Source organism: Mobula hypostoma, chromosome 22 (genome assembly GCF_963921235.1).
Source record: "Mobula hypostoma chromosome 22, sMobHyp1.1, whole genome shotgun sequence".
NCBI lineage: Eukaryota > Metazoa > Chordata > Chondrichthyes > Myliobatiformes > Myliobatidae > Mobula > Mobula hypostoma.
The window spans coordinates 4,351,980-4,640,337 of NC_086118.1; the positions used below are offsets into that span (position 1 = coordinate 4,351,980).

Genomic DNA, 288,358 nt, shown 5'->3' on the forward strand with positions numbered 1-288,358 from the left:
GCATTGAGTTCATCTGATAGTGAAGTATCGCTGCCATTCTTGCTATTGGGTTTCGCTTTGTAGGAAGTAATGTCTTGCAGACCCTCCCAGAGTTGCCGTGCATCCGATGTCACCTCCAACCTCATTCGAAATGGTCTCTTCACCCTTAAAATAGCCCTCCGCAAATCATACCTGGTTTTCTGGTACAGGCCTGGGTCGCCAGACTTGAATGCCACAGATCTGGCCTTCAGCAGACGACGTACCTCCTGGTTCACCCACGGCTTTTGGTTTGGGAATGTACAGTAAGTCTTTGTAGGCACACACTCATCCACACAGGTTTTAATGAAGTCAGTAACAACTGCAGCACACTCATCCAGGTTTGAAGATGAATCCCTGAATACAGTCCAGTCCACAAATTCAAAGCAGTCCTGTAGGTGCTCCTGTGCTTCCCTTGTCCAAACCTTCTCGGTCCTCACTACTGGTGCTCCAGACTTCAGTCTCTGTCTATACTCAGGGAGTAGAAGTACAGCCAGGTGATCAGACTTCCCGAAGTGAGGGCGAGGAATAGCTCGGAAGGCATTCTTGATGGTGGTGTAGCCATGGTCCAGTGTGTTGTTTCCTCTGGTATTGCAAGTGATCTGTTGATGGTAATTGCTTAGTGATTTTTTTCAGACTGGCCTGGCTAAAATCTCCCAAAACAATAGTGAAGGCATTAGGGTGCACTGTTTCGTGCATGTTGATCCCATTGCTCAGATCATCTGAAGCCTGGTGACACTGGCCTGAGCTGGAATGTAAACTGCTACCAGAACGACCCCAGAGAACTCCCGTGGTAGATAAAAAGGACGGCACTTTACTGCGAGATATTCCAGGTCTGGTGAGCAGAATTGGGACAGCACTGATATATTTGTGCACCAAGAAGAGTTGATCATGAGGCATACTCCTCCACCTCTGCTTTTGCGAGACTCTATAGATCTATCCTGACAATGTATAGTAAACCCGTTGATCTGAATCGCTGCATCCGGTACGGAAGGGGTTAACCAGGATTCTGTGAAACAAAGGACACTCGCGGTCCTAATGTCCCCTCTGATTCCTAGCTCTAAGATAATTGATTATATTCACCAGAGACTTCACGTTCGCCAGCAAGCTAGTCGGTATAGGGATTATAAAACCCCGTTTCCTTAAACGCACTTGTAACCCCGCTCCGTGCCCACACTTCCTCCGAGGTGTCCTACGTGGGCACTTCCAACCACAATCAGTGTTGTTTCCATCAGTTTTAAGCAGCGATAGTTCATTTAAATGCATTAAGACACCTTTGTTGACTGTACTGATCATGGTCATGTTGTGACGGCAGGGGTATTGTAGCAGAATCTTCCAAATCTTGGCAGGCCGATTAGGGTGATTAACCAAAATATGTTCAGGTTTACCCCTCTTATCCATGATTAAAGTCTTTTCTCTTTGTTCCAAAATGTGGAACAAGTCATCGTAAGGGGGCCTAAGAGGATGTTGGTGTGTGTCACGGTGGATGAGAACAAACGAGGCAGAGTGCAGGTCAACAGGAACCCAAGAGCGCTGTATGCCATGATGGGAGGTGAAAAAGAATTGAATTTACTGAGGAGGGTGGAACGCTGATGAGAGGCTGACCAGTCAAGAATAAAATCAATTGGCACTCCTAATGGCTGTCTGTGTACCAATTCAGACAAGGACGACTGCAGGTCCTCTTTTAGAGCTGTTCTGAGCCCCAGCAGGACCCATGGGAGACGATCATGATATCACTCACCCATCATGGAAGCCCTGAGAGCAGCCTTTTCAGGGGCAGTGAAACTGTTTGCACAGGCCATTGGATGGCGGGTGGTACACTGTGGTGTGAATACCAAGTTCTGGGCTATCACAGCCCAAAGGTCTGATGTGAATTGGGGATAGCAGTCAGAGGAAATATCAGATAGGGTGCCAAACTGAGCCACCCAGGTGCTGACGAATGTCTGCAGCCATCGTCGATGCTAGAGGGACAACCTCTGGTCATCTGGTGGTACGGTCCACCATGGTAAGAAGTTGGGCGAAGCCATGGGAGGAGGGAAGAGGACCAACAAGGTCCACACTGACATGGTCAAGCCCTCGCTCCGAGACCTCAAATGGTGCCAATGGCACCTGAACATGAAGGTTAGTTTTTTCCCACTGGCACTTCACACAAGCTGCAATCCAATCATGCATGCCCTTTCTGAGGCCGTGCCAAACAAACTTTAGTGCAACCAATTTCTGTGAGGCCTTCTGTCCTAGGTGCAAGAGGCCATGTATGGAGTCGAAAGCAGTCCTCTGGTTTGCGAGTTTGTGGGTACTATGGGGCAAGGGCAAGGGCATCTGGCTGAGACATTACACAGGAGAGAAACCCCAGTTTCCCCAAACTTAATGTCAGCCATCTTCTGGCCCGTGACTGCTGTTCAGTAAGCTTGGACCTCTGGATCAGTAGCTTGGTTGGCTGTAATGCTGGCATGGTCAACCCCTATGTGTAGGACCTCAGTGGCTGGCCTTGAGAGGCAATTGGCCACAGTATTATCTTTCCCCTTGATATGTTGTCTATCAGTTGTGAACTCAGATATATAGGCCAGATTGCGTTGCAACTGTCTAAGCTGAGGGTCAGATATTTTGGCCATTGTGTGCCCGGGGGGTTTGTAGTCAACTAATGTATCCTCTGGAAGGAAACTAAAATGGCATACAGCCAAGTAGAGATGGTCAAAAGTGCTGTACTTCTTTCTGGGGGGACAGAGCTGTTGGTTGAAGAGGAGTGATTGCCACGTGCCTCCAATCAGCTGTTCATGCACAACATAGTCTGAGTGTCAGTGATAATGGCTATAGGTGCATCGAGGAGTGGGTGCACCAGTATGGTCGCATTAGAAAGAGCTTGTCTGGTATCATCAAATGCCCTGGTCATGTCCGCTGACCAGTCAAGCACGTGATTAGAGGTATTGTCTTCAAGCACATTATACGGGGGGGAGGGGAGCATAAGTTCAGCATCTCATGGAATGAGGAGGTGATAGAAATTCACCATGCCTAAAAACTCCTGTCTTTTTTGTAGTGTGGGATGGTGGGAAATTCATAATAGTGGCTACCTTTGATGAGAGGGGTTTTGCACCTTCTGTGGAGATGCGATGGCTGAAAAAGTCAATGGTTGACAACCCAAGCTGGCATTTAGCAGTGTTAATAATCTATCTGTGTTGGCTTAAGTGCTTGAAAAGTGTGTGGAGATGAGATACATTTTCAGATTTGGATGCACTGGTGACTAGTATGTTTCCAGGTAAACAAGAAGAAAGTCCACATCTTTTAATACAGAGTCCATCAGCTGTTGGAAAGTCTGTGCTGCATTTTTCAGCCCAAATGGCATATACAGAAACTCAAAGAGGCCAAATGGGGTTATCACAATTATCTTGGGAATGTCCTCTGAGCACAGAGGTACCTGATGGTAGCCCTTAACTTGATCGACTTTGGAGAAAAATTAACTTTCTGGCTAAACGTGCCGAGAAGCTTTGGATGTGTAGGACCAGGTAACAATGGGATAGTGACCTCATTAAGGCATCGGTAATTGCAACATGGGTGGCAATTACCATCGGACTTGGGGACCATGCAAAGGGAACAAACCCAAGGGCTGTTCAACTGGCGTACACTACCAAGTATTCCCATGTTGGAAAACTCTGCCTTCAGACTTGCCAGCTTTTCTGGGCCTAGTTTACACGCGCGGACATGGACTGGCAGGCTGGTTGTGGAAATATGGTGCTTGACCCCATGTTTTGTGACTGTTGTGGAGAATGTGGGTTTGGTGAGGTCTGGGAATTTGCTGAGCGGTTGAGTGAACTCAGATGTGGTTGTGCATGGACTTGACAGAGTCGTTGTGGGAACTTACTGGGGGAGCAGGGTAATGACCCAAAGCCGGCAGTTCACAAGATCGACTAACAGTCCTGGGGCACACAGCAGGGATCTAGTCATTTTAGCCAGGATGAAGTCCCATGTGCAACTTCACCCACTGAAGCAGAGCGTTACCCGTCGTGCCCTGTAAGTCTGGATCCCGCTGCCACTGACGACCTCCAGTGAGGTGTTGTCACTCTTTGCCTTCTTGTCAGGAGGCGATGTTGGCAGCACACTCACTAGAGCACCTGTGTGACACAAGAAGTGTCACCCTGAAAGGGTGTCCTTAATAAACAGTAGATGACACTGGCAGCTGGAACCCTTGGTGTTCACAGGCCTCTGATGTCCCGATCTGCTGGTACTGTCGAAGCTGCAAGGCGGTTGGCACCTCCTGGTGTTTGTACCAAAGCGAGCGTGGTAAGAGCACAGAGCTGGCACCATCTGTTTCACGTCTGCGAGTGTTCTTAAGTTGGGGCCTTGCTGACCAGGGAAAGGAGAAGGAATGAGGCACTGAATGTGGACTATCAGCCATTCTAACAAGCTCCCTATAATCCTTCGCGGCTGCCTTAGCGAGGGTTTTGCTATCTTGATCAGGTATTTGCTGCATGGAGAGTTCTTTAAAAGTAAAACAAGGATGGTGATTTTCCCGGAGAGGCTCCATGTGGGCCATTAGGTCTGGTGGCTTGGCATCACCGATACCGGGCAAGGAGAGCAACTGTTTGGTGTAGTCAGACTCCGAAAGTGCAAACGTCTGTAAAAGGTGAGTTTTCAGTGATCAGTATTTATCGTGTTCAGGCGGGTGTTCTAGTAGACTCACCACTCTGGTAGCCATGGAGCTGATAAGTGACACTACAGCATAGAAGTATTGTTGTCAGCTGTGATTTCGAGCAGTGCAAATCGTGCCTCAGCTTGTACAAACCAAGCAATGGCATTTTGCTCCCAAAACACCGGCAGTTTTAAAGCAGCTGTGTTGGCTGACATGTTCAATAACTCTGGAATCGTCCTAGAGCATTGGGGTCACCAATTTGGGTTTTCACAAATAAAAAGGCATGAAACATTTGATGTTTAAGGAAAACTGTAACAACTCATTTATTGTCCTTCAAATGCTGAACACAAAAAGCACGGTAACAGAACTTCATGTAATTATGTCATCACACATCAGATCAGCCTCTTCAGGTGAAATCCCATATCACCGAGGTCTGCACATACCAGCTGTGTGGTGAAAAAAGCACAACAGCGCCTCTTTCTTCTGAGGTGGTTGAATAAGTTTGGTATGGGTCCCTGAATCCTAAGAACCTTCTACAGGGGCACAATTGAGTGCATCCTGACTGGGTACATCACTGCCTGGTATGGGAACTGTAGTTCCCTCAATCACAGGTCTCTGCAGAGAGTGGTGCGGACAGCCCAGTGCATCTGTAGATGTGAACTTCCCATGATTCAGGACATTTACAGAGACAGGTGCGTGGAAAGATCATCGGGACCAAAGTCACCCCAATCGCAAACTGTTCCAGCTTCTACCATCCAGGAAATAGTACCGCAGCATAAAAGCCAGGACCAACAGGCTCCGGGACAGCTTCTTCCACCAGACCATCAGACTGATGAACTCGCGCTGATACGATGTATTACTATGCTGTATTGACTGTCCAGTTGTACATGCTATTTATTACAAATTTCTATAAATTGCACATTGCACATATAGATGGAGACGTAACGTAAAGATTTTTACTCATGTATGTGAAAGATGTGAGTAATAAAGTAAATTCAATTCAATTCAAAACTCAATGTGGGTAGTTATGAATTACGTACCAATTATATTACCCTACAGTATCACATGGTAGCACGATGAGGTAGGCAATTTTTACGTATAACCCATAATTATTTATTTAAATGAACAAGAATACTTAATTAAACAATATATAGAAGATAACTCAAATATTATTGAAATATTAAATACACTTTTCCTTGTTTAGCTATAAACTCCAGCTCAGTAGAAAGTGCATCTCCACTATAAACACAGTATACTTTCTAATATAACTATCATACAGACATGCACAGCATAGTAAATTTTAAATTGTTCCATTCAGTCCTAAAGATTTAATTGCTGTGGAGGATTTTTTATATTCTTGAGGGATAACATCTTCAAGGGGCTTTGCAGCTGAGACTTGTGGCTGTTAATACAATTCCCGGTTTCGGGACCTCTTCCGTAGTGGTTGTCGGAGTTGACTGTGAGACCGCTTGAGATGATGCAATTTTGCTTGCGCTCACTTTCATTCCTGACTGCAATACAATTGTGCATTTGTCTGCTATTTCCATTGATACAAAGATTTTGACTGCTCTTTTAAATGTAAGTTGTGCTTCAGTTAGGAGCTGCTTTTGAATGTTTTTTTTAAGATTTCACTAACTAAATGATCTCTTAGTGTATCATTAATCCCATTACTGAACAGACAATGCTCAGATAATCTCTTCAATTCAGCCATGCATGCTGAAATGGACACTCCTTTTCTTTTATTCCACTTATGAAACCTAAAGTGTTCTGCAACCAACAATGGTTTTGGTTCTAAATGTTCCCGCATTACTTTTACAATTGCAGGGAAGCTCATTTCTGCTGGTCTGGTTGGAGCAATTAAACTTCAAAGCAAACTATATGCCTTTAAACCCAAAATACTTAGCAAAATAAGCATTTGCTTCTTGTTGGCTATTTCATTTGCTTCAAAATACTGTTCTAATAGCTCAATAAACTTAAGCCAATTACCCACTGTGTAATCAAACTCGTCAATCTTTCCAATGTAGCCAGCCGTTTCTAGTTTCTTTTAAATGATCATCATCACCCGCTATGCACTCTTTGTGAACCTTGAATTCTTCCATTTATGGCCTTTTTAATTAACCCAAACCTCATCCACGTGTTTGGATGCATTTTTTACTCACTGATGCTCTCGCTGTTTTTCTTAATTTGAACATCGCACTGCATTTGGACAGGTTGGTAGCCATCTCGGGTTTGTTTTAAAAACACCTCATCGCCAATGTTATGTTTTGTAACTTCAAAACATTCATATAATTCGAAAGAAGACACGGGGAGTCCGAGAATATGGGCCTAGTTTGATTTTACTTTAAGTGAGGTGTGCATGTATCATACAGCAGTGTGTTGCTGTATGCGATTAATTCATTTTTATGTATAACCATACTCACTTATTTAATGAACAAGAATGCTTAATCAAACAATATGTATACAGTAAAGGCATCCGTTAGTCTTGCGAGACCATGGATATGCGCCTGGAAAGTCTTCACTCTCCAGGACGCAGGCCTGGGCAAGGTTGTATGGAAGACCAGCAATTGCCCATGCTGCAAGTCTCCCCTCTCCACAACACCAATGTTGTCTAAGGGAAGGGCATTAGGATCCATACAGCTTGGCACCAGTGTCGTCGCAGAGCAATGTGTGATTAAGTGCCTTGCTCAAGGACACAACACGTTCCCTCGGCTGGGGCTCGAACTCACGACCTTCAGGTCGCTAGTCCAATGCCTTAACCACTTGGCCACGTGCCCACAATAAATAAATAAATACATAATAAATACATACATACATACACACACACACGTACTCAAATATCAAATACACAATAGGTACATGGACCATTCAGAAATCTGATGGTGGAGGGGAGAAAGAAATTTATAAACCAGTGATTGCGGGTCTTCAGGCTCCTGTACCTCCTCCCCAGGGGTAGCAACAAGAAGAGGGCATGTCCTGGATGGTGAGGATCCTTAGTGATGTACGCTGCCTTCTTGAGGCACTGCAATTTGATGTTGTCCTAGATGATGGTGGGAGTTGTGCCATGCTGGAACTAGTTGTGTCTCCAACCTCCTGCATCCTCTTGTGATCCTGTGCATTGGAGCCTCCGTAGCCGGCTGCAATGCAAACTACTGTGTGCATTCAGTACACAGACTATCGCTATGTGTAATCAATACATGGACTATCATTGTGTGTATTCAACATTTAGACTCCCACTGTACAGTATGTATTCAGTACCTGGACCTCCACTGTATTCAGTACAAAACCCTCAAGATCTTGTACGGAGGGGCTGGTCGGAGGCTCGAAGTTTTCGGATGGACTCAGAGTTCGCTGCGGTCGGGTGCTTCCAATGGTGCTGCATCGGCAAGTTGGCGGCGCTTGGAGGTTCATGGCAGGGAGAGTTTCTCCCTTCTGCCGCCAGTGTGAGATGATGAGTCTATCGGGACTTTGAGACTTTTTTTTACCATGCCCATGGTCTGCTCTTTATCAAATTATGTTATTGCTTTGCACTATTGTAACTATATGTTATAATTATATGGTTTTGTCAGTTTTAGTTTTGGTTTGTCTTGTGTTTTCTTGTGATAATCATTCTGGAGGAACATTGCATCATTTTTTAATGCATGCATTTCTAAATGACAATAAACGAAAACTCAATGTGTGTATCTGTACGTGGCCATCACTATGTATAGTCAGCATACAGACCACTACTGTGTGTATCTAGTATGCAGACCCCCACTTTTAAGTATTTATTACAATGGTATACTGTTGGTGTGGGTTTGGTCCATGTATTGAATACTTGGTATTCTGTAGGTAGACCAATGTTTGTGTTTTGTATGGAGACCCTCAAATGTAGGTATGCAGCATCTGGACTCCACCGGGCTGAATTGTCTGAAATCCTGGGATATTTCATGTTAAGTGAGGAGTGAAAATGGAACCTGGCATCGTTAGCATTTGAGCCAGAGAGTTAAACACAAAGGATGCATTTAACTTCCAAATTAGACTACAGATGCTGGAAATTTGGAGTAACACACAAAACACTGGAGGAAGTCAGCAGGTCAGGCAGCATTTGTAGAGGAACACAGTCGATGCATTTAAGCTATTCGCAGTGATTGGATATCTGACAGCAGCCACTGTAAATGTGGCTGCCAGAGGAAGAGCCTTTTTGCAACAGCATTGTTGGAAGACTGTTGCAGGGCTTTGATCTGAAACCTCGACTGTCCCACTGCCTGACACAGGCCTCAGACACTGCCTGGCACGCTGAGATTCTCCAGCAGGTTACTTCTTATTCCAGATTCTAGTATCTGCAGTTCCTGTGCCCCTATGTACTTCAATTTATTATCAAAGTGTATATATGTCACCATTTACAACCTTGAGCTACGTTTTCTGGTGGGCATGCATAGTAAATCCATGAAACACGATAGAACCAATGAAAGACCATACCCAACAGGATGGACAAGCAACCAATGAGCAAAACACGACAAACTGTGCAAATACAAAAGGAAAAAAATATTAAGAACACGAGATGAAGAGCCCTTAAACACGAGGAATTCTGCAGATGCTGGAAATTCAAGCAACACACATCAAAGTTGCTGGTGGACAGTCGAGAAATAACCTGTTGGAGAATCTCAGCATGTCAGGCAGTGTCTGAGGCCTGTGTCAGGCAGAGGGACAGTCGAGGTTTCAGATCAAAGTTGCTGGTACACTTATCCTTGTAAGCGGAACAAGTGCCACACATGCCCTTACACTTCCTCCCTTACCACCATTCAGGGCCCCAGACAGTTCTTCCAGGTGAGGCGACACTTCACCTGTGAGTCGGCTGGGGTGATATACTGCGTCCGGTGCTCCCAATGTGGCCTTTTATATATTGACGAGACCCGACGCAGACTGGGAGACCGCTTTGCTGAACACCTACGCTCTGTCCGCCAGAGAAAGCAGGATCTCCCAGTGGCCACACATTTTAATTCCACATCCCATTCCCATTCTGACATGTCTACCCACGGCCTCCTCTACTGTAAAGATGAAGCCACACTCAGGTTGGAGGAACAACACCTTATATTCCGTCTGGGTAGCCTCCAACCTGATGGCATGAACATTGACTTCTCTAACTTCCGCTAATGCCCCACCTCCCCCTCGTACCCCATCTGTTATTTATTTTTATACACACATTCTTTCTCTCACTCTCCTTTTTCTCCCTCTGTCCCCCTCACTATACCCCTTGCCCATCCTCTGGGTCCCCCCTCCTTTGTCTTTCTTCCCGGACCTCCTGTCCCATGATCCTCTCATATCCCTTTTGCCAATCACCTGTCCAGCTCTTGGCTCCATCCCTCCCCCTCCTGTCTTCTCCTATCATTTTGGATCTCCCCCTCCCCCTCCCACTTTCAAATCTCTTACTAACTCTTCCTTCAGTTGGTCCTGACGAAGGGTCTCGGCCTGAAACGTCGACTGTTCCTCTTCCTAGAGATGCTGCCTGGCCTGATGACGTGTCCTTGAAAGTGAATCCATAGATTGTGAGAACATTTCGGTGATAGGACGAGTGAAGTTGAGTGAAGTTACCCCACTGGTTCAAGAACCTGATGTTTGAGGGGTAATAACTTCCTAAACCTGGTGGTGTGGGTCCTAAGACTCCTATAACTTCTTCCTGATGGCAGTAGCAAGAAGGGAGTACGGCCTGCATGCTGGGGGGCCTTGATGATGGATGCTGCTTTCCTGCAACAGTGCTCTGTAGGTGTGCTCAGTGGTGGGGACGGTGTTTCCATACCAGGCCATGGTGCAACCAGTCAATGTGCTCTCTACCACACATCTATAGAAATTTGTCAATGTTATAGATGCCTTGCCGAATCGGGACCCAGGACAGATTCTCTGAGATGATAACACCAAGGAATTTAAAGTTGCTGAGGCTCTTCACTGCTAATCGCCGATGAGGACTCTGGTTTTCCTCCTTCTGTGTCAATAATCAGCTCCTTGGACTTGATGGCATTGAGTAAGAAGTTGTTGTTATGGCACCACTCAGCCAGATTTTCAATCTCCCTCCTTACACGCTGATTCATCACCACCTTTGATTTGGCCAACAACAGCAGAATTAATTGGAGGTGTGCGTAGCCTCACAGTCACAAATATGAAGTGAGTAGAGCAAAGTGCTAAGCACACAACCTTGTGGTGCATCTGTGCTTACGAAGATCATGGAGGAGATGCTGCTGCCAATCCAATCTGACTGGGATCTGCAAGTGAGGAAACTGAGGATCCAATTGCACAAGGAGGTCTTGAAATTCATTGATTAGTTTTGAGGAGATGATAGTATTGAATGCCGAGCTGAGGTTGATGTTTATGATAAAATTCCTGACTGATACAAGCAAGGTTTGACTGATCTGGAGAAAGGTGTTTAACTTCCACCAACACAGATGTAGGATCTGAATAAACTATCTTCTGGGGGAAGCTGGCCATGAAATCACAGGATCGTCAGGTTCACTGATATCCTTCAGGGCAGGAAGCCTACTGACTCAATCCAGACTGGTAAGTGAGTGACCTCTGACCCACCGCAGGATGGAAGACCATCGCCTGCCTGCCCCCCCGCCCCCAAAACGCCTGGCAAGACTACCTGTCCTTAGTGCGTGTAATATTGTGCAGAAATCTGAGGCACATATAGACACCTAGCATACCTAAGACTTTTGCACAGTACTGTAGTAATTTTATGTATTGCACTGTACTGCTGCTAAAAACAATTTTCATGGTATGTGTTATCTGATTCTGATATGGGTCTCTACTGAGGACTGAGAGTGGGGAGGGGTGGAGGGAGAGGAGAATCATGGTTGGGAAAAGGAGAAGGGAGAGGGGAGGGAGCAGGAGTGACGTTCTGTAATGATCGGTAAACCAATTGTTTGGAATCAGATGACCTTGCCTTGTATCTCAGGGCTAGTGTATATCCACAGCCCCCCTTGCCTTGGCACTCCTTCTCTGCCACCTGTCGCACAACCCTCCCGTGGCACTCCACCCTTGCCACTCCCAACATCTTTTGCTCTCACCATGTTTACAAAGTCGCTGTCTGCTCCACGCTGACTGATACTGCACAGAAGTCTTAGGCACCCTAGCTCTACATATACTAAGACGTTTGCACTGTATTGTAGGTGAGTAGAGACTTGCCTATGTGCTAAGGATACAGATGAGACTATGAGGAGAATGGGAAGGAGGACTGGTCGGTGTGCACTCAGTGGTCCAGAGGGCTTGCTTCCCTGCTGCGTGTCTCCATTACAACTGGGGATGTACAAGGGCAAAATGGTGGGTTCCTCAGCTCTTGGGGAGTAGGACGGTGGGAGGCTGCGAAGAGCAGCAAGGCCTAGGCTAGGATGAGAACTTAAAAACCGAGGCTCTGGCTTAATTTGAAACAAATGGGATCAGCAGAGAGGAGTGATGGATGACTGGAGCAGCGTTGGTGTGTGTGGGACATGGACAAGTGAAACGTAGAGAGAGTGGGTGACAGGCTAGAATCAGTGTTCTCATATCTTTAAACATGCCTCAGTGTTACATTTAATACATTGTCCTGTGAAACACCTCAGTCATTTGGTTGCATGTGGGTGATCTGTAAATCCACGTTAACACAAAATACTCTGCAGATGCTGGGGTCAAAGCAACACTCACAACACGCTGGAGGAACTCAGCAGGTCGGGCAGCATCCGTGGGAAAGATCGGTCGACGTTTCGGGCCGGAATCCTTCGTCAGGACTGTAGGGGGAAGGGGCAGAGGCCCTATAAAGAAGGTAGGGGGAGAGTGGGAAGGAGAAGGCTGGTAGGTTCCAGGTGAAAAACCAGTAAGGGGAAAGATAAAGGGGTGAGGGAGGGGAAGCAGGGAGGTGATAGGCAGGAAAGGTGAAGAAGGAATAGGGGAAAACACAATGGGTAGTAGAAGGAGGCGGAACCATGAGGGAGGTGATAGGCAGCTGGAGGAGGGGGCAGAGTGAAATAGGGATGGGGAAGGGAGGGGGAGGGAATTACCGGAATTTGGAGAATTCTATGTTCGTACCAAGGAGCTGAAGACTACCCAGATGGTATACCTCCTTCTACTACCCATTGTGTTTTCCCCTATTCCTTCTTCACCTTTCCTGCCTATCACCTCCTGGCTTCCTCTCCCCCACCCCTTTATCTTTCCCCTTACCGGTTTTTCACCTGGAACCTACCAGCCTTCTCCTACCCACCCTCCCCCACCTTCTTTATAGGGCCTCTGCCCCTTCCCTCTTCAGTCCTGACGAAGGGTTCCGGCCCGAAACGTTGACTGATCGTTTCCATGGATGCTGCCTGACCTGCTGAGCTCCTCCGGCGTGTTGTGAGTGTAAATCCATGTTGTTGTGTACAATTTGCTGTTGATTGTTGACTTTACTTCTCCTTCTCTGAATGCAGCCCCTGTCAATTATTTCCTCACGGGAGTACCGACTTTCAGCGGAAGGTACAGGTTGAAGAACGTCACCGTACTGACCACCCCCTCCATGAGCGAAGCAGCCACTGCTGAGGTATAAGAACAGCTATGGGGGAGGGAGGAAATTCCAGGACTTTGGCCGAGCAGTCACAAGTGGAAAGTGCGATGTGCTCTAAACTTGACTCTGTATTGCAAATGGGGAACTACTGGATAACAGTACTTTCCCATGATATCAGATCTTTAATCTGCCCTGAAGTTATGGGTCCAATGGGTTTAAATGCTGTCCCATCAAAGACCTTCATAGAATCACATTGTACATAAAGTCACAGAGAATGCAGCATGGCACAGCCCTTTGGCCCATTCAAGTGACCTGACAGAGGAGTTTAAAACTATGAGGGGGATAGATAGAGTTGACATGGATAGGTTTTTTCCATTGAGAGTGGGGGAGGTTCAAACAAGACGACATGAGTTGAGAGTTAAAGGACAAAAGTTTAGGAGTAATATGAGGGGGAGTTTCTTTACTCAGAGAGTGGTAGCTGTGTGGAATGAGCTTCCAGCAGACGTGGTTGAGGCAGGTTCGATGTTGTCATTTAAAGTTAAATTGGATAGATATATGGACAGGAAAGGAATGGAGGGTTATGGGCTGATTGCAGGTTGGTGGGACTGGGTGAGAGTATGAGTTTGGCATGGACTAGAAGGGCCGAGATGGCCTGTTTCCGTGCTGTAATTGTTATATGGTTATATGATTAATGCTGAAAGGCCTTGATAGAGTGGATGTGGAGAGCATGTTTCCTATGGTGGGAGAGTCTAAGACCAGAGGACACAGCCTCAGAATAGAAGGGTGTCTTTTAGAGCGAAGATGAGGAGAAATTTCTTTAGCCAGAGAGTAGTTAATCTGTGGAATTCATTGCCATAGGCAGCTGTGGAGGCCAAGTCTGTATGTATATTTAAGGCACAGGTTGATAGTTTCATGACTGGTCAGGAGAAGACAGGAGATTGGGGCTGAGAGGAAAAATGGAACAGCCATGGTGAAATGGTGGAGCAGACTTGATGGGCCAAGTGACTCAATTCTGCTACTAGGTCTTATGGTCGTACTAGCAGGAAGATCAGTGGGGAGGGATGTGTGGACAAGCGAGTCACAAAGGGAGCGATCCCTCTGGAAAGCAGAAAGTTGGAGGGAAAGGTATGCTTGTTGATGGGATCCCTTTAGAGATGACAGAAGTTATGGCGAATTATGTGCTGGATGCAGAGGCTAGTGGGACGGTAGGTAATGAAAAGAGGATCCCTATCCCTGGTGGGATGGCAGAAGGATGGGGTGAGGGCAGACTTGATGGTGGAGGAATGGAAACCTCTTTAAAGAAGAAGGATGTTTCAGTTGTTCTGGAATGAAAAGTCTCATCCTGAGAGCAGGTAAAACCAGGTGATGGGTTTCCCTAACTTACAGCAATAACTCCCCCCCTACACCTTCTCGTTTTTCCCATTCCCCACTCTGGTTATCTCTCACCTCTTCTCTTCTGTCATATGCATATCACCTCTCCCTGATTCCCACCTCCTTCCCTTTATTCCATGGTCCAATGTCCTCTCCTATCAGATTCCTTCTTGTTCTGCTCTATATTTCTTCCATCGATCAGCTCCCAGCCCAACTACCTGTGCCTCCTGGTCTAACCTATCATCTGCCAGATTGTACTCTTACCTGTCCCGTTACGTCCACGTTACTATTCTGGCTTCTGTTACCTTCCTTTCTAGTCTCGGTGTAGGATTTTGGCCCAAAATGGTAACTGTTCATTTCACTCTATAGATGTTACCTGACTCATTGAGTTCCTCCAGCATTCTGTGTGTGCAATGTGTTCCACATACTCATCACCTTCTGGTGAAAAAGTTGCCCCTCAGATCCCTTTTAAATCTTTCCCCTCTCACCCTAAATCTATGTGAATGTTGTAGATAAGTAAATAACGTCATTTTAAAAATACTTGTCTCTATACTGTCCATCAAGTATTTTCAGGTCAAGGATAGCATGGGTTAGATCAAGTGTATGAAGCTCCCTATAGTACGTGTAGTCCCTATAGTACCACACAGGATCCGGCTCCTCAGCCCACATCTGTGCCGACCATGGTGCCAAACTAAACTAATCCATGGACCAGGGAATAAAGGGAAGGAGGAGGGGAATCGGGAAGAGTGATTTGCATATGACAGAAGGGAAGAGGTGAGAGAGTACCCAGAATGGGGAACGGAAAACGAGAGAAGGTGTAGCAGGGAGATATTGCTGTAAGTTAGAGAAACCCATCACCTGTTGGCATACATTAACACTGTCTGTGTACAAAAAAACTTGCCTCACTATTCTCCTTTAAACTTTGCCTGTCTCTTCTTAACTCTGCACCCTCTAATATTTTATATGTCCTCATAAAAAGATTCTGACTACCTACACTATCTGTGCCTCTCACAATTTTATATATGACTCTCCAGCGGAAACAATCCAAGTTTGTCCAACCTCTCTTTATAGCTAATGGCTATAAGGAGTTTATTACCTAGACTCCTAATCTAGCAATGTCCTGGTAAACCCCTTTAGTAACCTCTCCAAAGCCTCAACATCCTTCTTATAGTGTGGCAGCCAAACAGCTCACAGTTTTATACAGCTGCAACATGTCTTTCAAACTCTTGCACTCAATACCCAGTTGTTGAATGTCAAATGACTTCATTACTATCCACTTTTGATGACACTTCCAGGGAGCTGTGAACTTACATCCTAAGATCCCTCTACATTTTCCAAGATAGTTCCTACTTGCATTTGACCTCCCAAAATGCAGTAGCTCACACTTGTCCAGATTAACCCCAATCTGCCTTTTCCCCACCCAACTTTCCAACTGATGATATACTGAGACTCCCTGAAACTGAGACGCTGGATTATTTTGTGCCGATATATATGAGTCGCTATAATCATTTCTCTTGCAGATCATGCTGTTTCCTGGCCTGTGGTTCAGTCACTCAGGATCGGTGAGCTCCATTGAATTTGTGGTGCAGCCTTTAAAAAGAGCAGCTCGGGTACATTTCAAAGTATTCAGGCCGTACTGTGCCCCAAATCTGTTCCTAATCCCTCCAGGTAAGAGGAACTAATTCTGGGATGATACCATACGATAACAGAATAAAATCTGGAGTTGAACTTGCAGGGTGGTAGCTCCCTCGTTGTACATAACAACACCTCTGTTGAAATTTGACCCAGTAATGAGGGTATTCATAAAGACATGAAGAACTGTAGGTGCTGGAAGTTGAAACTGAAAGCAAACTGTTGGAGGAACTCAGCAGGTCAGGCAGGATCTGTGAAGGTGGAGGGATAGCTGATTCTTTGGTCTGAGATTGTGCAGCAGGACTGAGAGTGTAGAGTGGAAACAGTCAAAATGAAGAGGTGAGACTGTGCCTGGCAAGCACGGTGAGAGGGAGATGATGGGCTGGTGGAGCCGGGTGAGGGGCAAAGGATCAGGAGACAGCGACTGCCAGGAGGTAGATTAGGAGAGAGTGAAGAGGAGGGCAGAGGGTGAAGTTAGAGACAGAAGCTGGAAGGTGATAGCTGGAGGGATGATGGACAGATGGAACTTGTGGGGGAGGGAACAGGAGACCCAGTCGGAGTGACATGCAAGTGGAACCGGGCGGGGGAGGGATCAGAGGGATGAAGAGAGGGTCGCAGTGGCTGCGGGTTACCTGGAATTGGAAAATTCTATGTTCTTGTCATTTCACTGTAGGCCACACAAGCAGAAGATCCTGAGAGGCAGGACTCATGAATATTTGGAGAGACATAACATGATTAGGAATAGTCAGCATGGCTTTGTCAAAGGCAGATCGTGCTTTACGAGCCTAATTGAAATTTTTGAGGATGTGATTAAACACATTAATGAAGGAAGAGCAGTAGATGTAGTGTATATGGATTTCAGCAAGGCATTTGATAAGGTACCCCATGCAAGGCTTATTGAGAAATTAAGGAGGCATGGGATCTACAGGGACCTTGCGTTGTGAACTGGCTTGCCCACAGAAAGCAAAGAGTGGTTGTAGATACGTCATATTCTGCATGGAGATAGGTGATCAGTGGTATGCCTCAGGGATCTGTTCTGGGACCCCTTCTCTTTGTGACTTTTATAAATGATCTGGATGAGGAAGTGGAGGGATGGGTTAGTAAATTTTGCTGATGACACAAAGGGTTGGGGGTGTTGTGGATAGTGTGGAGGGCTGTCAGATGTTACAGCAGGATATCGATGGGATACAAAACTGGGCTGAGGAGTGGCAGATGGAGTTTAACTCAGATAAGTGGGAGGTGGTTCATTTTGGTAGGTCAAATATGAAGGCAGAATATAGTATTAATGGTAAGACTCTTGGCAGTGTGGAGGATCAGACGGATCATGTGGTCCGAGTCCATTGGACACTCAAATCTGCTGTGCTGCTTGACTCTGTGGTTAAGAATGTATTTGGTGCATTGGCCTTCATCAACCATGGGATTGAGTTTAAGAGCCGAGAGGTAATGTTACAGCTGTATAGGACCCTGGTCAGACCCCACTTGGAGTACTGTGCTCAGTTCTGGTTACCTCACTACAGGAAGGATGTGGAAACCATAGAAAGGGTGCAGAGGAGATTTACAAGGATGTTGCCTTGATTGGGGAGTATGCCTTATGAGAATAGGTTGAGTGAACTCAGCAACTTGACCTTTTCTCCTTGGAGGACAGAGGATGAGAGGTGACCTGATAGAGGTGTATAAGATGATGAGAGGCATTGATCATGTGGATAGTCAGAGGCTTTTTCCCAGGGCTGAAATGGCTGACATGAGAGGGCACAGTTTTAAGGTGCTTGAAAGTAGGTACAGAGGAGATGTCAAGGGTATGTTTTTTACGCAGAGAGTGGTGAGTGCGTGGAATGGGCTGCCAGCAATGGTGGTGGAGGCAGATACGATAGTGTCTTTTAAGAGACTGCTGGATGGGTATATGAAGCTTAGAAAAATAGAGGACTATGGGTAACCCGAGGTAATTTCTCAGGTAAGGACATGTTCAGCACAGCTTTGTGAACTGAAGGGCCTGTATTGTGCTGTTGGCTTTCTATGTTTCTATGTTTCTTTCTATAAGGTGTTGTTCATTTAGTTTGCATTTGGCCTCATTATGACCACAGAGAAAGCTGAGGTCTGAGAGTTAGACCGTACAGCCCAGCTCATCCATACTAATCTGTTCTTCCATTTACACTGATCCATTTGTTTGCATTAGGACCATATCCTTCTATGCCTGGCCTGTTTAAAATGTTGTCAAAATGCTACTTAAATATAGGGGTTGCAATTCAGACAACCAGCTCTGTCTGCATTTTCTGGATATCAAATACTCTCTGTATTAAAAAATCTTCTAGATCTTCTTCCCCTCACCTTAAACTGCAGCCCCCTGCTGCTCACAGTGTTATTTACTTGTATTTACTGCTTTCACAGCAGGGAAAACATGTTTGACCTACCGCGGTACCACAATAGCAACTTATTAAAGTGCGGGGCATTCCGAAGTTCAGAGTTCAGTTTCAGATCTGTCTGTAAGGAGTCTTTATGTCTTCCCTGTGGGATACATGGGTTTTCCCTGGCGTTCCAAAGACGTGCTGGGTAGGTTAATTGGCCATTGTAAGTTGTCCCGTGATTAGGCTAGTGTTAGTCAGTTTTGTTGGGGGTTACTGGGGCAGTGTGACTCTGAAGGCTAGAAGGGCTGACTATGCACTGTTTCGCTAAAATAAATAATAAATAAAATAGGTATCCAATCTCTGCCAATAACCAAAGTCCCCCAATCCCAGGCAAATCCTGGTGAATCCTCTCTGCACTCTGTGTGATTATATCTGATTGGCTTCATTCAGCTGCAGCTGCAGCAAACTGCTGGAGGAAATCAGTGAGTAAGGCAGCATCTGTGGAGAACAACAAACCGCTGATGTTTCAGTCTTATAGTCTCCATCTGAGCCCCAGATGAAGAGTCCCAAGCCAAGATGTCGACTGTCCATTTCCCTCCACAGACAATGAGCTGGTGTTACCATACTGCAAAGTAGCTGTGACTGGCAGGAACCAAAGGCCAGATAATTTCAAATGGCAATGTATCTGTAAACAGATTGTGAACCTGTTGAAGCCCATGAGGTGGAATGTCCTTGTGCCCTGAGGGATCTCCTTGGGAAAAGTCAGCATGGATTGTGGGAGTGGGAGCTATGGGGAGCAAGCCAGGAAGCTCTGACAATTTTAGTTGAGGTGACAGTGATGGATCTGAAATCTGGCCCTGAGATGTGAATCATTAGAATTTTCCAAATCCTTCATTCACCACCAGCATTTAAACTTAATTTTAATTTTTTCTACCCAGAAGTGCCCATTAAATACTTTGAGTTAGTTCTAATATTTAGTCAGGTGCTAGTTTATCTGTATCTTAAGCCCATCTATTTAGCTTAGTTCCCTAAGACAGACCAAACTTATCCAATGAAAACCTATCAGTTTTGAAACCTGACTTCAGTCCCAGTGGATCTTTCAGAGCTGCTGAACTTGTGCACTGAGTATCTATTCTCTTTGGTGTTGTGTGTCATCAGTTTTAACCTGCCTGTCTTGGTCTCCAGGTTGTGAGGCACTCCGGACCCCCTTTGCCAGCTGCCATACACTGCCACTGTGTAATACCACAGGGGGATGCATGAGTGGGCAGCAGTGGTGCCATCTGACGGAGCAGTGTCTGCCCATCACCAGCCCCTGCAGCTCGTACGCATTTGAGAACATCACCACGAACATCCTGCCAATTGCAAACCCCCCCAGGTACAGAGGGACACAGCCCTTCTACTCGCAGGTGGCAGACATACCCATGACAATCACCCCTGACTTCAGTGCCATGCAAATAAATGTAAGTTATAAGTTCTGGGATCCTTCATAGCCTCGCCTTGATTCAGTGGAAATGTGATGGGTAAATGGTTTTGTGAAGAGAGTATCAGACGCTTGCAAGGGGTCCTGAATGAACGAGTTCTGATTTTTCCCTCTTCTATTGCTCCAAGTGTGACATCTGCTGTTCTACTGATCCTGGAGTCGTACAGCGGGACATTCAGCGGGAATACTCAACAAGACCTTCTGCATGCGTCTCAGCTTTCTCGTTTTCCTTCTCTGTTCATATGCTTATGTGCACACTCCATATCCTTGGCCACCATTTCCATCCTGGGGGCACTAGCCGTAAAATGACGATGGTTGTCTATTTCACAGTGGGGGGAATCAGAGAGTGGTGAACCTGCAGCCTCTGACACTGTAACTAGTGTAATACCATGGAAGACCTGTATCCACATGTACTGTGTCACAACAGTACACAGTGATGAGACAAAACAGACCTGACAATGGTGAAAGAATGAAGGAAATGGCTTCTCCTGGTCTGTACAGACCTAAAGTCATAGAGTCACACAGCAGAGAGTGTGCACTAACCATCAAACACTTGTGTACACTAATCCTGTACCAATCCCATTTCATTCACCCTACATTCCCACCAAATCCTCACGGATTCTGTCATTCACCTATTATAGTGACCAATTAACATATAAAGCTCCATGTCTGGGGATGTGAGAGGAAACTCACACAGAAGCGAAGAGATTGAAAACTCCACACTGACAGCACTGGATTTGTGCTGGATTAGTGAGGCAGTGACCCCACTAGCTGTGTGGCCATCTTATAATTATGTACCCAGCATTATACAGTGTCTGACCTACACTGTATTTGCTACACTGGACCAATCAGTATTAAATTGCAGGATTGTGCAGGGCAGTATCACCTTTCCTGACACATCCACAGTGGAAAGATTTACCTGTGGTATCAGGGTAAGTCACCTGCTCTAATTTACATTTTGTTACGTTTTGCTTTTTGGTTTTAGTTTATGAGCTAAGTGTATAACCAAGGCTGACAGTTCAGTACTGTGATGGTGTCCCATACTTCAGATGGGCCTTCTGGGTCACACGTGCACAAGGTCTTGTTGAGTATTCCCGCTGAAGAACACCATCGCCACAACCTGCTATTAATCAGTCTCCAGCATCTTTCTGACTTCAGGTTATGTTTCCAGTAACCGTTAGAAAGCAACCACTGTATGTAAAGCGACTGAGCAGGTGTTCAGTGTCCTGGGGACTGAGGCCCTTAAATGCAATAACATCCCATGACTGTCTCCTTATGGGAGAGAGCCTGTAACTGGGCTCTGAGAGTTATAAGTAAAAGATCTTTGACACCATTGTGAGTCCAGACTGATTAACAAATAATGCTGGGAGATGCACAGCCTGATGTTCTCAGAAGGCCATGCTTTCCATAGCCAGTCAAATGTTTTGAAGTGAGGTCATAATTCTGTTGGAAACTAAAGTTGCCAGTTTAGTCGAAGCCACATTGCAACATTCTAGGGCGGGATGGTATTTACTGTGTCATTACTCTGGAAGAAGGCATCAAGGGAGCTGATTTAAGAACCAGATTTGGTTCACTGAGGCAGACCTCAGCACCATGTTCCGGTCACAGTTCCCTCTGGCACTGACTCTTGCTCAGAGCTTCAACCAGAAGTGGATGTGGACTCTGTTGGATCTGGAGTTGATATTGCCCAGAATGTTCTTTGGAAGTCAAGAATGAGGTGCAAATCTTGTAGTTACGGTACTTTATTAAACGTTCATAACAAAAAAATAACATTAAAGCATAGTGATCAAACTCTAACTGTAACCAACTCACTCCAACAATGAATTTTCCTCGTGATCTTTCTTTATATTGAAAACCAGTTGGAGTTGGACAGATAAGTGAATGTCTGATAAGAACAGCCTGTGAGACACAAGGGCAGCCTGTGATTTACGCTGCCGTGACATCTCAGGCTCACAGTCAAAGACACTACAGATGTACAGAACCAGCTAGACTACAAAGTGCTGAACATCCATTCAACACTTAGACAAACAGGTGATTATACAAACATATAGACAAGCATAAAGAAAATTAAGCTACAAGAAAAATAACCATTTAGACCCTAATCCAACAATGGAATTGTCAAGCTGACCCCTGCTTGCCCTTAGACATTGTCTCCAGTCCAGATAATGAATGATTGGGAGAGTATCGAGTCTCCTGAGCCAGCAAACATGAAAGGAGCAGCAGTCCAACATGGATCAATGGATGAAGGTGATAGATGAAGATTGGTTCTGAGTGTCCCAGGAGTCAGAATCAATATATTGTTGCTGGCAATTGTATTGTAAAACAATTTGTATTGTAAAAATTACTATAAGTCACAAACTAAACAAATTGTGTAAAAGATGAATAGCAAAGTAGTGTGTTTAGAATCAGAATCAGGTTTAATATCATTGGCTTATGTTGTGAAATTTGTTGGTTTTGGCAGCAGCAGTATATTACAGTACATCATAATAAAAACTGAATTTCAGTAAGTATATACTCTGTATGAAATAGCTACGTTAAATAATTAGTGTAAAAATAGTGAGGTGCTGTTCAAGGGTTCAATGTCCATTCAGAAATCAGATGGCAGAGGGGAAGCTGTTCCTGAATCACTGAATGTGTGTCCTCCGGTTCCTGTACCTCCTCCCTGATGGTAGTAGTGAGAACAGGGCATTCCTGAATGCTTCGGAGACTAGTGCCCGTGATGGAGCTGACTGTGTTCACAACTTCCTGCAGCTTACTTTGATCTTGTGCAGTAACCCCATGAAATACAATATACAACATGAAATCTGTTGATTAGTGGCAGCAGTACGGTGCAAGACATAAAAATTATTAGGTTATAACAAATAAATAAGTAGTGTGAGAGAGGAATGGTGTTCATGAACCATTCAGGAATTTGATGGTGGAGGGGAAGGAGCTATTTCTAAACCATTGAATGTGGGTCTCCAGGCTCCAGTATCTCCTCTCTGATGGTAATAACAAGAATTATTATTTCCAGAGTGCAGAGGAGATCTACGAGGATGCTGCCTGGATTGGGGAGCATCCCTTATGAGAATAGATTGAGTGAACTCGGCCTTTTCTCCTCAGAGCGACGGAGGATGAGAGGTGACCTGATAGAGGTGTATAAGATAATGAGAGGCATTGATCGTGTGGATAGTCAGAGGCTTTTTCCCAGGGCTGAAATGGATAGCACAAGAGGGCATCGTTTTAGGGTGCTTGGAAGTAGGTACAGAGGAGATGTCAGGAGTAATTTTTTTACGCAGGGAGTGGTGAGTGCGTGGAATGGGCTGCCGGCGGCAGTGGTGGAGGCGGAAACGATAGGGTCTTTTAAGCGACTCCTGGATGGCTACATGGAGCTTAGAAAAATAGAGGGCTATGGGTAAAGCCTAGGTAGACCTAAGGTAGGGACATGTTCGGCACAGCATTGTGGGCTGAAAGGCCTGTATTGTGCTGTAGGTTTTCTGTGTTTCTAATTATATTGAATTGACTTACATCATATACATGAGGAGTAAAAATCTTTATGTTATGTCTCCATCAAAATGTGCAATGTGCAATTTATAATAAATATTATGTTACAACAGGACAGTCAGTATAACATAGAAATATAGTTGTGCCAGCACGAACCATGTCCTGGAGCGTGAGTGCCCTTAGTGATGGATCTCACCTTCCTCAGGCACTACTTTTTGAAGACGTCCTCGATAGTAGGGAAGGTTGTGATCATGATGTTGCTGCCTGCACATCATTGACTCCACACCAGGCTGTGATGCAGCCACTCAAATTGCTCTCTGCCGTACATCTGGAGACGTTTGCTAGAGCCTTTGGTTTGTTGGCCATTCAGAAATCCAATGGCAATGTTGAAGAAGCTGGTATTAAAGTGTTGAGTGTGGATTTTTTGGGATCCACCCCAGTGTGAAGTAGTCGTTTTCCAGATGGTGAGGTCCATAATATAAAGCATTCAGGAAAGATAGGGACGAGAAGAACAAAGAGGAATTGAGGAGACTATGCAGTGCTGGAGAAAGGGAATGCCCTGGAACAAATGTGAAAATAAAGAAATATGCTGATGCTGGAAATGTGAAACAAAAGCAAAAAGTGCTGGAAAACCTCAGTGGGTTAGACAATACCTGTGGAAAATAAAACAGAGATGAACAGTTCTTTCACTCGGTTCCTCTTTCCATGGATGCCATCTGATCTGCTGAGCGTTTCCAGCATTTCTGTTTGTACTTTGGCAGAGTAGCCGGATCTACTGTATTGAATTGAATTGAATTGACTTTATTTCTTACATCCTTCACATACATGAGGAGTAAAAATCTTTGTTACATCTCCGTTTAAATGTGCAGTGTGCAATCAGAGTAATTTATAATAAATAGAACAGTCAATGTAATATAGAGTACACTCAAATCAGCGTGAGTTCATCAGTCTGATGGCCTGGTGGAAGAAGCTGTCCCGGAGCCTGTTGGTCCTGGCTTTCATGCTGCGGTACCACTTCCCGGATGGTAGCAGCTGGAATAGATTGTGGTTGGGGTGACTTGGATCCCCTATGATCCTATGGGCCCTTTTTACACACCTGTCTTTGTAAATGTCCTGAATCATGGGACGTTCACAACTACAGATGCTCTGGGCTGTCTGCACCACTCTCTGCAGATTCCTGTGATTAAGAGAGGTACAGTTCCCATACCAGGCAGTGATGCAGCCAGTCAGGATGCTCTCAATTGTGCCCCTGTAGAAGGTTCTTAGGATCTGTGGGCCCATACCAAACTTGCTCAACCATCTGAGGTAAAGAGGCGCTGTTGTGCCTTATTCACCACACAGCTGGTGTGTACACAGACCATGTGAGGTCCTCGGTGATATGGATGCTGAGGAACTTAAAGCTGTTTACCCTCTCAACCCCAGATCCATTGATGTCAATAGAGGTTAGCCCGTCTCCATTCCTCCTGTAATCCACAACCAGCTCCTTATGTTTTGCGACATTGAGGGAGAGGCTGTTTTCTTGACACCACTGTGTCAGAGAGATGACTTCTTCCCTGTAGGCTGCCTCGTTATTTTTTGAGATAAGGCCAGTCAATGTAGTGTCATTGGAAAATTTAATTAGCAGATTGGAGCTGTGGGTGGTGACACAGTCATGGGTATACAGGGAATAAAGGAGGGGACTCAGTACGCAGCCCTAAGGGGCTCCTGTGTTGAGAATCAGAGGGTTGGAGGTGAGGGAGCCCACTCTTACCACCAGCTGGCGATCTGACAAGAAGTCCAGGATCCAGCTGTACAAGGCAGGGTCAAGGCCGAGGCTTCTGGTCTTTCATCTCCTTATGTTTGTCTTTACTTTCCTGATTTGCCTGCTGACCATTTGACTGGTGCTGTGTTCCAGGTGGTGCTGGCTGGTGAGGAGATCCCTGTGTTCCCAGATGATGTCGTTGGTATTCAGCACGATGCTGGCCCCGGAGCCCTCCTGCATTGCTTGCCTAGCTCAATGTCGCCATGGCGACAGAGTTACATTGGGATGGTGGGTGGGAGCTGGGCAGAGAGTTTGCTGATGGGTTCTCAGCCAGCACAGCTCAGCACCAGCTGGGTCGATGGCGTTGTCTGTGACGTGCGTATCCTGTGCACAGACCAGCTGCAGACAGTGGCCATCACCCCCTCCCCTGACACTGGGACGGACACATCCCCTGTAGCCGCAATTAATGGGGAAGGCCCGACTGTGGTCAACTGCCATCCGCTGGGCACTCAGACAGAGATTACTGGCCTGCAGCTCATCTTCCCACCAGCCGAAGGTGAAAGGATTTCAGTGCCGACAAAGGACGAGATGCTCGTCGTGATCAAGATCCATTCTGGCAGCTGTGCCACCTCGTGGTGGGGCCCGCCCGCCCACCAGTCAGGAATCAGCTTCGTGGCCCACTGCCCGACCGACATGCCCCTTTTCACACCTGCTTGTCGCAGGGAGACGGCAGACACCTGGTTCTCGTACATTCACATTACTTTCAGCCACCCAGGACTGGAAGTCCTGAACATCAGCGTGAACAATGGGATTAGCTCCCAGAACACGTCTGTAGTGATCCACGCCCATGATGTGATCCAGGGCCTTCACATTGTCCCCAGCCAACACAGACGAATGCTGGTGGATGCCTCTCAGGTAAGGCCTTTCTGCAACAGTTGAGAGCTTGGTGCTATTCTGAGCTGGACTTCCAGCAGTTAATCTAATTGAGGCTTTAGCAGGAACACGTTCCACAGCTGCATAATTAGATCAGGTGGATGTTGAAGCACAGATAAGGGAATAAGGTCAGAAAATTATTTTATGGAAGAGCTTCAAGGATAGAGAGACGGACAGAGGGGGACAGGGAGACAGGGAGAGAGAGGTGAAGAAGGGAATTACAGAGCTTGGGAACTCTGCAGCTGAAGCCAGTCTCCAGGTTCTTGGGCAGGGAACGTAAGATTGTATCCTAACTGGTCAGACGAAGGAAAATGGTAAACTGAAGACCATTTATTAAATTAATGGCACAAATCAAAATAAATGGGGACAATTTAATAGCCATTGCAGAAGTTACGAAGTTACCAAAACGGGGAATTAAATATTTCAGGATGCTTAGACAAAATAGAAAAGGACGCCTGATTTTAAGCAAAGTGTGATAATGATAGTAAAGATAAAAAAATTCCTTAGCTTAGAAAATCCAAGAAATGTCAAAGGGGAAGAGCTGTTTGGTGGTACTGGTCTATAAACCACTGAATAGTATTGATAATGCAGGATAGGATGGAAAGAGGAATCTGAAGGGACTCATACTAAGTATGAAATGATATTTATGGGGATGTCTAGGGGTGGCTTTCCTTTAGGTATTGAAAACCAAACTAGTACTAATAGTGTGGAGCATATGAGAGATGGTTTTCTGTGGAGGAACTGACAAGGGAACACGTGGTATTGTGTAATGATAAAGGATCTGTTAATAATTAAGGGGCCTTTATGGAAGAGTAATCATTTTATGATAGAATTTTATATTAGAAGTCATTTAATTGAATTCAGTTTAATTGAGAAATGATTTAATTCAATTGGAAACTATTGTCTTAAATCTAAACAAATAAAATCATGAAGACATGACATCAGAGGTAGGGGAAGTGCCACTATACACTAGATGTGGTCAGGTGGTACAAAAGCCATGATAGGATTGTGCGGAGGCAACATTGGTTGATGAAAGAGAAATCACTTCTGTTGATCATGATTGATTGGGAAATAACAATAAGCAAGAAAATGAGTAACATTACAAGAATAAACACAAAAAAACCTCAATAAGAAGTGTTTGACCTATGGCTAATGAGAGAGATTAAAAACAGATTTAGATTAAAGGAAAAGGTTTATAATGTTAATGAAAGGCAATAGGCTTGACATTCAGGAATATTTCACAATTTGGCAGAGGAGGATAAAGTCATTGATATGGAATGTGAGAGTAGAATACAAGAATAATAATAAACATAAAATCAGATTATAAAATCTTGTATAGTTAATGCACATCCCTTATAAACCAAGAGTAAAGAAAGAGACACTCTGTTGAGCTCGAGATTGCAGGAGCCATAACTGATGGTGAGTACTGCCAGTTTAAAAAGTGATCAGGGTTGTTGGGGCTGATATTGATATGATTTGGGTTATTAGGCAATTGGCAAGGGCCAATAAAAAGAAGTTAGGTTTAAACAAAGCAGCCATTTTGGGAGTGGGAAATGTTCCTCTTTATTTTTTTTGAGGACACAAAGGTTGGGGGTGTTGTGGATAATCTGGAGGGTTGTCAGAGGTTACAGCGGGACATCAATAGGATGCAGAACTAGGCTGAGAAGTGGCAGATGGACTTCAACCCAGATAAGTGTGAAGTGGTTCAATTTGGTAGGTCCAATTTGAAGACAGAATATGATATAAATGGTAAGACTCTTGGCAGTGTGGAGGATCTGAGAGATCTTGGGGTCTGTATCCATAGGACACTCAAAGCTACTGCACAGGTGGACTGTGTTGTTAAGAAGGTGTATGGTGTGTTGGCATTTGTCAACCATGGGATTGAGTTCAAGAGCTGTGAGGTAATGTTACAGCTGTATAAGACCTTGGTCAGACCCCACTTGGAGTACTATGTTCAATTCTGGTCACCTCACTACAGGAAGGATATGGATACTATAGAGAGAGTGCAGAGGAGATTTACAAGGATGTTGCCTGGACTGGAGGGCGTACCTTATGAGAATAGGTTGAGTGTACTTGGCCTTTTCTCCTTGGATTGACGGAGAATGACAGGTGACCTGATAGAGATGTATAAGATGATGAGAGGCATTGATCATGTGGATGGCCAGAAGCTGTTTCCCAGGGCTGAAATGGCTGACACAAGGGGGCATAGTTCTAAAGTGCTTGGAAATAGGAACCGAGGGGATGTCAGGAGTAAGTTTTTCACACAGAGAGTGGTGAGTGCGTGGAATGCACTGCTGGCGGTGGTGATGGAAGTGGATACAATAGGGTATTTTAAGAGACTTTTAGATAGGTACATGGAGTTTAGGAAAATAAAGGGCGATGCGCTAGGGAAATTCTAGGTAGTTTCGAGAGTAGGTTACATGGTCGGCACAACATTGTGGGCCGAAGGGCCTGTAATGTGCAGTAGATTTCTATGTTCTTTTTGGGGCCTAGTTAGAGCAATGAGAATAGATCCCAGAGCAGTGGTGTGCTCCTCCTGCACGATGTGGGAGATCGGAACTCTATCTGGACACAGCTACTTACAGATTGGGTTAGCGTACTAGGGGTTGATCTGAATACCCTATGGCTCATTTGATAAAATGAGGAGGTGATAGACAGGAGCTACAGGAAGGCTGTCACACTGAAGTTGCAGGAAGCAGGGAGCTGAGAGACTGTTGAGAGGGAAAGGGAATAGACAGAAAGTGTAGAGTACCTCTGTGGCCATTCCCCTCAACAGTGGGTAGACAGCTTTGAATTCTGTGGGGGGGGGGAAGCACCCACCAGGGGAAAGCTGCAGAAATCAGGTCTTTGGAACTGACTCTGACTCCATGGCTCAGAAGGGAAGGGTGAAATAGGATTGCAGTGCTGATGGGGGATTCCATAGCCGACAGGAAGTTCTGTGGATGTGAACGAGGCTCCCGGTGGCATGTTGCCTCACAGGTACCAGGGTCATGGACGTCTCAGATCGGGTGCACAGCATCTTTAATGGGGAGGATAATTAGCCAGAAATCATGGTACCTATTGGTACCAATGACAGAGTTAGGAGAAAGGATGAGGTCCTGAAGAGAGAATATAGGGAGCTGGGTAGGAAGCTAAAAAGCAAGACCTCAAGGATAGTAACCTCTGGATTGCTGTGTGTGCCATGTGCCAGTGAGGTTAAGAATAGGATGATATCAAATGAATGTGTGGCTAAAGAATTGGTGTGTAGGGCAGAGTTTCAGATTTGTGGATCATTGGGACCTCTTCTGGGGACAGGAGAACCTGTACAAAAGAGACGGGTTAGGTCTGAACTTGAATGGGAATCAATTAGCTTGTGAGCAGGTTTGCTAGAGCCGGTAGGGAGGCATGGAGAAGGGAACCCGAGTGATCAAGCTGAGAATGGTGCAATTGGTGTAAAGGGAGGAGCAATATGCAGAGAGACTGTGAAGAAGGATGGGTATGAGAAGGCATAAATGCAGTCAGTTGGATGGATTAAACTGTGTCCATTCTGATGTAAGAAATATCAGGAAGAAGGATGATGAACGTAGAGCATGGTTCAGTACACGGAACCACAACACTGCGGCCTTTACGGAGACTTGGCTGTCACAAATGCAAGAATAGTTGCTGGATGTTTTTGAGTTTAGATGTTTCAAAAGGGGAGGGAGGGAGGTAAAAGAGGTGGGGTGGTGACATTGCTAATCTGGGATAGTATCACAGCTGCAGAAAGGGACGACACCATGGAGGGCTTGTCTGCTGGCTCAGTTCGAAACAGGAAGGGAGCTATCAGTCTATTGGGAGTATTCTATAGACTCCCCAATAGCAACAGAAACACAGAGGAGTAGATTGAGAAGCAGATTTTGGAAAGGAGGAAAATTGATGTTGTTTCTGCACTTGTGTTGTTCTGCTGAACATTGCAGCAATGCTATGTTTGCACCAAATTGTGTGGTGCACTTGCGGGCTGCCCCAACACACCCTTGGGTGTGTTTGTTGTTAATGCACATGACACATTTCGCTGTATGTTGCGATGTACATTTGAATCTGAATATGGACCTCTGCTCGTTGTGTAAATGTTGTGGATGAGGAGGTGGAAGTGTAGGTTAGTAAGTTTGCAGATGATGTGGAAGATGATGATGATGTGGAAAGTTATCATAGGTTACAATAGAGCAGTTATAGAAGCAGTGCCGTGTTGAGAAATGCCAGACACAGTTCAAGCTGGAATAATGAGAAGTGATTCACTTTGGAAGGTTGAACTTGAAGCCAGAGTACAAAGTCAAGGGCAGGATTCTTAGCAGTGTGGGGGAACTGAGGGATCTTGGGGTTCACAATAATAGGTCCCTCAAAGGTGCCATGCAAGTTGATAGGATGGTTAAGAACACGTATGCTGGGTGTTCATAAGTCTTTGCCTTCATAAGTCAGGGGATTGAGTTGAAGAGCCACAAGATAATGTTGCAGCTTATGAAACTCTAGTTAGACCACACTTGGAGTATTCTGTACATTTCTGCTCACCTCGTTATAGGAAGGATGTGGAAGCTTTAGGGAGGGTGCAGAGCTGATTTAACAGGATGCTGCCTACAGAGAGCATGTATTATGAGGAGAGGTTGAGCAAGCTAGGAGTTTTCTCTTTGGAGCAAAGGAGAAGAGAGGTGACTTGTTAGAGGTGTTGAAGGTCATAAGAGGCATGGATAGAATGGACAGCCAGCTCCTTTTACCCATGGTGGAAATAGTTTAGTTTTCAGGTGAATGGAAGGAAGTGCAGAGGGAGCTGTCAGAAGCAGATATTCTACATAGAAATGTGGAAGCACATGCATCGTACTGCCAGGGGTTCTGGTGGAGGCAACACATTAGGAGATTTAAGAGACTCTTAGATAGGCACATGAATCAAAGAAAATGATGGCACAGATAACATACTAAAAATAGTGGAGAACAGCAGGCCTACAGTGAATGAGAAGCTGAATGAAATTAACTTCCAGTTTCGGATGACTTGAATCCCCATATTTTTAGTGAGACAGCTGGTTATCATTGGTTGTCAGTTCATGTATTCTAAAATAGTTTCTACAGATTGAGAGGTGCAACTATACCATTACAACATATTTATCTTGTTTATTCTGCACATCTTACCCTCAAAAAGCCCCCAGTTTGTCAAATCCCCTTTTATTAATCCATGTTGACTCCCCACCCCAACCTTCACAGGTACATGAAAAGAAATAAACAGCAAGAGCTGATGTGGGTCCCTGAAAAACAAGGGTAGTATAGAAATGGCAGACGTGAAGCAAATACTGTGTCTGTCGGCATGGAAGGACACATAGAAAACATCGAGGTGGTCGATGACTAGGCAGTTTTCTCCTACATCAGACAAATCTCATTCTTTTAATATTTAGTATGTTACTACTTTCTTAATACAGGTGTCCCCCACTTTACAAATGTTCACTTTACGCCACTTTGCTTTTACAAAAGACCTACATTAGTAACCTGTTTTCACATTACACGAAGGGTCTCGGCCCGAAATGTCGACTGTACCTCTTCCTAGAGATGCTGCCTGGCCTGCTGCGTTCACCAGCAACTTTATGTGTGTTGTTCACATTACAAAGAGGATTTTCGCTTTTACGAAAATTTTTCCCATATAAATTAAAGGTTCTTTGCTTTACGCCACTTCGGCTTAAGAAAGGTTTCATAGGAATGCTCTACATTTGTAAAGGGGTGGGGGGCAACACCTGTAATAGGTTCCAACATTTTGCCCATTACCAGTGGTATATAATTCTCCACTTTCTCTCTCTTTCCTTTGGAAATGTCAGGGTTACATTTCCAATCTTCCATTCTAGAATGCAAGGGAGTTTGGAAGATGACAACCAGTACAATCATTATCGCCAACACACCACAGCAAGTTCCTAATTTGAAGATTTAAAATGACAAACAAATAGCTGGCAGTGTCTCTCCATTTATAACAAACCAATTCTTGCAGGTGTTTTCGGCTGAGGTTACCCATGGCACTTCAATTATTTATACCTGGGTGATTGACAACCTGTCAGTCTTTTCCTACACTGGACAAACCTACACAGTGATTTTTAAACGTGCTGCTACCTACAGGTTGAAGGTGAGTGATATTTTCTTTTTCCTAATAATTGAGTGAGGTGTAAGCCTCCCATGCAGTATGCAAAGGAGAGTAGGGCTTATGGCCTGAAGAACTGGACTTAAGGGGCCTGAAAAATTGTATTGACCTGTTTCTGTGATTCTACTCTTCTCTCTATTTAGACATTATTTCACTCACAAGCAATTTTCTCATTTTTTTATCTCACCTCTTCCCTTCTCTCTCTCTCTCTCACTCTCTCTCTCTGATCGATATATCTCCCCCTCTCTGATTGTTCCACCACGTTTTTCACTCAGATGTCTCCTATCTGTCTCTCTCTGGTGTCTCTCCTTTCTATAATGGTTTACATTTTCTCTCTGAAGGCTCTCTCTCTCCCTCTGTTCTGTCTCATTGTTCAATTCTACGTGCTTAATTATTGTTTTGCTCTGTTAATCTGTTTCTCCTTTTACACTCTGTTGTTTGGCTGCTCCTTCCTTTGCTCCTGCATTCCACTTCCCAGATGTTTTGCTAGCAACTCTTGATCTTTCACACTTTGGGCACTGACCCACTTCCAGTAAGCAGCTGGCAGATGCAATGATGCTCGGGGTTTAGCCTGTCATAGATTTCACCCTTTTGGATCATGACCCCATCTGTGCTACTGCCTCATGCAGTTCCAAACAGGAAGTAGCTCTTTTTGCTGGGTGGGGGGGGGGGTCATTGCCTTGCTGCTGCTTGTGTGTGGGATGGGGAGGGGCTTTGGGGTCCTAACATTGAACTGTCACTCAATCTTTGGGGCACTCTCCTGTTTTCGTGGATGGTTGTGAAGAAAAAGCATTTCAGGATGTGTATTGCATACATTTCTCTGACATTAAATGTACCTTTGAAACCTATTGAATTGAAAGATAACTGTAACTCAGTTGAGTATGCCATTCATCTGATTTCTGAATTGGATTCGAGCCCTGTAACTCATTTCTGTTTATCCATTTAAACTGCTCATATCTACTAATAACCATCATCATCATTGTGTGTCGTGTCATTTAACATGCGCGATCATGACCATGATTGTTTGTCCTTGGCAAATCTTTCAGTAGAAGTGGTTTGCCATTGCCTTCTTCTGGACAGCGTCTTTACAGGAACAGTGACCCCAGACATTATCAATACTCTTCAGAGATTGTCTGCCTGGTGTCAGTGGTCGCAGATCCAGGACTTGTGATATGCACCGGCTGCTCGTACAGCCAACCCCATTACCTGCTCCCTGCTGAGAATACCATACTGTGAAAATGTACCATATCCTTCAGTAGAGTCCAATCTATTTCCAACTGATATCTGTTACTGTTATATCAAATATCTTGATTAGACCAACTCACACGTGTGTATGGAATGTTTTATATTTAATTCAACTGAATATTTTTGTTATATGGCAGCCTGTCATTTTTTCATATACAGGATGTTTTGATATCGTATATATAAACTACTTGAGTCCTCAACTAGGTTCCAGCTTACAACTTTCTTTGCTACCTTGTAACAGGTGACGGCAGTGAACCCGGTGAGCAGTCAGAGTGTGACGGCCGAGCTGGTAGCTGACGACATGCACCCGCTAATGGATCCACACTTTATTAACATGACCAACGTGATTCTTGTTAGCAAGCCCCAACCCTTTGTTGTCACAGTTAAAGCAGACAGCTTGGCAGAAGTTACCTTCCGGTGAGACACGAAAGCTTGTATAAGTTGGAAAATTATCCTAACATGTAGCAGGATGCAGTGAAAAAGTTTATCTTGCATGACATCCATAGAGATCATTTCATCACAACTGTGTCATCAAACAGTCCAATGAAGACAATAAGAAAGTGCAGAATCAGTGGTTACAGTAAGGGGGAAAGTGCAGACAGTAGGGTACAAGACCATAATTAATAGAATTCTGACACTGAGTCCACTTTACCATACCAGGTGACTGTTCAATGTTTTTTAATAACCTTATAATGTGCAGATATATACTTGTGTGTGAGTATTTGTGTGTGTACCAATCAGTGCATTTGGTCTGTGTATGTGTACCAATATGTGCATTTGGGGTGTGTGTGTGTGTGTGTGTGTGTGTGTGTGTGTGTGTGTGTGTGTGTATACCAATGAGTGCATTTGGTGTGTGTGTCTGTGTGTACCAATGACTGCATTTGGTGTGTGTCTGTGTGTAGCAATGGCTGCATTTGGTGTGTGTCTGTGTGTACCAATGGGTGCATTTGTGTAGGTGTAAGCTTATGCCATTGTTCTTTGTGTATTCTCTGTTCAGCTGTTTGACACTTTTCTTCGTTAGATGGAGTTTTGGTGATGGCAGTGCTCCAGTGACGCATTCCACCTCCTCACAGCAATCCTCTGTCCTTGCTGAGGGAAACCATGGTTCTGCTCGCCTGCACCTACAGAGCTGCATGACCTGGACATACAACGAGCCTGGTAAGGACACTGTCTAAATATTACATTTAGGTGTATTCAACATTTGTAAACTTCACTCTTCATGTTGATATAGTCTTACCCATTGAGTAAACAGCAACACATACACTAGTAGTGAGTAACCCCTGGTTTGCTGAATACACTGTGGCCAGATTTCACAGGGTTCTAGCAGCAATTTTGCATGGAACTGTAGGTTTTCAGTAAGTTACTTCTTTAAAAAACATATTATTGTTTAGTTAGTTGCACTTAAATTTTTGATTTTTGAAACATTTTAATGCTTTATTTCAGTTGTAACAGTTTTCAAATGTTTCTGATTGTAATAGACATTCAGAAACATTGAAAGGCTTGACAGCATTGACTGATGGTTAAGTAGGGGTTGATACTTTATTGTCTCAGAGAACCATAGAATCAAAAGATTCTGCTCATAGAGTCATTGTTGGCTCCTAGCAGAGGAACCCTTTGAATCTCTACATTTCCTGGCATGGTCTAGGGGTGGCAGGGAAGGTGGGGTGGACAGGGAAAGGAGCAGAGGGAATTTCTCTGACGGAATGAAGTAACATGCAAATTAAGGGGGTGTTAATGTGAAGGGAGTTAAAGTGAGTTATCTAAAGTTGGACAATTTGAGATTCAATCCTGCAGGCTGCAATGTATCCAGACAAAAGATGAGGTGTTGTTACTTGACCTCATGTTGAGCCTTTTGATGTAGCAATATGTTTTGTTTTGTAAGATTGACTGGCTTGGAAAATGGAAATGTTACAGCACCTCAGTGATGATACAGAAACCTGGCTAGTGAGTTACTAAAACAATTGGTGTTTGTGGACATTGAAGGTGGTTACTAAGGATTAGAGGGATCACCTGCGTAAGTGGACTGAGGAATGGCAAGCTGAGTTTAATTCAGATAAGTGCAAGGTGTTGCAGTTTGGGAAGACAAATCGGAGTAGGTCTTTACAGTTAATGGGAGGGCCCTAGGAAGAGATGGACCTAGCAGTATATGGACATGGTTTCCTGGAAGTGGTAGTATATGTCGATAGGATGGTGAAGGCAGCTTTTGGCATACTGCCCATCATCAGTCAGAATATAGAAGTTGGGATGTTATGGTGAAGTTGTACAAGATGTTAGTGAGACCATTTTTGGAAAATTGTGTTCAGTGATGGTCACCCTGCTATAGGAGAGATGCCATAAGCAGGAGAGAGTGCAGAGGAGAGTTGCAATGATTTTTTTGGGGGGAAGCTTGATTATAGAGGTTTACAGCTAGCAATCTACTCAAACTGAGGTGAATAAAGTCATGAGTAATATAGATATGATGAATACACTTGGTCTTTTTCCCAGGTTTGGGGAACCAAGAGTTAGAGGGCATAGGTTTAAGGTGAAGGATTTAATAAGAACATGAGAGTGATCTAAACATGGATTGAGCTGCCAGAGGAAGTGGTTGAGGCAGGTACATCAACAATGTTCAAAAGACACTTGGACAGCAACATGGATAGTAAAGAATTAGAGGGATATGGGACTAACTTGGGCAGCATGGAAGAGATGGGCTGAAGGGTTGATGACCTGCTCATGTATTTCTCTTTCGATATGTCTACCCGCCTCTCTTTGCCTTCTCTTTGCTCTTTCTTTCAAACACTGCCACTATTTCCCTACCCCTCTCTGAAGTCTCCACTCCCTTGCTGTTTCACATTCTGTCATGTCACGTCTTTGCTTTGCACCATCCTCTCGAACTTTCTCAAGTGGGAAGTTTACCTCAGCCCCCCAAAAATCATTGGAGAGCAGTTGCGTAGAAGCACCAGTATTCTACCCGTAATTAAAATGGTGTTTTTCTAGGTGTCTACCTTGTGGAAGTGGAGATCCATGCTCCGAGGAGCCGTGTGATGACCAGCGTCCTCGTGTACGTCCGTAGCCTTCTGTTGGACCTGAGTTGTGACCTGGCTCCAGACCACCCTAGTGTCAATGGGATTGTTACATTTGGAGCCTCCCCTCAACCCTTGTCCAATGAAATATTCTACACGTGGAACTTTGGTGATGGGAGTCCTGCGGCTGAGGGGATGAATGACACCGTGTGCCACCGGTTTAAAGAGAAGGGGGTTTACAACGTCTCACTGGTGGCCAATAACATGGTCAGTGTAATGAGCTGCCATGTGGTGGTGCGGGTGGAGGAGAAGATCACTGGCCTTATGGTGATCATCAGTGGTCGGGGGAGCTGGGCTCCCCGATGCTGGTTCATGCCAAGACTTCAGCTGGGACCAACATACTGTGGACCTTTGACATGGGGGATGGCAGCTCCTTCGGCAACCTGACGGCAGCCACCATCTCCCATACATACGCAGCTGAAGGGAGTTATACCATTACCGTCACCGCCAGAAACGCAGTCAGCTCAGCCAGCCGATCAGCGGTTGCCGAGGTCTATGTACTGAGGGTGGTAAACATCACGGGTCCAGGCTGCGTGGCCTCGGGGAGCCAAGTGTCCCTCCAGGCCTGGTTGGCCAGGGTGGGAAACGAGACCCGCTTCTGCTGGAGCTTTGGAGACGGCAGCCCGCCCCTGGTAGTGCTGGGCAGCGCCAGGGCTCACCACACTTACGCTGCTGCTGGCAACTACACTGTCATGCTCGTTGCCAGCAGCCCCTTTGGCAAGGCCCACCAGCAAGCTACCGTCTGCATCCAGGCGCCCATTGTTTCTGTCCACCTTTTGGCCAGCCACTCCTCAGCGCTGCTGGGGGAGCAGGTGCAGTGGGTAGCTGAGGTGGTTCCCAGGGAAGACGAGTGGCATCCTTATCAGTACCGATGGGACCTGGGGGTGCCGGGACCCTTCCAGTCCGGCGGTAGGGAAGTGACGTTCAGCTACAGCCAGGCAGGTATCTACCTGATCACAGTCCACCTCAGGAACCATGTCGACCAGCAAAGCAGCTCCTGCTCACTGATTGTCCAGGAGAAGGTTGGGGACTTCACCGTCTCCCACAATGGGCATGGTCAGCACTACCTCTCCGTGAACAAGACCTACACATTCCACCTTAGCGGGGCTTTGGGCACAAACTCCACCTTCCGCTGGGATTTTGGTGACGGCACTGCTCCAGGACTGGGTCAAGGGCCACTACACATATATTGGAAACCCGGCCCATACACTGTCACTGTTGTTGGGGAGAACTTGGTCAGTCACCTGGAGAAACATCTGAGCATCCGGGTGGTAACGCCCATCACAGAGCTTCGCATTAACACCCAGCAGGCAGCAGTAGAGACAGGAAAGGATGTAATGTTTGCCACCAGGCTGGGCACAGGTGATGGGGTCTCCTATTCGTGGGCTGTTCAGGGAGGACGTGCCCAACACCAGGGATCCTCCAATTTCAAGTACAATTTCCAAGAACCTGGCACTTATGTTGTGGAAGTGACAGCAAGAAATGAAGTGAGTGAAGAGACAGCAACCATCACTGTTCAGGCTGTGGAGAGGATCCGAGACCTGGAGATATCCAGCGGTGACCTGATTGAGGGCAGCTTTGCTGCCACTGGAGAGGCGTGCCTGCTGCACGCACAGCTGGCCCGTGGCTCCAATCTGTCCTATATGTGGATTGTTAGACAGGGTCCTGTCACAGTCATTACCGGTCAAGGTTCGACTGTGGTCTTTCAACCAGAGGAAGCTGGACATTACCTGGCAGTTTTGGTGGCCAAAAATGCCCTTGGAGAGGCCAACCAGAGCAAGGAGATCTTTGCACAAGAACGTATCCATGGAATGAAGGTTACTGCATCATCACGTGAGGTCAGCACAGGACAACTGGTGCACCTGGAGGTGTCTGTCGTTTCAGGGGCAGATTTGCAGTATGAGTGGACTGTTGAAGGAGATGAGAATCACACCAGGACCAATACCTCCACACTGGCCTACCTTCCCACCTCTGCAGGGACTACAATGGTGACGGCAACTGCCTGCAACAAGCTGGGGTGTACTGAGAGCTCATTGACCTTAAGGATTCTGGACCCCATTTCCGAAGCCAACTCCTCCACCGTGGGCAGATCACCCTTCTTCCTTCTGCCACCCAATGCCACCACTTTCCTCCGTGGCTTTGTGGGCACAGGCACTGACATAGCCTGGGAATGGAGTCTATTGGGAGACAGAGGTGTCCAGGCCTGGCAGGGGAACCTCACCACAGAGCACGCCCTTGGGAGAGTGGGTGTTTATCTGTTGAGCCTCAACACCTCCAATGGAATCAGCTGGGAATGGGTCCACCATGACATCGTGGTTCAAGGCTTGGCGATAATGCCAAACAAGACGGTTGCCGGGGTGGTGGATGCTGTTACTTTCAACCTGTCAGTGGAGCAGGGTAGCAGCGTATGCTTTGTCCTCTCTATCCCCATCCTGGAAACGGCCGCTTGGCTGCCCAGGGACACCCATAGCCTCGCCTTCTTGCGGACCAGTCGGCAATGGCCAGCGGTGGAGGTGCGCCAAGAGCTAAGGATAAACGCCAGGCTGTGGGCTGGTGGGGCTGCCAGCCTCATCTGGCTCTTCCAGCTGCCCGGTTCCCCCGATTGCCGCCTTGCTGGGCCCAGCGTCACCTACACGCCCGGCACCACTGGCCTGCTCACTGTCCGCCTGCGGGCTGCCAGCAGGCTGGGCTCATTGACCGTCACCCAACGCTTTCAGGTGCAGTTGCTGGTGGTGGCGGCAGCCGAAGGCCTCCGGATTGACCGCACTCCGCTATCAGCGGGTGAACTGGCGACCATCCACCTGCCGGCAGCTGGGGGCAGCAATGTCCAGTACTGGTGGGACTTTGGGGACGGGGACGGGACCTTCACTAGTCAGAGCTGCACAGCCCAGCACCGGTACAGGGCTGCTGGCCACTACACCGTGCACGCCCGAGCTTTCAACGAGGTGAGCGCGGCAGGGGTACAGAGGCTGGAGGTCACGGTGCTGCCGCAGCCCAAGTGCCAGGCTCCAGCCGTCCGCCTGGTGCAGCCGCCCCCATCCGTGGCCAGGGCCCAACCCAGTTACTTTGAGGCTGATGTTGAGCTGAGGGGATGCACATCCTACCCAGTTCACTATCTCTGGCAGGTGGGAGTGGGAGCCGACTGCCACAGGCCGAGTCACCACCTCCCCCTGCCTCTCCCCACTGTCCAACTCAGCAAGCCTTTGCTGTCGCTGCCTCGGCTGGCCCTGCCCCTGGGCCCACTCTGCCTGCAGGTCGTGGCAGCACTGGGTGGAACTCAGCTGCGTGCGAAGGCCGTGGCGCTTGTCCAAGTGGTGCGAAGCAGCCTGGTAGCCATCATTGAAGGGGGTGCACGCCAAAGCTGGGCTAGACACCGGGACCTGGTGCTGGATGGCTCCCAGTCTTACGACCCAGACGTCCAGATGGGAGAGGAAGACCACCTGATGTACAGCTGGCACTGCAAGAGCACGGTAAGGCAAAGCTCACCTTCACTGAACGGAAACAGAGAGCACAGTAAGGCAAAGATCACCTCCTTCACTGACACGGACAATGGGGCTAGTGGCAAGAACGAGAATCCATTGGTGACTTCTCTACTCCCCTCACTCACTCCAGCCTCACAGCCGGGGAACGTAGTGCTGTCCATACCAATCCCTCCCTCACTATCAAGCCTGCAGACAAGGGTGGTGCTGTTGTAGGCTTCCAAGTTCCCTGTGCTGCTCTCTACACACGGCAGAGTCGTGCCTAGTCAGTCAGATTTGAAGAAATATTCAACAACCCCCACTTATCCACTCTACATTTAGTCCTCAGAGAGCTTATCTCATTCACTTTGAAGATTAATATTGGATTTGTTTGCACCAACCTCGGATGATTTTTAGATCCTAACTGCTAGTTGGATAAAACAGTTACTTGAAATTCATTATCAACGTCAGGAAAGTAAAGGGCCAGGAATGGGTCAGCATGTGCATTGGGCCACGATGTCCTACGAATCAAGCATGGCCATTTCCCATTATCAGGTAGAGTGAGAAGAGAAATGAAAAGCGGGGCCAACATGGGAGAAAATGTTTGCGAGAATTCTTCTCTGACCCCTTGGGGAAATCAAGTCAGTCTAGAGATCACATAGGCAAATGGTACCTGTGAAACTGCCTGCTACCTATCTGATGAGAACTCCATCTTAGTCAAGAGATGGAAAGGTGTGAAGCTGTGGGTAAGATGCTGACCATCTTATATCATACCTAAAATCTAGCAGAGAGAGTAAAACTTTTGCCTATTCAATTACCTCTGAAGGTGGTAGGAGCGAAAGAGAGAGGTGAAACCCAAGTGTCGGCTGTTGTGTTACTCAAGAATAACTATCGTTTTATTCTCTGCTCCAGGATCAGTCCACTTCTCTCTGTATTCCTGCTGCCAGTTGCTGCAGTTCTGTTGTCACCATCCCTGGGCACACACTGGTGCCGGGTGCTACGTACACATTCACACTGACCGTCAGCAAGCCTGGCAGGGAGGAGGTCCACGCCACTCAAACGGTGAGTCCTGATTGATATTGGACTTACTGTACAGAAAGGACTTGGAGACTGCAGGTGCACTGAGGAACAAGGATAACATGAGAATGGAAGTTCACATTTCAACATTCTTTTTCTGCCTTTACATACCTGCCAATACATTCCTGTATTTGCCCATCTGCCCTTGCGTACCTGCAATTATATGGTGAGAACTGTAGGATAGTCCAGAGGCAACACAGTGTGGATGGCAATAGGATAGACCACAGCTTTTGTTCTCAGAATATATTGTATCAGCTGTTGGATACAATGAGTTAAATAGTTTGGCTGGAGAGGGGCAGTGCCAGTGCAGGCTTGTGCTGTGTATGCGTGTGTACGGGTGCAACTCTGTGCGCGTGTATTGTGTGCATGCGTGCGCGTGTATTGTGTGCATGCATGCGCATTTGCGTAGGAATGTCTGTGAAATGACAGCAGTGTAATAGATGACAATCAGCAGCAGATTCTGGAAACCATCAGGAAAAGTAGAATCAGCAGTTCCTTTGGCAGTTCAAACATCCTTGCACACAAAACCTACATGGGAATAGAGGAAGATGTTAAGCCCTCAAGTATCAACCTGGATACAATTGGTGCAAAGACTGCGGAAGAAGGGGGATTCCTAAATTGCATTCAGGCCAACTCTGTTAGGCAAAATAAAGCAATTGCAGTGAGGCAAGTGGCTGCAGTTATGGATTTAGTTTGTGATTTTAAAAAAAGGCTGGGCATGTGGATGGAGTATCATATAACCATATAACAATTACAGCACAGAAATAGGCCATCTTGGCCCTTCTAGTCTGTGTCGAATGCTTACTCTCACCTAGTCCCACCAACCTGCACTCAGCCCATAATCCTCCATCCCTTTCCTGTCCATATATAGTAGTCATAGTCATACTTTATTGATCCTGGGGAAATTGGATTTTCGTTACAGTTGCTCCATAAATAATAAATAGTAATAAAACCATAAATAGTTAAATAGTAATATGTAAATTATGCCAGGAAATAAGTCCAGGACCAGCCTATTGGCTCAGGGTGTCTGACCCTCCAAGGGAGGAGTTGTAAAGTTTGATGGCCACAGGCAGGAATGACTTCCTGTGACGCTCTGTGTTGCATCTCAGTGGAATGAGTCTCCAGCTGAATGTACTCCTGTGCCCACCCAGTACATTATGTAGTGGATGGGAGACATTGTCCAAGATGGCATGCAACTTGGACAGCATCCTCTTTTCAGACACCACCGTGAGATAGTCCAGTTCCATCCCCACAACATCACTGGCCTTACGAATGAGTTTGTTGATTCTGTTGGTGTCTGCTACCCTCAGCCTGCTGCCCCAGCACACAACAGCAAACATGATAGCACTGGCCACCACAGAGTCGTAGAACATCCTCAGCATCGTCCGGCAGATGTTAAAGGACCTCAGTCTCCTCAGGAAATAGAGACGCCTCTGACCCTCCTTGTAGACAGCCTCAGTGTTCTTTGACCAGTCCAGTTTATTGTCAATTCGTATCCCCAGGTATTTGTAATCCTGCACCATGTCCACCCTGACCCCCTGGATGGAAACAGGGGTCACCGGTGCCTTAGCTCTCCTCAGGTCTACCACCAGCTTCTTAGTCTTTTTCACATTAAGCTGCAGATAATTTTGCTCACACCATGTGACAAAGTTTCCTACCGTAGCCCTTGCTGATGCATCCAGCTATGGCAGAGTCATCAGAAAACTTCTGAAGATGACAAGACTTTGCAGTAGTTGAAGTCCAATTATCCAATTTAACTTTAAATGACAATATTGAACCTGCCTCAACCACTTCTGCTGGAAGCTCGTTCCACACAGCTACCACTCTCTAAGTAAAGAAGTCCCCTCTCATGTTACCCCTAAACTTTTGCCCTTTAACTCTCAACTCATGTCCTCTTGATTGAATCTCTCCCACTCTCAAAGGAAAAAGCCTATCCATGTCAAATCTATCTATCCCCTTCATAATTTTAAATACCTCTATCAAGTCCCCCTCAACCTTCTATGCTCCAAAGAATAAAGACCCAACTTGTTCAACCTTTCTCTGTAATTTAGGAGATGAAACCCAGGTAACATTCTAGTAAATCTTCTCCGTACTCTCTCTATTTTGTTGACATCTTTCCTATAATTCGGTGACCAGAACTGTACACAATACTCCAAATTTGGCCTTACCAATGCCTTGTACAATTTTAACATTACATCCCAACTCCTATACTCAATGCTCTGATTTATAAAGGCCAGCATACCAAAAGCTTTCTTCACCACCCTATCCACATGAGATTCCACCTTCAGGGAACTATGCACCATTATTCCTAGATCCCTCTGTTCTACAGCATTCTTCAATGCTCTACCATTTACCATGTATGTCCTATTTTGATTAGTCCTACCAAAATGTAGCACCTCATATTTATCAGCATTAAACTCCATCTGCCATCTTTCAGCCCACTCTCCTAACTGGCCTAAATCTCTCTGCAAGCTTTGAAAACCTACTTCATTATCCACAACTCCACCTGTCTTAGTATTATCTGCATACTTACTAATCCAGTTTACCACCCCATCATCCAGATCATTAATGTATATGACAAATAACGTTGGACCCAGTACAGATCCCTGAGGCACACCACTAGACACCGTCCTCCAACCTGACAAACGGTTATCCACCACTACTCTCTGGCGTCTCCCATCCAGCCACTGCTGAATCCATTTTACTACTTCAATATTAATACCTAACAATTGAACCTTCCTAACTAACCTTCCACGTGGAACCTTGTCAAAGGCCTTGCCGAAGTCCATATAGACAACATCCACCGCTTTACCCTCGTCAACTTTCCTAGTAACCTCTTCAAAAAATTCAAAAAGATTTGTCAAACATGACTTTCCACGCACAAATCCATGTTGACTGTTCCTAATCAGACCCTGTCTATCCAGATACTTATATATAACATCTCTAAGAATACTTTCCATCAATTTACCCACCACTGACGTCAAACTCACAGGCCGATAATTGCTAGGTTTACTCTTAGATCCCTTTTAAACAATGGAACAACATGAGCTGGGATTTTGTGATAACCTCATAATTCAGTTAGTTTCAATAATTGTGGGTAAGGGCATATGAAATGGGAAGGAAAGTTCTAAATTCAGAGTAGTCCAATTTTACTCAACAGGGAATTAATTTAGCCAAAGTTTATGGGGACCAGATATCTGAGAGTGAATCAGTCTTGGACAAGAGGGAGGTATTCAAGAAGGAGGTTCCTAAAATGAGAAAGGATGGATCTGCCACACCCAAGTCCCTCTAATAAGAAAGATTCGGGAAAGGCCATAAGACCATAAGACACAGGGGCAGAATTTGGCCAATCGAGTCTCCTCCATCATTCCATCACGGCTGATTTGTTATCACTCTCAACCCCATTCTCCTGCCTTCTCCTTGTAACCTTTGATGCCCTGACAAGAACTTATCAACCTCCACTTTAAATATACTCAATGACTTGCTTCTATAGCAAAGAATGGCGAAGAACTCCACAGATTCACCACCCTCTGGCTAAAGAAATTCCTCCATCTCTGTTCTAATTGTATGTTCCTTTAATCTGAGGCCGTGCCCTCTGGTCTAGACTCACCCACTATAGGAAACTTCTCTCCACATCCATTCTAAGCCTTTCATTTTTTGATATGTTTCATTGAAAGCATTGAAAGCCCCCCCCCCGCCCATTCTTCTAAACTCCAGCATGTGTACAGGCCCAAAGCTATCAAATACTGCTCATATATTAACCCTTCCATCCCCGGAATCAATCTTGTGAACCTCCTCCTACTGTCAGCACATCTTTTCTCAGATAAGCACAGCGGTCCCCAACCACCGGGCCGCGAGGAAGCGATATGATTTGGTCCCCTGCACCTTTCCTCATTCTCTGTCACGAGCACTGATCAGCCATTACGCATGCGAGGTCATGACTCGCGCGTCATCCAGGTCAGCGTGGGAAGGAGATCAACTCTGCGAGCTTGCAAATGACGGCGGACTGAAAAGCATGTTTGATATAACATCTCTGCCGGCATCCTGAGATAGCCACGAAAACACTGAAATCGTTGCTTTCATTTCCAACATTTTGCTGCGAAGCGGAGTTTTCTGCAATGAATGCAACGAAAACTAAATTGCGGAATAGACTGGGCACAAGGAACCCCTTCAAGTATCGCTGTCTCTCATCACCCCTCGATGGGACCGGCTTGTTGCAGGAAAACAAGCCCAGGGCTCCCACTGATTCAGCGATATTGGTGTGTTGCAATCATTTTATATGTTCATACGGGGAAAATACGTGCTGTTTGTTTAATATCCAAATATTACTTAAAATGTAATCACTTATAACTGACCTATATAACCATATAACAATTACAGCAGGGAAACAGGCGATCTCGCCCCTTCTAGTCCGTGCCGAACGCTACTCTCACCTCGTCCCACCGACCTGCACTCAGCCCATAACCCTCCATTCCTTTCTTGTCCATATACCTATCCAATTTTTCTTTAAATGATTATAGCGAATCTGCTTCTGCCACTTCTACTGGAAGTTTGTTCAATACTTACTTCAAGCTCCCCTGATAATTGACTTATCATTATATTCATGCGAGGAAAATATGCGCTGTGTGTTTAATATTAAATTCGTTAGATAAACCCTTTTAGAAACAAAACTGAGTGTATTACCCACTTATCACTTATTCCGGTAGTGATTAACACCCACCCCCACGAACAGAATCGCCAAAAAGGATTTACTTAGGGGGTGGAGGGAAATGAGCAGGTCACGACGCGCATGCGCATCGGGTGCCCGCTCAAGGCCTCATGGTCATTGTAGTCTGTGTAAACAACGCATTTGACTGCTACTCTTGTTCGTTGGCAACCCTACCCGCCCCCTCCCCCACCCCCGGTCGGCCGGTCCGCAAGAATATTGTCAATATTAAACCAGTCCGCAGTGCAAAAAAGGTTGGGGACCCCTGGATAAGGAGACCAAAGCTGCTCACAATCCTCCAAGGATGGTTTGACCAATGCCATATTAAAGCCTCACCATTTCATCCTTGCTCTTATATTTTAGTCTTCTCGAAATGAATGGTAACATTGCATTTAGCTTCCTTACTACCAACTCAACCTGCAAGTAATGCTGTAGGGAATCCTGCACAAGGGCAACCAGTCCTTTTGCACCTCTGATTTTTGATTTTTTGCAAACAGTCTAGCCTTTATTCCTTCTACCAAAGTGCACAACCATACGCTTCCCCATGATATATTCCATCTGCCACTTCCTTGCCTATTCTCCCAATCTGTCCAAGTCCTTTTGTGGACTCCTTGCTTCCTCAACACTACCTGCCCCTTCACCTATCTTCGTATCATCTGCAAACCAGGACACAAAGCCATCAATTCTGTCATCCAAATCATTGACATATAATGTAAAAAGACGTGGTCCCATCACAGATCACTGCGCAGCACCACTAGTTACCAGCAGCCAACCAGAAAAGGTCCCCTTTATTCCCACTCTTTGCCTCCTGCCAGTCAGTCAATCTTCTATCCATGCTAATATCTTTCCTGTAATACCATGGATTCTTATCTTGTTAAGCAACCTCATGTGCGGCACCTTGTCAAAGGATTCTGAAAATCCAAGTATACAACATCCATTGAATTTCTTTTGTCTATCCTGTCTGTTATTTCCTCAAAGAATTCCGATAGATTTGTAATGGCAAGATTTTACCTTAAGGAAACCATGCTTACTTTGGCCTATTACAGTATATCATGTGCCTCCAAGTACCTTATCCTTAATAATGGACTCCAATGCATTCCCAGCTACTGAAGTCATGCTAACTGGCCTATATAACCCTTTCTCCTGCCACCCTTCCTTCTTAAAGAGTTGTAAAGTTTTTCTTAAAAAGCAAGCGAAGTTTGCCAGATGTCCACAAATTAATGTTGTAGGAACCTAAGAGATGCATGGAAATAGCAAGAAAGAAGTTCAAAGGGAGATGTGGAAAGCAAACTGAGGGCACGAAAATACTAGCAACATCCACTGGCATAAAATTACAATATTATTGCAACCATAGAAGTTCCTCCAGCATTTTTGTGTTGCTTCAGATTTCCAGCATCTGCTGTCCTGTCCCTCCTAACTAAAGGACTGACAATCAAGCAGCTTAATGTTTTGTCATATAACCATATAACAATTACAGCACAGAAACAGGCCATCTTGGCCCTTCTAGTCCGCGCTGAACTCTTACTCTCACCTAGTCCCACCGACCTGCACTCAGCCCATAACCCTCCATTCCCTTCCTGTCCATATATCTATCCAATTTAACTTTAAACGACAACATCGAACCTGCCCCAACCACTTCTACTGGAAGCTCGTTCCACACAGCTACCACTCTGAGTAAAGAAGTTCCCCCTCATGTTACCCCTAAACTTTTGCCCTTTAACTCTCAACTCATGTCCTCTTGTTTGAATCTTCCCCACTCTCAATGGAAAAAGCCTATCCATGTCAACTCTATCTATCCCCCTCATAATTTTAAATACCTCTATCAAGTCCCCCCTCAACCTTTTACACTCCAAAGAATAAAGGCCCAACTTGTTCAACCTTTCTCTGTAACTTAGGAGATGAAACCCAGGTAACATTCTAGTAAATCTTCTCTGTACTCTCTCAATTTTGTTGACATCTATCCTATAATTCGGTGACCAGAACTGTACACAATACTCCAAATTTGGTCTTACCAATACCTTGTACAATTTCAACATTACATCCCAACTCCTATACTCAATGCTATAGGACTTTCAGCTGTGACAGAGGGCAATGAGAGGGAGGAGGAGGAGTCACACTACTGAACTGGGAAACATCATGAAGTATGTAGAAAGGATATTTTGGAGGGATCACCCAATGAGGCCATATAGGGGGCAATCACTTTGCTGGGGTTAAGCCATCGAGTCATAGAACACTACAGCATAGAAATAGGCCCTTCTGTATATCTAGTCCATGCCAAACCATTAATCTGCCTTGTCCTATCAACCTGTACCCGGACTATAGCACTCCCTCTCCTCCCATCCATGTACCTATCCAAATTTCTCTTAAATGTTGAAATTGAACCTGCATCCACCTCTTGTGCTGGTAGCTCATTCCGCACTCTTCAGTGGAGGAGGTCCCCCTTATGTTCTCCTTAAATATTTCACCTTTCACCCTTAACCTATGACCTCTAGTTGTGGTCTCACCCAACCTCAGTGGAAAAAAGTCTGCTTGCACTTACCCTAACTATAACCCTTTAATTTTGTATACCTCTATCAAATCTTGCTTCAATCTTCTACTTCCTTGGGAATGAAGTTCTAACCTATTTAACCTTTCCCTCTAACTCAGGTCCTAAAGTCCTAGAAACATCCTTGTAAATTTTCCCTGCACTCTTTCAATCTTATTGATATCATTCTGGTAGGTAAGTGACCAAAACTGGACGCAATACTCCAAATTAGGCCTCACGTATATCTCACAAAATTTCAACATAACATCTCAATTCCTGTACTCAATACAATGATTTATGAAGGACAATCTTTTTTTACTACCCTTTCAATGTGATGTAATTATGGATCTGTATTTCCAGATCCCTCTGTCCTATTGCACTCCTCAGTGCCCTATGGCCCACCATGTAAATCCTACCCTGGTTTGCCCTCCCAAAATGCAATACCTCACACTTGGCTGCATTAAATTCCACCTGCCATTTTTCGGCCCCTTTCACTACCTGCTCCAGATCCCGCTGCAAGCTTTGATAGTTTTTGTATTATACAACCCCACCAGAAAAATTGTTGTATTTAACTTTAACTTTGGAAATGAGACTGGGAATAAACTCTTCTTGGGCTTCCAGCCGGGTACAGGGACGATTCTAACCGACGTTTTGATGACAAACTCTGCCATCTTCATCAGGGGTGATGCCTGGGCATGTCTAGTTCGGTGGTATATATACCCCTGTTGTCCATCCTTTCTGATTGGTTAGTCCTCATCCGCTGAATTCCAATTACAATCGAATTCCATTTAAATACAAGCATATATCAGCCAGACGGGACACACAGTGCAAACCCACATCAAGGGTCACAGGAGTTGTATCCATTTGGGTTACCCTTAGAAATTGGCGGTAGCAGAACATTGCGTTCGCAATGGTCATAGGATTGACTTCGGTACAAAACCAGTGTGCTTTTGACTTTTGGAACGGCCTGGTAAAGGAAGCCATTGAAATAAAACTAGAGGAAAAGAATTTTAACAAAGACGAAGGTCTTGTTCTAAGTAAGAACTGGAATTTGATTGTAAACAAAGTGGGACAATGGAAACCTGAATGGATGCAGACTAACCAGTCAGGGGGATGAACAATAAGGATATCAAGAGCACCTGACTAGACACGCCTGGGCATCATCCCCGATGAGGACGGCAGAGTTTGTGATCGAAACATCAGTCAAAATCGGCACCTATACCTGGCTGAGAAGAAGTTATTTGTCATATCCGCCAGGAAAGCACGAGATCCAGTTTGGGAATATTTTGGAAAGAATGACCATAATTCTGTAAGGTTCAATTTGGTTATAGAAAGGGATAAAGCTGGTCCTCAAGTCAAAGTCCTAAATTATGGGATGGTTTATTTTGACAGCGTGAGAGAAGACCTGACAAAAGTAAGACAGATCATGCCATACATAATTACATAGAGGTAGTAAGAAGAATAGCTGAATGCAGAATATAATGTTGCAGTTGCAGAGGAAGTGCAGTAGAGGTAACCAAATAAATTGCAAAGGCCATAATGGGGTATATTGGGGATTAGAAGTTCACCTTTCAGCGTACAAGGAGCCAGCATGCACACAAAACAAAGATTTTTCACTGTATCTCATTGTGTATGATAATAATTGGCCAAAACTAATGCCAGATTGTCAGCCGGTGGTGTAGTGGCATCAGCACCAGACTTTGAGGTCAATGGTCCGGAGTTTGAATCCAGCCGGCTCCTTGCATGCTTTCCACCCGTGCTGGGTTGTGCGTCAAGCTAGCATCTTGGCCTTGTCTAAAAACTGTCAAATGCTACGGAAACAGCAAAAATGCTGCCCGGTGTGCCACAAGGTGTGAAAAGAGACAATGATAATCAACAATAATACCAAATTGGGTGCAGGTGCTTACAGGTAAAACAATTTCTGATATGTAGGAATTGTTTAAAAGGGATTGAGCAAGAGTTCAGGACCAATGTGTTCTGATAAAGGTGAAAGGCAAAGATGGCAAAATGAGTGAACCTTAGGTAACAAAGGTTACTGAAGCTTTGATTAGAGGCATCTACAAATATTATTAGGGCAAAAGTAGATCATGAAAAGGCCTTAGTGGGTAAAATTAGGGAAGAAAAGGGTAACTAGGGAAAGAATGATTCTCCTTAGGGACCAAAGGGGTAATCAATGTGTGGAACCAGGAAAAATAGGTGAGGATCTAAATGAATATTTCAGAATCAGGTTTATTATCACCGGCTTGTGACGTAAAATTTGTTAAATTAGCAGCAGCAGTTCAATACAATACATAATATAGAAGAAAAAAATGTAATAATAATAATAAATAAATAAGTAGATCAATTCTAGTACACATATATCGAATAGATTAAAAATCATACAAAAACAGAAATAATATATATTTTTAAAAAGTGAGGTAGTGTCCAAAGGTAAAATGTCCATTTAGGAATCGGATGGCAGAGGGGAAGAAGCTGTTCCTGAATCGCTGAGTGTGTGCCTTCAGGCTTCTGTACCTCCTACCTGATGGTAAAAGTGAGGAAAGGGCTTGCCCCGGGTGCTGGAGGTCCTTAATAATAGACACTGCCTTTCTGAGACACTGCTCCTTGAAGATGTCTTGGGTAGTTAGAAACATAGAAAACCTACAGCACAATACAGGCCCTTCAGCCCACAAAGTTGTGCCGAGTATGTTCCTACCTTAGAAATTACTAGGCTTACCCATAGCCCTTTATTTTTCTAAGCTCTATGTACCTATCCAAAAGTCTCTTAAAAGACCCTATCGTATCCCCCTCCACCACCATTGCCGGCAGCCCATTCCACGCACTCACCACTCTCTGCGTAAAAAAGACTTACCCCTGACATCTCCTCTGTACCTACTCACAAGCACTTTAAACCTGTGCCCTCTTGTGGCAGCCATTTCAGCCCTGGGAAGAAGCCTCTGACTATCCACACAATCAATGCCTCTCATCATCTTATACACCTCAATCAGATCACCTCTCATCCTCCGTTGCTCCAAGGAGAAAAGGCCGAGTTCATTCAACCTGTTCTCACAAGGCATGCTCCCCAATCCAGGCAACATCCTTGTAAATCTCCTCTGCACCCATTCTATGGTTTCCACATCCTTCCTGTAGTGAGGCGACCAGAACTGAGAACAGCACTGGGGTCTGAGCAGGGTCCTATATAGCTGCAACATTACCTCTCGGCTCCTAAATTCAATTCCATGATTGATGAAAGCCAATACACCGAATGCCTTCTTAACCACAGCGTCAACCTGCACAGTTGCTCTGAGTGTCCTATGGACTTGGACCCCCAGATCCCTCTGATCCTCTGATTTGTGGGCTAGTACCCAGGATGGAGCTGACTAAATTTACAACCCTCTGCAGCTTCTTTCAATCTTGTGCATTGGCCCTCCTCCATACCAGGCAGTGATGCAGCCTGTCAGAATGCTCTACACAGTACATCTATAGAAGTTTCTGAGTGTATTTGTTGACATGCCAGATCGCTTCAAACTCCTAATGAAGTATAGTCACTGTCTTGCCTTCTCTATAACTACATCGATATTTTGGGACCAGGTTAGATCTTCAGAGATCTTGACATCCAGGAACTTGAAACTGCTCATTCTCTCTACTTCTGATCCCTCTATGAGGATTGGTATGTGTTCCTTCATCTTACCCTTCTGGAAGTTCTTATACACCTATCAGGTCACCTCTCATCCTTCGTTGCTCCAATCAGCTCTTTCGTTTTACTGACGTTGAGTGCCAGATTGTTGCTGTGGCACAATTCCACTGGTTGGCACATCTCACTCTTGTACACACTTTCATCACCACCTGATATTCTACCAACTATGGTTGTATTGTCAGCAAATTTATAGATGGTCTTTGAGCTATGCTTAGCCACACAGTCATGGGTATATAGAGAGTAGAGCACCAGATTGTGGTCTTCTGGTTAGGAAGTTGATGATCCATTTGCAGAAGGATGTACAGAGGCCCAGGTTCTGTAGCTTCTCAATCAGGATTGTGGGAATGATGGTATTAAATGCCAAGCTATTGTCGATTAAAAGCATCTTGAGATAGATGTTTGTGTTGTCCAGGTGGTCTAAGGTCGTGTGAAGAGCCGTTGAGATTGTGTCTTTGTGTCTGCCATTGACCTATTGTGGCGATAGGCAAATTGTAATGGGTCTAAGTTCTCACTTATATTCACCAAAGGGAAGGATGTGGATGTTAGTGAGTTCAGGGAGGGATTTGTTGATTGGCTGGAACATTGTTTGATGTTAGACGTCTTGGAATACACACTGGCAGGTAAATCTCTGGTTGCAGACTACCAGAATGCTATGGGAAACAAAGGAGAGGATCACTAAGACCCTGATAGAGATTTTTTTAATCTTCATTAGCTACAGGTGAGGTGCCAGAAGGAGGGAGGCTAATATCGTTCTGTTATTTAGGAAAGGTAACAGGGATAAGCTAGGTAACTCCAAAGGGTAAGCATGTCAGTGGTAGAGCAATTATTGAGAGACAGGATCTATATACATTTAGAAAGGCAGGGGTTGATTAGGGATCATCAGCAAGGCTCTGTGGTGCAAAATCCTGCTCACTGACATAAATGTGCTTTTGAGGAGTTAAAGAAAGGAGATTGATGAAGACAGGGTGGTAGATGTTGCCTATATGGTTTCAGTAAGGCATCTGATGAGGTCCCCCATGATAAGCTGGTCAAGACAATGAAGCAACACATAATCCAATATAAGCTGTCTATTGGATCCAAAGTTGGAGTGGCGATAGGAGGCTCAGAGCAGTGGTGTTTTACTGACTGGCTGTGTGCGACTAATTGTGTACCAATAGGGATTGATGATGGGATGCCAGCTGTTACTGATTTATGCTAATAATTTGGATATGAATTCAGGAGGTATGATTAGAAAGTTTTCAGATGATACAAAAAAACTGGTTAATGTTGTGTATAGTAAGAAAGGTTGTCTAAGGCTATAGCAGGATTTAGATCTGTTAGAAAGTTGGGCAGAGTGCTGGCAAATGGAATTTAATCCCAACAAGTGCAAGGTATTGTTTGTTGGGAAGTCAAATAGGGAAGGACATATACAGTAAACGGTAGGGGCTAAGGGAGGTTCATGATTAGAGGGTCTGTGGGGGTCTATATCAATAGTTTCCTGAAAGTACTGACACAGGTCATGGGGTGGTAAATGCTCATCTTCATAGTCAGGGCATAATTTAAGAGGATTCAGGGAGCTTTGTTCTGGTATCCCAAGGTCTCTCTGATCACCCACACTTTCCAAGGTCCTGCCATTCACTGTGTGAGTCCAAGTTTAACTTCCCAAAATGTATCAGTTTACCTTGTCTGAGTTAAATTCCATCTGCCATTTCTTACCCACTTGCCCAGTTGATCTGGAGATCCTATTGCAGCTTTAAATAACCTTCCTCACTGTCCATTATTATACCACCACTTATGGAGCCTAATGCAGACTCTGCAATCATACCACCTACATTCTCATTCATACCATGAATATGTATGATAAAGAACTCAGTAGGAATCCCTTCAGGCCACAACTGATCACAGGTCTGCGATCTGAAAATCAGCTGTGCAGTGAGAGTAACAAGCTGCCAGAGGAGACAGTCGATGCAGATACAATCACCATGTCCAGGAGGCCATTGGGTAGATCCTTAAATAGGGAAATCATTAGGCTCCCATGCTAATACAGGCAATTGGGAGTAGTGTAGCTGAGCAAAAGGTTTAGCATGGATGTGATGAGCCAAAGGGCCCATTTCTGTGCTATACAACTCGGTGCCTCTGACAGAAATCACAACAAAATGACTAAGAGAGTTGGGACTGATATGGAAATAATAACCTACTTGTGGGGTAGTGTGTAGGGTTCTGAGTTTGCTTCACAGAAGAGGGGGTCAATGCTGATGTTGTAATTGGTATGTAAAATATTAAAGTAGCAGCCTTGATTCAGCCCTTGGTGTTGGACAAGTGTGTTTCTAGTGTTGGTCAGGAGGTGGCGTAATCCACACTGATTTGAATTGACACAACACATTTCACTCTGTTTCGATGTACATGTGACAAATAAAACTAATCTTCAATCCTCTCATAAACAAGAAATCCAAGCAACACACACACAATGTGTGAACTCAGCAGGCCAGGCAGCATCTATGGAAAAGAGTACAGTTGACATTTCGGGCTGAGACCCTTCAGCAGGACTGGAGAATAAAAGATGAGCAGTCAGAGTTAGAAGGTGGAGGGGAGGGAGAAACGCAAGGTGCTAGGTGAAACCAGGAGGGGGAGAGGTGAAGTAAAGAGCTGGGAAGTTGATTGGTGAAAAGAGATGAAGAGTTGGAGAAGGGGGAATCTAATAGGAGAGGACAGAAGCCATGGAAGAAAGCAAAGGGGGTGGAACACCAAAGGAAAGTGATGGGCAGGCAAAGAGGATGGGGAATGGTGAAGAGGGTGGCCATTACCGGAAGTTCAAGAAATTGATGTTCTTGTCATCAGGTTGGAGGCTACTCAGACAGAATACAAGATGTTGCACCTCCAACTTGAGTGTGGCCTCATCACAACCGTCTCTCTCAGGTCCCACCGCCAGCTCTTGGGCCCTCAGAGACACCTCCTTCCTCTCACCCCACTATTGCTGAACACCCTAACTCTCCCCTCTTCTCAGACACTACCAACCCCCTTCCCCCATCTGATCTCAGCTCTCATCTGTGCCAGGTCTTCACCGTCCCCTCCGACCTTCCCCTCTCTGAGGCAGAACATCCTGTCCTCAGTAAGGGCCTCACCTTTGTCTCACTGTGCCTACACCACAGTGAATTCTGTGCCTACTACGACACTGAGTTCTTCTTCCACTGCCTCCTACTCCTTTGGCAAGGACTCTTCACTCTGCACCAATGACCTCTTCTCCCGTCTTCAACCCTCCCCCTCTTCCTGAACACCCCACCCTGGTCTTCTGCCTGCTGTGGACCTTTTCATTGCCAACTACCAACAGGACATCAAACGTCTCAACTTCATCACTCCTCTTTCCAGTTCCATCCTCACTCCTTCCAAACGCTGTGCTCTCCACTCCCTCCACACTAATCCTAACCTCACCAACAAACCCGCAGGTAAATGGGAGGGGCTGTGGTAGACTGGCAGACTGATCTCTACCTTGCTAAGGCCAGGCGACAACTCTCAGACACTTCATCTTACTAACCCCTCAAACAAGACCCCACTAGGAGCACCAGGCCATTGTCTCCCACACCATGACCAACCTTTGTGGATCTCCCATCCACCACCACCAACCTCATAGTTCTTTCACCCTGCAACTACCATTTCTACCTCCTACCCAAGATTCACAAGCCTGCCTGTCCAGGTAGACCCATTGTTTCAGCTTGTTCCTGCCCCACCAGACTCATATCTGCATACCTCGACTGTTTTATCCCCCCAGTTCAGTTCCTTCCTACTTCACACACTCATAACTTTTTCAATGATTTCAAGTTCCTGGCCCTGGGTAACTTATTTTCACCATGGATGTCCAATCCCTATACACCTCCATACCCCACCAGTAAGGCCTCAAAGCTCTTGATTTCTTTCTGGACACCAGACCTAAACAATTCCCCTCCACCACCACTCTCCACCGAGTGGAATTTGTCCTCACTCTCAATAATCTTTTGGCTCCTTTCAATTCCTTCAAACAAAAGCGGTAGCCATGGGCCCCAGCTATACCTGACTGTCTGTCAGCTACTTAGAACTGTGATGGGGTCCTAACTTACCCCTATGAACTGTGAGAGAGGTGCCCAACACAAACACCTTGTCAAAAAGAGAGAGAGAGAGAGGCGAAGACTGCTCACAGCATGTTTATATTTTCTACAAGGATGCTGCCTGCTTGGAAATTCTTACAGAGAGAGAAGGGAGGAGCTGTTTGAGAGACAGCTGGTATTCAGCATGGTGAGATAAATAGAAGGTCAGATGATAGACCTACAGACACATGGTTTTGGACACTGAAATTAGCTTTGTTGTGCCCACAGAAAAGGGGGGTTTTGGAGGATCGATCAGGCGGATCGATCAGTGGCTCTTGTAGTGTGAAAAGGGTGTGACCAGTGGGGAGTTATTCATGTGTACAACCCTTGCCTGGGTTGATAATTCCACACAGAAGAATGGTCCCCTTTGTTGTGGTCACAGTCGGTGACTCCTAAAGGATTTCGGAGGACAATGGGAAGATCGACGGCGTCAGCTCACCTGAAGACTCAAATCTCTCCCTCTCTCTCTCCATCACTACTCAACTCAACACCACAAACTGAACTGAACTTTACTCATCATCGTAAGACTATCTATTTACCCTTAGACTTGAAGAAGCTTGGTTTTCATATATTTCCACACTTACTTACTTACATATAATCATTGCTAACCTGTTTGATTTATCTGCATTTATATTACTGTATTGCGTAGTTACTAATAAATACCATTAGTTAATAGCAATACTGGACTCCGAAGTGTTTTCCGTTTCTGCTGGTTCTTTAACCCGTCACGGGTTACGTGACAGCCTACACTGGTGTCACTCCCCCACTTTCCCTGTGCTACATTGGTGCTGCTTCCTACATTCATGTGGAGCTTGTTGACTTCATCAATTTTGCCTCCAACTTCCACCCTGCCCTCAAATTTACCTGGTCCATTTCCGACACCTCTCTCCCCTTTCTCAATCTCTCTGTCTTTGTCTCTGGAGACAGCTTCTTCACTGAAATCTATTATAAGCCCACTGACTCTCACAGCTACCTGGACTATACCTCTTCCCACTCTGTCACTTGCAAAAGCACCATCTACTTCTCTCAATTCCTCCGTCTCCACCACATCTGCTCTCACGATAAGTCTTTTCATTCCAGAATGAAGGAGATGTCCTCCTTCAAAGAAAGGGGCTTCCTTCCCTCCATCAACGCTGCCCTCAACCATGTCTCTTCCAATTTGCGCACATCTGCTCTCACCCCGTCCTCCCACCACCCCACCAGGGATTGGTTTCCTCTTGTCCTCCCCTACCACCCCACCAGCCTCAGTGTCCAGCAGATAATTCTCCTTAATTTCCGCCTTCTCCAATGGGATCCCACCACCAAACATGTCTTTCCCTCACCTCCCTCTCTGCTTTCAGCAGGGATCATTCCCCATGCAACCTTCTTGTCCATTCGCCCCTCCCCACTGATCTCCCTCTTGGCACTTAACCTTGCAAGTGGAACAAGTGCTACACCTGGCCCTATACCTCCTCCCTCGCCAACATTCAGGGCTCCAAACAGTCCTTCCAGGTGAGGTGACACTTCACTAAAGGTCTGTTGGAGTCATCTACTGTGTCTGGTGCTCCTGTTGTATATCGGTAAGATCTGACATAGATTGGGAGACTGCTTCACCAGCACCTACTCTCCATCCATCAGAAAAAGCGGGATTGCCTAGTGGCCACTCATTTTAGCTCTATTCCCATTCACATACTGACATGTCAGTCCATAGTCTGCTCTACTGTTGCAATGAAGCCACACCTGGATTGGAGGAGCAACACCTTGCATTCCATTTGGGTAGCCTCCAACCTGATGGCATGAACATCGATTTTTCAAACTTCCAGTAATGACCCCCCCTTCCCCCTTCACCATTCTCCATCCCATGTTCCCCTATCTCCTTGCCTACCCATCACCTCCCTCTGGTGCTCCTCCCCCTTTTCTTTCTTCAATGGCCTTCTGTCCTCTCCTTCTCTAGCCCTATATCTCTTTCACCTATCAACTTTCCAGCTCTTTTCATCACCCCCCCATTTGACCAAGCACCTTGTACTTCTCCGTCCCCTCCCCCCACCTTCTAACTGTCTTATCATCTCTTTTTCTCCAGTCCTGTTGAAAGGTTTTCTCCTGCAATGTTGACTCTACTCTTTTCCATACATGCAGCCTGGCCCGCTGAGGTCCTCCGGCATTTTGTGTTGTGTTGCTTAATCTTCAATCTCTGCCTATTACTGAACATATGTAACAATGTCTGTAAGTCCGTGCTTGGTGTTGGTCACTGCGGTGTCTCTCACAGGTGTTGATCAGTCATGTGTCAGTGCTGGTCTGGCCTCACCCAGTGTGGAAGATTGCAGAGTCTATTTCTGGTGCTGTATCTGTGTAGTACTGTATCTGACTCTCTGTGTGTCAGTCGCTATATGTCTGTGCTGACTGTGACATTCTAACATGCAGGTTTTGGTCCAAGCTGGAAAGATCCCGAGCGTGCTTTTGGAGTGTATCTCCTGCCGTGTCCGCTGGAGCTATGGAGTGAGCAGGAGTATGCACGTCTCGTTGGCTGGAAGGTGTGCCAACTGCAGCAGCCAGTTATTGGTAAACATTCCCACCTCCTTGTGTTGCTTTCTTGTTTGGGGTTATCACCACAGGTCTTTGTCACTTTGAAGATGTGTCCATTGTGCCTTTTAAAAGAAATGTGGTAATCCAGGGTGATATTCCATTGTGGTGCATCAGGGATGACGAGATGTTCAGGGTCTGATCTCCGATAGGTGTGAAAGAAACTCAGGCTATTATAATGAAGGTGAGCTGCTGATCTCTCTCCAATGTTCCCAGCCAATGTCTACTCCTGAGACAACTTTAAAACTAAATGTATTCATTATTTACTCTGCTGTGGGGTCTACTGGACCCTAGTTATCTGCTGTATCTCCCAAATTACAACTTAACTTTAAAAGTATTTTATTGACTGTGAGGCACTGTTGGGATGTGTTGAGATTGTGAAATGCTCTATAGAGTTGCACATCATTGATTTCATTCTCCATAATTGATAACACATAAGAATTAGAATTTAATTACTCTAAGGGATAGCTATTCTGCATCTTTCTCTGTGGGCAGCCCATTTACGAGTGTTATTCATATTTCATTTTCCCTGTAGTACAAGTGGACGGTTCAAAATTCTGATGGCTACCCTTTGATCTTAGACAACCAAACCACCTCCACAGGAGACTGGAATGCTAACCTGGTCATTCGACAGGGGGTCCTTCAAGATGGAGTCAACTACACTTTCACCTTGAACATAACTGACCTTGAAGAGGAAACCTCAGGCTTTTCCAGCATCATTCTGAGCCCTAACTACCCTCCTAGTGGGGGACACTGTACCATCCATCCAGAGCAAGCTCTCTATCTGTTGGAGACCCCTCTTAGTTTTAACTGCTCAGGTAACTAGTGACTTATTTTTGGTTGTTACTACCAGCTCTGACCTCCTCCCTTCCACCTACACCTGCCCCCCCCCCGCCCGATGATTTTGTTTAAGGCAAGTTTTTAGTTATTATTTCTGCATTGCAAGCACAGGCATCTTGTACTATTAGCCATTACCTCTGTCAATCAGACCAGTTTTGTACCAGATAGTCATTGGCAATCTTCAGGAACTCTAAAGATAATTGCAGCTAGTAAATGGGGTTTTGAGTCCATTAGCTTTGAGACGGATTTGAAAGCAGGTCTCAGAGATTAAAAAGCTCAAACATTCCTGACCCCCTGTTACCACCAGTATTTACTCCTCTTACCGCTAAGCTCATGAGGGGTGTCACATGCTTGAGTAATACCTTGTTATAGCATCCATTTAAAAGGTGTTCTTTGCACAAAAATTTATTATGTTAACCTGCTTTAGCTGAGAAAGATTTTTTGTTATGGAACTTTAGTGCATTGATGTTTCTAATATTTAATTGGTTACATCTTCATCTTGAATTCACCAACCTTGAGAAGGAAGTTCCAAGTGACAAAGACTTGGCAAAGTTTGGCCCAGTCTTATTGTATTATCAGATTAACACAGAATCTGGCCGTTGAGTCAATGTGAGTTCCCGTCAGTAACACTACCTTCTTTCTAATTCATGGTAGCTTATTTATTCTCTCCACATGTGCCCAGTAACTCCCCTTTGGTTCTTTTTGCCAAAGTATATTTTCATTTGGCTGATTAACCTGCTAGAGCATCTTTGGGGCATGGGTGGAGCTTCTAGTGAAACTTCCAAAGCCATGGAGAGAATGTACAGACTGCACACAGTCAGCAATGGAGTTGGCTCTCTGAAGCTGTGTAGAAACCAGCCCATGGTTACTGTGTAATTACCAGTGTCTCACAATGCTCCCTGTCTAGACTACAAACAGACAGCGACTGTGGTCAGGAATGCACCTGGGTAGTTACCAGTGTATCACAATGCTCCCTGTATAGACTACACACAGACAGCGACTGTCGTCAGGAATGCACCTGGATAGTTACCAGTGTATCACAATGCTCCTTGTAGAGACTACACATAGACAGCGACTGTGGTCAGGAATGCACCTGGGTAGTTACCAGTGTATCACAGTGCATTCCTGTATAGACTACACACAGGCAGCGACTGTGGTCAGGAATGAACCTGGGTAGTTACTAGTGTCTCACAATGCTCCCTGTAGAGACTACACATAGACAGCGACTGTGGTCAGGAATGCACCTGGGTAGTTACTAGTGTCTCACAATGCTCCCTGTAGAGACTACACACAGACAGCGACTGTGGTCAGGAATGCACCTGGGTAGTTACCAGTGTATCACAATGCTCCCTGTATAGACTACACACAGACAGCGACTGTGGTCAGGAATGCACCTGGGTAGTTACCAGTGTATCACAATGCTCCCTGTATAGACTACACACAGACAGCGACTGTGGTCAGGAATGCACCTGGGTAGTTACCAGTGTCTCACAATGCTCCCTGTATAGACTACACACAGACAGCGACTGTGGTCAGGAATGAACCTGGGTAGTTACCAGTGTATCACAATGCTCTGTTACGTACCCCGTAACTGGGTTGCCAAACCAGCAGAAATGGATCACTCAGTTGGAGTCTGGAGTACTAGAACTAAGAAAGTTTTATTAAAGAAACAAGCAACACAGTAATCGAAAGGATAATAAATGCAACAATTCAACAATGATAACCACACATGTGCACAGAATTAAGATAACAGCATCAATCAAGCTCTATCGTTGTCTAGGGGTAAATGACCAATTTCAAAATGACTCAAAGTTCAGTCCAGTTTAGTAGTTCAGTTCGCAGTAATCGTTGCCATGGCGGTGGACAATGTGGGGGAAGAGAGAGATAGAATAGGAACAACTCATCATTCAGACACGGCTTCACTCACAGACCAGCAGGATGGCTCACAGACCAGCGAGATGGCTCACAAACAGCTTTTTGGGCGGGTCCTTGGTGATGTCACCTGAGGTCACCGACTGTGACCCCTCCTCCAGATGCGGTCGATCCTCTGCAGTGAACCCGGCACCCAGGCAAGGGCGGACACACACCGGGTTCCCGCTGATCGTACCTTTCCACCCTGTGCGTTGTCCGGTTCTTCTCACCACTCGTGAGAGGCGCACCGCTTCCAGGGTCTCGTTACCTCGGGTGGCGTGTGTGTCTGTCTTAGCGAACCTGTCCCTTTTTATCCCCCTGCTGGGGTATCGCCTGTCCATCACTTCAAACAGTTCAGGGTTCAAAGGGGGGAGCCGCTCCAGACAGCTCTTCCTCCCACATCCCTTCATTACACATCTCCAGACGCTGCTCCATTGTTCCTTATCTCTCCTTCCCCTGAGGGCAGGTGGCAGACCAACTGCTGATGCCACTGATGCTAGCCCAGGCCAACAAACATCTTAATTCTATGTGTATTCTCGTAACACTTCCCCCCTTTAAGGATTTTTACCGGGAGGTAAAAATTACAAACATGACTACATTATCTGATACATACACAATATACATCTTTAACAGTTATTTAGCTAATACAGAGAATTTGAAGCTGTCAACACCTTGACAGACAGTCATCACATTTTCTGTTCCTTTTACACGTGTTATTAATAATCCCTTAGACCAGGCTCCAACTCAGCAAACTTCATAGTGGCCAAAAACACTGATGAATTGCGACCAATGTAACCTCTCATTTGGTTTTGTCCCGGACCACAATAACAAGGGTCGTCCCATTCCGACTCAGTTTTCTCTCGCAAGGGCTTAGTAGGAGGGGGACGGGTATTGACCGCAGAGTTATTGCAAAACTTCCTGCAGTACCCCACCATCTCCAAAAGCCTTCTGAGGGCCCTCTTGTCTGTCGGGGTTGGGAGGTCAGCGATAGCCTGCACTGTAGCTTGCATCACTGCCAGCTGCCCCTGTGTCACCACAATTCCCAGGTAAGTGACTCTCGTGTGGCCGAATTCATTTTTTTCAAGGTTCACTATCAAACTGGCTTCAGACAGCCGTGTTAAATTGCCAATACACACCTCTGTGTTCATCAGCCCTTTAGTCACTGAATTACTCGAAAAATATGGGTGTTGTTTACTTGGCTGCCCTATTGTAACAGACATAACCCAACGTCCCAGTTCTTTGCATTTCCTCGGGACAATCAAACACATGGGTGCGAGTCGTTTAATTACTCCTTCGGGGATTAAGGGAGAGACCTTATCAGTAGACCTGGCCAAAACAATAGCCTTCTCCCATCTGACCGATCCCATCCTAATCTTTTCAAAATGGTTTTTTCCTCTTAGCAGGGGGCCCCTAGCTTCATTGATTTCCACGCTAACACCGACCAGGTTTGTTAGCATATCAAAAACCGGTGACCGTCTCAGTTCGCGTCGGTCATGATCAATAACATTTTTCCCCCTGGGCAGCCGGTAAATCTCTTTCATGATTCCACCAACTGTTTCCTCCAGCACCGCAAAATGTCCACCGGGGGGTACCTCGTGGGCCATGTTAAAAACCTCATCCCCATAACTCTTTTGCACCACCCCCCACTCCTCATCTGCGGATGCTGTACTTGATTTCCCTTTCTTCCTTAGCACTTCCTCATCCGCACAATAGCTTGTCAAGGCTGTGTCAGAGAGAGCGGTCTCGGCAAAAACCATCAGCCCCTCGTCTCGCTCCTGCGTCTGCACAAATTCTTTCCTGGCTACTGCTACGTCCGTCCCAGCTCCCTCACTACCTCTTATCTCACTACACCCTGTCTCATACAAGGTTGGCAGAAATGTTTCAGCCAAATTCACCATCGCGGGCGGGGCCTCCATGCTGGCAGGCTGACCCGTCAATCTCACGACTGGGAACACGATTCCTCCGGCGATGTCATTACCGAGCAAGACTTCCACGTCTTTCATCGGTAATTCGGACCTCACCCCGATCGTGACTCGTCCAGAGACCAGGTTGCTCTGTAAATGTATCTGGTGCAAAGGGACCGACTCTGTCCCTTCCCCAACACCTTTGACCTCTACCTCCCCAGTCTGGGTCTCTGAGCTAAACTCTAATACACTCTTCAGTATTAGTGACTGACACGCTCCCGTGTCTCTCCAGATCCGCACTGGAACTGGTTTTAACCTCTCCTTCACTGACACCAGTCCGGCCGAGATAAACCTCTCGCGCCCTTCCTGGACTTTTTCAGACCTGTCCTTCCCTAGCGGTTCGCTTAACAGCTCAATACAGCCATTCCAAATTTCCGCTTTTCCTTTCCCCGTCTCCTTTCTTGGGGCAAAGCACCTGGACGCAAAGTGTCCGACTTTCCCACAATTATAACAGACGACCCCAGGAGACTTCCTACCAGACTGCTCCCGGTCTACCTTATCCTTTTCACTAGTCCCCGGCTTACTTTCTGACTTTTCCGGTGGACTCTCCCCGCCGTCCTGACTACCCTTCTGGTAGCCTTTACTCGGGGCAACCTTCATTTTATGCGTCAACGCATACTCATCCGCTAACTTAGCAGTTGCGGCTAACGTGGCTGCCTCTTTCTCATCGAGGTAGGGTCTCATACCCTCAGGGACACAACCTTTAAACTGCTCAATCAGAATCAGTTGCAGCAGTCTGTCATAATCCCCCTCTACCCCTTTCGAGGCGCACCAACGCTCACAATATGTTTGCATCTCACGAGCAAACTCCAAATACGTGCGGTCCCACCGCTTCCTCGCATTCCGGAACCTCTGCCGGTATGCCTCCGGGACCAACTCATAAATCCTGAGGATGGCCTCCTTCACCACCTCATACTTCTGGGCATCTTCCGCGGATAAAGCGGAGTAAGCTTGTTGGGCTTTCCCTTTCAGTACACTCTGAAGTAAGACAACCCACTTATCCCTCGGCCAGTCCTGACTTATAGCTACTTTTTCGAAGTGGAGAAAGTACCGATCCACATCGGTATCGTCAAATGGGGGAACCAGCCTAACCTCCTGGGTCGCCCGGAACCCTCCACCTTGGTTCGGCACGAGCCCCTGCTCGGCCCTTATCTTTAACTTCTCCAGCTCAAATTCCCTTTCCCTCTGTTTCTCCTCTCTCTCCAACTGTCTGTCCCTCTCTCTCTCTTCCCTTTCTACCTCTCTCTCCTGCCTTTCTAACTGCTTCTCTTCGTGTTCTAACTGCCGTACCCGGAACTCGTGCTCGAGTCTCAGTTTTTCAAGCTGTACCTGTACCGCGTCTCCAGCAGGTTTTTCAATAGACACCTCCCCCAGCTCACCTTGGGGAAACACACCTTTAGATACATAGTGCTCTACAATAGCTCTGTGTATCTCCTCTCTCCTCATTGTCGACTTCACCTTAGCAAGATTCACCCGTTTTGCCACAGCTATCAATTCCGATTTCCTGGCATCCTCTAATGCCTCCAAGGTCGGCGCCTTTATAAATTCCTCAACCTCCATTTCTGCTGTTTGTCTTTTCTTTCTTTCGGGAATTTTAACCCAATCAATTTACTCCGTCCCAAATTTAGCGTTCAAAATCGCGGACGAGAACCCCACTTATGTTACGTACCCCGTAACTGGGTTGCCAAACCAGCAGAAATGGATCACTCAGTTGGAGTCTGGAGTACTAGAACTAAGAAAGTTTTATTAAAGAAACAAGCAACACAGTAATCGAAAGGATAATAAATGCAACAATTCAACAATGATAACCACACATGTGCACAGAATTAAGATAACAGCATCAATCAAGCTCTATCGTTGTCTAGGGGTAAATGACCAATTTCAAAATGACTCAAAGTTCAGTCCAGTTTAGTAGTTCAGTTCGCAGTAATCGTTGCCATGGCGGTGGACAATGTGGGGGAAGAGAGAGATAGAATAGGAACAACTCATCATTCAGAACGGCTTCACTCACAGACCAGCAGGATGGCTCACAGACCAGCGAGATGGCTCACAAACAGCTTTTTGGGCGGGTCCTTGGTGATGTCACCTGAGGTCACCGACTGTGACCCCTCCTCCAGATGCGGTCGATCCTCTGCAGTGAACCCGGCACCCAGGCAAGGGCGGACACACACCGGGTTCCCGCTGATCGTACCTTTCCACCCTGTGCGTTGTCCGGTTCTTCTCACCACTCGTGAGAGGCGCACCGCTTCCAGGGTCTCGTTACCTCGGGTGGCGTGTGTGTCTGTCTTAGCGAACCTGTCCCTTTTTATCCCCCTGCTGGGGTATCGCCTGTCCATCACTTCAAACAGTTCAGGGTTCAAAGGGGGGAGCCGCTCCAGACAGCTCTTCCTCCCACATCCCTTCATTACACATCTCCAGACGCTGCTCCATTGTTCCTTATCTCTCCTTCCCCTGAGGGCAGGTGGCAGACCAACTGCTGATGCCACTGATGCTAGCCCAGGCCAGCAAACATCTTAATTCTATGTGTATTCTCGTAACAGCTCCCTGTATAGACTACACACAGACAGCGACTGTGGTCAGGAATGCACCTGGGTAGTTACCAGTGTCTCACAATGCTCCCTGTATAGACTACACACAGACAGCGACTGTGGTCAGGAATGCACCTGGGTAGTTACCAGTGTCTCACAATGCTCCCTGTATAGACTACACACAGACAGCGACTGTGGTCAGGAATGCACCTGGGTAGTTACCAGTGTCTCACAATGCTCCCTGTATAGACTACACACAGACAGCGACTGTGGTCAGGAATGCACCTGGGTAGTTACCAGTGTCTCACAATGCTCCCTGTATAGACTACACACAGACAGCGACTGTGGTCAGGAATGAACCTGGGTAGTTACCAGTGTCTCACAATGCTCCCTGTATAGACTACACACAGACAGCGACTGTGGTCAGGAATGCACCTGGGTAGTTACCAGTGTCTCACAATGCTCCCTGTATAGACTACACACAGACAGCGTCTGTGGTCAGGAATGAACCTGGGTAGTTACCAGTGTCTCACAATGCTCCCTGTATAGACTACACACAGACAGCGACTGTGGTCAGGAATGAACCTGGGTAGTTACCAGTGTATCACAATGCTCCCTGTATAGACTACACACAGACAGCGACTGTGGTCAGGAATGAACCTGGGTAGTTACCAGTGTCTCACAATGCTCCCTGTATAGACTACACACAGACAGCGACTGTGGTCAGGAATGCACCTGGGTAGTTACCAGTGTATCACAGTGCATTCCTGTATAGACTACACACAGACAGCGCCTGTGGTCAGGAATGAACTTGGGTAGTTACCAGTGTATCACAATGCTCCCTGTATAGACTACACACAGACAGCGACTGTCGTCAGGAATGAACCTGGGTAGTTACCAGTGTATCACAATGTTCCCTGTATAGACTACACACAGACAGCGACTGTGGTCAGGAATGAACCTGGGTAGTTACCAGTGTATCACAATGCTCCCTGTATAGACTACACACAGACAGTGACTGTCGTCAGGAATGAACCTGGGTAGTTACCAGTGTATCACAATGCTCCTTGTAGAGACTACACACAGACAGCGACTGTGGTCAGGAATGCACCTGGGTAGTTACCAGTGTATCACAATGCTCCCTGTATAGACTACACACAGACAGCGACTGTGGTCAGGAATGAACCTGGGTAGTTACCACTGTCTCACAATGCTCCCTGTATAGACTACACACAGACAGCGACTGTCGTCAGGAATGAACCTGGGTAGTTACCAGTGTATCACAGTACATTCCTGTATAGACTACACACAGACAGTGACTGTGGTCAGGAATGAACTTGGGTAGTTACCAGTGTATCACAATGCTCCCTGTATAGACTACACACAGACAGCGACTGTCGTCAGGAATGAACCTGGGTAGTTACCAGTGTATCACAATGTTCCCTGTATAGACTACACACAGACAGCGACTGTGGTCAGGAATGAACCTGGGTAGTTACCAGTGTATCACAATGCTCCCTGTATAGACTACACACAGACAGCGACTGTGGTCAGGAATACATCTGGATAGTTATAAGTGTCTCACAGTGCATTCCTGTATAGACTACACACAGACAGCGACTGTGGTCAGGAATACATCTGGGTAGTTACCAGTGTATCAGAATGCTATCCTGTACTTTATGTGGTTCATCTAAGTTAAGGACATGTGTAATATATTTGGAATGAATGGAATATGTAGCACTTGGCCCTGTCTCTTATCATTGTGTGGACTAAAAATTTGTACATGTTATAAATTGGCAACAAGGGTTGAAAAACTAAAGAACAAGCCCAGCATAACAGAAAATACACACTGGTAGTTGAGAAAAGATGACTTACTGGGAGTGTTAATTGCTTTGGCGACATTCTGTGCACAACCCTGATTATGGACACAGCAAAGAACATCCAGCCAAAACACTACTGGAGAGAAGGGTTGACCATTACTTGGAAGGCTCCAGGGTAGATTATTTGGTTGTGGATTGATACATTTCTCCCAGGGACGAGTGAGGCTACACAGATACAGTGGAGCTGGTGGAACTATTTTGGGTGTGTTTTGTGCACTGGGATAAGGAAGTGCTGATAGATCAGTGAAATGGGTTCAGAAACATGTTGCGTGTTAGCAAAAACCATATCATCAAATGTTGTTTAGTGAACTTTAAACAATCCCATTGATCCATTCAGATAGAGTGGAGATCTCCAACTCTAGAATGTGAGTTATAAATTCAATGTGTATATCATCTCTCTGAAAGATCTGTTGGGTACTGCAAATCTGACATTTAGACTGCACACAGAATGACAAGTCTGTGATTTAATTAACAAGCAAATTAAGTTAAAGTTACTAAACACATCGAATTTCATATCTGATCCCATGTCCAAAATCACAATGGTTTTAAAGTGTTCCTTTCTAACAGCTGTACATCCTTTCATTCATTTCTGTCTGAGTGCCCTGTGTGTCATAAGGGGTGGGGGGGGGGGCACTGGAAGCAGACCCAAATACAAGACACAGACACTGAACCAGACTATGACAGTAAGAATGCTAGGGAAGTCGGGAAGCAAGGATTGATCAGAGGGAAATCCGGGAGAGAGCAAAGCATAGCGGGAAGAAGTGCAGCTGGACACGGACACAGGCCCTGGACGAGACTAGGACTTGGGGCCTGGGCTAGGACTTGGACTAAGAACGTGGGACCTGGACGAGGGACTTGGAAGTAGGAGCCTGGACTAGCACTACTGGACCTGGACGAGGAACTAAGAACAAGGAGCCTAGACTCGGAACTCGGAAATCCGGAACCGGAGCCTGGACAAGGATCCGGAACCTGGGTCTTGGTTGGGACTCGGAACTCCGGAACCGGAGTCTGGACAAGGACCCAGAGCCTGGGTCTTGACTCGGAACAGGAACGCAGGTCTAGGCTAGGACTCGGGACAGGGATCTTGGCAAGGATAGAATGAGGTACTCCAGCACAGGAGGAGGAATCTCCAGCACCGAGCTGGGCGAGGAACCAGAACTGGATGAGGACACGAAACTCAGACTTGGACAGGGCTGGAACACGGTGCCTGGACTAGGTCTTGGAGCACAGGAACACAGAGCCTTGGACTTGAGCACAGGAACACAGAGCCTGGACTCCTCCTTGGAAACAGGACGTAGGGCCGGAGCTCTACACAGAGTTAGAACCCCTCCTTGGGAACAGGACATAGTGCCGGGGCTCTTCTTGACACGGACACTAAACACGGGGACACAACGAGACAGTTCCAAACTCAGCGATAGATAGTTCCTTATCTTGGCGTGGCAAGGCTCAGGTCTCGCTCCGGCAGTTGAACTTGACAGCAATACAGGCGAGGACGCAGGCAAGGTAGCAGGCGAAGGTAACAGACGAAGGTTAGTACCAAAGTAACTGTTGAGATAAACTGCTGAAGTAACTACCAGGGATTCAGAAGGGAGGAGAGAGGGCGTGAGAGAGAAAGGAAACAGTCCAGCCACCTATCCCTGGTTTGCAGAGGTATTTATGTGCCAGCCCGAAACGAGAATCAGGTGTCTCAATTACAGAGCCCATTGGAACCGGGGAAAACAGGAAAACCCGGAATACGGATCGACAGGCCAGACAGTTAACCGGAATGTGGACTTTGTAGACCGGACCATGACATTATGAAACAAAATATAATTAAACACATACATTATTAAACGGCAGATTATTCAAGTGGTGCAGCTGAGGGGTCAGTGGGAATTGACGAAGAAACACTGAAGGAACAAATATTACAATGGTGCTCAACTTTACTGAGGATACATTGATCAGTGAGATTTTTGCTGAACTTCAGGATACCCACATTCCACAATTGCATATACTCGAGGTGAACTCAATGCACAGAAGATTCATAACACAGCTGAGCTTAGTTAAGTCAAATCTTGAGGGGAGAGTAAAAAAAAGAGCAGTTGAAGCAGAAATGAAATTATTATTCAAACTAAAAGGGAGGCTATATTGTAGAGCTTGCATGTTAACACCATCTAACAGCTTTCAGGTAAAAAGAAATATTTTCCTTAAAATAGGAGAGAAGTGTGCACAAAAATAATCCCTTCAAGAGATATTCAAGAGAATGCAGGAGAGTTGTATGCTAATAACTTAGTCATAAGTGAATCCGCTGGAGACTGTGGAGGGAGAAACCCTATTAAACTGTGTCAACAATTGACATCCACATCAAGTCAGGAAATAGTATCAATTAGACAAATTCTTTTCAGAAGATAGAAACATGGAAATATTGTCAGGATGTTAAACATAAATAATGTGAATATATTATTCACTCCCTTTCAGAAAAGGATAAGCAATGCAATATTTATTTATATGTAACAAATGTCATGATCCAGTCCGTGAAGTCCGCATTCCGGTTCACGACCCAGTCCATCGATCTTTATTCCAGGTTTTCCAGTTTTCCCTTGTCTTATTGTGCGCCTTAATTGTGGCACATGATTCTCATTTTGGGCTGGCTACATAAACAGCTCCTGGGTTCAGCTTCAGTTGTTGGACTGTTCCCTCCCCTTCCCCTTCTTTCTGAAGCCTCACCTGCTACCTTCGCCTGTGACGCTGTCAGGTTCAACCGCCAGGGCAGGACCGGGGCCTTGCTGTGTCTCGATAAGGAACTGTCTTTTGTTGTTTGGAACTGTCTTTTTGTGTCCTCACCTTCACTTGGTAGGTCCGGCCGTTTGCTGCTACCTTGAGTGGAGATCTGTCTCTCAGTGTTCTGTGTATGAGTTTCGGCCCTACGTCCTGTTCCCAAGGAGGGGTCCCGGCTCTGCGCTCCTGTTCTCCCTCGATCAAGTCAAGGCTTCGTGTTCTCATCCTGCCCATGTGCCTTGCCCAGCCCGGTGCTGGGGTTTCCTCGTCTTGACCAGGTGTCTCATGTCCAGTCCTGTTGCCACTCCTCGTCCTGTAGCCACGTTTTGTCCTCGCCTAGATCTGGGGTCCAAGCCGGAGTCAAGACCCAGGTTCTGGGTCCCTGTCCAGTCTCTGGCTCGGAGTCCTTGTCCAGGTCCCGCTTTCCTAGTCTAGTCCTAGCCCAGGCCCTGTATCCTAACCTCGTCTTGGGCCTGTGTCTTGCCCACCGTCGTTTCTTCCCCACTTCCCCTGCTTACTTGCTTGACACACCTAGTCCTGTTCCTAGTACTTCAATGTCTGTGTTTTTTGTATTTGGGTCCGCTCCCAGTGCCCCTCCTTTATGACAACATAAGTATTGTGACATTCTGGGTGGGGGTGTGGCTGACAGCCCGACCCTGCATTTCTAATGACTGGTACTGTTTATTGTTTCTTGTGTTAAAATGCTTTTGTGGATTATGGTGGGAAGTTCCAGTTTGTTTATTGTTACATCTTAGCTTGGGTTATGCAGTTATTCGCTTGTGTATTTGTTGGTCACCCAAACTGTAACCGGGGTGTGTGATGGTCACCTCCCCCGTCAGTGTGACACTGGTTGGGTTCTCTCTCTGGGTCATGGTGCCCGGACTGTTTTGTGGTCTTGGCCCGAAACGTCGACTGTACCTCTTCCTAGAGATGCCGCCTGGCCTGCTGCGTTCATCAGCAACTTTGATGTGTGTTGATTAAAAACTCCTCCTGTACACCCGGGACGTTGTCTCCACACCCCGCTGCCCATGGGAGGACTGCAGTGAGGAGGAGTCTGTGGCCCACCTCTTTGCACACTGTCAGTTCACAGAGAGGGTGTGGAGGAGGATGGATGGGCTAGTGTCACGTTTCATCCCCAGCAGCTGCGTAACAGAGGACTCTCTGATCTATGGGCTGTTCCCGGGGACGCACACGGAGACCAACATCCGGTGCTGCTGGCAGATCATCAACTCGGTGAAAGATGCTCTTTGGTCCGCCCGAAACTTGATGATCTACCAGCACATGGAGATGTCCGTGGGAGAATGCTGCCGACTGGCACATTCTCGGCTGCAGGAGTACGTGCTGAGGGACGCACTGAAACTTGGTGCAGCCACCGCAAGGGCCCGGTGGGGAAGGACCACAGTATAGGTTTCTCCACCCGCGGGAGTGTGAGGGGTCGGGTGGCGGGGAGTAGACCCCTCAACAATGATGTGGTAAGGTAAACAACTGGAGTGCCACGTGGGTGGCCATAAGTATGGGTATGTACTGACTATAATGGAAACGTATGTAAAGGATGGGAAGTTATTAAATGCTTTATTGTATATAATTTTATTTTTGAATAAAGTATATTTTGAAATAAAAAAAAACGGTTGTTGAGTTACAGAACTTATTTTTCTGTCATTATGGACCAAATGCTCGCCACAGTATGATGTATGAAGTGCACTTAGAGAGAGGAATACTTTATACTTTATTGTCGCCAAACAATTGATACTAGAACGTACAATCATCACAGCGATATTTGATTCTGCGCTTCCTGCTCCCTGGATTACAAATCGATAGTAAATATTAAAATATTGAAAATAGTAAAAATTAGTACATATTGAAAATTAAAATTATAAATCATTAATAGAAAATAGAAAAATGGAAAGTAAGGTTGTGCAAAAAACCTGAGAGGCAGGTCCGGATATTTGGAGGGTACGGCCCAGATCTGGGTCAGGATCTGTTCAGCAGTCTTATCACAGTTGGAAAGAAGCTGTTCCCAAATCTGGCCATACGAGTCTTCAAGCTCCTGAGCCTTCTCCCGGAGGGAAGAGGGACGAAAAGTGTGTTGGCTGGGTGGGTCGTGTCCTTGATTATCCCGGCAGCACTGCTCCGACAGCATGCGGTGTAAAGTGAGTCCAAGGACAGAAGATTGGTTTGTGTGATGTGCTGCGCCGTGTTCACGATCTTCTGCAGCTTCTTCCAGTCTTGGACAGGACAACTTCCCTACCAGGTTGTGATGCACCCTAGAAGAACGCTTTCTACGGTGCAACTATAAAAATTAGTGTGGGTTTTGGGGGAATAATCAAACGTTTTAGCAATTCTCAGTATTTCTTTGTCAGCTTTTATATTTCTGGTACCTCATGCAATTTGAATATGAACCCCACACGTTTCCTCACATCAGTGTTACTGTGCTCCCTTTCCCTAACTTTGAGATGTACCCTTTACATTCTCTGCATTTCCCGAACACATTGTACGGCCCAACTTTCCTTTGTTCCATGATTGTAACTGTAGCTTTTTACCTGTCAAGTTCCCTGCTTCTGGAATACCCTCTCCGGTCTTTTCATTATGCTGAAGGCACACCATTCCATGTCAATAGTCCAGAAATCTTGGTCACATCTTCTTTCTTATTTCTTTGCTCTGATTTCTAATTGAGTTTAGAAGGCCTAGTTTGCATTTTCCTCCATAATTTCATATCTCAGGAACAAAAACTTTGCTAGCAACATGTCTGAGTGTGCCTGTGGAGACTAATTCTGCTTTCCTCTTCATTCTAAGGCTGGTGGGATGAGGATGGAATTGTTGATCAACTGGTTTACTCCCTGGTGGCTGTCACCTGTTCCAGAGACTCTTTTTGTGAAAGGTTCCAGCTGTACTGGGGCATCAGACCCTCCTTCAGTGCCTTGTTGCCTGTGGGCTCGTGGAGCAATGCCACAGCAGTCACTGTGATCATTGAGGTGGAAGATGTACTGGGTGCTCGTAACACTGCCATCAACAAGTAAGTGAGGACGAGGCAGCCAACCGCACTGATAACAGATCAGTAAAAGTAAAACAGCATTGCCCTTGCAAATATAATGCCAAATCTTACTTTGTCATTGAAGTTTATAATTGAAGGGGTTTGGCCTGAAATATCGATTGTACTTTTTTCCATAGATGCTGCCTGGCCTGCTGAGTTCCTCCAACATTTTGTATGTCTTGCTTGGATTTCCAGCGTTTGTAGATTTGCTCTTGTTTATCATCGAAATTCTTTACTCTGGGCTTTGCTTATGAATTTAAATACTTTATGAAATAATCTGCATTCAGGCCTCTAACAACAAGTTTAAAGAATTAGAAAACATGAAAAGGCTAATTTACACTTCTGTTTTTACCACACGGCTCAATGTACGTGGATATTATTGGGGCAGATGATCAAGCAGTGACAATGGGATTTCGGGGACAGGCAGACTGCACAGTGACTGTGGGATTAGAGAGACAGACAGACTACACAGTGACCATGGGATTTCAGGGACAGGAAAACTACACAGTGACCATGGGATTACAAGGAAAGACAGACTACACAGTGCCTGTGGGATTACAGGACCAGGCAAACTACACAGTGATTGTGAGATTACAAGGACAGGCATTCTGTATGGTGACTGGGATTATAGGAACAGGCATATTACACAGTGACCATGCCATTATGAAGACAGGCAGACTACATAGTGACCACGGGATTACGAAGACAGGTCAACCACACAGTGACCATGGGATTGCAGGGAAAGGTAGACTACATAGTGACTGTGGGATTATGAGGACAGACAGATGACAGGGTGACCATGTGGTTACAGGGACATGCAGATTAAACAGTGAGCGTGGAATTAAGGACAGGGAAACTACTCAGTGACCACGGGGTTACAGGGACCGGCAGACTACAGAGTGACCATTGGTTACAAGCACAGGCAGACTACACTATGACCATTGGATTACAGGGATAGGCAGAATAGACAGTGACCACAAGACTACAGGGGCAGGCAGACAATAACCTTGAGATTTTGAGGACAGGCAGAACACACGGTAAAAGTGGGATTACAAGGTGAGACATTCTACATGGTGATTGTAGTATTATGGAGACGGACAGACTACACAGTGGCTGGGATTAGGGGGTAGGCAGACTACACAATAACCATGGGATTACAAGAACAGGCAGACTACACTGTGACAGTGGGATTTCAGGGACAGGCAGACTTGGCAGTGACCACACAATTATGGGCTCCAGCAGACTAGACAGTGACCATGGGATTACAGGGACAGGCAGACTACAGAGTGACTATGGGATTACGGGGACAGGCAGACTGCTCAGTGTGGGATTACAGGGAAAGACATTCTACAGAGTAACTACAGGATCATGAGGACAGGTGGATTACACAGTAACCATGGGATTACTGAGACATAGTGACCACGGGATTACTAGGACAGATAGACAGCACAGTGACAGTGAGATTACAGTGAGACTACACAGTGACGATGGGATTACAAGGAAAAACAGACTACACAGTAACCTTGGGATTACAGGGACAGGCAGACTACACTGACAGATATTACAGGGAAAGGCATTCTGCACAGTGATCGTGGGATTGCAGTGACCGACAGACTACACAGTGACTGTGGGATTACATGGACAGGCAGACTACACAGTGACCATGGGATTTTAGGGGCAGGCAGACTATACGGGAATGTGGGATTACAGGGATAGGCATTCTACAGGGTGATTGTGGAATTACAGGGACAGACAGACTACACAGTGATCATGGAATTTCAGGGACAGGTAAAGTACACCTGACCATCTGATTACGGAGACAGGCAGACTACACAGTGACCATGGAATTAAAGTAACAAGCAGACTATATATTGACCATGAGATTACAAGGACAGACAGTCTACAAAGTGACCGAGGGGTTACAGGGACAGGCAGACTACACAGTGACTGTTGGATTATATGGATAAACGGACTACAGTGTGAGCATTGGATTATAGGGGCAGGCAAACTACATAGTGACTGTGGGATTAGATGACAGATAGACTAAAGAGTGACCAAGGGATTACAGAGACACGCAGATTAAACAGCGACCATAGGAATACTAGGCAGACTACAAAGAGACCGTGTGATTACAGGAACAGGCAGACTACAGAGTGACCACTGGATTACAAGGACAGTCAGACTACAGAGTGACTGTTGGATTTTAAGGACAGGCAGACTCCTCAGTGATCGTGGTATTATAGCGACAGACCACACAGTGAACATTGGGATTATAGGGACAGGCAGACAACACAGTGACAGTGTGATTGCAAGGACGTACAGACGAGAGATTGACTGTAGGATTACAGGGACAAGCACACTAGATAGTGAGCATGGGAGTACAGGGACAGACACACTAAACAGTGAATGTGAGATTACAGGGACAGACAGACGACAGAGTGACCATGGAATTATGGTGAAAGGCAGTCTACACAATGACCATGGGGTTACAGGGACAGACAGTCCAGACAGTGGCCATGGGATTATGAGACAGACAGACTGCACTGTGACCGTGCAACTAAAGGGACAAACAGACTACATAATGACTGTGGGATTACAGAGGCAGGCTTAAAAAATGATGTAGAAACATAGAAAATCTACAGCACAATACAGGCCCTTCGGCCCACAAAGCTCTGCAGAATATGTCCCTACCTTAGAAATTACCCAGGGTTACCCATAGCCCTCTATTTTTCTAAGCTCCATGCACCTATCCAGGAGTCTCTTAAAAGACCCTATTGTATCCGCCTCCACCACTGTTGCCGGCAGCCCATTCCACGCACTCACCACTCTTTGCATTAAAAACTTACCCCTGGCATCCCCTCTGTAGCTACTTCCAAGCACCTTAAAACTGTGCCCTCACATGTCAGCCATTTCAGCCCTGGGAAAAAGCCTCTGACTATCCACATGATCAATGCCTCTCATCATCTTATATACCTCTATCAGGTCACCTCTCATCCTCTGTTGCTCCAAGGAGAAGAGACAGAGTTCACTCAATTTATTCTCATAAGGCATGCTCCCCAATCCAGGCAACATCCTTGTAAATCTCCTCTGCACCCTTTCTATGGTTTCCACATCGTTCCTGTAGTGAGGTGACCAGAACTCAGCACAGTACTCCAAGTGAGGTCTGACCAGTGTCCTATATAGCTGCAACATTACCTTTCGCTGTTAAACTCAATCCCACGATTGATGAAGGCCAATGCACTGCATGCTTTCTTAACCATAGAGTCAACCCGCACAGCAGCTTTGAGTGTCCTATGGACTTGGATCCCAAGATCCCTCTGATCCTCCACACTGCCAAGAGTCTTAACATTAATACTATATTCTGTCATCATATTTGACCTACCAAAATGAACCACTTCACACTTATCTGGGTTGAACTCCATCTGCCACTTCTCAGCCCAGTTTTGCATCCTATCAATGTCCCGCTGTAACCTCTGACAGCCCTCCACACTATCCACAACACCTCCAACCTTTGTGTCATTTGGCAAACTTACTAACCCATCCCTCCACTTCCTCATCCAGATCATTTATAAAAATCACGAAGAGCAAGTGTCTCAGAACAGATCCCTGAGGCACACCACTGGTGACCGAACTCCATGCAGATTATGACCCGTCTACATCCACTCTTTGCCTTCTGTGGGCAAGCCAGTTCTGGATCCACAAAGCAATGTCCCCTTGGATCCCATGCCTCCTTACTTTCTCAATAAGCCTTGCATGGGGTACCTTATCAAATGCCTTGCTGAAATCCATATACACTACATCTACTGCTCTTCCTTCATCAATGTGTTTAGTCACATCCTCAAAAATTTCAATCAGGCTGGTAAGGCACGGCCTGCCCTTGACAAAAACATGCTGACTATTCCTAATTATGCCTCTCCAAATGTTCATAAATCCTGCCTCTCAGGATCTTCTCCATCAACTTACCAACCACTGAGGTAAGACTCACTGGTCTATAATTTCCTGGGCTACTTCTGCTCCCTTTCTTGAATAACGGAACAACATCCGCAACCCTCCAATCCTCCGGAACCTCTCCCGTCCCCATTGATGATGCAACGATCATCACCAGAGGCTCAGCAATCTCCTCCTTCTCCTCCCACGGTAGCCTGGGGTACATCTCGTCCAGTCCCAGCGACTTATCTAACTTGATGCTTCCAATAGCTCCAGCATATCCTCTTCCTTAATTTCTACATGCTCAAGCTTTTCAGTCCACTGCAAGTCATCAATACAATTACCAAGATCCTTTTCCATAGTGAATACTGAAGTAAAGTATTCATTGAGTACGTCAGCTACTTCCTCCAGTTCCATACACACTTTCCCACTGTCACACTTGATAGGTTCTATTCTTTCACGTCTTATCCACTTGCTCTTCACACACTTGTAGAATGCCTTGGGGTTTTCCTTAATCCTGCTTGCCAAGGCCTTCTAATGGCCCCTTCTGTCTCTCCTAATTTCCTTCTTAAACTCCTTCCTGTTTGCCTTGTAATCTTCTAGATCTACAACATTACCTCGCTCTCTGAACCTTTTGTAAGCTTTTCTTCTCTTCTTGACCAGATTTATTACAGCCTTTGTACACCACGGTTCCTGTAACCTACCATAACTTCCCTGTCTCATTGGAATGTACCTATGCAGAATTCCACAGAAATATCCCCTGAAAATTTGCCACATTTCTTCTGTACTTTTCCCTGAGAACATCTGTTTCCAATTTAAGCTTCCTATTTCCTGCCTGATAGCCTCATAATTCCCCTTACTCCAATTAAACGCTTTTCTAACTTGTCTGTTCCTATCTCTCACCAATGCTATTGTAAAGGAGATAGAATTATGATCACTATCTCCAAAATGCTGCCCCACTGAGAGATGTGACACTTGACCAGGTTCATTTCCCAATACCAAATCAAGTACAGCCTCTCCTCTTGTAGGCTTATCTACATATTGTGTCAAGAAACCTTCCTGAACACACCCAACAAACTCCACCCCAGCTAAACCCCTTGCTCTAGGAAGATGCCATTCAATATTTGGGAAATTAAAGTCTCCCATCACAACAACTCGGTTATTATTACACCTTTCCAGGATCTGTTTCCCTATCTGCTCCTTGATATCCCTGTTACTATTGGGTGGCCTATAAAAAACACCCAGTAAAGTTATTGACCCCTTCCTGTTCCTAACCTCCACCCACAGAGACTCCTTAGGCAATCCCTCCATGGTGTCCACCTTTTCTGCAGCCGTGACAATATCTCTGATCAACAGTGCCACGCCCCCACCTCTTTTGCCTCCCTCCCTGTCCTTTCTGAAACATCTAAAACCTGGCACTTGAAGTAACCATTCCTGTCCCTGAGCCATCCAAGTCTCTGTAATGGCCACCACATCATAGCTCCAAGTACTGATCCACGCTCTAAGCTCATCCACTTCGTTCACAACACTTCTTGCATTAAAATAGACGCATCTCCAACGTTCAGTCTGAGCGCGTCCCTTCTCTATCACCTGCCTATCCTCCCTCTTGCACTGTCTACAAGCTTATTCTATTTGTGAGCCAACCTCCTCTTCCCCAGTCTCTTCAGTTCAGTTCCCACCCCCCAACAATTCTAGTTTAAACTCTCCGCAGTAGCCTTAGTAAACCTCCCTGCCGGGATATTGGTCCCCCTGGGATTCAAGTGCAACCTGTCCTTTTTGCACAGGTCACTCCTGCCCAAAAGAGGTCTGAATGATGCAGAAATCTGAATCCCTGCCCCCTGCTTCAATCCCTCAGCCACGCATTTATCCTGCACCTCATTCTATTCCTATTCTCACTGTCGTGTGGCACAGGCAGTAATCCCGAGATTACTCCCTTTATGGTCCTGCTTCTCGATCTCCTTCCTAACTCCCTGTACACTTTTTTTCCAGGACCTCTTCCGCTTTCCTACCTATGTCATTTGTACCAATATGTACCACGACCTCTGGCTGTTCTCCCTCCCACTGCAGGACGCGATCTGAAACATCCCGGACCCTGGCACCTGGGAGGCAAACTACCATCTGAGTTTCTTTCCTGAGTCCACAGATTCACCTGCCTGACCCCCTAACTATAGAGTCCCTTATCACTACTGCCTTCCTCTTACTTTCCCTACCCTTCGGAGCCATAGGGCCAGACTCTGTGCCAGAGGCACAGCCACTGACACTTCCCCTAGGTAGGCTGTCCCCCCCCCCAACAGTACTCAAACAGGAGTACTTATTGTCAAGGGGTACAGTTAAAGGGGTACTGTCTATTACCTGACTCTTCCTCTTCCCCCTCCTAACCGTGACCCACTTGTCTGTCTGCCGTGGCCGCGGTGCGACCACCTGTCTATAACTCTTTTCTGTCACCTCCACGCTCTCCCTGACCAGGCAAAGGTCATCGAGCTGCATCTCCAGTTCCCGAACTCGGTCCCTTAGGAGCTGCAGCTCGACACACCTGGTGCAGATATGGCTGTCCAGGAGTCTGGGGGACTCCAGGACCTCCCACATCTGACATCGAGCACAGAACACTGGCCTCACACACACTCTTCCTCCTTTCCACAAATAACACATGTAAGCCTACCTCACCTCGTCCCGTTACCGACTAAGCCCGTTGAGCCAAAGCCCTATTACTCTGCTGCCAGCTGGATAAGGCGGACTTTTTAAACCTTTCGTGCTCTACTGGCTGACATCATGCGCATGAGCAGTCTTGCCTCTCTTTTACCCCGAGTGGTAAAAACTGCCTTGGCTCCGAAAATCAGCCGTTCACTCAGAGCCTTCTAGCTCCGATTATAGTGAAAGGAGACTGTACAGTGATTTTGGGATTGCAGGGAAAAACAGACTGAACAGTGACTGTAGGAATACAGGGACAGGCTGACTAACTAGTAACCATGGGATTATGGAGATAGGCAGACTGGGCAGTGACCACGAGATTACACAGTCAAGCAGACTGGGCAGTGACCACGGGATTACCGGGACAGGCAGACTACGGAATAACCATGGGATTACAGGGACAGGCAGACTACACAGTCACCACGGGACTACAGGGACAGGCAGACTACACAGTCACCACGGGATTACAGGGACAGGCAGACTACAGAATAACCACGGGATTACAGGGACAGGCAGACTACACAATCACCACGGGATTACAGGGACAGGCAGACTACACAATCACCACGGGATTTTGGGGTCAGGTAGACTACAGAATAGCCACGGGATTTTAGGGTCAGGCAGACTACACAGTGACGGTGGTCTTACAAGGAGAGACATTCTACATGGTGATTGTGGGACTACGGGAACAGACAGACTACACAGTGACCATGAGATTTTGGGGATAGGCAGACTACACAGTGACTGTGGGTTTACAAGGACAGGCAGACTACACAGTGACCGTGAGATTAAAGTAATAAGCAGACTGTATATTGACCATCACATTACAAGGACAGACAGTCCACAGAGTGACTGAGGGGTTACAGGAACAGGCAGACTACCCAGTGACCATTGGTGTAGAACGTGGGATTACAGGGACAGGCTGACTACACAGTGAACGTGGGATTACAGGGACAGGCTGACTACACAGTGACCATGGGATTATAGGGACAGGCAGACTATGGAGTGACCGTGGAATGGTAGGGACAGGCAGACCTGACAGTGACCATGAGATTGCATGGAGAGAAAACCTACACAGTGACCATGGGATTACGAGGACAGGTGTACTATACTGATACCGTGGGATTAAAGGAACAAGCAGACTGCATAGTGACGGTGGGATTACAAGAACAGACGGACTACTGAGTGACCATTGGATTACAAGGACAGGCAGACTAAACAGTGAATGAGGGATTACAGGGACAGACAGACTACATGGTGACTATAGGATTACAGGGACAGGCAGCCTACGCAGAGACTGGGATTACTGGGAGAAACAGACTACACAGTGACTGTGCGATTACAAGGACAGACAGACTACACAGTCACCGTGGGATTACAAGGGGAGGCAGACTGCACTGTGACTAGGGGATAACAACGACAGACAGATTACACAGTGGCTGTGGGTTTACAGGGACAGACAGACTCTACAGTGACATTTGGATTACAGGGACAACAAGCTACACAGTTGACCGTTGGATTATCGGGACAGGCAGAATACAGAGTGACCATTCGATTACAGGAACAGGCAGTCTACACAGTGACCGTGGGATTACAGGGATAGGCAAACTATACAGTAACCACTGGATTACGAGGACAGGTGGACTACTTTGTGATGGTGGTATTACAGGGAGAGGCAGACTACACTGTGATCATGAGATTACAGAGAAAGGCATTCTACATGGTGAATGTGGGATTACAGGAACAGCCAGACTACACAGTGACCGTGGGGTTACAGGGAAAGGCAAAATACACAGTGACCATGGAATTACAGGGACAGGTGACTACACAATGAGCATGTGATTATAGGGACAGGCAGGCTAAACAGTGACCATGAGATTAAAGGAACAAGTAGACTACGTAGAGACAGTAGGATTACAAGGACAGGGTGATCGAGGGATTACAGGGACAGGCTGATTAAACAGTGATCATGCAATTACAAGGACAGGCAGACTACACAGTGTCTATTGGATTACAAGGACAGGCAGACCTGACAGTGACCATAGGATTACAGGGACAGGCAGACTACACTGTGACCATGGGATTGCAGAGAGAGGCAGACTACAAAGTGACCATGGGATTACGAAGACAGGTGTACTACACAGTGACCATGGGATTAAAGGAACAGGCAGACTGCATAGTGACCATGGGATTACAAGACCAGACAGACTACAGAGTGACAAAGGGATTTCAGGGACAGGCAGATTAAACAGTGACTATGGGATTACAGGGACTGGCAGACTACATACTGATGGTGGGATTACAGGGGTAGACAGATGACACAATGTACATGGGATTATGGTGGAAGGCAGACTACACAGTGACCTTGGGATTACAGGGACAGGTAGACTACAGAGGGACTGTGTGTGATAACAGGGAGAGGAGACTACACAGTCACCATGGGATCACGAGGATACGTGGACTACACAGTGACCGTGGGATTACATGGACAGGCAGACTACAGTGTCAGTGGGATTACAGGGACAAGCACACTACGCAGTGACCATCGGATTGGTTTTGATTGGTTTTGTGGTGGAGGTGGATTATACTTGCCCATGGGAGTTTCATAATAGGCAGGGCAAAATTGAGCTTTGGATTGTTGGGCTGGCTGATCATAAAGGGTCACTATTACTTTTTTATGGGCAGTTTACTGATATTGGCACTTGCTGAATGATGCAGAGGTCTCAGTAGATAAACACCCTTTGTGCGGAAGCTGCATATGTTGTGGGTTTCTTCCCACACCTCACCTACCTGACCAACTCTGTCCCAAGTGTACTGTGTCCTTGCCTGCTTTCTGTTGAACAAGGAGTAGGCTCCCTCTAGTCAGGCAAAATGGCACCAGAAACAGGGTTGCACTGGAACGCAGATGGCAACTATTCCCACCTGTTACTGAATGGCAATTAGGACTGGAATTTGTGGCTGATCAGCCTGAGACTAGGTCTCAGCCTGTTCATCTCTGCTAGAAACAAATTGTACAGACTGCAGGCTCTGAAGTCACATTGGGATTGATTGAGGAGGGAGTAGTGATTCCCTCTTTAAGGAACAACGATGTATTTGCCAGACCGGTAGCTGAGGTTTGACCCACAAAAATCAGTGGCAGAGTCCCACTGTCCAATTAACCAGTCTAATGTCAGTGGCATTTTAATATCTGATTTATCTGACAGTCTCATTCTGTCCTTGCCTTCCTCACAGGACCTTGATGGTTGTAATCCCGGATCTCCCATTAGACTCACACTCTGTCACTGACTGGTTGAAACATAAGAGCCAGTCAGGATTATGGGGCCTGGTACAGCAGGGTAATCCTGATAAAGTGATCCCATTCTCCGTCGCTCTCATCAGTGCTCTAAACCAGGTGAGAGTACTCAGCAGCTTGCACTATCTTGCATTGAATTGGTCCTCGAGTAATCCGGTTCTTCATCGTGTTATTGTCTCTTTAAAATACAGCCTAAGCCTTTAGCACAAAAATATAATTCCACATAAAGCAATGAGAAAGGCAGAGTATGGCACGATGAGTGTAGAGTAGAGTAGAGTAGGATTGAGAGAACAGAAACAAGTAATATAGGACAGACCAGAGGGGTAGCATATCACATGTATGGTGAAATACAGTAGCAGTGTATGTGTTATATGGTACAGTACAGAGGTAGAGTGAATGCTGAGTAATATGGGTAAGGGTGATGAATTCAGAGCATGGATCAGTACGTGGAACTACCGCGTGGCCATTACTGAAACTTGGTTGAGAGATGGGTAGGAATGGGTGATGAATGTATCAGGCTTTCAAAGTCTTAGAGGAGGAGGTAAAAAGTTGGGAGGGAGAAGGAAATTGCGCTGCTACTCAGGGACAGTATTACAGCTGCACTCAGGAGACATAATGGAGGGGTCAGACTCCGAGTCCATTCGGGTGGAACTCAGGAATAGGAAGGGTGCAGTCACACTGATGGAATTGTACTACAGCCCCTGGATATTGAGGAACAGATTAAGGAAATATGTCAACATAATAGGGTTGTCGTCATGGGGGATTTAAACTTCCCTAATATAAACTGGGACCTTCTTAATGTAAAGGGTTTAGATAGGGCAGTATTTAAGGTTTCTTAAATCAATGTACGGACGATCTAACGAGAGACGGTGCTGTACTGAACTTGGTGTTGGGTAATGAGCCTGGCAAGGTGACTGACCTTTCAGTGGGTGAACAGTGAGGCAAAGTTAGGGAATCATGACCACAACTCCTTAACCTTTAGGACAGATATAGATAAGGACAGGTATGGTTCTTATAACCACATAACAATTACAGCACGGAAACAGGCCATCTCTGCTCTTCTAGTCCATACCGAACTCTTACTCTCACCTAGTCCTACCGACCTGCACTGAGCCCATAACCCTCCATTCCTTTCCTGTCCATATATCTATCCAATTTAACTTTAAATGACAACATCGAACCTGCCTCAACCACTTCTGCTGGAAGCTCGTTCCACACAGCAACCTCTCTCTGAGTAAAGAAGTTCTCCCTCATGTTACCACTAAACTTTTGCCCTTTAACTATCAACTCATGTCCTCTTGTTTGAATCTCCCCCATTCTCAATGGAAAAAGCCTATCCACGTCAACTCTGTCTATCCCCTTCATAATTTTAAATACGTCTATCAAGTCCCCCCTCAACCTTCTATGCTCCAAAAAATAAAGACCCAACTTGTTCAACCTTTCTCTGTAACTCAGGAGATAAAACCCAGGCAACATTCTAGTAAATCTCCTCTGTACTCTCTCAATTTTATTGACATCTTTCCTATGATTCGGTGACCAGAACTGTACACAATACTCCAAATTTGGCCTTACCAATGCCTTGTACAATTTCAACACTCCATCCCAACTCCTATACTCAATGCTCTGATTGATAAAGGCCAGCATACCAAAAGCTTTCTTCACCACCCTATCAACATGAGAATCCACCTTCAGGGAACTATGCACCATTATTCCTAGATCCCTCTGTTCCACTACATTCTTCAATGCACTACCATTTACCATGTATGTCCTATTTTGAATAGTCCTACCAAAATGTAGCACCTCACATTTATCAGCATTAAACTCCCATCTGCCACCTTTCAGCCCACTCAGCTAAGTGGTCTAAATCTCTCTGCAAGCTTTGAAAACCTACTTAATTATCCACAACTCCACCTATCTTAGTAACATCTGCATACTTACTAATCCAATTTACCACCCCATCATCCAGATCATTAATGTATATAACAAACAACATTGGACCCAGTACAGATCCCTGAGGCACACCACTAGACACCGTCCTCCAACCTGACAAACGGTTATCCACCACTACTCTCTGGCGTCTCCCATCTAGCCACTGCTGAATCAATTTCACTAATTCGATATTAATACCTAACGATTAATACCTAACGATACCTAACTAACCTTCCTTGTGGAACCTTGTCAAAGGCCTTACTGAAGTCCATATAGACAACATCCACCACTTTACCCTTGTCAACTTTCCTAGTAACCTCATCAAAAAATTCAATAAGATTTGTCAGACATGACCTTCCACACACAAATCCATGTTAACTGTTTCTAATCAGGCCCTGTCTATCCAGATAATTATATATGCCATCTCAAAGAATACTTTCCATCAATTTACCCACCACTGACATCAAACTCACAGGCCGATAATTGCTAGGTTTACTCTTAGAATCCTTATTAAACAATGGATGCACATGAGCAATACACCAATCCTCCGGCACCATCCCCGTTTCTAATGACATTTGAAATATTTCTGTCAGAGCCTCTGCTATTTCCACACTAACTTCCTTCAAGGTCCTAGGGAATATCCCATCAGGACCCGGAGACTTATCCACTTTTATATTCCTTAAAAGTGCCACTACTTCCTCTTCTTTAATCATCATACTTTCCATAACTACTCTTTTTGTTTCCCTTACCTTACAGAATTCAATATCCTTCTCCTTAGTGAATACCAAAGAAAAGAAATTGTTCAAAATCTCCCCCCATCTCTTTTGGCTCTGCACATAGCCATCCACTCTGATTCTGTAAGGGACCAATTTTATCCCTCACTATCCTTTTGCTATTAATATAACTGTAGAAACCCTTTGGATTTATTTTCACCTTACTTGCCAAAGCAGCCTCATATCTTCTATTAGCTTTTCTAATTTCTTTCTTAAGATCCTTCTTACATTCTTTATATTCCTCGAGCACCTCATTTACTCCAAGCTGCCTGTATTTATTGTAGATCCCTCTCTTTTTCCGAACCAAGTTTTCAATATCCCTTGAAAACCATGGCTCTCTCAAACTTTTAACCTTTTCTTTCAACCTAACAAGAACATAAAGATCCTGTACCCTCAAAATTTCACCTTTAAATGACCTCTATTTTTCTATTACATCCTTCCCATAAAACAAATTGTCCCAATCCACTCCTTCTAAATCCTTTTGCATCTCCTCAAAGTTAGCCTTTCTCCCATCAAAAATCTCAACCCCAGGTCCAGTCCTATCCTTCTCCATAATTATATTGAAAGTAATGGTATTGTGATCACTGGACCTGAAGTGCTCCCCAACACATACCTCCGTCACCTGCCCTATCTCATTCTTCTGGTAGAGTTTTAAATTGGAGTAGGGCAAATGACAAGGGCATTAGGCAGGAACGAAGAAGTGTCAATTAGGAACACCTTTTCTCTGGCAAATCCACATCAGACATGAGGATGGTGCTTTAAGATCAATTGTACAGAGTACAAGAAAGGTGTGTTAGAAGGAAGGAATGGAAAGATAAGAGATCCATGGATGTCCAGAGAAGTGATGAATTTAGTCAAGAAGAAAAAGGAAATGTATATAAAGCTTTGGAAGTTTTGAGGTCAAGGAGGAGGAAGTTTTGTGCCTGCTAATGAGTATTAAGTATTAGAGGTACCTGACCAGGATCTTTCTGCCCTCTCTAGCCACAGGTGAGGTCCCAGAGGACTGATAAGTGGCTGATGTTGTACCTCTATTTTAGAAAAGAACAAGGGAAAATCTCAGGAACTGTAGGCTGGTGAGTCTCACGTCAGTTGTAGGGAAATAACTGGAGAAAATTCTTAGGGATAGGATATATGATCATTTGGAAACTCTTGGCCTAATTAGGGAGAGCCAACATGGTTTTGTGCAGGGCAGGTTGTCCCTTAACGACTTGATTGATTTTTTTTGACAAGGTGTCGAGAGAGATTGATGAGAGTAGGGTAGTGGATATGGTCTACGTAGATTTTAGTAAGGCATTTGACAAAGTCCCACATGGGAGGTTAATCCAGAAGATTAAGATGCAAGGGCTGTTTGGATTCAGAGCTGGCCTGCGCACAGAAGACAGAGGCTAGTGGTTGAAGGAACTTATTTGAGCTGGAAGTCTGTAATTAGTGGTGTTCTGCAGGGATCTGTGCTGGGACCTCTGCTGTTTGTAATGCATATAAATGATTTGGATGAAAATATAGATGGGTGGGTTAGTAAACTTGCAGATGATAGCAAGATTGTGGAGTTGTGGATAGTGTAGCAGACTGGCAAAGAAAACAGTGCAATATAGATGAGTTACAGATATGGGCTGAGAAATGGCAGATAGAGCTTAACCCAGATAAATGTGAGGTGTTGCAGCTCGGTGGGGCAATTGCAAGGAGACAATGCACACTTAAGGGCAAGATCCTTAACAGTGTTACTGAGCAGAGAGATCTTGGGGTCCAAATTCATAGCTCCTTGAAGGTGGTTACACTGTGTAGAAGTGATACAGCTGGTCAGAACACTCTTGATGGTGCTCTGGTAGAATGTAGTTAGAATGGGCAAGGGGAACATCACTCTTCTCAGTCTCCGCAGGAAGTGGAGATACTGCTTGACTAAAAGGTGGTGTTGAGGGAACAGGTAAGATCATCCATGCTCTGCACTCCAAGAAACTTGGTGCTCCTGAATCTCCAGGGAGGAGCCATTGATGGCAGTAGGAAGTGGTCAGCCTGTATACAGTCTGTCAGGTTATTGTGTTGACACCAATCCACGAGCTGCTGTACCTCCTGTCTGTGTGCCGACTCATTGTTGCTGATGAGAACGATCACTGTTGTGTCATCAGTGAACTTCATGATGAGCTGGAACTAGCAGTACAGTTGTGCATCAGTAGTGTGGACAGCAGCAGATTGAGCATGCGGCTGCGGGGTGGGGGATGGCCAAAGCTCAGCATGATGTGGCTAGAGATGTTGCTGCCAACGTGGACTGTCTGAGGTCTTTCCATCAAGAGGACCATAAGACATAGGAATAGAATTAGGCCATTCAGCCCAGCGAGTCTACTCCGCCATTCCATCATGGCTGATCCCGGATCCAACTCACCCCACACACCTGCCTTAGTGCCATATTATTTGATGCCCTGACTGATCAGCAAACTATCAACTTCGGCTTTAAGTATGCCCTTTGCTCTGTCTGCATTTGTGCCCAATCACTGGCTTGTCCTTCCTTACATTCATTTTACACCCATTATCTACTTGTAAACCTGCTGTTTCATCCTCAGTTGTACCATCCTGATTCCCATCCCCCTGCCATATTAGTTTAAACCACTCCTGACAGCTCTAGTAAACCTGTCTGCAAGAATATTGGGCCTCCTAGGATTCCAGTGCAACCTGTCCCTTTTGTACAGGTCGCACCTGCCCCAGGAATCCAAAATCTGAATCCCTACCCCCTGCTACAATTCTTCAACCACACATTTATCTGACACCTCATTCTATTCATATCTTCACTGTCGTGTGGCACAGGCAACAATCCCGAGATTACTACCCTTGAGGTCCTGCTCCTTCTTAACTCCCTGTATTCTTTTTTCAGGACCTCCTCCCTTTTTCTACCTGTCATTGGAACCAATATGTACCATGACCTTTGGCTGCTCACCCTCCCATTTCAGAATTTTGTGGATGCGTTCAGAAACTTTGTAAGCTCTGGCACCTGGGAGGCAAACTACCATCCGTGTTTCCTTTTCATGCCTATCTGTCCCGTGACTATAGAGTTCCCTATTACTGCTGCCATCATCTCAGTTCCCTACCCATCTGAGCCACAGGATCAGACTCAGTGCCTGAGGCATGGCTGCTGTTGCTTCCCCAAGGTAGGTCACTCCCCCAACACTACTCAAAATGGAGTACTTATTGTCGAGGGGGGCAGCCACAGGGTGCTCTCCGCTTTCTGACATTCTCCAGCCCCTCTCCTGACAGTCACCCATTTATCTGTCTCTTGTAGCCTCGGAGTGACTACCTCCCTGTCTTATCACTGCTTCACTTTCCTTAACAAGCCAAAGGTCATCGAGCTGCAGCTCAGTTCCCTAACATGGTCTCTGAGGAGCTGCACCTCGATGCACCTGGTGCAGATGTGGCCATTGGGGAGGCTGGAAGTCTCCCAGAAGTCCCACATCTGACAGCCAGAACAGAACACTGACTCTGTAGACACCCTCATACTCTCAAGAACAAAAGAAAGAAGAAATAAGGAATAAACTTACCTACTTACCCTGCCTTCACCTGTCCTCGCCAAAGCCTTGTAGAAGTTCTTGTATCATGTGTTATACAAAGCGCACATGATAGGGTGTAGTGCAGGATAGGCAGGAGCATGGTACAGATACAGGTTACAGATGCTCAACTTGTAGACACCCTCACGTATAAATGAGCTCCCATAATAATATCAATAAGTTTATAAAATATGTGTTATGTGTTTTTCCTTGTGACTTTTTGCATGCTCTTTGAATGTGCTATGTTCAGTAGGTCCTTGAGCGTGGTCCCAGAGACACAGTGTTTTGTTTAGCTGTGTTCATATATTGTTGAATGATAATTTAACCTGAATTTGAATTTGAGAAGTCCAACATACATACCTATGTTTGTTTCTATGAATGGCTAAACTAGTTCTCTCTCTCCATCCACTTTTACTAATGGTATATTACTGTGTAGACTGTAAATGGATTGAATGATAATTTAACCTGAATTTGGATCTGGAAGTTGAGAGGAGAATTCAATCGGCTACGAAAGTCTTTGGTGCTTTGCAGAAGCGACTTTGTTTTCGCCACGATATTAAAATGGCAACCAAGGTCAAAGTGTATAACACAGCTGTTTTACCATCTCTGCTTTATTCAACTGAAATGATGACATTGTATCGGAAGCACATCAAGAAATTGACCAAGACACAACGCAGGCATTTATACCAAATATTACACATTAAGTGGCAAGAGAGGGTACCAGATGTGGAGGTGCTCAAACGTGCTGGGACAGTTAGCGTAGAATCGCTCATTACAGCTTCTCAGCTGTGTTAGACTGGTCATGTCACAAGAATGAGCGATGATCGTTTACCCAAAGCTGTTTTCTCTGGCGAGCTACATGAAGGAAAGAGGAAGCACGGTGGTCAGAAACTGCTCTACAAAGATGTGCTCAAGCTCCATATGAAGAACACTGACATGAATGTCAACACCTGGGAGAAAGATGCTTTGGACGGAAGAAGTTGGCACTGCATTGCCAAGAAGTCAATCCCAGCTATCGAGGAGAAAAGGCAGAAGAAATATGAAGCAGGTCATGAACGCAGACATTTGGTGCTAGACCAGTCAAATCACAAATGCAACCGATGTGGGAGACAGTGCCGATCCAGTGCTGGCCTTGTGGTCCATAAACGTGCCTGCAGAGACTAAACTCTCAGCACAGTCAGCATCGAAATTGATGGACAGCTGAAGAAGAAGACCACTTCAGGAAGTCATTGCTCCACGTTTGTGGCCACAGTCTCTTACACAGTGATGCTTTATTTCAACTACATTGTTTGATGTTTTGTTTCCAGCACTCTGGGGCTCAGGGAGAGATCCTGCAGGACCGGATGGCCATCCGTAGTAATGTGACCTTGGCAATGGCATCCCTGCATGTCTCCACACTGGAGGAGGTGACCCAGGTCAGCACAGTGCTGGCACAGTGTGCGGTGAGAACACAGAAACTTCTCTCCCTGTCTTCACCACTCAGCTACACCCATGTCGCAGTTTGCAAAATCAGGTCCAATTTCCTCGGCTCATACACAAGTATTTGTTTTTCTTTTACTCATGCTTAGAGGCAGCTTCACTAGCATTCACTGAGAAACCTGGACAGATTGGTGAGATAGGAGAAGAACTATAGCAAGTTGTGAACTCAGGTCTTAGGTAAAAGTAAAAGAGAGGCAGATTTGTATTTAAATTGTCTTCACCCTACTGATGAAGTGACTCTGGGCTCTTGTTTTTTCAAAAATTCAGGATTAAAGGTGTTTACTGTCATTTCCAATACACAAGTGCACAGGAGAACAAAATAATTGTTACTCCAGATGTGATATAGCGCAAAAAACACACAATAAAACTAAAAGCACAATAATAAAAACACATAAGATAGGTTATATACATAGACTGATTGTATATCCACAAAGTGACGCTAGGCACGCGATTATCATGACTGACAGGAAGTGATAGAGTAGCTAGCAGTGGTTGGGGTTCTAGGGGGGTCAGTTAGTGGGTGGAAGTGTTGATCAGCCTTATTGCTTGGGGAAACTAACTGGTTCTGAGCCTGGTGGTCCTCGCGTGGATGGTACGTCGTCCCTTCCCTGATGGAAGTGGGACAAACAATCCATGAACGGGGTGTGAGGGATCCTTCACGGTTACTGACACTTTCCGGCACTTTTCTGTACATACGTCCTTGGTGCTGGGCAGGTTGACACCAGTGATACTTTGGGCAGTTTTGACTACCCATTGTAAAGCCTTCCTGTTTGCTTCAGTTCAGAATGGAATAGTCCAAAGAGATTGCTGTGTGAGGTTTCCAGAGATGATAGTTAATTATATTTTCATTTCAAGTTTTTCTGGAAGCAGTGAATTAGACCACTAAAATGCTTCTTGATCTGAAGAGCATATATAAACCAATTAAACAGTTCAGGTCAAAGACTGGCCATCAGAACAGGGAAAGGGGGAAATCAAGGTCATTTTAAGATGCAGAGATGGGGGGAGGAGGGATGGATAGGACAAAAGATGTGTCTCCAATAGGGACAGGCTGAAGTATTTCTGTATCTCGGACAGGGACTGGCTGAAGTATCTCTGACAGGGTTAGGGTGAAGTTGCCTTGGAGGCAAGCTATTGAGGTTACCTGGTTGATAATTTAATGTGGCAGTTGGTGAGAGATAAGACAATCAAAGGATGTGAATGAAATGTACAGTATCGTTATAGGACAGACCCCGTTTTCAAATCAATGAAAGAAAGGGAGTTAAAATGGGCAAGTATTACACACAAAAGAAAGAAAATCTGCAGATGCTGGAAATCCAATCTGGGAGACTACTTCACCGAGCACCTACGCTCCACCCCACCCCCAGAAAAAGAGGAATCTCCCAGTGACTACCCACTTGAATTCTGCTTCCCATTCTCCCATGGCCTCCTCTACTGCTGCGATGAGGCCACACTCAGGTTGGAGGAACAACACCTTATATAACCCGTCTCGATAGTCTCCAACCTGATGGCATGAACATTGATTTCTTGAACTTCTGGTGATTGCACCCCTCACCCTTTCACCATTCCCCATTCCCATTTCCCCCTCACCTTATCCCTTTACCTGTCTGTCACCTCCCTCTGGCACTCTTTCCCCTCCCTCTGGTACTTTTTCCCCTTTCATGGTTATCTACCCTCTTCCATCAAATTCCCCCTTCTCCAGCCCTTTATCTCTTTTACCTATCAACTTCCCAGCTCTTTACTTCACCCCAGCTCTTTACCTCACCCCACTCTTGGTATCACCTATCACCTACCACTTTGTACTTCTTCCTTCCCTCCCTTCACCTTCTCATCGTTTTTTTTTGCAGTACTGATGAAGGGTTTCGGCCCAAAATGTTGACTGTTCACTCATCTCCATAGATGCTGCCTGGCCTGCTGAGTTCCTCCAGCATTTTGTACGTGTAACCAGTATTATGGATAGATAACAGACCAGTGTTATATAGGCACAGAAAATGAGTTACTGGAATTTGTAGAATTTGGTGTTTCTGGAAAGTTGCTGTTCTTTGGACTTGTGTGAGGCCTCATTATAAGAGTTTCAGAGTCGGAGTGGATGGAGAATTAAAGCGGCAGACAAAAGCAGTCTCAGCATTAGCCATGCATTTTCAGTGCAGTTGTTCTACAAAGTGTTCACTCATTCTGCATTTTGTACACTGAACGCATTTAGATTGTAGAAATGCTAGTGAATTGCTGACCAAAAATGGTACACTGCTTGCATTTAATTTCATTTCCTCTGTAGTGAAGGCTGATGCAAAATACCTGCTTAATTAATCTGCCATGTCCGTGTTTTCCATGACTGATTCGCCAGATTGTCTACCTGTAAGACTAATGTTCACTGTTAGCTCTCTCGTTAATGTCTTTTACATTTCTATTCAGCTTTATCTCACAATCTGATTTTCCCTTTCTTAATCATCTTTTACTCATCTGTTGTCATTGTCTTATGACCCATCTGTTAATCCACCTTTATGAAATAATTTTTTTTCTTCATTTGTTACTGGCCTTTTACGTTCTTGTTGGGATGAGATGTGTAATGCCAGGACAATGTTCTTCCAGAAACAAAATCATCAGTCGGAGCACAGTCAGAAGCTTATCAGTTCATGAGTTTATATCTTTCTTTGTCCTAGGCTTTCCCTGAAGAATTTGTTAGGGGAGAAGGATTAGCCAGAAGTTTGGAGATGAGCAGACAAATGATTGACATCATTGGGAATAAGACAGGTCAAGGATCAGCCACACCCACAGAAGCTGGAAGAAATATCTTGCGAGTCCTAGGTACCTGGAACTTCCGTAAAATATTGTATTATAATTATTATATTTTGTAGTAGGTGATAAATTCTTCACATTGCCAGTATTGTATCAAATCTGGCTAGAGTCACTGTACAAGACAGACAAAGTTTAGGGTAGCAATTAAAGAGGATATGAAATTTTAAGGTAAATCAGTCAATAAGAGAAGAACATAATCAAAAAAGATGCAAATATTGGAAATCTAAAATAAAAACAAAAAATGCTGAAAACCTAGCATGTTGGGTATCATCAGATTTCAGGTTGTTTACTGTTTACATCCTCTGATATTAAATGGAACCATTGAACCAGCATCTGTGTGAAGAGAATTAGTCATAGTCATAGTCATACTTTATTGATCCCAGGAGAAATTGATATTCGTTACAGTTGCACCATAAATAATAAATAGTAATAGAACCATAAATAATTAAATAGTCATATGTAAATTATGCCAGTAAATTATGAAATAAGTCCAGGACCAGCCTATTGGCTCAGGGTGTCTGACCCTCCAAGGGAGGAGTTGTAAAGTTTGATGGCCACAGGCAGGAAGGACTTCCTATGACGCTCTGTGTTGCATCTCGGTGGAATGAGTCTCTGGCTAAATGTACTCCTGTGCCCACCCAGTACATTATGTAGTGGATGGGAGACATTGTCCAAGATGGCATGCAACTTGGACAGCATCCTTAGACTTAGACAGAAATAGTTAATGTTTCAGCTTGAAAACCCTTTGTCAGAATGGGCTAATTTCAAGGAGATAGGAGCAGATTTAACCAGGGTGGGGGAGACTGGAATAAATATTTGTTCATTGTTTCTGAATGCAGGTGCTGCAATAGCTGTGATAAGTTCTGACCTGAATAATGGCCGTGATGCAGCCAGTGGCCTTGTCACTTCTGCCTCCATCTTCAGGCTGACCAACGATCTCGTCCAGTCTCTCATGCGCTCTCGTGTCCTCAATGAGGAACTATTGTCTCTGTCTGTCTCAGAGATTGACGTGCAAGGGAAAAGAACAGACCCCTTCAATTTGCTGTGTGCCTGGCCTCAGGACCACTGCCACTTCCATGTCCCCCAGGCACTGTCCCATCAGCTGTCAGCAAACCATGAACTCATCCAGATCACAATGAGCCTCCGAGTTAACCCATTCCTGATGGGCTCTGTCAGCAATGACAGCATCTCTACCCACCTTGGATCCATGGAGTTCAGCAGTCCACAGGGCCAGCCTGTCCCCATCAGTGGCCTGTCCGCAGAGACGTCGATCCGCGTTATCTTACCGGACAGGAGGACGCAACACTGGAGGCGTGGTGCAGTGACAAAGGTCCTTGGTCCCGGAGAGAGCATGAACTTCACAGTCCAGCCCGTGAGCAGCAACCATGCAGCCGGACTCCATGTCTGCCTGCGATTCACCCTGCTGGGTGAGTGTTCATTCAGCCATGCCCACTTAGAATGTAAGTCCTTCCATTGACTTTAATCCTCGGGGAATGGAAAATGCCTGAGCGGGGTGGGATTGTGGAGGGAGAGTGGATGATCTAATTCAATAGAGCAGCTATAGAGCTGTATTCCTCAACAGTCTTCAGCTGGCGTCCGTCCTATCAAAGCCCCAAAGGAACCAGCCTCCTCGTCCAGCTGGATAACAAGTAGACTCTCCATCACCTGAATGGATGATCTTCAGCTCATCCATTCACCCTTTTTATCCCAAGCTGATTATTACCTAATAACCAAAATGTTCAAAGATGTTTGATTAATTGATTTTAATCAAATTTCAAAGTAGATTTTATCAAAGTCCATATATGTTACTGTATAGTATCTTGATATTCAATTTCTTGCATGCATTCACAGGAACAATATAGAAATACAAGGTAATTTAATTCAACTCTACTTGAACAGACAAAGGCTGACAAATGACCAATAGCAAAAGAAGACAAAAGTGGAGACTAGTTCTTAATGGCTGGAGATTGTAGAGATAAATTGAAGGATAGTGTTTCTGGAGAAGGTTCAGACAATTAATTGCTGGAGATTGTAGAGTATGCTGAAGAGCAGAATTGCCTGCAAATGTTTCCGGAGATGGGTCCAGATGGCAGGCTTCAGCTGATACCTATTCAGATCCTGACCTCGGGTGTGCCAGTGTCAGCTGACCAGCCGACCAGCCAAAGGGCCTGTGTTCAGACGTGCATACAACCTGAATTCAGTCTCTGGCCCTGGGAACTTTGATTCTGGCTCAGTCCTCAAGAGGCCCAAGGAACTTAAAAATGGGGGAAGTTATCCACTCAGTTCTTGATTCAAAATGAAAATCCAGAATTTGTAACTTTCAGCCTGCAAGGACTCCTTTTCTGCATGGATTTGTGAAAGGAAAATCATGTCTGACGAATCTCATAGAATTTTTTGAGGATGTAACTAGTAGAGTGGATAGGGGAGAACCAGTGGATGTGGTATATTTGGATTTTCAAAAGGCTTTTGACAAGGTCCCACACAGGAGATTAGTGTGCAAACTTAAAGCACATGGTATTGGGGGTAAGGTATTGATGTGGATAGAGAATTGGTTGGCAGACAGGAAGCAAAGAGTGGGAATAAACGAGACCTTTTCAGAATGGCAGGCAGTGACGAGTGGGGTACCGCAAGGCTCAGTACTGGGACCCCAGTTGTTTACAATGTATATTAATGACTCAGACGAGGGAATTAAATGCAGCATCTCCAAGTTTGCGGATGACACGAAGTTGGGTGGCAGTGTTAGCTGTGAGGAGGATGCTAAGAGGGTGCAGGGTGACTTGGATAGGTTAGGTGAGTGGACAAATTCATGGCAGATGCAATTTAATGTGGATAAATGTGAGGTTATCCACTTTAGTGGCAAGAACAGGAAAACAGATTATTATCTGATTGGTGGCCGATTAGGAAAAGGGCAGGTGCAACGAGACCTGGGTGTCATTATACACCAGTCATTAAAAGTGGGCATGCAGGTACAGTAGGCGGTGAAAAAGGCGAATGGTTTGCTGGCATTCATAGCAAAAGGATTTGAGTACAGAAGCAGGGAGGTACTACTGCAGTTGTACAAGGCCTTGGTGAGACCACACCTGGAGTATTGTGTGCAGTTTTGGTCCCCTGATCTGAGGAAAGACATTCTTGCCATAGAGGGAGTACAAAGAAGGTTCAGCAGATTGATTCCTGGGATGGCAGGACTTTCACATGAAGAAGGACTGGATTGACTAGGCTTATACTCTCTGGAATTTAGAAGATTGAGGGGGGAATCTGATTGAAACGTATAAAATTCTAAGGGGATTGGACAGGCTAGATGCAGGAAGATTGTTCCCGATGTTGGGGAAGTCCAGGACGAGGGGGTCACAGTTTGAGGATAAAGGGGAGGCCTTTTAGGACTGAGATGAGGAAAAACTTCTTCACATAGAGATGGTGAATCTGTGGAATTCTCTGCCACAGGAAACAGTTGAGGCCAGTTCATTGGCCATATTTAAGAGGGAGTTAGATATGGCCCTTGTGGCTAAAGGGATCAGGGGGTATGGAGGGAAGGCAGGTACAGGGTTCTCAGTTGGATGATCAGCCATGATCGTACTGAATGGTGGTGCAGGCTCGAAGGGCCGAATGGCCTACTCCTGCACCTATTTTCTGTGTTTCTATATTAACGTTGTTTTGTTTGGCTGTATTCATTGGTATTTATGTATGGTTGAATGACGATTTAACTTGAATGACGATTTAACTTGAACTTGGCCTTCATCACAACCTCAAAAAAGTCAATCAAGTTAGTAAGCCACAACTTTTCACACTGACGTCCCCAACCTCCAGTCCTTCTCCTTGGAATTTTGTCGCCTTATCCAGATTTTACTGTTTTTGAGCCTTCTCTATGCACCATCCTAAAAATCTCTGCTCTTCCAGTCAGGGGTTTTACAATTCCCTGATGCTCCCTGGCTGCTACGTAACAGTAAACATGGAACCCAGCTCCAGTGTAAGCCGTCACTTTCAGGAAAGACACGGTGGTCTTGGGAAATGAAATAAGTTAGTGGAAGGATTCCAAGAATGCCACAGTGGTCATCCCAACAACACATTCTCAGCTTGCAGTTTTGCCAAGGACACATAGATGTTGCTTCTTATGAAGTGCAGTTCCAGTGGCTGTGGCTGTCTCTCCATAACAGATTGAAGTTATCATGTGGCTAATTACTTTGGAATCTTTTTCTCTCTTTCTCTAGAGCTTGGAGGAGCTCAGGACCCGGATCCTTCCATCCATATTTATGTTCATAATGACTCCCGGTTTAATGGGACTCGCTACAAAATGACCAAAGGAGTCGTATTACCTTCTGATACTGGCAGTCTGAGTGCTGAGCACACACTCTTCCTGTTGTCTGAGTGAGTAGACTTGGTCCAAAATCAGCTTCCTGATACTGGAGATAATAGCCAGGACCCGTTGCTTGCCTGAATATGTCCACAGTAATAAAAATGGAAAATGCTTTATCTGTGGAGAGAGGAGCTGTTAATGGCGCTTATCTTCCCTCATGGCAGCTGCAGAGTTTGTTCTCCAAACTGAAACTTGTGATGTGTGTGTCTGTGTGTGTCTGTGTGAATCAGACAGCTACTTTACCAGAAGTGAATCAGATTCAGAATCAGAATCTAATTTACTATCACCTGCATGTGTCATGAAGTTTGTTAACTTTGCAGCAGCAATACAAGGCAATATATAGAATATACAGTGTGACAAAATACGAAGTTATCAGAAGATTGATGCCGAGAAGAGAGATAAGAGAGAGACAAATGGGGGAAACATTCAAAATGCTAATCAGAGAGAGACGAGAGACATTAACGGAAAGAGACACAGTTCCGAGTATTGTTTAGACCGGTTGCTTTGAACCTGAACTGTTTGAAGTTTGATGGACAGGTGATACCCCGGTAGGGGGATAAAAGGAACAGGTTCGCTAAGGCACGACACACCACGACATAACGAGACCCTGGAAAAGCGGTGTGCCCCCACAAGTTGGTGAAAGTTTTGGAGGTCTGCTTGCGGGACCAACCGTAGACGCACAAGGTGAGAAGGTCCGTTGGGCGGGAACCTGGTGTGTGTGTCCGCCCTTGCCTGGGTGCCGGGTTCACCGCGGAAGAACGATCGTATCTGGAACAGAGGGGTCACAGTCGGTGACCACAGAAGACATTACAAAGGGCTCGCCCAAAAGCTAACTGCGAGGAATATCAAAGGTCTGTTGAATCCGATTTGAATATCATCATTCGCTCTCTCTCCCCAACGGCACAACAGCGATTACAGCGATTCCGGCGAACTGAACTGAACTCTGTGTCACTTGAGACTGATCATTTTACCCCTAGACTGTGATAGAGCTTGATTGATCCTATTATCCTAGTTCCGTGTACATGTGTTTTATCATTGCTAACCTGTTGCATTTATATCCTTACGTTTAGAGTACTGTGTTGCTTATTTCTTTAATAAAACTTTCTTAGTTCCAGTAATCCAGACTCCAACTAAGTGGTCCATTTCTGCTGGTTTGGCAACCCAGTTACGGGGTACGTAATAACAGTAATAGAGAAAAACAACTGCGGATTATAGTGAGTACGCATATAATATATATATTAAATAGTTAAATTAAATAAGTTGTTCAAAAACAGAAATAAAAATGTAGAGGTAGTGTTCCTGGGTTCAATGTCCAATTGGAAATCAGATGGCAATGGGGAAGAAGCTGTTCCTGAATCATTGAGTGATTCTGTCCCTCCTCTCTGAAGGTGGCAGTGAAAGGAAGGCATGTCCTGGGTGATGGGGGTCCTTGATGGGTCCTCTGCCTTTTTGAGGCATTGCTCCTTGGAAATGTCTTGGATATTATAGAGGCTAGGCCAGTGCCCAGATTGGAGCGGGTTAATTTTACAACTTGCTGCAACTTACTTTGGTCATGTGCTGGAGTCCCCCCCACCCCCACTTCATACCAGTTGGTGATGCAGCCAGTTCGAATGCTCTCTTCAGTACATCTGTAGAAATTTGTGAGTGTAGGTGACGTACCAAATCTCCTCGAACTCCTAATGAAATATAGCTGCTGTCTTGCTTTCTTTGTAGCTGCATCGATATGTTGGGTCTAGGCGAGGTCCTCAGAGATATTCACACCCAGGAACTTGAACTTGCTCAGCTTTTCACCTTCTGATCCCTCGATGAGGACTGGTGTGTGTTCCCTCATCTGACCTTTTCTTTTCAATATTTTTATTGATTGATTGATTTCTATATAGAAGAATACAGAGTTCAAGAGAATACATATTATAAAACAAAAGACAAAATATAATAATACCAGATACAGTATATGGAATCACATTAACAAACTCCTTACTCTATATTCATATGGATGAGATTAATTTGTATATTAGAATATAAACAATTTTATTTAAAAAAAAAAGATCTACACCCACTACCAAAGTCAAAGCTGTTTGGGGAAAAAAAAGAAAAAAGAAACTTATCAGATAATAAAATATATTATTAACCAACTTCTGTACTTTAACAAGAAGTCAAAGATTATGAAAATAATTTAAAACGGCTGCCACAAATTTTGAAGATCTTGGTTAGATTCAGAAATTGAACAATGAATCTTCTCTAAATTTAGGCATGCCGTAACATCCCGTAATCACTGAACATGATTAGGTGGAACAGCATCCTTCCGTTTAAACAAAAGTGCCCTTCTAGCCATAAGAGAGATAGAAGCCAGAATATGCAGATCAGATGTCTTCAAAATTATATCTTTCCTTCCAACAATACCAAATAGGGCAATGAAAGGACTAGGCTTAAAATTTACTTTAAAGGGTACAGAAAAAGTTTGGAATACTTCCTTCCAATATTTTCCAAGACTTGGGCACATCCAAGACATATGAATAAGTGAAACTTCTCCATTGTTACACCTATCACAGTAGGGAGATATATCCCTATAAAAACAAGATAATTTATCCTTGGTCATATAAGCCCTATGAAACACTTTAAATTGCAGGACGAAATGACGAGCACATAGCGGTGAAGTATTAACCAATTTAAAAATCTTATTCTAAGTTTCTTCAGAAATTGAGGTCTGTAAATCTTGTTCCCAGAGATTTTTAATCTTGTCTAAAGAACCATTTTTCATTCCCAACAACATATCATAAATATTGGATATTGAACCATTATAGAATGGTTTCATATTAAGAAGTTCATCTAATATGTTCTTATCAGGTCTATTAGGAAATGTATATAATCGAGATCGCAGAAAATCTCTAATTTGTAAGTACTGAAAAAAATGGGTTTTGGGTAAACTATATTTAGTTGAAAGACTTCCTCCCACAAACAGATCCCGGAAGCATGTAATGCCCAATCCTTCCCATTGTTTAAAGACTACATCAGTCATAGAAGGCTTAAAAAAAAATTTTTTAAAATGGGACTTGAAAGGGAGAATTTCAATAAACCAAAGTGTTTTCTAAATTGTATCCAAATCCTTAAAGTATGCTTGACTACCACATTTTCAGTTATCTTACTTAAGGATAAAGGAAGTGAAGATCCCAATAGGGAGATAATAGAAAATTTATTAACCGAGTTAGCTTCTAAGAAACCCACTCGGGATAGTCCTCATAATTAGTATAGTATAACCAAAATATGAGATCGTATATTAACTGCCCAGTAATAAAACCTAAAATTTGGTAAAGCTAAACCTCCATTCTTTTTAACTTTCTGGAGATGGACTTTATTCAGTCGAGGATGTTTATTTTTCCATGTGTAGGAGGATAAAAGAGTCCAGAGAGTCAAAAAAGGATTTAGGAATAAAAACGGGCAATGCCTGAAAGAGGTGTATAAATGTAGTTAAAACATTCATCTTGATAGAATTAATTCGGCCAATCAATGATAACGAAAGGGGCGATCAATTTGATAATGTTCTTTTTATATAATTCAATAAAGTAAGAAATTTTTCTTTTAAGAGGTATTTATAATTAATTGTTACACCCAAATAGGTGAATTGGTTTCTTACAATTTTAAAAGGAAGGTTAATATCAGCTAATGGCAAATTATTCAAAGGAAAAAGTTCACTCTCGTGAAGGTTCAGTTTATATCCAGAAAACTGACTAAAACAAGATAGTAAAGAAAGCACAGAAGGTAATGAAGTTTCGACATTAGAAATGTTAAGCAATAAATCATCCGCATAAAGTGAAACTTTGTGGATAGTACCCTTCCGTAAAATACCAGTGATATCGTTAGATTCTCGAAAAGCAATAGCTAAGGGTTCTAAAGCCAGGTCAAAGAGCAAAGGACTCAAAGGGCAACCTTGTCTAGTTCCACGTTGAAGTTTAAATGGTTTAGAATTCTGAGAATTAGTGAGAACCCAGGCAGAAGGGGATAAATACAGTAGTTTAATCCATTGAATAAAGTTGGACCCAAAATTAAGTTTTTCTGAAATTTTAAATAAATAATGCCATTCAACCCAATCAAAAGCCTTCTCAGCGTCTAAGGATATCACACACTCCAATATCTCCTTAGAAGGAGAATAGATAACATTTAATAATTGACAAATATTAAAATGAGAATATTGATTTTAATAAAACCGTCTGATCATCAGAAATGATAGATGGTAAGATATTTTCCATCCTACGGGCCAGAACGTTAGATAAAATTTTAGCATCAACATTAAGTAAAGAAATTGGTCTATATGAAGAGCATCCAGTTGGATTCTTATTCTTTTTAAGGATAAGTGAATTAGAAGCTTCGTAAAAGGATTGCGGTAATCTACCTGACTCAAAAGAATCTGAATAATCTGAACATAAATGGGGTATCAGCAAAGAAGAAAAAGCCTTATAAAGTTCTCCAGAAAATCCGTCAGGACCTGGAGCTTTCCCTGAATACAATGAACGTACAGCCTCGGCTATTTCTTCGTGAGAGATACATTGATCCAACTGTTTTCGGTCATCAACAGAAAGCGTAGGGATATTTATTTGGTCTAAAAATTTATCCATTACAGTATTATCTTTAAGAAGATCAGAGCTATAAACTTTAGAATAATATTCTCTAAAAGTATCATTTATTTCTAAATGATCAGTTGTCCTAGTACCGTTAGCTTTATAAATTTCTTTAATCTGTCGTTTAGCACTAGAAGTTTTAACTTGGTTAGCCAATAATTTACCTGTTTTATCTCCATGGATATAAAATTGACCTTTATCCTTTAAGAGTTGAGTTTCAATAGGGTATGTTAATAAAAAAATCATATTTAGCTTAAATTTCAACCTGTCTCTTATATACAACAGGATCTGAGGTCAAAGCATATTCTTCATCTAATTGTTTCAGCTGATTGGCTAAATTAATTCTCTCTTTATTAGCTTTTTTTCTTAACACTTGCAGTATAAGAAATGATTTGTCCTCTAATATATGCTTTAAAGGCGTCCCATATGATAAGGCTAGAATCTCCTCCACCGTATTCAAAAAAAAAAGTGATTTGCCTCTGCAAGAGCTTTAACAAATCCTTGTCAGATAAGAGTTAAATTAAAATGCCAGAATCTATTTGTCTGTGGAAAACCAGGAAGATTTATGGATAAAAGCACAGGAGCATAGTCAGAAATAGCAACCTCTTTATATTCACAAGATCCAACTAATGGAATCATTTGGTTATCAATAAAAAATAGTCAATTCTGAAATACGTATGATGAACATGAGAGAAAAATGAGTATTCTCTATCTTCTCGATATAAAAAACGCCATATATCAACAATACCACATTTTGTTAAAAATGAATGGATAAACGAACCTGATTTATTAAGTGTCGCTGGTATCTGACCCTTTCTGAAGTCAACAGTCATTGCTTTGTTCTACTGTACTGACATCAAGTGCAAGGTTGTTACTGTGATACCACTTAACTAGCTGGTATATCTCACTCCGTTGCACGCTCTTGTCACCTTCTGAGATTCTGCCAACAATGGCTGTATCATCAGCAAATTTATAGATGGTATTTCAGCTATACCTAGCCACACAGTCATGGGTGTAGAGCAGGAGTTCCCAACCTTTTTTTCCTCCATAGAGCCTTACCATTAATGGAGGCTTCATGGGCCTCAGGTTGGGAAGCACTTGTGTAGAGAGAGTGGAGCAGTGGGCTAAACACACAATCCTGAGGTGCACCAGTGTTGATTGTCAACAAGGTGGAGAGGTTATTTCCAATCCTCACAGGTTGTAGTCTTCTGGTTAGGAAGTTGAAAATCCAGTTGCAGAGGAAGTTACAGAGGCCAAGGTACTGGAGCTTTTTGGCCAGAACTATAGGAATGATTGAGTTAAATCCTCAGCAGTTGTCAATGAACAGCATCCTGACATTGGTATTTGTATTGTCTAGGTGATCCAAGGCCGCGTGAGAGCCAATGAGATTGTTTCCACCATAGACTATTGTGGCGCCAGGCAGATTGCAGGGGTTTCCCAGTCTTTGCTGCAATAAGTTTAACTCAAACCAGTTTATACACTGGCAAATAAATAGATCGCATTGTAGAATTAGAGAGAAACAAGTAACAAACCTTATGTCAAGTCTTACTTAACCACAAGATATCACAAGATGCTTTGTATACAATGAGTGAGAAGCTGAATCAGATATATTGGACTGAAATATGCCCTGAAATTTGCTGTTTTGCGGCAGCACTAGTGCAGGACGTAAAAATTACTATAATTTACAAAACTAGAGGAAAAGACAAGTAAGAAGGTAGTGTTCAGGGGTTCATGAACCATTCAGAAATATGGTGATGGAATGGCAGAAGCTGTTCTTTAAACATTGATTGTGGGTCTTCCAGCTCCTGTACCTCCTCACCGACGGTAGAAATGAAAAGAGGGCTGGTCATGGATTGTGAAGGTCTTTAATGATGGATACTGCCTTTGTGAAGCACTGCTTAAGGACTTAAGGAGAAAGCTCCCTTCATTGTAGATTTGACTTGGTTTCCCATGTCCGCCTTGAAGGAACAGACAAGGCCAAAGATAGTAAGTTTCATCTGAAAGACCACCCCCTCCACTGACTCACTTTCTCACTGGAAGAATCAGCCCATCACAAATTATCAGGGGTATGGATAGGGTAAACGCAAGCAAGCTTTTTCCACTGAGGTTGGGTGGGATTACAACTAGAGGGTTGAGGGTGAAAGGTGAAAAATTTAAGATGAAGATAGGGGAAACTTCTTCACTCAGAGAGTTGTGAGTGTGTGGGACAAGCTGCCAGCACAAGTGGTGCATGTGAGCTGGATTTTAAGGTTTAAGAGGAGTTTCGATAGGTACTTGGATGGTAGGGGTATGGAGGGCTACGGTCCTGTTGCAGGTCGATGGGAGGAGGCAGTTTAAATGGTTCAGCACAGACTAGATGGATATCCAAGTCATCTTCAAGGAGCGGTGCCTCAGAAAGGCGGTATCCATTACTAAGGACCCCTAACACCCTGGAAATGCCCATTTCTCTTTGTTACCATCAGGACAGAGGTACAGAAGCCTGAAGGCACACACTCAGCAATTCAAGAACAGCTTCTTCCCCTCTGCCACCCGATTCCTAAATGGGCATTGAACCCAAGAACACTACTTCACTTTTTACATATATTATTTCTATTTTCTCTATTTTTATCTAATAATTTTAATATACATATATATGTTTACAGTAATTGATTTACTTTTTTCTTTCTGTATTATCGTGTATTGCATTGTACTGCTGCTACTAAGTTAACAAATTTCACAACACATGCTGTTGATAATGAACCTGATTCTGAATGAACTGTTTCTGCACTGTACTTTTCTGTGACTCTATGACCTCAACTGTGAGCACTTAACCTAGCCTACTGAATTCTCAGAGTGGGCTGATTCAGCTCATTGTGCTGCTAAGTGGGATTAGTATTGATAGGTACTCGATATTTAGTATAGTCATGGTGTGATAAAGGCCTGTATCTATGCTGTATGGCTCTAAGGTTCTATTATGCCTAGAAATGCCAAACAACCTTATTCTGTGGTAACAGATGTATTTCTGTTCTCTCTGCTCTTTGCTGGGATCCGATCATTGATTTGATGTCTTCTGTTTGTTACAGGGTGTACGATACCTCCAGCAAGGAGCTCAGTGTCACCATTTGTAGCCACTTCTCCTCTGCTTCAGTAGAGGTTTCTGTCATTGTGTACACCTCCCTGTGTCAGTACTTCGACTTCCAGAGCCTTCGGTGGAGAACAGATGGCATCTTACCCACACACTGGACCAGGCCAGACGAAGCAGTCTGCCTCACTCAGCACCTCACTGTCTTCGGAGCAAGCTTATTTGTGTATCCAGAGGCTATCCAGTTTCTGCCTCCTGTACGAAAACAATTCTGAGCAGTGATATTTCCACAACACATCTATAAACTTCTGTCCCGATAATAGAACAGCCTCAGAGTCATCCTACCCTGTAAATTATACAGCCCGTATTCTATCTTCCCACTAATGTATCTTCTTGGATTGCATCCTTCTTATAAATTAATATTATTTTACCTCCTTGTATCATCCTTTTACAATTTAGAAGTTCTCTTTGCCCTTTTCTATTATCAATATTAACTGTATAATCTAATGATTGGTGCTTGTTAAGTTTTTTCTCAGTGACACCTGGTCACTTGGCCCTCTTCATTCCCCAAAAACAGATTCAACAATATCTCTATTCTCTTTGTAGACTGATCACGAAAATTCTCCAGAATACTTTTCGATGTTTCCCCAGTTTTTACCCGTCATATAATGTAGTTTCGATCACACTATGTTAATTACCTATTTCTTGCCAGCATATTCCTCTGATGCCCTTTCATTACAGTGACCTAGTGAATCCTCTCATCATGCGATAACACTATCCCTGCTTCTTCACTTTAACTAACTGCATTTTGTCACTGACTCTTAAAGACATTCCCTCTCTTCAGCTTTAACCAGTACTGCTGCCCCACTTCATTTCTTCCCTTCCTTGTCTTTTCTGAACTCCTTGTATTATGGAATATTAGGTGCCCAGTTCCTGACCTGTTTTCGAGTCATTATTTAATTCTGATTTTTGCATTATAATCCCAAACAGATCAATGAACATACAGTTTTTCACATTTATTCACGACATTTTCCATATAGGCATACAAACCCATAATTGCATTTGGTGTAGTCTGTCTGTCTTGTACCCATTCAATACCTTTCAACCACCTTTTCAATACAATCTATTCTTGTTCACTTCAGCTCTTTTTCTGTGTTACTAAATGCTCAAATGCATGCCCTGTCCGTTGAGTTTTAAACTTTCAATTTAGCTTAACCAACCCCTTCCCCTTCCCTGGGTGAGTACTTTTATTGTAGCAGGTTGAAGTCCATTTAACTTGGTCTGCTGTCCTGCCCTGGAGTGCAAGTGGTCCGTCTGCAAGATCTGGCTGATAAAGCCAGCTTAGATAGAAATTTGTCTTTCTGTTCTCATTGTCAGAAATGTGCTGATAATGTGTGTGCTACTGTTGGGAATCTCTGACCACCTCCGAGTAGCTGCAGGACCTCCTGTATGATTCAGCAGTGATTCCTTTGCAGGTGAACAGCCCAGTGCAGAATTCGATTGTGGCAATCACCTGTGCCTTGGTCTTTGCTCTTTATGTCATGGTAGCTCTCATCGCCAACAAGCTGGACTACATCGATATCAACCGTGTTGGCATTGTCCCTCTCTGCGGGCAGCATGGTCGCTATAAGTATGAAGTTATGGTGAAAACTGGCTGGTACAGGAACTCAGGTGAGAGAACTTGTAATGGGCACGAATTGACAATTGTGATAACAGCAGGCAAGAGGTAGAAAAAAGATGTGAGTGTAGATATAAAATGCTGTTTAGGTTCAACCTGCAGGAGCCAGGACTCAGCAAGACAACGGATCTTTTATAAAAGGTGAATGTCAGGACTGTTTAGGTTGAGCTTGCAGGAGATGGGACTCAGTGAGACCAGAACTTTTATAAGATGTGAATGTCAGGACTGTTTAGATACAGCTCGCTGGAGCCAAGACTCGGAGCGAGACAACAGAACTTCAGGAAGAGGTGACTGTCAGGACTGTTTAAATTCAGCTCACAGGAGCCGGGACTCGGAGCGAGACAACAGAACTTCAGGAAGAGGTGAATGTCAGGACTGTTTAGATTTAGCTCACAGGAGTCGGGACTCGGGAGTGACATAATGGAACTTCTGGAAGAGGTGACTGTCAGGACTATTTAGGTTCAGCTCACAGAAGCCGGGACTCGGAGCGAGACAACAGAACTTTCGGAAGAGGTGACTGTCAGGAGCCTATAAAAAGCACTGACCAGCACTGGCAAATAAAATGAAAGTCAGATCAAGTGGAGTGGCCATTGTAGGAGTGGCTCATTGTAAGAAGGAGACCTTGAGGCTTTGGTTCAAGAAGCTGCAGTAAGAAGTGGAGGTTGTGAGCAAAAACTTGGTGGCTTATTTTTTATTATTTATTATTTCATCGGCTTGAGCAGTGGGAATTGTAGCGACAGCAGTGGTGTGCGCCTCTTGCATGATGTACGAAGTCAGGAACTCCTCCACTCTCCCTGCAGATCACTCAGGAAACTGAGGGGTTGATAGACAAGAGTTACAGGGAGGCAATCATACCGAAGTTGGAAATTGCAGGTGGCTGGGTAACTGTCAGGGGGGTGAAAAGAAGTAAGTAGACAGCATGGAGTACTCCTGTGGCCATACCATTTTAGATGCTGTTGGAAAGGATGACCTACCAGGGGAAAGCTGCAAAAGCCTGGTCTCCGACACTGGGTTTGGCTTTGTGACTCAGAAGAGAAGAGGGGGAAATGGAAGATTCATTGGTTAAAAGAACAGACAGGAGATTCAGTGGATGATATCGAGACTTGCAGATGGTTGTTGCCTCCAAGGTATTAAGGTCAAAGATGTTACAGATCAAGTCCAGAGCATCCTTAAGGGGGAGGGTGAGCAGCTAGAAGTTCTCATTCACATTGATACCAATGGCATAGGAAGGGTGACGAGGTCCTGCAAAGTGTGCTCATAGAGTTAGGTACTAAGTTAAAAGACGAGGATTTCCAGGGTGATGATCTCAGAATTGCTATCTGTGCCACATGCTTGTGAGGCAAGAAATAGGAAGATACTGCAGTTTAACACAAGGCTAAACAGATGGTTGAGGAGGAAGGGCTCCAGTTTTTGAATGATTGGACTCTCCTCCAGAGTAGGTGGGACCTGTGCAAATGGGACGGCTTGCGAATGAACTGGATGGGGTATCAATATTCCTTGCAATAATCTGGGGGATTTAATCTAGAGTTGCAGGGGTGTGGGAACTGGAATGGCGAAAAAGCAAGTGGACAGGCAATGGGAAAAGTAGATGTTAAGCCTACAAGAAAGGATGGAAACTGAGAGGTTGAGCATTGTAGGACTAATGTCATGAGTTGTCTATTTCAATGCAAGGACTATTGTGGGTAAGGCAGATGGACGTAGAGCGTGGATCAGCACATGGAATTATATAGTTGTAATCATTAGTGAGACTTAGTTGTAGGAAGGGTAGGGCTGGCAGCTAAATGTTCTGGGGCTTCATTGCTTTAGACGTGAAAGAGGGTGAAGTATTAAAGGTTGACATTACTAGTCAGAAAACATATGACAGTGCTCAGACAGGACAGATTGAAGGGCTCGTCTACTGAAGCAATTTGACTGGAACTGAGGAATGAAAAGGAAGGAAGGCCATGTAAAAGGGACTATATCATTGACCTGACAAAAATCAGCAGGATTTAGAGGGAAAATTTGTAGAGAGATGGCAGACACTTGCAGGAAGTATACTGGAAGGATAGTTGGTGATTTTAACTTTCCACATATTGACTGGACTATGATACTGTAAAAGGACTGTGTGGTATTGAGTTTGCCACATGTGTTCAGGAAAGTTTGTTTAATCAATATGTAGAGGCCCCAACTAGAGGGAATGTAATACTGGATTTCCTTATAAGGAATGAGACAAGGCAGGTTGCAGAAGTGTTTGTAGGGGAACATTTTGGATCTGGTGATCATAATGTCATTAGTTTCAAGATAATTATGGTGAAAGATAGGTCTGGTCCTAGGGTTAAGATTCTAAATTGTGGAACGGTAAGGGATTTGGCAGGTTTGTATTGGAATAAGTTGTTTTCTGGCAAAGGCATCCTTGGTAAATGGAAGGGATTCAAAAGTGAAAAATTGAGGGTACAAAATCTATATGTTCCTTTCAGAATAAAATGCAAGGCTAACAGGTTTAGAAACCTTGGTTACTGGCAGATATTAAGGCCCTGGTAAAGAAAAGGCATACATCAGGTATAGGCAGCTAGAATCAAATGAGCTGTTTGAGGAGCACAAGAGAACATTCAAGACGGAAATCAGGAGAGCTAAAAGAAGGCATGAGGTTGTTCTAGTTGACAAGGTGAATGAGAATTCGAAGGGCTTCTATCTCTATATTAATGACATATGGATAGCAAAGGACAAAATTGGTCATCTTGAATATCAGCGTGGTCATCAATACATGGAGCCAAAGGAGATGGGAGGGATCTTAACTCAACTTTTGGTGTCTGTATTTATTCAGGAGACAGGCACAGAAACTATAGAACTGAGGCAAAAGAGTCTTGGACCATATCCATATTATGGAAGAGGAGGTGCTTGCTGCCTTGAGTGATTAAGGTGGATAAATCCCGAGTATTGCCTCAGACCTTGCGGGCAGTTAGGGCAGAAATTGCAGGAGCCTTGGCAGAGGTATTTAAGATGTACTTAGCCATGGGTAAGGTGCTGGGAGACAGGAGGATGGCTAATGTTCTTCCCTTATTTAAGAACGGCTCTAAGAATAAACTAGGAAAGTATGGGCCAATGAGTTCGCCATCAATCGTGGGTAAATCAGTGAATGTTATTATACGGGACAGAATATAAATATGTAGATAAAAAGGGCCTGATTAGGGATAGTTAACAGGGCTTTGCATGTGGCAGGTCATGTCGAACCACTCTTATACAGCTTTTCAAGGAGGTTACCAAGAAGTTGATAGATGGTGGGTGTTGTCTACATGGGCTTCAGCAAAGCCTTAGACAGGAACCTGTATAAGAGACTGGTCTAGAAGGTTAGGTCACTCAGCATTCAGGATGAGGTAATAAATTGGATTCAATATTGGCTTAGCGGGAGAAGCCAGAGAGTGGTAGTAGATGGTTGTCTCTCTGACCGGAGGCCTGTGACTAGTGGAGTGCCGCAGGGATTGGTGCTAGGTCTAATGTTGTTTGTCATCTATATCAATGATCTGGATGATAACATGGTAAACTGGAACAGCAAATTGCGGATGACACCAAGATTCGAGTGCGTAGTGGACAGCGACAAAAGCTAGCAAAGTGACCTGGACCAGCTGGAAAAATAGGTCGAAAAATGCAGCTGGAATGTAATATAGACAAATGTGAAGTGTTGCATTTTGTGAGGACAAACAAGGGTAAGACTTGTACAATGAATGGTAGTGCCCTGAGGGGTGTGGTAGAATAAAGTGGCCTGGAATAGTTAGGGCCATAAAGAGAACTTTTGGCACACTGGCCTTCAGAAATCATGGAGGAGAGGAATTGGGATGACATGTTGAAGTTGTACTTGTAAGGTGATGGTGAAACCAAATTTGGAGTATTATGTGCAGTTCTGGTCACCTGACAGCAATAAGCTTGAAAGAATGCAGAGAAATTTTACCTGACTATTGCCAGGACTTGGGGGCCTGAGTTACAGGGAAAGGTTGAATAGGTTAGAACTTTATTCACTGGAGTGCAGGAGAATGAAGGGAGATCTTTTGGAGGTGTACAAAATTGAGACCTACAGATAGGATGAATACTTGCAGGCCTTTTTTCCCTCAAATTAGATGAGACTAGAATTAGAGATCATAGGTTTAAGATGAAAGGCAAAATATTTAAGGGGGATCTGAGGGGGAGATTCTTCTCTCAGAGTGGTGTGAAGGTGAACAAGCTGCAAACAGAAGTGATAGATGTGATGTCAAGGGGAGTTTGGTTAGGTACATGGATGAGACAGGTATGGAGGGCTGTGATCTGAGTGTAGGTAAAACAAGCAGAAGATCATGCTAGCATGGATAGATGGGCCAAAGGGCTTTTTTCTCTACTGTTGTGCTCTATGACTCTAAGCATCTTAACCTCTCTCTTTGTCATTCACTTTCCATCTCCCAAATGTAAGTAGCTGAAAGGGTTCCCCTGGGTTCTGATCAGGAAGGGAAACTCTAGCTGTATGATATAGTTCCTAATGACTGGCTGACGGTAAACAGTCATATCTGTACAAGTACCTGATTATATCTGATCGGGAAGGGAAACTCTGGCTGTGTGATATAGTTCCTAATGACTGGCTGTCGGTAAATAGTTGTATCTGTACAAGTACCTGATTACTGCCCTGATCAAGGTCAGTAGATCTAAGAGTCCAGAACCTTAGCTGATCATGTTGAAGTACAAGATCTACATATTTCTTATTAATGGCATCATTCTTCATGTAATAAGATAAAACTATATTTATCCTGAAGGAAATTAATGTTGGAAATCAGAAATATAGAGAGGAAGTTGTGGAAATACTCAGGCATTCAGGTCACATTGTTGTATAGTGGAGGGGAAGAAACACATAAGACACTGCAGATGCTGGAAATCTGGAACCACGTACAGATTGCTGGAGTAACTTAGTGGCACTGTCAGGCAGCTTTGGAGGGAAATGAACAACTGGATTTCTGGCCTGGAACGAGGGGGGGGCAAGAGCCAGTGTAAAAATGTGGAGAATGAGGTTGGTGTAAAGGCTGATGAGTGATAGGCTGATCTTGTTGAGGGGGGGTGATAGGCAGATAGGGAGTGATGTAAGAAGCAAAGAGTGATAGGTGCAAGTGCCGAAGGGGTAGAGAAGAAAGAATCTAATATGTGGGCAGTGAACTACAGAATAAAGGAGGGGAACTGGTGGGAGGAGTGTGTGGGTGATGGGCAGATAGAGGGAGTGGGGTAGGGGAAAGAGATGAGGTGATCGGGCCAGTGGGATAGGTAGGGAAAGGACAGCAGGGATTGATTACCAGAGGTTAGAGAAATCAGTGTTCATGCCTTCAGGTGTGAGACTTTCAAAGCAGAATAAGAGGTGCTGTTCCTCTAGCCTCAGCTTGGCAGTAGAGGAAGCCATGGCTGGACATGTCAGTCTGATAATGGGAAGTGGACTTAAAACTGCAGGCTACTGGGAGATCCTGACTGTTCTGGTGGACGGAGTGAACGAGCTTAACAAAGAGGTTTCTTTTTTTGGGTCTCACTGATTTAGTGGAGAGTGTACTGGGAGCACTGAATAGAATAAATAACTCCATTGGATTCACACATGAGTCCTGCTGAGGGGTCTCGGCCTGAAATATCGACTGTACTCTTTTCCATAGAGGCTGCCTGGCCTGCTGAGTTCCTCCAGCATTTTGTGTGTGTCACATGTGAAGAACTGCCTGTGGCCCTGAATAAGGAGACGTAGGAACAGTTGTAAAACTTAGCACAGTTGCAGGATTAAGTGCCTGGAGAAGGATCGATGAGAAGGGGGAAGCCAACAAAGGAGATGTTACTACACCAAAATGTCTTTCACACAACTCTACTGCCAAGTTGAAGCTAGACACAGATAAGAGGAACAACATCTCATATTCTAACATTGTCTCTGACCAAGTGGCATGAACATCAAGTTCCCTAACTTCTAGTATCCACTCCCCTCTGTCCCTTCTGTTTTATTTCCTGATCCTCACCACTCCATCTCTTTTCCTCTCCTATCAGATTCCATCTGACACCTTCCTATGTCACTTCCATCTATTACCTCCCTGCTACTTTCATCATTCCCTTGTCCCCCTCCCTCACCTGATTTCTGTCTTGTGTTCTCTTGCATTTCTTATACCCCTCAGGCACCTCATTTGATCCTAACTGCCTCTACCTGTGTGTGCTGCTCTTAAATGAAGGTTGTTGCTTTCCTGCAGGTACCACAGCTCATGTGGGCATCAGCCTGTATGGGTTGAACAAGAGTGGGTCTCGTCACCTGGACAAAGAAGGAGCATTCCAAAGGAACAGTCTGGATGTTTTTCAGGTTGAGACAGATGCCAACCTGGGTGAGATCTGGAAAATCCGAATCTGGCACGACAACACAGGTAGGTGCAAATGAGCAAACTGGCCAACACACCAGGTATGAAGCCACGGCTGCCTATTGAATGTCTTTGGTTCAGCACCCCCCAGCAGAGCAGTTCAAACTGCTTCCAATAGAAATTATTGGAAGATGGCCCTGGTGTACATCGGTGATTCTCTGTGGGCCGTAGCAAATTGTACCGGTTTTCCTCTTAAATATACGCCTTTTGAAACTACTTCTGCTGCAATCTGCAGCATGTAAAGTTCCTCTTAGCATTGAACTATGAAATTACGTCAATGATCTTCAGACCTGATATTCGTCGATTAAATGCAGAGCAGTTAAGCATGGTTCCTTTAAGGGTCAGAGCCATGGCCAAAAACGTGGCAGGAAAGGTGAGATTAAAAGCAGGCTGAAGTGCAGCAGAATGAGACCTCCTCTTCCGAGCACCTTGTACAGTCACTTGAAAATAGGATTGACGATCGCAGGGCAAGGAGGCTGTACCAGAGGCAGATGAGGTCGATCTCAATTGTCTGTTGCATTGAGACTTGGTTAACAGTGAATGCACAGGATGCAGCTATCCGACCAGAAAGTTTATGATTTTCAGAATGGGTGAACCTCAAATTCTGATAAGGTAAGAGGTGGCAGTGTATGCTTTTTAGTCAATTCTCATTGGTGCACGGGCATTGGTGTTATGTCAGCTTCTTGTTTCCCTGACTTAGAACGCTAACAATTAAATGTAGACCATTCTACTTGCTTCGGGAGTTCTAATCCGTGATCCTGACCACAGTTTACATACCACCAGCAGCCGATTATAAGCAAGCACTTGCGAAACTGCACGATGTTGCCTGTAAACAAGAAATGGCCCATCCCGACGCATTTCAAATCATAGTCAGTGACTTTAACCAGGCCTGTTTGAAGAAAACCCTGCCCAATTATCATTAGCACGCAACCTGTTGCACCAGTGATCCCAACACACAAGACCACTGCTACACTACGATAAAAAATGCCTACCATTCCTTCCTGAGACCACATTTTGGCAAGTCGGGTCATTTGGCTGTACTCCTGATACCTGTATACAGACAAAGCCTAACGAGCAAGGCTCCAGTGATCAAGACAGCCAAGAGGTGGTCACGGGAGCCGGAGGAACGGTTACAGGATTGCCTTGAGTCAGTGGACGGGGCTGTGTTCAAGAACTCATCTGAGGACCTGAATGACTACACCGGAGTTCTTACAGACTTTATTAAAACAACTGTAGTGAGACCCCACAAAAACATTCAGGATTTTTTTCAATCTCGGGTTAGGGTTAGGGTTAGAACCAGAACCTGCTGTGAGCCAGATCAGAGGCATTTAAGACTGGAGATCAAGAATGCTACAAGACGTGCAGGTATGATCTCTGGAAAGCCATCTCTCGGGTGAAGTGGAGATTCTGGAATAGACTGGAATCGATGAGGGATGCTCGATAGCTGTGGCAGGGTTTGAATGCCATTAGTAGTAGGCAGCTGTCAATCCCAGGGGATCATGGGTTTGAGCTTCTGGTGGACTGTGTCCTCTCCAGGGCGCAAGCCTGGGTGGGAAGATTTGAAGAATGGGCTGTTGCCCATGCAGTGGGTTCTCCCTCTCCACGTCACTGATGTAGTCCAAGGGAAGGGCAAGTGCCGATACAGCTTGACACCAGTGTCATCGCAGAGGATGCCAGAGTGAAGTTGTAAACAACATCAAACTGCTTTAGGGACCCCGGCTCCGGATTTCTTCCTCGGGATTTACTCCCGAAGCCTTTCCCATGGGTGGGTAAGGCTGCAAGGTAGCAGAGGTTTAAAATCAGAGTTTTCCTTCTCCTAGGCGGGCTGACGAGCCCCACCTGCCCAAAACAACTTGTTTTGAGGCGCCAGTGGTCCGCTTTTGCTCCTTCTCTTGTCAGTAGAAACAGTTCCGCTAGGCCTTGTAGCTAAGCCACATGTGAAGGCTAAGAGTTGGACTTGGTTGTCAGAGGCTGTTCGAGGTGCACGCCATTTGGAGCACTTTATAGGTAGCGGGAGCTTATCCCCTCTACCACCCCCAGCTATGACAACCTTAGGAACCTGAAAGTCATAACCTCCTACAAGGTTAAATCTTACAACATAGCTGACAGCAGAGCTTCACTTCCAAATGAGCTCTATGCCTTCTATGCTCCTTTGGATCACCAGAACAGGGAGGAACCATCATACACACCCATGTCTCCCGATGATCCTTTGGTCGCAGTATCTGAAGATGACGTGCCTTCAAGAGAGTGAATCCAAGGAAAGCATCTGGTCCATATGGACTACCTGTCTGAATACTGAAGACTTGTGCCAAGCATCTGGCTGGAGTTTTCACGGGTATATTTAACCTCTCAATTGGGCAGTGTGTAGTACCCACCTGCTTCAAGCAGGCTTCAATCATACTGGTGCCCAAGAAGAACAGAGTAACCTGTCTAAGTGACTATCTCTCAGTGGCACTTACACCCACAGTGATGGACCATAAGACCATAAGACATAGGAGCAGAACTGGAGCAGATCTTGCCCATCAAGTCTGCTCTGCCATTCAATCATGACTGATTCTTTTCTCCTGTCTCCTACTCAACACCATTTACTGGCCTTCTCTCCGTAACCTTTGATGCCATGTCCAATCAAGAACCTATCAATCTCTGCCTTAAATACACCCAGCGACCTGGCCTCCACAGTTGTATGTGGCAACAAATTCCACAAATTCAGCACCCTTTGGCTAAAGAAATTCCTCTGGATCTCTGTTTTGAAAGGGCTTCCCTCTATCCTGAGGCTATGCCTTCTTGTCCTAGACTCTCCCACCATGGAAAACATCCTTTCCACATCTTCTCTGTCTAGGCCTTTCAGCATTCGAAAGGTTTCAATGAGATCCGCCCTCATTCTTCTGAAGTCCAGCGAGCATAGACCCAGAGCCATCAACCGTTCCTTGTATGATAACCCTTTCATTCCTGGAATCATCTTTGTGAACCTTCTCTTGACCTTCTCCAATGCCAGCACATCTTTTCTAAGATGAGGGCCCCAAAACTGTTCACAATATTAAAGGTGAGGCCTCACCAGTGCCTTTGGTACATTGAGCTTAGAAAAATAGAGAGTTATGGGTAATCTTAGGTAACTACATGTAATTTCTAAGTAAGTACATGTTTGGCACAGCATTGTAGGCCAAAGGTCCTGAATGGTGCTGTAGATTTTTCTATGTTTCTATAAAGCCTCAGCATCACACCCCTGCTCTTGTATTCTAGACCTCTTGAAATGAATGCTAACATGGCATTTGCCTTCCTCACCACCGACTCAACCTGCAAGTTAACCTTCAGCGTGTTCTGCACAAGGATGAAAGGTTTTGAAATGCTGGTGTTGAAGGTGTTGAAGCATATCATCTCCTGCCTGAATGGCAACTTTGATCTGCTCCAATTCACCTCCTGAAGCAACTGGTTTGCAGCAGATGCTATCTTGTTGGCTGTTCCTACAACCATGGAGCATCTGGACAGCAAAGATGCATACGTCAGAATGCTCGTTATCGATTACAGCTTGTCATTTAACACCATCATCCCCACAAAACTAATCTGTAAACTCCAAGACCTGCGACTCAATACCCCTTTGTGCAATTGGATCCTGGATTTCCTCAGTTGTAGACCCCAGTCAGATTGATTTGGCAAATGCATCTCTTCCACAATCTTCAGGACTGAAAAGGAAGGGCAAAAGCGCCAGAATAAAAGTGTGGGGGGAGGCGAAAGAGGATAACTAGAAGGTGACAGGTCTCAGTGCAGAGACTTGCTAACTGATTCCCTTGTGGAGGAACGCACAGGAATAGGTGATAGGTTACAAGGGCATGTCCTTGGATCGGCAGGTTGGAAATTAACTGCTCTAATCTAAGCATATTTTCTTTAATGAACTTCACACCAAATGATGACTGATTTTAGATTATTTCTTCTAGATTCTGTCTGCCTGTATTGGTCATTTTTTGTTGTGCAGATTTTATTTGCTTTTGTTTTGATGGGTGATAGCAAGCAGTGAGCCTCTCAGTATGTTCACACAGGTCATAGAGTCCTAGAGCATGAAAACAGCCCCTTTGGCTACCAAGTTCACTTGGCTCTCAAACACATATTTACATTAACTCCACACCAACCCCACTTTATTTGATTCACAACCCCCTCCACTCTCCCCAGATTCTACCACTCACCTGCACATTCGGACCAATTTACAGGGCTTCCACACCTTTGGGGCGTGGTGGGGAAGTCTATGCAGTCACAGGGCCAATATGCAATGCTTATACAGATGACACCAGAGGTCAGGATTGAACTTGGGTTGCTGGAGGTGTGAGTGTCTAATTAAAACAAGTTAAAGTATCATACTGTAGTATTTAAGATCACTGTGAACTGACAGGAAGGGGAGACGGAAGTTGTGAACAAAATAATTGTCTCTGTGAATATCATAATTAGCTTCCTCAGGAGAGCAACTGCCAAGATAGAGATGCTGCTGACTCTGACACAAGCAACAATTAAATTTCTTACAAATAATGCAGTTGATGGCTTGTAACTGGAGTAATTTCTTATTAATGTACTGCAGGCAGTGTGCTTCACTCACAGAGGAGCAACACCAAAAACTCGACAGTTATTTTCCAAACATTTTTAAATTTGCAAGGACTTTCCTTGTATGATGAGCCAAATCTTTGTTTTAACCTTGGTGCTCTGTGCAGGCTTAGACCCTTCGTGGTATCTGGAGCATGTGGCAGTTTGGGACAAGCAGACAGATAACTTGTACTACTTCCTGGCTCAGGACTGGCTGTCTGTTGAAAATGAGAAGAATGAAGGAATGGTGGAGAAGGATGTGTTGGCAGCATGTAAGTACATATGAAGTCATATCTCGTGCCAATCAGATTAACAGTCCAAGAAAAACTGACACATGCATTGATATTGTGGTGAGTCATTTGTTGGTGATGTAGGTAATCGACAGATATTGACCAGAATATTAAGAGGAGCTCCAAACTTTCTTTCAAAATCTTTTTTTTCTTAGGCAGCCCCACCCATTCTTGCTTCCACTCCTATTCTTATTGATGAGGCTAATGTGGGACCCACAGACACTACTCTATACACAGGGGAATATCTGTTGGGTAGATTATGTGGGACCCACAGACACTACTCTATACACAGGGGAATATCTGCTGGGTCGATTATGTGGGACCCACAGACACTACTCTATATACGGGGGAATATCTGTTGGGTCGATTATGAGCTGGCTGGTGCCCTCCTGCCATTTACACTGGGTTTCTGTGTGAGCTGTATTGGATTGTTTGTGAGAATATGACAAATGCTCGTACATGTACCTGCCGTTTGATGGCATGATGAGATGACTGGGTATTCTACCGAAAGCCCCTGTCATTGCATGGGTTTTCAAGTGTGTATGTTTTTCATCTGGGCGGACCTGTTTCACTGAAGTTGCCCAGCGTGTACCATGCCCAAGATGGCTCACAAACTACTCTATTGTCATTCCTGCTCTGCGAATGCATAACGTGATATCCCTGATGCCTGGGCTCCAGGTTCCCAGTGCTGTCCTGAATGATCCTTCTGCACATTTCCCAGGAGTTAGTGTTCAATTTCCACTTCCAAGAGGGCTTTGAGAATCTATTTCTCGATCTACCTTCTGCACAAACTAAAACAGGCTGTTTTTTTTGGCATCTAGTGTTAGGCATGTGAATGAAACGGAGCCAACTGTGTATAGTTAGGACTGCTTCCCAAGGAGATAAATCTGGCATTGGTTTGTTTATCCTTTCAGATGATTTGGATGAGTTTATGTAGCCTTTGTTGATGACATCCATCCTCTGCATTAAGATGCCAGTGGTAGGTGGAGCAAGTCCCTGAAGCAGGGCGGGGATCATTGCTGCTTTGATGTGCTTTGGAACAGATTTGAGGCCATGGTCTTCTGAAGGCCATGTCAGCACACTGAAGGTGATGGGGAATCTCATCATTGGTTTTCACTGAGTGGGAGGTGGGGCTTGTTGGCTGAGGGCCTTTATTTTGTAAAGGTCAGCGTAAAGCCCGTCCGAGGGCCTTTATTTTGTAAAGGTCAGTGTAAAGCCCATCCGAGGGCCTTTATTTTGTAAAGGTCAGCGTAAAGCCCGTCCAAGGGCCTTTATTTTGTAAAGGTCAGTGTAAAACCCGTCTCTTTGCTTTGAGGAACCAGTTGAAAGTAACTTGGAGCTCATCCTCTGAACGTGTACAGTTCAAATGTCATTGTTGTACTGCAACTCAACTGTTGAGGTTGGGGTGTTCTGAAATGGAGAGGATGTAGGTTGAACAGTTTCTCATTGGTTCTGAGAATTAACTGCATTCCTGCAGGAAATGCATTGAAGGTGAGATGCAGCAATGAATAAGGGCCAGGACAGTGATGCGGCCTTTAGTGACATGTCCTCACTGAGGTTAGCTCTGTCAGTTAGCATCATCACTTGCATGCTGTAGTAAAACAAGCAAAAAATGGGGACAAATTTTTGCTGACTGCTGAGTTTCAGGATCTTGCTCCAGTCCCATGCAGGTGATGAAGTTAAAGGCTGAGGTTGTAACAAAGGTCATGTTTAGCGGTTGATACTATTGCTTCTAAATGGACAGAATCCATACTAATATTTAGGGAGCTGTTCTTTGCTCATGGGAGGAGATGGTTGAGGAGAAGGACTTTCACCATGGCAGACACATGAAGACCACAGTAGATATCAAAGCCATATTTATCTCCTTCCTTGAAGGTGATCATGATTTCTGTGTTAGTAGGTTTGGATATGGCTCAAGTGTGGAGGGAGGGAGAGAGGGAGAGAGAGTGGGGGGGGGGAGGAGGGGAGGAGGGAGAGAGAGAGAGAGAGAGAGAGAGACTGACTGACTGATTGACTGAAGTGGGTCGATAGTTCACAGACTTTAATGTGAACAGGATTTTAAAAGAAAAGAGCACAATAAACTCTAGGAGGCCATTAACTAAAACTCTCAAACAAAAAACTAGATGCCAGTACCATGGCTGAAAGGAATCTCTAAATATAAAATGAATACCGCTAGTCTTCAGCGACAGTCGACTCGAAAGTCCACTTTCTTAGGCAAGGCCAAATGCAAGGAGGCAGCATAACGTTGCTGTACTTTGCTCAAATCTCAACAAGTGCTACAACGAAAGGAAGGGAGTTAAATACAGCTATAATGAAATAATAAGCAAACATGTGCATATTCACGAGCGCAGTTTCCAAATCTGTTGTGCTGCCGAATCTGTGGTTGTGACGGGGGACCCTTCCTGAGGCGCCACAGGAAGTCCCGGATGAGCAACTTGTCCAAGATGTCCCTCACTGGGATCTAAGAATGTTCTTTGGGACCATACCCATCCCTATCCACAAGGTACAGGACCTTACCACTTACCTGCGAGATGCCAGGAGGTGCTGCACAGCATACCAAGCGGGAAACATCTACCAAGTGGGGAGGAGGGGGAGGTGGGGAGACTGGGGCCAGGGGAGAGGTAGTAACCGGCCTGAGCTGGGAAACATAGAATACTGGGTGACCTTCAGTGGTGTTGGTAGATGCAATCTATACGAGACCTTGTGGACAACCTTTTCCACTACAAATGGTCCTACATAGAGTAGAGCCAATTTCCGGCTCTCGACTTTCAGGGGAGGACCCCTGAATGCCCCCTTTCCTAGACTGAAAGGCCTTACCTGTCAATGGAACTGATCAGTGTACCGGGAATGTTGTCTCTGGGCACGCAGCAGAGAAGCCCTGGCTCGTCTCTAGGTGCGCTTGTAACACTGGATCAGCAGGAACTCCTACGTCGATCTCCTGGTCAGGGAAGAGCAGTGGCTGGAATCCTCTCTGGCAGTTAAAGGGGAACTTACCCATGGAGGATAACTGGAGGTTATTGTGGGCGATCTTTGCCCAAACCAATTGGGAGCTCCAGGACATGTGGTTGGAAGAGGCAAGACAGCAGAGGATTGTCTCCATCTCCTGGTTCACTCTCTCCACTTGGCCATTGGAAACCAGACGAGAGGCTGACTGTGGCTCTTACAAGAGAGCAGAAAGCCTTCCAAAAAAGGTAAGTAAGCTGTGGTCCACGATCAGACACTATGTCTTGAGGGAAGCCATGGAGCCTAAACAAATGTTGAACCATGAGTATGGCAGTCTCATGAGCCGATGGGAGCATAGCGAGTGCAATGAAGTGGGCAGCCTTAGAAAATCGATCCACAATGACCAAAATGGTAGTATTTCCATTAGATAGGGGCAGACCAGTGATGAAATCTGCTGAGGGGTGGGACCAGGGGCGGTGGGGTACAGGCGTGGACATAGCAGACCCTCAGGACGCTGTCATGACGTTCTATTCTGAATGCAGGTGGGATAGGTGTGCACACTCTGGGACATAGATGGTTACCAAAATTGTCTCTTTGTAAATGCTTGGGTCCATTGAATTCCCGGATGTCCAGCCAGACGTGAGGACTGACACCATTCCAACACTTTGGAACGCACCTCAGCAGACACAAACAGCCGGTTGGGAGGTCCACCATCAGGGCCTGGGTCTAACTGTTGGGCGGCCCTCACCTCCACCTCTATTCCCCAGATCACTGGAGCAGCGATACATGAGTGAGGAAGGATGGGCTCTGGATCAACATCGTCCTCAGATCCGTTGAATTGCGAGGAGAGTGTCGGTCTTGGTATTCTGCCTGCCGGGATGATAGGTGAGGATGAAATTAAGCCACATTAATCAGATCATCCAGACTATCCTGCTGATCGTGGACAGTGATCTATTGCTGGACTCCAGCGTTTGGTCCATGATGGAAGGCAGTGATGAGAGATCTCTCATTCTATCCTGTATCTACTGCCAGTGTGCGGAATTTAACTGCAGAGGCTTTCATCGCCTTGGTGCAAGTCCACGAGTCAGTGGGCAGCCTCCTGATCACATACTGGAAGGTCAAAAAGCCTTCTTAACTCTGCCACAAAATGCCTGAATGACTGGGCTGTGGGAATCATTTCTGTCGTAAAGCATTGAACAGGCCAATTGGAAATCCATCTAGAAGATTAACCATGTACGCCAATTTTCATGCATCAACACTGAAACGACCAGGCTGGGCTTGGATTGTCGGCTGACATTGGGTAATAAAATTCCGGCAAGAACCGAGATCACTAGTGGAATCAGTTCCGGACTGGGCATGGGAGTGGGAGCGGGAGTGGCAGAGGTTGTCAGAGCAGCAGAAAGGGAGGATATGCGAGATGCTGGGAGTGGGGCTGAGGCAACCGAAGGCTGCTGAATTGCGTTGGCAAGATCAGGAGTTGCTGTCAGCTGATCCATGCTCTCTGCGGTGAGTTTTGAGGACGGTGGCGGTGAGGGTAGAAATTGCAGACACCTGACTTCACTTGTCTCCGGTGAGCTGCTGAGCAGTTGCGATGAGAGATGATACCTGTTCCTCTCGGTGAAACTGAGCTTGTTGGCACAAAATTATCTGCCTCATTGCTTCAGTAACTTCATCCAGAATAGATTCAATTGCCTGCAGCTTAACCCCTACCTGATCAGAGAATCTCAGGGCCAAGATCAGCTGCCCTCACACTGCTGGGTCCATCTTTGTGTCGTCGAGACTTGCTGTCAGTACGTTCAGATGTGGCCCAAGCGCACAAAGTGCACTGGAGCGAGTCGATAGTTCCAGACTTTAATACAAACAGTTTTTTAAGGGGAGAAAAAAAACAATAAACGCTAGGCCAAACAGGGCCATTAACTAAAACTCTCAAGTGGAAATCTTGATGCCAACACCACAGATGAAAGAAATTTCTAAATATAAAGGGAATACCGCTAGTCTTCAGCGTCAGATAGTCCACTTTCTCAGGCAAGGCTGAATGCAAGCAGGCAGCGTAATGTTGCCGTGGTTTGCTCAAGTGTCGACAAGCGCTACAACAAAAAGAAATGTTAAATACTACCATAATTAAATAATAATTAGCTGGCATGTGCATATTTACAAATCAAATTGCTGAATCTGCTGCTCAGCCAAATCTGTGGTTGTGACAAACTGTGTCCCCAACATATCCTTTTTTCCCAGATGTGGATAATGAAATTCTGGATTTGTAGCTGAAGTTCCTTACCATTGACTTCAGCAAGGAAACCATCTGCTCCCAAGGCATATGGCTTTTTCAGCTGCTTGTCAATCAGGAATGACAACAAGGCCAGACTGAACAGGTTGCTCTGGAAAGGAATCGAGGGCAATTTGGCATCTGAGAAAGCGTTTGATGTTCTTTCCAGTTGGAGCTCGTGGCATCCCTGTTTTTGATGTTCGCCCATCTGCTCCTCCTTCTCAGTGGAATGGAATCTTTGGCTCCATGTTTGGGATGGCACAAACTGGAGGTGTTTAGCCCATAGGTGGCCTTGAAGGCACTCTTTATACCCACCATCTACTCTTTAGTTTGTGGCTTTTCTACTGGACTTCATCCTTCAGGTGCCCACTGAGCTGTTTCTTTTAGCTTCGGACATGGTCACCAGTGTGTGTACATTAACATCCATGCAACAGAATCTCGTTTGCAGTTGCATTTAAAATACTACTTTCATGCCTGCCTGAGAGAGTGGAGGAGTGCAGATTAATGCCCAACCTTTGCATATGAGATTGAACTTCCACAGAAAAAGTAATGTGTCAGTCATCGTAAGGTCAGATCTACGGCCCGTATTGCAAAATACTGGCAACACACACAAAATGCTGGAGGAACTCAACAGGCCAGGCAGCATCTGTGGAAAGAAGTACAGTTGATGTTTCGGGCCGAGACCCTTCAAAGGACTGGACAAAAAAAGATGAGGAGTAGAGTTAAAAGGTGGGGGTGGGGGTGGGGGTGGAGTGAAGGAGAGAGAAACACAAGGTGATTGGTGGAACCGGAAGGGGGAGGGGTGAAATAAAGAGCTGGGAAGTTCATTGGTGGAAGAGGCTGAAGAAAGGGAGTCTGATAGGAGAGGATAGAAGGCCATGGAAGAAAGGAAAGGGGGAGGAGCGCCTGAGGGAGGTGATGGACGGGCGCAGAGATAAGGTGAGAAAGGGAAAAGGGATTGGAGAATGGTGAAGGAGAGAATGGTGAAGGAGGGATGGGGGGGGGGGTGACATTACCAGAAGTTCAAGAAATTGATGTTCATACCATCAGGTTAGAGGCCACCCAAATGGAATACAAAGTGTTGTTCCTCCAACCCAAGTGTGGCCTCATCACAACAGTGGAGGAGGCCATGGATGGACATACCGGAATGGGAATGGGAAGTGGAATTAAAATGGGTGGCCACTGGGAGGTCCCGTTTGTTCTGGTGGATGGAGCATAGATTCTTGGCGAAGCTGTCTCCCAATCTATGTTGGTCTGACCAATATACAGGAGGCCATGCCAAGAGCACCAAACACAGTATATGACCCCAACAGACTCACAGATGAAGTGTCTCCTCACTTGCAAGGGCTGTTTAGGGCCCTGAATGGTAGTGAGGGAAGAGGTGTAGTAGCACTTGTTCCGCTTGCAAGGAGAAGTGCCAGGAGGGAGATCAGTGGAGAGGGAGAAATGGATAAGGGAGTCGCGTAGGGAGCGATCCCAATGGAAAGCAGAAAGTGGGGGGAGGGAAAGATGTGCTTGGTGATGGGATCCCACTGGAGAATTATGTGCTGGATGCAAAGACTGGTGGGGTGTTAGGTGAGGACAAGAGGAACCCTATCCCTGGTAAGGTGGCGGGAGGGTGGGGTAAGAGCAGGCATGTGTGAAATGGAGGAGATGTGGTTGAGGGCAGTGTTGATGGTGGAGGAAGGAAACCTCCTTTCTTTGAAGAAGGAGGACATCTTTCTGAGAGCAGGCCCGCAGAGATGGGGGAATTGAGAGAAGGGGATGGCATTTTTAGAAGTAACAGGGTGGGAGGAGGCATAGAAGAGGTAGCTGTGAGTGTCCGAGGGTTTATAATAGACATCGGTAGGTAAGCTGTCTCCAGAGATGGAGAAAGGGGAGGGAGGTGTCGGAAATGGACCAGTTAAAGTTGAGGACAGGGTGGAAATTGGAGGCAAAGTGGGTGAAGTTGATGAGTTCAGCATGGCTGCAGGAAGTGGCGCCAATGCAGTCATCATTGTAGCGTAGGAAACGTGCGGATGGCCACCAGCGCAGGCTTGGAACACGGACTGCTCCACGTAGCCGACAAACAGGCACCATAGCTGGGGCCCATGCGAGTGCCCATGGCTACCTCTTGTTTTTTTGAAGGAAGTGGGAGGAACCAAAGGAAAAATTATTGAGAGTGAGGACAAGTTCCGCTAGGTGGAGGAGAGTGGTGGTGGAGGGGAACTGGTTGGGTCTGATGTCCAGAAAGAAATGGAGAGCTTTGAGGCCTTCCTGGTGGGGGATGGAGGTGTACTGAGAATGGACATCCATAGTAAAAATAAGATGATGGGGGCCTGGGAAGCTGAAATCATTGAAAAGATCAAGAGCGTGTGAGGTGTCACAGGTGTAGGTGGGAAGGGACTAAACCAGGGGGGATAAAACAGAGTCGAGGTATGCAGCTAAGATTTCTGTTGGGCAGGAACAAGCTGAAACAATGGGTCTACCTGGACATGCAGGTTTGTTAATCTTGGTAGGAGATAGAAATGGGAGTTACGGGGTGAGGGAACTGAGGTTGGTGTCAGTAAATGGGAAATCGCCAGACTAATAAGGTTGATGATGGTGTGGGAGACAATGGCCTGGTGCTTCTTAGTGGGGTCCTGTTCAAGGGGTAAGTAAGACCAGGTGTCTGAGAGTTGTCACTGTGCCTCAGCAGGGTAGAGATTAGTTCACCAAACTACTATATCACCTCCCTTACCTGCGGGTTTGGTGGTGAGATTAGGACCCAAGAGCTGGTGGTGGGACCTGAGAGAGACAGGATTGCAGAGTGGTGGTGAGGGAAGGGGAGACAGGGTTTCAAGCAGCAGTGTGTGAACACCTGGCCTGGAGGTCGAGGCTGGAGTCAAAGTCGGAGCTTGCGCTGTCAGCACTTTGGAAGTGTCCAAGGTCATTGGGACCTGCATTGATGGCAGTGGAGTCTGGGTTTTGAATCTGCTCTGGATCGTTAGAGTGGTTGACTGTGATTTGGAGACTGCAGGACGGCGGTGTTCTGTGGTCTGTAGACGGCCGACCTTCCGATCATTGCAGGATGTGAGAAAGTCAACCAGTGATTGAAAGCATGGAAATGGGTGATCTTCCCATCTTCTTGTTTGCAAAATACTTCATCGCCTGATGCACCCTAGGGAGAGCACACTGAGAATAGGGTAGGGGCAGCTCCCTTAGTTCAGGCTGTTGGTCAGCTTTCAGTGTTTTTCAGGGAGCCCGTTCTGTCTGCAGATAGTCTCCTGTGCTCGCCACTTATCACTACCTTATTTCAAAACGGGCTGATTCATCTCTTGTCCTCTCATTACCTCCACTTGAGTTGAATACTCTCCTCATTCCTCCAGAACTCCTTCACTCCAGAAATTCCACGGCCTTTCCTGGAATCCTGGAGCACACCAATTGCTTATTCCGCTAGTTCTGAACGTTTGCTCACACGAGCAATGAGATTCATTGTAGTGGAGTGTTTGGCTGATATCAGAAAGCTGAGGGTTTTGCTCTTGAAAAGACAGAAGCACTAAACTTGGGTTACAGAAGTGCCTTTCTGCTAGAGGTGTAACTTTATGGAGATGTTAAACTGGGGTCCTTTTTGTTCCGTCATGTGAACTTAAAGATCTCATGATTGTACAATATTTGAAGAAGGAAGTTTTCCCTGGGATCCTGTGCAATTCTTATCCCTCATAAACTCACCAAGAGTAGATTAATTGGATGTTTATTTCATCAGTGTTTGTGTGTTAACTGGATGCCAGTTTTGACCACAATGTGCTTCAGCAGGAGTTCAAAGGCTGAGTACAGAATACAGACAAACTGGGTGATGCTGACTCACATTACCTGTTGCTTAATTACCAGGCCCCCAGGAGCTGCGTCGTTTTTCCCGCATCTTTACTTCACAGCTAAAGCGAGGTGTGTCTGAGAAGCACATCTGGCTCTCGGTCTGGGACCGTCTGCCACGGAGTCACTTCACTCGAGTCCAGCGAGTCACCTGTTGCACTCTCCTCATATACTTGTTCTTTACCGTGGGGGCGGCGTGGTATGGAGCTGTCGGAATCAAAAGCAAGAGGTTGGTACCCGGTCAATATTCCTTCAGTGGCCCATGATCCAGGTCAATAAGTTGTTGTATATGGGTCAAGGATTCAGCTTTCTGTGATCTGCTTTCTGATGTGTGGATACATTATCCTGTGTTGACCCCTCTTGAGTGTCATGTCCAGAACTTTACCTTGCTGTTGGCTCAGTGGAACAGGGCAGGAACAAAACCAACTGCTGCAGAAAACCCTTACCCATTCCCCAACAGTGGAAAACAATCAAATTTGTTGTTAATGTTGAGAAACATGCCTAACAGATTTTGTCTTGTGAACAGCCTCCCAGTGGCATACCTGGCTGCTGTCACAGGTGAGACGGTGGCAGTCGGCATTGTCCTGGCTGGCGTGGTGTTCCCAGTCCACCTCCTCTTCACCTTCCTCTTCAGAAGAACACGTAGCAAGGTGAGGTTGGTGTTATATATCTGCTGTCTGAGACTATGGGTGGAAGTAGTTAGTTCCCATTGTTACCAGTGTTTCTTTAACACAATATTTATCCCATCACAAACAAATGTCTGCTTTCTGTTTCATATTCTCCTCACTTTTCTGTTAGCTCAGAGGTTGTGAACCAAGACACTGAATTTTGCATGCCCTCCTTCATGTTGGGATTGATGCTCCATGGTATTTGAGTTGGTCTATGATGTCGGGGTTTGTATTGTGTGGTGTTAGGCTTGGCCTTACTCCTGTGATACAGAGGGAGTAGGCAGGCTGATCTACTAATAAATCATAGAACAGTACAACATAGAAAAAGGCCCTCTGGCCCATGATATTGTGCCAAAACAATTAATTTAGCACTCAAATGGCCAACTATATTAATTTTTTATGTCTACTCAATGCCCATATCCTCTGTTTTCCTCATATTCATGTGCCAATCTAAATGTCTTTTCAAAATCCCTGATGCATCTGCCTCTATTCCCCAGACAGTGCATTCCAAGTACCCAATACTCTCTGTTTATAAAATCCCTACCCCTCACTTCTCCTTCAAAATGACCCCTTCTCATTTAAGTGCGTGTCCCCTGGTATTAGACATTTCAACCCTGAGAAAAAGATACTCGCTGTCTGCAAACAAGAGAAAATCTGCGGATGCTGGAAATCCGAGCAACACGCACACACAAAATGCTGGAGGAACTCAGCAGGCCAGGCAGCAACTATGGAGAAAACTAAAGTTGATGTCTCAGTCTGAAACATGGACTGTACTTTTTGCCATAGATGCTGCCTGCCCTGCTGAGTTCCTCCAGCATTTTGAGTATATTACTCCGTCTAATCTATCTATGCCTCTCATAATCTTGTAAACCTATCAGATCTCCCATCAGCCTCTACCGCTGCAGAGAAAACAAACCAACTTCAACCAACCTCTCGTTATAGCACGTCCTCTAATACAGGCAACATCCTGGAGAATCTCTTCTGCACCCTCTCCATAGCCTCAACACCCTTCCTATGATGTGGTGACCAGAACTGTATACAGTACTTCAGATGTGGCCTAACTAGAGCTTTATAAAGCTGCAACATAACTTCCTGACTTATGAACTCTAAAACCTGTTGTGGACATTGTAACTGAACTCAGTTTTGTTCCTCTGTTTCTAGCAGTGATAATGAAAGGTACCAGGAATAATGACCTGTTCAGTCATTGTGACTCCAGCCTACATGCCCAGGGCCAGAGATGGACTTTGGCACATCGCAGTCAGTAATGCTCAGTCATAGTATAAGGCATCTGTACTGTTTGATGCCAGGTGATTTTCCTCATTTTAAACAGTACTCATGGTCTTTGCCAACCTTGTTCCACTTTGGCCGCAACTAGAAGAGAAACTGGACATTTCCAACATTAGCCAACATATTAGGTTTTGTGTGGCATTTGGGGCAATACAGGCTATTGGGACCTGGACAAAGCTGGAGGTGGTTTCTTTCTGCATATACCCAAAGCACTGGGGGATGCTGGTCTGGCAATGACCAGGATATATCGACAGGTCACTGCAACCAGAAAGGTGATTTCAGTCAAGAGAAGAGTTTAAACCTGTATTCCCCCCTCACCTGGCTCGTATGGAGACTTGGCTCATTGCCAGCCCCGCTAAAGGCTGTGGGACTCAATGGTGAGAAGACCACCTTTCATAAACAATCGGCATCTACGCTCGGTATGACCTGGGGTCCAACCAGACAGGAACATTGCGATTTTCCGATTAAAGAAACCTCGATTTGAGCGAATGCTGTGTAAATACTGCCTGTACACAATTGTCGGTCGGCAAGAAATAACAAATTGTGCTCTGAATAAAATTATTTTAAAAAAGTGTATTTATAAATTTCAGCTTTATTGAACAGTTAGTAGTAAAAAGAAAAGGGGAAAAAAATGAAAGGACCTATTATAGTAAACCAGTCTAAATGTGCACCTTGTTGGAGCTCGTCTTGAAGCTGTCTTTTTACTCGTGCTCTGGACCCACCGTCTGCATGAAAACACGCACCACATTCCAAACTTCGCCTGAAGTCCATCTCGAACCAACAGACTCTCTCCCTGGAGTACTGGCTCTTCCTCCTTGGAGCCATTCATCCGCACAAAGCACTTCATGCATCAGGGATGCTCCTTCCCGCGACATCCTCGGCCACTTTGCCTCCTTCCCTCTCTGCAGCTCCCGCCAAAAAGACCACAAACCCCACCAGTGTCCGTCACAAATCTCTCTCTGTCTAGTTTTCTCTAGAACCTTCTCCCAATTCCACCATCCTGATTGGCTGATACAACATTCCTAAGTTGAACATCATAACCCCTTATCTTCAGCCGAAACCCAAGCATGCTATCGGCAGGGCACACTGCTTCTACAGCAAACTACTCAATGAAATACCCTACAGCATTAGTAGTAACAATCTTAACCAGGGCATTACACTTGATTCTCATTGGACTTGAAACTTTCACTATCATTATTCAGCAAATGAACATCCCCATCTACCTCGCCACAGTTGTGTCATGCTAGCAATCCCTAGGTTCACAAATATTTATCTGCTACTCATGGTATCACAACTCAGTTATTGAAGAATGTAGCTTCCAATGATAATATTGTCACTCTATCTCAGGTCACCATGGATAACCTTGAACCCTCCACCAAAGAGACGCAGTCCGTGGAAATGGATGTGTACTTGGACCACTCTGAGCTTGGCAGCTCATCCTTCCTGTCCATCCCCAGGGGAAAAGACTCCATTCTGGATGGAAGCTCGGCCAGTTGTGTAAGTGTGAAGTTGCTGTGGCTAAGATGGTCCGTGAAGAGAAACTCACATGAGAAACAACAGGTATCTTGTGCTGAGTTACAGACTGGTTAATGAACTATTGGAATCTCCTCAGTGACTCTTTCTCTTTGTGTCTGGACAGGAATCCCTTAGCAGTGAACAGGTGGAACCTAGTTTTGGATTTGCTCCGAAGCTGATCAATGAGAGGTGCAGATGCTTCACTTTCTTCAAAGACCACCTCATGATAGAGTAGGTGCTTTGCTTTTGACACCAACTTAAAGCCCCAGAGCCGACCCATTTTGAGCTGAGTCAGCACTTGAGAAAACTACAGTCCTGGTCTAAGGAGTGGCAGTCTAGTAGTCCCTGCATTAGATGGCTAAGGAGTTATTTCTGAGCATATACTGGCTGAGGATATTGCACTGGCAGTGTGGGTGAGTAATTGAATCACACTTGGGTCTCATCTCATGCATGAGAGACAGTCACAGTAAGTTGATCATAGGTGTAGAGTCCAATGTGAGTCAGCAAAGATGTTTTACTTTGGAAAAAATGGCTTATGGCTACAGTATATGACAAAATAGAACAACATTTATCAATTTGTCATAGCTGTCCTGCCCCAGTTCTCTGCAGAACAGTATACCTTTCCTTTAGTTAGATTCCTTAGGACGAGATTGAATATCATTCTTTGGACCAATCTATGCATCCATTTGAGACAAATGGGGTAAAAACTTCTTAAAAGTCTTTAAGCAATAAGTTTCTTGTGAGATGAGCTTGGAGTCTTGACTGATTTTAATGGGATAACACTAAACCATCTATTAACCAATATTTGTCCAACTGCTATAGTTAGTCCAAGGTCTAACTGCTCTGTGGTTTGAGCTGAGAGATGTTAGAGCAAGTGTCTGGTTGTACTGCTGCTGCTGCTGTGGTTCAAGAAGGTGACTCATTCCTACTCTTCCAAGGACATTTGGGCTGGGTGATAAATGTTGTCTATAATCAGATTTTTGAAAACGAATAAATTTAAAAAATTATATCACATCAAACTGCTAGAGGAACTCAGCAGGTCGAGCAGCACCCATGGAAAGGAATAAAAGGTCAATGTTTTGAGCTGAGTCCCTTCCTCAGGTCTGCCTTCCCAGCTATTCATTTCCGTAGCTGCTACCTGACCTGCTGAATTCCTCCAGCATTTTGTGTTGTGTGTGTTACTTTGGATTTCCAGCATCTGCAGAATCTCTCGTGTAAATAAAATATATACCCTAAGCTTGAAGAAGATGCTGTAAACACCATTTAGATTTAAGTGGGTTATATCCCTCCTTAAAACTGGGAACTAGCTGTACGCTGTTGACTGTGTGAGTTGTAGGCACGGTAGCGTAGTGGTTAGCACGATGCTTTACTGTGCTAGTGACATGGGCTCAATTCCCACTACATACCCCACCCCTGTGGCTGCATAGGTTTCCTCTGGGAACTCCGGTTTTTCCCCACAGCCCAAAGATGTACCAGTTAATAGATTAATTGGTCATTGCAGATTGTCCCGTGATAAGGCTAGGGTTAAAATTGGGGGGATTGCTCTGCGATGTGGTTCAAAGGGCTGGAAGGGCCTGTTCTCTGCTGTATCTCAACAAATAAATAAGTAATATTGCTGCTTCTTTAAGTGTCGTGCTCTCTCTCCCCCTTCAAACCTGTAGCCTGGTGAACAGTTGGCCATCATATGATTGTCTTTTCAATCTGCCCGACCTATTGAACCATGACCCGTTGTTAAGTCAGAACAAAATTTTGAAGCGGAAGAAACCTTTGCAGAAACAGGGGGTTAATCCCTATTCATCCTCGGATGAGGATCCGCTCTCCTTTTCCATCTCGGACTCCTATGACAGCAGGACTTTCAAGCACAGTCACCTTATGGCATCAGGTAAGAAGAAGAGAAAGTAATCTTCTTCAATAATTGGGAGTAGCTTCATTGGTGGATGGCACATAGTGACTCAGGTGTGCAGAAGGAACATAGGAGATGACATTGATCCTTCATTCATCAACAGTACGTGAAGGCCAGCACTCAAACCAGCAAAGCAAAGGAGATTGAATGGCAACTTATAGAAGTATTTAAAGTAATGAGGGGTATCAGGAAGGTGGTTGATAAACCTTTTCTCCTTTAGGCAATCTGAAACCTGGGAGCATAGGATTAAGGTGAGAGGAGAAAGATTTAAAAAGGATCTGACAGACAACATTTTTATGTGGAAGGTGGTGAGTTTATGGAACGAGCTGATAGAGGAAGTGGTGAGGCAGGTACAATGGTATCATTAATAAACAATTTTGGAAGGTACATGGAGGGGCAGGGCTAAGAGCAGGGGTCCGAACCTGGGGTCTACAGATCACGTGGTTAATGGTAGGGGTTCATGCCATTAAAAAAGGTGGGGAATCTCTAGAGGGATTTGAGCTGATTACATGAAATTAGGGATAGCTTGTTGGGCACCGTGGTTGGCATGGGCAGGTTGGGCCGAAGGGCCTGTATCTGTACTGTATTACTCTGAGAACAGACCTCGACATTAACATCCCACTCACCCAATCCACCTGTAGTAAAATCAGTAGCTTCCGCATCAGCCTCATAACGTCCTCAGAACTGGAGTGTATCTTTGATCCTGAGGGACTGCCTGAGGAAAAGGAGCCCTTAGCTTTGGATTTCCATCAGTAAACCTTCCTGTATCTTGTTCCTCCATTAATATGTTCTTTTAAATCATCCCATTTCTGGTCTCCTGCTCTACAACTTACTCCTTTGGTTTGGACTGAAAACACAATAGATGTTATGCCACATTAAGACTGCTATAAAATTTATGCTGTTGTCGTATACCTCTTATGATAGAGAATTTTTTCCGGTAGTACCTTCACTTCCCAGAATACCAGTGAAGGTCCCATTCGTAGGAATGCCACTTCTTCTGAGATCCTAGGCACAATCAGCACATGGAGCATAGACCATATGGCACATACATGGGGCACGTGGAGCACAGACCATATGTCACATACATGGGGCACGTGAAGCATAAACCATATGTCACGTACATGGGGCACGTGGAGCATAGACCATATGTCACATACATGGGGCACGTGGAGCACAGACCATATGTCACATACATGGGGCATGTGGAGCACAGACCATATGTCACATACATGGGGCATAGACCATAGGTCACATACATGGACATGCACATACATGCACACCCAGTTGTGAATCAGCCGTTGACATCTTTCAATGTTGTTACGCCTTGCTGACACCTGAGTTCCTGATACTTACCTTGTGTTTTATTCCCAGAAGATGATCTCATGCGAAGCATTGCAGAAGAGGCAAGATGTAATGACAGGCCGTCAGACCAGGTGACATCAGACAGTGGACGTTTCTCGCCAAGGCCAGAGCAGGACCTTGTCTCTGAGAAGTGTGTTTAACTCATCGTCACCACTTTGATCAATAAAGTTGTAAAGGAAATAGAGACCATATTTCTTGGAGGGTGTAGAAATTGCAAGTTACGTCAATACAACACTTTTTTAAATGTGAAGAAGTGGCTTCTATCCTAGAACTTGGTGGTTTGCATTCTAATTTGCTTTCTACAGTTTCACATTGTATTTTCTGAAATTGGCCTGCACCTGTCTAGATTTTATAGTTAATCTCCTAGTAGATGATTATTTGGTTTTCAGTGGAGTGGGAAGTGTCCATACCATGCCATGGTGCATCAAACAAATAAACTACTGCAGATGATGGAAATCTGAAATAATAACAGGTGCAAAACAACCTCAAAATGTGAGACTTCCTTTGTCGTCTTCATTTAAAATGGCCTATCATAAATGTAGTTACAGTTAATGCCAACACCAGAATGTTACTCAGTCTTCTGGTTTCCTCTGTTACCTTCCTCTTATTTTTCTGCCCTTGGCACCCCCTTTGTCTCTAACTGTAAACTTGCTGCATTTCTAACATTCTGATTTTTGATGAATAGACCTGAGCCTCTGCAGTTCTCTCTCCACAGACGCTGCCAGACCTGCTGAATATATAAAAATGAGAAAACCTGCTGATGCTGGAATGCTGACTACATCCAGCATTTTCCATTTTTATTACAGAGTTAGTTAATACAGCTGAATGGCTCACTAAGTCTTTTCTGACCTGCCAATTCACTTTGTAGTCAAAACTTCAGGAATCAGCTCTCACTCTTTGTGACGATCTACCAAAAGCAGGCCTTCATTGGAATATCCAGTCAGGTTCTTCCCAGTGCAGAAAGATGCTCACCATTGACAGGGATGAATTGAACTTTGTATTGTATTTTCTTATCCATTTGTAGGCACCATTGAAAAACTGGGATAATGCTGCTCAGAGTTGTGACTTTCAAACAAAGGTTAAACTGAGGCTTGTTTGCCTTTGGGACATAAATGATCCTATGGCGCCTCAGAGTCCAGGCCAAAATTTTTCCCATACCCATGTCTCTCAACAAATCAGCAATTTACTTTAAAATGTAGAGTCATCAATGTATTAAATCATTCTAAAGAAATTAATCAACTGATAAAACCAGTCAAGTACCCAAGTGTTAACTACTAGCTGTGTACCTGGTGCTGCCAATGTTCCCCGAAAGCAGCAGGGTGAAGGAACCAAACCTTGTGTTTCCTTGCTGTTCCTCTGTTTTGATGAGTAATACCAGCTCCGGTCACTGAGAGAGATGTAGAGTAGCATTGGTGGCAGGCTGGTGGTAACATTGGGTAAGCAGGGTTTACTGATGTCACCTCTCTTTTACCTTGCTGTAGCTGGGGGAGCTCTCTCAGTACCTGGACTGGCCTTGGAGAGAAGAAGCCATGTAAGTCGTTTAGCTCATCGAGAAGAATGGCCAGCAGTTGCTTGACTAGTCTGGAGCCAACGCTCAAACCGGGCTCCACCTTTTCCACTCGTATCGGTGAGGGAGTTTCCACCAATGCCAGTACTCAGTTGTATAATTTTGGAGAATGCTTTACTTAAAGTAACAATTCCTCCTTGTAGCATTTACATACACACATAATTTAATATAGTCCAGAAATTTTTATCTGGAATCTCTTCCTCTAAAATACATAACATCTCAAGCAAACAATTCTTCTTTCACTTTCTTTTCAATTTGTAGGAGTTCATTTACTCTCACAGTTGGATTATCATTTATCCATTTTTCAGCAGGATTTGGATAGTGAAAGAACTGTAATGCATTTCTTGGTCTGGATGCTGTGTGACTTGAAGGGGACCAGTTGTCAGTGGTGTTTCCATGTCTCTGTTGTCCTAGTCTTTATGGTGCCTTGTGATGGTGCTGGTCACAGGCTCAAGAGGTGCTGCCAACGTAATCTTGACAGGTGACTGCAGTGCTGTTATGCAGGTGTGCACACTGCAGGTCCAGTGCACCTGTGGTGAAGGGTGTTGATGCTTAGATTGGTTGATGGGGTGCCAATCAAATGGGCTGCTTCGACCTGGATTGGATCAAGCTTCTTGCTCGTTCTTGGAGCCTTACCCATCCAGAACAGTAGAAAATGCTGAAATGCCTTATAGCATAGGAGAGCCTTTCCTTGAGACTGATGTGCATGTTTTCAGGTTTTGGTATCTTCTGCCAATAGGAGAGAGGAAAGAAAGAATATCCAGGGTGGGTGCAGTCTTTGATTAGGCTGGCTGCTTAACTGATGCAGCCCTAGGTCCTTCTAACAGCCTACAATATATTTCATCTAAGCCTAGTCATTTATTCCTTTCAAAGATGCATATAACTCCTGATCTTTCCTTAAACATCCTCTTGCTGTTACGTACTTACAAAACTTTTTTACAATTTTGCATGTCCTCTTCATGCTCCCTTTACATTCCTGAGTTTGTTTTATATATCACTACACTCCCTATGCTCTACCAGGCATTCTGAAGATAGAAAAGATTAGCTTTATTTGTCACATGTATATTGAAATGTACAGGCAAATGCATCGTTTCCAGTGAAGATTGTGCTGGGCAGCCTGCAAATGTCACTATGCCTCTGATGCAAACATAGCATGCCCACAACTTACTAATCCTAAGCACATGCCTTTGGAATGTGGGAAGGAACCAGAGGACTCAGACGACACCCGCATGGTCATAGGGAAAACATACAAACTCCTTATAGACAGCAGTGGGAATTGAAGTCCAGTCGTACAACTGTAATCATGCTGTAATAGCATTACACTAACTGGTATGCTACCATGTCCTGATAATTCTGCTATAATAAGCTCCTGCTGTTTGTAACGAGCATCTCTTTCTCCCCTCGAACCATGTCATTCTGGGAACTACACGCTTTCACTAAGAATTAGTTTAATCACAAACAAAATATTGACTGGAAATGCTGCGGTCAGGTTGGAAAGAGGAAATGTAAATTAATGTTTCATATATGGCCTTGCTGTGTCTTCAGTAATCTGTATTTTACTATGGTTTTGTAATCATTTTCATTTTTTCTTGTTTCTGAACTGGTCCATGTAGGGAGAGTGGGCATGAGAGTTGGACTGTACCAACATACTGTACGTATTTGGTTCACTTCAAAGCTGCTTCTCCCAAGGTACTGACCCCAGCCTACAACAGATGAGAATCATCTATCAGTGTGTGGTATTCCCCTTAGCAGATCAGTCCCTTGCTGAGAAGTTTCCAACCCTTATCCAATTCCCTGTGGTCTTGCTTCCTTTCTCTCAGTTCTCCCCACTGCCCCAGGGTTTGCTTATGCTTGCAGTTTCCCATTGCAAGAACTGTTGCTCTCGACACCTCTTACTCCCCTACTGCATGCAAAACTGGACCGGTGCTTTGTGGCATGAGGAATAGGTACTCAAACACACTTTCTGTCCTGCTGATTTTGAAAGTTAATTCCCAATTAGCCACGAGTATTGCATTTTATATGATGGGAGGTATTAAATGGGTAAGATAGTTGGGAATGAATGTGCTATAACTACACGAGCCAGCTGTAACAGTTGGATCTGATGTCACTGCTCATGTGTTACAGGAATCTCAAAGAGACCAAGAAAGTGGCTCTTCCCTCATTCAGCTCTCTATGTAACTTATATCCTGTGCTTCCTCCTCATTGCTACATGCATCAGTCTGACCATCTCTTATGGCATGTTATTCCCCAACCATGTCGTGCTCATGTGGCTGATTTCTGCCTCCTTCTCCTTCCTGACGTCGTTTTTCTTCCTGGAACCTCTAAAGGTAAGTTCGCCCAGCTCTCAAAACGCCTAAGGCTTGGGGAGTAACCACATGTCCATTATGTTGGGATTTCCTTTTAGGCACAGCTCAACCGTTTGTGGATAAAGATCCTCTGGCACTGATCCAATTTAAGTTGAGTTTGGGTTTTCTCAATCCAAACCTTAGTTGAATACATTTGGCACAGGTCATCAACCTTGTGCAGGGATGCTGTAGTGTAGTTTGCAAAGGATACAGAGGAATCTTTTTTTTTAAGGGAAACAAAAAAACTAGAAGGCATGTGAGAGGGAAAACGTTTATAAGAACTGGAGGGGCAACTTCAAGCAGAGGGAGGTGGGTGTGTGGAATGAACTGCCAAGCAAAGTTCTATAGTTGAGGCAGGTAAAATAACAACATTTAAAAGACATGAGGATGAGCAGATGGATTGGAAGAGTTTAGGGGTATATGGGCCAAATGCAGGCAAATGAGACCAGATTAGTTGGGGACCTTGGTTAGAAACATAAAAGCTTAGAAAACCTACAGCACAATACAAAGCTGTGCCAAACATGTCCTTACCTGAGAAATTACCTAGGGTTACCCATAGCCCTCTATTTTTCACCACTCTCTGCATAAAAAAAACTTACCCCTGACATCTCCTCTGTACCTACTTCCAAGCACCTTAAAACTGTGCCCTCTTGTGTCAGCCATTTCAGCCCTGGGAAAAAGCCTCTGACTATCCACATGATCAATGCCTCTTATCATCTTATACACCTCTATCAGGTCACCTCTCATCCTCTGTCGCTCCAAGGAAAAAAGGCTGAGTTCACTCAACCTATTCTCATCAGGCATGCTCCCCAATCCAGGCAACATCCTTGTAAATCTCCTCTGCACCCTTTCTATGTTTTCCACATCCTTCCTGTAGTGAGGTGACCAGAACTGAGCACAGTACTCCAAGTGGGGTCCAACCAGGGTCCTATATAGCTGCAACATTACCTCTTGGCTCCTAAACTCAATCCCACAATCGATGAAGGCCAATGCACTGTATGCCTTCTGAACCACAGAGTTAACCTGCACAGCTGCTTTGAGCGTCCTATGGACTAGGACCCCAAGATCCCTCTGATCCTCCACACTGCCAAGAGTCTTACCATTAATACTATATTCTGCCTTCATATTTGACCTACCAAAGTGAACTACTTCACATTTATCTGGGTTGAACTCCATTTGTCACTTCTCAGCCCAGTTTTGCATCCTATCAATAGCCTGCTGTAACCTCTGAAAGCGCTCCACACAATCCACAACACCTCCAACCTTTGTGTCATCAGCAAACTTACTAACCCATCCCTCCACTTCCTCATCCAGGCCATTTATAAAAATCACGAACAGTAATGGGTCCCAGAACAGATCCCTGAGGTACACAATTGGTCACCGACCTCCATGCAGAATATGACCCGTCTACTCTTTGCCTTCTGTGGTCAGGCCAGTTCTGGATCCACAAAGCAGTATCCCCTTGGATACCATGCCTCCTTACTTTCTCAATAAACCTTGCATGGGGTACCTTATCAAATGCCTTGCTGAAATCCATATACACTACATCTACTGCTCTACCATCATCAATGTGTTTAGTCGCACCCTCAATCAGGCTCGTAAGGCGTAACCTGCCTTTGACAAAGCCATGCTGATTATTATACCTCTCCAACTGTTCATAAATCCTGCCTCTCAGGATCTTCTCCATCAACTTACCAACCACTGAAGTAAGACCCACTGGTTGACACGGATGAGCTGGGTTAAGGGGTCTGTTTCCATGCTGTGTTACAGTATGATTGGAGCATCTGAAGAGTAATCTGCATTGTCACAAGGTAGCAAAATCTTCTGGACATTGCGTCAACAACTGCATTATGGGTTCCACACTGATAATCCACCTGGGCTGTGTTCTCCTTACTAATTGAACAATGGTAGCATGTTCACATGGTAGTATTGTTATCTTGTCAGATTAAGTTTATTTTCGCTATGTTAGTCATGACAAATTAATAAATTTACTGCTCCTTCATAAATTGCCCTTCAGTTACTGTATCATAAAACAGAACAGACTAACCTTCTGATCTATTCATCTTCTGCAAATCCACTTCTCACATTGAGAATTTATTTTCTGATCAACTGTTTGAAAGCCCAGAGGATATTCCACAGCGGTCTGCATCGACCCATGTCCCATTCCACTGTACTCTGCCCCATCCCATTCCACAGAGCACCACCCCAGTCCACAGTACTCTGCCCCATCCCAAGCCACAGTACTCTGTCCCGTCCCATTTCACAATGGTCTGCACTGCCCCGTATCCCAATTCACAATACTCCCCGCCAGTCCCATTCCACAGTATTCTGCCCCATCCCAATCCACAGTACTCTGTCCCGTCCCATTTCACAATGGTCTGCACTGCCCCGTATCCCAATTCACAATACTCCCCGCCAGTCCCATTCCACAGTACTCTGCCCCATCCCAATCCACAGTACTCTGTCCCGTCCCATTTCACAATGGTCTGCACTGCCCCGTATCCCAATTCACAATACTCCCCGCCAGTCCCATTCCACAGTACTCTGCCCCATCCCAATCCACAGTACAATGTCCCGTCCCATTTCACAATGGTCTGCACTGCCCCGTATCCCAATTCACAATACTCCCCGCCAGTCCCATTCCACAGTACTCTGCCCCATCCCAGTCCACAGTACTCTGTCCTGTCCCATTTCACAATGGTCTGCACTGCCCCATATCCCAATTCACAATACTCCCCGCCAGTCCCATTCCACAGTTTGCTGCATCTTCCCCATTCTTTTCTTTGTGTGCTTATTTCCAACAAAAACAAAAGTTATTCCATTAGAGCCAGATCTACCCTTGAGAATAATACTAATCTAGGAAAATATGTAAGAAACTGTATGATATTTGGAGAGGCAGTCAGTGAAGGTTGGAAGGAGATCCTACGCTGTAGAGAGTTGGATGTTTTAACCTGTGAACCCTGTGTTGCAAAAAGGAAAGGAATTGATTTGATATCCTGTTACTGAAATCCATGCAGGTGTTGTGTGAAGCCTTGATCCTTGCTCTCATTACCAAGCCAGTAGACCCTGATGAGGATGATAAACTGGTCGAAGAACCCTTGATTAAGAAAACTTCAGAAAGAATCAGTAAAATTCGAGCACCATATGGTTACAGTCTCCTTCAAGCCAAAGAAGAGGCACGAAAAGTGAGAGTATTGTACACACTGATGAAGGTACAAGGTTTGCAGTTCATTCTTAATAGCATAACCTCGTTTGATTGAGAGGTTTAACAGTTCAATAGTTCTATTTAGTATCAAAGAAATGTATGCATTATACATCCTGAAATTCTTGTTCTTTGCAGACATCCACAAAAACAGTGCCCCAAAGAATGAGTGACAGTCAAAACATTAGAACCCTGAAGCCCCCCCCCCACCCCGGGCCCTGTTCCACGCACAAGCAGCAGCAAAACAATGACCGTCCCCCCACCCCCACCCACTTCCGCAAAAAAGCATCAGCACTCTCCACCCACCAAGCATGTAATAGTAAGGCCCCCTTAATAACGACCATGATCTGCAGTACAACAAAAACTAATCATTCAGCCAAAAATTCTACACACCATAGGCGTGCGCGTTCTCTCTCTCTGTCTCTGTCTGTCTCTGTCTGTCTGTCTGTCTGTCTGTCTGTCTGTCTGTCTCTCTCTCTCTCTCTCTCTCTCTCTCTCTCTCATATAAAGAGGTAACATTGGAGTAGAAGATCAACTCTGATATTGAAAGGCTTTTTAGCCCCCTGCTTGTTCCTGCTGCTCTTTCTTACCAAACTTAATTCCTCCTGTGTGGGCAAATCAGAAAGTGCCTAAGTGGATTGATGAAAACATTGCAGATTGTGTATTGTGTGGAAAACTGAGGCAATTTTATTCAACAGATAGATTGTTTTAAATGGTGAAAAGTCAAAAGGGCTTGACAGGCGATGTATAAAAATCACCTGAAGCTGGTGTGCAGGTACAATAAGTGATCAGGATTTAAGGCAACAGGGTTTTAATAATAGGATAAGTATTATATAAGGCTCACACCTGGAATATTGTTTACAGGTCTGAGTTCCTCAGTGGAGGAAGGACATTCTTATGATAGGAGGAAAGGTGATCATATTCTTACAAGGCAGGGTAAATGAAGAGATAGTGAATCTTTGGAATTATCTATCAAAGAGCATATTCAAGATAAAGATTGACAGAATTTTTGATATTAAAGAAAGGTAGGGGTAAGGAGTTGCTTTGGGAGGTGGCGCTGAAGCAAAAGGTCACTCATTACAATCGATTGGCAGAGGAGACGTGATGAACTGAATGGCCCACATTCTGCTTCTCTTTCTGACGTTCTTAATTTCTCTGGTAGGGGTAGCCTTAAGAGAAAATTTCAAGCAGTCTTGACCAAAAAGAAATATTATGGGTCAATTAAAAACTTGAAAACTGAAATTGATGTTTTGTTTTATTAAGCATTTTGGGATACAGGGCCAAGCCGATATTTGGGGTTAGGGTCCAAGACATCTACATTGAGAACTGAAGGGCTGCATCCTCTTCCTTTACTCTTGAGTCTAATGGAGTCAGATACAACATCTCTGCTTGTACCCCAGGTAATATCACAGTTAAGTCCAGGAACTTTACATTCCACCCTGATCTTATTTAATCATTGGTGGTATCTATTAACCATATCCAAGACCTAGCTAAAGTCCGGGAGTAACTGAGAATTACATGGCATTTGCAAAGCAGTGAAGCAAAGAAAAATTCAGGCAGTTGTAAAGAGGACGAGCTGTAGAAGGAGTCTTCCAGGTGAATTTTGAAGGCAGGGAGAAATGAAGCACAGCTCCGGAATATAGAGGAAAACTGAATGGAAGGAAGGCATGGGGTGAGGACAGAAGCAACAGCATGGATATGATCTGGAGAAAGAGAGGCAAGTCCTTGGATGGATTCATAGAGAAGGGTCAAGAATGTTTTTACTTGATGTGATCAGACTGGGATTCCTTTCTCTCTAGAACTGTATTGTGCACATGCTCTTCCTGCTGGTCGTGCTCATCATCAACTACCAGGGATGCTCTGAAAACACCAGTGCACGGCTTCTGCGAGCTGCTATTCAGCAGTCGGTTGTTGGCAAGAATCCACATGCAACCAGCACTGTTGTTACTCCGAGGTCAGTGATCTGCATCATTCCAAGAACATGTTTGACTCTAAATAACTTGTGCTGTCTTGTTCTTTGCACTAGTTGTCTCCTCGGCTTTGATCAGAACAAAAGAACATAATAAGCAGAGGCAGGAGTGGGTCATATTGTCCCTTGTGTCTGATCCACCATTCAGTAAGGTCATGGCCAATCTTATTCCTCAGTCCCAGATTTCTCGATCCCATACGTTCTTCTCTGAGCAAAATTAATCCCAATCAAGTACATGCCCTGTATCTAGTACATTTTAAATAACCAAACTCATTTTATATACAGACAGAAGCATGAGAACTTTTCCACTCATCAGAGTGGGCTCAATTTGAACAGAGTTAGAGGGTCAATTGGTTGTATTCACTTGTATGATGTTTAGTGGTAGGCCAGAGGGTTGGGAAATGGTTTGGAACCAGCAAAAGAATGGTTAAAAAGCTTATAAAAGGAAAAAAGCTATATAATATGAGTAAGCCAAATGAAGTGCTTAGAGTATTGGTTTTGCCATTAATTACTTCCTACCTCAGAAGACCTGGATCCACCTCAGTTTGCCAAGCACTAGAACAGGACAACAACAGATTCAGCTGGTTTGCTATTATCACCACATGTACTGAGGCAGAGTGAAAAGCTTTGCTGTCCATACAGATCATTTCATTACAACAGTGCATTGAGGTAATACAAGGGTACACAGTAACAGAATGCAGAGATTTAGAAGTGTAGAATGATTATAATAGAATAAATGAGTAAATCTTCAGAGAGCAGGTTGCACTGTGATTTCCCTGGCTCCCCCCAGCCTGCTCTGCATAACAGGAGCATGTGCATCAGACTGGTGTTCATTGACGTTTAACACAATCCCTTCCAAACCTACCATCATCCTCCAGGACCTTGGCCTCTGCACCTGCCTCTGCAACTGAAACCTCGACTTCCTCATTAGTAAACTTCAGTCAGTGAGGCTCGGTAACAATATCTTCTTCTAGTAGCCCCCTGATCTACTGATTGCATGGCTAAGCACAGCTCCAGTGCCATATACACATTTGTCGATAACACCATGGCCATAGGATGAATGTGATGTGTTAATGCACAGGAGATACAAAACCATACTTACAGGAAGTAGGTGAGCACCTCTCCTCCCTCTGCACTGCCCCTCACGGACACAGCTACTTAAGCTGACCTAGTTGTGTGCCAGCTTCCCCTCCTGCAGGTCAGATACGGCTTTTCGGACCATTGCCTGGTGGCACGATCACTGCAGTCGTAGAACAGGAAAGGAAACAGCCATGGTATGGGCACCATCGTGTAGCTCATCACTTTGGGTATGGGTTGACATCCCCACTGTATCTCCTGTGGGGAGTCAGGCCAGTGGTTCTGGAGAGCTCCTAGGGCATTGAAAAACAGTAAACGTAACACCACCAAACAAGAAAGGAGAGACACAGTATCAGGAAACTTTAGGCCAGTTAGTCTAGCAGTTTCATTGGAAGAATGCTGGATTTCAGTATTAAAGAGACAGGATGTTTAGAAAGTCACAAGACAATCAAGCAAAATTATCATAGTTCGTGATTAAAACAAATTGTATTTTAGAGACATTCTAGAGGACATTTAAAAAACTATCTTAAGCTTAACCTTTTATATGGTAAGAGTATCTGGGGCTGGGGGTGTGAAATGGATAGGGGCTAGACAATTGTGATTAATGGATTATTTTTAGACTGACAGTGAAGAGCCGCTGGGGTGTCAACTACATACAATCTATATTCATAACGTTGAAGAGACAGAATGAACTGTGGTGAAATTTGCCCAAGGGTGGGTGAACAGGATGTGAGGAGTCCACAAAGGGTTATCGATAGGAATTGAGTGGGCAGGAATTGTCAGATGGAGTATTATGAGGAAAAATTAAGTTATCTTTTGAAAAAGGAATGAAATCCCATATTATTATTTAAATGGCATAATATCACAGAATGCTGTACAAAGTGAACTGGGAGTTCTGCTACTTAAAAACATAAAAGTCACATGAGTAACTATAAAGACCAATGCAATGTTGGATTTTACTGCAGTGGGTACGCATGCAGTGTAAAATGTTTTGCTGTAACTTTACACATTGCCACTCAAACTGAACCTGGAGTATTGCTCAAAGTTCTGGTCTTAATTAGGATGATATTACTCGCACTGGAAGTAATGTGGAATATGTTCAAGAGGTTGACTCCTGGGACAAAGCGGTAATATATGATAAAAGATTGAGTACTCATTGGCTTTAGAAGCATGGGAGGCGACTGAATGTTTCTTATGTCTGAATGTTTGATGACGATAGACTTAATTTGTTCACAGGCCAACTGAAACCTGGCAATGGATAGGGACCAGACTACTGCCGCACTTGTATAATAACTCTCGGCTGACACTGCTCGGAGTACCACAGCTACAACAAGTCCGGTCGAAGGAAGGTAGGAACATGTACAGCTAAAATAAACTTGTAAACCTGCAGGGGTTGTTGCTGAGTATTCTGCTCCAGTCAAACACCAATGCACACATGTTTGGAGCAAGAAGGCTGCCAGTGAATAGCTGATTTTCGGAGCCAAGGCAGTTTTTACCACTTGGGCTAGAAGAGAGGCAAGACTGTGCAGACGCGTGATGTCAGCCAGTAGAGCACGAAAGATTTAAAAAGAAGACCGCCGTATCCAGCGGGCAGTGTTCGGAGCGGGTAGCGGAGTGAGAGGCAGCAGAGTGATAGGGCTTTGGCTCAATGGGCTTAGGCAGTAACGGGATGAGGCAAGGTGTTATTTGCGGTGTTATGTGTGTGTGGCCGGTGTGCTGTGCTTGGTGTCAGATGTGGGAGGTCCTGGAGTCTCCCAGCCTCCTGGATGGCCATATCTGCACCAGGTGTGTCGAGCTGCAGCTCCTAAGGGACCGAGTTTGGGAACTGGAGATGCAGCTCGATGACCTTCGCCTGGTCAGGGAGAGTGAGGAGGTGATACAAAGGAGTTACAGGCAGGTGGTCACACCGGGGCCACGGGAGACAGACAACTGGGTCACAGGAGGGGGAAGGGGAAGAGTCAGGTACTAGAGAGTACCCCTGTGGCTGTACCCCTTGACAATAAGTACTCTTGTTTGAGTACTGTTGGGGGGGGGGGCGCGGTCAGCCTACCTGGGGGAAGCGACAGTGGCCGTGCCTCTGGCACAGAGTCTGGCCCTGTGGCTCAGAAGGGTAGGAAGAGGAAGACAGTAGTGACAGGGGACTCTATAGTTAGGGGGTCAGACAGGCGATGCTGTGGAAGCAGGAAAGAAACTCAGATGATAGTTTGCCTCCCAGATGTCAGGGTCCAGGATGTTTCAGATCGCGTCCAAGATATCCTGCAGTGGGAGGGAGAACAGCCAGAGGTTGTGGTACATATTGGTACCAATGACATAGGTAGGAAAAGGGAAGAGGTCCTGAAAAAAGAGTACAGGGAGTTAGGAAGGAAGTTGAGAAGCAGGACCGCAAAAGTAGTAATCTCGGGATTACTGCCTGTGCCACGCGACAGTGAGAATAGGAATAGAATGAGGTGGAGGATAAATGCGTGGCTGAGGGATTGGAGCAGTGGGCAGGGATTCAGATTTCTGGATCATTGGGACCCCTTTTGGGGCAGGTGTGATCTGTACAAAAAGGATGGGTTGCACTTGAATCCCAGGGGGATCAATATCCTGGCGGGGAGGTTTACTATGGCTACTGGGGAGAGTTTAAACTAGAATTGTTGGGGGGGTGGGAACCGAACTGAAGTGACTGAGGAAGAGGAGGTTGGCTCACAAATAGAGAAAGCTTGTAGACAGTGCGAGAGGGATGATAGGCAGGTGATAGATTGCTTTGTGGATCCCCAACTGGCTTGCCCACAGAAGGCAAAGAGTGGTTGTAGACGGGTCATATTCTGCATGGAGGTTGGTCACTAGCGGAGTGCCTCAGGGATCTGTTCTGGAACCTTTACTCTTCGTGATTTTTATAAATGACCTGGATGAGGAAGTGGAGGGATGGGTTAGTAAATTTGCTGATAACACAAAGGTTGGAGGTGTTGTGGATAGTGCGGAGGGCTGTCAGAGGTTACAGCGAGACATTGATAGGATACAAAACTGGGCTGAGAAGTGGCAGATAGAGTTCAACCCACATAAGTGTGAAGTGGTTCATTTTGGTAGGTCAAATATGAAGATGGTAAGACTTAATGGTAAGACTCTTGGCAGTGTGGAGGATCAGAGGGATCTTGGGGTCCTAGTCCATAGGACGCTCAAAGCAGCTGTGCGGGTTGACTCTGTGGTCAGAAGACATACAGTGCATTGGCCTTCATCGATTGTGGAATCGAATTTAGGAGCCGAGAGGTAATGTTGCAGCTATATAGGACCCTGGTTAGACCCCACTTTGAGTACTGTGCTCAGTTCTGGTCGCCTCACTACAGGAAAGATGTGGAATCCATAGAAAGGGTGCAGAGGAGATTTACAAGGATGTTGCCTGGATTGGGAAGCATGCCTTATGAAAATAGGTTGAGTGAACTCGGCCTTTTCTCCTTGGAGAAACGGGGGATGAGAGGTGACCTGATAGAGGTGTATAAGATGATGAGAGGCATTGATCATGTGGATAATCAGAGGCTTTTTCCCAGGGCTGAAATAGTTGCCACAAGAAGGCACAGGTGTAAGGTGCTGGGGAGTAGGTACAGAGGAGATGTCAGGGGTAAGTTTTTTATTCAGAGAGTGGTGAGTGTGTGGAATGGGCTGCCGGCAACAGTGGTGGAGGCGGCTATGACAGGGTCTTTTAAGAGACTTTTGGATAGGTACATGGAACTTAGAAAAATAGAGGGCTATAGGTAAGCCTAATAATTTCTAAGGGAGGGATATGTTCAGCACAACTTTGAGGGCCGAGGGGCCTGTATTGTGATGTAGGATTTCTATCTTTCTATGTCCTACAGGGATTGGGATGTGGGATTTTGCTGCAACTGGCATGGTTTGGACTATTATGTATGGAGGTGGAAGCCTTTCAAGAAAGTAACTACCAGTGAAGTTGGAAGACCCTGTTTGCCTCTGACGCAAGAGTACAGTCACAGTGGATACTATTCACACAGTAGGGTTAGGTAATGAGGAGTTGGAAGCAAGAGTACTGACTGGTATTTCTTGCATAACTGCGTAGGGTGGTAAGGACAGGATGTTGTGGTGGGTTGTTCTATTGTTGACCAGGACATGTAACCTGATTCAACCGTGCTTCACTGAGGTGGAGCAAAGCCTGTTGAACTGATACAATACTTAGACACGGGGTGTGGAGGGAGCTCTAATCCATGAAGGAGGTGTTGGGTTGCAAGCAGACGTAGATGAGTCAGGTGTCTCACATATATTGAGAGACAGACAAGTCAGATGTCTCACACACATTGAGAGACGAGTCAGACATCTCACATACATTGAGAGACAGATGGGTCAGGCGTCTCACATACATTGAAAGACAAGTCAGGCGTCTCACATACATTGAGAGACAGATGAATCAGGCGACTCACATACATTGAGAGACAGATGAATCAGATGTCTCATACACATTGAGAGACAAGTCAGACGGCTCTCATACATTGAGAGACAGACAAGTCAGCTGTCTCACATACATTGAGAGATGAGTCAGATGTCTCACATTGAGAGACGAGTCAGACGTCTCACATACATGGAGAGACAGATGAATCAGGTGCCTCACATACATTGTGAGCGGTCATAGAGGTCATGGACATATACAGTATATTGAATAAAGTAATCCAAATGAAGGAGCTTTGTTTTTGAAGGATTATAACTCTAGACAGTGAGAATTTCCAGGAGACACTCACACTTCAGGGGTGCCCTGGTCCCACCACTGGTTCGGTGGCCTTGGGAAATGCAGTAAATGCTCAGTTGATGGAAACTGGCAGACCGGGGTTCCAGGTTGCCGTCTAATACAGTAGTTCTAGTTACCATTGATGACCTTTGACAGTGAGAGAAGGTGCAATCTGGGATGAGAGCTCCAATAACAGGAGGATTTCTGTCTCTGAGTGCAGGTCTGATGAAGGAGGTTCAGGCAGTGATGTACCAGCAGCATTGCAGATGGAGTTTGACAATATTCCATTGGATGCGGAATGTGAAGTTTAAGCTAAAAAAAACCCAGACAGGGTGCTAAGCATGAGACCTTAGTGGATGAGGGAAGCCTGTGGTCTGGCTAAAGCTGCAGATGTTGCAGAGAAGATCAAATGAAGGTTCAGGTCAGAGGCTAGTAAGGTTACAGTGAGTAATTAGGCTCCTAACTTCCCATAGCCTGTCCACCATTTACTAGGCTCAAGTCAGGAATGTGAAGGAATACTCTCCATTTGCCTGGATGGGTGCAGTTCAACAACGCTCAAGAAGTCTAACTCCATGTGGGACGTAACAGCCCACTGGATAGGCATCCTATCCATAACCATTAGTCACTCCACTATTGGTGGATAGTTGTAGCAGTTTGTATCACCTGCAGCAACTCAGCAAGACTCCTAGACAGTGCTAAACTCCTAACTTACAACCAGCTAGAAGGGCAGGGTAACAAAAGCATTGGAACACCACCGCCTGGAAGTTACCCTCAGTATAACTGCCAAACCAGTGCTGACCTGGAAATATGTTGCCATTCCTGTGTTGAATCAGAATCTGGGCACTTTCGGTCTCACAACATTTGGGTGTATCCACATCTCACGGGATGTAATGGTTCAAGAACGCAGATCAACACCACCTTCTTAAGGCAACTAGGGATAGGCACCTAACATCCCTTGAAAGAATATTAAAAAAAGATACAGAGCCACAGCTGTTATGGAGCTGTCGACAGTGAACAGAATATGATATCTCTGGTGACAATTTTTCAATGAGTAGAAAAAAATATATAACATAACAATTACAGCACAGAAACAGGCCATCTCGGCCCTTCTAGTCTGTGCCGAACTCTTACTCTCACCTGGTCCCACCGACCTACACTCGGTCCATAACCCTCCATTCCTTTCCTGTTCATATATCTATCCAATTTAACTTTAAATGACAACATTTAACCTGCCTCAACCACTTCTGTTGGACGCTCGTTCCACACAGCAACCTCTCTCTGAGTAAAGAAGTTCCCCCCTCATGTTACCCCTAAACTTTTGCCCTTTAACTCTCAACTCATGACCTCTTGTTTGAATCTCTCCCACACTCAATGGAAAAAGTCTATCTACGTCAACTCTATCAATCCCCCTCATAATTTTAAATACTTCTATCACGTCCCCCCTCAACCTTCTATGCTCCAAAGAATAAAAACCAAACTTATTCAACCTTTCTCTGTAACTTGGGAGATGAAACCTAGGTAACATTCTAGTAAATCTTCTCTGTACTCTCTCTCTCTTTTGTTGACATCTTTCCTGTAATTCGGTGACCAGAACCGTACACAGTACTCCAAATTTGGCCTTACCAATGCCTTGTACAATTTCATCATTACATCCCAACTCCTATACTCAATGCTCTGATTTATAAAGGCCAACATACCAAAAGCTTTCTTCACCACCCTATCCACATGAGATTCCACCTTCAGGGAACTATGCACCATTATTCCTAGATCCCTCTGTTCTACTGCATTCTTCAATGCCCTACCATTTACCATGTATATCCTATTTTGGTTAGTCCTACCAAATCGTAGCACCTCACATTTATCAGCATTAAACTCCATCTGCCATCTTTCAGCCCACTCTTCTAACTGGCCTAAATCTCTCTGCAAGATTTGAAAACCCACCTCATTATCCACAACTCCACCTATCTTAGTATCATCTGCATACTTACTAATCCAATTTACCACCCCATCATCCAGATCATTAATATATATGACAAACAACATTGGACCCAGTACAGATCCCTGAGGCACACCACTAGACCAGTACCGGCCTCCAATCTGACAAACAGTTATTCACCACTACTCTCTGGCGTCTCCCATCCAGCCACTGCTGAATCCATTTTACTAATTCGGAGAAGGAAGTCTGAGGATCGGAGCGGGAGTGCAGCGGAAGCCATTTTGAAATTTTCTGTTGTTTTCATCGGAGTTCAGAGAGGCAGGACTGGGCAGGCATGTGACGTCGGGCAGTGAAGCACAGAAGATTTAAAAGGTCTGAAATCCTGATTTGGATTTAATTCGGAGAAGGAAGTCTGAGAATCGGAGCAGGAGTGCAGCGGAAGCCATTTTGAATTTTTCGGTTTTTTTCATCGTAGTTCAGAGAGGCAGGACTGCGCAGGCGTGTGATGTCAGGCAGTGAAGCACGGAAGATTTTTTTTTCTTTTTAACCCTCCCCCCCGATATATACTCCTACCTAAAGAGAAAGAGAAAAAAGAAAAAAAAGAGAACCGCCTGAATATTGGAAGGTTTGCACATGCTCCATGGGATTAAAAATAAATTTAATATATATTTGTTACTTTCCTCAAGGAACCAAGATCTTTATCATCGGAGCTGTAAATAAGGGCTCCAAATATTCAAAAATGTTTCATATTTATCTCTTAAAATCTAAAACATTACTTAGGTTCTCAACTCTCATAGTTCTCTGGGGAATCTCTTTGAACTTCATCATGTTGCTATGTGTTTCCCTCCCAATCATCCAGGCAAAAAGAAAAAAAGATAGATAAGATACAAAAAAAGAAAAAACAAAATACCTCCCCCACTAATGTTGTGAATGATAAGATACACAACACTACCCCCGTCCATTGTGTGGGTCGTGGCTATTGCCACACTTGCACACATGAATAACGTAGCAATTAGACAGTGTTTCTTCCAGCTCCCCCGTAACAAAAAATTGTATATATATAAAAAAAATTAATGTCATTATTCCCAGCTAATATTCCTCAAATTTTAACCTTTCTTCCCCTCCCTCATATAATTAATAATATATTTATATATTCATCCGCCTAAAAGTCCAACAGGCATAATCCTTGATCCAGTCCTCATCTTCAATCCATCTCGGTCCCCTGGGTTTGTTCCTGTATCTGGTGAATATTCAAAGAATCTCGCACAAACTCCTCCGCTTTCCGGTAATCATCAAAAAATCTTTTTTCTCCACCAGGCAAAAAAATCTTAAAGGTTGCAGGGTAACGCAATATAAATTGATAACCGTGATCCCATAGGGCTTTTTTCACTGGATTAAATTTCTTCCTTTTCTTCAAAAGTTCATAACTTATGTCAGGGTAGAAAAAAATTTTCTTCCCTTCTATCATCAGTGGCCCTTTTCTCTTCTTGGCAGCTTGGGCAGCCGCCTGTAGAATCCTTTCTTTGTCTCGAAATCTTAAGAATTTTATTAAAATTGATCGTGGATATTGGTCATCTTGTGGTTTTGGTCTTACAGCTCTATGTACCCGCTCAATTTCAATTGATCGGTCTTCCTCTTTCATTTGCAAGGTTTTCAGGATCCACCTTTGAAAAAAATTCTATTGGATTATCTCCCTCTATACCTTCTTTAAGACCAACAATTTTAATATTATTACGTCTACTAAAATTTTCCAACACGTCCACTTTCTCCAAGAGTCGATTTCTTGCCATGTTCCAGATGAGCACATCATTTTCTGTTTTTTCCACTCTATCGTTAATCTGCTCCATTGTTCTTTCCATCTTCTGAAGTTTCTTCTCCATTTTATCCTGTCTTTTCATAGCTTTATCATAGCACATCTTCACATCTCTAAGCTCTGTTCTTAATTTTCTTAGTTCAGCCGTTAATTGCTATAAAGCCTCTCTTATGTCTCCATCATCTCCTTTACTTCCAGTCTCTTCCAGTCCTCCTCTTCTTCATCTGTATTCCCTGCAATATCCAATTCTGACTCTGAGTCACTTTCAGTTGCAGTGGCCGTCGGTTCTTGTAGTTTGAGTTGTGTCGATTTGCGCATGCGTACTTCTTTGCGCATGCACAATTCCAGCATCTTCTTCCGAGAGACCGCTACCGCCGCCACTGATCCCTGTTCTTCTACACCAGAGATAAAATGCGTCTCCTCCGAAGGAGATCCAACCTGAATCCGAGGCTCCATCGCTGCAGTAGGCCCTTTTTTCTTCCCATCTCGCGGCGACTTCACAACAGACTTCTTCTGTTGCGGTTTACGAGGCATATCGTAGAGTAGTCTTACGAAGTTTATAAGTAGTTTTCCGGAAGTATTTATTAACTTTACTTTGTTTAAACAGTACTTTGCTGATTTTTTATGGGAGAGCTGGATTTACATGTCTCAATCCCACACCATCACGTGATGCTCCCCCAGCACGGAAGATTTAAAAGGAATACAGCATTAGACAGTGGGGAGTGTCGTTTGCGGGCTGCAGAGTGAGCTGGGAGCAGAGTGAGGGCTTAAGGGCTTTGGCTCAACGGGTTTAGGCAGAAATGGGCGAGGCGAAGAAGGTTTGCCCCTTGACTTCTGTTTGAGTACATTTGCGGGGGATAGCTTACCTAGGGGAAGCGACAGTGGCCGTGCCTCTGGCACAGAGTCCGGCCCTGTAGCTCAGAAGGGTAGAGAAAGAAAGAGGAGGACAGTTGTAATAGGGGACTCGATAGTAAGGGGGTCAGATAGGTGATTCTGTGCACGCAGTCCGGAGACCCAGATGGTAGTTTGCCTCCCTGGTGCCAGGGTCTGGGATGTTTCTGATCGCGTCCAAGATATCCTGAAGTGGGAGGGTGAGGAGCCAGAGGTCGGGGTACATATAGGTACCAATGACATAGATAGGAAAAGGGAAGAGGTCCTGAAAGGAGAATATAGGGAGTTAGGAAGGGAGTTGAGAAGAAGGACCGCAAAGGTAGTAATCTCGGGATTACTGCCTGTGCCACGCGACAGTGAGAGTAGGAATGCAGTGAGGTGGAGGATAAATGTGTGGCTGAGGGATTGGAGCAGGGGGCAGGGATTCAAGTTTTTGGATCATTGGAACCTCTTTTGGCGCAGGTGTAACCTGTACAAAAAGGACAGGTTGCACTTGAATCCTAGGGGGACCAATATCCTGGCAGGGAGATTTGCGAAGACTACTGTGGTGACTTTAAACTAGAATGGTTGCGGGGGGTGGGAATCAAATTAAAGAGACTAGGAGAGAGGAGGTTAGTTCACAAATAGAGAAAGCTAGTAGACAGTGTGTGAGGGAGGATAGGCAGGGGACAGAGATCAGGAGCCCTCAGACCGAAGATGTAGGGGAGAAGGAAGAAAAAGATAACAAAGTTGTTTGCTCCATTAAGGATAAACAGAGAGTAAGAGGTGGAGAGTTTCTTAAATGCATCTATTTTAATGCTAGGAGCATTGTAAGAAAGGTGGATGAGCTTAGAGCATGGATTGATACCTGGAAATATGATGTTGTAGCTATCAGTGACACGTGGTTGCAGGAGGGGTGTGATTGGCAACTAAATATTCCGGGATTTCGTTGCTTCAGGTGTGATAGAATCGGAGGGGCAAGAGGGGGTGGTGTTGCATTGCTTGTCAGAGAAAATATAACAGTGGTGCTCTGGCAGGATAGATTAGTGGACTCGTCTAGGGAGGCTATTTGGGTGGAATTGAGTAATGGGAAAGGCGTTGTGACGCTTATAGGGGTGTATTGTAGACCACCTAATGGGGACTGAGAACTGGAGGAGCAAGTTTGTAAGGAGATAGCAGATATTTGTAGTAAGCACAAGGCTGTGATTGTGGAAGATTTTGATTTTCCACACATAGACTAGGAAGCCCATTCTGTAGAAGGGCTGGATGGTTTGGAGTTTGTAAAATGTGTGCGAGATAGTTTTTTGCAGAGGTACTAACTAGAGAAGGGACAGTGTTGGGTCTCCTGTTAGGGAATGAGATAGAGCAGGTGACGGAAGTATGTTTTGGAGAGCACTTCGGGTCCAGTGATCACAATGCCATTAGTTTCAATATAATTATGGAGAAGGATAGGACTGGACCTAGGGTTGAGATTTTTGATTGGAGAAAGGCTAACTTTGAAGAGATGCGAAAGGATTTAGAAGGAGTGGATTGGAACAATTTGTTTTATGGGAAGGATGTAGTAGAGAAATGGAGGTCATTTAAAGGTGAAATTTTGAGGGTACGAAATCTTTATGTTCCTGTTAGGTTGAAAGGAAAGGTTAAAAGTTTGAGAGAGCCATGGATTTCAAGGGATATTGGAAACTTGGTTCGGAATAAGAGAGAGATCTACAATAAATATAGGCAGCTTGGAGTAAATGAGGTGCTCAAGGAATATAAAGAATGTAAGAAGAATCTTAAGAAAGAAATTAGAAAAGCTAAAAGAAGATACTATATATTAATGACTTGGATGAGGGAATTAAATGCAACATCTCCAAGTTTGCGGATGACACGAAGCTGGGTGGCAGTGTTCGCAGTGAGGAGGATGCTAAGAGGATGCAGGGTGACTTGGATAGGTTGGGTGAGTGGGCAAACTCATGGCAGATGCAATTTAATGTGGATAAATGTGAAGTTATCCACTTTGGTGGCAAAAATAGGAAAACAGATTATTATCTGAATGGTGGCCGATTAGGAAAAGGGGAGGTGCAACGAGACCTGGGTGTCATTATACACCAGTCATTGAAAGTGGGCATGCAGGTACAGCAGGCGGTGAAAAAGGCGAACGGTATGCTGGCATTTATAGCGAGAGGATTCGAGTACAGGAGCAGGGAGGTACTACTGCAGTTGTATAAGGCCTTGGTGAGACCACACCTGGAGTATTGTGTGCAGTTTTGGTCCCCTAATCTGAGGAAAGACATCTTTGCCATAGAGGGAGTACAAAGAAGGTTCACCAGATTGATTCCTGGGATGGCAGGTCTTTCATATGAAGAAAGACTGGATGAACTGGGCTTGTACTCGTTGGAATTTAGAAGATTGAGGGGGGATCTGATTGAAACGTATAAGATCCTAAAGGGATTGGACAGGCTAGATGCGGGAAGATTGTTCCCGATGTTGGGGAGGTCCAGAACGAGGGGTCACAGTTTGAGGATAGAGGGGAAGCCTTTTAGGACCGAGATTAGGAAAAACTTCTTTACACAGAGAGTGGTGAATCTGTGGAATTCTCTGCCACAGCAAACTGTTGAGGCCAGTTCATTAGCTATGTTTAAAAGGAAGTTAGATATGGCCCTTGTGGCTACAGGGGTCAGGGGGTATGGAGGGAAGGCTGGGTTCTGAGTTGGATGATCAGCCATGATCATAATAAATGGCGGTGCAGGCTCGAAGGGCCGAATGGCCTACTCCTGCACCTATTTTCTATGTTTCTATGTTTCTATACGAAGCTGCTTTGGCAAGTAAGGTGAAAATAAATCCAAAGGGTTTCTACAGTTATATTAATAGCAAAAGGATAGTGAGGGATAAAATTGATCCCTTGCAGAATCAGAGTGGATGGCTATGTGTGGAGCCAAAAGAGATGGGGGAGATTTTGAACAATTTCTTCTCTTTGGTATTCACTAAGGAGAAGGATATTGAATTGAGTAAGGTAAGGGAAACAAATAGGGTAGTTATGGAAGTTATGATGATTAAAGAAGAGGAAGTACTGGCGCTCTTAAGGAATATAAAGGTGTATAAGTCTCCAGGCCCTGACAGGATATTCCCTAGGACTTTGAAGGAAGTTAGTGTGGAAATAGCAGGGTCTCTGACAGAAATATTTTAAATGTCATTAGAAACAGGGATGGTGCCGGAGGATTGGCATATTGCTCATGTGCATCCATTGTTTAAAAAGGGTTTTAAGAGTAAACCTGGCAATGATCAGACTGTGAGTTTGACGTCAGTGGTGGGTAAATTGGTGGGTAAAGCACCGCTATAATACAAGGAATAATTCTTCAGAGATGGGGAGAGGTACGTTGAGGGTATTCTTCACGAGTCATTGGACTTACAGTACTCTTGTCTGGATATCCAAGTGGGCTGACTATGTTTATATTTCACTGTGGGTCAAAGTGAAACATTGTGGCTGCACGATGGCAGTGATATTTTGGTAGATGAGAAAAAGACCACTGTTGAGAAAGAAACCTGCAAAGCAAAGTAACAAAAACAACAGGAATTCTGCAGATGCTGGAAATTCAAGCAACATACATCAAAGTTGCTGGTGAACGCAGCAGGCCAAGCAGCATCTATAGGAAGAGGCGCAGTCGACGTTTCAGGCCGATACCCTTCGTCAGGACTAACTGAAGGAAGAGTGAGTAAAGGATTTGAAAGCTGGAGGGGGAGGGGGAGATGCAAAATGATAGGAGAAGACAGGAGGGGGAGGGATAGAGCCGAGAGCTGGACAGGTGATAGGCAAAAGGGGATACGAGAGGATCATGGGACAGGAGGTCCGGGAAGAAAGACAAGGGGGGGGGGTGACCCAGAGGATGGGCAAGAGGTATATCCAGAGGGACAGAGGGAGAAAAAGGAGAGTGAGAGAAAGAATGTGTGCATAAAAATGAGTAACAGATGGGGTACGAGGGGGAGGTGGGGCCTAGCGGAAGTTAGAGAAGTCAATGTTCATGCCATCAGGTTGGAGGCTACCCAGACGGAATATAAGGTGTTGTTCCTCCAACCTGAGTGTGGCTTCATCTTTACAGTAGAGGAGGCCGTGGATAGACATGTCAGAATGGGAATGGGATGTGGAATTAAAATGTGTGGCCACTGGGAGATCCTGCTTTCTCTGGCGGACAGAGCGTAGATGTTCAGCAAAGTGGTCTCCCAGTCTGTGTCGCGTTTCACCAATATATAAAAGGCCACATCAGGAGCACCGGATGCAGTATATCACCCCAGTCGACTCACAGGTGAAGTGATGCCTCACCTGGAAGGACTGTTTGGGGCCCTGAATGGTGGTAAGGGAGGAAGTGTAAGGGCATGTGTAGCACTTGTTCCGCTTACACGGCTAAGTGCCAGGAGGGAGATCAGTGGGGAGGGATGGGGGGGACGAATGGACAAGGGAGTTGTGTAGGGAGCGATCCCTGCGGAATGCAGAGAGAGGGGGGGAGAGGAAGATGTGCTTAGTGGTGGGATCCCATTGGAGGTGGCGGAAGTTATGGAGAATAATATGTTGGACCCGGAGGCTGGTGGGGTGGTAGGTGAGGACCAGGGGAACCCTATTCCTAGTGGGGTGGTGGGAGGATGGAGTGAGAGCAGATGTACGTGAAATGGGGGAGATGCGTTTAAGAGCAGAGTTGATAGTGGAGGAAGGGAAGCCCCTTTCTTTAAAAAATGAAGACATCTCCCTCGTCCTAGAATGAAAAGCCTTATCCTGAGAGCAGATGCGGCGGAGACGGAGGAATTGCAAGAAGGGGATGGCGTTTTTGCAAGAGACAGGGTGAGAAGAGGAATAGTCCAGATAGCTGTGAGAGTCAGTAGGCTTATAGTAGACATCAGTGGATAAGCTGTCTCCAGAGACAGAGACAGAAAGATCTAGAAAGGGGAGGGAGGTGTCAGAAATGGACCAGGTAAACTTGAGGGCAGGGTGAAAGTTGGAGGCAAACTTAATAAAGTCAACGAGTTCTACATGCGTGCAGGAAGCAGCGCCAATGCAGTCGTCGATGTAGCGAAGGAAAAGTGGGGGACAGATACCAGAATAGGCACGGAACATAGATTGTTCCACAAACCCAACAAAAAGGCAGGCATAGCTGGGACCCATACGGGTGATATACTGCGTCTGGTGCTCCTGATGTGGCCTTTTATATATTGGTGAGACCCGACGCAGACTGGGAGACCGCTTTGCTGAACATCTACGCTCTGTCCGCCAGAGAAAGCAGGATCTCCCAGTGGCCACACATTTTAATTCCACATCCCATTCCCACTCTGACATGTCTATCCACGGCCTCCTCTACTGTAAAGATGAAGCCACACTCAGGTTGGAGGAACAACACCTTATATTCCGTCTGGGTAGCCTCCAACCTGATGGCATGAACATCGACTTCTCTAACTTCCGCTAAGGCCCCACCTTCCCCTCGTACACCATCTGTTACTCATTTTTATGCACACATTCTTTCTCTCACTCTCCTTTTTCTCCCTCTGTCCCTCTGGATATACCTCTTGCCCATCCTCTGGGTCACCCCCCCCCCTTGTCTTTCTTCCCGGACCTCCTGTCCCATGATCCTCTCGTATCCCCTTTTGCCAATCACCTGTCCAGCTCTTGGCTCTATCCCTCCCCCTCCTGTCTTCTCCTATCATTTTGCATCTCCCCCTCCCCCTCCAGCTTTCAAATCCCTTACTCACTCTTCCTTCAGTTAGTCCTGACGAAGGGTCTCGGCCTGAAACGTCGACTGCGCCTCTTCCTATAGATGCTGCTTGGCCTGCTGCGTTCACCAGCAACTTTGATGTATGAAGCAAAGTAACAAGCTGGTTCCCAAATCAGACTGGGGTGAGATGGCTCAGAGGGAAAGATATTCTGAACCCGACAGCAGTGAAGGACAATCTTTCCTGTGGCCTGAGTCAAAACCGTTAACTGAGAATGACAGCAATATTAAAACAATGCGACTTAGAAACATCAATAGCAAGAATTTAGAGGAAGGTCCCATTATTGTTTGATTAAAGGAAAAAGAACAATCCATTAAAGTTTCAGGACAATAGCTGCAGGAACCATTGTAGTGATACGAGACGGTACTGAGTGAAAAATGATAGGCAATAGCTTTGAGGAAGATCTCAGTGTCTTCAAAGTGTCAACAGAGCTCTACCAAGAGGGATTTCTCACAGGTTGGCGGTTGTTATTTAAAAAGGGAGCTTCGAGAGCACTTGTCCATTGTACGTGTCCTATCAGTGGCGACAACAGAGCTTTACAATCTAAATAATAGTACAGAAGGGATAAGCGGATTGCATCGTACAGGAGTAGGCCAGTGGTGAGAGAAGAATTGACAGGCTTTGGCTCAAAGGAAGCTTCAACCAGGAAGATGTGTCAGGTCCGTGTAAAGCGTCTGTTAAGGTTTCCTTTTTGTTTTTTTTCCCCTCTTTTACTGTGCCATTTAAATGGCTGTGTTGTGCTCTTCGTGCCGGATGTTGGAGAACTGGGAGACCCAGAGTCTCCTGGGGAACTACGTCAGCGTGAAGCGTATCCCGCTACAGCTCCTGAAGACCGTGTTAGGGATCTGGAGCAGCAACTGGATGACCTTTGGCTTGTACGGGAGAGTGAGGATATAATTGACGGAAGTTACAGGGAAATAGTCACCCTGAAGTTGCAGGAGTCGAGTAGCTGGGTGACTGTCAGGAGAAATGGAAATAGGCAGTTAGAGCAGAGCATCCCCGTCGCCATTCCCCTCAGAAACAAGCTTACTGCTTTGATTCTTTTATGGGGGATGACCTCCCGGGAGAATGCCACAGCGACCGGGTTACAGGCACCAAGCATGAGTCTGTGATGCAGAGGGGAAAGAGAGAGAAGAAGGGAACGGTAGTGATAGGGGACTCGATAGTGAGGGGAACAGACAGGAGATTCTGTGGACGTGAATGGGACACCCGGATGGTATGTTGCCTCCCAGGTGCCAGGGTCAGTGATGTCTCAGATCACGTCCACAACATTTTGGAGAGGGAAGGGGAGCAGCCAGATGTCTTGGTACATATTGGTACCAGTGACATAGGAGGGAAAAGCAATGAGGTCCTGAAAAGAGAATTTAGAGAGCTTAAGGTAAAAGAACCCTTAGGAACCAGTGATCATAATATGATTGAGTTCAACTTGAAATTTGAGAGGGAAAAAGTAAAGTCTGATGTAGCAGTATTTCAGTGGAGTACGGAAAATTACAGTGGTATGAGAGACGTGTTGGCAAAGTAAATTGGAAGGAGCTGTTGGCAGGGACGACAGCAGAACAGCAATGGCGTGAGTTTCTGGGGAAGATGAGGAAGGTGCAGGACAGGTGTTTTCCAAAAATGAAGAAATACTCAAATGGTAAAATAGTATAACCATGGCTGACAAGGGAAGTCGAAGTAACTATTAAAGCAAAAGAAAAGGCATACAAAGAAGCAAAAATTAGTGGGAAGATAGAGGATTGGGAAGCTTTTAAAAACCTATAAAGAGCAACTAAAAAAATCATTAGAAGGGAAAAGATGAAAAATGAAAGCAAGCTAGGAAATAATATCAAAGTGGATAGTAAAGGTTTTTTCAAGTATGTTAAAAATAAAAGAGAAATGAGAGTGGATATAGGACCTCTAGAAAATAAGGCAGGAGAAATAATGAGGGACAAGGAGATGGCTGATGAACTAAATGAGTATTCTACGTCAGTCTTCACTGTGAAAGACACTAGCAGTAGGGCTGATATGTGTGGAGGAAGACAAGTGAGTTCAGTTACTATTACAAGGGAGAAGGTGCTCAAGAAGCTGAAAGACCTAAAGGTACATAAGTCACTCAGACCAGATGAACTGCATCCTAGGGTTGCAGAGGCATTAGAAATTATCTTTCAAAAATCATTGGACTCTGACATGGTGCCAGAGGACTGAAAAATTGTAAATGTCACTCCACTCTTTAAGAAAGGAGGAAGGCAGCAGAAAGAAAATTATAGACCAGTTAGCCTGACCTCAGCGGTTCGAAAGATGTTAGAGTCAATTGTTAAGGACAAGGTGATGGAGTACTTGGTGACACAGGACAAGATCGGATAAAGTCAGCATGGTTTTCCTCAGGGAAAGTCCTGCCTGAAGAACCTGTTGTAGTTCTTTGAAGAGACTACAAGTAGGTTAGATAAAGGGGAGGCAGTGGATGTTGTATACAGTATTTAGATTTTCAGAAGGCCTTTGACAAGGTGCCACACGTCAGGCTGCTTACCAAGTTAAGAGCCATGGAATTACAGGAAAGTTACTATCACGGTTGGAGCATTCGCTGATTGGTAGGAGGCACCATGCTGGAGTCCAATGATTTTTGAAAGATGATTTCTAATTAATCTCCACAATCTCTACTGCTACCGCTTTCAGAACCCTAGGGTGCAGTTCGTCTTGTCTGGGTGACTTATGTACCTTTAGGTCTTTCAGCTTTTTGACTATCTTCTCCCTTGTAATAGTAACTGCACTCACTTCTCTTCCTTCACACACAACATCAGGCATACTGCTAGTGTCTTCCACAGTGAAGACTGACGCAAAATACTCATTTAGTTCATCAGCCATCTCCTTGTCCCCCGTTATTATTTCTCCTGCCTCACTTTCTGGTTGGCTGCCAGTGACTAGTGGTGTTTCACAGGGGTTGGGGTTGGGACCATTTCTTTTTATGCTGAATATCAATGATTTAGATGGAATAGATGGCTTTGTTGCCAGGTTTGCAGGTGATACGAAGATTGGTGGAGGGGCAGGTAGTGTTGAGGAAACGAGTAGGATGCAGAAGGACAAGGACAGATTAGGAAAATGGGCAAGAAAGTGGCAAACAAAATACAATGTTGGAAAATGTAGTATCACGTAGCCTGTAAAAGTATCAGCAACAATAGAAAACACCAGGCGTCTGGTTTTGATGTTAAAATCCATTATCTTTATTAGTAACTACTAAATATAGTCTGCTGGCTGGTGGCGTGGTAGCATCAGCGCCGGACTTCGGAGCGAAGGCTCCCGAGTTCGAACTCAGCCGGCTCCCCTGGCACGCTTTCCATCCGTGCTGGGTTGAGCGTCAAGCTAGCAACTCGACCTCGTAAAAAAGAAATTGCCTGCTACAGAAACATCAACAAAAAAAAGTTGCTGGACTATGCTCCCCGTGAGTTTAAAAAGGCAATTTCCTTCCTTCCACTAAACATAGTAACTTAACCAGGTGATCAAAAGTTAGCAGTGTTATGCATGTATAGGGGTATAGATAAAGTTCCCAAACTTACTCAAGCTCAGGTGGCAAGAGTTACAATCTTACAATGGTATGTAAGAAAGTTCAGTTCAATGCTCAGGTTGGCAAATATTGTGAGAAGGCAATTACGTTGATATTCCACAGATTCCACGACAGCAATACAAAATAACAATAGCAGTAGGTTTTATCTCCGAAGTTGTTCCACTCCACGCATAAAGTATCACCAGCAGTGATCTTCAATGAATATCCTTTCAACACAAGTGGTACCACATCCAAATTCAGCTACGGGACATCCCAAAGTGGTGGCCGCAGGATACTCAAACAGAATCCACGTAGGGATTATCACCAACAGTAGCTTATCACAAAGGGGACCCCCTTCCAGGGAACCACCACCCAGGCAAGGGTAGACACACCAGTAGATTCCCTGTGGTTACCCCAAACACACAACGTGATAGCCGCTTATCCAGTTCCATGACGTACAAAATAACTCCAACAGTGATTTGCCACGGGGATGCCTTTCTTCAGTGAACTACCACACCCAAAGAGTAACACACATGTGGTATTCACAAAGGTTTTCCCCTCACCAGAGAACCCAGTCCTGTGGATCAACTATGTGACAATCACACCTTCGTATTCGAATGGAATCAAACTCACCCCTTACGGGCTACTTGGACAAAGTCCAAACAGTGACCTCTTTGTCACTAGGTTTCTTCTGTTTCAAACCTTTCTCTCCCCTCTCTGCAACTGCTTCCGGATGCAGCAACTTATGAGAGTCATTTATCAATACTCTGGATCGATCTCTTTTGGGCTGCTGCAAGTTTAAACCAGCGACCGACTCACTGGTGTCTTCCATTGACCGAATCCATCTTGACTCTGAACTGTGTGTCTGTGTGAAAATCATCTGACCTTGCTTATTCAAAACAAGCCGCGAACTGTATAAACAATTGATAGTCCATCAAATAACTCCACCGCTCTTTCACAGTGGCAACCCAGAGGCTGACAGCAGTTCTGTAGTGTCCTTGTATAAATTCATTTTGCTGCAGAGAAATGTAAACGAGTTGGTCACCATAGCAACCAAGCAATTTTGTAGACAAGTAGAAATCCAACAGAGTCCATAAGTCCAACTCGATTCTCTTTCTCTCCTTAAAGGCATAGTCCATAACAAATAAAACTTAAGATCCCGTCACAATAGTCATGCACTTTTGGTAGTAGAAATATATGTGCAGACTATTTTCTGAATGGGAGAAAATCCAGGAATCTGAGATGCCGAGGGTCTTGGGAGTCCTTGTGCAAACCACCCTGAAGGTTAACTTGCCGGTCGAATCAGTGGTGAGGAAGGCAAATGCCATGTTAGCAGTCATTTCAAGAGGTCTAGAATACAAGAGCAAGGATGTGATGCTGAGGCTTTATAAGGCACTGGTGAGGCCTCACCTTGAATATTGTGAACAGTTTTGGGCCCCTCATCTTAGAAAAGATGTGCTGGCATTGGAGAGGGTTCAGAGGAGGTTCACAAAGATGAATCCAGGAATGAAAGGGTTATCATACAAGGAACATTTGATAGCTCTGGGTCTGTACTCACTGGAACTCAGAAGGATGAGGGGGGATCTTATCGAAACTTTTCGAATGTTGAAAGGTCTAGACAAAGTAGATGTGGAAAGGATGTTTCCCATGGTGGGAGAGTCTAGGACAAGAGGGCATAGTGTCAGGATAGAGGGGCACCCTTTCAAAACAGAGATGCGAAGAAACTTCTTTAGCCAGAGGGTGGTGAATTTGTGGAATTTGTTACCACATGCAACTGTGGAGGCCAGGTTGTTGGGTGTATTTAAGGCAGAAATTGATAGATTCTTGATTGGACATGGCATCAAAGGTTATGGGGAGAAGGCCGGGAGCTCAGGTTGAGGAGGAGATAGAAAAAAGGATCAGTCATGATTGAATGGTGGAGCAGACTCGATGGGCCAGATGGCCTAATTCTGCTCCCATGTCTTATGTTACATAATATGTGATGCACTGTGTTCATAGATATAAAAATTATTATAATACTGAACTGAAACTGAACATTCCTGGACTGTTTTGATGACTTAGTGATTTGATGTTTTATATTCTGTTTTTGTCACTCATTTTTTGTCATTGGCACAATTTGTTCTTTTTGTTTTTTGTGTTCGGGGTTTGATGTTTTTTATTGAATGGGTTACATGGTTTTCTTTGGATCGTGGCTGTCTGTGGGAAGATGAAACTCAGAGTTGTATACTGCATACATATTTTGATAATAAATGTACTTTGAATCTTTAATTGTAGAAAAGGATGTGAGAACATGTGTATGAGGTCAGTGAGGAAAAGTGATTGACAAGGTTTTTAAATTTAGCTTGCACTTAAGGGACCAGTAAACAAAAAAGGTAGTTTTTTTAGAAAATTTATGTAGATAAATTTGCTTATGTATAATCATGAATAATTGTCTATGCAAGTAGTTAACGGTTTTATGGGTTTATTACATCTCTACTAAGAGGTGCAATATAATCTGTATGTCCAAGTCTGAAGGAACTGATTTTACTTTGTAGTATGACCTTTGAACTGGAGCTCTGCTGGAGCTACAGAGTGAAGACTTTAAAGGCTCTGTGAATGTGAATCAGAGCCTCCAAAAACAAGCAATACCTTGAGTAGGTTCTTCCGATTAAGCAATCATACCCGATACCCCTTTCCTACTACATACTTCCTGTTAACATAAATTTCAGACTCAGCAATTTTCTTTCCATTTTACAAAGATATACTATCACTATCATATAAACACTCAGCGGTCACAAAGGTATAAATGTCTAACTCTCTGTGTGTACCTGTTTCAGGATATTGGTGCTCATGGGTTTACAGGCTAATCCCTGGCGTTTGTCCTGGAGTTACCTACAGCCATTATAACCTACTGAGAGACAAAGCAATGGCCAGGAGTACCAATCGCAGTTGGGTTTATTCGTCGGATGACTCTGCTGGGTAAGAGTAGATATTACTATTGATGGTACTGCTGATTTTTGTATGCCCTATCTGTATTTTTCCAATCACATAATCCTAAAATTCCCTTGGTGTACACTGGAGTTGACAGTGCATAGGATGTCGAGCGGGCTAGGAACGAGAACGCAGAACAAATCGGCACTAAAGGGGATTGTTATAACATTGTATCCAGGGAGCTGCATTACTGACATTACTGGTGGGATCCTGGTGCCAACCCTACTCCACATACACCCTCTCCCACCATTAACCATGGACTGCTAAGACCACAGTGAGTGAAGATCAGTAATCACTGACCACCAAGGCAGGCACACCTTAGAGGTGCATGCTTAATCCACTGCTGTACTTCCTCGCTCATGACTGTGTGGCTAAGCACAACTCAGATACCATCTATAATTTCACCCATGGCACTGCAGTTGATGGAATCAAAGATTACCCTTATCTAAGAAAAAATGTGCTGGCACTGGAGTGGGTCCAGGAGAGGTTCATGAGAATTATTCCAGTAATGAATGGGTTAACATGTGAGGAGCATTTGAAGGCTCTGGACCTGTACTCACTGGAGGTCAGAGAAATGACGGGTATGTCTTTGAAACCTATCAAATATTGAAAGACCTAGATAAGAGTATGATTGAGACGTTTTCAGTAGTGGGGGAGTCTAGGACCAGGAGACACAGCCTCAAAATAGACAGGTGTCCATTTAGAACAAAGATGGAGAGCTTCTTTAGCCAGAGGGTGTTGACGCTATGGAATTCATTGCCACAGATGGCTGTGTAGGCCAAGTCATTGGGTACATCAAAGGTTATCAGGAGGAGGCAAGAGAATGGGGTTGAGAGGGATAATAAATCAGCTGTAATGGAACAGTGGAGCAGACTTGATGAGCTGAACAGTGTAATTCTGCTCCTATGTCTTAATGTCTTATGACCACAAGGAGTGAGATAGGTTGGCTGGTTGAGTACTGTCGCAACAACCTCACACTCATCATCACTAAAACCGAGGAACTGATTGTGGATTTCAGGAAGTGAAAATCAGGAGAACATACACCAGTGCTCAATTGAGGAGTAAAGGGTGAAACAGTGAGGTCCTTTCCGGGCATCAACATCTCAGAGGGGGCCCAACACATTGAAGGCTTGCTAGAATTTGAGGATATTTGGACCGTCCCCAAGATCTCTTGTGAATTTGTGTGGAGAATGGTGGAGAACATCCTACCCGTTGTATCACTGCTGGTTATGGGAACTCCAACGCACAGGATTGCGAGAGGCTGCAGAGGGTTGTAGATTGAGCCAGATCCATCATGACCACAATCCTCCCGGCTGACGAGGACATCTGCAAGAAGGTAGCATCCATCATTACTGACTCTCACTATCCCTGAAGAGTGACCGGTGTGTCGCCATGCTGCCGGCCTACAGCCGTCCAAACCCATGAACCGTCACCGCGTTTATGCCTTTTTAGCATTGTTAATTTATTTTGAAACTTCGTCTTTGCACTGTACTCCTGCCACAACATAACAAATTTAATGCCATATATGACAGTAATAATACATACGTTTCTTATTCTGATGTTGGGGCAGACCCAGCACTGAATCAGATGAGGCTCAGAGTGGAGGGGTTGGCATTGTGAGGTCACTCTGTCTGGTAGGGTGAGCTGAGCATGGGCAGTATCTGCTCCGTCTGCAGGCAGACCACTGCAATCCTATAGTCTCTTTTCGTCAAGCTCAGTTGGGCCTAATACAGAGAGAAATGTCTGAGCTAGAAAGAGCTGGAGAGACAGCAACTTCCAACACAACCAGCAGGGAGTTTACACTACTTATACCAACTACCTGGACGTCACCCTGTGTGGTAGCCTCTCCAAAATAAGCCTTTGTTCAGCAAATGCCAGCTGAGTCTCCGGCTTGAGAAACACACAGCCTGAATAGATACCTGTTGTAAAATACAATCTGTGAGTGTTGGGAATGGAGATAGGCTGCTGAATCAAATTAGCACTCTGTGAGGCAGTGCAAAGCAGGGTATCAGTGTACCCAGAGCACTGCCAGTCCTGACCTTGCTAAGTTTAGGCCGAAATGAAGTAGGGTCAAGGTTCAAAGTAGATGAAACCAGCAGCCTCATGCACTTCCCATCTTCAACAGCATTATACTTTGAGAGGCCAGTGGAGGTGTAATAAAAATCAGTGTCATTGAGTCAGTTTTCAGTTGCAAGGAAGAATTGCTGAGATTTTATCCCATGTTTAGCTGGCAGTGTTGGAACACTGAATAGGCAGCCAAACTCTGTACCAGACATGAGTGCACCCAGACTTCCAGAGTTCGCGCATCCAATTTATTTAATGCCCTCCTGGTTAAGGATTCATTCCTTTTTTTCCCTCGCCTCAGTGAGTTGGCTCTGGAATGCAGATCTCATCATCAGCTTCTTGCTGAATTTTTGGGAAGCAGTATTGCTCAGCTCCAGGGAGGATGGAGTAAACGTTTTGAATAATTCTGAGTGACCAGTGGGCAAGGAGCACTGTATCTCTCAAAGCCTTCCTAGAATACATTTTATGAAGTAATTTTTAAATAGAAAAAGTTGGCTGAAACTGCACTATGGAATTTTAGATGTAGTACTCTCTAAATGGAAAAGGATACGCTATTTGTTATAATGAAAAGTATACCCCAAAAAGTCATTGCCAGATAGTGACTGTAAATAAAGGAAAACGCAGTGATGTTACGTGATACTATAGTCGCTGATGAACAATAAGTCACAAAACATTAACTGGAAACAAGCAGTGAGTGAAACGTCTGCTCCTGTGCTCTACAGTCGATGGTCCACTCGAGAGGGGGCGACCCACAGCAGTGATGGATATACTCTGGAGCTTGGGAATAATTCCGAAGTAAGCAGAGCAATTTTGGAGGACTTGAACCAGAATGGTTGGATTGATGCAAAGTGAGTAACTTTTTTTTAACTAAAGGAATATTTATTATTTAGTTAGCTAGAGTAAATTGGTAAGTCCTAAGAGCAGAGATGTGTGGGGCTCTGATAAGGTGTGGGGTTCCAGGAGACAATTGTTTCAGTACACAATAGACCTGGCTTAGAGTTCTCTCAGCAACAGGTCAGTGGGCTGCCAGGGGTGAGGTTCCAATTGGTGACCCAGGTGTGCTAAGCATAAGGACACCTAGTCTGAGAACTGTCTGTGGGGGGGGAGTGGTTGCAGACTTTACCCCTGAAGATGTGTGGAGGAGTTGGTCCCAGACCTGGTGGTATGCTGTCCACTGCAGGGTCCTGCTGAGATTTGAGAAATGAGAATCTTAATGAATGTTCTGATTATTTGGAGGAAGGGATCCGTGAAGCTTTGGTGGTATGGCAGAAGAGGCAACCAAGTCTGGAAGCTGCTGGTGGGGTTAGAGTTCTGTTTGGAGCATTGGGGAAGTACTTTTAATCCTATTAGGTCACTGTTTTCTACATGTGCTTCATCAGAAACACTTATCCTACTGAGAAAGTTCCATAATTGTGATTTAGTTGCACTATTGGAACCCATCTATACTTTTCTAAGTTCATGATGTCACCCTGTACTTACAATTTACTGTAAGTAGGGTCACTATAAAGTTTCAACGTATTCCACAGTAAAGACAAGCACAGAGGCAGAAAACCTTTAGCAAGTTGGCAGCATCTGTGGAGCGAGCACTGGTCTCACTTCATATCAGCGAGATTCCCATTTTCTAATGAGAAGGTTGTTGACCTGAAATCTACTGTTAAATTCACTAATTTCTCATCTGCTCTAGCTAGCTCAGTCTCAGGGAATTTTGGACGCTCATCACTGATGTACCTGCTGACTTACACCACTACATTTAGAATTCTGGATTGTATGCAGTCAGGCCCAAGGGATTTATTAGCTGTTATTCCTATTGATTTTTGCAGGATTTTTCTGAAGGTAGATACATAATACTTGTTTATCATCTAAACCACATCTGAAACTTCCTGTATTTGTCTCTCAGGAATTTATGAACTTTCATTCCTTAGTTCCTTAGTCTTAGATAGATTTAACAATGTTGTTTTCAAAGATTTTTTGTTAATTTACTCTTGTTTTCTTATTTTCCTTCCTTCACAATTTCGGTTATCCATCTTCAGATTTGTTACATTTTAAAAGTTTAAAGTACTTTCTAATCCCTTTAACTGCCCAGAGAGAGAACATTTTTCTACAGATACGGAGTATTTTTCCAGCATCTCTTTTCAATGTACACATGTAATGTATTTAAATGTTTGCTAAAGCTTGTCTATTGCTCTATTATTTAAGCCAAATTCCTAGACTTAATCACAAGACCACTCATAACTATGTATTTGCATTTATAGAAAGTTTTGGACCTGTTAAGTTCTAACATAATGTGATTGTCTTACCCAGCATATTCTTTGGTATGAAATTGATAACTAGCTAGTTAAATACACCATCTAAAGTATAGCTGTTCCTTTGTTACCTCAGATGTGTTCTTTGAAGTTGTGCTCCAAACCATGTTGGCCTGCCTAAGTCATAATTAAAGTCCCCGTGATTATTGTAGAACAAGCTCTTATTTCTTGACTAATGCTCTGGTCTAACAATACCACTTCCACTTATGTTCCTTATCTTTGAGTATGAACTGTTTTCACTTGTTAATTTTATCAGGCAATTCCGTTCCTCACTACTGTCTTTGTTTCTGCTTTTGTGCTAATTTTACACTGATACCCTGCTTTGCACTGCCTCACAGAGAGCTGATTTGATTCAGCAGCCTATCTCCATTCCCAACACACGGATTTGTATTTTACAACAGGTTATTCAGGCTGTGTGCTTCTTGAGCTGGGACTCAGCTGGCATTTGCTGAACAAAGGCTTATTTTGGAGAGGCTGCCTTGCAGGGTGACGTCCGGTTGGTTGGTATAAGTGGCATAAACTCCCTGCTGGTTGCGTTGGAAGTTGCTGTCTCTCCAGCTCTTCCCAGCTCAGACATTCCTCTCTGTAATAGTCCTAATAGAAGCTGATGGTCTTTGAGCTTGACGAATCTAACCCCATCTACCTAGATTCTCCCATTTTGTCTATCTTTTCTACATGTCAACAAGCCTGGAATTTATAGTGTTCTTTCCTGGTCAACCACCATGTAAACATTTCTCTGAATACATTCATTAATGCAGAAGACTTCATCCTGAATGTTTTAATGTTATCTTTTTTAATGTTTCTCCTGACTTGTCATTTGTTAATGCACTTTTACTGCTGGGCCTTTTCTTTAGACTCATTCCCGAGATGTGAGCATTGCAGGCTAAGCCAGCAGTTAATTGTCTACCCCCAGGCACCCTTGAGAAGTTGGCAGTGATCGGTCTTCTTGAACTGCTGCCGTCCATGAGGTGTGGGTATACCCACCGTGCTGTTAGGGAAGAGAGTTCCAGAATTTTGGTCCAGCAGCAATGAAGGAACAGCAATATATTTTCATGTCGGAATGGTGCGTGACTGGACTGAAACCTCCAGGTGGTTATGTCCCCGTATTCGATTCCCTTGTTCTAACTAGGTTTGAAAAGTGCTGTGTAAGGAGTCTTGGTGAATGCTGCCTGTAGATAGTAAAAACTGTTGCTGGACTCAACTCTGCTCAGATTGTTACTTTCAATAATTACATTTAATCTCAGTAATTGTATAAATATACATCCTGAAATTCTTGTTCTTCACAGACATCCATGAAAACAGAAGAGTGCCTCAAAGAATGAGTGACAGTAAAAGCATTAGAACCCCAAAGCTCTGACTCCACCCCTAAGTTTTCTCCATTGAAACCCTTTGTATGGCCCTAACTGTAAGGTTTGCCAGGACTTTGGTCCCAGCCAGGCTTAAGTAGATCTGCTCCCAAAGAACAAACTCCCTCTAATCCAGTGCCCTATAAGTCAGTACCTCTGTCTTCCATACCACCCTTTGAGCAATACATTTCCTGTAAATCCATTTATTTAGGCTCTTACCAGTTTGAGTCTCCTTATTCTGCAATATAGGAGGGGACTATGTTGAAAAATGAATGTAAACACGAGGAATTCGGCAGATGCTGGAAATTCAGGCAACACACATCAAAGTTGCTGGTGAACGCAGCAGGCCAGGCAGCATCTCTAGGAAGAGGTACAGTCGACGTTTCGGGCCGAAATCCTGCGTCAGGACTAACTGAAGGAAGAGCTAGTAAGAGATTTGTAAGTGGGAGGGGGAGGGGGAGATCCGAAATGATAGGAGAAGACAGGAGGGGGAGGGATGGAGCCAAAAGCTGGACAGGTGATTGGCGAAAGGGATATGAGAGAATCATGGGACAGGAGGCCCAGGGAGAAAGACAAGGGGGAGAGGGGAAAAACCCAGAGGATGGGAAGGGGTATAGTGAGGGGGACAGAGGGAGAAAAAGGAGAGTGAGAGAAAGAATGTGTGTATATAAATAAATAACAGATGGGGTACGAGTGGGAGGTGGGACATTAGCGGAAGTTAGAGAAGTCAATGTTCATGCCATCAGGTTGAAGGCTGTACTAGGTTTTCTAAAATTGACTCCTTGTACCTTAGGCCACAAACTTATCAGTCACCCCTCATATGTATAGAGTAAGTTCCTATTCTCACAATGCCACATCTCCCTTAGTTATGCAGAAATATTGAAGCTTCAGTCAGCTCATTTGTGGTGGTGTGTGTTGATATTTCCCAAAAGTATCTGCCCACCTCTTTTCCTCTAATCCTGTATTATTCGTCCTTTCTATGTATATCCAGTTTTCCCGTAAATGGATCTGTCCTGCAGTAATAATGTCTACATACTTGTACTTTGTGGATATTTTCTGCTGAAATTGGATTTTAATGTGACTGTCTTCTGTTCTACTTCCTTCCCCATTACAGGACACAGGCCCTATTTGTTGAGTTCACCCAATATAGTCGGGACGTGAATTTGTACGCAGTGGTGAAGTTAGTTGTGGAATTCCAGCCAACGAAACCTACAGGACCAAGCATAGACATTAAACCTTTCTCTCTGTCGCATTCAAACCAGGGCCTGCACCTGTTGCTCACGTGTATGGTAAGCATCACTCTGAAACTTAAAGTTATTGGATAAACTGTACATTTTCAGCCTACAGTAAGTTAAGACCAGTATCGGGCTACTTCAACTGATGTCAGGTTGGTTCAAACACCCCCTCTCTCATTATGTATTTGATGTTACTGGCAGCTTCTTGTTGTGTCAAAGACAGCTCTGTGGTAGCACTTTCCCTCGGGGTCGGAAACGGTGTATTCATGTCCCACTATGTGGTATTGAGCTAGTACCTCGATGATTCTCCTGTGCTGTTTGAGGGAGGCAGTGTCTCGGGTGATACTATTGAAGTGACATATCATTTTCTGTCTTGGATGACTGAAAGAACCTTTTAGCACTATTGAATGATCAGTGGATTTCTGCCCATTGCCCTGGTGTCAGTCTTGCTGTTCACAAATTCACAGGTCCTACAGTGCACACCTCCAGTGGGAGCAGGTGTTTTTGGATGCACCCTATTTCCTCTGTTTTTCATTCAGGCCAGACATAGGGCATACCACGCACGGATCAGCAATGTGCCGTCAATAAAAGGGCCTGTCCTGTCACGTTAAAGCCTTGCCCACAACATCTACCTGCCTTAGTTTACACCAGTCACACCTACCTCGTGCAGTGACCTGCAACAAATCACATCCTTGCGGAAGTCAAAGCCCTTTGATCAACCCGGGCCCTGCAGTAGTAGGCTGTCACTCAGGGCATTGAATTTCATCAGACCAGACAGGTGGAAAGGAGTGCCAGGACACACAGGGGATCGCCGTCTCCCTCTCCCCATATTTCCACGTCCTTCCTCGGCATCTCTAGTCCAGGCAGCTGTTTTGTGCCTCCCAGGGACAGAGATTCTGCAGGTTCTGACCTTTGTCCAGGAGAGCAGCACAACAGTGATGGTCTGATGGCCTGTTTTAGCACGTAACCCTGGACAAGCAGTGTATTGCTGCTTTTAATGGAATTTCACAAATTTCTTTTGAGAGATTCAAGTCTGTGCTCATCATGTGATATGACATGTGCACCAAAAAGAGGGAGGAACCCAGTTAATTTCCAGTTGCCCTGTAATTCCTAACCGTTAGACACAAACTTTAGTTACTTCATGTTCCCAGAGTTAACTGCTGAATCTCTTTGGCTGAGCCCTCTTTACACTTCGTTTACCATCAGTCACTTTGAACATGCTTCCCACTCAGAGTCAGGTTCAATATCAACGACATATCTCATGAAATTTGTTTATAGTGGCAGCAGTAAAATGTAGCACATGATAATATAGAAAAGAAGTAAATAAATGTATTACATTAGGTATATAGATGTGTGTTAAATAATTACATTTAAAAATAGTAGTGCAAAAACAGACATAATTTTAAAAAATTGCATTCACTTAGTTCTTGGTTGACTGCTCCAGTTTCTTTTGGTTCCATCTCTCCAGGGGCCCAAGGAGAGGTGATGTGGTCTGGTGAGCATGCTGTAGGAAAGAGTACATTGTTCTGAGAATGAAGAAAGAAGCTGTGCAGAAAACTGTGCTCTAAGTTCTCACCCGCACTAAAATTACAGGTTCTAATCAAGCTGAACTTGTTTACACAAGGGTCTGCAGATGCTGAAAATCTCGAGTATTATGCGGAAAATGCTGGAGGAACTCAGCAACCTCGGGTGCATCTATGGTGGGAAATCCAAAGATGTTTTTTGCCGATATAGATGCTTCCTGACTTGCTGAGTTCCTGCAGCATTTGTCTGTGTGTTGCACCGAACTTGTTTATGTCTGGCTCCTGTCCCTCTGTCAATGAGTTCAAACCTGTACCACCATGGAGTCTCCGAGGACACAGATCTGAGCTCAGCTCTGACGTAGGCTGAGCTCCTGATGACACCACTCCGGTTTATGTTGTTAGCAATCACTTCTGTCTTTCCCGCTCCAGGTGTTGCTTCTGCTCTTCAGCTTTGTCTTCCTGTGCTCTGAAGCTGTTGCCGTGCATAGAGTGGGTTTGGCTTATTTCAGAGAGAGGCAGAAGTATGTCCAGCTCCTCATCATCCTCCTCTCCATCCTCATTCCCACCTTCCACTTCAGCCGCCTCAGACTGGCTGACGTGCAGCTCGACCGTCACAAGAGGAACCGCTGGGCATTTGTCAGCTTCTCCCGTGTTGCCCTGCTGTCCGAGGCAGCCTCTGACCTTGCAGCTTTGCTGCTCACCGTTCTCACCCTGAAGGTAGGTCAGCAGCTGACATGAATCTGTCAGAGCAAGGCACGAATCTCTAGAACTAGAAAATTAGTGCCCGAGGCTATTCGGCCCTTCAGAGTGTTAGCTCATTGAACGATTTATCCAATCCTCTGCTCATTTTCTAAAGTTATAGAGTTATACAGCAAGGAAACACGTTACTCAACCCATTGAGTCTGTGCTCTGTCACAAACTCCACACAAACTACCTTTACTCTCCCCATATCCCCACCAACCTTCCTCCACACCCTTTCACCTACAAACTAGGGGAACCTAAGACTGGCCAGTTAACTCAACAACCTGCATGTCTTTGGAATTTATTTATTGAGATACAGTGTAGAATTGGTCCCCCCCCCCTCCGGGATCTCGGTTACCTCCGCCCGGGATGTTGGTCTCCCCCTGGGATGTCGGTCCCTCCCCCCACCCCCAGGATATCAGTCTCCCCCCCCCCCCAGGATATCAGTCTCCCCCCCCCCCAGGATATCAGTCTCTCCCCCCCCCCAGGATATCAGTCTCCCCCCCCCACCCAGGATATCAGTCTCTCCCCCCCCCGGGATGTTAGTCTCCCCCCCCCCCCCAGGGATCTCGGCCTCCCCCTCCAGGATGTCAGTCTCAGTCTGGCCAGCAAGAGGTAAGTGGGGGCGGGGGGGGGGTAACCGATCCCTGCGGCAGAGCTGCCGAGCTGCTCATCACATCATTACCTCCACGACGCACACCGCAGAGCTAAAAGATGCGGGAAGTGCAACCTGATCCTACCTTAGCAATGAAACACAACAGGCCATCTCTTAAACTAGCATAGACATATTACTGAGATACAGCAGAGAATCGGCCCTTCCTGCCCTTTGAGCCACACTGCCCTGCAATCCCCCAATTTAATCCTAGCCTGATCACAGAACAATTTACAATGACAATTACTTCTTGCACTAATATCTTCACAGTATTCTTCACTATCTTTTAAAATTTACAAATAACTTATATTCTGTGTGCTCTCTGCATCTCTGTGCCTGTGAGCTACTGCAAGCACGTTTTCAGTAACCTGTACCTCGCTGTGTTTGTGTACATGACGGTAAAGTCAACTTGACCGGGAATCCTTTGTTCAAGTCAAGGGGTATGTAGTGCAGTAGTATACTGATGTGGAGGGAAGAGTCCAACTTCAACAGTAGCTGCAGAATTCAGAACATAGAACATGGAAGAGTACAGCATAGGAACTGGCCCTTTGGCCCACAATGCTGTGCTGAACCTGCTGAAAAATATATTTAAAAAAAAACTAATCCCTCCTGCCTACGTCATGTCCATATCCCTCCATTTTTCTCATATTCACGTGCCTATCTAAACCTCTGTCAAAAGTCTCTGAACACATGTTGAACCTTGGCGTGGATGGGCCACGGCAACAGAGGACCATAAACATACACTCAGTGGCCTCTAAAGCCTCTACCGTCATACCGGGCATCGGCCACTCTCTGGGTAACAAACTCAGCATCTGGACGTAATCTAGTCTTGATGATAGTAGCCACAAAGCTATTATAGAGCTGCACAATCCACCACTCATGTTCTTCAAGCTCTCCACCCCGGTCCGGTCTTCATGTGATTCCTCAAATGCCCCGTTGCTTGAGGAGCAAATGAAGGTGGACAATAACTGCTGGCATTGCCACATCTCCTGGAGTGGGCCAAGAAGATGGAGATCGCTCAAGAGATTCAAACACTTCATTCAAAGCTAGTCAACACAGGGACAACATTTCCCCGAGGAAGCAGGAAGAGGAAGAAAGGAATAAAGGCTGACAGGAGTACAGTGAACAGTTCTGACCTCTACACTGGAGAAGGGGCTGGCAGCAAGGGGGAGAGTGCAGAGGAAACTCACTAGGGTGCTGTGGCAATAAGGAGAGATTGGATAGACAGTGTTTATTATTGCTGGCACATAGGAGGTTGAGGGGTATTCACTCAGTGGCCACTTTAGGAGGTATATGTTCATTGTCTTCTGTTGCTGTAGCCCATCCACATCAAGATTCAACATGTTGTGCATTCAGAGATACTATTCTGCATACCTCTGTAGTAACACGTGGTTATTTGAGTTATAATCAGATTGAACCTGTCTGGCCATTCTCCACCGACCTCTCTCATTAGCAAGACTTTTTTGCCCACAGTACTGCTGCTCACTGGATGTCTTTGTTTTTCGCACCTTTCCCTGTAAACTCTAGAGACTGTTGTGCATGAAAATCCCAGGAGATCAGCAGTTTTTGATTTACTCAAAACCTCCCTGTCTGGCATCAACAATCATTCCATGGTCAAAATCATTTAGGTTGTATTTCTTACCTATTCTAATGCTTGATCTGAACAACAACTGAACTTCTTGACTATGTCTCCCTCTCGGGTTGCTGCCTCATGATTAGCTGATTAGATATTTGCATTATCAAGCAGGAACATAGGTGAACCTAATGAAGTTGCCACTGAGTGTAGATGGGCCAGAAAGCAGAGGAGTAAAAATCAAATCAATTTTAATTGTCATTCAAACCGTACATAAGTATAGATGAATGAAACAGTGTTCCTCTGGGACCAAGGTGCAAAAACTTTGCACTCAAAATAGAAGGAGGGAGAACAAAAAAGCACATGTTTAGTCCAAGACCCTGAACAACAAGTCTTGCAAGTTGATGATTCCCTGCAGTCCAGCCTGTAGTTGCACTGTACCAACACTGGAGGGCAGCACCAGCAGGAGCGGCCGGAGAGTAGAGCAGCAGAGGGTGCGAATTTAAGGTTAGAGGGGAGAAATTAAAAGGATTTCTGAGGGGTATGTTTGTCACATAGAGGGTGGTGAATATTTGGAATGTGCTTCCAGAGGAGGTGGTGGAAATAGATAAAATTTAATTTAAAAAGTGTTTAGACAGGTAAAGTGTAGAGACGTCTAGACCTAATGTGGGTGATTGGGATTAACATTACGTGATAGGCATCACGGTCAGTAAAGATCAGATGGGCTGAAGGACTGTTCTGTTTTTTATATATATATATATATATATATATGGTTGTTTGTGCATCTTTGCTGCAGTAGATCCTAGGATGGTGACTGGTCTTCAAAGCATTTATAATTTGGAAAATTTGATTTGGAATACTGTGGAAGATGAATGTAAAATATGGAAGCTGAAGGAGATTAGCTCCTTTGCTTCTTCCACTATTCTGTATGATAGTAGCTGATACTTTATCTCAGTGCCACCTTCCTGTATGGACATAATTTTCCTTGGTTCCATAATATATTTAAAATGCTATTCCACTCTCTCCAGAGTATACTCGGTGACAGCCTCCCCATACCGCCTGGGCAGAGAATTCCAAAGATTACCCAGTGAAGAAGCTTCTCATCTCAGTTCTGAAAGGCCCTTTGCGACCTTTGACCTTAAAGCCAAGGAAAGCTTTAGCCTTACTTTGTCAAGAGCTGGAAGAAGGTGCTAAATATATTCTTCCTTCCTTTAGATCGTAGGACAGCTTCGTTTTTTCCGAAGGTGGTGTGTGTTTGGAAAAACGTTCCAGTATACGTTCCAAGAGCTGACAGCGGCCACCTTAGTCTTCTTCCTGCTTGTTCTGGTCTATGCACAGTGTGGTTACATGGTGGGTATTGGGACCTTGTACAGTACAATAAATGAGGGAACTGTAGTACAGCCAATTAGAGTTGGATGCTGGAATTTTATCCAAGTGAAGATTTGCGCTGAATTTCGGAGTTCAAACCACAGAAGCCAGTGAGAAGAAGAAACCTGTCACTCTGACCTTTCACTTCTTCTCACCTGCTGATGTTTTCCCCCTCTGAGTCCCCTTCTCCTTCCCTTCCTCCAATTGTCCACTCTCCTCTCCGATTCTTTCTTCTTCTGCCCTTGACCTTCCCCACCTATCACCTTCCAACTAGCCTCCTTCCCCTCCATCAACCTTTTTATTTGGGCATCATTCCCCTTCCTTTCCAGTCCTGAAGAAGGGTCTTGAACTGAAATGTCTTTTTCATAAATGCTGTCTGACCTGCCGAGCTCCTCCAGCATCTACAGACTTTCTCAAGTCTGTCATCCTTGTCTAGTCGGGCTTGTAGTGATCCCAGTGGTTAGTTAACTGCATTCTCAGTTTATAGCTAATTGGGAATGGGCAATAAATGCTGGTAATTACAGTGACTTCCACCATCTGTGAATGAACAAGGAAATGTGACACTGAAAACTAGCACAGGACAAGTGTGGCAAAGGGTCAGGACTGCCAGTGCACAGTACCAGTCCGGACACAGTACAAGAACCTCGAGTGAGGGTTGAACTCATGGTGCCAGAGAGGTGAAGGGTGAGAGCCACAGTTGGGACAGGAGTCACAAAGGGACCACAGTTTGGGTCACTAGTGCTTGAAATAGGATTGTACTTCTTTTTGGTGCACTGAAATGTGACCACATTTAAGCTAATGGCTAGTTAGACCCCTTGAAAAACATCTACGCAACTGATCAAATTCTGTTTTGAGTGCTTTACACCCTGAAATAAATGTTAAAAGGGGTAAGCGAGTTTCCTGATTGGTCCTCGCTGACTTTTGTACATCTCCTAACATTGTCACTCAACATTCAAACAGCATCAACTTTTTAAGGGGATACTGCCCACAGCAGCTATACACACTTAGGCAAGGGAGGAAACCCCATAATTTACTCAGAAATATGGTTAAGAAGATACAAGGTGTGACAGTGAGAGTTAAGGTGGCAAGAAACTAGCCCACCATAGGAGCCTGCCTACAGTTGTCTCCTCAGAAACAGAATCCCCATACAGTGGAAAATTGCAGAAAGTATTGACAGGTTGGGTTGAATGGCCAGTTTTCCTGATGTAATCTCCTGTGTTACTCTGCTAGAAGGAATGACTCCAACTCTCATTCGCTGGTGTTTCCTGCAGATATTCTGTCCAGCTCTGGAAGACTTTAAAACATTCAAACACACCGTGCTGTCTTTGGTTGCCTTCTCCCGAGGAACAGTGGCATTGCAGCATGCAGTTCACAAATTTCCCTTCACCGCATTGGCCTACTTCGCCAGCTATCTGCTGTGTTTGGCGTGGATTACAAGGAACCTCTTCAGTGCTATCATCATCCAGAATTACAGGCATGTCCGAGCAGAAATGTATCGTCCTGCCGTTGAGCCACAAGATTATGAGATGATTGACTTCTTCATCAAAAGGTTCAGACTCTGGATTGGACTAACTAAAGCAAAGGAGGTAAATGTAGAATTTAGTCAGGGCCACCATGTCAGTTGCACTGGAGTTTTACAAGTGACTGACAATCAGTCTGCCAGTCTGGTTCACTGAATGGCTGAGCGCATATCTGATGAAGTATAAAGTGAAAAAATGTTCAGCCGTTCACTTTAGTGGGAATGCAAAGTATCTGTTTAAAAGCCATTGCTGTTCGAAAGAGTATCATTGTACATATTCAAGCCAGCAAGCAGTTAAGCCGACAGATGGTAATTTGACCTTAAATGCACGAGGGTTTGAATACAAGACTGAAGACCTTATACTGAAAAGAGATGGACCCCTGGTGAGACTGCATCTAAAATGTTTTATAGAGGTGTCTCAGGAAGGTAGTGCATTGTAGGCTGAATTGAATTGACTTTTTATTTCTTACATCCTTCACAGACATGAGGAGTAAAAATCTTTACATTACGTCTCCGTGTAAATGTGCAATGTGCAATCATAGTAATTTATAATAAATAGAAAAGTCAATGTAATTTAGAGTACACTCAAATCAGTCTGATGGCCTGGTGGAAGAAGCTGTCCTGGAGCCTGTTGGTCCTGGCTGTCACTGCAGTACTGTTTCCTGGATGGTAGCAGTTGGAATAGATTGTGGTTGGGATGGCTTGGGTCCATAATGATCCTTCGGGCCCTTTTTATACACCTGTCTTTGTAAATGTCCTGAATCATGGGAAGTTCGCAACTACAGATGTGCTGGGCTGTCTGCACCATTCTCTGTAGAGTCCTCCGATTAAGGGAGGTACAGTTCCCATACCAGGCAGTGATGCAGCCAGTCAGGATGCTCTCAATTATGCCCCTGTAGAAAGTTCTTAGAATCTGGGGGCCCATATGAAGCTTCCTCAACCATCTAAGGTGAAAGAGGCACTGTTGTGTCTTTTTCACCACACAGCTGGTGTGTACAGACCATGTGAGGTCCTCGGTGATGTGGATGCCGAGGAACTTAAAGCTGTTTACCCTCTCAACCCCAGATTCATTGATGTTAGTAGGGGTTAGTTCATCTCCATTCCTCCTGTAATCCACAACCAGCTCCTTTGTTTTTGCGACAGTGAGGGTGAAGTTGTTTATTTGACACCACTGCGTCAGAGAGATGACTTTTTTCCTTGTAGGCCACCTCGTTATTGTTTGAGGTAATGCCAATCAATGTAGTGTCATCGGCAAATTTAATTCCTAGGTTGGGAGCTTTCCCTGTCACAAAGATTAATCTGACAAGGTCTACACTCTCTAGAATTTAGACGAATCACCTCTTTGAAATATATTAACATTCTTGAGAGGGTGTTGAGTGGAAAACTGAGTGGAAAAGCACATTTTACTGAAGATGTGGAGAGTCTACAGAGGGATATAGATAGGTTAAGTGAGTGGGCCCAGGTCTGGCAGATGGAATACAACATTGGTCAATGCGAGATCATCCACTTTGGAAGGAATAATAGAAGAGCAGATTATTATTTAAATGGTGAAAGATTGCAGCATGCTGTTGTGCAGAGGGACTTGGGAGTGCTTGTTCATGAATTGCAAAAAGTTGGCTTGCAGGTACAACAGTTTATTAAGAAGGCAAACAGAATGTTGGCCTTCATTGCTAGAGGGATTGAATTCAAGAGCAGGGAGGTCATGCTGCAACTATACAGGGTACTGGTGAGGCTGTACCTGGAGTACTGTGTGCAGTTCTGGTCTCCGTACTTGAGGAAGGATATAAAGGATATACTGGCTTTGGAGGCAGTGCAGTGGAGGTTCACCAGTTTGATTCCAGGGATGAAGGGGTTAACCTATGAGGAGCGATTGAGTCGCCTGGGACTATACTCTCTGGAGTTCAGAAGAAAGAGATGGGATCTTATAGAAACATACAAAATTTTGAAAGGGATAGATTAGATAGAAGTAGGAAAGTTGTTTCCATTGGTAGGTGAGACTAGAACTAGGGGACATTGCCTCAAGATTTAGGATGGAGAAGAGGATTTAGGTCGGAGATGATGGGCCGGATGACCTACTCCTGCTCCTATTTATTAGTGACCTGGATGTTGGGGTAGAAGGGTGGGTTGGCAAGTTTGCAGACGACACAGAGGTTGGTGGTGTTGTAGATAGTGTAGAGGATTGTCAAAGATTGCAGAGAGACACTGACAGGATGCAGAAGTGGGCTGAGAAGTGGCAGATGGAGTTCAACCCGGAGAAGTGTGAGGTGGTACACTTTGGAAGGACAAACTCCAAGGCAGAGTACAAAGTAAATGACAGGATACTTGGTAGTGTGGCGGAGCAGAGGGATCTGGGGGTACATGTCCACAGATCCCTGGAAGTTGCCTCACAGGTGGATAGGGTAGTTAAGAAAGCTTATGGGGTGTTAGCTTTCACAAGTCGAGGGACAGAGTTTAAGAGTTGCGATGTAATGATGCAGCTCTATAAAACTATGATTAGGCCACACTTGGAGTACTGTGTCCATTTCTGGCTGCCTCACTATAGGAAGGATGTGGAAGCATTGGAAAGGGTACAGAGGAGATTTACCAGGATGCTGCGTGGTTTAGAGAGTATGGATTATGATCAGAGATTAAGGGAGCTAGGGCTTTACTCTTTGGAGAGAAGGAGGATGAGAGGTATACAAGATATTAAGAGGAATAGATAGAGTGGATAGCCAGCGCCTCTTCCCCAGGGCACCACTGCTCAATACAAGAGGACATGGCTTTAAGGTAAGGGGTGGGAAGTTCAAGGGGGATATTAGAGAAAGTTTTTTTACTCAGAGCGTAGTTGGTGCGTGGAATGCACTGCCTGAGTCAGTGGTGGAGGCAAATACACTAGTGAAGTTTAAGAGACTACTGGACAGGTATATGGAGGAATTTAAGTTGGGGGCTTATATGGGAGGCAGGGTTTAAGGGTCAGCACAACATTGTGGGCCGAAGGGCCTGTACTGTGCTGTACTATTCTATTAACCTATTATCCACAGAATGCTGGATCAGTGTGGTTGGACTTGAATTGGAATTAATTGCACCAGCAAACCTTTGAGCCCTTCGAACTAGCCGTCTGCACAGCAGTTAAACATCAAACTGGAAACGTTGTCTCATTTAATCATTGCTGTCAATGACATTTCCTTCATTTCATTGTAGTTCCGTCACAAAGTGAAGTTTGACGGGATGGAGTCCCTGCCAACAGGCAATTCCCAAACTTCCAGATTTTCCCGGCTCCCATCTGCTGGTACCGAGTCCCACTGCTCCAAGTGCACCATTTCATCCGGCTCGGTGCAATCTGAGGAGATGAACCTTGCAGAGAGTCCGAGCACAGAGGCACATGGTGTTCAGACCTATCTGGATCGACTGCTGCCGACCATCAATAGTCTCCTTGATCAGTTTGACCGTGTCAATAAAGTCACCAATGACTTGTATCATATTGAAACCGATTTGGAGAAATTACAGGACAGAATGAATAAGAAGAAGAGGGGACAGTGCATGAGAAGGAAGAACAATGAGGAGAGAATTATTCCTCTGCCAAGCACACAGCTGCTTCAGACTAGAACAGATAGTGCGACCTCCAGCCAGCAGCCAAGCAAAGGTCCAGCTTGTGCAGAAGTAGTGGCATCAGGTCATAGGGACCTACAAGGTGAACATAAGCCTGCTGATGCCTCTAGACGAAAAGTCTGGCAGTTTGGACTACCACTGTCAGCGGACTTCAACCAGAGGTCACTGCCATGCTCAGGGCTAGTTTCAAAGGCCCGGCCCAGAAGTGAGGAAGGCCAGGATCGAGGACTTGATAGACAGCTGGCCCCAGTAATGAGGAGAGCATGGCACAGTGAAAGTGCAGAGGGAAACCATCTATAATTACACATAGAAACCATAAGGATGATCTATTGAATGTTTAAAGACATGCAATGGCACTGTTTATGAAACGCTTCATTGATTAAAGCAAGGCTTAATTAGTAGATTATTCTGCATGGTAGAGAGAATGCTACATTATGTTTAGTGATCCAGGGCAGTTATGTTATGTGAAGCTGATAATGGCACAAATGAAATGGTAGGATTGCAGTTGTTTTAAGTTATTGATTTAAAGATGATTATATCATGATTTGAAAGTATTGTTACGTGGTCGGCAACAATGAATATAGAATTGAGTCAGGTTTTATAAACAAACATAAACGTCTATTAAACTCTGCTCAACAATAGTGAAAAGTAAACAAACGACTAACTTAACCGGAAGTTAACTGCTGTACGGCAATTTACCAAAAGCCGAACTCTGGAACAGTTCTTAAAGTGGTAAATTCAAACACAGTCTTAAAGTGGTAAATTTGAAAGTCCAAGTGATTTATACAGTCAGTAGGGAGAGACTTCCCTGAAAACTGATTTCTTCGAAGACGTTACGTTACTGCTGATCCCAGCTGAGAGATGCCTTGTCCAAAGGATTCACGATAAAGGAAATAAAATGGTTTAAAGGAACTGACCTTTTTGCTGGAGGGTGAACACTGCACAAACCTTCCTGATCTTGCAGGGGTTATCTCAGATGCAGGTCACTATTCCTGAATGAAGATTCAATAAGGTCGATCCTTTATAAAACTGCTGATGACACCAACTTTCCTCAATCCTTCAGGTTCCCGTACTTTGGTAAGGTCTTCACTTTCCAGTACTAGACTGTAAAGGTAAAACAAAGGTGCAACAAACAAGAACTGGCAGCAACTGGCGAAACTGCCAGCACAACATTTTTGCACCTTACAATAGAAAGTAAAAACTCCACTTTAAAATGAAAATACGCAGCAAAACTAACTAATGAAATAACTAATGAACTAACTACGTGACAACAGGGTTTTCCCCTTATATACCTGTTGGAACATGCCATCACGTGACCTCACACTGGCGGGAAAATTACATCACCCCACCATCTCAAGACAATTACATCATGCTCACAAGATACTCAATTACATCATAGTCATAAGACAGTCACAAGATACCCACGAGGTATGTAACACCTCCCTCCAAAAAGGTAAAATTTTGTTCTGTTATGAGCAAAATTTTAACAACTAACAATTTGCAAAAAAATACAAATGTATAAAATCTACAGCATACACAATATACACAGTATTATCATACAGCACCTTACAAACTAATATACAGTAGGAGTGTTACAAATGTTAAAATACCACTCCATAAAAAAATTACATTGTACATTCAACATCTAGATAGACAGTCAGCAATCACATTATCTTTGCCTTTAATATGAGTTATCAAAATATTATACTCCTGTAGCATCAAACTCCAATTCAGTAACCTTCTATTTTTGTTTTTCATCTTACTCAAAAACACTAACGGATTATGATCGGTGTAAACTATGAGTGGTTTCTGAGTTGTACCAACATACACATCAAAATGTTGTAAAGCCAAAACGAGAGATAATTCCTTTCCTATGGTTGAATAATTTCTTTGATGCTCATTAAATTTCTTAGAAAAGTAAGCTACTGGACAATCAACCTCATCACCCTCATCCCTCTGAGGTAACACTGCTCCTGCAGCCTCATCACTGGCATCTACAGCTAATGAAAATGGTTTTTCAAAGTCAGGTGACCTGAGCACAGGTTTGTGACATAGGATGGCTTTCAATTTATTAAATGCCTCCTGACGAGGCTCTGTCCAAACAAACTTTTCACTTTTCTTCAAGAGGTTAGTTAATGGAAGGCCAATGTCAGCAAAATCCTTACAAAATTTTCGGTAATATCCTACGATTCCCAAGAAGCTTCTGAGAGTCCTTTTACCAGTTGGAGTGGGTACCTCTAAAATTGCCTGAACAGGAGTTAATTTACCTTAACCCACAACATAACCAAGGTAGGTCACAGTGGCATGACCAAATTCACTTTTAGCTAAGTTAATAGTTAAGTTAGCTTTTGAAAGCCTTTCAAATAGTTTCTGCACCACAATAATATGTGCTTCCTAAGTATCATTTTCTGTAACTAAATCATCAATATAGGCATCTGTATCTTTTAACCCATGAATCACAGAATTAATCATCCGCTGGAAAATACCTGGTGCATTCTTCATCCCAAAGGGAAGAACATTATATTTATATAACCCAGGTGGGGTTACAAATGCAGAAATCTCTCTACCTCTATCCGTCAGTGGAACACACCAATAACCTTTTAACAAATCAATCTTTGTAAGGAGCTTTGCTTTTCCAAATTATGTCAAAAGAACTGAATAAGAATTCCACTGGGGTAGTGTTCTGGTCCTGGTACCAGAGGTAGAACCAGTTCTATTGAAATCACTACAGGAATGACCTTTTAAATCAATTTTAAACTGAGTCTATAGAGAAGTGGCAGGCAGGGTGGATGTGGAAGGGGCTCGAGTCCTTTTTTGTCCCAAAAGGTGTTGGTTTCCAAGCCTCTCCATTGCTATTGCCTTACTTCCTACATGTATAAAATATGTAGGCCTTGGCCACTTGGTGCCTTGCAGGATGAAATGGATGTGCAGAAAGTATGCCTCGAGCAGGAGGGACGCCTGGCAGAGGAGCACAGCTAACCTTTACATCCACTGCTGCTCTCCCTCTGCCTGGTGGGAAATCGCTGTTCATGTTGAAGATCCTGTTCCATTATAGGTCCCTCGCATTGTAAACCTTCAGCCTCTATGAAAGCAATGATAAAATGGGAATGGCAGTGCGAGACTCTAGAATAGTTGCTCACCAACCCCTTCTAGAAACAAGATAAAAATTTTGCTCTTAGTTAAGTAAAGCAATAGAAGCAGTACTGTTTGCTTTACAGTGCTCAGTTAAATTGTTTGAAGATGTCAGTGAAAGGAATGAAATAGTAGTTTAATGAGCCAATATTTCATGTATTCATTAGGCGTTAACATCAAAAAGCAGAAGGGATAGTCTGCTGAGCTTGAAGCTGTTTGTACAAAAGCTGCAATAGTAATAAATAGGATATAATTAATCTTCACTTAGAATCTAATGTTTATTAGAGATTCCCAACATACTTTAGTCAACATAGGTTGTATCTCATTGATATTATCAATTTATAGCGGGGGCATAATGGTTAGTGCATTGCTTTACGGCACTGGCCAGTGATCGCCGACTGGGACTCAATTCCTGCCGTTGCCTGTAAGGAGTTTGTACATTCTCCCCGTGGCCGCAAGTTTCCTCCCACAGTCCAAAGATGTACAGTTAGGGTGAGTGAGTTCTGGGCAGGTTATGTTGGCACTGGAGGCTGCGCAACACAATTATCACCGATTTGATTTAACACAAATGGTGAATCTCACTGCATGTTTCCATGTACATGTGACAAATAAAGACAATCTTTAATCTTTGAACATATCACCAGAACAGAAGATAATTAGCCTTAAACTGATAGAGGCAACAGCCTCGGCTTATAAAACAACAGAGCCTGAAGGCTTGAGTACAGGCAAGATACAAATGGGATTAGGTTATTGGGACCATTGGTGGAGTGTTAATTTTGTTTCTGCAAAAGCTGCCCATGTTGTTTTTCAATAAACCCGTAATGCAGGTTTTAGAATGGTCAACAGGAGGCAGGAGAATGGATATGATCACTTACTGTGATAGTGGAAATTTCTTTTGAAAGGTTTTTGCATTATATGATATTTACTATTGAACATGACTACAAGAACTGAGCAGCAAACTACTTTGTGCCAAACACCATGAAATAAACACTTATTTGATACAAACTTGTCCCAGTTTCTGAGTCTACTAAGCAAGTGGTGCTGCTGGAGCTGACAGTCCCATGGAAAGATAGCTTGGAGGAGGCCTTTGAAAGGAAGCTCTCCAAGTACGCAGGACTGGTCAGCAACTGTCAGCAGGCTGGATGGAGAGCGAGGTGTCTCCCAGTGGAGGTTAGTTGTAGGGGATTCATAGCCCGTTCTTTAGTTAGAGCCTTCAGCATTTTGGGCATCGAGGGAGAGAGGAAGAGGAGAGCCATCCGCAGTACCACCGATGCGGCAGAGAGGGCCTCAAGATGGCTGTGGCTCAAAAGAGGGGAGCCATGGAGTCATAAGTAGCTAGCCATCTGGACACAAGCTGGGGTCTGATCAGCCCCGGCTGGGTCACCTGGAGGAGGTTGTATGATGTTGAAAGACCCGAAACACCTGATGATTCCAGGAACATCACTGAGATGTGTCCAGAAGCATCAATAGATGTATGTACACAGAAAACTGATCCATTTGCACCCTTTTTTCCGAGTGATTTTCCCACGTAGATTGTATTAGTAACCATGTTCAGGTGAAATCACATCCATAGGAAAATTAACCCAGCCATTGCAACGTTCACCTCAGCATGGCAGAACTATTAGTCACAGAACATGCCATGAAACATATTGCACCTTTCTTTCCCGGTTGCTACAACTTATGACTGTAATTGAATGCTCACAGGAAACCTCATCACACATTGTTTAAGGATCAGCATTTAGGTCATCTACACTATCCTATCAATATCTTGCTTGGGCCATTCACCAGTTTCAGATTTCATCGTTGGGGTTATGGAATCTGCATCAGTAGTGCTCCCTACACTGATTGCAGCTGCTTTGTATAAATAACGTCTGAGCTACAGTCTTCAATTATCTTGTATTTCACTGGGGTATAGGATGGGAATGTGTGTCTGGAAACAGAATGTCAAGGTACTCCCTCTCCCCTATGTTTTCACACTTCCAGAGCAGCTAACCTGGGAAGAAACTTCGCCATTCTCCCTAGCTATCAGCAGGGAAATAGCAGAGCATTTGTTAAGTGGTCTTAATTTCTAGTCAACTATTCCACAAAGCACTTTGCATCTATTAGTAACTCCTTGTTATTATAATTCAGAGAAGTGTTCATTAACATGGCTTCTGTCTTTAATATGTTTCTGTTTGGGCTGTTGGCTGTTTTCACACAGTAATGACAGACCTCACACAATGGGATTGTTCTTGTTCCAAGGCTGCTAACTTATGGATACTACGTACAATTCTAATGGTCTCTGTCAAAGTCATGGCTCAGATGTAGTTGTGTTTCTAAGTTCATAGGGATGATACTGGAGACAGAGAAAGACATTAGGGATCATGTTAAGGTTTGGGGATAGGGATGTGGTGGAGTTAGAGATCAGGCCTTTGCTCCATGTTCGAAGTTCAGTGATGTGGATAGGTGACAAAGGGCATCTGGAGTTCAGGCTCTACTCCACGCTTGAAAGCCAGCAATATGGATGGGGTGACAGACATGTGAGGATGTCATAAGAAATAGGAGCAGGAGTAGGCCATCTGGCCTGTCGAGCCTGTCCTACCACTCAATAAGATCATACCTGATCTGGCCATGGACTCATCTCCACCTACCTACCTTTTCCCCATAACCCTTAATTCCCCTACTGTGCAAAAATCTATCCAAACTTGTCTTAAATATATTTACTGAGGTAGCCTCCACTGCTTCATTGGGCACAGAATTCCACAGATTCACCACCTTCTGGGAAAAGCAGTTCCTTCTCATCTCCGTCCTAAATCTACTCCCCCGAATCTTGAGGCTACATCCCCTTTCATCTTCCAATGGAAACAACCTTCCTGCCTCTATCTTATCGATCTCTTTCATAATTTTATAAGTTTCTATAAGATCTCCTCTCACTCTTCTGAATTCCAACGAGTACAGTCCCAGGCAATTCAATCTCTCCTCTGCACCACCTCCAAAGCCAATATATCCTTCCTCAAGTAAAGAGACCTGAACTGCACGCTGTACTCTAGGTGTGGCCTCACCAGTATCTTGTACAGCTGCAGCATAACCTCCCTGCTCTTAAATTCAATCCCTCTAGCAATGAAGGCCAACATTTCATTTGCCTTGATAGCTTGTTGTACCTGCAAACCAACCTTTTGTGATTCATGCACAAGCACTCCCAAGTCCCTCTGCACAGCAGCATGCTGAAATTTTTTAACATTCAAATAATAATCTGCTTTCATTTTTCCTTCCAAAGAGGATGACCTCACATTTACCAACACTGTACTCCATCTGCCCACTCACTTGACCTATCTATATATCTCTGCAGACTCTGTATCTTCTGCACAATTTGCTTTTCTACTCAGTTTAGTATCATCAGAAAACTTAGACACACTACACTCAGTCCCTCTTCCAGATCGTTAATGTATATCATGGACAGTTACGGGCCCGGCACTGAGCCCTGTAACACACCGTTCACCACTGATTGCCAACCAGAGTAAGACCCATGTATTCCAACTCTCTGCTTTCTATTAACCGATCCTCTATCCATACTAATGCATCATCCCCAACTCTAAGCATCCTTATCTTGTGGATAAATCTTTTATGTGGCACCTTATCGAATGCCTTCTAGAAATTGAAGTAAATAACATCCATCTGTTTCTCTCTATCCACTGCGCTCATTATATCCTCAAAGAACTCCAGTAAGTTTGTCAAACAGAACTTGCTTTTGCTGAATTCATGCTGCGTCTGCCTGATGGATCCATTTCTTTCCAGATGCCTCACTAATTATTCTTTAGTGATATCTTCAAGCATTTTCCCAGCTACAGATGTTAAACTAACTGGCCTATAGCTCCCTGCCTTTTTTGAACGGTGGTGAGAGATTCATCATCTTCCAGTCCGCTGGAACCTGCCCAGAGTGCAGAGAATTTTGGTAAATTGTCACCAGAGCCTCTACTATAGCTTCTGCCATGTCTTTCAGTACTCTGGGATGCATTCCGTCAGGACCGGGGACTTATCTGTCTTCAGGCCCACAAGTTTGCTCAGCACTACCTCTTTTGTGATAGCTATTGTGATAGAATTGTGCATGGCACCCTACTTGACAGATAATAGATATTCATCACCGGAGTGGCCGCTGTGCCCTGCGTCGTGCTGCCATCTTCTCCTCTCCATCAGAATGAGAAGGTGAAGTAACAAGATAAATAGTCCTTAAAGTGAGATCATTACTTGCGGAACATCACCATAGATGGGGAAGTGAGTGTAGCTATCCCCTTTTGTTCCAGAACCTGATGGTTGAGGGGTAGTAACTGTTCTTGAACCTGGTGGTGTGAATCCTGAGGCTCTTGTACCTTCTACCTGATGGCAGCAGTGAGAAAAAAGCATGGCCTGGGTGGTGAGGATCTCTGATGATGGATACTGCCTTCGTATGACAGCAGTTCATGTGCTCAATGGTTGGGAGGTCTTTACCCAGAATATATTGGGCCAAATCCACTACCTTCTGCAGGATTTTCATTTCAAAGACATTTGTGTTTCCGTATCAGATAGTGATGCAGCCAGCCAGCATACTCTCTACTACACATCTATTGAAGTTTGTCAAAGTTTTTGATGTCATGCTGAATCTCTGCAGACTTCTGAGGAAGTAGGAGTTCTGCTTTCTTTGCAAATGCTGGGCACAGGACAGGTCCTCTGAAATAGTAACACCCAGGATTTTAAAGTTGCCGATCCTCTCCTCCTCTGATCCTCCAGTGAGGATGGGCTCATCGACCTCTGGTTTCCCTCTCCTGAAGTCTATAATCAGCTCCTTGGTCTTGCTGACATTGAGTGAAATGTTATTGTTATGACACCACTCAGCCAGATTTTCAATCTCCCTCTTGTATGCTGATTCACAACCACTTTTGATACAGCCCACAACCATGGTGTTTTCAGCAAATTTGAATATGGTGTTGGAGCTGCGCTTAGCCACGCGGTCATAGGTGTAAAGCGAGTAGAGCGGGAGGCTAAGCACACAGACCTGTGTTGATGGAGATCCTGGAGGACATGTTTTCACCAATCCAAACTGACTGGTGACTGTAAGTGAGGGAATCCAGCATCCAATTGCACAGGGAGGTGTAGAGGCCAAAGCCTTGGAGCTTATTGGTTAGTATTGAGGGGGATGATGGTATTGACTGCTGAGCTGTAGTTGATAAAGAGCATCCTGATGTATGCAGCTTTGCTGTCCAGATGTCCCAGGGTTGTGTGAAGAGTCAATGAGATAGCATCTGCTGTGGATCTGCTGTTTGAGTAGGCAAATTGCAGTAGATCCAAGTGGCCTCTCAGGCAGGAGCTGATATGTTTCATCACCAGCCTCTCAAAACACTTCGTCACTGTAGATGCAAATACAACTGGGCGATAATCATTGAGGCAGATCACCATGCTCTTCTTGGGCAATTGATGCCTGCATGAAGCAGGTGGGTACCACACACTGCCGAAGTGAGAGGTTAAAGATTTCAGTGAACACATCAGCCAGTTGATCAGCACAGCTTTTTAGTACATGGCCAGGTACCCCTGGTCCAGATGCTTTCCTTGGATTCACCCTCCTGAAGGCATCATGCACGTTGGCTTCAGATACTGAGATCAAAGGATGATCAGCAGATGTGGGGGGTTCATGATAGGTCCTCCATGTTCTGATGGTCAAAGCGAGCATAGAAGGCATTAAACTTGTCTGGAAGCAAAGCCCTGCTGTCTCCCAAGTCACTTGATTTAACTTTGTAGGAGGTTGTGGCATTCAAACCCTGCCACAGCTATGGAACATACCCCGTTAGTTCCAGTCTAGTCCAGAATCTCTAATTCACCCATGAGATGGCTTTCCAGAGAGCATTCTTGAACCTCTTGCAGCATTCTTGGTCTCTAGACTTGAATGCCTCTGACCTGGCCCTCAGTACATTTCAAATCTCATGGTTCATCCAGGGCTTCTGATCAGGGAAAACTGAATGACTTAGTGGGACACACTTATCTACAGCTGGTTACAGAAGTCTGTTACAACCCTGATGTATTCATTCAGGTCCACAGATGAGTGCTTGAACAGGGCCCAGTCCACTGACTCAAAGTAATCCTACAATCATTCTGCTGCCTCCCGTGACCACCTCTTAGTTGTCCTAATATCTGGAGCCTGCATTTTAGGCTCTGCCTGTATGCAGAGAGGAGGAGAAATGCCAAGTGATCTGATTCATCAAAATGCGGTCCAGGCAAGGAATGTTAGGCATTACTTATCTTAATGTAGCAGTGATCTAATGTGTTGGGACCTCTTTTGCTATGGATTATATGTCAGTGATAATTGGGTAGGGCTTTCTTCAAGCAGTCCTAGTTGAAGTCTCCGATTATAATTTGAAATGCGTTGGGGTGGGCTGTTTCTTGTCTGCAGCCAACATCATGCAGCGAGTGCTTGCTTATAGTCGGCCACTGGTGGTAGAAAGCTGCAATCAGGATCACAGAGGAGAACTCTTGGGGCAAATAAAGTGGTGTACATTTGATCGATAGGTGTTCCAAGCCGGGAGAACATGAGTTCAACATAATCGTCATGTCAGAGCGCCAATGAGAGTTAACCATAAAACACACGCCAGCTCCCTTTGTCTTACCAGAGACCACAGTTTGGTCCATGCTCGTGTTACCATGGGGGTTTTAAACTAGCATGATGAGGGATGGGACCAGCCTGCTAGGGCAGACTGTCAAGTGGTTGTAGGGAAAGGCTATGATAAATGCAGATTGAGCATGGTGGGAATAATGTACTGAGTTGTGTCTATTGTCAATAAGGATGATGAACTGAGAGCATAGACCAGCACTTGGAATTATGACATTGTAGACATTTATGAGATGTGGTTGAGGGAAGGATGGGACTGACAGCTCAGTGTTCTGGGGTTACATGATACAGGGAGAGGGCCATTACGAGTCAATGAAAATATTACAGCACTGTTCAGACAGGACAGACTGAGGTTGTAGTGGAACTGAGAAAAAGAAAGGGTGACCACGTTAATGAGATACTATAGACCACCAATAATCAACAGGATTTAGAGGAGATAAACCAGAGTTACAAGAAAATTAAGGTTGTGATAGATGTGTTTTTAACTTTCCAAATAGAGACTGTGATTCCACATTGTAAAAGGATTAGGTGGGATCATTTCTAAAATATAGTCAGGAAAGTTTCCTGAAATCAATATATAAGAGGTCCCAACCAGAGAGGTTGTAATACTGGATTTCCTATTGGGGCAGGTGGCATTATTGTATGTAAGGTAACACTTTGGATCTAGTGATCATAATTCAACTGGTATGAAGGTAGTTATAGAGAGGAGTAGGTCCAGTCCTCAGGTTGAGATTCTACACTAGAGAAAGATCAATTTTGATGGCATCAAAAAAGATCTGGCAAGTGTGGATTGGGATAGGTTATTTTTCTGAAAAAGGGGTGCTTGGTAAGTGAGAAGCCTCCAAAAGGGAAATACTGAGAGTACAGAGTTTGTATGTTCCTGTCAGAATACAAAGCAAGGTTAACAGGTTTTCGAAGGATATTGAAGCCCTGGTTAAGAAGAAGATGCATAGCAGGTATAGGCAGAAAGCAACAAATGAGGCACTTGAGGGGTATAAGAAATGCTAGATAACACTTAAGACAGAAATCAGGAGGGTTAAAAGAAGGCATGAAGTTGCTCTGGTGGACAAGGGAATGAGGAACCCCAAGGGCTTCTACAGATATATTAAGAGCAAAAGGATAGTAGGGGACAAAATTGGTAATCTTTGCATGAAGCTGAAAGAGAAGGTGTGATATTAAATGGATATTTTGCATGTGTAATTATTTGACAGATTGACACAGAGTCTATAGAACTGGGGCAAAACAGCAGTGAGGTCATGGACTGCATCCAGATACAGAGGAGGTACCTGAGGCAAATTAGGGTGGATATCCCCAGGGCCTGACAAGATATACACTTGGATATTGTGGGAGTCTAGCAGCCGTGACAGGAGTATTTAAAACATCCTGAGACATGGGAGGGGTTTCAGTGGACTGAAGGATAGCTAATGTTGTTCAAGAAATTCTCTAAGAATAAGATGAGAAATTATAGGCGAGTGAGCCAGATGTCAATAGTGGGTAAATTATTGTAAGGTATTCTAAGGGACAGGATATATAAATATCTGGATAGACAGGGCCTGATTAGGGATGGTCAACATGACTTTGTGAGTGGTAGGTCATGTCCAAACAATCTTATCGTTTTCCAATGTTACCAGGAGAATTGATGAAAAAACAGTGGATGTTGTCTATCTGGACTTTAGCAATGCCTTTGACAAAATTCCACATGGGAGACCAGACAAGAGAGTTCAGTTGCTCGGCATTCAGGATGAGGTAGTGAATTGAATTTGACATTGACATTGCAGGATAAGCCATAGAGTGGTAGTCGAAGGTTGCATCTCTGATTGGAGACCTGTGGCTAGTGGCATGCCACAGAGATCGTGACAGGGTCCATTATTGTTTGCCATCTAAATCAACAAATTGGACGATGAGACAGTAACCTGGATGAGCAGATTTGCAGGTGACGCAAAGACAGGGCAAAAAAGGCTATCAAAGCTTGCATCAGGATCTGGACCAGCTGGAAAAATGAGCTGAAAAACAGCAGATGGAATTTAATACAGACAGGTGAAAGGTGCTGCAATTTCAGAGGACAAACCAAAAGGTTCAAAGGTTCATTTATTATAAAAGTATACAATTCTGAAATTCTTCTTCTCCAGATTGCCACAAAACCAACAAAACCACGATTATCAACCCCAAATCCCCCCTCCCACACAAAAAAAATGAACAAAAACAGAATAGGTGCATCAACCCCCAAGTCCCCATCCCTGCATGCAAAAAAACAGAAAAATCGGCAAAAAACACAGAATATAAAAAACTATAAGACTGTCCATAGTCCAAGTCCGTAATCCATATCCAATGTGCAGAAATCCTGGGTAACATTCTCCGCATGCAGCAGCAGTCTCTCCCCTCTCCAGCAGCAGAGTGATCCCACCAGGGATCGAAAGGCAGTCTCCCCTCTCCAGCAGCAGAGTGATCCCACCAGGGATTGAAAGGCAGCAGAGTGATCCCACCAGGGATCGAAAGGCAGTCTCCCCTCTCCAGCAGCAAAGTGATCCCACCAGGGATCGAAACGCAGTCTCCCCTCTCCAGCAGCAGAGTGATCCCACCAGGGATCGAAAGGCAGTCTCCCCTCTCCAGCAGCAGAGTGATCCCACCAGGGATCGAAAGGCAGTCTCCCCTCTCCAGCAGCAAAGTGATACCACCAGGGATCGAAAGGCAGTCTCCCCTCTCCAGCAGCAGAGTGATCCCACCAGGGATTGAAAGGCAGCAGAGTGATCCCACCAGGGATCGAAAGGCAGTCTCCCCTCTCCAGCAGCAAAGTGATCCCACCAGGGATCGAAAGGCAGTCTCCCCTCTCCAGCAGCAGAGTGATCCCACCAGGGATCGAAAGGCAGCAGAGTGATCCCACCAGGGATCGAAAGGCAGCAGAGTGATCCCACCAGGGATCGAAAGGCAGCAGAGTGATCCCACCAGGGATCGAAAGGCAGTCTCCCCTCTCCAGCAGCAAAGTGATCCCACCAGGGATTGAAAGGCAGTCTCCCCTCTCCAGCAGCAGAATGATCCCACCAGGGATCGAAAGGCAGCAGAGTGATCCCACCAGGGATCGAAAGGCAGTCTCCCGTCTCCAGCAGCAGAGTGATCCCACCAGGGATCGAAAGGCAGCAGAGTGATCCCACTAGGGATCGAAAGGCAGTCTCCCCTCTCCAGCAGCAAAGTGATCCCACCAGGGATCGAAACGCAGTCTCCCCTCTCCAGCAGCAGAGTGATCCCACCAGGGATCGAAAGGCAGTCTCCCCTCTCCAGCAGCAAAGTGATCCCACCAGGGATCGAAAGGCAGTCTCCCCTCTCCAGCAGCAGAGTGATCCCACCAGGGATTGAAAGGCAGCAGAGTGATCCCACCAGGGATCGAAAGGCAGTCTCCCCTCTCCAGCAGCAGAGTGATCCCACCAGGGATTGAAAGGCAGCAGAGTGATCCCACCAGGGATCGAAAGGCAGTCTCCCCTCTCCAGCAGCAAAGTGATCCCACCAGGGATCGAAAGGCAGTCTCCCCTCTCCAGCAGCAAAGTGATCCCACCAGGGATCGAAAGGCAGTCTCCCCTCTCCAGCAGCAGAGTGATCCCACCAGGGATCGAAAGGCAGCAGAGTGATCCCACCAGGGATCGAAAGGCAGTCTCCCCTCTCCAGCAGCAGAGTGATCCCACCAGGGATCGAAAGGCAGTCTCCCCTCTCCAGCAGCAAAGTGATCCCACCAGGGATCGAAAGGCAGTCTCCCCTCTCCAGCAGCAGAGTGATCCCACCAGGGATCGAAAGGCAGCAGAGTGATCCCACCAGGGATCGAAAGGCAGTCTCCCCTCTCCAGCAGCAAAGTGATCCCACCAGGGATCGAAAGGCAGTCTCCCCTCTCCAGCAGCAGAGTGATCCCACCAGGGATCGAAAGGCAGTCTCCCCTCTCCAGCAGCAGAATGATCCCACCAGGGATCGAAAGGCAGCAGAGTGATCCCACCAGGGATCGAAAGGCAGTCTCCCGTCTCCAGCAGCAGAGTGATCCCACCAGGGATCGAAAGGCAGCAGAGTGATCCCACTAGGGATCGAAAGGCAGTCTCCCCTCTCCAGCAGCAAAGTGATCAGACCAGGGATCGAAAGGCAGTCTCCCCTCTCCAGCAGCAGAGTGATCCCACTAGGGATCGAAAGGCAGCAGAGTGATCCCACCAGGGATCGAAAGGCAGCAGAGTGATCCCACCAGGGATCGAAAGGCAGCAGAGTGATCCCACCAGGGATCGAAAGGCAGTCTCCCCTCTCCAGCAGCAAAGTGATCCCACCAGGGATCGAAAGGCAGTCTCCCCTCTCCAGCAGCAGAGTGATCCCACCAGGGATTGAAAGGCAGCAGAGTGATCCCACCAGGGATCGAAAGGCAGTCTCCCCTCTCCAGCAGCAGAGTGATCCCACTAGGGATAGAAAGGCAGCAGAGTGATCCCACCAGGGATCGAAAGGCAGTCTCCCCTCTCCAGCAGCAGAGTGATCCCACCAGGGATCGAAAGGCAGTCTCCCCTCTCCAGCAGCAAAGTGATCCCACCAGGGATCGAAAGGCAGTCTCCCCTCTCCAGCAGCAGAGTGATCCCACCAGGGATTGAAAGGCAGCAGAGTGATCCCACCAGGGATCGAAAGGCAGTCTCCCCTCTCCAGCAGCAAAGTGATCCCACCAGGGATCGAAACGCAGTCTCCCCTCTCCAGCAGCAGAGTGATCCCACCAGGGATCGAAAGGCAGTTCCCCCTCAGCAGCAAGTGATCCCACCAGGGATCGAAAGGCAGCAGAGTGATCCACCAGGGATCGAAAGGCAGCAGAGTGATCCCACCAGGATCAGATGATCCCACAGGGATGAAAGGCAGTCTCCCCTCTCCAGCAGCAAGAGTGATCCCACCAGGGATCGAAAGGCAGTCTCCCCTCTCCAGCAGCAGAGTGATCCCACCAGGGATCGAAAGGCAGCAGAGTGATCCCACCAGGGATCGAAAGGCAGTCTCCCCTCTCCAGCAGCAAAGTGATCCCACCAGGGATCGAAAGGCAGTCTCCCCTCTCCAGCAGCAGAGTGATCCCACCAGGGATCGAAAGGCAGCAGAGTGATCCCACCAGGGATCGAAAGGCAGTCTCCCCTCTCCAGCAGCAGAGTGATCCCACCAGGGATCGAAAGGCAGTCTCCCCTCTCCAGCAGCAAAGTGATCCCACCAGGGATCGAAAGGCAGTCTCCCCTCTCCAGCAGCAGAGTGATCCCACCAGGGATCGAAAGGCAGTCTCCCCTCTCCAGCAGCAAAGTGATCCCACCAGGGATCGAAAGGCAGTCTCCCCTCTCCAGCAGCAGAGTGATCCCACCAGGGATTGAAAGGCAGCAGAGTGATCCCACCAGGGATCGAAAGGCAGTCTCCACTCTCCAGCAGCAAAGTGATCCCACCAGGGATCGAAAGGCAGTCTCCCCTCTCCAGCAGCAGAATGATCCCACCAGGGATCGAAAGGCAGCAGAGTGATCCCACCAGGGATCGAAAGGCAGTCTCCCCTCTCCAGCAGCAGAGTGATCCCACCAGGGATCGAAAGGCAGCAGAGTGATCCCACCAGGGATCGAAAGGCAGCAGAGTGATCCCACCAGGGATCGAAAGGCAGCCTCCCCTCTCCAGCAGCAAAGTGATCCCACCAGGGATCGAAAGGCAGTCTCCCCTCTCCAGCAGCAGAGTGATCCCACCAGGGATCGAAAGGCAGCAGAGTGATCCCACCAGGGATCGAAAGGCAGTCTCCCCTCTCCAGCAGCAAAGTGATCCCACCAGGGATCGAAAGGCAGTCTCCCCTCTCCAGCAGCAGAGTGATCCCACCAGGGATTGAAAGGCAGCAGAGTGATCCCACCAGGGATCGAAAGGCAGTCTCCCCTCTCCAGCAGCAAAGTGATCCCACCAGGGATCGAAAGGCAGTCTCCCCTCTCCAGCAGCAGAGTGATCCCACCAGGGATCGAAAGGCAGCAGAGTGATCCCACCAGGGATCGAAAGGCAGTCTCCCCTCTCCAGCAGCAGAGTGATCCCACCAGGGATCGAAAGGCAGTCTCCCCTCTCCAGCAGCAGAGTGATCCCACCAGGGATCGAAAGGCAGCAGAGTGATCCCACCAGGGATCGAAAGGCAGTCTCCCCTCTCCAGCAGCAAAGTGATCCCACCAGGGATCGAAAGGCAGTCTCCCCTCTCCAGCAGCAGAGTGATCCCACCAGGGATCGAAAGGCAGTCTCCCCTCTCCAGCAGCAAAGTGATCCCACCAGGGATCGAAACGCAGTCTCCCCTCTCCAGCAGCAAAGTGATCCCACCAGGGATCGAAAGGCAGTCTCCCCTCTCCAGCAGCAGAGTGATCCCACCAGGGATTGAAAGGCAGCAGAGTGATCCCACCAGGGATCGAAAGGCAGTCTCCCCTCTCCAGCAGCAAAGTGATCCCACCAGGGATCGAAAGGCAGTCTCCCCTCTCCAGCAGCAAAGTGATCCCACCAGGGATCGAAAGGCAGTCTCCCCTCTCCAGCAGCAGAGTGATCCCACCAGGGATTGAAAGGCAGCAGAGTGATCCCACCAGGGATCGAAAGGCAGCAGAGTGATCCCACCAGGGATCGAAAGGCAGTCTCCCCTCTCCAGCAGCAAAGTGATCCCACCAGGGATTGAAAGGCAGTCTCCCCTCTCCAGCAGCAGAATGATCCCACCAGGGATCGAAAGGCAGCAGAGTGATCCCACCAGGGATCGAAAGGCAGTCTCCCGTCTCCAGCAGCAGAGTGATCCCACCAGGGATCGAAAGGCAGCAGAGTGATCCCACTAGGGATCGAAAGGCAGTCTCCCCTCTCCAGCAGCAAAGTGATCCCACCAGGGATCGAAACGCAGTCTCCCCTCTCCAGCAGCAGAGTGATCCCACCAGGGATCGAAAGGCAGTCTCCCCTCTCCAGCAGCAGAGTGATCCCACCAGGGATCGAAAGGCAGTCTCCCCTCTCCAGCAGCAAAGTGATCCCACCAGGGATCGAAAGGCAGTCTCCCCTCTCCAGCAGCAGAGTGATCCCACCAGGGATTGAAAGGCAGCAGAGTGATCCCACCAGGGATCGAAAGGCAGTCTCCCCTCTCCAGCAGCAGAGTGATCCCACTAGGGATCGAGAGGCAGCAGAGTGATCCCACCAGGGATCGAAAGGCAGTCTCCCCTCTCCAGCAGCAGAGTGATCCCACCAGGGATCGAAAGGCAGTCTCCCCTCTCCAGCAGCAAAGTGATCCCACCAGGGATCGAAAGGCAGTCTCCCCTCTCCAGCAGCAGAGTGATCCCACCAGGGATTGAAAGGCAGCAGAGTGATCCCACCAGGGATCGAAAGGCAGTCTCCCCTCTCCAGCAGCAAAGTGATCCCACCAGGGATCGAAAGGCAGTCTCCCCTCTCCAGCAGCAAAGTGATCCCACCAGGGATCGAAAGGCAGTCTCCCCTCTCCAGCAGCAGAGTGATCCCACCAGGGATCGAAAGGCAGCAGAGTGATCCCACCAGGGATCGAAAGGCAGCAGAGTGATCCCACCAGGGATCGAAAGGCAGTCTCCCCTCTCCAGCAGCAAAGTGATCCCACCAGGGATTGAAAGGCAGTCTCCCCTCTCCAGCAGCAGAATGATCCCACCAGGGATCGAAAGGCAGCAGAGTGATCCCACCAGGGATCGAAAGGCAGTCTCCCGTCTCCAGCAGCAGAGTGATCCCACCAGGGATCGAAAGGCAGCAGAGTGATCCCACTAGGGATCGAAAGGCAGTCTCCCCTCTCCAGCAGCAAAGTGATCAGACCAGGGATCGAAAGGCAGTCTCCCCTCTCCAGCAGCAGAGTGATCCCACTAGGGATCGAAAGGCAGCAGAGTGATCCCACCAGGGATCGAAAGGCAGTCTCCCCTCTCCAGCAGCAGAGTGATCCCACCAGGGATCGAAAGGCAGCAGAGTGATCCCACCAGGGATCGAAAGGCAGCAGAGTGATCCCACCAGGGATCGAAAGGCAGTCTCCCCTCTCCAGCAGCAAAGTGATCCCACCAGGGATCGAAAGGCAGTCTCCCCTCTCCAGCAGCAGAGTGATCCCACCAGGGATCGAAAGGCAGCAGAGTGATCCCACCAGGGATCGAAAGGCAGTCTCCCCTCTCCAGCAGCAAAGTGATCCCACCAGGGATCGAAAGGCAGTCTCCCCTCTCCAGCAGCAGAGTGATCCCACCAGGGATCGAAAGGCAGCAGAGTGATCCCACCAGGGATCGAAAGGCAGTCTCCCCTCTCCAGCAGCAGAGTGATCCCACCAGGGATCGAAAGGCAGCAGAGTGATCCCACCAGGGATCGAAAGGCAGCAGAGTGATCCCACCAGGGATCGAAAGGCAGTCTCCCCTCTCCAGCAGCAAAGTGATCCCACCAGGGATCGAAAGGCAGTCTCCCCTCTCCAGCAGCAGAGTGATCCCACCAGGGATCGAAAGGCAGCAGAGTGATCCCACCAGGGTTCGAAAGGCAGTCTCCCCTCTCCAGCAGCAAAGTGATCCCACCAGGGATCGAAAGGCAGTCTCCCCTCTCGAGCAGCAGAGTGATCCCACCAGGGATCGAAAGGCAGCAGAGTGATCCCACCAGGGATCGAATGGCAGTCTCCCCTCTCCAGCAGCAGAGTGATCCCACCAGGGATCGAAAGGCAGTCTCCCCTCTCCAGCAGCAAAGTGATCCCACCAGGGATCGAAAAGGCAGCAGAATGATCCCAACAGCGATCAAAATGCAGGCAGCTGGCGCTCATCCTTTGAATTCCCCTAAATGTTTCAACCTTCTTTGTCATTTTAATTGGCCAACAATGGCAGCTTTAATTGGCAAAGTGGAGTCAAACACCAGCTTGGGCCCCATCCCATAGTCTCCTCGCCACAAGGTTCATTCACATTACCTCTGCCTCCTGGAAACCTCTCAGAGACTACAGAGCGCTGAAACAACCAAACAATTTCCAAACTACAAATGACAGGTGCCAACAGTTACAGAAACACAATCAAGATGAAAATCATAAAACACACAGTGAGAGGTACGACACTGAGGAGTGTGATAGAACAGAGGGATCTGGAAATACATATCCTTAATATCTTGAAAGTGGCATCACAGGTAGATAGCGTCATAAAGAGCTTTTGGCATTTGGCCTTCATAACTCAGGGCATTGAGTACAAGAGATGGGATGTTATGTTGAGGTTGTATTAAGACATTGGTGAGGTAATTTGCAGTATTGTGTACCGATCTGGTCACTTACCTACAGGAACAATATCAATAAGATTGAAAGAGTACAGAGAAAATTTACAGGGATGTTGCCAGGTCATGAGGACCCGAGTTATAAGGAAAGGTTCAATAGATTAGGACTCTATTTCCTGGAGTGTAGGAGAATGAAGGGTAGTTAGAGATGTAGAGGATGATATATGGCCTGTACAAGAATTATTCACCCCCCCCACCCCTCATGTTTCATGTTTTATTGTTTTACAACATTGAATTAGTGGATTTGTTTTTTTTTTGCCACTGATCAACAGAAAAAGACTCTTTTGTGTCAAAGTGAAATCAAATCTCTACAAAGTGATCTAATTATATAAAACAGAAAATAGTTGATTGCATAATCCTTCAAGTCAGTATTTAGTAGATGCACCTTAAACATCATTTACAGCCTTGAGTCTGTGTGGATAGATTTCTATCAGCTTTGCACATCAGGACACTGTATTTTTTCCCCTTTCTTTACCAAACTGCTCAAGCTCAGTCAGATTGCATGGGGATCGTAAATGAACAACCCTTTTCAAGTCCAGCCATAAATTCTCATTGGATTGAGGTTTGGTTCTGACTTGGGTCACTCCAGGACATTAACTTTGTTGTTTTTAAGCCATTCCTGTGTAGCTTTGGCTTTATGCTTGGGGTTCATCGTCTTGCTGGAAAACAAATCTTCTCCCAAGTTGCAGCTCTCTTGCAGGCTACATCGGTTTTCCTCCAGGATTTCCCTGTATTTTGCTGCATTCATTTTACCCTCTACCCTCACAAGCCTTCCAGGCCCTGCTGCAGTGAACCATCCCCACAGTGTGATGCAGCCACCACCATGCTTCACAGTAGCATGATGAGGTGCGGTGCTTGGCTTACACCAAACATAGTGGCTTTTTCAACAGTGGCCTTCTCTCTGTCACTCTTCCTTAAAGCTGCGACTGGTGAAGCACCCAGGCAACAGTTGTATGCACAGTCTCTTCCATCTCAGCCACTGAAGCTTGTAATTCCTCCAGAACTGTCATAGGTCTCCTGGTGGCCTCCTTCACCAGTCCCCTCCTTGCACGGTCACTCAGTTTTTGAGGATGGCCTGCTCTAGGCAGATTTACAGCTGTGCCATATTCTTTCCATTTCTTGATGATTGACTTAATTATACTCCAAGGGATATTCTGTGACTTGGAAATTTTCTTGTTTCCATCTCTTGACTTGTGCTTTTCAATAACCTTTTCATGGAGTTGTTTAAAGTGTTCTTTTGTCTGCATGGTGTAGTTTTTGCTGGGATGCTGACTCATCATCAGTTGGACTTTCCAGACACAGGTATATTTTTACTACAATCAATTGAGATACCTTGACTACACGTGTTGATCTCCATTTAACTAATTATGTGACTTCTAAAATCAATTGGCTGCACCAGTGATGATTTGGTGTGTCATATAGGGTGAAATACTTGCGCAATCAATTTTAAACAAGAAAAAAATCTGCAGGTGTTGGAAATCCAAGCAACACACACAAAAAGCTGGAGGAACTTAGCAGGCCAAGCACGGATGTGTGGAAATATAAACAGTTCTTTGTGTTACATTTCAACCAACGTACAAGTTGGGGATTCACTTCTAAATAGTTAATGAGTGGGGGAGATACAAAGATAGACAAAATACACAGGTACAGTATGTATTTATTTTTTATTTTGTTTTATTTTATTTGGAGATACAGTGTGTAACAGCCCCATCTGGCCCAGCGAGATATGCCGCCCAGGAACCCGCATTTTTAACACTGACCTAATCACAGGACAATTTAAAATGACCAATTAACCTACTAACCTGTATGCCTTGGGACTGTGGAAGAAAACCAGAACACCCACATGGTCACAGGGAGAATGCAGAGTACAAACTCCTTACAGATGGCGCCAGATTAGAACTCTCAACTCTGAGGCTCCAAGATGTATTAGTGTCGCACTAACCGCTATGTTACCACGGAGCCCTAGGAGATGCACCTTATACTTGTTTATATTCTAATCCCATATTAACCTATATGCTGCTCGTCATGCTGTTGGCTGATTCACTGGATGACTTCTGAAACTTGCACAGAATTAGAAAATGGATCTATTATTATCCAGGAATACAAATCCAATACAACATGGGGTGGAGTGTGGTGTGCTTACAACCATTAAACAGCCTGGCATTGCATTACCCGCTCCTGCCTGCACACTGTAGGAGCTCATGGTTTACACAGGCTCAGACTTACTGCTAAAACCTTCACAAAGAAAGCAGGTATAATGTCCATTCTGTAGTGCTATCACCTGATGCTCTACTTCTGATTCAACCAAGATGATACATCACCGGGAAGTAGGTGCTGATTTGCCAGTAAATTCACGGGCACTGGCAGTCTTTTGCTATCACAGCCAGCAGGTCATATGATAATTTAATCAGGATTCCACCATGGAAGAACAGGTACAGAGATTAGGGGAGGTGGAAACGTTATAATCTTCCTCTTACTACTCCTGCATCATTTTGCAACCTGGACATCAAAGCTACGACTTCCCCAGCCATGCAGTTTGATGCCCTGGCGACTCTTGCTGGGGAAGGAGTTAGTGATAGTTGCTGTAGTAAAAAAGTGCTCTTTCTCATAGCCCTATTGACATCACTTGACTTTCCTCATCTACAGCAGTGTGCAGGCCCTTGTGATGAATAGATATTAAAATACAGGGCACACAGAACCTAATTTGCAGCCCTGCACTTCCTCCAGCCATACTTACACCTTTTGGTTGAGAAGGAATATTCTCTTGAAAAGACATCTCTGAACTTTTAAAATTATCAGTTCTCAATGTTAAGTCTTCAGTCCTTGTTACTCAACAAGGACTACTGGATTTTCTCTTGCACTCCTTCCAGCCGCTGTTTTGTTTCACTATACCTCTCCTCCTTCACCCGATTCATTTGTTCGAGAAGCCACTTTTTCCTGCCGTCATCCATGATCAACCAAAGTGTCACTTCCTGGAAGACGTCACTGACTGAAACCTATGAATAAAAAAGAAAGTTACTTGTTGGAATCCACACAACACAGTGTAAGTGGCACAGAAAAGTATCAATCTGTGCCAATCATTCAAAACAGCTTCATTAATTGCTGTGTTAATGGAGGATCTCTTGCCAAACAACAAGAAAATACTCTCAGACTTTAATAATAAAGTTTCACTAAATTGTTCTCTACAATTCAATGCAGTTCTGAAAGGAAACATTGAATTTCTAGACTCTAAAGCATGGGTTAGATATAGACTAATGTACTGCTATATGATCCCATCACTTTCACTGGGATTCGTTACAGGCTGAATTAGAGAATCCATCATATCGCTAAGTCTAAAACAAATTACGTGGTGGTGGTGTTGAAGTAAAATGTCTGATGCCTTGATCTGAGGCAACAATAATTAGGCACCGTTTTTGGTCTTGATCTCTACCCTGTAGATGGAGACAAATGCCTTCTGCCAATCTCAATACAGGACGAAGCCCTTTGGCATACCATATCTGTTCTGACAGCAATTCCAATTACATCTGCTTTCATATAGAAACATAGAAAATAGGTGCAAGAGTAGGCCATTCGGCCCTTCGAGCCTGCACCGCCATTTATTATGATCATGGCTGATCATCCAACTCAGAACCCCGCCCCAGCCTTCCCTCCATACCCCCTGACCCCTGTAGCCACAAGGGCCATATCTAACTCCCTCTTAAACATAGCCAATGAACTGGCCTCAACAGTTTGCTGTGGCAGAGAATTTCACAGATTCACCACTCTCTGTGTGAAGAAGTTTTTCCTAATCTCGGTCCTAAAAGGCTTCCCCTCTATCCTCAAACTGTGACCCCTCGTTCTGGACTTCCCCAACATCGGGAACAATCTTCCTGCATCTAGCCTGTCCAATCCCTTTAGGATCTTATACGTTTCAATCAGATCCCCCCTCAATCTTCTAAATTCCAACGAGTATAAGCCCAGTTCATCCAGTCTTTCTTCATATGAAAGTCCTGCCATCCCAAGAATCAATCTGGTGAACCTTCTTTGTACTCCCTCTATGGCAAAGATGTCTTTCCTCAGATTAGGGGACCAAAACTGCACTCAATACTCCAGGTGTGGTCTCACCAAGGCCTTGTACAACTGCAGTAGTACCTCCCTGCTCCTGTACTCGAATTCTCTCGCTATAAATGCCAGCATACCATTCGCCTTTTTCACCGCCTGCTGTACCTGCATGCCCACTTTCAATGACTGGTGTATAATGACACCCAGGTCTCGTTGCACCTCCCCTTTTCCTAATCGGCCACCATTCAGATAATAATCTGTTTTCCTATTTTTGCCACCAAAGTGGATAACTTCACATTTATCCACATTAAATTGCATCTGCCATGAGTTTGCCCACTCACCCAACCTATCCAAGTCACCCTGCATCCTCTCAGCATCCTCCTCACTGCTAACACTGCCACCCAGCTTCGTGTCATCCGCAAACTTGGAGATGCTGCATTTAATTCCCTCATCCAAGTCATTAATATATATTGTAAACAACTGGGGTCCCAGCACTGAGCCTTGCGGTACCCCACTAGTCACCGCCTGCCATTCTGAAAAGGTCCCGTTTATTCCCACTCTTTGCTTCCTGTCTGCTAACCAGTTCTCCACCCACACCAATACCTTACCCCCAATACCGTGTGCTTTAAGTTTGCACACTAATCTCCTGTGTGGGACCTTGTCAAAAGCCTTTTGAAAATCCAAATATACCACATCCACTGGTTCTCCCCTATCCACTCTACTAGTTACATCCTCAAAAAATTCTATGAGATTCGTCAAACAAGATTTTCCTTTCACAAACCTATGCTGACTTTGTCCGATCATTTCACCGCTTTCCAAATGTGCTGTTATCACATCCTTGATAACTGACTCCAGCAGTTTCCCCAACACCGACGTTAGGCTAACCGGTTCCTGTCCCTCCATCAACTGTCTGTCTTAATCCCTCTTCATGTTGTTATTGTATCTGCTTCCACCACCTCCCCTGGCAGCACATTTCATGCAGTTACCAATCACTGTAAAAACAGACCATCACATTACAGCATATAGAAGCCATTCAATAGAATAGTACAGGCCTTTCAGCCTACGATGTTGTGTCAAACTTTTAACCTATTCTAAAATCAATCTAATCCTTCTCTGCCACATAACCCTCCATTTTACTATCATCCACGTGCCCATCTAAGAATTTCTTAAATGCTCTTATAATATCTACCTCTACCACCACCCTGGCAGGGTGTTCCACATACCCACCACTCTCTGTCTATAGAACAGCTCTGACATCCCTTGTATACTTTCCTCCAATCACCCTAATAATATATCCAGCAACACACATCAAAGTTGCTGGTGAACGCAGCAGGCCAGGCAGCATCTATAGGAAGAGGTACAGTCGACGTTTCGGGCCGAGACCCTTCGTCAGGATGTGTGTTGCTTGAAATTCCAGCATCTGCAGATTTCCTTGTGTTTGTGTTAATAATAGATTCCCTTGTATTAATCATTTCTGCCCTGGGAAAACTGGCTCTGGCTATCCACTCAATCTATGCCTCCTATCATCTTGTACACCTCTATCAAGTCACCACTCTTTTCCTCCAAAGAGAACAGCCCTAGCTTCATTAGAAAAACCTTCTGGTCAGCTAAGGATTCAACATCCTTCCTGTAATGGGGTAGACGTATAGAAAACCTACGGCACAATATAGCCCCTTCAGCCCACACTGCCGTGCTGAACATGTACTTAATCAGAAATTACCGAAGGTTACCCATAGCCCTCTACTTATCTAAGCTACAGCTAGCCATCCAGGAGTCTCTTAAAAGACCCTATTGTATCCGCCTATACATCCGTTGCCAGCAGCCCATTCCGCGCACTCACCACTCTATGCGTAAAAAACTTACCCCTGACATCTCCTTTGTACCTACTTCCCAGCACCTTAAAACTGTGACCTCTGGTGCAAGCCATTTCAGCCCTGGGGAAAAGCCTTTGACTACTCATACAATCAATGCCTCTCATCATCTTATACACCTCTATCAGGTCACCTCTCATTCTTCACTGCTCCAAGGAGAAAAGGCTGAGTTCACTCAATCTATTCTCATAAGGCATGCTCCCCAATCCAGGCAACATCCTTGTAAATCTCCTCTGCATCCTTTCTATAGTTTCCACATCCCTCCTGTAGTGAGGTGACCAGAAATGAACACAGTACCCCAAGTGCTGTCTAACCAGGGTCCTATATAGCTGTAACATTACCTAAACTCAACCCTACGGTTGATGAAGGCCAATACACCGTATGCCTTCTTAACCACAGAGTCACCTGCGCAGCAGCTTTGAGTGTCCTATGGACTCAGACCCCAAGATCCCTCTGATCCTCCGCACTACCAAGAGTCTTACCATTCAGCCATCATATTTGACCTACCAAAATAAACCACCTCACACTTATCTGGGTTGAACTCTATCTCACCCAGTTTTGCATCCTATCGATGTCCTGCTGTAACCTCTGACAGCCCTCCACACTATCTACAACAGCCCCACCTATGTGTCATCAGCAAATTTACTAACCTGTCCCTCCACTTCCTCATCCAGGTCATTTATAAAAGTCACAAACAGAAAGGGGTCCCAGAACAGATCCCTGAGGCAAACCACTGGTCACCAACCTCCATGCAGAATATGACCCGTCTACAACCACTCTTTGTCTTCTGTGAGCAAGCCAGTTCTGGGTCCACAAAGCAATGTCCCTTTGGATACCATGCCTCCTTACTTTCTCAATAAGCCTTGCATGGTGTACCTTGTCAAATACCTTGCTGAAATCCATATACACTACATCTACAGCTCTACCTTCATCAATGTGTCTAGTCACATCCTCAAAAAATTCAATGAGGCTCAGAAGGCACGACCTGCCTTTGACAAAGCCATGCTGACTATTCCTAATCATTTTATGCCTCTCCAAATGTTCATAAATCCTGCCCCTCAAGATCTTTTCCATCAACTTATCAACCACTGTAGTAAGACTCACTGGTCTATAATTTCCTCGGCTATCTCTACTCCCTTTCTTGAATAATGGAACAACATCTGCAACCCTCCAATCCTCCGGAACCTCTCCCATCCCCATTAATGATGCAAAGATCATTGCCAGAGGCTCAGCAATCTCCTCCCTCACTTCCCACAGTAGCCTGGGGTACATCTCGTCCAGTCCCGGTGACTTATCCAACTTGATGCTTTTCAAAAGCTCCAACACATCCTCTTTCTTAATGTCCATATGCTCAATCCTTTCATTTGGCTGTAAGTCATCCCTACAATCACCAAGATCCTTTTCTGTAGTGAATAGTGAAGCAAAGTATTCATTAAGTATCTCTGCTATCTCCTCCGGTTCCACACACACTTTTCCACTGTCACACTTGATTGGTCCTATTCTTTCACGTCCTATCCTCTTGCTCTTCACATACTTGTAGATTTCTTTGGGGTTTTCCTTAATCCTGCTCGCCAAGGCCTTCTCATGGCCCCGTCTGGCTCTCCTAATTTCATTCTTAAACTCCTTCCTGCTAGTTTTATAATCTCCTATTCAAGAAGAAAAGAGCTTATGAAAGGTTCAAAAAGCTAGGTAATGATAGAGATCTAGAAGATAAAGCTAGCAGGAAGGAGCTTAAGAAAGAAATTAGGAGAGCCAGAAGCCAGAGGCCTTGGCGGACAGGATTAAGGAAAACTCCAAGGCATTCTACAAATATTGGAAGAGCAAGAGGATAAGATGTGAGAGAATAGGACCAATCAAGTGTGACAGTGGAAAAGTGTGTATGGAACCAGAGGAGATAGCAGAGGTGCTTAACGAGTACTTTGCTTCAGTATTCACTACGGAAAAGGATCTTGGTCATAGTAGGAATGACTTACAGCCGAATGAAAACCATAGAAAGGGTGCAGAGGAGATTTACAAGGATGTTGCCTGGATTGGGGAGCATGCCTTATGAGAATGTAGGTCGCATCCGGAATTTTTCCGGGTAGCGGATGAGTTCCTCCCACACCATTCTGACATAGTTGGAATTCGCGTACAAAGCAAGTTACAGCAGTGGTTTCCATTGCCTTCTGCTGGGTGAGTTTTTTTCCCCAAAGGGATCACCAGCTCTTAACCCTGCACAGATGGAAAGCATGCCGGGGCGGGGGGGGGAGGGGGGGGAAGCCGGCTGGGTTTGAACTTCCGAACCTCCGCCCCGCAGTCCAGCGCTGATGCCACTACGCCACCAGCCGGTTCTTATGAGAATAGGTTCAGTGAACTCGGTCTTTTTTCCTTGGAGCAACGGAGGATGAGAGGTAACCTGATAGAGGTGTATAAGATGATGAGAGGTGTTGATCGTGTGGATAGTCAGAGGCTTTTTCCCAGGGATGAAATGACTAGCACAAAAGGGCACAGTTTTAAGGTGCTGGGGAGCAGGTACAGAGGAGCTATCAGGGGTAAGTTTTTACTCAGAGAGTGGTGAGTGCGTGCAATGAACTGCCGGCGATGGTGGCGGAGGCGGAAACGATAGGGTCTTTTAAGAGACTCCTGGATAGGTACAGGTGTCCCCTGCTTTTCGAACGTTCACTTTACAAAACCTCACTGTTACGAAAAAAAAGCAGCGCGCGATAAAAAAAAGGCAGCACCTGCCCCGAGCAGCCGCTCTCCCCCGGATTCGGAACGGCATTCTCGCCAGCATTGCTTAAACATGTGCCTGTGAGCATCCGTTTGCAAGATGAGTTCTAAGGTATCGGAAAAGCCTTGAAAGGGCTCGTAAGGGTAAAACTAGACATAATTAAGCGTTTCGATCGTGGTGAACAAAGTAAGGACAAAGTGAGTTTGGCTTGTGGAAGTTGACGAAGATGATGTTGAAGAGGTTTGGCATCTCATGACCAAGAGCTGATAGATGAAGAGCTGATGCAATTGCAAGAGGAAAGGATAACAATCAAAACCAAATGCAGTAGCGAACAGACCGAAAGTGAAGTCGTCCAGTAACTGAATGTGAGGCAACTACGTGAGACTTTCGCTGCAATGATAAAGTATGACCTCAATTTTGAAAGGGTACGTCGGTTTAGGGCATATTTGCAGGATGGTTTGAGTGCTTACAAAGAACTCTTTGATCTAAAAATGTGTGAGGCTAAGCAGTCAAGCAAGCCTTCCACATCAGACGACAAACCGTGAGCTTCGACATCGAGGCAGGCAGACATAGAAGATGATGACCTGTCTACCCTCATGGAAACAGACGACGAGATGACACCCCAGTGTCCCACCACCCCAAACCCTGGGCCGCGGACAGATACCAAGCCGCGGAGAATGCAGCAGTAGCCGGGAGGCACCCAACACATCTTTAAGAAAAAAGCTGAAATAAACAAGCTAATTAATTAGGTGCTGCCTGGCACATAAATGTTGGCTCAGATCAGAGACAACGCAATCGGCAATCGCCTCTGATCTGGGCCGACATTTACGTGCCGGGCAGCACCTAATTAATTAGCTTGTTTATCTTGGCTTTTTACTTAAAGATGTGTTGCATGTGTCCCGGCTACCACTGTACTCCTGCATGCTTCGCGGATCGGTATCGGTTCACTGCCCGGAGGGTGGGGGCCACTGCACCACCCCAACCTCCAACAACTCAGCCTAACACACCACCATCAGTGTGCTCGGCACTGTCCCAATTCCGGTTAAGTGATACTACACTGTACATACATTATTTCTACTTTATATCAGCTGTGTATTTTTACATGTTGTTTGGTATGATTTGGCAGCTTCATAGCTTAAAGGTTACTGGAGAGTGCTTGCACCGTGTTTTTACCGAGAGCACTTGCGTGAGATTTTCGCTACGGAGAAGAGTGCAGGCAATTATCGTGGAAAAGTATTTCTACTTTATATTGGCTGTGTATTCATCATATCATTCCTGCTTTTACTATATGTTACTGTTATTTTAGGTTTTATGTGTTATTTGGCATGATTTGGTATGTTATTTTTGGGTCTGCGAACGCTCACAAATTTTTCCCATATAAATAAATGGTAATTGCTTCTTCGCTTTACGACATTCCGGCTTATGACCCGTTTCATAGGAACGCTCTACCTTCGGATGGCGGGGGAAACCCGTACCTGGAGCTCTGAAAAATAGAGGGCTATAGGTAACCGGAGGTGATTTCTAAGTTAAAGACATGTTCAACACAACTTTGTGGTCTGAATGGCCTGAATTGTGCTGTAGGTGTTCAATGTTTCTATCTCTATCATTATCTAGTTTTTTGAACCTTTCATAAGCTTTTCTTTTCTTCATGACTAGATTTACAACAGCCTTTGTACACCACAGTTCCTGTACCCTACCATCCTTTCCGTCTCATTGGAACGTACCTATGTGGAACGCCATGCAACTATCCCCTGAACATTTGCTGCATTTCTGTTGTACATTTCCCTGAGAACATCCGTTCCCAATTTATGCTTCTAAGTTCCTGCCTGATAGCCTCATATTTCCCCTTACTCCAATTAAACGCCTTCCTAACTTGTCTGTTCTTATCCCTCTCCAATAATATGGTAAAGGAGATAGAATTGTGATCACCAAAATGCTCTCCCACTGAGAGACCTAACACCTGACCAGGTTCATTTCCTAATAACCAGATCAAATACAGCCTCTCCTCTTGTAGGCTTATCTACATATTGTGTCAGGAAACCTTCCTGAACACACCTAACAAACTCCACCCCATCTAAACCCCTCTCTCTTGGGAGATGCCAATCAATATTTTGGAAATTAAAATCTCCCACCACAACCCTGTTATTATTACACCTTTCCAGAATCTGTCTCCCTATTTGGTCCTGTATGTCCCTGTTACTATTGAGTGGTCTATAAAAAACACCCAGTAGAGTTATTGACCCTTTCCTGTTCCTAACTTCCATCCAGAGACTCTGTAGACAATCCTTCCATGTCGTCCACCTTTTCTGCAGCCGTGACAATATCTGTGATCAACAGTGCCACACCCCCACCTCTTCTGCCTCCCTCTCTGTCCTTTCTGAAACATCTATAGCTTGGCCATTCCTGCCCCTGAACCATCCAAGTCTCTGCAATGGCACAACATCATAACTCTAAGTACTGATCCACATTCTAAGCTCATCCTCTTTGTTCATAATACTCCTTGCATTAAAATAGACACATCTCAAACCACTGGTCTGAGCACATCCTGAGCTTCCCCCCGCTAAGCCGTCCCCCCAATAGTACTCAAAGAGGAGTACTTATTGTTAAGGCAGACTCTCTAGTATCTGCCTCTTGCCTTTCTCTCTCCTGACTGTTATCCACTTACCTGTCTCCCTAGGCCCCGGTGTGACTACTTGCCTATAGCTCCTCTCTACCTCCTCCTCACTTTCCCTGAGCAGACAAAGGTCATCAATCTGCAGCTCCAGTTCACTAACCCGGTTCCTAAGGAGCTGCAGCTCGATGCACCTGGCGCAGATGACACCCTCTGGGAGGCTGGCAGTCTCCCTCACTTCCCACATCAGACACCCAGTACAGAACACCGGCCTCACAGACATACTTCCTGTTTCTATTCTTCACAGGTAACCTACCTTTCTTCGACCCGTTATCACTAAAGCCCTGTTGAACCAAAGCCCACCATTCTGTCTCCCTCTACTCTGGCGTCCACTCTGTAAAGATATCTCCTTTTAAACTTCATGCCGGTCTAACTCACTGACATCTACGCGCTTCTGCAGTCGTCCCTTGATCAAAGATGACCAGAAGTGAACACAATATTGTGGTCTAACCAGCGTTTTTATAGAACTGTAACACTACCTTCTGACCCTTCAACTCAATCCCCTGACTAATAAAGCCAACACACCATATGCCTTAACAACTCTGTCAGTCTGCATGACAACTTTGAGTGATCTATGGATGTGGACCCCAGACCCTTTGTTCCTCCACACTGTCAAGAATCCAACCATTAACCCTGTATTCTGCCTTCAAATTCAAACTCTTAAAATGTATTAATTCACACTTTTCCAGGTTGAACTTCATCTGCCATTTCTCACCCAGCTCTGCATCCTGTCAGTGCCTTGTTGCAACTTACAACCACCCTCTATATGCTCACCTTGCAAATCTCCTTTAAGTTTTACTTCTCTCACCTTAAATCTATGTCTGCTAGAATTTGACATTCACGCTCTGAGAAAAAGACACTGACACGCTATGTCTCTTATAATTTTATAACTCAATCACGTGACTCCTTAGCCTCTGATGCTTCAGAGAAAACTATCCAAATTTATCTAACTTCTCCTAAAGAGCTAGTACTCTCTAATTCAGGCAACATCCTGGTAAACTTAGTATAGTATTTAGAGATACAGCACAGTAACAGGCCATTTTGGCTCAATAAACCCACTACACCCATGTGACCACAAAATTCCCCAGCTCCTGCCTAATACTGTTGTAATTTGTTTTCCCTTAACTTAGCTCTTTCCCCTCAGCTCCAGACTAATCCTTGCTCATAGCTATCTCAAAACCTGGGGGTGTTATGATCTAAAAACCTGTCAATGCTCACCGACAAGACTCACCACATAAAATGGTCTATTGCTGAGATAAATGTGCTGAGCCAGGGCAAGTGTAGGGTTCTTGTCTATATTTCAGGAAAGGTTTACGCTTTGCCAGGAAGCATGATGAGTTGGAAAACTCCATGTTCTAGTGATTTATGCAACTGAATTGAAATGTTAGAGAGCTATTTGGCATTGTATATTTTTATACAGATCCTACTGGAGAAAGGAGAATGTGTGCCCCATCGCATGGACTTTTGGTGCGGTGTGATACCACAGGAAATATTTAGTACCTTTTCAAAGTGCATGTTCTGAAACATGGCAATGCTGATTATATTTTCCAGATTGATTTTGGCTTGGAATTTTCTTATCCCCAGTTTGGTCACACCTGGAAAGGAAGTAAAAGTAATTCAAATTCAATTATTGTGAATTTAGCCAAACAGGAACAGCTTTCCTCCAGGGCCAAGGTACAACAGTAACAGTACACAGCATATAACATAGAAAGCATATGTGGTTGCAATTTCAGAAAAACAGTCCCAAAGAAAAAAAAAATAGCCCAAGTTTGTGAGTCATTGCTGCAGAGAACTAGATGGTTGCAAAGGGTTCACAAAGGGTTGCCTTATGAGAACAGGTTGAGTGAACTCGGCCTTTTCTCCTTGGAGTGATGGAGGATGAGAGGTGACCTGATAGAGGTGTATAAGGTGTTGAGAGGCATTGATCATGTGGATAGTCAGAGGCTTTTCCCCAGGGCTGAAATGGCTAGCACGAGAGGGCACAGTTTTAAGGTGCTTGGAAGTAGGTACAGAGGAGATGTCGGGGGTGAGTTTTTACGCAGAGGGTAGTGAGTGAGTGGAATGGGCTGCCAGCGACGGTGGTGGAGGCAGATACGATAGAGTCTTTTAAGAGACTCCTGGATAGGTACATGGAGCTTAGAAAAATAGAGGCTATGGGTAACCCTAGGTTATTTCTGAAGTAAGTACATGTTGGCATAGCATTGTGGGACGGAGGGCCTGTACTGTGCTGGTTTTCTGTGTTTCTAAGTCCTGAATGACATGACTATAGAACTGATGGTAAGTTGTCTCAGTCCAACTTGTTCTTCCACAGAGTGAATACCAGAGGCAGCACGGAGAACAGCAATGGTGGGAGAGAGCAGCCCCTAACCCAAGTGCGAATTCCAGTGTGCCCTTCTCCCAAACTGCCTCAGCAACTCCTCTCCTGGTTGGCTGCAACAGTTAACCACTCGGCCTAGCCTAGTCCTTGCCACAAACAAGGCAATACAAATCCCCTGCTGTTGGTCTTGTCAATGAGCCAGACTTGCAAAAATCTACATTACGAATGTCCAACAAGGTCTTGCAATCACAATAAATGCGTCCAAGACAATCATTCGCATTTGGATCATGCACCATCCAATGGTACACAGCAAGTCCAGGTGACAATACGACAACAGTATGCAGTAAGTCCAGCCCCACTGCTGTCGAGCAATTCGCTGATGGGACAGTCCTGCAGTACTTGAATGTTCTTAGTATCCAGCAGTAACTTGGGGTCATAAAGAAGATATACAAGATGAACAAATACACCCTTGATTGGACCCGGAGTGGCTGCTGAGATCCAGCGCACCTCCATTTTACATTGAAATATCCAGCATATAGCCATTAGTTGACTGGTAATTTGGATGGATTGGTTTTACTGTAAGCATTAAGTCTAGTTCACCATTGAAGATTGTGAACCAATTAACAGAAATCTCAGATTGGACATAACCTGCTATTCACACACAAGCAACCAGCACATGCAAGAAGGAACTGCTCTGTTTCCGACATTCAGAAGCTCACTTGGCACTGAAATAGCTGACAGGAAATTTTCCAGGCTAAAAGAGTCAGGGGTAGAATTACATATAAATGGAGATGATGAAAAGACTGAACTAGTCCTGATAATGGTCATGCAGATAACAAAGAAATAGAAACATTGAAAGGATACCTGCTGGCTTATTACAACAGTTGACTTAAAGTGTGCTGCAGTGACGCACAGGGCATGCAGGATACGGTCACCGTTAATAGTTATTAAAGAGAAGAAAAAGCTTTGCAATGAATGCATTTTCCAGCTTATCAAAAGATAATTCTTCTTGCCATCTATTGTTTTGAGGATAGAGTTCTTGCTATGAACATCTCAACGTTTACCAACCACTTTACTATTTCACCAATTCATCAGTCTTATGTTCCAACATTTATATTTACTTTCACTGAAAAATAGTTCATTTATTTTTAAAGCAGTAGCAGGATCAGATATTTTGTCTGGGCACAAAACTACTGAGTTCAATTTCTTACCATAATACATCATCATCAGTGTCACTTCTTTGCCAAATCCCTTCCCTCTGAAATTAGGTTCTAAAAAGAAAAACATAGTACAGTGGATTCCAGTTCACTGGGTCATCAGTTCATCAGCACAGCTATTTGTTTGGAATGCTCCTACACAACAAAAATGAATCAAGAAAATAGCCAGGATTCCCTTTGTTTATTTGGGACACTATGCCAAACTTGCTGAACAGTTCCTAACTAGTGTCAGTTGCATACAATTTTGTGGCTGTTAAGACATTACACTATGCTTAGAGTGAACAGTTTTTAAAAAGCTTCAGTTGTGTGTGTTTTCTGTTCAAAAAGCAGTGATTTTTGTCACTTATGGTTGGTGAGAAATAAGCAGTAAGACAATTCGGAGCTGTTTTGCTCACTGTGGTTTCAAGCATTCAGGCTCAGAGATGCCAGAAATGGCTGGGAATGAAAATCAAATGATCGCACTACTACGAAGAATTTGAAGGTATCAACAATAATTTTGAATGTTCAGTGAAAATAAAGATTTGGAGGATGCAATCATGAAAAGCATTGTATGAAGGCAGTCCATTATCTGATGACGTTGTTCGTTTACAGTCAATCAAAATAACACGCCAGTATATTCTGGATGAATTCCTCCATCAATAACTATTAGGAAATAATAGTTTCAGAGCACTGTAAGAGTATTTGTAGTGTTCTAATTTAAACATAGAAACATAACCTACAGCATAATACAGGCCCTTCAGCCCACAAACATGTCCCTACCTTAGAAATTACTAGACTTCCCCACAGCCCTCTATTTTTCTAAGCTCCATGTACCTATCCAAAAGTCTCTTAAAAGACCCTATTGTACCCGCCTCCACCACCGTTGCCGGCAGCCCATTCCACACACTCACCACTCTCTGCATAAAAACGTACCCCTGATATCTCCTCTGTACCTACTCACTAGCACCCTAAACCTGTGTCCTCTTGTAGCAACCACTTCGGTCCTGGGAAAAAGCCTCTGACTGTCCACACGATCAATGCCTCTCATCATCTTATACACCTCTATTAGGAGGATCTCCCATCCTCCATCGCTCCAGGGAGAAAAGGCTGAGTTCACGCAACCTGTTTTCATAAGGCATGCTCCCCAATCTGAGCAACATCCTTGTAAATCTCCTCTGCACCCTGTAACTTCCACATCCTTTCTATAGTGAGGTGACCAGAACTGAGCACAGTACTCCAAGTGGGGTCTGACCAAGGTCCTATATAGCTGCCCGACATTACCTCTCGGCTCCTAAATTCAATTCCACGACTAATGAAAGCCAATACATCGTATGCCTTCTTAACCACAGCGCCAACCTGCACAGCTGCTTTGAGCGTCCTATGGACTCGGACCCCAAGATCCCTCTGATCCTCCACACTGCCAAGAGTCTCACCATTAGTGTTATATTCTGCCATCATATTTGACCTCCCAAAATGAACCACTTCACACTTACCTGTGTTGAACTCCATCTGCCACTTCTCAGCAAAGTTTTGCATCCTATCAATGTCCCACTGTAACCTCTGACAGCCCTCCACACTATCCACAACACCTCCAACCTTCACAACTTGAGGTCCGAGTCCATAGGACGCTCAAAGCAGCTGTGCAGGTTGACGCTGTGGTTAAGAAGGCATACGGTGAATTGGCCTTCATTAGTCGTGGAATTGAACTTAGGAGCCGAGAGGTAATGTTGCAGCTATATAGGACCTTGGTCAGACCCCACTTGGAATACTGTGCTCAGTTCTGGTCACCTCACTACAGAAAGGATGTGGAAGCTAAACGGTGCAGAGGAGATTTACAAGGATGTTGCCCAGATTGGGGAGCATGTCATCAGCAAGCTTACTAACCCATCCCTCCACTTTCTCATCCAGGTCATTTATAAAAATCACGAAGAGTAAGGGTACCAGAACAGATCCCTGAGGCTACTATTACTACTACACCAACTACTACGTCGACTCAGGCCTAGGGGGCCAGCGTCGGGCACGATGACGGACTCTCCACTTCTCCCTCTCCCTCAGCAGTGTCTTCAGTTCATCTACATTAGCCGTGCCGCTGTCTTCAGGAGCATGTTGACCATAGTCTTGGGAGGGCACCCAGGGTTCATCCTCCCATGCTTGGGCTCCTGAAAAACACCACTGGTCACCGACCTCCATGCAGAATATGACCCGTCTACAACCACTCTTTGCCTTCTGTGGGCAAGCCAGTTCTGGATCCACAAAGCAATTTCCCCTTGGATCCCATGCCTCCCTACTTTCTCAATAAGCCTGGCATGGGGTACCTTATCAAATGCCTTGCTGAAATCCATATACACTACATCTACTGCTCTACCTTCATCAATGTGTTTAGGCACATCCTCAAAAAATTCTATCAGGCTCGTAAGGCACGACCTGCCGTTGACAAAGTCATGCTGACTATTCTTAATCCATAAGACAATAAGACAAAGGAGTAGAGGTCAGCCATTCGGCCCATCGAGTCTGCTCTGCCATTTTATCATGAGCTGATCCATTCTCCAATTTAGTCCCACTCCCCGGCCTTCTCACCATAACCTTTGATGCCCTGGCTACTCAGATACCTATCAATCTCTGCCTTAAATACACCCAATGACTTGGCCTCCACTGCCACCATGGCAACAAATTCCATAGATTCACCACCCTCTGGCTAAAAAAAATTTCTTCGCATTTCTGTTCTGAATGGGCACCCTTCAATCCTTAAGTCACGTCCTCTCGTACTAGACTCCTCCATCATGGGAAACAACTTTGACACATCCACTCTGTCCATGCCTTTCAACATTCGAAATGTTTCTATAAGGTCTCCCCTCATTCTTCTAAACTCCAAGGAGTACAGTCCAAGAGCGGACAAACGTTCCTCATATGTTAACCCTCTCATTCCCGGAATCATTCTAGTGAATCTTCTCTGTACCCTCTCCAACGTCAGCACATCCTTTCTTAAATAAGGAGACTAAAACTGCCCACAGTACTCCAAGTGAGGTCTTACCAGTGCCTTATAGAGCCTCAACATCACATCCCTGCTCCTTTCATCCCTCGAGAAATGAATGTCAACATTGCATTCGCCTTCTTCACCACCGACTCAACCCGAAGGTTAACCTTAAGGTTATCCTGTATGAGGACTCCCAAGTCCCCTTGCATCTCAGAACTTTGAATTCTCTCCCCATTTAAATAATAGTCTGCCCGTTTATTTCTTCTGCCAAAGTGCATAACCATACACTTTCCAACATTGTATTTCATTTGCCACTTCTTTGCCCGTTCTTCCAATCTATCCAAGTCTCTCTGCAGACACTCCATTTCCTCAGCACTACCAGCCCCTCCACCTATCTTCGTATCGTCAGCAAACTTAGCCTCAAAGTCATCTATTCCAAAATCCAAATTGTTGATGTACAATGTAAAAAGAAGCGGCCCCAACACAGACCCCTGTGGAACACCACTGGTAACCAGCAGCCAACCAGAATAGGATCCCTTTACTCCCACTCTCTGTTTCCTGCCAATCAGTCAATGCTCTATCCACGTATGTAATTTTCCCGTAATTCCATGGGCTCTTATCTTGTTAAGTAGCCTCATGTGTGGCACCTTGTCAAAGGCCTTCTGAAAATCCAAATATACAACATCTACTGCATCTCCCTTGTCTAGCCTACTTGTAATTTCCTCAAAAAATTGTAACAGGTTTGTGAGGCAGGATTTTCCTTTAAGGAATCCATGCTGAGTTCTGCCTATCTTGTCATATGCCTCCAGGTACTCTGTAACCTCATCCTTGACAATCGACTCCAACAACTTCCCAACCACGGATGTCAAGCTAACAGGTCTATAATTTCCTTTTTGCTTCTTGCCCCCTTCTTAAATAGCGGAGTGACATTTGCAATCTTCCAGTCCTCCGGAACCACGCCAGAATCTATCGACTTTCGAAAGATCATCGCTAACGCCTCTGCAATCTCCACAGCTACTTCCTTCAGAACACGAGGGTGCATTCCATCTGGTCCAGGAGATTTATCTACCTTTAGACTATTCAGCTTCCTGAGTACTTTCTCTGTCGTAATTGTGACAGCGCACACTTCTCTTCCCTGCCACCCCTGAGTGTCCGGTATACTGCTGATGTCTTCCTCAGTGAAGACTGATGCAAAATACTCATTCAATTCCTCTGCCATCTCCTTATCTCCCATTACAATTTCTCCAGCATCATTTTCTATTGTTCCTATACCTACTCTCACCTGTCTTTTACTCTTTATATACTTGAAAACATTTTTAGTATCCTCTTTGATTTTATTTGCTAGTTTCCTTTCATAGTTAATCTTTTCCCTCTTAATGACCTTCTTCGTTTCCTTTTGTAAGCTTTTAAAAACTTCCCAATCCTCTGTCTTCCCACTAATTTTTGCTTCCTTGTATGCCCTCTCCTTTGCTTTAACTTTGGCTTTGACTTCTCTTGTCAGCCACGGTTGCATCCTTTTTCCATTCGAAAATTTCTTCTTTTTTGGAATATACCTGTCTTGCACCTTCCTCACTTCTTGCATAAACTCCAGCCACTGCTGCTCTGCCGTCCTTCCCGCCAGTGTCCCTTTCCAGTCAACTTTGGCCAGTTCCTTTCTCATGCCACTATAATTTCCTTTACTCCACTGAAATACTGACACATCAGATTTCGGCTTCTCTTTTTCAAATGTCACAGTGAACTCAATCATGTTATGAACACTGCCTCCTAAGGGTTCCTTCACCTCAGTCTCTCTAATCACCTCCGGTTCATTACACAATACCCAATCCAGTACAGCCGATCCCCTAGTGGGCTCAACAACAAGCAGTTCTAAAAAGCCATCTCGCAGACATTCTACAAATTCTCTCTCTTGAGATCCAGTGCTGACCTGATTTTCCCAATCCACTCGCATGTTAAAATCCCCCACAATTATCATAACACTGCCCTTCTGAAAAGCCTTTTCTATTTTCTGTTGTAATCTGTAGTCCACATCACTGCAGTTGTTTGGAGGCCTATAAATAACTGCCATCAGGGTCCTTTTACCCCTGCGATTTCTTAGTTCAACCCATAAAGAGTTTACACCTTCCGATCCTATATCACCTCCTTCTAATGATTTAATATAATTTCTTACCAATAAAGCCACGCCTCCCCCTCTGCCTACCTTCCTATCCTTCCAATACACTGTGTATCCTTGGACATTCAGCTCCCAAAATCATATTATACCTCTCCAAATGTTCATAAATCCTGCCTCTCAGGATCTTCTCCATCAACTTACCAACGCTGAAGTAAGGTCTATAATTTCCTGGGCTACCTCTACTCCCTTTCTTGAATAAAGGAACATCTGCAACCCTCCAATCCTCCGGAACCTCTCCCGTCCCCAATGATGATTCAAAGATCATTGCCAGAGGCTCAGCAGTCTCCTCCCTTGCCTCCCACAGTAGCCTGGGGTACATCTCATCCAGCCCCGGTGACTTATCCAACTTGATGCTTTCCAAAAGCTCTCGCACATCCTCTTTCTTTCTTCTGTATTTCATTTAAATACATTATTTGTTACTTAGTTAAACAGCAGTTTGTCTTTTCTATACCTTTTTAACTATTTCCATGAAACTTTGGCTAGTAGGGACAGCTGCTTAATTGGAGCAAAATGTATTGGTCCTGATGTGTCCCAACTAACTGGAATCCACTGTATACAAATCACAATGTGTAACACAAAGAATATAGTACACTGTTTCAAATACCATGTCTAAAACACAGATTACAGTATACCAAGAAAACTAACATGTATGACACAGACTGTAAAGCACAAACTTAAAATTGCCACATTTCTCTCAGGGCAACTGCAGAGCAAATGAACCTGACAATAACTGTACCCAGAAAAGTTTCAAAGACATTATCCTATTGCCAATTGGTCCACTTGATACAGCCCTCCGCACTCTCCTCCCACCCCAAGCCTACCCTCACCCGCAGGAAGGGGCCATCCAGAATCGTTTGCTGCAGATCTTGTGGATGAATTCAGAAAGAGATGCTTGAACATGATGTTAGGTAGTTTGCTACTGTATGTTTGAGAACGATTCAGCAGTTACTCTGTACTTTATAAAGCTAGTCTGAAAGATGCTTGGTGGCTGAAGGTAGATGTTGCTTTGCCCATTGTTCTACAACTGGATTTAACCATGGAAACAAAGAAGAGCCGTGACTCCATTTCTCAAACTGCACTGAAGAACTTCAAAAGGGGAATAGGAAGAAATATGCAGCATTCTGAGATGTCAAGATTATTGGATGCTATTTCAAATCTTATAGACTGCCATATCAGATACACATTCATCTGCCAACAATCTCCACCAATGTAGACTTATCCGGCATTTATAAACTCCCGAGTTTCTTAATAAAATTGTTTAAATTCCAATATACGAACTAATCTAATCCATACAAATATAGAGCAAGGAGTTCGTTAATGTGATTTAATATACTATATTTGGTATTATATTTTGTCTTTCGTTTTATAATATGTATTCTCTTGAACTCTGAATTCCTATATATATAGAAATCAAATCAATAAAAGTATTGAAAAGAGATAATCTCCCAAGTGAGGATTCATCTTATCCTCACACAGCAGCTTCTTTTCTTCCAAGAAAACACATCTAACTATTCAACCTTATTAATCACATCATGAAAAGTTATTGGCAGATTCACTGACACCCTTTTCCCTTGCAGTAAAGATGGAACCCTGATGGACGACAATGCTCGCCATTAGGTTAATTAGATTAATTGAAATGGATTAGCTGTTAGAGGTTCTACTCACTATCTGCTAATTGTTAATTACTGTGAAATGAAACTCTGCAGTGTTGAAAAGTAATAACCGCAAGTGCTGTCTTGTTTTCTTATGGCCAATGCATGAAGTAAAATTACTTCCATTTAATCTTCCTCTCACTCTCTTAAGTGTAATCTTTGTTTTATTCTCTTTCCTTCTGAGTATCTTATTTGGTATGCAAACCATTTTCTCTAATTTATACTTCCTCAGTCCATCCATCTGATTGGTTAAAGAAAATAATTCAAAGACTTGCCAGCCTTCCTCTGATTTTCAGCTCTCACTTTCAGCAACTTTCAGTACAAAATGGAGACAACGTGAAGTGGAAATATCAGTAAAATCAATAGTCACAGTAGATTATGTCCAAATGTAATTATTCCCTATTTTACTGAAACCTTAGTGGCATTGCTTTAACTGATAGCCTACCTGCAATCATGATTTCAATTTCTGCCATGGTGGGATCTTCAGGATCCGTAAGGAACAGATTCACATCTCCCACCATACAGTCTTCTTCTGTGTATAAACCACTCGTCCACCTCACCTTGTCTAAGACTATGAAGGTACATTCTGTTAGAAACAAATAAAGAACATTAGTTCGGATACCTCAGATATAGCTGTAACCATACTACATTGTTCATTCACGCTTATAAAATTAGTTTATTGTACCAGATTGGTGATAATATTATATAAAAGTGGAGCAATAAGGGCTTGAAGACCATATTTTAAATCAGTAAGTACTGAATTGCACAAAATAGTCAGCAGGTTTTAACCTATGTGCAACCCTTTCACCATAAGCTTGTAATGAGTTAGCCTTTACTGCGAGTACAAACTAACAGCAACATAACTGCAATACATGTGGAATAATAATGAAAGGGCCCTTTCCAATAAATAAACAGGCCTAGAATGGATATAATTCGGGTAACCATAAAACATAAAAGTTTGAATTTTTCTTCTAAGGGAAACTAAGACAATTACCTGTATGAATCCTGATAGACACTGATGCAAATTTACTGAACAACACACGCAAAATGCTGGAGGAACTCAGCAGGCCAGGCAGCTGCTGCTTCTTCATGTGCCTTGCGTGTTACACGCTTGGGCGATCATGGCTCTCCACATCGAACAATCCCTCGCAGCATCAATGATATCTCACACACTTAGATCTGTTAGTTCTTTCACAGTGTCCGTACATTTTCTTCTTTGCCTTCCTCTTCCGCGTTTCCCAGGCATACGGCCTTGTAATGTAAGGCATTCGTTTTCTCCCTTTCTGATGACATGGCCCAGGAATTTAAGTTTCCTCTCATTTAATGTTCTCATTAAAGTTTTTTTTGTATGGGCACGTTGGAGTACTGTGTCATTAGTTACCCTATATCTATATGATATTTTCAGCATTCTTCTAAGAAACCACATTTCTGTTGCTTCTAAGTTTCTTTGGAGTTCTGGTGTTATCGTCTATGTTTCGGAAGCATACAACACGATTGACCAGATGTAACGTTTTAGTAGCCTATGCCTCGTCATAGAAATGTGTCCGTTGGTAAAACTGGGTTTCATTTTTTGGAAGCTGGTTTTGGCAATGGCAATTCTTCTTTTTATTTCTACAACGTTTATACTTTACTTCTAGCATCTTGTGATATAAAGCTACCAAGGTAATTAAAGCTGGTCTTTTGTTCAATCTCTTGGTTACTGATGTATAATTGGCAGTTGGGAGTATTACCATACATTTTGTTTTGATATTACCATACATTTGGTTTTTTTTTACAGTTGATGGTTAGACCAAAATCTGCACTTGTTTGTACTACTTTGTCTAGGAGGATTTGTAAGTCGTTTGCAGCACTTGCTATTAGGGTGGTATCGTCTGCATATCTTATACTGTTGATGTTAACACCTCCCAATTTTTATCCCATCTAGGTCTCCTATTTCTCTGAGAATCATTTCACTATATATATTAAATAATTCCAGTGAGGCAACGCATCCCTGCCTAACTCCTCTTTGAATTTTAGTCCAACTGCTTATATTATCATCAATTTTTACTGCTGTCATTTGATTCCTAAATATAAAATTTGAAGCAGTTGTTGGTCCCTTCCGTCAATGTTTAATTAGCAAGAATTTGAAATAATTTTTCATGTTGCATTACGTCAAATGCATTAGTGAAATCAATAAAACATAAAAAGACATCATTATGATATTCAGTTGCCCTTTCTGAAAGCATTTGTCGTATGAAAATTGCATTATTAGTTCCTCTATCCTCAATAAATCCATATTGCAGTTCAGAAGTTTCTGGTCTTAACTTGTTTTTAATTCAACTCAGAACAATTCTCAACAAAATCTTTATTATGTGACTCATAAGACTGATTGTTCTATAATTTTCGCAGCCAATAGTTCCAGGAATTTTTGGTAGAGTTATAAATACTGATTTCAAGAGAACGTCAGGCAATACACCAGTCTCACATATGCCATTAAACAGTTCAAAAATAATATCTATGTCTAGATCTTCTAGGGCTCGTATCATTTCCACTGAAATTTCATCAGGTCCAGTGGCTTTACCATGTTTCATGCTTTTCATTGCTTTAGTTATTTCTTCATTGGTAACAGGTGGGCCAGAATTAGGGTGTTTAATATCTGGGGGTTCCCCTCTATTACTGTATCTTCAAACAGCTGCTCTATATATACTGAATCCACCTCTCAGATACTTTATCTGGATCTGTTAGTATGGATCCGTCTGCTGATCTTATGCATCCTGTAGAGGTTGTTTTCTTAATTCCAGTAACTTCCTTAATTTTCTTACGCATTTCTTTGCTGTTGTTAATATGGCCTTCTACTTCATTGGGGTGTATGAGGTGGTTGGTCCTGACTAAATATCAGGAAATGCCAATAGCGATTATATAGCTTCTCCCACCCAAGACAATTCTGCCTTCAGATAGGATTTAGGTCCAGGTGCACCCTGGAAAAAGCCACAGTCGACATTTTGGACTGAAACCCTTCAGCAGGACAGGAGAAGAAAAGCTGAGGAGTAGATTTAAAAGGCGGGGGAGGGGAGAGAGAAGCACCAGGTGATTGGTGAAACTTAAGGGGTGGGGAGGGATGAAGCAGAGAGCTGGGAAGTTGATTGGTGAAAGGGACAGAAGGCCAGGTGGGGGGGGGAAGAGCACCAGAGGGAGGCGATGGGTGGGCAATGAGATGGACAAGGGGATGGGAAATGGTGAAGGGGGAGGAGGCATTACTGGAAGTTTGAGAAATCGATGTTCAGGCCATCAAGTTGGAGGCTACCCAAACGGAATATAAGGTGTTGTTCCTCCAACCTAAGTGTGGCCTCATCACAACAGTGGAGGAGGCCGTGGATGGACACACAGAATGGGAATGGGAAGTGGAATTAAAATGGGTGGCCACTGGGAATCCCGCTTGTTCTGGCAGACGTAACACAAATGCTCAGCGAAGCTATCTCCTTATCTACGTCGAGTCTCACTGACTTATAAGAGGCCACACTGGGAGCACCAAACACAGTAAATGACCCAAGAGATTCACAGGGGACCTCACCTGGAAGGCCTGTTTGGGGCCCTGAATGGCAGTGAGGAATGAGGTGTAGGGGCAGGTGTATGACTTGTTCCGCTTGCAAGAATAAGTGCCAGGAAGGATGAATGGACAAGGGAGTCTCGTAGGGAGCGATGCCTGCAGAAAGTGGGGGGGGGGGGGCGAGGGAAAGACGTGTCTGGTGAGGAGATCCAGTTGGAGGTGGCAGAAGTTTTGGAGAATTATGTGCTGGACGCGGAGGCTAGTTGGGTGGTAGTGAGGACAAGAGGAACTCTATCCTGGCAGAGTGGTGGGACGATGGGGATAACAGCAGAGTGCGTGAAATGGAAGAGTTGCGGTTGAGGGCAGTGTTGATGGTGGAGGAAGGGAAGTCTCTTTGAAAAAGGAGGACATCTCCTTCGTTCTAGAATGAAAAGCCTCATCCTGAGAGCAGATGCGGAGGAGACGGAGGAATTTAGAGAAGGGAATGGCATTTTTACAAGTAGCAGGGTGGAACGAGGCATAGTCCAGGTAGCTGTGAGAGTCCAATGGTTTACAATGGACATCGGTGGATAAGTTGTCTCTGGAGATAGAAATAGTAAGATTGAGAAAGGGAAGGGAAGTGGACCAGGCATGGTGGAAGTTGGAGGCAAAGTGGATGAAATTGATGAGCTCAGCATGGGTACAGAAAACAGCACCAATGCAATTGTCGATGTTGCGTAGGAAAAGTGCGGGAAGGTTACCGAATACAGGCTTGAAACATAGACTGTTCCACATCGCCGACAAACAGGCAGGCGTAGCTGTGACCTATGGCTACCCCTTTTGTTTGAAGGAAATTGGAGGGGCCAAAGGAGAAATTATTTAGAGTAATGACGAGTTCTGCTAGGTGGAGGAGAGTGGTGGTGGACGGGAATTGGTTGGGTCTGGTGTCCAGAAAGAAACGGAGAGCTTTGAGGCCTTCCCAGTGAGGGATGGAGGTGTAGAGGGACTGGACATCCACAGTGAAATTAAGATGATGGGGGCCAGGGAACCTGAAATCCTTGAAAAACTCAAGAGTGCGTGAGGTATCACGGACGTAGGTAGGAAGGGACTGAACCAGGGGGATAAAACAGAGTTGAGGTATGCAGGTATGAGTTCAGTGGGACAGGAACAAGCTGAAATGATGGGTCTACCTGGACAAGCGGGTTTGTGGATTTTGGTAGGAGGTAGAAATGGAGGTGTGAGGTATGGGAACTATGAGATTGGTGGCGGTGGATGGGAGATCCCCAGAGTCAAACCACCCAGCTCTTTGCTTCTTCCCTCTCCCTCCAATTTTCACCTATTGCCTGGCGTTTCTCTCCTCTCCCCCCACCTTTCAAATCTACTCAGCTTTTTTCTCCAGTCCTGCTGAAGGGTTTTGGCCCAAAACATCGACTGTGTCTTTTCCCATTAATGCTGCCTCGCCTGTTGAGTTCTTCCAGCATTTTGTGTGTGTTGCTCTGATTTCCAGCATCTGCAGATTTTCTCTTGTTCATGCAGACTTACTGTTCGCCAGGAAGCAATAATTTAGCTCAGACCTGCATAAACTTCAGATTGAAATTGTATTGACAAAATATTTCAAACCATAAAAAAGCAAATAAAGAGAAGGACCCATCACTTATATATCAGTCTATATCATGCACATAGTCATTGGAGCTCATTGTTGCATAATCAATCCAGTTTTCTTCATTTGTTCTCGCAGTACCAAAACAGTTCTGCGCTGAAAAAAAAACACCCAGTCCAAATAAGAAACAAAATACCTATGCAACATCCAAGGAAAAAGGCATGGACCTTTCTCCAATGTCATGTGCTAGTTGGCGAACTGAAAGTTATCTGCATGTTCTCTATGAGACTAAAGCCTGCACGAGGATTTTCTCACATTGGTATCTGTCTATCCAAATTTGGCTCTGTAAGCATTTTACCATGTTCTTCCACTATCATCATTGTCCATGCCTTTCCTCTGTCTTTCTCCTGCACCTTCTCTCAAAAACTGGCTACCCATTCTTTTCTTGGGCATTTTATTGACCAAATTATTAACTCGTGGCTAATTACAACAAACCGAACCTGAATTTTTAATTTGACAGCAAAAATGAAATTTTCGATTGTATAATGTAATTAGAAAACATAGAAAAACTGACAGCACAATACAGGCAGGCAAATGAGACTAGATTAGTTGGGGACCTTGGTTAGAAACATAGAAAACCTACAACACAATATAGGCCCTTCGGCCCACAAAGCTGTGCCAAACGTCCTTACCTGAGAAATTACCTAGGGTTACCCATAGCCCTCTATTTTTCTGAGCTCCATATACCTTTCCAGGAGTCTCATAAAAGACCCTATTGTATCGGCCTCCACGACCATCGCTGGCAGCCTATTCCACGCACTCACCACTCTCTGTGTAAAAAAAACTTGCCCCCGACATCTCCTCTGTACCTTCTTCTAAGCACCTTAAAACTGTGCCCTCTCATGCTAGCCATTTCAGCCCTGGGAAAAAGCCTCTGACTATCCACACGATCAATGCCTTTCATCATCTTATACACCTCTATCAGGTCACCTCTCATCCTCCGTTACTCCAAGGAAAAAAAGGCCGAGTTCACTCAACCTATTCTCTTAAGGCATGCCCCCCAATTCAGGCAACATCCTAGTAAATCTCCTCTGCACCCTTTCTATGGTTTCCTCATCCTTCCTAGAGTGAGGCGACCAGATCTGAGCACAGTACTCTAAATGGGGTCTGACCAGGGTCCTGTATAGCTGCAACATTACCTCTCGGCTCCTAAGCTCAATCCCAATGCACCGTATGCTTTGTTAACCTGTGCAACCTGTGTGCAGCTTTGAGTGTCCTATGGACTCGGACCCCAAGATCCCTCTGATCCTCCACACTGCCAAGAGTCTTACCATTAATACTATATTCTGTCATCATATTTGACCTACCAAAATTAACCACCTCACACTTATCTGGGTTGAACTCCATCTGCCACTTCTCAGCCCAGTTTTGCATCCTATCAATGACCCGCTGTAACCTCTGACAGCCCTCCACACTATCCACAACACCTCCAACCTTTGTGTCACCAGCAAACTTACTAACCCATTGCTCTACTTCTTCATCCAGGTCTTTTATAAAAATCACTAAGAATAGAAGTTCCAGAACAAATCCCTGAGGCACACCACTGGTCACCGACCTCCATGCAGAATATGACCTGTCTACAACCACTCTTTGCCTTCTGTGGGCAAGCCAGTTCTGGATCCACAAAGCAATTTCCCCTTGGATCCCATGCCTCCCTACTTTCTCAATAAGCCTGGCATGGGGTACCTTATCAAATGCCTTGCTGAAATCCATATACACTACATCTACTGCTCTACCTTCATCAATGTGTTTAGTCATATCCTCAATCAGGCTCGTAAGGCATAACCTGCCTTTGACAAAGCCATGTTGACTATTATACCTCTCCAAATGTTCATAAATACTGCCTCTCAGGATCTTCTCCATCAACTTACCAACCACTGAAATGTGGTAGGAGGATTAATCTCTTTCCAATTCAGCAAAATGGATCTTCTAGCCACTAAAGTAAGAAATGTAATCGTCCGACGACCTGAAGAGGTTAAATTGGTCACCAATGTCTTTGTCTCTGATCGGTCAGATCAATACTATCAAGATGATTATTTTGCCTAAATTTTTATATGTATTTCAATTGGTACCAATTTTTATTCCAAAATCTTTTTTTTGATAATGTTGATTCAAAGACTTCTTCATATATATGGCAGAACAAAAACTCTATGCTAGGTAAAAGGCATTTACAGAAATCTAAAAAAGAGGTGGGTGGGGGGTTAGCGGTCCCGAATCTTAGATTTTATTATTGGGCAATTAATATTCGATACTTAAAATTTTGTTTACAGGACTTGGATGTAATTTCAAGTCCACATTGGGTAAATCTTGAATGTAATTCATTACAAAGGTTTTCATTGGGTTGTTTTAGGGACTTCGCTTCCTTTCATTCTTTCTAAATTGTATAAACAAATGAATAATCCAATAGTTAAGCATACTTTACGTACATGGTTTCAATTTCAAAAATTTTTTGGGTTGAACCAACTTATTTTAGCAAGTCCTATTATATCTAATTTCTTTTTTCAACTTTCCACTATGGATCAAGCTTATTTAGATTGGAAAAATCAAAGGTATAGTACGACTTTGTGATTTATTTTTCGGCTAATTGTTTTAAGTCCTTTCAATAACTATCTAATGAATATAATTTATCTAGATCTCACTTTTTTAGATATCTACATGCATGGAAAGGAACAACCCAAACAATAATTAAACCAGAGTCTTACATATGCATTTGCAGTTCACTTTATGAAAACTGCAAATGGCTGGGTAGGACCTAATGCAGGTGGTCGCCCATGGTTAACATGGTGAAAATAGGTGGAAACAATACTTGACACAAATTAGTCATATTTTTCATAAAATGCATTTTATACCCTGGGTCATTTCATCTGCACTGACCAATTAAGGACTGCTTGTGTATTAAATTATAGACTTGGCTCTCATCTCTGCAGCCAAAATTCAAATCAACCTCAAAGTGATAGTATGGGACTTCCTTACGGTATCTATCTGAACACAAACTCTTCACTTAAAAACTGATCCAAAGTTGGGACATGTAGCAATCAGGAACATGTCACAATGAGAAAATACTGAATCTTCCTGGTTTGGGGCAACAAGAGCTTATTGTTTGAAACTGACCAGACGTGCTTAGTACTTACCCTGGGCCCAACCATATATAGCTGTTTTATTAATTCCACTTATGTAAAGTGATAAGAAATCGAATAATTTCCCTTTGACATTCAAGGGACAAGCAGTGAATGCATCACCATCTTGGAGGTCATCACTTGGTAAGGCAGGTGAGTAACTTCTGCGGCAGACAAATCAATGACAGGGTCTCTTGAGATAAGGGACCATCTGATTCCCCACAGCATTTTTACATCTACAAGCCCCAAGTCTGGAGCACAATGGAATATTCTCCACTTGACTGGATGAGTGCAGTTCCAATGATTCTCCAGAAGCTCCACATTAACCATGACAAAGCAGCTTGCTTGACTGACATCCCAAGCACCACATTAAATAATCCATTCATAGACTCAGGCAGGCAGATTAGGACTATAGATCCTTCATAGGATACCGACAGCACCTCCCAATCCCATGACATCTACTGCCTAGAAAACTAGCTGCAGTGCATGCACAGTAACACCACTCCTTTCAGCTTCTGTTAAAAGACTTACATTCCTTTATCATTGTTGGGTTAGAATGCTGCATCTACCTAGACTAGGAATGTAGGAAATAAGAGCAAGAGTAAGCCATTCAGCCCTCAAGCCTGGTTAATATTCTAGCTCCACCTATTCCCATGTCCCTCAATTCCCTTAACATCCAGAGAAATAAGAGTAACCACACAAAGATTGCAATGACTCAAGGAATGACTCATAGAAATGAGGGCCTTGCCAGCAGCAAGCATGTCCCAGGATGGAGAAGTTTATGAAAGAGAAACATACCAGTTCCTTGGCATCATTGCTCCTCAGACTGATGAACCAGAACAAATTTAGTAGTGTTCTGCACAAATATCAGTAAAAGAAAAGTCCAATGACTGAATGAAGCCAATCCAAGCAACCAACAAATTAGCAAATCCTTACTATCATCATCCTCCTGCCAGCTTCTCTGCATCTGATACTCCTGTTCCAGGGTAAGAGACTCCGAAGCTGTGAGTTTCAGTAACTCTTCTGATTTCATCCACTGGTGATACCTGCAACCAATTAAATGTACTGTAAATCATAAATAGAAAGACACATGTGTAATCAATTACAAATAACAGCGAAAAAATATTTGAATAAAACACTCTCCTCCCAATGTACTATGTGCAATAATGCAATATGCAACAGGGAATCAGCAGCTTATTTAACAACTCTCCCCCAAAGTCATGGAAATACACGAGGACAGTAAGACCAGACTAATTTGCCAGCATGCAATTAAAGTCAAGGTTATTGTCCTCTACAATTGAGACAAGTGACTCTGTAACCAAGATTTAGCCAAATTCTCTAATACCAAGAGCTATTTTCCAAAGTCATGGTCACCAAGTATCTCTTCAGAAATTCTGAGTACTTGGCTCTAGCTGGTCAACCCCGCTCAAAAATTACACCAGTTTCTAATGCAGAGTTTTAAGACGAGAATACACAACACAAAAACCTGCACCAAAACCAACACAAAATGCAGCAACTGATACTGTTGTTGCTATTCCAAATTTGGGAAGAGTGGGAGGTGGAAGAAAGAGTCTTGCATCTCATTAAGCTTTATGATCTCTGCAAGCAAACAACAAAGAGTCACATAATGGTCACTGAATAGGAGTCTGTTTGGCCCGACAAGTCCATACTGGCCAAATGAAAGCAACCCAGCCCATCCCATAATCTAAATGTCTGTGTGGCATGAATATTGATCATCTTTCATATGACACAAGAAGCCTCACACTTGAAGGTCCACCTCTCATTTGAGTCCACAGCTTCCTACGATGTCACTAACTGACACGCTATGCTAAAGATCTATTTGAGCAGATTAATGTGATGGGTCCTTCCTTTGAACTTTGGGTTATTTATCATCTTCCATTTGAGGAGAAGGTGGCCATAACATCCACCATCTTCAAAAGGGGCTGAAGCCGGGCATTTCTGTTGCAAGATCAGTGATGAGTTATTTTACAGCTATAGCACAGAGAATGAAACAAGCCCTTGGTCACCACATCCTTGACAACCATCAGCCAGCCATTTCTACACATATCCTACATTAAGCTACTTTTAATTTACCTCCCATTCTCATTAACAACTTCCCCAAATCTACCAGACCTCTATACATCAGGGCCAATTTACAATGGCTAACTAACTTACCATGTTGCATGTTTTTGGGATGTGCGAAGAAACTGGAGCACCTACACAGGAAACCCAGTACCTTTGTTTCCAGCATTGGGCCTGACTCACAGTCCCTTCCAACTGGATGATGTCTAGGTGCTCAAAGCAGACACTGGGTATTTTTGCCAGTATGTTGTGATGGATTTGACAAGATGTGAATGGGTAGCTGACATCATGGCAGTTGCCACCTTAGCTGTTTGGTGCAATTGAACACAGGTGCAATTAACAATATTTAAAATACAGGTACATGGATAGTAAAGATTTAGAGTGGTTTACAGTTGAATGGGATCAGTCTGGAGGGACATCTTGGCTGGCATTGACTAGTTCGGCCAAAGGATCTGTTTCCGTGGTGTACAACTTCATGAATTTCTTAATCTAGTCTGTCAAACTCTAATAAGTTTTGATAAAATTTCCTCTCATCCTCCAAAACTCTTCAGAATACAGTCCCAAAGTCTATCTCGTCTCATATGGAAACTCATTGTTCTTGTAACCAATCTAGTGAGTCTCTGCAAGTTCCTCAGTTGGAGTGCACCTAAATATCCTTGTCTAAATTAAACTGAGCATTAATGTATTTCTTATGGTGGCTGCAGAACATAAGATAAACACTAATCTGCCGCTGAATAAACAAGGACCAATGTTACAATACTGTGTATTCTGGCAGTGTTCCTTTGGGATGTTCTGACACCGTTTTCACCAAGTTCACCCTTGTTTTCAGAGTTATACCAGGCAGTAGGCCCAAGTAGAAGGGTACTTAGTTATTTTAATCTTATGGGCAAGTTGTACTTCTGTGGAAAGAAACCTTAGGATTGTTCATATCATCCTTGTTGTTCAGGTGAAATAATCACAGGAAATCAGAATCAGGAAACCGCCCGATAATTGTAAAAAGCTGTCAGGTGCTGAGTGAGGTGTCATGGCAAAGGACAACATCAATCTGAGTCAAGTCAAGTACAGTGAGGTACAGGTACAATGAAACATTTGCTTGCACCAGCATCACAAGCATGTAGAGTCAGGCAACAGACAGAACATAAATTATTCAAGATAGTTAAAAAAAAACTGTGCAAAACACAATTAGGAACAATATGGTGCAAGAAGTGGTTGTTGTGCTCCATGCTGAGGTAGAGTTAGGGTTGTGCAGTCTGTTTATGAATGACGACCATCAGACTTCTCAATGATTAACATAGTATGAAATACCCTGACATATCTGGACTCCAGGTGAGAACTGGAAAGAAGCAATTAGTGGTGTGCCTCAAGGATCACTCTTTGGTCTTCAGTCGCGAAGCATCACAGGAAAACGACGTCTATCATCAAGGACCCCACCACCCAGGATCGAATCAGAATCAGGTTTCATATCACTAGCATATGTTGTGAACTTTGTTGACTTGACAGCAGGAGTACAAAAATAGGAAAAAAAAACTGTGAATTACAGTAGTATATATTTATATTAAATAATTAAATTAAATAAGTTGTGCAAAAATAGAAATTTTTAAAAAGTGAGCTAGTATTCACGGCTCTCTTCTTAAGGCTACCACGAGAAAGAAAGTACAAGAGCCTCAGGACTCACACCACTCGGTTCAAGAACAGTTATTATCCCTCAACCATCAGGCTCTTGAACCAGAGGGGATAGCTTCACTCAATTTCACTTAACCCATCATTAAAATGGTCCCACCACTTTCAAGGACTCTTCATCTCATGTTCTTGATATTTATTGCTCATTTATTTATTATTATTGTCTTTCTTTTTGTAGTTGCAGTTTGTTATCTTTTGAACACTGGTTGAACACCCCAGTTGGTGTAGTCTTTCGTGGAATCTATTATTCTATTGTGGATTTATTGAGCATACCCAGAAGAAAATTAATCTCAGGGTTGTATATGGTGACATATATGTATTCTGATAATAGATTTACTCTGAACTTTTGATTAGTTATTTATGTTAATGGCTTGGGCATGATGACAAAGCATACGATTCCTAAGGCTGCTGATAATACGAGAACTGAATGTGGTCATAAGGATATTTGAAGTCCACAGCAGGATAAGGTGTATGAGAACAGATTGTAGGAAAGTGTGATGATATACAGCATACCTTACAGGAATCAAAAAGTAGATTATTATCTAAATGGACAGAAACATAAGAGTATAAAGGGATCTAAATGTCCAAATGTTAGTGTGCAGCAAGTAACCAAGACGACAAATGGCAGTTTAGTGTTTATCATTAGGGATGTGAGTTTGTTATAATTGTATGGGGTGAGGCTGCACCTGCAGTACTGTGCACGTTTGGTCCATTTATTTAAGAAATCATATACTAGCTTTTGAGGAAGTAGAGAAGAAATTGACTAGGCTGATTCCTGGGAAGGGGGCGGGGGGGCTGTATTATCATTTTCAACTTAAAAGTCAGACCATTATCTTTTGCAGCTTAAAATAATTAAAGCAATCATGGCCCTAGGAGGGTATGACAAGATACACTTTCACGTTTCCACAACACTCAAACAACAGGGCATAGATGAAAAGGGTCAACTCAGCTAAGTAAATCTTTCCGAACAGAGGGTGTAGTCCACAGAATTATGAATGGCAAAGCGTTGAAGGTATTTAAAGAGGCCGAAGGTGATTAGGAAACTGAGGACAATGTGGAACGGGCAGGGAAGAGGAGTCGCGGCCAGTGCCCCATCCCTGCTCCTGCTCCGGGGCTTCCCTGGGATCTAACAGAAGCCATGAGTGTGCACGGCCCTGCCCTCACCACCCCGAGGGTCACTGTGAGCACACACTGACCCCCATAATTGTGCAGGTCACGACCAGGCGAGAACGAGCACTGTGCCCTCACTCCCAAGGCCATGAACGCGTTTGCAGGCCACAATCCCGCATTGACACCGAAGCGCGCGTTAGTTGTCCCTTTCCAACCTGGGGACGTGCCGCGCGTTGTAGGGGACGAGCACGGCCAGCTGACCCCGCAGCACGACATCCTCATTCAGCCGCATCCCGATACCGGGACCGGGGGCCTCGGCAAGCCCCGGGTACGCATGCGCTGTCCTGCTGACGGTGGCCGACGTGTGAGGCTGTAGTAGAGCGCGATTTTGTCGCAACGGAAATGATGTTCTTTGGGCTCTCCACTTAGAAATGAAAACGTGAGAAATGCAAAGTATTTTACTTTATCTGTTCAGGAGTGATGCATATTAACCCTTGTAAATGCACTTATCTCTCACAAGGTTGCGGAAATAAAAGAACTATCAAGGAATTGGTGAGTTTGGGTGAATCCCAGGGCATAGCCTGCATCTTCGGGTTTTATGAGATTGGAAACATGCCCTTCAGCCCTGCCCGTACATGCTAGCCAAGATATCTGTCCTGACGAAGGGTCTCGGCCCAAAACAGTAGACAACAGGTGCAGGAGTAGGCCATTCGGCCCTTGGAGCCAGCACCGCCATTCACTGTGATCATGGCTGACCATCCACAATCAGTATCCAGTTCCTGCCTTCTCCCTATATCCCTTCACTCCGCTATCTTTAAGAGCTCTATCTAACTCTTTCTTGAAAGCATCCAGAGAATTGGCCTCCACTGCCTTCTGAGGCAGAGCATTCCACAGATCCACAACCCTCTGTGTGAAAAAGTTTTCCCTCAACTCCGTTCTAAATTGTCCACCCCTTATTCTTAAACTGTGGCCTCTGGTTCTGGACTCCCCCAATATCAGGAACATGTTTCCTGCCTCTACTGTGTCCAATCCCTTAGTAATCTTATATGTTTCAATCAGATCCCCTCTCATCCTTCTAAATTCCAGTGTATACAAGCCCAGTCGTTCCAATCCTTCAATATATGACATTCCTTCCATCCTTGGAATTAACCCAGTGAACCTACGCTGCACTCCCTCCATAGCAAGAATGTCCTTCCTCAAATTTGGAGACCAAAACTGCACACAATACTGCAGGTGGGGTCTCACCAGGGCCTTGTACAACTGCAGAAGGACCTCTTTGCTCCTATACTCAACTCCCCTTGTTATAGTCATAGTCGTAGTCATAGTCATACTTTATTGATCCCGGGGGAAATTGGTTTTCGTTACAGTTGCACCATAAATAATAAATAGTAATAAAACCATAAATAGTTAAATAGTAATATGTAAATTATGCCAGGGAATAAGTCCAGGACCAGCCTATTGGCTCAGGGTGTCTGACCGTCCAAGGGAGGAGTTGTAAAGTTTGATGGCCACAGGCAGGAATGACTTCCTATGATGCTCTGTGTTGCATCTCAGTGGAATGAGTCTCTGGCTGAATGTACTCCTGTGCCCACCCAGTACATTATGTAGTGCATGGGAGACATTGTCCAAGATGGCATGCAACTTAGACAGCATCCTCTTTTCAGACAGCACCGTCAGAGGGTCCAGTTCCATCCTCACAACATCACTGGCCTTACGAATGAGTTTGTTGATTCTGTTGGTGTCTGCTACCCTCAGCCTGCTGCCCCAGCACACAACAGCAAACATGGTGGCACTGGCCACCACAGACTCGTAGAACATCCTCAGCATCGTCCGGCAGATGATAAAGGACCTCAGTCTCCTCAGGAAATAGAGATGGCTCTGACCCTTCTTGTAGACAGCCTCGGTATTCTTTCACCAGTCCAGTTTATTGTCAATTCGTATCCCCAGGTATTTGTAATCCTCCACCATGTCCACACTGACCCCCTGGATGGAAACAGGGGTCACCAGTACCTTAGCTCTCCTCAGGTCTACCACCAGCTCCTTAGTCTTTTTCACATGAAGCTGCAGATAATTCTGCTCACACCATGTGACAAAGTTTCCTACCGTAGCCCTGTACTCAGCCTCATCTCCCTTGCTGATGCATCCAACTATGGCAGAGTCATCCGAAAACTTCTGAAGATGACAAGACTCTGTGCAGTAGTTGAAGTCCGAGGTGTAAATGGTGAAGAGAAAGGAAGACAAGACAGTCCCCTGTGGAGCCCCAGTGCTGCTGATCACTCTGTCGGACACACAGTGTTACAAGCACACGTACTGTGGTCTGCCAGTCAGGTAATCAAGAATCCATGACACCAGGAAAGCATCCACCTGCATCGCTGTCAGCTTCTCCCCCAGCAGAGCAGGGTGGATGGTGTTGAACGCACTGGAGAAGTCAAAAAACATGACCCTCACAGGGCCCGCTGGCTTGTGCAGGTGGGCGTAGACACGGTTCAGCAGATAGACGGTGGCATCCTCAACTCCTAGTCGGGGCTGGTAGGCAAACTGGAGGGGATCTAAGTGTGGCCTGACCATAGGCTGGAGCAGCTCCAGAACAAGTCTCTCCAGAGTCTTCATGATGTGGGAGGTCAATGCTACCGGTCTGTAGTCATTGAGGCCGCTGGGGCGCGGCGTCTTCGGCGCAGGGACGAGACAGGACGTCTTCCACAGTACAGGAACCCTCTGGAGCCTCAGGCTCATGTTGAATACATGGCGAAGTACTCCACATAGCTGAGGGGCACAGGCTTTGAGCACCCTGGTACTGACACCATCCGGTCCTGCAGCCTTGCTTGTGATGAGACGTTTCAGCTGTCTTCTCACCTGTTCAGCTGTGAAGCCCAACGTGCTGGTTTCGTGTGGGGAAGGGGTATAGTCATGAGAGCATGGTGGGGGACTGTGAGGAGGGGTAGGAGGGAAGAGTGGAATATGTGTTGGTTGGGGGCCGACAACAGATGGCTCATCTGGGGGATGGGCAGGGGCCACAATGTCAAATCTGTTAAAGAGCAGGTTAAGTTCATTGGCCCTGTCCTCACTGCCTTCAGCTCCTCTGTTGCTAGTTTGCCGGAACCCAGTGATGGTCCTCATCCCCCTCTAGACCTCTCTCATGTTGTTCTGCTGGAGATTCCACTCAAGCTTCCTCCTGTACCTGTCTTTAGCCTCCCCGATCCTGGCTTTCAGGTCCCTCTGTATTGCCCTCAGCTCCTCCCTATTTCCATCTCTAAACGCCCTCTTTTTAGCGTTCAGGATGTCCCTAATGTTCTTTGTCACCCATGGCTTGTTATTTGAATAACAAAGGACAGTTCTTGTCGGAACATTGCAGTCCACACAGAAGTTGATGTAATCAGTGATGCACTCTGTGAGCCCATCAATATCCTCTCCATGTGGCTCACAGAGTGCCTGCCAGTCTGTCACCTCAAAGCAACCCTGGAGCGCCTCATAAGCCTCCTCCGACCATTTCCTCACTGCCCTCGAGGTTGCAGGTTTACTCTTCACCAGAGGCACGTAGCAGGGTTTTAGATGCACCAGGTTGTGATCTGACCTTCCCAATGGGGGGAGGGGAGAGGAGCTGTATGCATCCTTAACGTTATGAAGGCCAACATGCCATTAGCTTTCTTCACTGCCTGCTGTATCTGCATGCTTACTTTCAGTGACTGATGAACAAGGACACCCCTTTTCCTAACTTCCCCTTTTCCTAACTTGACACCATTCAGATAGTAATCTGCCTTCCTGTTCTTGCCACCAAAGTGGATAACCTCACATTTATCCACATTAAACTGCATCTGCCCACTCACCCGACCTGTCCAAGTCACCCTGCATTCTCATAACATCCTCCTCACATTTCACACTGTCACCCAGCTTTGTGTCATCTGCAAATATGCTAATGTTACTTTTAATCCTTTCATCTAAATCATTAATGTATATTGTAAATAGCTGCGGTCCCAGCACCGAGCCTTGTGGTACCCCACTAGTCATTGCCTGCCATTCTGAAAGGGACCCGTTAATCCCTACTCTTTGTTTCCTGTCTGCCAACCAATTTTCAATCCATGTCAGTACCCTACCCCCAATACCACGTGCTCTAATTTTGCCCACTAACCTCCTATGTGGGACCTTATCAAAGGCTTTCTGAAAGTCCAGGTACACTACATCCACTGGCTTTCCCATGTCCATTTTCATAGTTACATTCTCAAAAAATTCCAGAAGATTAGTCAAGCATGATTTCCCCTTCGTAAATCCATGCTGACTCGGACCTATCCTGCTACTGCTATCCAAATATGCTGCTATTTCATCTTTTATAATTGACTCCAGCATCTTCCCCACCACTGATGTCAGACTAACTGGTCTATAATTGCCTTTCTCTCTCCCTCCTTTCTTAAAAAGTGGAATAACATTAGCTACTCTCCAATTCGCAGGAACTGATCCTGAATCTATAGAGCATTGGAAAATGATTACCAATGCGCCCACGATTTCTAGAGCCACCTCCTTAAGTACCCTGGGATGCAGACCATCAGGCCCTGGGGATTTATCAGCCTTCAGTCCCATCAGTTTACCCAACACCATTTTCTGCCTAAAGCAAATTTCCTTAAGTTCCTCCGTTACCCTAGGTCCTCTGGCCACTATTACATCTGGGAGATGGTTTGTGTCTTCCCTAGTGAAGACAGATCCAAAGTACCTGTTCAACTCGTCTGTACTTCTTCCTATAGATGCTGCCTGGCCTGCTGCATTCCACCAGCATTTTGTGTGTGTTGCTGTCCGTCTGTTATTTGCCTGAGTTCATCCTATAGCCCTCTGAACCTTTCCAAATGTCTTTTAAACCTATAACACTTTGAACCTTTCCAAATGTCCACGTCCCTGTCCAAATATCTTTTAGATGTCAATGTAGCTGCCTCTACCATCTCCTTCTGGCAGCTTGTTCTATGTGCCCACCACTTGCAGAAAGAAAAATGGGAACTGTTGCATGACATCCCACCTCTCCTGGAAGTTCTGCGAGTCTCCCGCATATTGATTGCGGCTCCCTGACGCCTGCAAATTATATACAATATCCTGGAAATCGATTTTTTTTGAGAGGGAGAGCGAGAGCAGGAGCGAGAGTGAGCATCCTGATTGGTTTTTCTTTGTGCTAAGTAGACCTATCAGTTTTCTCTGTGGGCGGGCTTTACAGTCGACCTCTCTCTCTCTTTCATTGTCCATCGGTTCAATTTAGTGTCCTGCAGAGTGTTTCAAAAAAAGAAAATATAAAACATACATCACCCCAGACTACACTAAAGTGTACCCCTGCCTAATAGGGGTCAAAAATAACGACAGCATTGCTCGCTGCACTGTTTGCAACAGTGACTTTTCTATTGCCCATGGTGGGTTAGGACTGTAAAAGACATGTTGAGGTGAGTTTAACAGGTGTCATTCGTCCATTAGCATAGCTAACGTTATTTAAACTAGCTGGCCAGCTGCTAAGGAGCGACTCTATTGATGTCCTACGTGATGAGGCCAAACTCCCTGTATACGTGCTTAAAGTTGTAATAGAATTAATATAAATGACTCCATGATAATATAAGTACATATTTTAATGTCACCTTTTCTGCATATACCCAGCTTGGTTTACAGATTAGACAATATCACTAAACAAAGTATTACACAAGACAGTATAATAAGGATGTATCTTATGCTTTTATTTCTTTTAGGGACCACAACATATTAGGGAGGCTAAGCGCAGGGAAGGCTGCTCAAGTATTTCACAGTTCTTTTCAGCAGAAAGCCAAAGTCTGACAGAGGAGGTGACTGGAGCTGAGGTGTACTTTACACCTTTCATTGTTGAGCATAACCTGCCATTCCAGGTGTGTAAGCACACAGGCAAGCTATTCAGGAAAATGTTTCCTGATTCAGAAATACCAAAAAACTGTGCCTGCTCATCAACCAAGACAGCAGCAATTGTGAACATGGCACTGGGATCTGAATGTTCAGAGGATCTGTACAAGTTCTTCCGAACAGAAAAAAGGCCTTACAGTACTTTGGTTGACGAAAGCAACGATATCATGTGTGAGAAGGAATGTGCCATTTTAGCCAGGTGCTAGAATGAAACACAGGATAAGGTAACAGTTGGATTTGTAGACATGCCAGTATGCAATGATGCCAAAGCTGAAAACATATTCAACTGCACTGCATCATCCATGCATGACAAAGGCCTTGAATGGTCTAGTTGTGTAGGATTTAGCAGTGACAATTGCAATGTGATGATTGGCAAAAACAGCTCTGTCTTGTCAAGAGTGAAAGCACAGGCCCCTCATATTTACAGCGTTGGCTGTCCAAGTCTCCTGGTCAACGTCTGTGCCAAAACTGCTCCTAAGGAGCTCTCAGTGTCACCTGAAGAACTGCTCATTGACATCTACTATTACTTTGAGAAAAGTTCCAAACGAAGAGAAGACCTAAAACAGTTTCAGGAGTTTTGCAATGTTGCCCAACAGAGAGTACAAAAGCATTGTCCTACACGCTGGCTTTCTTTAGGAAAAGGTTTGGACCATCTGCTCCACCAATGGCCAGCCTTTATTTCATATTTTGAGTCAAGGAGTGAGAATCAGAAGTCATCTCATATTCAGAAGAGGCTGAAAGACCCCCGAATGAAAATATACACATGCTTTCTCCATAATGTCACACAATGTTTTGACAAATTCAATTTGATTTTTCAAAACAAGACACCTATCCTCTTCAAGTTGGATCAGAGTGTAGAAGATAGAGCGAGTCCAGAGAAGATTTAGTCATAGTCATAATCATAGTCATACTTTATTGATCCGGAGGGAAATTGATTTACTAGAATGTTACCTGGGTTTCATCACCTAAGTTACAGAGAAAGGTTGAACAAGTTGGGTCTTTATTCTTTGAAGCGTAGAAGGTTGAGGGGGGACTTGATAGAGGTATTTAAAATTATGAGGGGGATAGATAGAGTTGACGTGGATAGGCTTTTTCCATTGAGAGTGGGGGAGATTCAAATGAGGACATGAGTTGAGAGTTAAAGGGCAATAGTTTAGGGGTAACATGAGGGGGAACTTCTTTACTCAGAGAGTGGTAGCTGTGTGGAACAAGCTTCCAGCAGAAGTGGTTGAGGCAGGTTCGATATTGTCGTTTAAAGTTAAATTGGACAGCTATATGGACAGGAAAGGAATAGAGGGTTATGGGCTGAGGGCAGGTCAGTGAGAGTAGGAGTTCGGCACGGACTGGAAGGGCCGAGATGGCCTGTTTCCGTGCTGTAATTGTTACATGGTTATAAGAGCTCCTGCATGACATAGCTAGCAGATTTATTAGGCCAAAGGTATTGAGAGAACAGAACATTCAGGAGATAGATGTGAGCAACCCTGAAACTCATTGCCCAGATGAAGAGCTTTTTACTGGGTACCTGGCAAGGAGGCAGTTGCTAAGTGAGGAAGCACAAGAGATCCCCCCTTACAAGACAAAGCAGTTCTTCCAAGATGCCAGAGCATTCTATGTCAGGTGCTTTCAAAAAATCTTGGAGAAGTTCCCAATGAGAGACCAAATCTTGATTTGTCAGTGGTCAATATAGAGAGCCAAGATGAGGTGAATCCAGAGCAGATTTTGGCTTTGGCAGAGAGATTTCCAAATGTGATCAAGGCAGATGCAAGAGAACAGCTCGACTTGGAAGTTCTGGATTATGTCTCGACTAACCTTGAAGGACTAGTGCCAAACTACAAAAGTTTGCCAGTTGATGAGTTCTGGGGGAAGCTGTCCAAAGTAAAATCTGTGAGCACAGGGCAGTTGAGATTCAGAGAGCTCTGCCAGTTGATGAAGCTGCTTTTGGTGCTGCCAAATTGTAATTGTGATGTATTGTGGGCATTCAGCATGGTGCGTCACATTAAGACAGAATTCAGAAGTCAGCTGTCTCACAAAACACTCGTGAATCTATGTCTTGCAAAATTAACAAATTCATTGACACAGACTGCTATGAGGTTGAGACTTCCGGCAAAATGCTCAAAGAAGCATAGTTTCAATATGCGATCAAATAAATTGTTGTGTTCTTTCACAATCAAATGTACTGTATACGTGCACCCTTGGAGGTCGACTGGGTGGTGGGGGGAAATGGGGTTGCGGGGGGGCGGAGGTGCTCCCTCCCTGAAATGAGTGTTTGCAGGGTGGGATGTCTGCTGTTGGAAACTCTCAGCAGTTTGGGCATCTTGTTTTAATTGAATTGACTTTATTTCTTACATCCTTCACATACACAAGGAGTATCATTATGTTACATCTTTATGTTACGTCTCCATCTAATTGTGCAATGTGCAGTCATAGTAATTTATAATAAATAGAACAGTCAATGTAATATAAAATTAGTGTGAGTTCATCAATTTGATGGTCTGGTGGAAGAAGCTGTCCTGGAGCCTGTTGGTCCTTGCTTTTATACTGTGGTACTGTTTGCCGGATGGTAGCAGCTGGAAGTTTGTGGTTGGGATGGCCTGGGTCCCCAGTGATCCTCGGGCCCTTTTTACACACCTGTCCTTGTAAATGTCAGGAGGAATTCCCTGTCCTGAATCATGGGAAGTTCACAACTACAGATGCGCTGGGCTGTCTGCACCAGAGTCCTGTGATTAAGGGAGGTACAGTTCCCATCCCAGGCAGTGATGCTCTCAATTGTGCCCCTTTTGAAAGTTCTTAGGGGCCCATATCAAACTTCCTCAACCGTCTGAGGTGAAAGAGGTGCTGTTGTGCCTTTTTCACCACACAGCTGGTGTGTACAAACCACATGAGATCCTCAGTGATGTGTATGCCGAGGAACTTACAGTTGTTTACCCTCTCAGCCCCAGATCCATTGATGTCAATAGGGGTTAGCCCATTTCCATTCCTCCTGTAATCCACTACCAGCTCCTTTGTTCTTGCAACATTGAGGGAGAAGTTGTTTTCTTTGGTGGCCATGTCCAATCAAGAAGCTATCAATCTCTGACTTAAATACACCCAATGACCTGGCCTCCACAGCTACATATAGCAACAAATTCCACAAATTCACCACCCTTTGGCTAATGAAATTTCTTTGCATCTCTGTTTCGATAGGGCACCCCTCTATCCTGAGGCTGTGCCCTCTTGTCCTAGACTCTCCCACAATGGGAAGCATCCTTTCCACATTTACTCTGTCTAGGCCTTTCAGTATTCGAAAGGTTTCAATGAGGTCTGCCTCATCCTTCTGAATTCCAGCAAGTACAGACCCAGAGCCATCAAACCCTTTCATTGCTGGAATCATCCTTGTGAATCTCCTCTGGACCCTCTCCAATGCCAGCACATCTTTTCTAAGCAGAGTTGCCCAAAGCTGCTCATAATACTCAAGGTGAGGCCTCACCAGTGCCTTATAAAGCCTCAGCATCACATCCTTGCTCTTATATTCTAGATCTCTTGAAATGAATGCTAAAATGGCATTTGCCTTCCTCACCACCAACTCAATCTGTAAGTTAACCTTCATGTGTTCTGCAAAAGGACTCACAATTCTCTCTGCATCTCAAATTCCTGTATTTTCTCCCCATTTAAAAAATAGTCCACACATTTATTTCTGCTACCAAAAGTGCATGATCATGTATTTTCCAACATTGTATTTCATTTGCCACTTTCTTGCCCATTATCCTAATCTGTCCAAATCTTTCTGCATCCTACCTGTTTCCTCAACACTGCCTGCCCCTCCACCAATCTTTGTATCATCTACAAACTTGGCAACAAAGCCATTTATTCCATCATCTAAATCATTGATATACAGCATAAATGGACCCAAAACTGACCCCTGCGGAACACCACTAGTCACTGGCAGTCAACCAGAAAAGGATCCTTTTATTCCCATTTGCTGCCTCCTACCAATCAGCCAATGCTCTAACTATGTTAGTAACTTTCCTGTAATACCAGAGGCTCTTAACTTGGTAAGCAGCTTCATGTGTGGCACCTTGTCAAAGGTCTTCTGAAAGTTCAAATATACATCCACTGCATTCCCTTTATCTATCCTACTTGTAATCTTGTCAAAGAATTTGAGGTTTGTTAGGCAGGATTTTTCCCTGAAGGAAACCATGCTGATTTTGTGCTATCTTGTCCTGTGTCACCAAGTACTCCATTACCTCATCCTTAACAATTGACTCTTAACATCTTCCCAACCACTGAGGCCAGGCTAACTGGTCTATAATTTCCTTTCTGCTGCTTTCCTCCTTTCTTAAAGAGTGGAGTAACATTTGCAATCTTTTAGTCCTCTGGCACCATGCCAGAGTCCAATGATTTTTTGAACGATCTTTTCTAATGCCACCTCAATCTCTAACGCTACCTCTTTCAGAACCCTAGGGTGCAGTTTCTCTGGTCCAGGTGACTTATGTATCTTTAGGTCTTTCAGCTTTTTGAGCACCTTCTCTTTTGTAATAGTAACTGCACCCACTTCTCTTCCTTCACATGCTACAACATCAGGCATACTGCTAGTGTCTTCCACAGTGAAGGCTGACGCAAAATATACATTTAGTTCATTTCCACAGTGAAGACTGAAGTAAAGTAATCATTTTCCACTGTATTGTTGCCCAAAACAAATTTCACAACATGTGTAAGTGATAATAAAGCTGATTCTTTTTCTGATTGCTACCCTATCCTTTCTGCACTGAATACTCTCCTAAATGTGGCCTGACCAATGTTTTCTACAAGTGCAACATGATCTCAATTATCACCTTGGCCTCTAAAGGCAAGCATACCAAATGCCTTTTTCATTATTCCATCCACCTATGTCATTACTGTCAGGAGCTATGGACTTGCACCCCATGATCCTACTGTACATCAACACCCTTGAGGTCCCTGCTTTTAACTGTATATGACTTACCAGAATTTGACCTCTCAAAATGCATTGCCTCACACTTAGAATTAAATTCCATCTGCCACTACTTTGCTCAACTTTCCATCTGATCTGTGTTCACTATATTTTGGATTTGGTTCATCATAAATTCCATGTGCCCTAACCTTCTGGACCAGTCTACCATGGAAACCGTTGTTAAATGTTTTACTAAAGTTCACATAGAAAAAATAATTCACCCTGTATTCATCAATTCTCTTTGTTGCTTCCTTAAAAAACATGATCCTATTAGTGAAAAAGGATTTCCACCTCTAAAAGCCATGTCAATGATTCCTAATCAATCCATGCTTTCCTAGAGTTCATAGCTCATGTCCTATTTGATGTTCCAATAATTTCCCTACCACAGAGATAAGGCTCGTCATTCTGTAGTTATCTGGTTTATCCCTGTTGCTCTTCATATATAAAGGAACAACAACCATTTTAAAGTCTTCTGGTAACTTAGTTGTGGCTAATGAGGATGTAAAAATCTCCATCAGGCCCCAGCTATCTTCTTCCTTGTTTTCCACAGCATTCTGGGATAGATCTCATACAGCCCTGGGGATTTATCTACCCTTTACTTTCCAAGATGTACAACACCTCCAATTTCTTACTGCCTGCATGTTCCAACAAACATATCCCTCTTTGAATCCACTGCCTTCCATATCCTTCTCCTTGTTGAGTACAGATAAGAAATGTTTAGAACTTCATCCATGTCCCTTGGCTCTAAATGTGGATTACCGTTTTGGTTTGAAGGGGGTCATACTATTTCCCGTGCTGGCCTGTTGCTAATATATTTATGTAAAGACTTAAGATTATCTATAATCTTAACTGCCATGGATATTTCAAAGTTCAAAGTAAGTTTATTATCAAAGTACATATATGTCAACACATAGAAGCCTGAGATTCATTTTCTTGCAGGCATACTCAATACATCCATAATAGATTAATAACCATAATCATTGAAAGGCCGCACCAACTCGGGTCTGCAAAAAGTCAACAAACTCTGCAAATACAAAAAGAAAGAAATAATAATAAAATATAAGCAATAATTATCAAGAACATGAAATGAAGAGTCCTTGAAAGTGAGTCCATTGGTTGTGGGAATACTTCAATGATGGAACACGTGAGGTTGAGTGAAGTTTATTCCATTCGGTTCAAGAGCCTGATGATTCAGCTGTAATAACTGTTTCCGAACCTTATTGCGTAAGTTCTGATGGCAGCAGTGCGCCCCCACAAGTTGGTGGGAGTTTTGGAAGTCTGGTCGCGGGACCAGCCATAGACGCACAGGGTGGAAAGATACGGTGGGCGAGAACCTGGTGTGTGTCCGCCCTTGCCTGGGTGCCAGGTTCACCGCTGAATAACGATCGTGTCTGGAACGGAGGGATCACAGTCGGTGACCTCAGCAGTAAAAAAAGATCATAACCTGAGTTGGATGATGAATGCTGCTTTCCTGTGACGCTTCGTGTAGATGAGCCCAGTGGTGGGGAAGGCTTTACCCATGATGGACTGGGTCATGTCCACTACTTTTTGTAGGATTTTCTGTTCAAGGGCTTTGGTGGCTCCATACCAGGCTGTGACACAGCCAGTCACTATACTATCCACCACACATCTATAGACATGGAAACATAGAAAACCTACAGCACAATACAGGCCCTTAGGCCCACAAAGTTGTGCCGAACATGTCCCTACGTTAGAAATTACTAAGCTTACCCATAGCCATCTATTTTTCTAAGCTCCATGTACCTGTCCAAAAGTCTCTTAAAAGACCCTATCGTATCCGCCTCCACCACTGTTGCTGGCAGCCCATTCCACGCACTCACCACTGTGCATAAAAAACTTACCTCTGACATCTCCTCTATACCTGCTCCCAAGCACCTTAAACCTGTGTCCTCCTGTGGCAGCCATTTCAGCCCTGGGAAAAACTTTGATGTTTGTCAAAGTTTTAGATGCCATGCTGAGTCTTCACAAACTCCTAAGGAAGTGGAGGCGTGCTGTGCTTTCTTTTGAATTGCCCTTACATTCTAGGCCCAGCATAGGCTCTCCAAAATAACACCAAGGAATTTAAAGTTGCTGATCCTCTCCACCTCTGATCCTTCGATGAGAACAGGCTTATGAACCTCTGGATTCCTCTTACTGCAGTCAATAATCAGCTCCTTGGTCTTGCTGACATTGAATAAAAGGCTGTTGTTGTGGCACCACTCAGCCAGATTTTCAATCTCCCTTCTACATGCTGATTCATCACCACCCGGTACCAGTCGATTATTCCTCTTTTGCTGTCTTGAAATCAGACTTTCTCCTAATTTACAACCGTATTTTGGCAAAAGAATAAATCAAGGAAGTGAGTGCACCTGTAGCTAACAAGGGAAATTAGGGATAGTATCAATTCCAAAGAAGAAGCACACAAATTAGCCAGAAAAAGTGGCTCACCTGAGGACTGGGAGAAATTCAGAGTCCAGCAGAGGAGGACAAAGGGCTTAATTAGGAAAGGGAAAAAAGATTATGAGAGAAAGCTGGCAGGAAACATAAAAACTGACTGTAAAAGCTTTTTTAGATATGTGAAAAGAAAAAGATTGGTTACAACAAATGTAGATCCCCTACAGACAGAAACAGGTGAATTGCTTATGGGGAACAAGGACATGGCAGACCAATTGAATAACTACTTTGGTTCTGTCTTCACTAAGGAGGACATAAATAATCTTTGGAAATAGTAGGGGACAGAAGGTCTAGTGAGGTGGAGGAACTGAGGGAAATACATGTTAGTAGGGAAGTGGTGTTAGGTAGATTGAAGGGATTAAAGGCAGATAAATCCCCAGGGCCAGATGGTCTGCATCCCAGAGTGCTTAAGGAAGTAGCCCAAAAAATACTGGATGCATTAGTGATAATTTTTCAAAACTCTTTAGATTCTGGACTAGTTCCTGAGGATTGGTGGGTGGCTAATGTAACCCCACTTTTTAAAAAAGGAGGGAGAAGGAAACCGGGGAATTATAGACCAGTTAGCCTGACATTGGTGGTGGGGAAAATGCGAGAGCCTGTCACAAAGATGTGACAACAGCACACTTGGAAAGCGGTGAAATCATCGGACAAAGTCAGCATGGATTTGTGAAAGGAAAATCATGTCTGACAAATCTCATAGAATTTTTTGAGGATGTAACTAATAGAGTGGATAGGGGAGAACCAGTGGATGTGGTATATTTGGATTTTCAAAAGTCTTTTGACAAGGTCCCACACAGGAGATTAGTGTGCAAACTTAAAGCACACGGTATTGGGGGTAAGGTATTGCTGTGGGTGGAGAATTGGTTAGCAGACAGGAAGCAAAGAGTGGGAATAAACGGGACCTTTTCAGAATGGCAGGCGGTGACTAGTGGGGTACCGCAAGGCTCAGTGCTGGGACCCCAGTTGTTTACAATATATATTAATGACTTGGATGAGGGAATTAAATGCAGCATCTCCAAGTTTGCGGATGACACGAAGCTGGGTGGCAGTGTTAGCTGTGAGGAGGATGCTAAGAGGATGCAGGGTGACTTGGATAGGTTGGGTGAGTGGGCAAATTCATGGCAGATGCAATTTAGTGTGGATAAATGTGAGGTTATCCACTTTGGTGGCAAAAACAGGAAAACAGATTATTATCTGAATGGTGGCCGATTAGGAAAAGGGGAGGTGCAACGAGACCTGGGTGTCGTTATACACCAGTCATTGAAAGTGGGCATGCAGGTACAGCAGGTGGTGAAAAAGGCGAATGGTATGCTAGCATTCGTAGCAAGAGGATTTGAGTACAGGAGCAGGGAGGTACTACTGCAGTTGTACAAGGCCTTGGTGAGACCACACCTGGAGTATTCTGTGCAGTTTTGGTTCCCTAATCTGAGGAAAGACAGCCTTGCCATAGAGGGAGTACAGAGAAGATTCACCAGATTGATTCTTGGGATGGCAGGACTTTCATATGATGAAAGACTGGATCGACTAATCTTGTACTTATTGGAATTTAGACGATTGAGGGGGGATCTTATTAAAATATATAAAATCCTAAAAGGATTGGATAGGCTAGATGCAGGAAGATTGTTCCCAATGTTGGGGAAATCCAGAATGAGGGGTCACAGTTTGAGGATGAAGGGGAAGCCTTTTAGGACCGAGATTAGGAAAAACTTCTTCACACAGAGAGTGGTGAATCTGTGGAATTCTCTGCCACAGGAAACATTTGAGGCCAGTTCATTGGCTATATTTAAGAGGGAGTTAGATATGGCCCTTGTGGCTAGGGGGATCAGGGGGTATGGAGGGAAGGCTGGTACAAGGTAATGAGTTGGATGATGAGCCATGATCATACTGAATGGCTGTGCAGGCTTGAAGGGCCAAATGGCCTACTCCTGCACCTATTTGCTATGTTTCTATGTTTCTATGACAATTCCTATCCCTCTTCAAGTGTATCTTGAAACTTGCAGAATTGTTGTCACTGTTTCTAAAGTGTTCCCCAACTGGCAGTTCTGCACCTACCCAATTTTCTTTCCAGAGATGAAGTTAACTAAAGTCCTTCTCTATATTCTCTTCATATTTTTATACTGTAATACCTATTTGATTTGATTAACCAATTTCCCCCTGGGATCAATAAAGTATGACTATGACTATGACTATGACTATGACTATGACTAAGTTGATATCTACCCCATGTTATGACCAGCCGGAGAAGAGCCTCTGTAGAATCAGTACAAATGAAATCTGATCTTCATTTGTACTGATTTTACATAAGACAAACCCAGCTGGTGGCACAGTGGCATCAGCGTCGGACTTCAGGATGAAAGGTCCCAGGTTCAGATCCAGCCAACCAGCTCTCCTGCACGCTTCCCGTCCGTGCTGCGTTACGAGCTGGTGATCTCTTTGGAAACTCACCCAGCAGAAGGCAATGGCAAACCACTGCTGTAACTTGCCTCATAAGCGATTCCCCACTAGGTCAGAGAGGCGTGGAGGGAAATCGACCGCTAACCGGAGAAACTCCGGATGCGACATACCTTTCCTTTCCTTTTACATAAAACATCGCAGAATTCATTACTTTTTAAATTTTATATTAAAATTCCCACAATTCTCTTTGTCTTCATTGCATACTGTACAATGCATATTAAAGTTATTAAAGATTAAGCTTCCATAGTCTCTGTGATGAGTTCTCATTTTAACAAAACTTTCTGGTGATCTAGAGTGCAAGCAAGACTAAGGGAAAGACTTAGTATTCATCTCTACAATGTGCCTTGTTAACTGCAAATTCAAGAGCCTTGTGATTAGTGCACATCCTAGTTTGATTGACCTTCAAAGTATTTGCCAGATTTTAAAACAGAAAGGCTGGATTGTTAAAGGAGGGATTGAAGGAGCTTTGAGGCATTGAACACATACACTGTCCTCCTCATAAATACAAACTATTGTATTGCTGGCAAAGTGCTCCTATGTTTTTTCTCCTGACTCTGAAGCTGTGGACTTTGACTTTATGGATGTTAGTGTTTTTGTAAATATTACTGTCCAGTAATCTGCTATGGCTGATGGAAAGCATTTGCATCATGCAATTTAAGAACTACAGAAAAAAATAAGTATATGGTACTAATTCTTGAAATAGTCTAAGTAACATAGAAATATAGAAAACTTACAGCACAATACAGGCTCTTAGGCCCACAAAGTTGTGCCGAACTTGTCCCTACCTTAGAAATTACTAGGCTTACCTATAGCCCTCTATTTTTCTAAGCTCCATGTACCTATCCAAAAGTCTCTTAAAAGACCCTATTGTATCCGTCTCCACCACCGTTGCTGGCAGCCCATTCCACGCACTCACCACGCTCTGAGTAAAAGACTTACCCCTGACATCTCCTCTGTATCTACTCCCCAGCACCTTAAACCTGTGTCCTCTTGTGGCAACTATTTTGGGAAAAAGCCTCTGACTATTGTGATGAAAGAGGGTTACAAAAGTACACATAGACTAAGATGTTAACTGTCCTGTGCTAGCACCAGTGAGATCAACAGTTGATCTGCCACCTGTCTTCAGGAGAGAGAGATAAGTAAGGCAATGGAGCAGCATTTGGAAATGTTAATGAAGAGACAAGAGAGTTTAACGGAAGGAGACACCGGTCTGAATATTGTCAAGACCGGTTCCTTTTGAACCCTGAACTGTTTGAAGTGTGATGGACAGGCGATACCCCAGCAGGGGGGATAAAAAGGGGCGGGTTCGCTAAGACACAACACACGCCACCACGAGGTAACGAGACCCTGGAAGCTGTGTGCCCCCACAAGTTGGTGGGAGTTTTTGGAGGTCTGGTCGTGGGACCAACCATAGACGCACAGGGTGGAAAGATACGGTCGGCGGGAACCTGGTGTGTGTCCGCCCTTGCCTGGGTGCCGGGTTCACCGCTGAAGAACGATCGTGTCTGGAACGGAGGGATCACAGTCGGTGACCTCAGAAGATATTACAAAGGGCTCACCCGAAAGCTAACTGCGAGGAATATCGAAGGTCTGTTTGGAAACCGATTTGCATATTCATTTGTTTTCTCTCTCTCTCTCTCCAACGGCATGACGGCGATTACTGCGAACTGAACAAAACTGAACTCTGTCACTTGTGATTGAACATTTTACCCCTAGACTGCGATAGAGCTTGATTGATCCTATTCTCCTAGTTCTGTGTACATGTGTGTTTATTCATTGCTAACCTGTTGCATTTATATCCTTACTATTAGAGTATTGTGTTGCTTATTTCTTTAATAAAACTTTCTTAGTTCCAGTAATCCAGACTCCAACTGAGTGGTCCATTTCTGCTGGTTCGGCAACCCAGTTACAGGGTACATAACATAAGTGGGGTTCTCGTCTGCGATTTTGAACGCTAAATTTGGGACGGGGTAAATTGATTGGGTTAAAATTCCCGAAAGAAAGAAAAGGCAAACAGCAGAAATGGAGATTGAGGAATTTCTAAAGGCGCCGACCTTGGAGGCATTAGAGGATGCCAGGAAAGCAGAATTGGCAGCTGTGGCCAAACGGCTGAATCTTGTTAAGGGGAAGTCGACAATGAGGAGAGAGGAGATACACAGAACTATCGCAGAGCACTGTGTATCTAAAGGTGTGTTTCCCCAAGGGGAGCTGGAGGTGATATCTATTGGGAAACCTGGTGGAGACGCAGTACAGGTGCAGCTTGAAAGACTGAGACTCGAGCACGAGTTCCGGGTACGGCAGCTAGAACACGAAGAGAAACAGAGGGAAAGGGAATTCGAGCTGGAGAGGTTAAAGATAAGGACAGAGCAGGGGCCCATGCCGAACCAAGGTGGAGGGTTCAGGGCGACCCAGGAGGTTAGGCTGGTTCCCCCATTTAACGATACCGATGTGGATCGGTACTTTCTCCATTTCGAAAAAGTTGCTGCAAGTCAGGACTGGCCGAGGGATAAGTGGACTGTTTTGCTTCAGAGTGTACTTAAAGGAAAAGCCCAACAAGCTTACTCAACTTTGTCCGCGGAAGATGCCCAGAGGTATGAGGTGGTGAAAGAGGCCATCCTCAGGATTTATGAGTTGGTCCCGGAGGCATACCGGCAGAGGTTCCGGAATGCGAGGAAGCAGTGGGACCGCACGTATTTAGAGTTTGCCCGTGAGATGCAGACATATTGTGAGTGTTGGTGCGCCTCGAAAGGGGTAGAGGGGGATTATGACAGACTGCTACAGCTCATCCTGATTGAGCAGTTTAAAGGTTGTATCCCTGAGGGTATGAGACCCTACCTCGATGAGAAAGAGGCAGCCACGTTAGCCGCAACTGCCAAGTTAGCGGATGAGTACGCGTTGACGCATAAAATGAAGTTTGCCCCGAGTAAAGGCTACCAGAAGGGTAGTCAGGATGGCGGGGAGAGTCCGCCGGAAAAGTCAGTAAGTAAGCCGGGGACTAGTGAGAAGAATAAGGTAGACCGGGAGCAGTCTGGTAGGAAGTCTCCTGGGGTCGTCTGTTATAATTGTGGGAAAGTCGGACACTTTGCGTCCAGGTGCTTTGCCTCAAAGAAGGAGACGGGGAAAGGAAAAACAGCGATTTCGACTGGCTGTATTGAGCTGGTAAACAAACCGCTAGGAGAGGAGGGGGCTAGCAAAGTTCAGGAAGGGCGTGAGAGGTTTATCTCGGCTGGATTGGTGTCGGAGAAGGAGGGGTTAAACCCAGTTCCAGTGCGGATCTGGAGAGACACGGGAGCGTGTCAGTCATTGATATTGAAGAGTGTGTTAGACTTTAGTTCAGAGACCCAGACTGGGGAGGTCAGGGTCAAAGGTATTGGGGAAGGGACAGAAGCAGTACCCTTGCACCAGATACACCTAAAAAGCGACTTGGTCTCTGGACTAGTCACGATCGGGGTGAGGCCCGAATTACCGATGAAAGGCGTGGAAGTCTTACTCGGTAATGACCTCGCTGGCGGGGAGGTGTACTCAGCAGTGAGATTGACAGGGCCGCCTGTCAGCATTAAGGCCCCGCCCATGGACTCACAGGTTCATCATGTTTGCGCAGTGACTCGCTGTATGTTCAGAGAGACTGCTGAGACGTTTCTACCAGCCTTGTACAAGGAGGGGGTAGAAAGTGAAAAGAAGGAGTGAAATGAAACAGGAGGAAGTGGGGAAATTAAGGTAGATTTATCATTAGAAAAGAAGGACTTTATACAGGCACAGGAGCGAGACGAGGAAACAGCTCTCTGTGAAACAGAATTAGGAAGGGAGCCAGTGAATTATGGTGTGAAGGGGGAGGTGCTAAGGAAGGAAGGGAGACCAAGTACCACAGATGAGGAATGGGGGGTGGTGCAAAAGAGTTATGGGGATGAGATTTTTAACCTGGCCCACAAGGTACCCCTCGGTAGACATTTTGAGGTGCTGAAGGAAACAGTCGGCGGAGCCATGAGAGAGTTTTTCTGGCTGCACAGGAGGAAGGATGTTATTGATTATTGCAGACGCGAACTGAGACGGTCACAGGCTTTTGATATGCTAACAAACCTAGTCAGTGTTAGCACGGAAATCAATGAAGCTAGGGTGCCACCTGATAAGGGGAAAACCCATTTTGAAAAGATGAGTATGGTACCGACCAGATGGGAGAAGGCTATTGTTTTGGCCAGCTCTGCTGATAAGGTCTCTCCCTTAATCCCCGAACAAAGCGACCCTTTAGGAGAGCTAATTAAACGGCTCGCACACGTGTGTTTGATTGTCCCGAGGCGATGCAAAGGACTGGGACGTTGGTTGGTGTTTGTCATGCTAGGTCAGCCTAGTGAGCAGCATCCCTATAGAATGAGTAATTCAGTGACGAAAGGGCTAAAGAACACAGAAGTGTATATTGGTGATGTAACACGGCTGTCTGAAGCCAGCTTGATAGTGAACCTTGAAAAAATTAGTTTGGCCACGCGAAGGTCACTTATCTTGGAATTGTGGTAACACAGGGGCAGTTAGCAGCGATGCAATCTAAGGTGCGGGCTATCTCTGACATCCCAACCCTGGCAGACAAGAGGGCCCTCAGAAGGCTCTTGGAGATGGTGGGGTACTGTAGGAAGTTTTGCAATAACTTTTACTGCCCCCCCCCCGACTAAGCCCTTGCGAAAGAAAACTAAGTCGGGATGGGACGACCCTTGTTATCGTGGTCCGGGATGAAACCCAATGAGAGGTTACACTGATCACAATTCATCAGTGTTTTCGGCCACTATGACGTTTGCTAAGTTGGAGTCTGGTGCTACAGGAATTTGATATAAAAATTACACATATAAAAGGAACGGAAAATGTGTTTGCTGACTGTCTGTCAAGGTGTTGACAACTTAAAATTCTCTATATTAGCCAAATAGCTGATGAAGATGTATATTTGTGTGTATCTAATAATATATTCATGCTTATAATTTTTACCCCGGTAAAAATCCTTAAAGGGGAGGGGCGTGACAAAAGAGGGTTACAAAAGTACACATAGACTAAGATGTTAACTGTCCTGTGCTAGCACCAGTAGGATCAACAGTTGATCTGCCACCTGTCTTCAGGAGAGAGAGAGATAAGTAAGACAATGGAGCAGCATTTGGAAATGTTAATGAAGAGACGAGAGAGTTTAACGGAAGGAGACACCGGTCTGAATATTGTCAAGACCGGTTCCTTTTGAACCCTGAACTGTTTGAAGTGTGATGGACAGGCGATACCCCAGCAGGGGGGATAAAAAGGGGCAGGTTCGCTAAGACACGACGCACGCCACCACGAGGTAACGAGACCCTGGAAGCGGTGCGCCCCCACAAGTTGGTGGGAGTTTTGGAGGTCTGGTCACGGGACCAGCCATAGACGCACAGGGTGGAAAGATACGGTGGGCGAGAACCTGGTGTGTGTCCGCCCTTGCCTGGGTGCCGGGTTCACCGCTGAATAATGATCGTGTCTGGAACGGAGGGATCACAGTCGGTGACCTCAAAAGACATTACAAAGGGCTCGCCCGAAAGCTAACTGCGAGGAATTTCGAAGGTCTGTTTGGAAACCGATTTGCATATTCATTTGTTTTCTCTCTCTCTCTCTCCAACGGCATGACGGCGATTACTGCGAACTGAACAAAACTGAACTCTGTCACTTGTGATTGAACATTTTACCCCTAGACTGCGATAGAGCTTGATTGATCCTATTCTCCTAGTTCTGTGTACATGTGTGTTTATTCATTGCTAACCTGTTGCATTTATATCCTTACTATTAGAGTACTGTGTTGCTTATTTCTTTAATAAAACTTTCTTAGTTCCAGTAATCCAGACTCCAACTGAGTGGTCCATTTCTGCTGGTTTGGCAACCCAGTTACGGGGTACGTAACACTATCCACACAATCAATGCCTCTCATCATCTTAAACACCTCTATCAGGTCACCTCTCATCCTCCATTGCTCCAAGGAGAAAAGGCCGAGTTCACTCAACCTATTCTCATAAGGCATGCTCCCCAATCCAGGCAACATCCTTGTAAATCTCCTCTGCACCCTTTCTATGGCTTCCACATCCTTCCTGTAGTGAGGCGACCAGAACTGAGCACAGTACTCCAAGTATGGTCTGACCAGGGTCCTATACAGCTGCAACAATACCTCTCAGCTCCTAAATTCAATTCCACGATTAATGAAGGCCATACACCGTATGCCTTCTTAACCACAGAGTCAACCTGCGCAGCTGCTTTGAGCGTCCTGTGGACTTGGACCCCAAGATCCCTCTGATCCTCCACACTGCCAAGGGTCTTACCATTAATACTATATTCTGCCATCATATTTGACCTACCAAAATGAACCACCTCACACTTATCTGGGTTGAACTCCATCTGCCACTTCTCAGCCCAGTTTTGCATCCTATCAATGTCCTGCTGTAGCCTCTGACAGCCCTCCACACTATCCACAACACCCCCAACCTTTTTGTCATCATCAAACTTACTAACCCATCCCTCCACTTCCTTATCTAAGTTATTTATAAAAATCACAAATAGTAAGAGTGGCCGAACAGATCCCTAAGGCACTCCACTGGTGACTAACCTCCATGCAGAATATGATCTGTCTATAACCACTCTTTGCCTTCTGTGGGCAAGCCAGTTCTGGATCCACAAAGCAATTTCCCCTTGGATCCCATGCCTCCTTACTTTCTCAATAAGCCTTGCATGGGGTACCTTATCAAATGCCTTGCTGAAATCCATATACACTACATCTACTGCTCTTCCTTCATCAATGTGTTTAGTCACATCCTCAAAAAATTCAGTCAGGGTCATAAGGCATGACCTGCCCTTGACAAAGCCATGCTGACTATTCCTAATCATATTATACCTCTCCAAATGTTCATAAATCCTGCCTCTCAGGATCTTCTCCATCAACTTACCAACCACTGAGGGAAGACTCACTGGTCTATAATTTCCTGGGCTATCTCTACTCCCTTTCTTGAATAAAGGAACAACATCTGCAACCCTCCAATCCTCTGGAACCTCTCCCGTCCTCATTGATGATGCAAAGATCATTGCAAAGGCTCAGCAGTCTCCTCCCTCGCCTCCTACAGTAGCCTGAGGTACATCTCATCCAGTCCTGGCAACTTAGTCAACTTGATGCTTTCCAAAAGCTCCTGCACATCCTCTTTCTTAATATTTACATGCGCAAGCTTTTCAGTCTGCTGTAAGTCGTCACTACAATCACCAAGATCCTTTCCACAGTGAATACTGAAGTAAAGTATGCATTAATTACCCCTGCTATTTCCTCTGGTTCCATACACACTTTCCCACTGTCACACTTGATAGGTCCTATTCTTTCACGTCTTATCCTCTTGCTCTTCACATACTTGTAGAATGCCTTGAGATTTTCTTTAATCCTGCCCGCCAAGGCCTTCTCATGGCCCCTTCTGGCTCTTCTTATTTCCTTCTTAAGCGCCTTCCTATTAGCCTTATAATCTTCTAGATCTCTAACATAACCTAGCTCTCTGAACCTTTGGTAAGCTTTTCTTCTTGACTAGATTTATTACAGCCATTGTACACCACAGTTCCTGTACCCTACCATAACTTCCCTGTCTCATTAGAATGTACCTATTCAGAACTCCACACAAATATCCCCTGACGTTTGCCACATATCTTCCGTACTTTTCCCTGAAAACATCTGTTTCCAACCAATTTCCTGCCCGATAGCCTCATAATTCCCTTTACTCCAATTAAACGCTTTTTTAGCTTGTTTGTTCCTATCTCTCTCAAATGCTGTTGTAAAGGAGATAGAATTATGATCTCTATCTCCAAAATGCTCTCCCACTGAGAGATCTGACACCTGACCAGGTTCATTTCCCAATACCACATCAAGTACAGCCTCTCCTCTTGTAGGCTTATCTACATACTGTGTCAAGAAACCTTCCCGAACCCACCTAACAAACTCCACCCCAGCTAAACCCCTTGCTCTGGGAAGATGCCAATCGATATTTGGGAAATTAAGATCTCCCACGTGACAACTCTGTTATTATTACACCTTTCCAGGTGTACTTCTGCATATAATAATAAACGGACCAAGGCTTGATTATGCTTCACAGATGTTGCTTTTCACAGCTAGTGCCAGCTTTGGAAATGAGGCTCAGTGTTAACTGGACGTAAGGATTTATCTTCTTGCCTAAAATAAGTGGCCTTGAATTTATATACATGGGTTTTCAGCAGTTATTCTAATAGATGAAAGGAAAGCATTTAAAGCAACACATACTTATGACCTTGCTTGAAAAATATGACATTTTGAAGATAGCTTATGTATATATTTCATGACATTCTGAAATAATCATTAACTTTACAGAATATTGAACAATATAACTTAGTCAAGTACTTGTTTAAAGGCCTCTCAAATGTTGCTGTCATATCTGCTTCCAGCAACTCTTGTAGCAACACATTCAGGGCACCTACCATTCAAGGCTCCTGGTGAATCTCATCTGCACCCCTTCAGATTTTTCCTGCAGTGTGACAATGAGAAATGCAACAAGGCTCTAGCTACGGTTTAACAAATGATTTGTATAGTTGTACCATAACCTTCCTGTTCTTATTATTTCTGTGCCATGGCTAATGAGCGCAAGTATCCCAGTGTTGCTATCTTCAGGGATCCTGGTTCATGTACAACTATGCTACTCTGTTCTTCCTTGGAGTACTATCACTCAGTATATATCCAAGGCCTGTTAGTCCACTCGTGAATTACCTCACATTTTATGGGATTAAATTGAAAGTGCCATTTTTCTGCTCATTTTACCAACTGATAAATATCATTGTACAGCTAAAGGCTACCTTCCTCATCATTGGCACCACCACCAATTTTTGTTACTCTTCAATTCAAGTACACTGTTGGTCACAGGTTTCCAGTCACAAAAAGAACCTTGCACTATTTCTTTTCCTCCTGTCACTCAACCAATTTTGGATCTAATTTGTTGAATAGTCCTGGATTATATGGATCCATCACCAATGCGAGAACTTGTCAAACCTTTACTGAAGTCTATAGAATACATCAACTGTATTAGCAGCAGACCTGGTCACCTTGTCAGAAATGTTGTCAACAAAACCATGCTCACTATCCATGATCAATTTCTATCTCTGCAAGGGCAGATTTCAGTGTTTTCTCCACCGATCTTCCTACATTCATTAGTCTGTAATAACCCTGCTATCCCCCTTTAATAAATGTGCCATATTCCCCGACCTCTTTCTATCTGGCACCTTTTGAAATCCAAGAGGATTTGAAAATTTTGTGAGCCTCAGCAGCCTCCTCCCTGGCCTCCCGTAGCAGCCTGAGATTCTCATTAGGTCCCAGGGATTCATCCAACTTTAAGCAGACAAAGAAATCTAATACCTCATCATTTTCAATGGTAAGCACAAGAGATTTTGCAGGTGCTGAAAATCCAGAATTACACACACAAAATGCTGGAGGTATTACCTTTTTGTGTGTTGCTCTTTTAAATGGTAATTTGTTCTAGAATTTTACCTTCTACCTTTCTGGATTCTCCTGTGGTATACCACAGTGATTAAAAACGGATCCTTATTATTTGGTACATACGTATATTGTCATCCTCCATACTGAATACAAACAGAATTATTAAGACCTTGCTTACTTTAATTTAATGATTGTCACTTTGGTCTCTAATTCATTTGTCTCCTTTTTCTGATTATCACCTTGCCCGTGTGCACAGAAAATGCTTTGAGGTTTTCGTTCATCTTGCCTGGCAGTGTCATTTTGTGTCCCATTGTTATCTTACATGTTCTGTGGGGCCTTGCTTGTTTTTTCAGTTCTCTAAACTTAGCATAAGCTAATTTTATTTACTTATTCCAACACTTGACATCCCTTGACACTAGAGATGATAGACTTCTGGCATTGCCTTTTCCCATTATCAGAGCACATTGGTCATGAGGTTTCACTGTTTCATTTGAACGCCTTCCACATGTTGACTTTAGATTTAGTCAGTGGCGGCGCTGAGGTGTGCTAGCACCAGCAGAAATTACAGTAGCACTACCATAGCACCACCAAGAAACTAACTGAATTTTGACATACAAATTGTAGCTGTTTCTCTGTATAGTTTTGAATACAGCTTGTATCTCCAGTTGATCTAGTGAAACAGCGCCCCCAAATACCATAGCACCCACGCAGCAATAAAGTTATAAACTCTGTGCTGGTCTAAGGTCAGATCCACTCCACACTTCTGCTTAATCGTTCATTCTCAATGTCTTGCCATTGCTGTCCTCAGATCAGTTAAGCTGATCTAAGATCACTTAAGGTAGTGATGTCACTCACTCTCACTCACTCAAGAGACTGATAGTATACACACATTGTTCAGGATCCAGGTGCAGATCCATGGTCTCACGAGACTAACGGATACCACACACACACACATTATGCTTTTACAGCTAGCGTGGGCTTGGCATGTGCATTATTTTGGTCGGCATGAAAAATGGATCAATTTTTGGTGAGAAAACGACCTCATCCAGAGGAATCAGTGGTGTCTCAGCCTGAGCCTGTCCTAATTGAAAGTGACATGCAGAAAGAAGTAAGGGAGGATGAGAACGATTTGCTTGATAAAGGACATGCAAAGATTGTCCAAAAAAATCTGAGTATATGAGAGCAGTGGTTGAGTTTCTACGCTATACTGTGTGCCAAGGCATTGCCCAGCGAGGACACCAGGAGGGTGATGGATCTGGCAATAGGGGAAACTTTGTTCAGTTGCTCAGTGTAATTGGGCAGTTTGATAAGACTGTAGCTTAAAAAAAATAGAGAACAATCCTGGAAATGCAAAAAACACCCATCACGATATCCAAAATGAAATTATGGGTATTATGGCAGATAGTTTACACTTCGTACTTTATTGCCGCCAAACAATTGATACTGGAACGTAAAATCATCACAGCGATATTTGATTCTGCGCCTCCCGCTCCCTGGATTACAAATATTAGATATTAAAAATAGTAAAAATAAGTAAATATTAAAAATTTTAATTATAAATCATAAATAGAAAATAGAAAAGTGGAAAGTAAGGTAGTGCAAAAAAAACCGAGAGGCAGGTCCGGATATTTGGAGGGTACGGCCCAGATCTGGGTCAGGATCCGTTCAGCAGTCTTATCACAGTTGGAAAGAAGCTGTTCCCAAATCTGGCCATATGAGTCTTCAAGCTCCTGAGCCTTCTCCCAGAGGGAAAAGGGACAAAAAGTGTGTTGGCTGGGTGGGTCATGTCCTCGATTATCCTGGCAGCACTGCTCCGACAGCGTGCGAAGATTGGTTTGTGTGATGTGCTGCGCCGTGTTCACGATCTTCTGCAGCTTCTTTCAGTCTTGGACAGAACAACTTCCATACCAGGTTGTGATGCACCCTAGAAGAATGCTTTCTACGGTGCATCTATAAAAATTATTGAGGGTTTTAGGGGACAGGCCAAATTTCTTCAGTTTTCTCAGAAAGTAAAGGCGCTGTTGGACCTTCTTGGCAGTGAACTCTGCTTGATTGGACCAAGTCAGGTCATTTGTGATACTGACCCCGAGGAACTTAAAACTTTTGACATGTTCCACTTGCGCACCACCGATGTAAATTGGGTCATGCAGTCCGCTACTAGATATGGTCAGACATCTAATAAGAGCAGAAATCAAGGAGGCTGGACATTTTGCCATCATGGTGGATGAAAGTAAAGACTTGAGTAAAAAGAAGCAAATATCAGTGGTGGTGCGGTATTTCAATAACGAAACAGTGCTTGAAGAATACTTCACTCCAGCAGAAGAGTTGGACGCAGAGTCGCTTCTTAAAAGCATTGAACAGACACTCGCCCAGTGTGTTATTGATAAGAACGTGTGTATAGGCCAGTGTTATGACTGGGTGGCAGTGATGCCCGGGTGCAATAACAGGGTACAAGAAAGGTTCAGGAAAGAGGTCCCGCAGGCATTATATATACACTGCCATGCTCACCGGCGTAAACTTTTTTTCTGTGGATGTTATGAGCAATGTACAACAAGCGGGTGAGTTTTTTGAAATTGTGCAGCTGCTTTACAACTTCTTTTCAAACCCCGTTGCCCACGAACTTTTCATGAAGAAACAGAGAGAACTGGAATCAACTGCACAGTCCGTGAAGTTGAAGAAATTGTCCGATACATGCTGGGCATGGCAGTATACAGTTTCGTGGGCTTTAAGGAAATCACTCCTTGCCATTCTAGCTACACTACAGGATATTATGGGTCAACCAAATGCACGGAGGAAAATGGAGGCCAGAGCTGTAAATGGACTGATTGGCGAGCAGTTTGTTTTACTTCTCACTCTGTTCGAGGATTTATTCTGAATCACCAAGTTCATGTCAGACCAGCTACAATCTCCCAGTTTGGAGCTTTCATCCGCTGTGGACTTGGCTCAGTCCGTTATTGATGTACTCTCAGCAAAATGGGGATAGGAATCATGGAGTGAACTTCAGGCAAGAGCTAGGGACCTGTGCGTCAAGGCCGGTATACAGAGCAGACCACATGAAAGGAGACAGGCCCAGCCACCCTGCCGCCTACATGATTTTGTTGTTGAGTCCCAAACTGAACGCACACCTGTCACATCCTCTGATGACCTTCGCAAGCACTGTTTCTATCCAGTTATAGACAGACTTCTGACTGAAATGAAAAGAGGGTTCTCAGTTGAGACTGGGAATGTTCTGACTGGAGTCTCAGCATTGAGTCCCAAACACAAGTTCTTCCTAGGCAAGAATTGTCTTTGGCCAATGGCCCAATACTATGGAGTGACTGAAGTGAACCTGACTGCAGAGTTACATCAGGTTCGGCGTCTGCTGGAAACAAAACAAAAGCAAGGACAGGCAGTGAATGACACAGTGGAATTTCTAGCTCTAATGAGACCCTACCGCGATGCATTTATAGATTTATACAAACTAATCTGCATATCACTGACTCTGCTTGTGACATCTGACTCATGCAAACGGAGTTTCTCTTGCCTCAGACACTTCAAAAACTACCTAAGGAATAGCAGCGGCGATGCTCGGAGTGGCAACTTGACCCTGTTGGCCATAAACAGCCGGAGGACCAAAGCACTTGACATCCAGAAAATCATTGATGCTTTCACCACCAATCACAACAACAGACGGATTGTGCTTCTCTGAAAACATCAGTGGTGAGTGCAGTTGATATTTTTAAAATTTGGGCCTAGACTAATGCTGATTATAATTATTATTTTGTGTGGATAGTCCTTATGTTTCCTGCAAATTCTAAAATATTACATTTACTGCTATTAAGCCCATTGGTTTTGCTTAGACTTCTAAGTGGTGATTCTGTTGATTTTTGTTTTAAATTCAGTAGCCAAATTAATTAAGGTATTGCATGGTTAGAGTACGATTTGTCCAACTCCTGGTAAAGCCTTGCATCTGTTGTTTGCCTGAAATAACGGTGTATCTTTTGGCATTGTCTGTCTATGTAATGTCAATAGCAGTGGACATTGTGGGTTAGTGTTGTGCTTTTCAGTTGAAAAGCATGCATTTGACGCTGATTGCTGGATTGGTGCGTGATTCACCTTGTGTGCTGTGGGTCGGATGCTCTGTTGGTTTGTTTGTTTATGCTCTGTGTAGCCCGGGTCGTCTCTGATGCTGTTGACACTGTCACAGTTCACTTCTATATTATATTTATCAATTGCTGTTGCTTGTGAATCAACAGAGGCATTTATAGTAGGCAGATAATGCTTGTAACTGACTTTTGAACGCCACGCGTCTGGCCTTGCGAATACATACAGTACATCCCTCAGCACCATCACTGAATAATTCAGCCCCACTGTAGCACCAGCAAGAAAAAACCTCTGTCTCCACCACTGGATCTACTTGCAAGTAGCTGAACCCAATGCACTTAAGCCGTGTTCTAGAATTCAATCGTCCCTCAACTCAGGATTTCATTTGCAGCCCATTCTTGCCTTTCCTTAACAACCTTCAAAGTTAGAGGTATGCTTACTGTCTTGAAATGTCCTCCTACTGAGGCTCCCTCCATTTGTTTGGGTACATTCTCAAAGATTAGATTTGGATAACCCCTTCATAGTAGAACTATCTGTTTGCCGATTCAAAAAACTCAGCTGATACACTTTAAAAATCTGGCCATTCTTCAAGGAGAAAGAAGATGAGAAGATGGGAAGCTTGCCTTCAGGTGAATTAACTTGCACATCCTTCCATTAGTGAAGTAGAGATGCACTAGTGCTGTTTTTCAGTCTATTTCTTTCCATTTGTGAATGGCCTGTTCCACTCTTCTGGTCCCACCAACCTCACCCCCCATAACACATTACCTTCTATCCAAGGTGATACGCATTTCTCCCCATCAAAGGACACAAACAGTCTTTCCTTGTGAAGCAGCAATTTAGTTGTCTTCTCTATAGTGAAGAAGCCAAACACAGATCACATTGTGGTGTGCCAGTGTAGTAAGCAAGGGTGACCCAGAGTGTCCACTTTCACTCTCCATCAGGAAGGAGATTGTGAACATTGTATCATGGTGATGAACTTAACACCAGGCATGTCCATGGGAAGTCCGTCAAACTTCTACAGATGCATTATGGAAAGATTCCTGATGGTTGCATCTCGGTGTGGTATGACAACTGCTCTGCTCTGAAATAAAAAAATCTGCAGGTAGTGGTAAACACTGCCGAGTCCATCAATATTGTTTGTCACTTTTTTCCATCCAATCCGTCTTCGCAGTGGATTGCATCGGGAAAGTTAACAGTGCCGTCAAGGATGTTTACCCTATTCCCTGTTCTCACTTCTGCCTTTTGGGAGACAATGCAGCAGCTTGAAAGCCTGGACATCCAGATTTAAGCACAGATTCTTCCCCATTATCAGACTTCTGACTAACCAGCACTTCTTGGTGGTGGTACAGGTACTACATTCTTGTACCCTAATTCTACCTCTCTCAGTTATTCCATCACTGTCAGCAATTCCTTTTGTATTTCCTCAGACTGAATTACAATTCTGCTGTTTTGCCTTTGCTGTTAACTCTGTGGGCTTCACGTAAGGGATTTCTTTGCACCCTGGCGTACATGACAGATTCACACTCACAGTCTGACCTGTCTATAACCTTCTGTGCTGTTGTAATGAAGCTCAACGCCAGTTCAAGTTCAGGTTTAATGTCATTCAACTGTACACACGTATACAGCGAAACAAAACGATGTTTCTCTGGGACCAACATGCAAAGCACAATACATATATCCCATATGGCACATAAAAACAATATGAACACAATAGTGTTAACAGATAATAATAAAATTCTACACATGTACAAGTTGACATAAAGTGCATGTAGTCAAATAGACAACAGTGTAATGCTACATGTGCTGTCATAAATACAGCAATGTATACTGGGTCGTAGCAGGGTGTACAGAAATCTCACAGCCTGGGGAAGACAGCTGGAACCCAACCTAACAGTCTTATACTCTACTGCTGTCTGCTTGATGGTAGGAGGTCAAAGAGATTGTGGGATGTATGGGAGAGGTCCTTGACATTTCTGAGGGTTCTGCAAATGCAGCCCTTCTGATCTGGTTAACAAGAGATGGTGCAATCTGGGTCATATTATGATCGAGGAACGTGTTTGTAGACTGGATATTGAACTTTTTACTGTTGGACTTCGGCCACATTCCACCATGATACAACACTTGACGACACGGGAGGTCGTTCCTGCCTGTGGCCATCGAATGTGCAGCTCCTCCCGTGGAGGGTCAGACACCCTGAGCCAATAGACTGGTCCTGGACTTATCTTCCAACTGGCATAGTTTGCATTTTGTTGTTTGATTGTTTGTGGTTTTTGTATTGCTATATTTACGCTCTATTCTTGGTTGGTGCGGCTATAACGAAACCAAATTTCCCTCGGGATTAATAAAGTATATCTATCTATCTATCTATATGTCCTGCATGGGTGGGGGTGGGAGGAGTGAGAGATGTTTCTGATGTTTCTCTCAGCAGTCCTCACAATCCGTTGCAAGGTTTTGCAATCAGACACATTGCAGTTCCCATACCACACAGTGATACAGCTGGTCAGAATACTCTCGATGGTGCTCCCATAGAATGGGGCAGGGAGCCTCAGAAACCTCAATCTCCTCAGGAACTGGAGGCACTGCTGTGCTATCTTGACTAAGGAGGTGGTGTTGAGGGAACAGGTAAGATCATCCGTGCTGTGCACTCCAAGAAACTCAGTGCTCCTGACTCTCCATGAAGGAGCTGTTGATGTGCAGTAAGGAGTGGTCAACCTGCATCTTCTTGAAGTCCACAGTCATCTCTTAAGTCTTGTCCACATTGATACTCAGGTTGTTGTGTTTACACCAGTCCACAAGCTGCTCTACCTCCTCTCTGTGTGTCGACTCATCATTGCTGATGAGGCCAACCACTGTTGTGTCATCAGCATTCTAACATGGGAGACACCATTCTTCAGGTGGGACAGGACTGAGTAGAGAGCAGAAGCTATCGCATCACTGGTGGGCCAACTTGGGTGATAGGCAAACTGGTAGGGATCGGATGTAGTGGGAAGGCAGGATTTAATACAGTTCATAACCAGCTTCTCAAAACACTTCATTATTATTGAGGTCAGTGCCACTAGTCAGTAGTCAATAAGGCAGGTTATTGTCGGCCTCTTGGGCACTGGTATGATGGTAGCAACCTTAAAGCCTGCAGGGATGGTAAACTTTTTCAAAGAGATGCTAAAGAAGTCTGTGAGGAAAAACTGCTAGATGTGCTACTTAGTCTTTCAACATCTGACCTGGTATGTTGTCAGGCCCCACAGCTTTGCATAGGTTGACCCTGACTGGTGTCTTCCTCACATCAGCGGTGAGTGCCCGCTCCTTGGCGAGGGGGGAGGCGGGGCCTTCCTCACCAGTACATCGTTCAGTGCATCAAACGGTACGTAGAAGACCTTTTTGTGAGGAAGAGAGGTGTCACTATCATTGACGTTCAGTATAGTCTTATAGTCTGTTATGCCCTGCCACATTCGACCCATGTCCCCAGTATCACAGAAATGGATGTTGATTTTCTTTGTGTAGTCCCATTTTGCCTTCTGTATGTCATGGGAAAGTGCAGCTCTTGCTGGCCCGAGAGCCATCTTATCCCCTGAACTGAAGGCTGCATCATGTTCTTTCTGTTATGCCTGGGCCTCTGCTGTCAGCCATGGCTACTGATTGGCTCAAATGGTAATGGATTTAATCACAGTGACATCCTCAATGCGCTTTGTCATATAGCCAATCATGAACCTGCATGTTTACTCATATCTGTATGATGATCATAGGTAGCTACTTCCCTGAATGTGTGCCAGTCCATTGCTCCTACTGGCCAGACTCTGATTTACTTGTGAATTGGTTTGACATATTTTAGCGGTGGTTTATACGGGGATTAGCATAACAGATAAATGCTCAGGGTATCCAAGGTGAGGGAGGAAGGGGAAGCCTTGTAATCCTCATGAATATTAGTGTAAACCAAGCTTAATGTGTTCTGTCCTCTGGTAGTAAAGTCTACATGTTGATAAAATTTACGTAGGACTGATTTTTAGGTTTGCATGTGTGAAGTCCCCAGCAACAATAAAGAAACCATTGGGGTATGTGGTTTGCAGGTCATTGTTGGTGTTGTAGAGTTCACGCAGCGCGTCCCCAGCATTAGCACCATGGGGGTTATATACAGCCATAATCACAATGGTACTGAGCTCCCTTAGTAAGAAATAAAGCCTGCACTTCACCTTGAAGAACTCTACCAGTGGTGAACAGTGGGTGCTACTAATTTAGCATTCACACATCAATTAGATTAGATTATGAGAACACTCAGTCCTATTTTATTGTCATTTAGAAATGCATACATGCATTAAGAAATGATACACTGTTTCTCCAGAGTGATATCATAGAAAACAGGACAAACCAAAGACTAACACTGACAGAACCACGTAATTATAACATATAGTTACAGCAGTGCAAAGCAATACCATAATTTGATGAAGAACAGACCATGGGCACAGTAAAAAAAGTCTCAAAGTCCCGAGTCGATCGACTCCCGAGTCCCCGATAGCAGGCAGCAAAAGGGAGAAACTCCCTGCCATAAACCTCCAGGCACCGTCAACTTGCCGATGCATTGGAAGCAGCCGACCACAACCGACACTGAGTCTATCTGTCCGAAAACTTCGAGCTTCTGACCAGCCTCTCCGATACAGCCTCCCGAGCACTATCCTCTGCCGAGCGCCTTCAGCCTCTCCCCGGCCGCTGAAACACGCAAAGCTGAGGATTTCGCGGCCTTCTCCTCCGGAGATTCCGGTTACCACACAGTAGTAGCGGCAGCAAAGCGGGCATTTCAGAAGTTTTCCAGATGTTACTCCGTGCTCTCGCGATTGTCTCCATCAAATCAGGATTGTGCACAGACCCCTACTTGACAGATAGCAGATATCATCACCGAAGTGGCCACGCGTGCTGCCGACACGCCGCCATCTTCTCCCCCCTCCCGGAGTTCTTGTTAGTGTAGACACACAACCCTCCTCTGAAGGTCTCTGAAGGAGGTCATGGCATTTTTATCAGCATGAAATGAGATAAGTTCCTCTAGCTGGGTGGCTGTGTCCGGAGTGGTGTCATGGAGCCACGTTTCTGTAAGGATAAGCATGCAGCAGTCCCTCAGTCCCTCATCTTGCAGTAGGTCTGTCACAGAAGTAGGTAATCCATTTTGTTTTCCCAGGATCGAACACTGGAATGCAGTATTGATGGGAGAGCTGGTCTACAGTGTTTTGCCTTCATTCTAGCATGGATTCCAGCTTGCTTACAGTATTTCTGTCTTCTCACTCACTTCTTGGTATAGCAGGCAACGCCACTGTAGAAAAGCTTGGTCCCCCCAATAACCTGAGATTATGCAACTCTCCTACTATCAGACTTCTTAGTGAAATAGACACACAGTTTTTTGTATCCTTCGTGCCCAGCAGGTTTTGTGATCATAAGAAGGACGTATAAGACAAACAATTGCATAATTTGTTGACCTGGAGAGGCCGCTACGACTGGGCATGCTACCATCTTGGACAGACTGCAGGCTTGAGAAGATGCACAACATCTTCTGTTTGGGTTGTTGCAGCCTTCTGGACACAACGTTGAATTATACAACTTAAGCTAATTTGATTTCTCCTTCTGTGGCAGTCGTCCATCTGTGATAATAGCTCTACTTATTGTTTCTTTTCTCTGATATAGTTTTCTTTCTTTATTTTATTTATACAGAGATACAGCATGGAACAGGCCATTCCGGCCCAACCCACCAATTTAACCCTAGCCTAACCATGGGGCAATTTACAATGACCAATTAAACCACAAACTGCTTTGTCTTTGGGCTGTGGGAGAAAATCAGAGCACGTGGAGGAAATGCACACATGTACAGACTCCTTACAGAGGATATTGGGATTAAAGTCCTGACACCCTGAGCTGTAATAGTGTCATACAAACCAGGATTGGTTTGGGAGTGAAGGGCGTACCTAGCCTGAGAACTATTTCCCAAAATTGAAACAACATTGACATCACATCCTCTTTCTATACCAGAATACACAACCCAAACATGCTACCATGCAGTAAACCTTAATATATGCCTTGTTTTTCCACTCCTGAATGTTAAGGGCTTGGAGATCTGAGTCACAGCCAGGTCCCAATTTATTTTTCCTACGGGGGGATAATTTGTTTTTAATCACTGTACAGGAACATTGGGCATTGGTGATACTTTGTTCTTGCATATTCATTTCCATTTAAATCATGGAACCTAATCTAGAGGGGAGTAAATCATGGCCTGGTGCCCTTTTACAGTTTTAGCTCATGTAACCAAAGACAGATTTGCATTTTCTTTATTAATGCCTGTGCAACAAGTATATTGCTCTGTGCAGAAACAGAGTGGCAGTTAAAACTTTGATTGTTGGGCTGAAAGTACACGTGTACACCTGCTCCTTAATGTCAGTATCTAATCAGCCAATTGTGTGGCAGCAGTTCAGTATATGATCACAAGGTGCAGTGGTTGTTCAGACTAAACAACAGAATGGGAAAGAAATGTACTGTAGGTGAAAGTGGTGCCTTGCCTTTTGCACACTGCAATCATGTCACAAAAGCAACCTAGACCCCAAGCTACAAAGTTTTACATTTAAAATTAGTTTTGTCCTATTTTAGTTCTGTAGTTCTTTGATCCTCCATTAATTTCAGTCTGGAGGCAGGCATCAAAGTGATGCTATCTGCTTGAAAATGTAACAATTGTATCAAGATGAGCCCTGAGTCTTCAGACTGCTTGATTTCAAAGAAAAGAAAATAAGAACTGAATTTTTTGTGGTGCAAACATTAAAGACTTTTATTTACCTCAGTTATTTCAAGATAGCGATAGCTTTCACAAACACAGTGACCCTTCCCACCAAAATTATGCTTCAGAGTACTGCTATATACAATATAGTGCAGAGCAAGCAGAGTTTTGAATTTTTATTATTGCACAAATATTGGTTGTGATGGTCTAGGTTGTTATCATGAAAGGCTAATGCTGCTGCATAGGGCTAGAACAAATTCAGAATGGATTAGGAATATGTTCAAGTTTCTGCAAAAATCGTTCTAATCTTTGCTGTTGCACTGTTGAAAAGCAGAAAACGAGGATACAAAATGCTCATAATTTCAACCATGTTCTGGTTCACTGTCACATTGTCTCTTTTTTTTAAAAAAACACAAAGGAAGTCATACATTGAGTCTGCCAATGCTCAAGCTTTCCTGCAATTCCCGTTCCATCACAGTGGCCTGCAAAATACTCTAGCCTGTATGCCTATCAGTTTCCACCGGATGGTCCTGCTTCCTTTCTGATGAAATACCCTGAAATATTAACTGATATTTTTCCCTCAGATGCAATTTGACCTACTTAATATTTCTGGCATTTTCACTTGTCCTTCAAATTTCCACCATCTACATTTGCTTTTTGATTGCTGTTGTGTGACTTGGATTAGAACCTCAAGTGGTAATATTTTATTATGCAAGTTGTTTGAGGTTGCAGAGTTTGAGGGAGTACCTCTGGTTAGAAATAGTAATTCAATTTATAACTGACATATATTATACTCCTATCCACAATATTAGATAGAACGAATAGAGTCATCTTTCCCCAGCATGGTAAAATCAAATACTAGAGTTCATAGATTTAAGGTCAGAGGGGGTAAGTTTAAAGGAGATTTATGAGGCAAGTTTTTATACACAGTGGAACATACAGGCAGGTGAGATGGTGGAGGCAGATACGACAGCGATATTTAAGAGGCATTTGCCCAAGCACATGAACAGACAACAGTTGGAGAAATAGAAACACAAGGAAACCTGCAGATGCTGGAATTTCAAGCAACACACATAAAAGTTGCTGGTGAACGCAGCAGGCCAGGCAGCATCTCTAGGAAGAGGTACAGTCAATGTTTCAAGCCAAGACCCTTCGTCAGGACTAACTGAAAGAAGAACTAGTAAGAGATTTGAAAGTGGGAGGGGGAGGGGGAGATCCAAAATGATAGGAGAAGACAGGAGGGGGAGGGATGGAGCCAAGAGCTGGACAGGTGATTGGCAAAAGGGATATGAGAGGATCATGGGACAGAAGGCCCAGGGAGAAAGAAAGGGGGAAGGGAGAAGCCCAGAGGATGGGCAAGGGGTATAGTGAGAGGGACAGAGGGAGAAAAAGGAGAGAGAGAAAAAAAGAATGTGTGTATATAAATAAATACCAGTGACCACACATTTTAATTCCACGTCCCATTCCCATTCTGATATGTCTATCCACGGCCTCCTCTACTGTCAAGATGAAGCCACACTCAGGTTGGAGGAACAACACCTTATATTCCGTCTGGGTAGCCTCCAACCTGATGGCATGAACATTGACTTCTCTAACTTCCGCTAATGCCCCACCTCCCCCTTGTAGCCCATCTGTTTTTTTATTTATTCATATACACACATTCTTTCTCTCTCTCTCCTTTTTCTCCCTCTGTCCCTCTCACTATACCCCTTGCCCATCCTCTAGGCTTCCCCCTCCCCCTTTTCTTTCTCCCTGGGCCTCCTGTCCCATGATCCTCTCATATCCCTTTTGCCAATCACCTGTCCAGCTCTTGGCTCCATCCCTCCCCCTCCTGTCTTCTCCTATCATTTTGCATCTCCCCCTCCCCCTCCAGCTTTCAAATCCCTTACTCACTCTTCCTTCAGTTAGTCCTGACGAAGGGTCTCGGCCTGAAACGTCGACTGTACCTCTTCCTAGAGATGCTGCCTGGCCTGCTGCGTTCACCAGCAACTTTGACGTGTGTTGTTGGAGAAACAGACCATGTGCAGGCAAATGGGATTAAGTTTAAAATGGCATCATGGTCAGTTCAGGCATTATGAGCCAAAAGGTCTGTCCTTCTGCTATACTGTTCTATGTGGTTGTATACATTGCATCTTCCCTGTGAAAAACAAACAATAATTCACTAGAATTATGTGATGCTGACAAATTCCCATAGATAGAATTGTGTGAAGAATAAATCAAAATGGTGCTTATCATGACTGTTTAGATTTTTATCTGTCCTTCACTGTATGTGTAAACCAGTAAGCTAAAAGGTGAGAACAAATCTGTTTCATCAGATACAAGTATTATTGCTGCTGCCTGATTTCACATTATGTAGACAGTTGAATAACGATCAACTGAAAACACAGATGACTTTTGAAGAAATGGAGTAGTCTTGTTCCTATGTTTATTATAAATATCATATCTGCTTAACATGAACTTTGCCTCAGTGGAACACAATAATTAAAAAGATAATCAAAATTCATGAGGACTGCAACGTTCAAAGTAAATGTGCACTATTGCAATCCTTTTCGGAAGGTCTCAGATACTGTCGTTCATTGTCAGGATTTGCCAATTAAATGCCTCACAAAACTTCAAGTCTGCAAATAGTCTGCATACTCCAATTAACGATACCAGCAAAAAGCTTTTTTGACATTGAATTTTAATAACTACAGCTGAAAAGTCTTTCAATCTGATTTACTCCTTTTGTTCTACTACTAATATTCACGAAACAGCACACTCTAGCACATGAAAAAGCGCACCCTAATGCCTTCACCATCATTTTGGGAGATTTTAACCAGCCAGTCTGAAAAAAAATCACTAAGCAACTACCAGAGGAAAGAACACACTGGACCATTGCTACACCACCATCAAGAACGCCCTCACTTCGGGAAGTCTGATCACCTGGCTGTACTTCTACTCCCTGAGTATAGGCAGAGACTGAAGACCGCAGCACCAGTAGTGAGGACCAAGAAGGTACGGACAAGGGAAGCACAGGAGCACCTACAGGACTGCTTTGAATCGGTGGACTGTATTCAGGGATTCATCTTCGAATCTGGATGAGTATGCTGCAGTTGTTACCGACTTCATTAAAACCTGTGTGGATGATTGCGTGCCATAGACTTACTGTACATTCCCAAACCAAAAGCCATGGATGAACCAGGAGGTGTATTGTCTGCTGAAGGCCAGATCTGTGGCTCTGAAAACCTGGCCCAACCAACTAGCGGAAGTATTCAAGGACATTTTCAACCTCTCACTGCTACGGGAAGAAGTTCCCACTTGCTTCAAAAAGGCAACAATTATACCAGTGCCGACTGAACTCCTGCCTCAGTAAGGACCTGGACCCATGCAATTTGCCTATCACCACAATAGGTCAACGGCAGATGCAATCTCAATGGCTCTCCACAAGGCTTTAGACCACCTGGACAACACAATGCTGTTCATCGACTATAGCTCAGCATTTAATACCATCATTCCCACAATCCTAATTGAGAAGTTGCAGAACCTGGGCCTCTCTACCACCCTTTGCAATTGGATCCTCAACTTCCTAACTGGAAGACCACAATCTGTACAGATTGGTGATAACATATCCTCCTCGCTGACGATCAACACTGGCGCACCTCAGGGATATGTGCTTATCCCACTGCTCTACTCTCTATATACACATGACTGTGTGGCTAGGCATAGCTCAAGTAGCATCTATAAATTTGCTGACGATACAATCATTGTTGGTAGAATCTCGTTTGGTGACGAGAGGGCGTACAGGAGTGAGATATGCCAACTAGTGGAGTGGTGTCACAGCAACAACCTGGCACTCAACGTCAGTAAGACGAAAGAGCTGATTGTGGACTTCAGGAAGGGTAAGATGAAGGAACACATACCAATCCTCATAGAGGGATCAGAAGTGGAGAGAGTGAGCAGTTTCAAGTTCCTGGGTGTCAAGATCTCTGAGGATCTAACCTGGTCCCAACATATCAATGTAGTTGTAAAGAAGGCAAGACAGTGACTATACTTCATTAGGAGTTTGAAGAGACTTGGCATGTCAACAAATACACTCAAAAACCTCTATAGTTGTACTGTGGAGAGTATTCTGACAGGCTGCATCACTGTCTGGTGGGGTGGGGCTTCTGCACAGGACTGAAAGAAGCTGCAGAAGGTTGTAAATCTAGTCAGCTCCATCTTGGGTACTAGCCTACAAAGTACTCAGGACATCTTTAGGGAGTGGTGTCTCAGAAAGGCAGCATCCATTATTAAGGAACCAGCACCTTTTTCTCACTGTTACCATCAGGTAGGAGGTACAGAAGCCTGAAGGCACACACTCAGTGATTCAGGAACAGCTTCTTCCCCTCTGCCATCCGATTCCTAAATGGACATTGAATCCTTGGACACGACCTCACTTTTTTAATATACAATATTTCTGGGTTTTTTGCATGTTTTTAAATCTATTCAATATACGTATTCTGTAATTGATTTACTTGTTTATTTATTATTATTCATTATTATTATTATTTTTATTTTTTTCTCTGCTATATTATGTATTGCATTGAATTGCTGCTGCTAAGTGAACAAATTTCACGTCACATGCCGGTGATAATAAACCTGATTCTGATTCTGATTCTAACCCTGTCAAAAGTAATGAAATAAGCATCTCTTCTAACTGCTGTCTATACCATTCTTTGTGAGATTAATGTCAACCTTGTCCTGTTGAGCGCAAGTGGACACAATTGTCTACCAGAAAATGTTAACTAAACAGACAGCAAAATAACTTCTCGGTACTTTCCAGCGAAAGAAAATCAGCCCAACAGATCTACTCTATACACACTCAACAATTATAAAAACAGAAAATGCTGTAAATACAAAATCAGACAGCACCTGTGGACAGAGAAACCGGGTCAATATTTCAGACCTCTGATATTTCATCAGAAATGAAGAGTTACAAGTCCAGCATACTTTAAGTTGCAGAGAGGCGGAGGGATGAAGAAATGCATGGTAGAGTCCCAGTGAGGCTGAAGGTTACCCGTGGCAACAGTGTAAGCCTGATAATTGGAGTTTCACCAATTTGACAATTATCAAACAATATACATCCAGTTTCTACTTTATTAGGTACTCAGTAAAGTGGCCACTGAGTGTATGTTCGTGGTCTTCTGCTGCTGTAGCCCATCCACTTCAAGTTTCAACATGTGCACTCAGAGATGGTCTCCAGCACACTACCGTTGTAACATATGGTTATTTGAGTTACTGTTGCCTTCCTGTCAGCTTGAACCAGTATGGCCATTCTCCTCTGATCTCTCTCTTAACAAGGTGCTTTTGCCTACAGAACTACCACACACCAGATTTTTTTTTATTTGTTTTTCACACCGTTCTCTATAAACTGTAGAGATTACTGTACAGGAAAAACCCAGGAGATCAGCAGTTTTTGAGATACTCAAACCAGCCATCTGTCACCAACAATCATTCCACAGTCAAAGTCACTTAGGTCACATTTCTTTCCCATTCTGATATCTGGTCTGAAGAACAACTGAATCTCTTGACCATGTCTAGATGCTTTTCTGCACTGAGTTGCTGCCACATGATTGGCTGATTAGATATTTACGTTAACAAACAGGTCTACAGACGTACTTAATAAAGAGGCCACTGGGTACAGATCAGAATATACATATTGTTTACAATATATATTAATGACTTGGATGAGGGAATTAAATGCAGCATCTCCAAGTTTGCGGATAACACGAAGCTGGGTGGCAGTGTTAGCAGTGAGGAGGATGCTAAGAGGATGCAGGGTGACTTGGATAGGTTGGGTGAGTGGGCAAACTCATGGCAGATGCAATTTAATGTGGATAAATGTGAAGTTATCCACTTTGGTGGCAAAAATAGGAAAACAGATTATTATCTGAATGGTGGCCGATTAGGAAAAGGGGAGGTGCAACGAGACCTGGGTGTCATTATACACCAGTCATTGAAAGTGGGCATGCAGGTACAGCAGGCGGTGAAAAAGGCGAACGGTATGCTGGCATTTATAGCGAGAGGATTCGAGTACAGGAGCAGGGAGGTACTACTGCAGTTGTACAAGGCCTTGGTGAGACCACACCTGGAGTATTGTGTGCAGTTTTGGTCCCCTAATCTGAGGAAAGACATCTTTGCCATAGAGGGAGTACAAAGAAGGTTCACCAGATTGATTCCTGGGATGGCAGGTCTTTCATATGAAGAAAGACTGGATGAACTGGGCTTGTACTCGTTGGAATTTAGAAGATTGAGGGGGGATCTGATTGAAACGTATAAGATCCTAAAGGGATTGGACAGGCTAGATGCGGGAAGATTGTTCCCGATGTTGGGGAGGTCTAGAACGAGGGGTCACAGTTTGAGGATAGAGGGGAAGCCTTTTAGGACCGAGGTTAGGAAAAACTTCTTCACACAGAGAGTGGTGAATCTGTGGAATTCTCTGCCACAGCAAACTGTTGAGGCCAGTTCATTAGCTATGTTTAAAAGGAAGTTAGATATGGCCCTTGTGGCTACAGGGGTCAGGGGGTATGGAGGGAAGGCTGGGTTCTGCGTTGGATGATCAGCCATGATCATAATAAATGGCGGTGCAGGCTCGAAGGGCCGAATGGCCTACTCCTGCACCTATTTTCTATGTTTCTATGTTTCTATATCAGTTACAGATACAAGCAGAAAATGGTCGATTAATTTTAATCCAGACATGTGTCAGCTATTGCAATTTGGGAGCTCAAATATACCTTTGTCGGAGCTACGATGGTGCTCAACGGTGACCCCTTTGAGCTCATCTGCGGAAACTGCTCAATTTCTACCTTTAATGTCTCACTTTTTCAAGATGAATGGTGTTCTGTCAAAGACCCTGACCAAGAGCTACACTCAAACTTTTTCGGTTCTTTGCGGTGATGGGATCCACTCCTGGAGCTTACTTTCCCGCCATTGTTTGACATCGCAAGGACGCAGCCTATTAGACGCTGTAAGTGGGCCTTCAGGGTTCCAAAGCTTTGCGGCTGGATTCCCTGCTGGTGCCACTGACCGAAGGGTCGCGAGAGAAAATGGAACATCGGGAACAGAGGTTCAACTGTACCTGGTGAATTGCACACCCTCTGTCTTTCTCTCATTAGTGGGGGAGAGTTTGTTGCTACTTCTCAAACCGAAGAATTTGGGAAAAAAGCGACGTCACAGACTTTTACAGTGTATTCCGCGAGATGCTTGCCGCCCTTGGTCTCGGGGCCGGATTAAGCTAGTGCGGGGCCTGTAGCGTATGTTATAAAGGGACCCCAAATTTTTAAAAATGTACATAAGTATTAAAACATAAATTATTTACTTGCATAGTGAAGTAATTCAATTTTTTCATTTGCTATACAGCCGGATAATATGACAAATGTCTGACACTTCAGTAATAGTATTACTTACATGTAGGTATCAATTTCAAATGTCAAAAGTAACAAAACTACAATTTAAAAGTTAGATTTTCTAGATTTAGCATGAGCAAATTTATTGATGATACTTGAAACGTCTATTTCACGCAGAAGTTCATGTTCAATGCTCATTAGAGTGAGATTGTTCAATCTGTTTTGACCCATGGTGCTCCTTAGTTCATTTTTAATCCTTTTCAATTTTGAAAATGAGCGTTCTCCACTGCAGTTGGTAACCATGACTGACAAATAGATGCACAAGGCATCTTCTACATTTGGAAAACATGACTCCAAAGAATTGTCAGTTATCAAACGGTACATCTGTAACTCTACAACGTCTTGTTTGGTGCCAATATGAGAAGCAAGATCAGTTTTCAACAATTCAATAAACTACGCAAATTCTTCATTAAGTCTTTCTTCCAGATCTTCCGGATATGATTTAATAGGATTTGATGACCTCTTTACAATCTCTTCAGGTGTAAATGACTATAACTGATGAAGGAATCCAAAAACACCATTCTCCTTTAGATAAGCTTTCTGCCTTTTTGACAGGGCAGAAAGCAAGCTGTCAATAATGGCAAGACATGTTTGGCTTTTAAACTTCTGAGAAGGCATTTGAGATTCAACAAGTGGATCGAGAGTGCTGGAACCACTGAAATCATAATACGCTTGATTTTGCTTGTGTTTTCTTCCAGTTTGCTGTTGATAATCTTCACACTTAGTCAGATCCTTGACTTTTTGCTCAATGTCTGAAAAAGTAGACCACGTAACTTAAATATATCCATGCAAGGATTCATAGAGCGCACAAACTGTGTTCAAGTCTTGGCCAGAAGATTGCAAAGAAGCACTGGTCATTTGAAAATGCTGTAATACTTGATCCCACAATATGACCATTATTCCTGTTTCCAGCTTCATCATGATTGAAAGTAGTCCACGAGCCTGTTGTCGACACTCTGCCTTCTGATCATTGTTACTTGAAATGTCATCCAAGACTCGTTTTTTTGAAGAAAAGCCGTGTTAAAGTGCTCTTATTGCATCTGCACGAGCTGACCACCTGGTATCTGACATTCTTTTCACAATGGGCAAATGCAGCAGAAAGGAGATTCCACCGATAAGTAGAAGCAGAAAAAAATGTGTACAGGCTTTCTACAAATTGAAAGAAAATTAATGCTTCTTGACAACATTCAGCAGCACATTTTCCAACCAAATTTAGTGAATGTGCAAAACATGGAATGTAATCTGCAGACTCATTGAGCTCTTTAATTCGTGCTTGTAAGCCACTATACTTGCCACTCATGTTGCTGGCATTGTCATAACTTTGACCACGGCAGTCTTTTATATCAATGTCATTTTCCTTTAAAAAGTCAAGTAAACTTTGAATGAGCTGTTCAGGACTATGACCTTCCATATCCAAAAATTTCACAAATCTTTCAACTGGTCCAGACAGCAAAACATAGCGCACAGTCAAAGTCAGCTGGTCCACATTAGATATATCTGGAATAGAATCCAATGGAATAGAATAATACTTGTATTTCTTCACTTCACCGATAATGTGATCCAATATGCTGGATCCAATCAGATTGATGAATTCCTCACATGTGGTAGGTGTGATTTACGTCCTCTTCCTTGGTTTGCATGAGCATTTATACCACGACACAGCAAGGAGGCAACACACGCCTGCACACACATACTGTACCATGCAGCATGCAGCTCCCCCGACATGAAAACAACAGCGTTGCCAGATCGTGGTTGTTGTGGCGTGGATGAAATCACAGAGCGTTGTGTTAGCAGTAGGTACAAGGCAGTTTCTTTATTTGACAAAACAAGCTTACAGCAGGCAGAGACCTCTGGCAGAACAGGTCTAACTGCCTTGTGATTGAGGCTCAATATTTATTTGCTAAACACAAAGGATAGTTCATAGTTACAAGTATAGACAAGTCTTTGAAGTTTTCACATCTTTTGATTAAATTCATTCTACCGGCGCCAGTATGCCTAAGCTGGCATTCATGGCCTTTCGGAATGCAAGTTAAAATCCATAGTAGATTATTTGGTATGTTATGTGCTAACATAGAGGACAATTCATATTCATAGATATGGTGTCTTCGCAACTACCTGTAAACTTAGCATTCTTGTATCAGAGATGCATTGTTACAAATGAAACTGGGTTCACAGCTTTTAGGAAATGCATTGTTATGAACTCAATCCACAGTACTTTGTCAAAGAACAGAAGACTGATGGCTGAAGTCGTTTATTTAAGTGTAAATGAATCGTCTACCCAAAACTCACTCTAACAGTCGTGAGAATACGGTGAGATGTGGCAGGGCCCGTAGCATATGTTCCATCATGTATGATTTATTATCTCTCTTAATCTCATTCTCCTGCCTTCTCCCCATAAACTTTGAAGTCCTGATTATACAGAGACAGAATCAGGTTTAATATCACTGGCATATGTCATGAAACTTCTTGTTTTGCCGAAGCAGCACATTGCAATGCATAATAATAAAACTGTAAATTGCAATAAGTATATATAAAAAAGAAAATTAAATTAAATACGTAGTGCGTAAAGGAAGGAAAAAATACTGAAGTAGTATTTATGGATTTATTTTCCATTCAGAAATCTGACGGTCGAGGGGAAGAAGCTGCCCTTAAAGCATTGAGTGTGTGTCTTCAGGCTCCTGTACCTACTTGATGGTAGCATTGAGAAGAGGAGAAGTCCTGGGTGATAAGGGTCCTTAATGATGCATGCCACCTTTTTGAGGCATTGCCTATTGAAGGTGTCCTGACTGCTGGGAATGCTAGTGCCCATGATGGAGCTGACAGAGTTTACAAATTTCTGCAGCTTTTTCCGATCCTGTGCAGTGACCCCTCCATGCCAGATGGTGATACAACCAGTTACAATGCTCTCCATGGTACCTCTGTAGAAATTTGCAGGTGTCTTTGCTGACACACCAATTCTCACACTCCTAAGCTGCTGTCATGCCTTCTTTGTAACTGCGGCAATATGTTGGGCCCAGGATAGATCCTCAGAGATGTTGACACCCAAGAACTTGAAATTGCTCACCCTTCCCACCGCTGATCCCTCAATAAAGACTGGTGTGTGTTCCCGAACTACCAATACTCTCTTTCATTTCAAAAGAGTCAAGTGTATTGGCTCCTTTGGTTCCACAGATGATATGTTGGTGGTAGTTGTTCAGAGAGTTCTTCAAGCTGGTCTGTTTGAAATCTTCCACAATGAAAGAAAAGGCATCAGGGTGTGCAGGTTCATGTCTGCTGATTACGTTGCTCTGTTCACCCAGTGCTGCCTGATACTGACCTGAGGTGGAATGTACATTGCTACCACAATAATGGCAGAAAACTCCCTCAGCAGATAAAATGGACATTTGACCACTAAATGTTTCAGGTTGGGTAAGCAGGACTGAGACAGAACCCCTATGTTTGTGCACGATGATGAGTTAATCATAAAACATACTCCACCCCCCCCGCCTTTAAATGACTAAGCTGTCCTGTCCTTGCAGAGAATCGTGAAACAATTGAGCTGCAGAGCTGCTTCTAAAATGGCAGGGGATAGCCATGTTTCCATGAATCAAAGTACACAACAGGCCCTGATGTCTGTCTGATACCGCAATCTTGCTCTGAGAGCTTCAGTTTTATTTTCCAGACTGTATATTCGCCAGCAGTATAGTTGGGAGCAGGGACTAAACCCTCTGCAATTCAATTGTATTTGTGATATCCCCACTTCCACTTCCTAGAAGGGTTACTGCACTTGCAACCTGAGTCTGCCCTCAAATGTTGGTCGATTTTGAGTATCAATAGCTTTTTTTAAACATCTTAAAACAATACTGCTTACTGAAGTACCCATGGCTGTGACTGTAGATCTCGGTTGTTGTAATCCTAAATGGGAATATCTGATGATTCCCATCAGGGCTACATAGAGTCGCCGCTTAATGGTGCCATCTTTTCAAAAACCTAACAACCTTTGCTTTAAATATATTCAATGACTTGGACTCCACAGCTATCTGTGGCAATGAATTCCATAAGACTCACCATTCTCTGGCTAAAGGAATTCCTCCTCATCTCCACTCTGAATGGACATCCCTCTTTTCTAATGTTGTGCCCTTTCGTCCTAGACCCACCTACTATAAGAAAATTCTGTCTACTGATTAGATTTTGCAAACGTCTCTCTAAACATAGTCCCAGACTTTCTAACCTGTCCGTGTAGTCTCATCCCAGAAACCATTATTGTAAATCTTTTCTCTATCTTCTCTAATTAAGGAGCCTTTTAAAGGAGATAAAGGCAGAAACAATCCAAATGCTTGGGACTTAGGAAGCTGCAGACTAAGCATTCAGTGTGAACAATTAAATTTTAGAATAAGAAAGAGACCAAAATTGAAGGATTGCAGGTAGTTCCAAGAATTGTGTAGGTGATAGGCAGATGAAACCAGATGCGGAGAACCAGACTTCTGGTAAGATGGTGGCACGCTCAGACGCGGCAACTTCTAAGGGGCCAACCAAAGTTGTTATTGTCTTTTTTTAGATATATTTTTATGATCACAAGACCCAACTGGACATTAAAAACTTAAAGTACTGTAGTAAAATCTGATGTTCATCAGTGAGTTGCTCGTTGGCGGGGAAACTGAAAGAGCTGGACTCGGTGCAGATCGTGTTGCAGCTGCTTATGTCAAAGAGATGTCGGAGAAGTCAGTTCATGAAGGTGTGTGGAGTCTAACAGCGAGTGTGCGCGTGGTATCCAAGCTGGAGACAGTACTGCCCCCAGTATTCATCAGCAGAGGACAAGTTGTATTGTGTTTGACTGTGGACTGATGCAGCATTCTTGGACTCAGGGTCTTGGACTGTTTGTTTTTTCTGTGACTGTATTTTACTGATGTCTTCTATGTGCTATCTGTGCCCTGTGCTGTGCATGACTGCTGGTACTGTGTTTTGCACCTCGGCCCTGGAATAACACCGTTTTGTTTGGGTATTCATGTATGGTTGAATAACAATTAAACTTGAATCTGAGTGATGGGGAGGAAGGGGTGGGGTGAAAATCTATTGGAGAGAGAAAGGAACACAGGGAGTGACCTGAAATTGGAAAATTCCAAGAAATGTGTGGATGAGAGGCAAATGAAGCCAAGTGGGGAATGTGAATGAAAATGGGCAATGGGAGGAGGAGGGTGGGGTGGAAACCTAAAGGGGGAGAAGGGAACACAGAGTTACTTCATGTTGGAAAATTCAGTGTTCATACCCTTGGGTTATAGACTATCCAAACGGAATAAAAGATGTTATTCTGGTTTGTATTTGGCCTTACTCTGGCCAAATTGGTGAAAAGCAAGTACTGATAGGTTCTATCTGCATATTGCCACACAGTATACCTTCTAATTCTCCCGTCTACTCCCTCTCCTGGTTCCATCTGCCCCTCATCCTCCCTTATCTCATTCCCTTTATCACTTCACTTATTAGATTGCAGCATCTGCTGTCTCTGGCACCTCCATTATAAGGCTTGCCAGAAGATTGAAATAGCCAACTCTAGAGATGATAGAGGTTAATTGACGAAAACTTAAATTTATCCAATTTTGGATGTGAGTTTGATAAATCAGTGGCAATTGAAACTTTTAGAAAGGTAATTTTGAGAAAGAGGTCTGTGTTGTCAGCATTCATGTTAGAACCTGATATTATGTCTCCTAAAATGCTCAGAAGTGAAATGATCACAGAAAAAACCCTATTGAGTTCACCTAGCTAATAAACTAATTCAGACAAAAGGAACCATAACAACACGTTCCATTTAGATGTTTATTAGTATTATTGCAAAATGGAAATGCCCCTTATTCAGGGAGCATCATTATTTTCCAAACCATTCTTTCCAAAGTCAAAGTCAAACTAATTGTCATATTCACAAGTACATCTATGCATAGATGTAATGAAAATACTTCCATGCAGCAAGATTACAAGCACATAGCATCAGATACATAACATTGGTTCAGAAACCAGATGACTGGAGAAAGCCAAATGATGAGTGTCATGGTAGCGTAGTAGTTAGGATGACACTATTACAGCCCGGAGCGTCAGAGTTCAATGTTCAATCCCAGCGTCTCCTGTAAGGAGTCTGCCCCATGGAATGTGTGGGTTTTCTCCGGGTGCTTCAGTTTCCTCCCACAGTCCAAAGAAATACCGGGTAGATTAATAGAGTGTTGTAAATTGTCCCATAATTGGGTTACGGTTAAATTGGGGTTGTTGGGGTTTTGCTGGGCGACGTGGCTCTAAAGATCAGAAGGGCCTATTCCGCTCTGTATTTAAATAAAGTAGCTGTTCTTGGATCTTGCTTCTATATCTTCTTTCTGAAAGTAGCTGTGAGCAGAGAGCATGGACGTGGATGGCAGGTAACGTTCATGATGGATGTTTCCTTCTTGAGCATCTGTTGGTGGAGAGGGATGTGCCAATGAGCTGAGTCCACTACTATGGTACGTGGAGCTTAGAAAAATAGAGGGCTACAGGTAACCCTAAATTATTTCTAAAGTAAGTACATGTTTGGCACAACATTGTGGGCCAAAGGGCCTGTATTTTCCTGTAGGTTTTCTATATTCTATGCAGCTCCTTGGGCTCCTGCACATTTGAATTGCCATACCAGACCATGATGCAATCAGTCATCATACTTTCAACAATATATCTGTAGAAGTTTATTAGAGGGTTTGGTTACAAGGCAAACCTCCTAAACATTCTAAGAAAGTAAAGATGCTACTGTATTTTCCTTGTGAAGCATTGCTGTGCTGGTCACAGGAGAGGCCATCTGATATGTAGACACACAGAAATGTGAAGCTGTTGGCCATCTACACTACCGTTCCCCTGGTGTGGATTGGTACACATTCTCCCTCCTTCCCCTTTCTG

The 288,358-nt window shown here is 44.6% G+C and overlaps 2 protein-coding genes across 2 annotated transcripts; one reads left to right on the forward strand and one right to left on the reverse strand.

Annotated features, from left to right (window-relative positions):
- Nucleotides 1–2,040: 2,040 nt before the first annotated feature.
- pkd1b (polycystic kidney disease 1b) lies at nt 2,041–187,249 on the forward strand. Its single transcript, XM_063030962.1, is given in 41 exon segments — nt 2,041–2,136; nt 4,209–4,290; nt 13,045–13,154; nt 16,010–16,157; nt 19,649–19,923; nt 25,321–26,082; nt 32,078–32,209; nt 33,711–33,886; nt 34,491–34,627; nt 36,446–36,811; nt 36,814–40,001; nt 40,902–41,051; nt 58,469–58,606; nt 59,163–59,445; nt 73,301–73,520; nt 83,385–83,544; nt 90,985–91,119; nt 93,814–93,958; nt 94,789–95,376; nt 98,155–98,311; nt 105,976–106,231; nt 107,450–107,645; nt 113,853–114,020; nt 118,709–118,852; nt 127,929–128,139; nt 128,437–128,560; nt 131,213–131,425; nt 131,505–131,611; nt 133,117–133,262; nt 138,337–138,539; nt 141,575–141,769; nt 143,559–143,713; nt 146,042–146,154; nt 166,205–166,346; nt 173,186–173,360; nt 175,259–175,546; nt 178,279–178,302; nt 179,011–179,145; nt 180,435–180,749; nt 183,863–184,519; nt 187,184–187,249. Coding segments are annotated over 41 exon segments (11,481 nt in total).
- Nucleotides 187,250–204,902: 17,653 nt separating this feature from the next.
- On the reverse strand, nt 204,903–238,362 carry nat9 (N-acetyltransferase 9 (GCN5-related, putative)). The gene is made up of 6 exons (XM_063030734.1): nt 238,226–238,362; nt 234,075–234,184; nt 225,303–225,443; nt 218,077–218,136; nt 216,049–216,143; nt 204,903–206,251 (listed from the first exon to the last, which is right to left on the reverse strand). Exons 1-6 carry the CDS (start codon nt 238,300–238,302, stop codon nt 206,096–206,098), a joined length of 639 nt encoding a protein of 212 aa, XP_062886804.1. The 5' UTR covers nt 238,303–238,362; the 3' UTR covers nt 204,903–206,095.
- Between the last annotated feature and the right edge of the window lie 49,996 nt (nt 238,363–288,358).

What these genes read in the sequence shown, in the direction of transcription:
- nat9 (XM_063030734.1), bottom strand. Translation starts at nt 238,302, where the DNA reads ATGCGGCTGAATGAGGATGTCGTGCTGCGGGGTCAGCTGGCCGTGCTC. An exon ending in AACGCGCGGCACGTCCCCAG is followed by an intron (nt 234,185 to 238,225) that starts GTTGGAAAGGGA and finishes AATTGGTTGCAG; the next exon opens with GTATCACCAGTGGATGAAAT. An exon ending in CTGGCAGGAGGATGATGATA is followed by an intron (nt 225,444 to 234,074) that starts GTAAGGATTTGC and finishes TGTTTCTAACAG; the next exon opens with AATGTACCTTCATAGTCTTA.